The sequence below is a fragment of the Pezoporus wallicus genome, unplaced genomic scaffold, assembly GCF_028554395.1.
Source record: "Pezoporus wallicus isolate ANWC-B61680 ecotype Strahan unplaced genomic scaffold, APGP_CSIRO_Pwel_v1 contig_4161, whole genome shotgun sequence".
NCBI classification, from domain to species: Eukaryota; Metazoa; Chordata; class Aves; order Psittaciformes; family Psittacidae; genus Pezoporus; species Pezoporus wallicus.
Window position 1 is genome coordinate 5,155 of NW_026639584.1, and position 286,102 is coordinate 291,256.

The 286,102-nt window shown below is 48.3% G+C and overlaps 3 protein-coding genes across 7 annotated transcripts; 2 read left to right on the plus strand and 1 right to left on the minus strand.

Annotated features, from left to right (window-relative positions):
- The first annotated feature begins 16,472 nt into the window (after window positions 1-16,472).
- SIL1 (SIL1 nucleotide exchange factor) lies at window positions 16,473-110,559 on the plus strand. 3 transcript variants are annotated; one of them, XM_057415125.1, is made up of 11 exons: window positions 16,473-16,737; window positions 37,122-37,233; window positions 40,968-41,103; window positions 52,770-52,952; window positions 64,873-64,993; window positions 66,646-66,742; window positions 69,983-70,174; window positions 75,238-75,359; window positions 106,388-106,484; window positions 108,455-108,619; window positions 110,126-110,559. In XM_057415125.1, exons 2-11 carry the CDS (start codon window positions 37,132-37,134, stop codon window positions 110,474-110,476), a joined length of 1,566 nt encoding a protein of 521 aa, XP_057271108.1. In that variant the 5' UTR covers window positions 16,473-16,737; window positions 37,122-37,131; the 3' UTR covers window positions 110,477-110,559. The 3 variants fall into 3 exon arrangements, with proteins under 3 accessions (XP_057271108.1, XP_057271110.1, XP_057271109.1); XM_057415127.1 differs by lacking the exon at window positions 37,122-37,233 and having other exon boundaries at window positions 16,478-16,737; XM_057415126.1 differs by lacking the exon at window positions 52,770-52,952 and having other exon boundaries at window positions 16,642-16,737.
- Window positions 110,560-114,312: 3,753 nt separating this feature from the next.
- Window positions 114,313-220,758, minus strand: CTNNA1 (catenin alpha 1). Its single transcript, XM_057415124.1, has 17 exons — window positions 220,630-220,758; window positions 218,513-218,708; window positions 211,441-211,607; window positions 210,534-210,653; window positions 208,313-208,579; window positions 205,082-205,285; window positions 166,645-166,725; window positions 165,705-165,857; window positions 148,745-148,837; window positions 136,735-136,891; window positions 131,420-131,620; window positions 129,718-129,869; window positions 126,802-126,912; window positions 124,656-124,837; window positions 123,792-123,897; window positions 118,165-118,299; window positions 114,313-115,436 (listed from the first exon to the last, which is right to left on the minus strand). The coding sequence occupies exons 1-17, from the start codon at window positions 220,732-220,734 to the stop codon at window positions 115,149-115,151; spliced, it is 2,718 nt and encodes a 905-aa protein (XP_057271107.1). The 5' UTR covers window positions 220,735-220,758; the 3' UTR covers window positions 114,313-115,148.
- Window positions 175,760-180,308, plus strand: LRRTM2 (leucine rich repeat transmembrane neuronal 2). 3 transcript variants are annotated; one of them, XM_057415128.1, is made up of 2 exons: window positions 175,760-176,521; window positions 176,857-180,308. In XM_057415128.1, exons 1-2 carry the CDS (start codon window positions 176,518-176,520, stop codon window positions 178,401-178,403), a joined length of 1,551 nt encoding a protein of 516 aa, XP_057271111.1. In that variant the 5' UTR covers window positions 175,760-176,517; the 3' UTR covers window positions 178,404-180,308. The 3 variants fall into 3 exon arrangements, with proteins under 3 accessions (XP_057271111.1, XP_057271112.1, XP_057271113.1); XM_057415129.1 differs by having other exon boundaries at window positions 175,765-176,521; window positions 177,285-180,308; XM_057415130.1 differs by having other exon boundaries at window positions 175,765-176,521; window positions 177,306-180,308.
- Window positions 220,759-286,102: the final 65,344 nt, after the last annotated feature.

A 286,102-nucleotide genomic window follows, 5' to 3' on the forward strand; every position in this document is an offset into this window, starting at 1 on the left:
GCGCCCAGTGCCGCGGCCGCACCCGGCCCTCATGGCGGCGCTGGGGAGAAAGGGCGGGCTGGGCCGCGCCGCTGAGGTGGTTCCGCAGGCCCCGCCCCGCCTGCCTCGGCCGCTCCCCTGGGGCAGGCCCGGATCGCGGGTCCCGGGCAGAGGCTCTCGGGGCAAGGCGGGGAAATCAAGTCAGTAACAGCAGTAGAGGGGTCTGTGTTGGAAGGGACCTTAAAGCTCACCCAGCTCCAACCCCTGCCACGGGCAGGGACACCTTCCACTAGAGCAGCTTGCTCCAAGCCCCTGTGTCCAACCTGGCCTTGAACACTGCCAGGGATGGGGCAGCCACAGCTTCTCTGGGCACCCTGTGCCAGCGCCTCAGCACCCTCCCAGGGAAGAGCTTCTGCCTAAGAGCTCATCTCAGTCTCCCCTCTGGCAGGTTAAAGCCATTCCCCTTGTCCTGTCCCTACAGGCCCTTGTCCAAAGCCCCTCTCCAGGTTTCCTGCAGCCCCTTCAGGCACTGGAGCTGCTCTGAGGTCTCCCCTTCAGGAGCCTTCTCTTCTCCAGGCTGACCCAGCCCAGCTCTCTCAGCCTGGCTCCAGAGCAGAGCTGCTCCAGCCCTCGCAGCATCTCCATGGCCTCCTCCGGCCTTGCTCCAACAGCTCCCCATCCCTTTTGTGTTGTTGACCCAGAACTGGTGAAATCTCACGAAGGAGGAGAGGCAGCCAAAGCAGCGTGGCTCTCCTTTCGTCTCCTCTGCTCCAGACTGACAAAATGCTGGTGTCAAGTATTGGCTTGTATCTCATCACACCGTGCTTGTAGGAACAAACACATTGTGCTACCACCTCCGCAATTAAAGTTATAAAAGTCCTTTATAACAGAGCCCTGCAAACGCCCCAAAGCTGCTTTGTGGTCGTGCTGGACATCCAGCCCCTGGAGTACCTAGGGCAGTAATGGCCACGGGACACAGGGCTGGCAGACACCACACGTTGGCTAAACTCCCCTTGGAGCACTTCACTGAATTCTCTTCCCTGTCTTGCAGCATTGCTCTTCCTCTTGCTCCAGGCACTGACTATGCTGCACAAACGCTGCTAAGCCAAGGTCCGATAGGATGGAAGGACCATGGTGCCGACCCTGCCACACTGAGGCTGGAGAAGAGCAGTGGTGTGGGGCCAGCAGCGATGCCCTGGACACAGGCAGTTTTGGAGCTGAGAACAGTGAAGAATAGTGGCAGGAGCTCCAGACATTGCTTACACCGTGGCGTGTCCCATCCCAGGCTTGTAGCACACAGGTCTTTGAAGCACTGCAACTCCATGCTAGTGCAAGCTTTCCAGTGGATGCTCTGTGCCAGCAGGCAGGGGCTCATGTCCTGCTTTACCCCACCTGGAGCAAAATCTCTTGGATGCAATTCCTCCTTTATTCTGTAACCCAGCAATGGGCGACATGGTTTAGTGTGAGGTGTCCCTGCCCATGGCAGGGGGTTGGAACTGAATGATCTTAAGGTCCTTTCCAACCCAAACCATTTTATGATTCTACGATTTGCTCAAAAGGGGTTAAACAGGCTGCTGGAGCCTGTCGATTGCTCTGAACACAAATGTGCTGGGACATGGGGAGTTCAAGGAAGGCTGACTCTAGAGCAGTGGAGCTCTTCTGAATGCTGGCAGTGTTTTGTTTTGTGGTAACTTCTCTCTCTAATCCATCTTGAAACAAAGTGTCTCAGTCCCTTCAGTCCCCAGCACAGCACTTGCAGGAGAAAAGTATTCAGCTTCCACCAGGCTGAGATGAGCAACAGGCTGAGCAGGGATCTCAGCATCAAGGAACAACGTGATGTTTCCTGACGTCAGCCTGGGATGCAGGGAGGACCAACACAGATGAAACCACCATGAAGCCAGGACTCACAGTGCTGTGGACACCTCTGGGGTGTTGTTCCAGGTCTGGAAGCAGGCAGGAGGAGGGGCTGCCCAGGTGGGTGCTGTTTCCAGTCAGTGTGGCTGTGCTCAGCTCTGCAGAGCAGTGGTTCTGGCTGCGATGCTGCAGTGTGGACGCCAGGCATGGCACTGCTGGGCTCAGCCTGCTTCAGAAGCCTCTTCTCATACTCCTGGAGAGACAAAGCTGGTATGGAGAGCACACTCACCCAGAAGCTGTGAGAGAAAAGGGCTTTATTTTGAACCCACAGCAGAGCCCTTGTGTTTCACCTGATGTGACACATTCACCCAGAGTTCACAAATAATGTAGAAGAATTTGCTTGAGCCCCTGCTACCACGCGAGATAAACTGATGCTCCCAGCCTGGTTTCGAGAGTGGAAAGCTGTGCAGGAACATAGGGAAATCCATGCTGTGAAGTGAGAGGCTGGTCCTGGCATCGAGAGTTGCTGAATTCTGGTATTTGGCATTCAGAAAGCTCTTGAAGTAGCTCCCTGGTCCTGCTGAAAACATCTTATTACAAGAGGCATATTAATTTGGGGCCCACGCTGTGCTAATGAGTGGTACAGCTGCCAAACTGGAGCTGTGGCTTAGGCAGCCTGCTTCAGGTCTGGAGCTCATCATCCATCCCTGTCTGTGGGCATGTGCGCTCAGCCACAGGCAGTGAGACCTCCACTAGCAAAATCATGAAGTGCTCCCTGCATTTGCTATTCCCTGTCCCTTGACCATACAGCTTTTCACCATCCCTGGATCTTCCAGAGATGCCCCATCCCTGGCAGTGTTCAAAGCCAGGCTGCACGGAGCTTGGAGTAAGCTGCTCTAGTGGAAGGTGTCCCTGCCTGTGGCTGGCAGGGGTTGGAACTGGAAGAACTTTAGGGTCCCTTCAACCCAAACCAGGCTGGGATTCTATGATTCTGAAGCACCTAACTCCACCGCTCAGCACCAGGCTCTCCCCTCATGCAGCCGTGGCTGTCATGAGCAGAACGAGCCCAGCACTTCCCAGGACAAGGCATCCCTCATGCCATGGTCTGCACCAGCATACCCACATCCAGGAAGAACAGCTTGGACTGAAAAATAGACCAAGAAGCATTTGAAAAAGACGGAGATGGAGTGGATGATTGCCTAAGGAAAGAGATGGCTCCAGCAGTGCTTCACTTGGAGACAAGCCCAAGCTTTGAGAGCCCAGACTACAGGAGGAGCACCAAAAGGCCTTGAAATGTCTCACTGGAGCACAAAGCCCTGGTGAAAACCTTCATTTAACTGGATCCTAAGTGAGAGAGGTCAAAGCTACACTGCCGTGTCTGGCCACGGATACAGAGTACTGGGCAGTGTTCGAGGCGTCAGCTGGGGAAGGTGGAGCTGGGTCTGTAGCAGCAAGTTATTACTGTGCCCTTGGCACCCACGGAAAAACACAGGTCTGCTTCTTCAGCCTGGAAGAAGTGGCTTTTATAGCCATATAACTGACCTACAGAGAGAAATATTAACTGAATGAATTATTTCCACTCTCTCAAAGCAAGAACAGGGACTTTTCAATCACAGATTTTCTCTTAGCCCCTGACTTGTTAAACTGGGCTGCTCCTGGGCTACCAACCACCTGAACAAGAGCCACAGCACACTTAATGACTCCGCAGAGGGCACCCATGACTTCCCGGCTGTCATCACAAGATGGCATTGCAGACCTAAAAGCCAGTCCGGCTCTGCTCAGAGATCTTTTCCAGGCCCTGCGGTGCCCAGCCCCAGAAGAAGCTGTGAACTTAACCCTGACTGCTGAGCTCCTCTGCCGGGTCTCAGCCCCGGCACTTGCTTTTAATCACATCACTTTAATGTCAAGGCTGTGCTTTAAGCACACAGCGAGTGGACTGAAAAGCTGCTGCTGTTATTCCTGTAAGCCATGAGCCATCTAATTGCACTGATTTAGGCTAGTTATAATGTTGACAGTTAATGGCACGCAGGGTGCTTTCATCTTGACCTGCAACACCTCCAGCTCTTCCAGGGCCTCTCTGTCCCGAGGAGACTCTGCTAATCAGAGCAAGTGGTGAAGTAGTTTAAGACATGGCTAAATGGGCAAGCTCTGAGAGAAACGCACCCGACTCTTCCCATTGCAAAGCACTCTCAGATGTAGAACTGTCATTTGGTTGCATGAGAATGATTTGGGAAAGCAAGGATATGTCTCTCAGTAAGTTATAGCTTTAAAATAACAAAAAATACCCTTGCTATTCTTAAATGTTTCTTAAAAAAATAAAGCTTTCTTTAAGTGCACAAAGCCATGATGCAGAGTGCTGTCCCCACTGCCACTTCCGACCTCATGGGGATGCTGCCTGCCCACCCATTGTGTGACCCACAACAAACAGCCATGCTTGGTCCCATAGTGAGGCAGCTCCAGCCCCACATGTTGCTCTACCACCTCAGGAGAAGGCACCAAAAATGGACTGAGCTCACACAGGGTTGTGCTCCCCTTCAGCCCTGGTTACCGATATCAAAGCAGGCAGTGCTTCACCCAGCTCAGGCTACCACAGCTGTGCTCACTAAATGGGCAGTTCTTCTTTGTCAAGGACTATATGCAGTTTGGACCAGCCCCATTTGACCAACAGTGCTCATCAACCCTGACAAGCCCCAGCTGGCACCCATAGGATAGGAGCTTTATTTAAATTCAGCCCTGGAACTCTTTCTCTCCTGAGTGATGCTGTGAGAGTGCCTGGCTCTAGCTCTGCTACTGGGTGTATCCTTTGGTTCCTGAAAGGACCCTCAGGCACATGCTGTAGCTGTATTTCCAGCTCTCTTTTCTAGATGAGCTATGGACTTGTATTGCAGTTGTACCTCCAGCCTTGGTTCATCTCCTCTCAGTCCTGAGTGGGCTCTGGATCTAGGCTATTGCAAGCTGTACCTGGGACTGCTGACGGACCTGGTGCGCTCAGACCTCATAGGACTGTGCCTGCTGCTGAGGATGGTGTTTCTGCTGGGGTCATCTTGGCTGCCCTTCCCTTAGGGAGCAGCCAGCCCTTCCTGCTGGGCCCATCATCTTGTTGCAGGAGAGTAAGTACAAAACCTGGTAATCTCTATGCCACCTCTGCTTCTCTGTGGACCTGTCTGGGCTGCAGTGGAAGGGAGCTGTTCTGCTATGGTATTTGGTGAATATATCAGGAGATGAAGGAGTAGGGCTGGGTTAACATGTTCCTGTATGTGAGTGGGTGCTCCAGGCTTCATCCACCAGTTGCTCCCTGCAAGAAGCAGCCATGATCTAACTGCATGTTCTTCCCTGGCCAGAGGCCCTGCAGCCTGCCACCAGGGCTTAGTATTCGTCTGTCCTGATAGATCAGTGTCTGTGCTGTTCCTCGGGTGAGAGCTCTCCCTGGCACTGCTGCCCTGGGGATGGCAGTGGGGCAGGATCTGTTGCTGAGCTGCCTGTGGGGCTGTAGCTGGATCTGTCCCTCTCGACAGCACATGGAGATGCTGTCAGGCTGTTCCCTTCACTGCGGAGTTAGAGAGCAGCCTCCTTTGGCCCAGAGGAAAGAGCAATCAGAAAAGCTTATACAAACCAAAGCCAGTATGCCGAAGGGGTGGCTGTGCCGGCACGGAGTCCAGTGCTGCTCCATAAGTGGCTGAGCAGGGGCATGCCCTCCTTTCTTCCCTCCCTGCCTGCAGCCCTATTCCCCTCTTGGGCAGTATCTTGCTGCCAGAGCCTAGGTTGTCTTGTTGTCCAGCATATGCTCGGGCACATGAGCAGCCCATATGGTTCCCCTCTGTTCTTGGTTGAAACTGCTGCAGTGATTAATTTTTCCAGTTCATCCCTGGCAGGGCCCTGGGGCTCTGCTCCTTCCCCTTCCTGCACAGCTTCTCCCTGGCTGTGTCGCCTTCTCTGGTGTCCCCTTCCCCTGCTCTTACTGAACCTCTGGTTTTTAGCACTTCTCCCCCTTCCTCAGTGCTCCCATCCAGAAGATAGAGTGTAAGCTGCAATTGCTGTTACATGGTGCCTTTCATCCAATGGGAATGGCTTTAACCTGCCAGAGGGGAGACTGAGATGAGCTCTTAGGCAGAAGCTCTTCCCTGTGAGGGTGCTGAGGCACTGGCACAGGGTGCCCAGAGAAGCTGTGGCTGCCCCATCCCTGGCAGTGTTCAAGGCCAGGTTGGACACAGGGGCTTGGAGCAAGCTGCTCCAGTGGAAGGTGTCCCTGCCTGTGGCAGGGGTTGGAACTGGATGAGCCTTAAGGTCCCTTCAACCCAAACTGTTCTATGATCCTAAGCAAGTTTCCTTGGTGTGATGGATGTGATCTGCTAATCTTATGGAGGAGGATCCCCTGGGACACAAGCCACCTCTGGGATCTGTAGCAGATTCCATCAAGCTGCAGGGTCTGTCTCAGTTACAAATGTACAAGTGGTGAAGTAGCTGCCTTGCCCCCAAGTGTGGGCATCACATACACGATAATCAACCACAGTCGCTCTGTTGTACTTGTGGTGGGGAGGGTCTGGTCTTGTAAAGCCTGGCTTGAGTCCCAGGCTCAACTCTAGCCAGTGCTGGCACGGGGAGCGGGATGCTGTGAGCATGACCCACATACCCTGGGCTTGCTGGTGAACAGATATGAGTAGGCACACAAGGAAAAGCACCAGCCCAGGATGTTGGAGATAAGTTCACTAGAAACAGCTTATTCCATTAAAGGAAGGAAAAAACCTGTTCTTAATTAGGACAGAAACCCCAGATAAGCTTTTTTAAAAGAAAAAGCCTAAAAATATAATTTTTGCTTTGACTTGAAAACTAATTTTGCTCCTCAGACTGTCAGATAAAACACATTTGAAGTGATGCTGCATTTCACAACAAAAATATCCCTTTTCAGCTTGAAAAAGCTGAAATGGGTTTTCCAGATTTTCATCATTTACCTCCCTTTTTAAAAACTCTTGATTACATTTTTTTCCCCAACAGCTTTAATGGGAATTAACAATTCCATCTGATTCATGGCTGGGTGGGAAGCAACTGGACCCCACTGCCCCCTCTGCTCTGGGGCTTCCAGACAAGCCCCAGTTTAACCTTCCACACCATTTTAGCTTTGTCCAGGCACTGGAATTTATTTTCTTTCTTTTTTTCCCCCCATTCTTTCTCCTATGAGGGTCATTTTTTACCAGTGCAGTCTCACTACCAGTCGGGGAACTTCACAGTAAGTTGAGATCACATTGATTTCTTGAGGAAGAAGCCACATACTAATTTTTCCTATTTTATTCCTATGTGAAAAGCAGGAAATAGCTTGAGGAAGGCAGCTGGGTGTGCAGATTTGATGTTCACCTGCCAGACATGGACTGCTGCAGTGAGTCCAGAGGAGGTCATGGAGATGCTGCAAGGGCTGGAGCAGCTCTGCTCTGGAGCCAGGCTGAGAGAGCTGGGCTGGGTCAGCCTGGAGAAGAGAAGGCTCCTGAAGGGGAGACCTGAGAGCAGCTCCAGTGCCTAAAGGGGCTGCAGGAAACCTGCAGAGGGGCTTTGGACAAGGGCCTGTAGGGACAGGCCAAGGGGAATGGCTTTAACCTGCCAGAGGGGAGACTGAGATGAGCTCTTAGGCAGGAGCTCTTCCCTGTGAGGGTGCTGAGGCGCTGGCACAGGGTGCCCATCTCTGGCTTGTGTTTGCTCTCCAGGGTGACCTGGGGATGGCAGCACTCACTGCTTTTTGCCACCCAGTCTCCCCAAAAGCTTCACCCTGTGGTCTCCAGCAGGCCCTGCTGCTCCTGGGCAAGGCACATTTGGCCTTGTTGATGTTTTACAGGGCTGTTTCCCTGGATGCTGGTAGGTATTGTGAGGAGCAGCAGAGTGTGCTGTGGTTCGTGCGGAGCAATCTCCAGGTAATGAGGGTCATGGCAACTTGTGCCATAGCAGAAAGGAGCTGCAAAGGCTTTGCCGGACAACTTCAGAGCATCCAGTGCTGGGTGTTGGTGATGGCTGATGATTTAAAGCCCGTTTTTGCAGGGAATAACAGTTCATAACCATCCCCTTTAAGTGCGTGACACTGAGATTTATGGTCTCCTTGCTTCTACCTTATGGGAAGTGTTTTACTAATAGTCCCTATTCTTGCTCCCAAACCTGTGTGTGCTGTGGTGTGGGGATGCTTTAAATGCAGTGTAGAGGAGGTGACAGCACAGGATGTGGCTCCCAGGCAAGATAGCTGGAGCAGCAGGGTTGGGAGCTTCCAGGAGCTTTCCAAGAATCTGCAGTGTTGAGCCCTGTGACTGTATGCATGGTCCTGTTTGCTTGGACACCTGGAAAGGCTCCTGCTCAGGGCAGAGGTCCCTGGGGATGCTGCTGCCCTCGTGGTCCCAGCCTGGTCCCGTCTTGAGCTGGTGGCACTGTAAACTTGATGTTCCCTTCACACCGCTTACATACCTGCCAGGTCCCTCTGCTCTTGCTACAGGCTTTATTCTCATCTCCTCCTAAATCATTTGTCCATAGCTTAATAGGAAAGTGGATTTGAATTGATCACCATTGCTGCCTTATCTAATTTAATCCAAACCTGATATCAAACAGGAGTGAGGGAAGCCCAGTGGGAAGCCTGCCTATGGCAAGCCACTTGGCTGTGATGAACAGTGTAGTTAATAGCTGTAATGAAATGCTGGAGTCACACAGCACTGCCGGGCTCTCAGCGTAAGGCAGAGCCTGCCCTTGCCACAAAGCTGAACACCCGGGCTCCTCCAGGGCCAAGCTTCCTGTGGATGTGCTCCAGAGGGAGGGGACAGTCATCAGGGACTGGCACCCGCCGGGATCCCAGCCCTGTGCTGTGCCACTGCTGCACAGGCAGCAGCTCACCTGGACACACTGGTGCTCTGCCCCTGGCACAGCCTCCCCACAGGCAGGGATGGCCCCTTGGCTCCTTACATCCCATTTACCGTTCCTGAGCCTCCGAGGGATTGATGGCAAAAGCCCTTGGATGAGCTCTTTATGTTTTTCAGACACTGACTGAAAATGCATTTGGGCTGGTGGGCTGGTGGTCATGAGAGGCTGCAAGTGAGATTCAACATCCTGCCAATTGAGAGGCTGATGTTGATCTGGCAGAACTGCCTCTACAGAAGCCCCCATGTCCCAGCACACAGAATGGGTGAGATAAAGCATTTTTAAAAGCAAGCAGCCCTTGGCACCATCCCTGCAGTGAATGCAATTGTCTCACCTCCAGCTCCTGCCTGGGAAGCATCAATCCTTGAAATCAAGTAACTAGGGCCAGTTAAAAGGCAAGGAGAAGCTTTATTTGCTTTATTGTGACAATGAATCATACTGTGTTTCAAGCAATTTGGCTTGTGCTGAGCAAGGGCAAGTTTTGTATCATCCTGCCTGGGGGGGACCAAGCTCTCCCTGCTGCTGAGGTGCAGGACTGGCCTAGCTGAGCCTAGTTCACTGTTAACCTTGTGAAGCTCTTGGCTGAGAAGGCACCAGTGCTGTTTTGCAGGGAATAACCCCTTTCTCCTCCTCGACTTTCCAAATTTCCTCTTTTCAACAGCCCTGCACTATTAATAAAGGAAGACTGAGGTGCCTGTGGCAGGTATTTGGGATGCCAGTGGCTCTGAGCTTGCAGGCAGCCTGTGTGAGCTGGGCAGTGGTGCCTGTGGTCTCTGTCTGGCATAGGAGAACAGGCATGCCGGGGTGCAATGCTCTCCCCATAGAGATGATCCCTGAATCCTACCCCATGCAAGGCTGACAAGCCCTGAGCAATGTTCACCCTTAAAAGAAGGTATTTAAACACAAGGAACCAGCTGAATTCATCTGTTACTGCTGTTGGCTGCAGTGCTGTGGGGATCAGCGCCTCTGTACCCGTTAATGCTTGGGGCCACTTGTGATGCCCAGAAGTGGCTGCAAACGAAGACAAGCTGAAGTCTGATGGATTAATACTGCCTCCCACCAAAGCAGCCTGTGATCCACCAATTACCTATCTCTTAGCCCTTTTCTCCATCCTTTTACAATCTAAATAGCACATTTTATAGTCACTGCTAAGTGATGTGATCAACATCAATTACCTACTAAAAGAGAATCAAGTCTTGATTTAAAATTAAGTGCTGCATTTTTGCCATGTTCTTTATATGTAGCCAACAGAATAATTGCAGTGACATAAAAACTAATTGCACAACTCCACAATTAAGCCTCCCTCCTAGTGCTGTGATTGTCTTTAAGTACATTGATGAAAAATTACTCCCAGCCCCAAATTACTCTCTCACACCCATCTTTTCCAATACCTTTGGAAAAAATCCTCTGCTCCAACAGATCAAACAGAAGAACTCGATATGCAAAGGATAATACATGCAGAGCGTGTTTCTAGTCTCTTTGATGTGCGAGTAGTTTCAGACAGCAGGATTAGGAAGGGATTACCCGAGGATGCAGCTGTGCTTTTCCCAAAGCAAGACTTCTCAGACCACCTGGTGCTGCCGTGAGGCCGGAGCCCTGCTGCAACCAGAGGGAAAAGCAACCAGAGGGAAAAGCCTCTTCTCTGGGCTTCAGAGAGGCCAGCCCTGCCTGACTGCCAGCCTTGGGTTTGGTGCCTGGAGGGGTTTTATTGCTGCTCCCGCTGTGCCTGACAGAGCCGGCTCATGGTGGATTCAGAGAGGTGGCTGATCATCCAGTCAGTGCTGATCCACTTGGCCAGAAGAAGGGGAAGGGCAGGATCCAGCTCACCTGCCCCCTTGGGGAGACCACAGCAGAGGTGGATGGATGAGACCTATCCTGAGCTGATGTTCCAGGAGCTGAGAGGGAAGGAGAAGGAAGAGGCTGGAGTACAGCAGTGCTTTCATACATCCAAAGGTCAGGAGTTATGACTTGCCAGATATCAGGTAGCTGCCTGAAAAATCATAAGCCCCACTAAAAATAATAAACCTCAATAAATCTGTGGAGCACTCCTGATGGGCATCGTGGGCTTTGACTCCAGATTCCAATTTTGAGGTGTTTACATCCAACCTAGAAAGACTGAGAACATTTCATTTACTGGAAATGAAAGCTGAGATTTGCTGACAATCAATCTCCTGCTCCAGGATCTTGTTGGGTGCCAGCAGCAGCAGACCATGGCACATGGGTGAGCAGAGCCACGGGGACACTGGCCTACGGGACAGCTGCAGCTTTCCACTGCTCCATGTCATCCCATCAGCTGTCACTTACTGCTGCTGAGCAGCCTTTGCTAGATAATTAAGCCCTGCAGGTTTAATTTGGAGGCTGGCAGGGTGGTTTTGGATGCTGTCTGGTATGCAGTGGAGCCCATGGGCATCCTGGTGCACCAGCTGCTCCTCAGCCCAGCCCTGATGGGGGTAAGGGTTGTGTAGCTGTGGCTTTCCTACTTTTTCTGCAATGTCATCACTCAGTCATCGAATCACAGAATCTCAGATTGGTTTGGATTGAAGGGACCTTAAAGCTCATCCAAGTTCCAACCCCTGCCACGGGCAGGGACACCTTCCGCTGGAGCAGCTTGCTCCAAGCCCCTGTGTCCAACCTGGCCTTGAACACTGCCAGGGATGGGGCAGCCACAGCTTCTCTGGGCACCCTGTGCCAGCACCTCAGCACCCTCCCAGGGAAGAGCTTCTGCCTAAGAGCTCATCTCAGTCTCCCCTCTGGCAGGTTAAAGCCATTCCCCTTGGCCTGTCCCTACAGGCCCTTGTCCAAAGCCCCTCTCCAGGTTTCCCCTTTAGGCTCTGGAGCTGTCACCGGTGGGAAACGCTTTTCCATCCGACTGTAACCAGCTCGGTGCTGTGACGCGAGGAGGCAGAGGGCACCGCGGGCTCGCTCTGGCCTGCGCCCAGCGCAGTCCCTCTGCTTCCAGCCTCGGTGTGTCCGGGGGTCGCTGGGTGCCGGGGCTGCGCACTGACCCCTCGCTACCTGTGAGCGGTGCAGGCGGGCCGAGCCGGGGCAGGCTGCCCGGCAGGGCAGGGCAGGACCGGACCGGACCGGACCGGACCGGACCGGGCGGGGCGGGGCACGCCGCTGCCGTGCGCTGGGACCCGGCCCAGGCCCCTCCGGCCGCTGTGTGGGGGGGGCGTGTGTGGAAACAGCACGGCAGGGGGCGGGGCCGCGCAGCATCCACCAGTTCTGATTGGGTAGGGCGGGGCCGCGGCATCGGCATAGGCCAGCGCGGATGGGGCGGGGCTGGGTGGCACCTGCGCAGTGCGGAGCGGTGAGTGGGGGGGGGGGGGCCGGGAGCGGGCCGGGGCCGCGCCTCGCGTGGGCCGTGAAGGGGTTGTGCCGCCACCTCCCGTGCGGAGCGTGCCCGCCGGTGCCACTGCCTCGAGGGGAGCCGGCCGTGAGGCCTGGCCGGGGCCGGTGCTGCTCCCGTCTGCTGCATAGCGGCACGGCCCGGGCGCTGCTGCTGCTGGGGTGGTTCCCCCTTCGCCCTGACGCCGGGGCTCGGCCTGCGCCGGGCAGGGCTGGGCGGTGAAGGCAGGTGCCTGGCAGCGGTGTTCTAGGAGTGAGCGGCAGCCGGGGCCCTGTAGTGGGCACCCGCCGGCAGGGTGCGGAGCAGGGTGCTCTGCGGACAGGGGGCCCTTTGGCTGAGCGGGTTTAAACACGAGTTCGACCAAACGGGAGCGGTTTGGACCCCCTTGAGCACGGGCGGGTGACCCCAGGCCCCCTGTGTACCCGGGTGGCTGTGGTGTGAGCGTGTCCAGGTGCCGCTGGTGTGGTTTTGCACTGTTAAAAGCGGGTTTATCTGCAGGGTACGTGCTTGGTAGTACGAGGGTTGAGTTTTAAACTGCTTAGCTGTATTTGTACAAGCTTGCATATGGCTCTCTTGTCGGGGAGCTAATGAAGTTACATGTTAAACAAAGCCAGGGAGTGAAAACTGGGCAAATGGGATTTTGTATATAAACACTATTTGGAATATTGCCTTCAAGTGTTTGTGGTTGCCTAACGCTTGCGTTAGAAGTAATCTTTGACAAAGCATCAACACTACCCACCTCTCAAGATGGCCGAGGTTTACACTGACAGGTTCTGCAGACACAATTTCTGAGGGGCAAGTTAGTTATTTTTACAGTGTTTTGCTGCTAGACCTAACCCAGTACAAATAGGGTTTAGAGGCGGAAAGTATGACTTTACACTGATAGTGTTTCATTCGCTTGCCAGAGGAGTATAATCTGCACGGGCATTGCTATGGGTAGAGCTGTCTGGGTGAGGAGGCTGCTCCAGCACACAGCCCTGGTAGGAAACCTAAGTGCAGATAAGTGTCTCTGTGGCCTTAGAAGCCAGTGGCATACCCTGTCATTTACAGAACCTGGTACCGCAGTGTTTCTGCTCTGTGTGAGCCTCTTGAATTAATTTGTGCTCTGGCAGTAGCATTATTAACGGATGGACTTCCTTTGTTCCTCTGTTTTCCTCCCAACCCTGCTTTAAAATGACCAGCCTGGATGGTGTTGGTGTTTTTCAGCAGCCTCCAAGGCATTGCTGTGATGAAAGCATCCAAAATACTTTCCCAGACACTTCTCTGTGGAGGTGAGAGCAGTGTCTGCGTTCCGTGTGACCACATAGTTACTGCATCCGAAGGGTTACAAATATGATCCTTTAAAAGGAATAAGCTGGAAAGCGGCAGTTCCTGGTGAGCTGTCAGAGCAGCCCTTGAACCCACAGCTCCATCCCCACACCCCAAAGTGGCACAAGGCCAGTGCTTGTGCTAATGCTGCTGCCTTCTCCCTCTTTATAGTTGAGAATCTCTTTGTCCTGAGCAATAAACGACCTGAAAACCTCTCCAGCACCCCCAGCCTCTCTCCCTGCTTTTACTTGCCAAGGAGGTGGAAGAATACTTACATGTGGCTGTGGTCAGGCTGGGCAGGTGTGGCTCAAAGCACACCTCAGCTACGCAGGGAGTATTTGTAAGGCAGTGGATTATTGGGATAAATTTAGGGATAATAGTCAGCCTTTTTATGTGCTAATCCTCTCTGCTACTGACGCCCTCCCTGGCTTTTATAACCCACCTTGGCTCTCTTAACCACTCAGCTTTCCCCTCTGAGCAATGATGTTTAACTTGCACTCATGAAGTAGGTGAATCAGCTTTAATTAATGTTTGTCGAGCGCTTTGTTGGTAAGTTCCCTATAAAGCTGGTTACTATTTCTTATGAGCACACAGATATTCTTAGCATCTGCAGTGAAAAATGACACAGCACTGGGGATCTTCTGGGAAACAGCCCCCTGCAAAGAGACGGTGCGTGCTACCGAAGGCTTTGTCAGATCTCTTCTGGCTCTGGTTCACAAGGCAGCTTGTTTCTAAAGTGCTGACTCAAATGCCCCCAAAAGCTCTCGAGGCACTGGGAAATCTTCAGTGTCCCTGGAAGCCAAGCCCTGCTTTTGTAGAAGATCTGTAGTTCTTGCTCCTTTGCTGGGTTTCTTGCGGAGCCTTTGCTCAGGGTTTGGTGCTGCTCTGTGTGTGCCATCAGCTGTGCAGGCAGAGCACCTCTCCTTTGCTTCGAAACGCCTTGTTTCAATGATTTCAATTGCTTTCAGCAAGTGCTGCCTTAAGTTATCCTGTCTGGGGTAGGGAGGGCTTGCCTGCTTGGCTGGGTGATGACTCTTACGGGCTGCAGCCATCACACAGAGCTGTTTGGGTGTCAGAGGGAAAGGGTAGAGCTTTGTCCTTCCCTGTGAGCAGCCCAGGTCAGTATCCCTCCCCCTATTGCACAAGGGAAGGCATCTTTGCCACCACGTGTGGTGGCAAATCAAACTGGAGAACTTTGTTTGTGAAGGGTAATGAAGATATGAATTGGAGCGGTTATGGCTGTGCTCATTCTGCAGTGCTGTGTGGGTGCCCTTTGGGCAGGATGAGCAGCTCTATTGTATTTTGGGGAGAAAAGGCTGTTAATTTAGCTCAGAGTTGTCACTGCCGTAGTGGTGTAGGAGTGGCCAGCTGGAGGATGCTAAAATGAAATGCAGGGCTGGAAAAGCCTCCTAGTCCGTGCCCCTGTCTTGAGGGGAGATAATCGGCTTCAGACGGGGCAGCAGTGGGTATTAGTGCCGATTTAGATGGGGATAAGTTCCCTCTGGGACTTGATGAAATTCCAGCCTAAAAGGGACTGACACCTTGTCTAACTTGCCCTTACAGCAAATGGAGCTGGTTGCTTTGTCCCTTGCCTTCATAAAAGGGCAAGCCCAGTGGGTGGTTGTCCTTCTTGGATGCCAAGAGCTGGTAATGACCCTGAAAGGAGCAGGGATGGAGAAACCCCTCAGCAGCTGTGTGGAGCTGTGTGTTTTACACTGGGTGAGACCCAGGGCTGGGCATGGCCTTCCAGTGCAGAACTGGGAATTTTGTGTTCTTAAATCATAGAATCCCAGCCTGGTTTGGGTTGGAAGGGACCTTACAGCTCCTCCAGTTTTAGAGGGAAACTAGAGGAGGTTGCTCCAAGCCCCTGTGTCCAACCTGGCCTTGAACACTGCCAGGGATGGGGCAGCCACAGCTTCTCTGGGCACCCTGTGCCAGCGCCTCAGCACCCTCCCAGGGAAGAGCTTCTGCCTAAGAGCTCATCTCAGTCTCCCCTCTGGCAGGTTAAAGTCATTCCCCTTGGCCTGTCCCTACAGGCCCTTGTCCAAAGCCCCTCTCCAGGTTTCCTGTAGCCCCTTTAGGCACTGGAGCTGCTCTGAGGTCTCCCCTTCAGGAGCCTTCTCTTCTCCGGGCTGACCCAGCCCAGCTCTCTCAGCCTGGCTCCAGAGCAGAGCTGCTCCAGTCCCTGCAGCATCTCCATGGCCTCCTCTGCACTCGCTCCAGCAGCTCCACATCCCTCCTGTGCTGCTGCCCCAGAGCTGGATCAGGACTGCGGGGGGGGGGTTCTCTTTGGAGCTCTGGTGTCACAGTGCTGACCCACATTGCATTTTACTCCAGTCCCTGATTTTCCTCAGCATCACTTCTGTCTAGAGAGCTTCCCCCCTGTGCTGCATTAGTGTGCTTGATCCTTGGTTTTGCTGTTTCCAAGTGTGATTCTTTGCATTGTTTTCTTTGTTTTTATTGATTCGTGGGTGTTTTTGGACCTTTTCTTCAGTTTGTCAATTCTGATCATGACCTCTGGAGTGCTCCCAGCTCTTAACTGCTGGGCATCCTTTCAGCTTTTATAAAAGGACTTTATCTTTCATCACTCATGCCATTAATGAAAAGAATGAATAGAAGCAGACCTGGACTGAGCTCTCAGGGCCTGTACGTGTGGTTTTCTCCTGTTGTGGCAGGGAATCGTTGATCCCTTAAAGTGTGTGTGTGGAAATTGCTTTGTTGTGTGTTTTATTGCTTAATAATGAGCAGTGTACCTCATTAAGGTGAGCTTGTTCTTCTGATTTACTTCAAAGTGTTGGATGGATAGAGTGAAAAGTCTGCTTTAATGTCACTGTGCCAGTTGGAGGTGTGATGGGTAGATCTCTCTAGGTGGGGATTTGTGCCCCATTTCTGAAGACTTAGGAGATTTTTAAGAGCTTTTAAAGAGCCTCATGTAACTGGGACTTCTTGCTAGTTCTCACTAGGACTAGCATCAACTGAGAGCTCCCTGGGTGTCTGCTGTGGTAGCAGAGGGAATGCATGGGGACAATTTGTGCCCGTAACATCCTGCTCCCCATTGTTTCTCCACAGATCTGGCCTCAGTGAGAGATAGGCATGTTTGTGTGTGACTAGGGTAGTAAAAATACATGTTTCTCCTCAAGGAATTCCAGGTTCCTCATGTGGTTGCTCTGCTCTGGACAAAGTAAAAAGTTACTTGCTCTGGACAAGTTACTTACACTCATTTTTATCCCCAAATAGTGTGTTGCTGTGGGAGCAGTTACAGGAACCTCCTTCCACCAGGGCTCAGTGTGGATAAGGAAAAGGAGTTACCTTAGCTGAAGAAAACATCACTGTCCAACCAGGACCAGCTCTGACCACCCCTGAGCTCTGTAAGTACCAGGCTGCTGTGTCCAGCTTTTTGTGCTTTAAGAGCTCTGTCCTTTTCTGAAGTGCTTTTCCACCTCCTCTACCATCTTTGTGCATTGCTGTAACGGTGGGGTGAACTTTGGGCCCCACTGAATTCAAGGACAATGCAGGGTTCCCTTGTGGTTTTCATCTCTTCCACTTCTCAAGGTTGGTAACTTGAGGTACGTGGTGGCCACAGTTGTTCACTCCGACTGTTCTTTGTGGACATCAGCAATGGGATGGAGAAGCTGTGCCCTCTTTGTTCTTCTTTAGTGGTCCATTGCTGATGGTGGGTGCCCCGAGTCAATTTCAGTTCCAGGGGAGAAAGTTCAGCTTCCCTGAAGCATTCCTGTGGTTTCTGTTGGATCTGTACTTTTGGGGGGGTGGGTGGGGAGGGCTGTGTGCTGTAGTTAAATACAGGCAGAAAGGTTGTGTTCCATCCTGGGTTATGCCTGAATCTTGGTGGTGGATAAGTCCTGAATCCAGTTTGCAAAGCCTGTTGGGCTTTGTGGGGTGCAAAAAGCTGTATTTTATTCTAGAGGGGTGTGTGCTGATAATTCAATAGGATTTTCAGTCAGCAAGTTTGAGTCCTGGTTATTCTGCACAGTCAGACTTCTTGTCTGAGAATTCAAATGCCTGCTGTGGAGATAGGGAAAGGGAGGTGGAAGGATGACTTGGAAACCTGTAGGTCACTGGGCTGGGTGGGAGGAAGATGCCTGTGTTTCATCCAAAGGAGATACCAAGCCAGGTAAATGCCTTTAAGCATCTAAAAGAAAATGAGGATTTTTTTTTTTTTAACAGCTGCCTACTTTAAACCCAAATAGTTTCTTTAATGAGAGATTTTTTTAAGGTTTAACTGTTAATTTTAGAAGTTTTATTTCAAGCATGCTTCCACAAAATTAACTTTTTCCACGCAGAAAGCTTTAATGTCTTCCTTGTTGGTACTCATTTGCAAGGAATCTATGCACAGTTATTTCTTATGTACCAGTTAAGTCTATCAGCCAACAGATGTCAAGTGTAGCAAAAATGCTATAATAATATTATGGTCTAATAATAGTTATAATGATTCTAATTACCTGGCATGGCTTTCCAGAGAGGCAGGCTCAGGAATTAGTGCAAACGAGATATTTAACCTTGAACTGCAGAAGCGGGGCACTGTCAGAGGTGCCTGGGCTGCACCCCTGCTCCCTGGCAGACATCCCATTCCCTTTATTTCCTCCAGCAGACTGAGAGTAGCCATCTAGTCTGGTTTAAATGTTCAGGCCTCATTCTTGGTGTGTTCAGAGGTGATGAGCAGTGCGGTGGATGAGCACATTTCTTGAAAGACCTGTGAATGTGAATGACCTGGTCATTTTTAACCTCGTGGTGTGCTCCTTCTGCCTGATGATTGCAGCGAGCACAGATTGCTCTCACCTCAGGAAGGCTGCAGGAGGCTCAGCAATCTTCATCTTTTATGCAAGCTGGTGGTGCTGCTTTCAAGTGTCAGGGAGGCTTTGGCACTTCTGCGCTATCTGCTGATGGCAGAGGGGGTGTGAGGCTGTCCGGGTGAGCAGCCGGGAGGTGTTGATGCCAGTGGAGGCTTTGCTGTAGGAGGTGAGGAGGACATGTCAGGTAGGAGCCAGCACCTGGCTGGTGCAGGAGTGCTGTGCTTCCTTCAGCAGTTGTTCCCTTACAGCCTTATCAGAGCCTCCTTACTACATGAAGGAAGGATGCTCTGTGTGCCAGTCACTCCCAGTACCCCTCTATCACCATGTTTTTCCTTTAGGAAGAATCCTGGGCTGCATTTTCTGTATTCCATTGTTTTTTGCCTTGCTATTGTCTTTTAGCCTTGCTATGTGCTGTGTGGTGCTGGGGTCCCAGTGCTCATTACTGTTGTAGGTCTGGTAAGGTGATGTGTAATGGGTTACCTTTTGCTGCAGCTCTATGTTTTAAGGTTGTGATAGGAAGTTGGTGTCCCTGATTCACAAAGGAGAATCCTTTCTGCAGAGGAAGCCTCACATAGACTGGACGTTGACAGCTTGCAATGATTATATGCCAGGTGGAATGGTTTTCCTCTGAATTACAGATTCACCTGCTGATGGGAACTCAGCAGGACCTATGGGAACTTGGCTGTCAGTTACTGATCCCTGGCATGGGCAGCAGCTGTGAATCTTACTGTCTTCCTGTAGAATGGACCCAGAGGTGCCCTTGCAAGGTTTTCCTCTTCATTTCCAGCCTGCTTCTCCCAAGATCCCTGTGTGCCAGCATGCAGGGCACCCTTCTCCAGGGCTTAGGGTGATGAGAGCTCTGCTTTCTTCAGCCTTCTGGGGAGGTTTGCCTGCTTGCTGGACATGGACCTCCACTGGTGCATCACTGGAGATGGGGCCATCGGAGCTGCAGGGCACAGCCTTTTCCAGGCTCATAGGTGGTAACAGGCTACTCCAACTTCTCAGAGTGAATAATTTGTCAAAGAACACTTGGCATCACCCCAGCTGCAATTAAGGAAAAGGCAGATCTTGAATCTCTTCAAGCCTGAGCTGTAAGGCTCATGTAATATTCACTTGCTTTTTAATGTGCTGTTCAGCATCAGGCATTGCTGCTAGGATCAGTGCTGGCTCGCTGACCTGCTTGTGCTTTTACTTACCCTGACAAACCAAAGCTCCCTTTGCTTTTCTTCTCCCTGCAAAAGCACTGTATTTCTCATCCTGCCACAAGAGCACCTTTCTACATCCCTTTTCTTAGCTCATAGAGAGACCAGATTTTCACTGCTCTGAGTTGGCTGCAGGGTTGCCCAGAGAAGCTGTGGCTGCCCCATCCCTGGCAGTGTTCAAGGCCAAGTTGAACAGGGCTTGGAGCAAGCTGCTCCAGTGGAAGGTGTCCCTGCCCGTGGCAAGGGGATGGAACTGGGTGAGCTTTAAGGTCCCTTCCAACACAAACTGTTCTAGGATTCTGATTCACTTCCCTACATCTGGTACAGCTCCGGCTGGGTTTCCAAAGGGTGAACTGAGCTCCCCTGTGGGCAGAGGAGTGCTGGCACCTCCCCAGCTTGCCAGGCTGTGCCAGCCACCTCAGCCCCTGAATGAGGTGACATCCTGGGGGATGCTGCCTGTTCTCTGCTGCCACTGGTGCGTTCTTTCTTCGCCTGGTTTCTGGTACATGGAGAACTGCCTCAGTGAGGTCTAGAAGGGCCCTCTGGCACCTCTTTACCTCCACACTGCCTCCATGTCTCATTTCAGACTTCACCTGCAAATACCCTTTGCCTGTGCTGAGCACCGTGCCTCTGAGTTTCACTCTGCAAGAATATGATTTAATTTGGAAATGTTTTTGGATGGTATTTGAATAATACAATGTGAAGCTGTATTTCATTTACTGCAGTGATCCCCTAATGCAGGCTGATTGCAAAGGCAGGCTGTGTACTACTGTGGGCTTTAATTAAATTTTGTTTTTCATGTAAGCATCAATAGACAGACAATAACAAATGGTGGACAATATGCATACAGAACAAAGTCGCTCTCTTTTCTTTTCCAAGACTGTGGAAGTAAAAATGTATAGCCCTTAAAATGGACTTGGCCTGCTCACAGCTGCTGCTTTAGTGCAGTTATTCACTTGAGGTTTTTTTTTTTTCCCCTCCTTCTTACTCTTAATTAATTTTATTGATCTCTTCCTGCCCACAAAATAAACTGTTACACTATGAAAAACTTCCGTCAGGAGCCTCGGGTGATCTGAGTTCTGCTGCAAGCTCTGCACTTGGTTTTGAATGTTGCGTTGTTGCTTAATGTGTTATGGCTTGTAGAGATGAGACCTCCTCGGGGTTATAAAACTGAAGGGCTCATTCGTTCTGGAAGGGCTGGAGATTCTTGTTTCTTTGAGGGAAGAAGAGAGCTGCTCTCTGGGGAGACCCTCTGCAGCCTGATCCAGCTCGGGGCAGCAGCACAAGAGGGATGTGGAGCTGTTGGAGCGAGTCCAGAGGAGGCCATGGGGATGCTGCAGGGGCTGGAGCAGCTCTGCTCTGGAGCCAGGCTGAGAGAGCTGGGCTGGGTCAGCCAGGACAAGAGAAGGCTCCTGAAGGGGAGACCTCAGAGCAGCTCCAGTGCCTGAAGGGGCTGCAGGAAACCTGGAGAGGGGCTTTGGACAAGGGCCTGTAGGGACAGGACAGGGGGAATGGCTTTAACCTGCCAGAGGGGAGACTGAGATGAGCTCTTAGGCAGAAGCTCTTCCCTGTGAGGGTGCTGAGGCGCTGGCACAGGGTGCCCAGAGAAGCTGTGGCTGCCCCATCCCTGGCAGTGTTCAAGGCCAGGTTGGACACAGGGGCTTGGAGCAAGCTGCTCTAGGGGAAGGTGTCCCTGCCTGTGGCAGGGGTTGGCACTGCATGAGCTTTAAGTACCCTTCAACACAGACAAGTCTGGGATTCTATGAAATGCCCGTCTCTGGTGTCTGGAAGTGGCACGTTCCCACTCTGGCTTGGGGAGGTTGCTGGGAAGTAAAAATGGTGTTGCATCCTGCATTGTTCTGCCCAAATCTGGAATAAGCAAGTGGCTCTTGAGTGCATTTTGTTCATTTTCTTCGTGCAAATGGGGAGGAATCAAGTAGAAAGTAAATGCAGAGAAGCTTGGAAGGTATGCTCAATGTCAGCAGGAGGCTGTTGGAGTCATAATGGCACTCGCAAGTGTGGCACTTTTACAAGTTAAAGAAATCCATCAGTGACAATGGGAATGGGCTCCTTTGGTTGGGTTTGTGCAAGGCATTGCTTGAGGAGCAGAGTGAGGTTGCTGGCTGAATCATCCCTGAGTTCTAGCTGGTTTCTGGTGCTTAGTGTGGGCTTTGTTCTCCCTCAGCACTTGAGAAATTTCTCATTGTTTAAAACAGAGCCAGAATTTGCTGAGGAATTGGGTGCTGGTGCCCTGGACTCCTGCAGCATGACAGCCCTTTGGTTTCTCTCTGAAATCTCTCCAAGTCAGACAGCTGTAAAGTAAGAAAAGGTAATACCCCCCCATCCTCTGGTCAGAGGTGTGAGCTCAAGCCATGACCTGGGTTGCTGTCTAAAGCTTTACCTGCCTGCAGATGGACCCGGGGCCAGGCAGTGGTTTGGCTGTGGGTGAGCACTGGCCATGCCTGGTGTTGGCTCTGCTCACCACTGCCTGTCATGGTTTAAGCCCCTCCGGTAACTCAGCACCACTCGCTCACTCTGCCCCTTTACCTCCCCCTCCTCCTAACAGGATAGGGGGAGAACGGAAAGAACGTAAATCTCACGGGCTGAGGTAAGAGGGGTCCAATAACTAAAGCGTAATACAGCACTACCACTGCTGCTACTGATAAGGGAAATAACAAGGGGAGAGAATATAAAACTAAAAGGGGAAAAGGAAACAAATAATAATCACAAGTGATGCACAGTGCAACTGCTCTCTGCCTGCTGATTGATACCCAGCCCGACCCAAGCAGTGATCAGTCCCTTCTGGGTAACTCCCCCCAGTTTGTATGATGTGCTGTGGAATGGAATACCCCTTTGGCTAGTTTGGGTCAGGTGTCTGTCTCTGCTTCCTCCTGGCTTCCTTTGCCCCTCCTCACTGGCCAAGAATGAGACCGAAAAGTCCTTGATCAGAGTTAGTGCTACTTAGCAACAACTCAAAGCATAGGTGTGTTATCGGCATTGTTCTCAGACTGAAGCACTGCACCAGCTACTAAGAAGGAGAAAAATGACTGTTAGAGCTGAACCCAGGTCACTGCCCAAAAGCTGTTGGGTGGGAATTGGAACGCATAAAGCCTGGGCGAGGCAGCGGAAGCCTGGGCGAGGCAGTGGAAGCCTGGCTCTCGCCTGTCATCTCTGCAGCTGTAAGTGCCTGAAAAGCATCGCTGTAAATGACAGACTTGTGTCTGGTAACCTCCTCCTCCGTGAGCTCTCGGTTTAACACTTCCTGCATTCCGGTAACAGCCTGTGTTTTGCCGCTTGCTGGAAAGCGGCGCCACAAGAGTGGCACAGCTCTCCTGGTGCACGTACCGCCGTGCTGATGGGCGAGATGCTCATAGGAAGCAGCAATCCTGTCCAAATAAGGCTGGCCAGGTGGGGTCCTGTGCTTGATGCCACTGCTGTGGCTGGAGAGGAGTCCTGGTACAGATAAAATGGTGTCTAAACATAACTTACCATGAGGCATCAGATGCTCTTTAAATAAATTTGGGGGAATAAAATCCCCACACAGCTGAGGTTTGTGCTGGTGCTGCTGACACCAAGGGGAATGCCCTGTGCTTGCTGCCTTGTTCTTCCCTTGCTCATTGCTCCAGGCTGCCAGGTTTTCCCTTTTCTCACTTCTTTTTGTTGATAGGTACTGTCACTCAAGGCTCTCTTGCTGGGTTTGGGGCAGGCAGTTGCGTTTTGGTGACTTGAGGCAGCATCTCCTCCTTCTCTTGTCCTCCTTTTGGCTCTCTTGCCTTTCTTCTGCTTGCTCTCTCTTTGTCATAAGCTGGTCCAGGAACCTCGGGCCTCTTACAAAGAAGTTTTTCTGGGGCCATTATTCTATTTCTGTGGAAGGAGTGTTTTTTCTGGCTACAGTAGGGCTCAGGTGGCTGACCCCAGGTGAAGCCTGGTGGCATCTGCAACATCTGGAGCCAGTGGCATAGCCCTGGGGGGAGAGTCTGTGCTCTGTGCACGCCAGTAAGCACTTGAAGGAGGTCTTTGCAGGAGTGATTTGGGTTCCCCACAGCACTGCCTGGTGTGATTCGGTCTTGCAGATGTGCCCAGAGCAGGGCTAGGGGCTTGTCCCACTGCCCAGCAGGAGAGCAGAGGGAGAACGATGTGCTGGGGAGTCCAGGGCCTGTGCTTTAATGGTTCATGTAGGACCATGCCGCAAACAGGCGACCCACAAGGGTACTCGACACAAGTTCTGGAATGACACAAGCCCAGAGCCCGGAGAGCTCAGGAATGAGCAAAAATCCCTGGCTCTAGAACCATTTGAAAGGGAAAAAAAGTAATCTGTGATTTAGTTCTTGGGAATTCATTCAGTGAGCATGAGGCTGGCTGGGAGGGGAGGAGCGCTTGCTCAGGTGGATGATGATCCATCGCAGCAGGGTACCGCGCCAAGGCTCTTTGACAAACATTACCCTTCCTAATGTCTCTCTAGGATGAGTTGAGATGCCGTGCCACCAGATGAGGAATGGGAAGTTCCTGGACTATGCAGAGCTTCAGCCCAGAATGATAATTTAAGCACTGAATTCCTTTTGATAATAGATCCTGTTGATGGCTGCCTCCACGGGAGCACTGCAGAGGAACAGGTTGCGTTGTACTGCTGGGTTTTAAAGGCAAGAAGCGCGCTGGTTCCTCAGCACTCGGATCTGACACCGGCCAGCTAGGTTCCTTGGATTTCTCCTTTGGAGTTTGGCAGCCGTCTGCTTCAGGGAGTACAGTGGCCTCACAAGGGTTTATTTGATCTGACACATGACAAATTGTTTCTGCTGGCGGGTAGCTCAGGCACAGTCTGTTTAGCTGGCACCGCGGCTGTGCGGGCACTGGGGAAGTTGGGGAAGGCAGCCTGCCCTCCTCCTCCTCCTCCTCTTGGAAAGCATCAGTGGAGGGGGTGTTGCTTTAGCCTATCTCCTGTTCCAGCCTCTTTTCATCCGGTTGTTAAGTTGTGCTGTTTGCATAGATTGTCATTGTGCTCTGGAGCCAGGCTGAGAGAGCTGGGCTGGTTCAGCCTGGAGAAGAGAAGGCTCCTGAAGGGGAGACCTTAGAGCAGCTCCAGTGCCTAAAGGGGCTACAGGAAACCTGGAGAGGGGCTTTGGACAAGGGCCTGTAGGGCCAGGCCAAGGGGAATGGCTTTAACCTGCCAGAGGGGAGACTGAGATGAGCTCTTAGGCAGAAGCTCTTCCCTGTGAGGGTGCTGAGGCGCTGGCACAGGGTGCCCAGAGAAGCTGTGGCTGCCCCATCCCTGGCAGTGTTCAAGGCCAGGTTGGACACCACAGGGACTTGGAGCAAGCTGCTCTAGTGGAAGGTGTCCCTGCCCGTGGCAGGGGTTGGAGCTGGGTGAGCTTTAAGGTCCCTTCCAACCCAAACCAGGCTGGGATTTTGTGACTGTTGATGTTGGTTACGTGCTGGGTGTTCCTGCAGATGCTTGTTGTGTTTCTTCTTGTGCTTCAGTGTACAGAGTTGAAGGAAGCCTGCAGTTCTCCAATTGGGTCCAGTTGCTGTTGAAGACACTTGATTAAGTTGGTTTTTTAGGGCACCCTTTTAGTGCTGCAGTGAAGAGTGGAATATTAATTCCTCAGCAGAATAAAAAGTACATGTCCCCTGTGAGGTAATGTAAATACATTTTATCTGTTGTATTACCTGCTGTTTTGAGAATACGTTCCCTAAGCAATTTTAATCTAGTTTTCCAGAGTTGTCTCAGATGGGGAATCACTCCTCTTTGCAGCTTTGGGAATAATTACTTGTAGAATCATAGGATCCCAGACTTGTTTGTGTTGGAAGGGACCTTAAAGCTCATCCAGCTCCAACCCCTGCCACGGGCAGGGACACCTTCCACTAGAGCAGCTTGCTGCAAGCCCCTGTGTCCAACCTGGCCTTGAACACTGCCAGGGATGGGGCAGCCACAGCTTCTAGAGATGTGCTTGTGAGAGACCATCTCACAGCCATCTGCATGGACAGACCCGCTGATGTGTGCCCTCCCCATACAGTGCCCTCGACCCCCTGGGCTGGCTCAGTGCTCCTTCCCCTGTGATTCCAGAGGCAAGCCCTGCAGGCATTAGGTTTGTGGGTAGCTGGGGCGCACCTGGAGCACTGGGATGAGGCAGGAGGCTGAAGGTCAGGTCTGCTCATCCACCCGAGTGGTGCTTTGCCTCCTGAAGTGCTTTGCCTGCAGTGCCTGGCTGCTGTTACAAAACAGAAATCAGACAGGACAATAAGGGATGCAGTTTGTCAGCTGTGCCCCTTTTGTCCAGCAGCTAAAAGCCAGTTCAGAGATTTTTGGGGCAGTGCTGTTTGCTTTGGTCCTTTTTTTGCTCTTTATTTAAGTACAGACCAGAAGAGCCGGATACTGGAGGCCTCTGTACTTATAATTTGCTCCTGAATAGCAGAATAAATGTGCCATTTAATGCATAAATGACAGGGTCCTTGCCTTGGAAGTAGCATGCAGAATGACCCTAATGCTGCCAGCTCTTTTGTATGTCCCTGGCCTGTTCTGGGTGCACTGAGATTTCTCAGTCCCTGGATAGGGGTCAGTGCCAAAACTTGTCTCAATGTGTGACATCTGTGATCGCTGGATGTCACCACTTTCAAGGCTGTCACTGAAACAGCCTTGATTCACGTGGCAGCTTTATTTAGATGGCAGCTGATGTGGAAGCTCTGCAGAGCAGTTTGTCCACAGTGTGATAAAATCTGCTCGCAGGAGGGCACAACTGAAGTCTGTGATCTCTGCGGGAGGACACCCCTCCGTATGAATGAGACATTGGCACAGGGTGCCCAGAGAAGCTGTGGCTGCCCCATCCCTGGCAGTGTTCAAGGCCAGGTTGGACACAGGGGCTTGGAGCAAGCTGCTCTAGGGGAAGGTGTCCCTGCCCGTGGCAGGAGGTTGGAACTGGAGGAGCTTTAAGGTCCCTTCCAACCTGAACCATTCTAAGACTGATTCTGTTTCTGTGCCCTGGCAGTCCTGGGATGGATTTGTTATCTTCCCACCCTATGTGGCAAGATGAGACTGTGGCACCACCAGAATGTGGAGGAAGTTGCTCAGGATATTCTGCTGTCTCACAGCAGAGAGAAAGGTGCAGCAGATAAATCTTCTATCGGAGCTTGGAGTGTGAGTGACTGATGGCCTACTGTTAGCTTTTAGAGGAGGCAAAGGGACTTCAGGAGTTCTTGGCTTTGCAAATAGCTGTACAGCAAAGGCCAAGAAATGGAGAGTGAAAAATCACTGTATCCTTTGGCTGCTGCTTCCCAGTGCTCGGGTGCACTGTTCCTTGGTTGCAGAGGCAGCAGATGCAGTGGCAGTTGGGACTGCCAAGGAAAGGAGCCCTCATGGACTGGTGCTGCTCAGCTCCCGAGATACATCAGTCTGAAATCATAGAGTCCCAGACTGGTTTGCATTGGAAGGGACCTCAAAGCTCATCCAGTCCCAACCCCTGCCACAGGCAGGGACACCTTCCACTAGAGCAGCTTGCTCCAAGCCCCTTTGTCCAACCTGGCCTTGAACACTGCCAGGGATGGGGCAGCCACAGCTTCTCTGGGCACCCTGTGCCAGCGCCTCAGCACCCTCACAGGGAAAAATCGCTCTTTATAGGCTATTACCTAACAGAAAGATATTCCTTTCAAGTGTTTGTGTCTCCTGCTGTTGGCCCAAGCTGTGGATGACAAACTGTGGGCCTTTTCTTTGTGAACAGAAAGCTGCTGGGGTTACAGACATGGTTGTTCCTCCTTGGAAGAGTAAGTTGTGGAGGAGAACCACTCAAATCTGCTTGCATCTCTGTTGTCCTCCTTCTCCAGTCTAGGTTTTGATTGCTGGAGTGTGCTTTTGCTGTGGCTGAGGGGCAGTGGGATAGAGCTAAGGTTCTGTTCCTGAGTGAACCCCACTGTTCTGAAGAGCAGTGAGCACAGTCATGGAGCTCAGAAGGGACCTGCGGGCTGGGAGCAGTCCTATCCTGTAAGGTTTACTGCTTCTGTGGGTGTCTGTTTATGGCCTAGACTCATAGTTCAAAGGTTGCTGGAGCCATCCCTGGAGAGGAGCCAGGGATGTGGACCTGGCAGCTCTGGAGCGTGGTGGCTGAAGTATTTGCAGGAATGCTGTTTCATAACCTCTGGGATTCATGAGATGTACTGAGGCAGGTTCCCTGATTTGGTACCATGTTATAGGGATTTAAGGTTGAGGAGCTCTTTGAAGCACCAATACATCTTGTTCTGCCATGACAAGGTGGGAATAAGCGGCAGTGTGACTTCTCTTCCCCAAGGAAAACACTCTTTTGCACACATCACAAGCCATGGCTCTGCTGCTGTTTGAAGAGACCAGACAGATCTCTGAGCCAGGTGCTCTGTGGGACATCAAAGTCTGCCTGTCTGAAGCCAAGATGCTGAGGAACTCCAGCTCAGTGTCCTTCATGTCTAAACAGCAAAAGGAAGGAAGCCTTCTGAGCCAGGAGCTGTTTGGAGGATCAAAGCTACGCTTAACAGAGGCCAAGGAGGAGAAAGGCAGGATGAGAGCAGGAAGGGTGCAGCCCCTGTGGGATGATTTGAGCCACCTAATAACAGCAGTCAGGCCTCCAGAGCGGTCTGAAACCTTCTCCTCTGCTCTGGGATTCTGGCCCCAAGGAAGCAGGTGTTCAGGGAGCAGTGCCCGTGCTTGGCCAGAGGCGTTCTGCGGTGCCTGAGGGGCTGTTTAGTGACAGGGATGCTGCGCTGTCGCATTTCACACTGTTTCTTCCATACGTTGCTACAAGTAACATCTAAAATAGCTCAGAAAGGCAAAAAACCACTCCCCAAAGTAGAGGTGGCAGATGATGATGAACTGGGAAAGGGAAGGAATGGTGTTCTCTTTCAGCTTCCCTGACTGTGCGTTTGCTTCTGCATTTGCAGCCCTGGGAGCTTTTTGCTACTTTAAATGTCCTCAGGAAAAAACCTGCTGAATGAATGCTGCCTGCTGCTGGCTGCCTGTTCCCTTTGGTTTCAGATTGGGGAGGCTCTTATGCTCAAGAAGCAAGACTTGCTTTTTAATCTTGGTGGGAAATGCCTGGGTAGAGGAATGGGAATTAGGAGAATCGCTTCTAGATGATCACACTGGCAGTCTCTCAGATCTCTCTTCGTGCTTTTTACTGTCCCAGGGCTTATTTAATTCCATAAGAAAAGTATAATAGAATCCCAGACTGGTTTGAGTTGAAGGGACCTTAAAGCTCACCCAGTTCCAGCCCCCTGCCACGGGCAGGGACACCTTCCACTGGAGCAGCTTGCTCCAAGCCCCTGTGTCCAACCTGGCCTTGAACACTGCCAGGGATGGGGCAGCCACAGCTTCTCTGGGCACCCTGTGCCAGCACCTCAGCACCCTCCCAGGGAAGAGCTTCTGCCTAAGAGCTCATCTCAGTCTCCCCTCTGGCAGGTTAAAGCCATTCCCCATGTCCTGTCCCTGCAGGCCCTTGTCCAAAGCCCCTCTCCAGCTTTCTTGTAGTCTCTTTAGGCACTGGAAGACTGGTATATCCTCTTAAGTACTTTAAAAGTACTAATGCAGTGAAACAAGCAAGTGTGGATAATGCCTTTCATTCCAGCATGTGAAGATATAACTGCAGACCTTTGTGGAAGGAGGCTTGCTGTTCCCTTGGTTATAACTGTGGTGTCTATGCTGGGAGTTGAGCAACTGAGCCCCAGTGTGGGGAATGACTTGTCTGGATTCACACTTGAGATTCAGAGCAAACCACGAGGGGTACTGAGGGAGCCTGCTTGGCAGTGGGTTATGTTCATCCCTAGACAGCTCCTTATTCCCCTCTAGAGGAGGGTTTAAGATTTCTTTGCTGGGACGTCATTCCAGGTTGTGGTACCAGTGGCTGTTGTGGCAGCTCCTGAGTGGGTTTGTCCCATGTGGCAGGTCCCAGTGCCCCTCTGCCTTTTCAGCTGGGAGTTTGCCACATAACTGGAAGCATGGGGTGATCCCAGCTTACTTGCAGGGGAGGTCCTGAGTGGAGCATTCCACTGGGTGTCCTGTGCAACTAATCCCGTGCCATGCCACGTTAATCCTGGCCGCAGAGCTGGAGCCACACGTTTGCTGCCCACGTACCATGGGGCTCCCTGCTGTGACTTGTACCCGTGGGTTGTCACCTCGCGTCAGAGCTGTCACCACCGCCTGGTGCACTGTGGAGGGGTAAGGAAATGCATTTTCATCAGCTTCCCAGTTCACTGTTCCTGGCAGACGGATGGGGCTGCTGGAGCAGCCCTTGGCTTGTTGGGGCTGCAGCAGCAGGTGCCCTTGGCTCAAGAGGGATGGCAATCCAAATGGGAAGCCTCTGGGCTGAGCTGCAGGGACAGGCTGAGATACAGACCTAGGGGATGGATGCTCGTACTGTGGCGTGGGTGCTGCTGTGGGGGTTGTAGGGCTGGTACAGCAGTGTTGCAAGACTGAGCCTGCATTCTGCTTTGGGTTTTTTAACCTCTTAATTGAGCCCCTTTATAGGGAAGCTGGCACCCGACAGGGGAAGGAGGTTGTTACTTGATGTGAGAGCCATGAGTGCATAGCAGGAACTTGGACAATACAAAAAGCTGTTTCCAGAGAGGCTGGGAATGTGCCAATTAAATCTTTGGCTCTCTCTGAGCCTAGCAGCAGTGGGATGTGAGGGTGCTCTATGACCTGACTGGTGCAGTGCATGTTTTGTTTCCTGCTAGGTTCTCTATGCTTGGGAAAGCAGAGGGGGTAAAATAACGCCATGCTGGGTGCTGGCAGACTCCCAGGTTAGTCACAGCCAAAGCATCACCTTGTAAATAGAGGCTAATGGAAATGCTGGATACATGTGTGGGGAAAACTGTCCCTTGGTTGTATGTGCTGTGCATGGGAAACTGCAGCAAGGAGCAGCGGACAGGTGGAGAGCAGCTGCAGGAGGAGAGAGGTGTTTCCAGCCGGGATTTGGGGTGATGGGAAGCATGAGGAAGAGGAAAGCCAGTTCACATGGCTGAGGTCAGGCAGCATGGCAGCCTTCAGGAAGATGCTTCCCTGAAGATCCCTGTACATCCCTTATTTCATCCTTTAGGACTAGGCAAGTCCTAAATTGGTGCAAATCAGCCTGGTATGCTGATTATGCTGATATGCTCTGGTATGGACCCAGAGGTGCTCGCTAGCCCCCGGGCTCTGCAGTGAGGGTGTCCTGTGTGTGCAGGTGGCTGTGGAGCAGCTGCCAGAAATACAGCTTGATGTGGTTTTATGATAAATAGAGTACTGTGATCTCTGAGCCATGCTGTGCTTTTGTGTGCGCCATCTGGAGCTCAGCAGAAGATCCCCATGTGGACAGGCTGGCTGCAGCTCCTGGAATCAGGGATCTTGCTGTGTCCTGGTGAAGAGTGGTCCCTTCTGCCATCACTGCTAATGAGTGGGGGAGACGGTGAAGGCAGCCTGGCTCTGACTTGAAACCATCCAAGTATAGAGCTGAGCTCTTGCTCTCTGGAGAGCAGTGTTTTCTGTAGATGCTGTTCCAGAAGAGATTAATTAAGTAAATTAATAGACTAAATGATGGTTTCTGTTAAGTTGTGTGAGGCTGTTTGTGTAGACAGTGAGGTCAGAGGTGCTGTGATCAGATGAGCTTTAAGGTCCCTTCCAACCCAAACTAGTCTGTGATTCTACAATCCTTGCTGTGTGGGTTCTCTGTAGGCAGCCAAGTACGGGAAGGTGTTCCCACAACTCTTCCCTTGTGTAGGAGTGTTTTTAACACACCAGAGCAGAGTCCTAGTAGGAGTAATGATGAGGAGCAAGCAAGAAGAATAAATGTTTTTTAAAAGCCATTTCCTAAGCGGTATCACCAGCCTGCTCTGTATTGCAGCTGCGCCCTCTCCATGTCGTAGTGTGAGGTGTTTGCAAACAAGTGGTGCTCCCTGGCCTGTCATTCACCCATGAGAGTGGGGCTTTGTGCCTGTATGGCACCCATGGGCAGGGGTTGGGGTCTCTTGGTGCAGTGGGTTCCTCTCTGGAGCTGGGGATGCCCACTGGAGGCACGGTGTGCTTTCCCCACGGCAGGACCCTGTGCTTCTGAGAGCATCCCGAGCGCAGCAGGAGCACATACACCATCAGACCTCAAAGGAAGCTGCACAGAGCCTGCGCCAGTCCAGAGCAGTGGGACTGTACCCAGAGAAGTGTGTTCCTGCTGGTTTGTCCTGGGAGAACTGAGGACAAACAAACTGGGGCTCCACTGGGGGCATTGCACAGATCCCTGGAGGAAGAAGCTCTTTGATATGTTTAGTTTTCCTGTTCAGGGCTCTTCTCCTGCTCTGCATAATGTCATAGAATCAGAGAGTGGTTTGGGTTGGAAGGGACCCTAAAGCTCATCCAGCTCCAACCCCCTGCCACGGGCAGGGACACCTTCCACTAGAGCAGCTTGCTCCAAGCCCCTGTGTCCAACCTGGCCTTGAACACTGCCAGGGATGGGGCAGCCACAGCTTCTCTGGGCAGTAACCATCCCCAGGGAAACATGTAGGGAAGGACAGGAGGCACTGGTGAGCGTGGTGAGGCACTGACATGGTTGCCCAGAGAATGTGAGAAGTTGTCTTATTATGTTTCCAGTTTCCAGAGGAAATCCAAGAAATCCTGTGTTTCATACCAGAAGCCACACTGAACTGTCAGTGCAATGACCACGTACTGCCAGGGCAGGGAGAGATGAAGCAGGTCTTCTGGATTGAGACCTGCTAAGCAGGCACATGGTCATTTGGGCCTGTGTCCACCAAACCATGGGTATTTCCAGGGTTTTCTTAGCTCTATTTGTAATCACCAGGAGCCTTTGTGTCTCTGTGCCTCTGGGAAGAAGGGAGATGACTGTATTTGCAGATTGATCCTGCTCCTCTGTTTGAAAGCAGTTGTGCAGACCTGCAGAAGGGCAGTGTCCTGTGTGCCTCCTGGTAATCTTCTGTTTGTCCACAGCTGATTCTTCTCTTACACACAGCGTGAAGTTCAGATTCAAACCTCCTCTTTGCCTGTCAGTGTAGCTGCAGTCGTGGGATGAGGAGAAGGGGGGACTGCTGGCCACGGGATGTTCCCCAGGTGTCTGACTGACACTGGTCTGTGTGCACTTCAGCAAGTCAGCAACAGTGGGTGCTCATTCCAGACCTGGGCACCCTGTTGCTCAGAGGAAGAAGATTTCAGGTCAGCTAAATTCCCTCCCCTTTCTCTGCCGGGCTGCACACCACTTAGCACATCATGCTGCTCTTGGCCATAGGTGCCAGTGTCATTGAGATGACATTGTGTTTGAACGGGGATGTTGTCTCGCCACTGATTGCAGGCTCTGTCCTGAGTGCCCCTCTTCAATCAGACATCCCAATTTCCACGTCTATCTTTAGAATAGTTTCCTTAACTGTTATTGCCCATCAAACTTTGGCTTCAGCTTGAGAGGCTGTGAGTGTTTGGAGGTCTCTGTGCCATGGGTTCAGCTGAAGGCTGCTTGGGTTGTGTTCCTTGATGCCTTTCAGCCTTTGATTGTTCTCCACTGTTGCCCTAAGCTCAGAGAGGGGAGCTCTGTGAATGATTTGTGCTTGTACAAACAGCAGCAAGGTGCTGTGGTGCTTCATCACCGCTGGCTGTCCTGATGAAGGGTGACTGCACAGATACTCAGCCTCAACTCATTTGCAGACAATTCCTATACTGCTCCCTTGATCCTTAGATGAGAGCAAGGATTAGCTTATTGTTACTGGTTCCAGTTGGCTGTAAAGCCAGAGCAGGTGGGCTCTCTGGGATAACTGTGTGCTCTCCTGGGACAGCAGATCAGAATCCAGATGAGGCTTCAGGTGGATCTATTGGAGTGGCACAGTACCCACAGCGTGGGTTTTGAGTGAGGACATGGAAGAGTGGCATGTTCCCAGTACCAAGAGGCATTAATGAAACATGTTCCTCGTATTGACTTGTTCTGAACTGTCACCTATGGCTACAGCAGCTGCCTTCACAGGGCTGTGCAGCATGTACTGATGTGCATCTAGTAAAATCAGTTCAGCCTGGAGAAGGGAAGGCTTTGAGGAGACCTTAGAACAGCTCTAGTGCCTAAAGGGGCTACAGGAAACCTGCAGAGGGGCTTTGGACAAGGGCCTGTAGGGACAGGACAAGGGGAACGGCTTTAGCCTGCCAGAGGGGAGACTGAGATGAGCTCTTAGGCAGAAGCTCTTCCCTGTGAGGGTGCTGAGGTGCTGGCACAGGGTGCCCAGAGAAGCTGTGGCTGCCCCATCCCTGGCAGTGTTCAAGGCCAGGTTGGACACAGGAGCGCAGGAGCAAGCTGCTCTAGTGGAAGGTGTCCCTGCCTGTGGCAGGGGTTGGAACTGGATGAACTTTAAGGTCCCTTCCAACCCAAACCAGTCTGGGATTCTGTGATTATTGAGGAAAAATCCCACTCTGCACAAAGGGAATTTGTGGATCTCCCATAGCAGTTCTGGTGCTGCAGCTCTATGTGAGTGCTGCTGGATCCCAAAAACATGACTTTAAATCAGAACAAATGCTCCCCATGCAGGTGTGGTCATGGTTACCCCCATTTCTGCTTTACAGACTGAAGGATCTCTTCTAAAAATCCCTTGCACTCACTAACAGTTGGGCTGCAAATCCTTTTGTGCCCTGTGCGTGCATCTGCCTCGTAGCGAGATGTCAGCCCGCGCAGGCTTCTCCCCAGGAGCTTCAAACCCCCGTGTTTCACATGTTGGCTTCTCCTGCCTACCTGGGACCTAAGCAAGCTGCTAATTGTTGTGCAGATGTCATCTTCCAGGCAGGCATGAGGTTGTAGGCTTTAAAAAAGCTGAACTGTCATTTGCTACCAGCCTTCTCAGTACACGTGAGCTCTATTTTTACGGGATTGTGCGTTTTCTTTCAGCCACTGCTTTGCTGAATTCCTTTTTCTTCTTTTTTCTTTTCATTTCCAGGCTTGCAGGTAAAGTTTTAGGGATACATCTATTTTTCATCATCCTACTTTTGCTACTTGTTTTATAACTGAAAAGAAACTAAACCCAAAAAACTCTCCTGTGTTTAAGTAGCAGTTTGCTCTTAGGTGAGTTGAGGGGGAGCTGTGCGTCGTGATCAGTCTGAGATTGGGCTCCTGACTGTGCCATTGGCCAGAAGGGCACGTAGATCTTGTGGGAGCTGATGGAGTTTGAGCCCCTGAATTCTGTTGTGGAATTTCCAGCTCAGGAGCTTGGGTGTTGGTTGTAGCCTGGTTGTGCTTGGCAGTGCCCCAGGAAAGATGGAGGCTTCAGCTGCAGGGTTTCTTTGCTGTCTTCTGGAAGTAGTCCAGAGGAGGCCATGGAGATGCTGTGAGGGCTGGAGCAGCTCTGCTCTGGAGCCAGGCTGAGAGAGCTGGGCTGGGGCAGCCTGGACAAGAGAAGGCTCCTGAAGGGGAGACCTCAGAGCAGCTCCAGTGCCTGAAGGGGCTGCAGGAAACCTGGAGAGGGGCTTTGGACAAGGGCCTGTAGGGACAGGCCAAGGGGAATGGCTTTAACCTGCCAGAGGGGAGACTGAGATGAGCTCTTGGGCAGAAGCTCTTCCCTGGGAGGGTGCTGAGGCGCTGGCACAGGGTGCCCAGAGAAACTGTGGCTGCCCCATCCCTGGCAGTGTTCAAGGGCAGGTTGGACACAGGGGCTTGGAGCAAGCTGCTCTAGAGGAAGGCATCTCTGCCCATGGCAGGGGTTGGAACTGGATGAGCTTTAAGGTCTCTTCCAATCCAAACCATTCTATGATTCTTTGATAGCGAGCGCCAGGTCAGAAATGCAGGGTGGCACTTTCATGCAGTGTGAATTAAGGAGGGGATCTCATTGCTGAGGATTCTGTAGGTGTCAGATGCTTCAAAAGCAATTATTGGGAATACCAAAAATCTCCTTGATCTGGATTGAGCTCAAAGACGGAGGCTGCTGTTCCGGAAGACCCTGGGTTGGGAGGTTTTGGAAGATGCAGAGGTGCATCAGATGTGTTGCTATTTGTGCTCCCTGTTCTGCTTTGCTTTTGGGTAAAGCAAAACCAAGCAGAAAGACAAAGAAGTGACAGAGTGGGGAGACAGATAGCAATAAAAGGATGGAGGGAGAGGACTCCAGTCCCTGTGTGTCCTTGAAGTCTTTTGTGGGCAGAGGTCCTTTGGTGGCAGGAGCTGGTGTTTGGTGCACGCGTGAGCAAGCTTTCTGTGGAATAGAAGATGATTGCTTCAAGAAAGGAAAAAATCTGTGATATGATCCTGATGGACAACAAAGACAGAAAGAAGGATATTTAGGACTGCATGGGAGGAAATTCTTTAAAACCTGGTTAGGAGTAGGAGCAGACTTGATGGAGGGATGAGTAATGAAGGAGTGTTTGAACGGAACTAATCAGTCCCATCTTCTTTCAAAAGACCTCATTTAGTTTAATTTAGCAGCTTGTAAATTTAGAGCCAATCAAAGGAAATACTTGTCGAGGCTGTGTGCTGGCAGGCTGCTCCACTGCCTAGCCCAGCGTGAGGAGCAGCGAGCTGCAGGCTGGAGGTGGATTGAAAGCCCCGTGTTGTGAGGCAGTGGGGGCACGTGTGAGCGTGGTTACACACAGAGCTGTGCGAATACGAGCACCATGCCAGGAGCAAGACAAGAGCAGGACGCCGCTTTGTTTCCTCATCTCTTGTTCAGTAGGTGCTGTGTGGTCGGTTGAGGGGGCTGTGTGCCATGGGATTGCTTTGTGGTCCATGCAAGCGCAGCCGGAGGTGGCTCCCGAGCTCACAGTTTGGGTGAACCAGTGCTCTGAGCAGTAGAGGAAGGTAGGAACGATCCAGTAGACCTTGTTGACTGCTGCTTGAAATGTTGTTTTCCTAAGGAGAAACCTGCATGTGGGTTTATCACAGGCTCACAGAATGGTTTCTGTTGCAAGTGACCTTAAAGCTCATCCAGTTCCAACCCCTGCCACGGGCAGGGACACCTTCCACTAGAGCAGCTTGCTCCAAGCCCCTGTGTCCAGCCTGGCCTTGAACACTGCCAGGGATGGGGCAGCCACAGCTTCTCTGGGCACCCTGTGCCAGCGCCTCAGCACCCTCACAGGGAAGAGCTTGTGCCTAAGAGCTCATCTCAGTCTCCCCTCTGGCAGGTTAAAGCCATTCCCCTTGGCCTGTCCCTACAGGCCCTTGTCCAAAGCCCTCTCCAGGTTTCCTGCAGCCCCTTCAGGCACTGGAGCTGCTCTGAGGTCTCCCCTTCAGGAGCCTTCTCTTGTCCAGGCTGCCCCAGCCCAGCTCTCTCAGCCTGGCTCCAGAGCAGAGCTGCTCCAGCCCTCACAGCATCTCTGTGGCCTCCTCTGGACTCACTCAAGTTTAGATAAACCCCTGACCTCTAGGGCTGGTAGCTGTATTTAATTTGAATTAATGCAGCTACTTCTGGTCTCAAAATGAAGCACGGGCAGAAAAAGCCTTTGTGGGATTGCACTGATTTTTATTTTCCCCTGTAGTTGTTATCCAGGGTACTAACACAGTGATTTTAATCCACACTTGCAGGTCTCTTCATATTTTCCAGAGACAGACAGCCCCCTGTGGGGTCAGTGTCAGGTACTTTGTCATTACCTGTCATAAACAACATTAGCAGTGAAATCGTCAGTTCCTGCTGTCAGCTGCCCCAAGGAGCCCCATGTGCTAACACCTGGAGGTGTTCTGTTTCCTGCAGTGTCGCACCCCTGAACCTGTGCTGTGTTGTATGATGTGATGTATAATGTCACCTGTGAAAATATGGATTACAAACATGGTTGATTTTGTTTTTTCCTTTGCCTTTCAGGCTGGTGGCAATGTCTCGCGGGGCTGGTCTCTCCACTGCTGCCAGAGTCAACCTGCTGCTCTTGGTGGTCTCTGCAGTGTTCTCCTGGTCAAGCCTAAGTGACAGAGTGACTGTAAGTGTTGCTGAGAGCCCTGCTTGCTCTAAGGGCTGTCCAGCTACCAGAGTCTCTTGTGGGGTGATGGCCTTGCCTGATCCCTCTGTGGCCCTGAGCATGGTGTTGCAGTGGTTGGTGAACCCCTCTCCTTCACAGCAGATCTTCAATACCAACACTTCAGAAGGGCTTCTTTCTGCTTGCTTCACCCCAGGCGACTCAGAATATGCTCAATCCAGAGGGTTTGCAACAGGAGCAGTGCACCTCAGGCAGCTGCCTTGTTTGCTGGATGTCCCTTTTTGTCTTTGGAGTTATCACATGTTCCCCTGTGGCAGGAAGCAAAGCTAACAATGCAGTGTAGTGGCAAGAAGAAGGATGGAGGTGATCTCAATTAGGTTCCTAGCTGTGCCTCTGAGTCACTGCAAGTGAGTCAGGCTTAGAAGAGCATCCTCACAGGTCCTTGTGTCCCACGTGTGTGGATTTTGCTACTTGTGTTATTTTGAAGCTGCAGTTGAGGTGAGCAGATGCTGTCTGCCCCTTTGCATTGTGCAGGACTGCAGAACTGCCCTGTTTTGGAGTCTGCTGCTGAGCCCCAGGTGCCAGTCCCTCTAGATAGGAGATCTGGAAAGCTTCCTTGAGGAAGCGTGGGCAATACCGAGTTCTGGATTTCTAGTTTAATTAATGCTGTGGCTAAAAACAGGGGTTCCCCAGTGACAGTGGCTTAAGGGATCACGACCCTGTGTCCCTGGACACTTGCTCCTGCCTTAGAGCTGGAACTTTCTGGGCTGTTGGTTGTGTGATGCAGTGGTCTGGGGGCTGTGCTATGAACAAATACAAAGAACAGGTTACAGTACACATACTAGAATCACAGTATCTCAGACTGGTTTGGGTTGGAAGGGACCTTAAAGCTCATACAGTTCCAACCCCTGCCATGGGCAGGGACACCTTCCGCTAGAGCAGCTTGCTCCAAGCCCCTGTGTCCAACCTGGCCTTGAACACTGCCAGGGATGGGGCAGCCACGGCTTCTCTGGGCACCCTGTGCCAGTGCCTCAGCACCAGCCAGTGCCTTGGGCCCACCTGGGGTTGTGTAGTAGTGAGGTAATGTATCTTTATTTCAGGAAGGGATGGGAGGAGGCTGGAGATAGAGCCTGGATTGGCAGGCAGGCAGCCTGACACCAAGTGCAGATGGGATTAATGCAATTTTTTCCCTGTGAGAGTGGTGAGGCGCTGGCACTGGTTGGAATTGGATGAACTTTAAGGTCCCTTCCAACCCAAACCATTCTGTGATTCAGTGGGTGATAACTCCTCCTACCATGGCGCTCCATGGTGGTCCCAGCTCTCCTTTATTGCGAACAGGCTGCAGGTTGTCTCAAACACTCCCTGCTGAGGTTTTCAGCTTGTTGCCATTGATTTCAGACTGTTAAGCAAGGAGGCTTTTTGCCTTTAAAGAGATATTGGTTGTTCTTTAGAAAACATCTTTCTTCCTCCTATTTTAATTACAAAATCAAACCGAAAAGGCTTCTACCTCATTTCTCTGTAAGTGAAGAACTGCTTGTGTGGTGTTGCCTGTTTTTTCCAGAAATACAAGTGAAAATGGGGTGTTGCAGAGCAACTGTGGGCCAAGCAGTGACAGGAACGTTTAAATGCACCAAGTCACACCCTTTTATCCTTACTGAACATTTAGACCTTGACACTGGTCTTAGGCAGAGCTGGTAAACATCAGCTATCTCCATTACAGGTTTCAATAGATACCACACTCGGAGGCCTATTGGTAAATTTACAATAGCTTGTATAGTGAAGTCCCTCTTGGATAATAATATAGCAGTGTAAATAAGCTAAATAATAACTGCTCTGACTCATTTATTTTTAGTCCTGTTGAGTGTTGGCTCAGAAAACGTTAACATTGATTTTCATCTGCAGAACCTGCTTTTTTATGGCTATGATTGTTACTGAGCTTCCAGCATTTGTCAGGATTTTAACAGTTTCAAGCCTCTGATGCACTAAGTGAAGGCAGGAGTTCAGCTCTGTTTTCCCATGCGTTTCCTAAATTTCAATCCCTTTTGACAGCTAAAATAAAAACATTCCATAGGTTTGTCAACCGTCTTCATGCGTTCCCACTGTCGCTGCTAATCGCACGCGTTTTGCTCAGGCTGACATTTCTCTTCCTCAGAAACACTCTCCTAGGCTGGATAATGGATATTTATATGCAAAGCACTCGATTCTGCCAGCAAATGTGCATGCATTTTTTCTGCCTTCACTTCTTCCACTTGGGAAGAACACGGCCTAAAGTTCCCAGTTAACCTCTTCACTGACTTCTTTTTTTCCCCAGTGCAATCATTCTAAAGATTAATACCAAAACACTTCTCCAAGTGAGCTGTAACTCTTATGCTAATTGCCAACAATTAGGAATAATCTTTCCCTATAGGCTGGTGATGTGAAATTATTCAGTGATGGCATTCGTGGCGATACTGGAAGCTGATAATACTCCCTGCAACAGGAATGCAGCTGTCTGGACAATTAGCCTGGACCAGCTTATCTGTGAAAACCAGAATAGCAAAGACCTGCTCCCCAAGCAGTTAAGAGCTGGTGTGAGATGGCATGAGGTCATTACTTACTATTGCTATGCAGTCTCAGTAATTGTATCCGTTGTGGTTTTACATGACTCCCACCAGCTCCCTGGGGAGACATTCCAGTGAGCAGCGAGGTTTCCCTCTCAGCAAGGATTTCTATTCCCTGCTTTTCATGCTCATTTTTTGCCTTTGCCTAATGTTGTACCACTCATGGTAGCTGATCTGTGTCACACGTCTGCCATTCATAGAATCCCAGCCTGGTTTGGGTTGAAGGGACCTTAAAGCTCATCCAGTTCCAACCCCTGCCACGGGCAGGGACACCTTCCACTAGAGCGGCTTGCTCCAAGCCCCTGTGTCCAACCTGGCCTTGAACACTGCCAGGGATGGGGCAGCCACAGCTTCTCTGGGCACCCTGTGCCAGCGCCTCAGCACCCTCACAGGGAAGAGCTTCTGCCTAAGAGCTCATCTCAGTCTCCCCTCTGGCAGGTTAAAGCCATTCATTCCCCTTGGCCTGTCCCTACAGGCCCTTGTCCAAAGCCCCTCTCCAGGTTTCTTGTGCTGCTCTCACAGCGTAGGTGGTGATTGAATCACTGCCTCATTGTTTTAAGGCTTGGAGGACACAGGGAATGGGTGGAGGGAAGGATGCTCATGTTCTTATCATGTGGGCAACTCGGTGTGTTTTCCCCATGTCCTAATTTGGAAATAGCTGAACTATTTTAGCTGAAATCTTCTCCAAGCCTGAAATAAGTGCATTTAAGAAAAAAAAAAACAATGCTCGAGGCGTTCCACTCGTGTGGAAAATTTCAGCTGGAAAAGTTAAAAGTTTGACATATTTTTAGGCAAGGGAAAATGGGGTCTTACAACGTTACACAACCCTAAGAATAGCCAGGGCTCCTGACTCTGGCTGAAATATAGGTGAGGTTCTGTGAAACCTTCTTTGAAACCTGCTGCCTGTGCTGGCATCGGGACTCAGCCGCGTTGCTTTGTTCAGCACAACTGTCATGCTGGTTATGCATGTTTAACCTTTAATATACTTGAAATCTAAATTTAACCATGTGGAAAGAATTTTGGATGTGAAAAAAACCCTAAGAAATCTGCTGGCAAGGGAAAAAATTTTGTATTCTCAGCCGGCACTAAATTACCCAGATGCAATTGCTAATGAGCTGAATCTCTTCTATCCAAAAGGAGTTTGCCCTTACAAAAATAGAAGAGAGCGACATAAAAGATGACAGTGGGAAAGAGGCGGTAGCAGAAGATGATGCTGATCCAGAAGACCTGGAAGTGTTTTACCCCACACATCAGTGGCAAACCCTCCGTCCAGGTAACACGCTGAGCATCCCTCTAAACCCCCTCCTGCCAGCACCGACAGGGCCCTGCAGAAACTCCGATGCCTGTTTGTTCCCATGCTGATGATGTCTGTTGCTGCTGTTCTGACAAGGGGTATGGGCCCAGTGACCTGGGACAGGAGACCATCACTGAGCCACTGGCCACAGGAGTGGTGGCTGCAGTGCTTTCAGCTCCCTGGAGCACGTCGAGTGGGCTGCCAGTCACACTGGAGGGGGTGATGTGTCTCTGTCACTAGCTCGGAAGCCCTTTGTACCCTTGTCAAGGGACAGATTTTCTATCATTTCCTGGCACATGGTATCCCAGGGCTACTGTGCTCTGGTGTGGGCTGGGGAATGCTGCTCAGTGGCTATCTGATTAAGAACCGTCCATGTAACACCACACAGCTTTTTAACAATGGGTTTTCTGTTCGTTGGCTGTTTGAAATCCAGCTTTTATCCCTATCTGTACATCCCACCAAAAATATCTCTTCCCTTTTTTTGGGTTGGTGTCTTTTATTAGATGTGTATGGGATATGGATGGTGAGGGAACACCAACTGAGCAGGCTGGCTTCGCTGCAAAAACCCATGTGCTGGGAAGGGCTCTGGAGAGGCTAAGCCCATTTAAACACACCCAGCTGCCTGCGTGCACGCATATTTTGGCAATTAGGATGATCAGTAAGCTTGCCTGCCTCTGGGGTCTTGAACAAGGTATTTAATCCACTTGTGCTATGTGTCCTCATGTATATGCAGGTGTAATACCTTCCCACCTCTGAAGGGTGAACTAAGTAGTAATTAATTTTTCTAAAGAGCTCTGAATGTAAGAGCTTTATCCTGTGCTCAGTATTATCATGGAATGAATAAATATGGGATCATTTGTCTTGAAATTTCTGCCAGATATAGCAGAACCACTTTTCCAAATGTAAATCTTTGTATAACAAATGTCTAGCAAAAGCCCTAAATTTCACAAAGCTGCAGTATATACATATATTCCATTTTTGTACCATTATGTATGGAAGGCGTGTGGTGCCCCTGCTCAGTATTCAGACCGGCAGATCCCCACCACCCCTATGGAAGCAGAATGTGTATATACCTGCAGACATTAAAAACACCATTGCTAGTTTTCATAGGATCCCAGCCTGGTTTGTGTTGGAAGGGACCTTAAAGCTCACCCAGCTCCAACCCCTGCCACGGGCAGGGACACCTTCCACTAGAGCAGCTTGCTCCAAGCCCCTGTGTCCAACCTGGCCTTGAACACTGCCAGGGATGGGGCAGCCACAGCTTCTCTGGGCACCCTGTGCCAGCGCCTCAGCACCCTCCCAGGGAAGAGCTTCTGCCTAAGAGCTCATCTCAGTCTCCCCTCTGGCAGGTTAAAGCCATTCCCCCTGTCCTGTCCCTACAGGCCCTTGTCCCAAGCCCCTCTCCAGGTTTCCTGCAGCCCCTTTAGGCACTGGAGCTGCTCTGAGGTCTCCCCTTCAGGAGCCTTCTCTTGTCCAGGCTGACCCAGCCCAGCTCTCTCAGCCTGGCTCCAGAGCAGAGCTGCTCCAGCCCTCGCAGCATCTCCGTGGCCTCCTCTGGCCTCGCTCCAACAGCTCCACATCCCTCTTGTGCTGCTGCCCCAGAGCTGGATCAGGACTTAAGGGGGGTGGGGGTGGGGAGGTGGTGTCTCCCCAGAGCGCAGCAGAGAGGGCAAATCCCCTCCCTCAACTGCTGCTTGTGCTCTTGGTTCAGAGGCGCTTTTCCCTTGCTCGGGTGTCTTGTTCCGTGTGATTTTTGTAGCATTTCCATGTTGGGCATGTCCATGTACAGTGAAAGGCTTGTGGAAGTGGGGAGCTTGTCAGCATTCACATAGAAGAATTCTAGTGTCTCGTGTCGAAGGGTTAAACGCTGGCCTGCCTCATTGTGTAGCTGCTGCAGATCCTCCTTTCAGGTATGTGCGCAGATCTGGGGAGGCACATGTCAGGAAGAGGAGTCTTCCTTGGTCTCCGCCTCCTAGCCTGGGCTTTGGCCTTCTCTTGGTTTCTCTGAAGTGAAATCTTTTGTGTGGTTTGTGGATTTTAGCACGTGGTCCCTGAAGCAAGGCTGGGGAAGCTGCTGCCACCACGAGCCCATCCCTGCGGCCTCTGACCTCGAAGGTTTCCCTGTTGCCAGCACAAAGCGATGCTGGGGAGGGAGCTGACCTGCAGGACAAGGGGAGCACCCACCGAGGCTGTGCAAGGGACGTGTGTGTCGGTCCTTTAGCAGACACGCACGTTGGCAGTGTGGCTCATCCAGTGGCTCTGCCTTTTCTGATGGTTTCTGCTGTGATTTCAGTCACCTGCAGCCGAGCACAGTGCTCAGAAGCTTGTATTGTGCTTCCCACTTCTGCTGGATGCCCCACACTGTCTTCCTTTGTATCTGTGCCGCAAATGGGGCCGGTTTCTCCTGGGGAAGGAAATGTTGTGATTTCAAATGTGGATCTTCAGGTTTGAATTGTGGAAGGGAGCTCAGAGTTGTGTTTCTCCTGTTTCAACTTGTTCCTGTTCTTGGGATTTTTGTGCTTCTGTCCAGTCATGCAGTTGCTCATCTTTTATACATGGATTTCCACTTTTGCTCTGCTGTTTTTCTAGTTCCCTGTTGCTAATTGCATCAAACTGTGTTTCCGCTGAGACTGCAGCAGTGTCATCAACCTGTAACCTGTCAAATCCCTCCACCAAATTCAATTGTTCTTGTATATGTAACACTGCTTTGTGCGGTTGCTCCCTCGCTGCCTACAGTGTGAGCTGGATTTTGATCAAGTGCTCTCTTGCACTTCAAGCATGCTTCAAGCTGCTGGAGGTAGCTGGATGCAGACACAGAGAGACAGTTACCCTAAGAATTCTGTTGCCTGTAATCTGGAAGCAAGGAGCTCAGTTGTCTCTTCTTGCCAGCCAGGAAGCTGATGGGCTGTTGAAAGGTTGGGGAAACTTCACAGAGTCCTTTAACACTTTGTTAGGCATTGCTTTTTTCTCCCTTGGCACTAAATAATGCATCAGGGTTAGACAGAAAGGATACGTGCACCTTGGAAAATCTTCCAGCACCTCTGTTTTACTTATTTGGAACGCAGAAGGCATCTGCAGGGCTTTTCCTTCTGTTCATGGTGGGAGTCCATAGGAACTTTCAGCCTACAAGTGGGATTGCAATGTCCTTTGAATGGATGTTCACACCCATGGTCACATCACTTCTCATGGTCAGGTAACAGCTCTGCCACAGACACAGAATTCAAAGTTGTGCTTCCTCTGATGTCTTCTTCCTTTCTGACTGTGCTTTTGCCAGAGGATGGTCCCCTTTCCAGAGCTGGAAGCTCTGGAGAAGCATGGCAGAGGGGACTTGCTTTTGTTGCTGCCTGTGTTAAGCTCTGCTAAGTGTGTGGAGTCTGTCAGCGCACAGAACCACCCAATCACTCTGCAAGGTGATGCATTATGGTTATGGCAACCAAAGGCTGATCCTTAGTCTTTGGAATGGCAGAGAAGAATGGAAGGGTTGGATGGTGTTGACTGTCATAGAATCATATAATCATAGGATGGTTTGGGTTGGAAAGGACCTTATGGTCATCTAGTTATAACCCCCCTGCAATGGGCAGGGATGTCTCACACTAGACCATGTTGCCAAGGCTCTGTCCAACCTGGCCTTGAACACTGCCAGGGATGGAGCATTTACTTCTCTGGGCAACCTCTTCAGTGCCTCACCACTGTCACAGTTCAGAACTTCTTCCATCAATTCGAGTTTTCTTTGGGGTTCTGTTTATAAAAGCATTTCTTCCACAGTTCCAGGTAGCCTCAAATCTGCCTCTCAGCATCTCAGAGCAAATGAATGACTCATTGCCTGGGAATTGGCTACTTTTCTTATTTGGACACCCTGCTTCCCTCTGTTTTGTTTAGCCTTCCTGATGATGACTGAAAGTTGAATTGCTCTGGCCAAGTAGTCGTATCACTGACCAGCAAGTTTCCCATCTGGCATTAGGGTGGGAAGTGGTTCCTCTGGGAAGACATTGTGGTGAAGAGAAAGGATCTAAGAGGCAAGGGTTTAACTGGGAAAGAAAAAGGGAGTTAATCATCTCCTCCTCTGCAGGGCCCAGGACTCTGAGGAGCCCGGGCTGTGCAGTGCTGCTGCAGATGGGCTCTGTCCACCCCTGCAGCAGTACTTCCCTGCTCCCGCGTGCAGCAGAGACTCGCTGACAGTTTGAAGTTGGGAATTCGCGTGTCCAGTTTCCAAATCCAGATGGACCAAGCGAGACCCTCACCTGCCCCAGATACCAGAATATTGTCAGTCTGCTCTGCACGCTTTCCATGAGAGAGGAGCCCACTGTGGGGCATGGAAAGACTTCCTTTGCTCCAGAGCAAAACCTTGCGTTGGTGATTGAAATGATGCAGTGTTGGATCTCTGGTTTGGATCCCGTGTCTCCTGGCCTGTACCTTTTGCTGTGGTTAAACTCCTGGCTTGCAGAGCTCTGTGCTGATACCTGCAGTTACTCTATAGCATTTGTCCTGCTTGGAGTCATTTTCCTAAGTGCCTAATTATATTGCAGTTAAAAAATAAGAAGCCATGGCTGCCACTGTTGATCAAACTGCCAGAGCAGAGTTGATGTGAGCACGCTGTTGTTGCTGCTTCTGTAAAGATGAAACCATCTGAAGTTCAGCGGGGAGCTGATGATACATTGCTTAGCATTTAAATATCCACTGCTCTAGCTTCCACGGAACCTCAGGCGGCTTTCTCTGTCGGTAGCTATCTTTGCTGTTCATGCTTGTCTCAGGTCTTTCCTTGCCTCATTTCCTGCATAAACAAGGTTTTACACATGTGGAAACACAGTTCTGAAAGCAAGAGTTGGCGTTGAGGTCATTTCAGAAGCTGCTTTGAAGGACTTGCTGTGGGTTTGGAAAGAACAGGGGAAGGGATGGGGAGTGGCTCGCTTGTGGGTCTTTGTCTTTCAAGAGATTTCAGTAGCTGAAGGAGCCAGCACTGCGCTAAGCCCAGGAGAGGTTTGTGAAGCTGGGAGCAGAAGGTAATGGCAGGAGGGACCCCTTTGGCTCAGGAGTCCAGTGACAGGGTCTGTGGGTGATGTGATGGCTGGTGAGGATTTCCTACACCTTGACAGTGAGTATCTTGCTCCTGCTGTTCACTAGGGTGTCTTAGCTGCGCTGGCTCCTGTTAATTGCTTTGCTGAATTAATGAATCTGTCCAAACCTCTGGCTTCTCAGTGACCCAGACCTATCTCAAACAGTTGTGTGCAGGTCTCTGAAATATTTATGTCAGCACAGTCAAGAGGGGCCTGTGAAATACAGCATTAAGACACCAGGGTATGCTCGTTTCTGCAAAGCTTGACGTTTGTAATCCAGGAAATAGGAGCCTCATCAGATCAGCACAGATTTGCATGAAGAGGAAAGGCAAATGGGATTTGAAAACCCTCATTTATACCAGATGAAATGCTGCTTTTCCAGGTTCTTTATATAAAATAACTTGTTACTGATGTGCAAAGGGGAAAAAAAAAAATCTCAGCTGTGGAGTTATTGTAATCTTCTCTGGCCAGCAAGAGAGAGAGCTGCAGGGTGATTGCAGCAGGTAGGAAAGCCCAGGCAGTCTTGAGAGCAATTTCAAATGTTCAGTGCTTGGACCTGCAGTTATGGCCACTAGTAGCAAACCCTCTGTCTGTTTTCCATCTGACCTGTTGCATATGAGGCTTTTGGTACCTTAAGTGTATCTTGCGCCTGTCCTCCTTTTTATTACCACCTGCCCTCAAGCTCTCCTCTCTCAGATTCCCCATTCTCCTGGGCTTTCCTTGACTTCATGCTTCCACTGATATCTCAGTGTCGTCACAGGGTACACGGTCTCCTTGAGCTTGTGTTGAATTCCTTGGGCTTGTGTTGAATTCTCCCTTTTGCTGAAGGTCTTCTCTGATAGAAAAGCCAGGGCTGAAGCTTCATAGGCTGCTTTGGCTCTGGTGTGTGGCACTGGAGGGCAGACCTGTCAAACAGAGCAAATTCTCTCCAAGGCTTAGTCCTGTGTAAGAGGAATAACAGTTTCCCTGCTGCTGGTAAGAGGGCAGGATTGGGAATGCTTGAGAGACACTGGGACAGCATGCAGATGGCTGGTATCTCAACCCTCTGTGGGAGCAGGGAGTGTTTGAATGATGCCAGCTTTTGGATATGGAGATTTTGTCAGTATGAGCCCCTTGCCCTCTGGCTCAGTTGTGCAGATGAGGGCTGTGCTGTTACCTGTCTCCAGCCTTGCTCTGCATTATCCGCTTGGATTTTCTTCGCCAGCAGGTTCCCTGAGCTGGGAAGTTGGAGGGCAACCTCCAGGGATGCACACCCAGCCCATGTCATGCTGTCTCTTCAGTGTGCAGACAAGGGGAGCAGGCTGGGCTCCTGGCTGTGAGGCATGGGTTGATCTGGGAGCTGCTGCCAGCATCCCAATGAGATGCCAGTGCAGGTGATGCGGGCAGCATTATAGCCTTGGATCTGTGTAGTTGAAACACTTGGGAAGCATCATGAATGATAGTGGGCTGGGTCCATGGGCACAAAGCTGACTTTTTCCAGCAGAGGCTTTGTCATTCACACTAAGAAATCACAGAATCCCAGCCTGGTTTGTGTTGGAAGGGGCCTTAAAGCTCGTCCAGTTCCAACCCCTGCCATGGGCAGGGACACCTTCCGCTAGAGCAGGTTAATCTCAGTCTCCCCTCTGGCAGGTTAAAGCTCCAGCAGCCCCACATCCCTCTTGTGCTGTTGCCCCAGAGCTGGATCAGGACTGAAAGGGGACTCTCCCCAGAGCACAGCAGAGGGGCAGGATCCCCTCCCTCAACTGCTGCTCATGCTCTGGAGGTCCAGCCCAGCACATGGAAGCTGTAACAAGTAACAGAAATTTATGGACATGTACATTAAAATAAGTTAGACTTCCATTTCATAAAACCCACTCTGCTTATCTAATTTGACAAGTGCAGTAATGCAGTTTTGATTATATATTTTGTGGCATGTTGTAAATGCAGTATGTATAGGAAAATTATAATAATGTGAGACCTCAGAGCTGTATAGTTCCTGGTACTAAATCATTCCTGGCACCTGAGTGAAAATGTTTCCTTGTGTTTTCTGCCTGCTTCACCATGACCTGGGAGGTTTTGCAGCCGTTGTTTTCCAAGCACATCCATGGAGGGTATCGGGTTCAGTGTTTGTGAAATGACCCTTTTTCCCAAAATGGTCTGTTTTTCCCCAAAATGCAGATAAACCTTGTGCTGTCTTCTGTCATTTCACGAACTGCCAGTATCCTGGCTGCCAGTGAGAAAAAACTCTACATGTCCTATATGGATTGCCCAGGTTCAGGAGCAGCATGGGGCTGAGATGGGCTTTTTGTGTGTTGGGGTGAATACTGTTCCTTACTGGCTGTGGTGTTACTGGTTTCATTAAACAAGCTGGTTATAAAAGTCTGCTGCAGGGATACATGTACAGCCACATACTAAATGATGCTTCTGAGCAGCTGAGATGAAAGTTTGCAGCTTCACTAACGCATAGTCCTGGCCTTGGATTTTGGGCACAACCCAGACAAGTATGTAACAGTCACCAGACAAATGGTGACTCCTCTTATCTGTGTGCATGGCTGTGGACTCCGCAGTGTGTTACGGGTTAAGTGCAGTGGTTACGCACCAGGAGATGGAGGAGTTTGAGTCAAGTGGTGGTTTTTTTGGTGCAATAGGAGCAGGTTAAGCATCATTTTTCAAAATATATTTGAATTTTGCTTTAATGATGCTCTGCCTGGTGTTATTATAATGTAAATGTAGCATTAGCGAAGAGAATAAGTACATCAGCTGTGTAGCAGGAGACATAAGCAGTGGGAATCGTTCACATGGTTAAATTTACATTGTTTGGAAGGGAAAAAGTGCTTTGAAAGAAGAGAGACTGTTTCCCAGGGAAGACATCTCTCATTCCTCTCTTTTATCTTCTTTCTGCCAAGCCAGAGATGCTGTGAGAGCACGAGCTCCTGGGAGATGTTTAAATGTGTGCTGGGTGATGAGGAATATCTTGCCACGGCTTTTATGTGCAAGTGGAGCTGTATTTTCTGCAATAACGTTAATAACCTTTGTGTGACTGTTTAGAAGGATGAACCTCATTAAAGAAGAGGTATTTAATAACAGGCCTATTTTTATCTCTGTCTTTATCTAGCAGTCTGCACATTTATTTCAAGCCTGTAACAGTGCTTTGGAAGAAAAATTGTTTCCCTCCTGAAAACGTTTTGGGAGTGCATCCAGCCTAGGTTAACTTGAATTTCCTAGCTGAGTATGTTCCCTCCCGCTTCCAGAGCAAACAAGCCATTCCGTGAGCTTGGGTTGTTTTCTGGGTATTATGGGAAAGTGCTTTTCAGATATTGTGACTTGGGTTCCAGAGGCACTGAATTGGTTCTGAAGGTTTGACCCAATCAGAGCAACACCCTCGCACTTCAAATGCACGACCTTGTTCTGTGGGATGAGCATCCAAGCATTGCAATGCATGCTTGTTTAGCCATGGCTCGGACCTCCATCCCCATGAAACACCAGAGGTTGCTTCTGTGGCCAGGGAAGCGTTGAACTCCCACCAAGGCATCATTGGAGATGCTGGAGATCAGGTGAGCTGCACACTGTGAGCTCAAAGCTGCAGGGTATCATAGGATCCCAGACTGGTTTGGGTTGGAAGGGACTTTAAAGCTCATCCAGCTCCAACCCCTGCCACGGTCAGGGACACCTTCCACTAGAGCAGCTTGCTCCAAGCCCCTGTGTCCAACCTGGCCTTGAACACTGCCAGGGATGGGGCAGCCACAGCTTCTCTGGGCACCCTGTGCCAGCGCCTCAGCACCCTCACAGGGAAGAGCTTCTGCCTAAGAGCTCATCTTGGTCTAACCTTTCCTGTCTCTGTGTTACTGAAACAGCTTCCTTTAGCATGTCAAGAAAGCTTCTGAGTCAAAAAGTAACGTACATCTCTATTTCTCCCGCTCTGCTTTACCAGCATAAGCTTGGGAAAGAAATGTATTCTCCTTGGGTCTGTCTTGATGTCTTGTATAACTAATCCCCATTTATTGCAAGAACTCTTACAACAGTACATTCATGTTTAATTTTTTATGCTGTGTTTACATTTTGGAAGGAGTAAGTGTGCTGCTGGTGGTGGAAACTCTCATTAAGAACATTTCTGATTCAAAGGCTCTTTCTTCAGCCCAGAGATGCTTTTTCCTCTCTCCTGATTTTGTGCCTGCTCCTTAAGACTGCAGGAAGTTTTGCTGGGGTCATTCACTTGCAACAGGATGTTATGTGAATACTGAATTAATGTATGCAGTCTGCCACTTGGTATTGCTTCTCTTCTGCTGCTGGAGATCTCCCAGGGCTGCAAAGACCTTGAAAGCTGCAATGCCAACAACAGGAATGTGCCTGTGATCCTGCAAAGTAAAAGGGGAAACATGAGGCCGTGTGTGTCTCCCAACACTGCAGGGTGTGAATAAATAAATCTAAACAATTTACATTCTAACCCCAGATCAGGTTTTATTTTTAGGATTTGTCATTCAGCCCAAGTGAAACCTTTCCCTTTATGTCTGGTGGCGCTTCTAAAAGTGCCTTTAAGTTATCACTGAGACAGTGCTTTAAGATGCATTTGCATTTTGATATAATTTGCCCTGTCCAGCCTGGCCTTGAACACTGCCAGGGATGGGGCAGCCACAGCTTCTCTGGGCACCCTGTGCCAGCGCCTCAGCACCCTCACAGGGAAGAGCTTCTGCCTAAGAGCTCATCTCAGTCTCCCCTCTGGCAGGTTAAAGCCATTCCCCTTGGCCTGTCCCTACAGGCCCTTGTCCAAAGCCCCTCTGCAGGTTTCCTGCAGCCCCTTTAGGCACTGGAGCTGCTCTGAGGTCTCCCCTTCAGGAGCCTTCTCTTGTCCAGGCTGCCCCAGCCCAGCTCTCTCAGCCTGGCTCCAGAGCAGAGCTGCTCCAGCCCTCACAGCATCTCCATGGCCTCCTCTGGACTCACTCCAAGACCTCCACATCCCTCTTGTGCTGTTGCCCCAGAGCTGGATCAGGACTCTGGTTCTCCATGGTTTTGCATGAGGACCTCCTGATGCTTTGCACAGAGCTTGCCATGGTATGAGTCAAGTGCTTGTTGGCAGGGCTTCTCTGCTGTTCTCAGCATGCTTCTCCTGCAACGGCTGCTCCATGGCTGCAGCGCTTCCATTGGCAGAGCAGGAACTCAAATACCTTCCTGCTGCATGGCCGTGAGCCCTGTGGAGCCAGCACACCCAAGAGATGAGGAGGCAGTGTGTATTCACCAGGGCAGTGCTGGTGTAGTCAGTTAGCCCTGTTCACACCACCAAAGCCTTACATCGAGTGGAGATGTGTGTGTTTGGGGGGGTTAACCCCAAGTGTTAGCTTGTCAGGTAGGATTTGCAACACTGGCAGCTGGGGAGAAAAACTGTTATTAAGTGTAATGCGGCACCTTGGATACAGAAAACATGGGGAGACAATAAATATAGACTTCCATAATGTCATTTTATGGTGTCACTCTTCAGAATTTATTAAGGCTTAGCTGCAGTGCTGCCTGCAGCTTCTTCTGGTTGATCAGTAAATTCTGTTCGTTATCTCCAGCGCTTGATTTGACCTACTGTGTCATAAAAAAGAGGGAATATTGGAGGCACTGGGGCACCCCATTTACCTTCTTTGGCAGCTGGGATTTTTGGTGTAACTGCAGCTTTTCTCAGGGTTGCTGCTCACACCCCAGTCAGTGCTCGGTTGTGCAGATGGACCCAAAATGTGAAGTATTGCTTGATGAGAGCATTGAGAAATGCAGGCACTGGTGACCTGCCTTAATCAGCAGGAAGAGGAGAGCCATAGTGAGGAGGGATGCAGCTGTCTCCTCGGAGTGAGTTCCCATGTGGTTATCCCACCCTGGCACTGCTCCGGGGTGTGGACGCTCTTGAACAGGCTGAGGGTGACTGGACGTGGGTGGCAAAGGTGACAAGTACTTAACTGCAGAAAGGTGGTTGCTAAAGCCACGGGCTCACAGAAGAGTTTGCTGTCGCCTTACTGCTGGTGTTGCCACTCATTTGCTGTCAGGAGCTTGCTGCTTGGTGCTGAGAACTGCACTGGTGTTTTTGAAGAGCTCCTCAGTCTACAGATGAAATTGTGCCTGTTTGTCCCATTTTCTTGTCAAGCACAGATCACAGCAGCAGTGGGTTTGTGTACCTTTACCCCTGGCCTCACTATTTAGCTCTCCAGGATGGAAGAGAATGAGTTCAGGCCCAACCTTCTGATAATTTGTTGTGTTCCTTGTGCTTAAGGGCAGAATTTAAGTTGCCAAAAGCAGATGTTTGCTTGCTCCTTTTTTAGCTCACAAAGTACTTTCTGCATGCTTGATTGATGGATGTCCCTGTTACATTAATAGTTGGGCTTCGCAGAAAGCTGTTATTACCAGGAGAATCTGGTGTGGGTTTCAGTTTTTCTTCTTGCATTGAAAATCCATTATTAATGTCTTTTTGAGGAAAAAAAGAAAAAGAGGCTTCAATTCAGACATTTTACTTTGCTTTCTCAGGCTCCTTCGTAGCTGTCTTCTCTGAGGCAGTTTTAAAATCAATATTACAAGTGTCCTTTATGTTTTACTGTGCGGTTGAGGGTTGCCGCATCTTGCTATCGATTTCTGATTGTGTTGCAGGACATTTGGGTGCGTGCAGATTGCCACGTGATGGATTACTGTCATCCCAGTCGTCACTGAGTTGGGAAGCACAAATGGGAAAGAGCAGCAACAGAAGTGTTCTGTGTAGGGAGGGTTTGCACATGCCTCAAGCTCTTGTGCAGCAGCATGATGAGCAGTCCTGCTCCACGGCTTCCCAGGCAGGTATGGACATGTTTGTTGCTTGACCTGCCCATGGGCAGGCTGCTGCCAAGCCTTTTGTGCACGGCCCTCAAGCCAGCTCCATCTCTGCCAGATGCTTTGGTTGCAACAATATGTAGGTGATTTGGATATACAGTGAATTGCTGCCAATTGGATTTGGTTTATCTTCTCAGAATGCATCTTGTAGAGATGTAAAACTTGCTGTGCTTCGTGGAGGCCAGTTTTGGTGTTTAAGGAATCATAGAGTCATAGAATGATTTGGGTGTGAAGGGGCCTTAAAGCTCATCCAGTTCCATAATTATGGCCACCTTCTACTAGACCAAGTTGCTCAAAGCCTCATCCAGCCTGGCCTTGAATTAGTTGTAGTTTATCCGTTCATGCTGGGAAATCATAGAATCCCAGGTTCGAAGGGACCTCAAGGATTATATGGTCCAACCTTTCTTAACAAAGCATGACATAGACTAGATGTTTACCCTCTCCAGCAGTGGGGAGTCACCACTTCTCTGGAGAGATTATTCCAATGGCTGATTGTTTTAATCATGAAGTTTTTCCTCATGTCCAGTCAGAATCTCCCCATCACCCCTTGTCTTTTCCATGGGACTTCTTGTACAAAAAGTCTCCATCTTCTTTGTAGCCACCCTTTAAATACTGGAGCTCTAAATCCTGTGGACCAGAGCAAAAAGAAGGCAGAGGCACTGGTGCCGTGTCTCTGGAGGAGCAGCACAGGGTGTGGGTGTTCTGAACATGCCTGCTGGAGGCACAGGCAGCCCAAGATCTCCCTGGGCCCCCAGTGCTGCTGTCTGCTGGAGCTGGTGGTTGGGAGGGGTGACATGTACAACCGTGGGCAGGCTCCGACCTTGCTGCTGGGACCTAGTTAGCAATTCTGTTGATGTTCTGGAAAGGAAAATGTAATTCAGGCCACCTTCTCCTCCAAGCTGACCCTGAGAATCTGGGAGGAGAACAGCTACTGAATAATTAGGGGCCTTTTTTTTTTCCCTTTGTGCTGGAGTTACTGCTCAGTGTTGAACTGTGCTGTAAAGTGTCATTCGTTTCCTTGAACGCATCGGTCCAAGTGTACTTTGTGTTAATACAGTGCCATAAATTGCAGGCTTATTAATCACAGCATGCCGCAGCGCATCGCTGTCTCGCCGTATTCCGTGGGTGCTGTGGCTGGTGCGACCCCTGTGGCCCTGGCCAAAGGGTGAACGTGGTGGCTGGAGCACTGCCCTGTACTCCTGTGCTTCTTTTAGCTTGTGCTTTATGTTGGCACAGCTCTCACCCTGTAAGCTCCAGCAGCATTTGCTAGCACTGCCACTACTGCGGGGAGCAGCCGCACTGCTGTGGAGGAGAGCAACCAAGATGCACCCGGGAAGAAGTGGCTTTGTCACAGCGGAGTTTTGACACACCTCATCCCTGCTCCTGCCGTTCCGTTTTGGGTCCGTAGGGGTCCTGGCTTTGCAGTAAATCCCTTGAGCCTGAGCTCCTGCGCAGGGCTGCGCTGCAGGATGTGCCGTGTGATGATGCTGTGTCTCCGTCTCCGTGGCAGAGCTTTCAGCCTTCCTGGCAATGTAAATTCTCCTGGCTGCATTCTAAAATTACACTGAGTTATTGATTTATCTTTGAGAGGATTTCCTTCCCGAGGGACATTTCTGGCTGGTTTAATGATTTAGTTCCTCTGCAAGTGCAGGATCCGGAGCAGAGCAGAGCCACCCTCCTGCCCTGAGCCTGCAGCCCAGGGTTGTGCTCCCGCCTCTTCCTCTTCAAGCCCATTTCTATTCCAAAGCTGGCATGAGGTTATGCTGCTGTTCCTGCAGGGACAACTGCGAATAAAAGGGCATTTTCAGCTTTCACTGTGGGTCTTGGACTAGCCTTTATGCCGTGGCACCAGCGTTGTTATCTTAGACTTGTTGCAAACAGCTCTGAGACTGGCACATGGGAAGCATGAAGCTGTGCCAGCATTAATGCACCCAGGCTCCTGAGAGCATCTGAATTCCCTGAAGTGGGATGTGATGGGAGCTGGATCATGCAAACATCTCTTTTCCTAAAGTTGCAGGGTACAGCCTCTCTTTGCTTTCTGCTGACTCGCCCTTGGAGCATCTCTGAAAATCAGGCCAGGCAAGTTCACGTGCAATCTCGTGCTCGTACTCCTGAGGAGGCAAAGCTAATTCTCTACTTTAACTCCCACTTTTCTCCCCGAAGCCCTGAAATGGCAGTCCACAGGTTGTGGGTCATCTGGTGAACCTTTAGGAGTTGGGTTGGATGTTTTACCTACCATCTGTGGAAGGGAAGTGGCATGCTCTGTGTCCCTGGGTGCCTGTCTCCAGCCATGGCCCATCTAAAGCATCTCCCTGTGGGTTCCCGTATCTAACCCCCCAGTGGATCTGGATCCCATCTCAGCTGCAGCATACACGGCGATGAAATGTGAGGCTGCTCACATGGTTATAAGCCAGCATCCCCTGGTTGGGCCCAGGGAGAATGACAATTTATTTGCCTGTGAATCAAGTGTGCCACAAATTCTTTCCTAGTGATCTACCTGTGTGATAAAACAAGGCCTTAGTGTCTGTCTGTAGTATTGCAGTGGTGACAAGTTTTTTTGACAATAAGGCTATCACTGATGACTGCAATAGCTATAGAAACCTAGCTTTAAATTGAAGCTTCAGGAAGCACTATACCAGTGTTCTCTCCAAGACTGCTTCTTATTTCAGTTTTTATTATTCAAATTCATTCTCACTATAGCTTGGCAGTGTAGCTGGCAGATGGGCTTCTCCAATATGTTCTGCTAGTCTCATAGAATCCCAGGCTGGTTTGTGTTGGAAAGGACCTTAAAGCTCATCAAGTTCCAACACCCTGCCATGGGCAGGGACATCTTCCACTAGAGCAGCTTGCTCCAGGCTTCGTCCAACCTGGCCGCTTCTTAAGGTCTCTCCTTAAGGAGCCTTCTCCAGGCTGACCCAGCCCAGCTCTCTCAGCCTGGCTCCAGTGCAGAGCTGCTCCAGCCCTCACAGCATCTACATGGCCTCTGGATGGGTTTGCCTATGTTGTATATGTCTTACCTTTTCAATATCAGCCTTGACTGAGTTATAAACACAGAAGCTGAAGACAGAAACAGAGATTCCTGAGACCTGGTCATAAAGACCCATTCTTGAGCTCCCCAGCCTTCCCCTTGGAAATAGATTCTCTTTTCCCCTGTTTTTCTTCCTATTGCACAATTTTAGGTTTCTGCTGCTTTTTTCCAACCATGGCCAGTTTAGACCTCCTGCTTCTCACACTGGTGTTGGTCCTGATGGATTAGCCCTCCCCATAGAGCGGTTGTGTCCTTCTCATGCCTCCGTGTTGTTGGTGGTTCTCTGTGCCCTAACATTCATCTGTGGTGGCCATCTCAACAGTCAATAGGGAGAGGAAGAGATGCTCTTTGAGAGTGACAGATGTGGAAGACTGCTGCAGTTAATGATGTTCTGGAGGTGTTAATCTCTGTCATAGTAAAGAAGCTGATGGTTCTCTGCTCAAAAAGGTATTAGATGCCTAAAATTCCTCAGGATAAATATCATTGTCAGTTCCTTTTGTCAGGTTCTCAATTCTCCTGGGGTCATCTCCCTCATCCTTCTCTGCATTCTGCATTGATCTTCTCTGAACCTAGATAAGCCTTCAGTATCCTAGCTGGGTTTTCTGGTGTAACAAATTCACCTGTGGGATGACAGCTATTGAATAGGTTGCAGTGACATTATGAAGTAGTGTAGGCTTGGCGATAAATAACTTGGTGAGTAAGAGAGGGATTAAAACTGGCTTTTGTAAATAATCTTTCTGTTGGATGTTGACTTGGTGACATGGTGAGACCCAGGGCACTGGAGCCTGGCATGGTGTTTGACAGCTGAGATAATCAGAGTGTGGCTGGACACCTTTGATTGCCTGCCTGGACCTTTGTGGGATTAAACTCTCTAAAGTGCTACAGTTCACAGAATCGAGCCCAGCATCAGAAAATAGATAAGTGCTTCCTATTGAAGCACTGAGCACATGCCTCAAGCTGCACCGAGGGGGTGTGGTAGTGCAGAAGAAGTGCCTGGCTCAAAGCTGGAGATAAGGGTTTGCTTATGAAGTGAAAACATGTGGTTTTGCCAATGTTATGAAAGGGCAACCCTTCCTTCTCTTTGCCTGCTATTATTTCTCTCCTGGTGTATTTTCTACTGATGCAGTGCAAGTGGGAGAGAAGCCTTTGCAGAGAGGGAGGTGGAAGGGCACAAGCACTTGTTGCTAGGGGCCCTTTGCCATACAAAGCTTTCCTATATTGGCAGCAGCAGGAGAGCTATCAACAGATGCTACAGCAGTGGCTCCCGTCAGAGAGGCACCATATGTCCTCTCCCGAGCCCTCCTTCCCTAAGAGTCCTCCTCCCCAGGCACCTCTCTCGCATCCGCCTTCGCTTCCATCGCTTGCTGCCTCGGAGCATCCCAGGAAGCCGCAGCGCCTCGCAGGAGGTACATGCTCTGCCCTGTGTGTGAGAGCCAGCTCTCTTGTCCTCATCTTGCCACAGGAAGGTCGAGGTTTGGTGGGATTTCAGGCAGGCAGCGAGCTCAGGCTGGGCTATGTGCAGAACACTCTTGGCCACCGGTGATGGCAGGAACGAGTTAAACAGACACATTGCGGCTGGTGTCTTGCCTGTCACTGCGGGTTCACCTTCTTTTCCCTCCTCTTCTGCTCCCCCACTGCTGGAGGCGAAGCCCAGCACAGGCAGTGGGTGGGTTTGGCAGGAGGTGGTAGGAGCCAGAGCATGGAGCTCACAGGGTGCTGCCGGTTTGAATAACCGGGCTCATGGTCCCCGGTGCTGGCGGATCAATGGAGGGAACATAAATACCAGTGCCATGGGAGAGCTGGGTGGGTTGAAACTGGCAGTGGTGAGTGGTTGTCCAGCTGAGTGTCCGCGTTTAACTGATGCTTTCACATGTCTAACCAAGCATTACTCATTGGAAAGCCCCTTCCTTGCGTTGCTTTGTTCTCCGCTAGCTGCGGAAGGAGGGATTTGATTCTGGCATCACTTCTAAAACATTTTAATTGTATCTGCCAAAGGAAACAAATTGCAGAGAAGACCTCTCAGCATTAGGACAAAAGAGTGCCTCTAAATCCCTTTTCAGATAAACAAATGTTTGGGCTGTAGGCCTGATGGATGGTGTTTAAAGGCATGGTTATTACTGCAGCAAGCAAGTGGTTGGCATTGAAAATCATAGGATGCAAGAAGGAAAAGTTCTCCCAAGGTTTGCTGTGGGCATGTTTTCTCCCTGTAATCCTGATTGTGAGGAGCACTTGCAACCCCTAGTCTACAGTGATCTCCATGGATTAGCCATGGAAAACCAGTAGCCCAGCAAGCACCAATAAGTCACTTTTCTCTTGCTAAATAAGAAACCAGAATTGGAACAGCCCTTTCTATGCACCCTGTTCACATAGGGTTCAAGCCCAGCAGAAAGCAGCAGTGCTGCTTTGGGACATGAGGAGCATGGGCAGGAGCAGAGACTGTGGCACTTTGTGTTGGGATGTGTCAGTGGGGTGATGTCGGGGTTTCCCAGGGATGGCTTTGCTCCAGCAGCAGTGCTGGGCATTGAACTGGGAACAGCTTCACCTTGGTGAGCTTGGAAGTGTTTTAGATGGCTTCTGTCCACTGCAGTGTGGATAAAGTTGGTGTTGGAGAAGATGACGTATTTAAACATCACTGTTTTGACAGACCAAATTGCAGGGTATTTATTAGTATAGCTGGGAATATTATATGAAGATTTGTCAAACTAACCAGGTAAAGCATCTTATGTGGAACATCCTTGATTTTGTTGAGGTTTTTCTAACTGTTGGTTCAGTCTGTCCACAACTGATCCCATTCAGGCATTTCTGGAAGACACTGGTGTGAGCTGCTGCTGAGAACTCAGTGGCTGTGCCCTGGGGATCAGGCTCTTCCTGCTGCTCGGTATTTGTCACATGCTCTGGGAGGCAGAAGAAAACAGCAGGTTGAGTTGTTTGCTTGTGCTGTAAGGACAGAACTCTCTCGTGGCTTCCTCCCTAACTGGAGGAAGGGGAGGACGTCTCTTTATCCTTGTCCATCCTGTGCACAGCAGGATCTTTTAGCAGGGTACAATGATAGGATGCAATGATCATGATAAAACCAGCCTGACACCATCAGGACTTCTCATTTGCAGGCAGAGGCAGGTGGCCCTGGGAGAAGTGGGATGGCATTGCCCATGGTGGGTCATGGCAGGGGTTCCTCCAGCATCTCATCCCCTATGGATGCTGCAAGTATGTACTTAATGAACAGTTTATGAACATGGCAAACACACAGTGATTATGAGAGAGTTTTCTCTATAATTACAGAAGTAACTAGAGCCCCTGCTATCACTGATGGTTTGGACCTGAGAAATCAGAGGCAGTGACCAGGATGGGGTGTGCTGTGCCTGACAGGCAGCTGTGGGTTTCCCAGCAGAAGTACAGAACTAGTGGCATTAAGAGATACACACAAGGAGGCTTTGTAAAGCATTTCATCAGCGTTGTAGGAGTTTCTACTTGAATCATGGATGTGGGTGCCACAGCTTTCTTGTCGCTGGCACAGTGAGTAAGGTGCCCTGGGAAACACCGGGGGAAGCTTCCAGGCCTAATGCTGTTAAACGTCTCTGGAAGAGGTCATATATAGCATATTGATGACCTTGTCCAGTGGTACTTAATTGGGAAGAGCAGTGAGTGTCAGGAGGCAAACTAATACAAAAGGCAGTAGATGGATGGAAAAGGGGCAGGAAATAGCAAAATGCGATTCAGGCTCTGGGCTTTCTTTTCCCATCCGTAATCCACCTCTTCTTGACCCGTGCTTCTGCACAGCCTCCCTTCCTTTTGTGTGTAAAAATGTTCTGTTTTGAAATAACAAGCAAGCCAAGGAGTGGCATGACTCACCTGGAGAGAAAACGCCAAACCCTGCCACCAGGCATTCCTGTTTCCTTGCTCACAGTGCTACCTGGGATACCAGAGCCAGAGTTGAGCCCATCTCACTGGGACTTGTTCCTCGGTTTTCCTAAGCCCAGCATTCAGCGTGAGAAGTGGCAGCATTTTCCTGCAGCCAGGGCACTGTGCTTGTGTGAATCCTGTCCTCTCCCCAGGCAGGAGCAGGCAGTGAGAGTGAGCACCAGAGTGATTGTGTCCTATACATGCCAACACAGGATGGGCCAGTCTTTCCCAGGTACCCACCTCCTGGTGCTGGTGGTGCCAGCGATCACATAATCCCAGACTGGTTCAGGTTGGAAGGGACCTTAAAGCTCATCCAGCCCCAACCCCTGCCACGGGCAGGGACACCTTCCTCTAGAGCAGCTTGCTCCAAGCCCCTGTGTCCAACCTGGCCTTGAACACTGCCAGGGATGGGGCAGCCACAGCTTCTCTGGGCACCCTGTGCCAGTGCCTCAGTACCCTCTACTCATGCAGCAGAGCTCTGCTGCTTCCTGCAATTTGTCTCCTTTGTGGGTTTTTTTAATCACTGCTTTATTAAAGGAGCAGGGTCAGTGCTATCAGATCACTTTGTGAGGATGCTCTGTCAGTCTTGTGCAGCCTTATTGTTTTTAATATTGCTTTGCTGCCAACATCCATGGATTGATTTGCAGATTCTTCTGTTGTCTGTATCAGGAAGTCCCTTTCCCCTCACTCCCCTGTGCTGAGAGAAAGAGTAAAGAAAGGTAGATGTTATCTGATGCTTCTCAGATACCCAAGTGATTTCTGAGAGCTGCAGAGCCAGTTACTGACTTGTAACTGTGGCTTGTTTTCACACTGTGGATAGATTTATGTGGTTGGGGTATTTTGCAATGGCAAACAAAGGTGCTCACTCAGGGAGAAGCCAGGGTTCTGCCTTGGTGAGCAGAATTGGCCTTTTTCTGCTCGCAGAAGCCTTCCCTGGGGACATTTCTGTGCTGTAAAGTGGTGCAGGGAGGTGTTTCTGGAGGGGGAGAGTCTTGTGCCCTTCATGGGCTTCTGTAGCTGGGCACGTCGATGGGTCCCAGCTCAGGGTCCATGGGGTGGGTAGCGGATGGAGCAGCTGTGTATGATGTGAAACCTACCTGGTTATTTTTAATGCCTGCCTGTTGCTGTGTCGTGAGTTGAGGCTCAGTCTTGCCTGCATGCAGAACTGTAAAACCCCTTGTGGCCTGCACTAAATGGGATAATGTACTGGAAAAGAGCCAGGCAGGATGAGACTGTTCTCATTTGGGGAGGAAACACAGTTGGTCACTTGGCTGCTTTTGAAAGAGAGAAATGGGGTTACTTGGATATTATTATGTGGTGTATATTCAGCACAGCAGCTTTTAGTTATCATGCATATAACGTGCCTGATTCTTGCCTTAGCTGGGAGCATGGTGGAAGCATGTTCTGTTTTCCATTTGTTTATTTATTTATCACCTTGCTTTCCCTCTCTATGAGGCTTGATATAGGTATAGAGCTTCGGCAGTGTACACACAGCAGAATAACAGATAACTGTGATTTGGTTACGAGGCAATAATTTAAGTCGACAGGTTTAGCTGATAACATAAAACACAAGAGGGGAATAGCATCGGTTTATAAATGTCAGCAGAACCCCTGTGAGTGAGTTGCTGCCTTGAAGCCAGCTCCGGAGCTGTTACTCCATCTAATGTATTATAAGAAGAAATAAACAGATGTCTGAAAAAGTCTGGCTGACCAAGATTAAAGGAGCAGGGCTATAAATTACATTCTTCCTCAGTGTCATGTTAAGGAACTCTCAGGACAGAGCAAGCACGTCCAAGGAAGATGAAGGCAGGACCTCCGATAGATGAGGTTTAGGCTGCAGATGCCTGGACACGTGGGCAGCAGCCAGGTGTGGGGCTGGCTTCTCCAGAGAGCAGGGAAAGTCGGAGTGGTTGTGTGGGAGAGCAGAGCCTCTCCTGCTGCTTCCACAGCTGATAAAAGGATTAAATTGAGAATGGGAATAACACCCTCCTAGCAGCGTGTTGCCACAGGATCAGTGTCTCTTGCGTGTGAAATAAAAGCTGTCACTTTGACATTTATTCCCAATAAATCCCATGTCATTTGTGCAGTGACAAGGGTTTTCTTACCCTCTGGAAGGACTTTACTTTTTGGCTGCAAGGTGAAAAGCTGAGTGAAATGATTCAGGGGCAGGTGGGTGGCACGTCCCCATTGGGGACACTAGGTGGTCTGCTTAAACCCCATGGCTTTCTCTCAGCTCCATTAAGCCGAGTTGATGCAGTAACACGTATTCAAATCCTTTTACTTGTGGTTTAAACAATTCTCAAGTATGAGAAAAGGGTACCACTGGTTATGGAGGAAGGAGTTCGCTGGCTTCCTCCTCTGCCAGTGCTAGCCTGTTCTGCAGGGGGTTGCAGCTATTTCTACTCAGTAGGTAGTTAATTTGGAGGTGAGAAATTAATTAGAATGGAAACTCTTCTTTCCCTTTATAAGGAGCAGGGGAGTAGGCCAGGATGAGATCTAGGGTGTGGAGGTCTCTGGGAAGTGAAGGCTGTTCAGTAACAGGCACATGCAGTGCATTCTGTTTGCATAGACATCTTTTGTTTTTCTAAGGTGTCAAGGAGAAAAAAGGTCAGAAAATTGCTTAAATATAAACTTGTTTTGATAGGGTTTTAATTAGTTTTGTTTCCCAAATGCAACTTAATATGAACAATAAGTAAAACATTAATTTCTCTAGGAAAAAAGCTATTAAGCGTATGAGTCTGTATTAACAGCACATGAAGCTGTGTAATTGCTTACATACGTTTTGCTCCGGTGCGTGCTCCCAGTTGTTGAGTAGTATCAAATTAAAGGTATCAAAGAGAATCAACTATTTTTAAGGAAAGTGTCTGGAAGCTACATAGTGAAACATGATTAAAATTCAGGTTTTCCAGGTTGCTCATTTAAATCAGCATTTTTAATCACATTGTTCAAGTCAACCCACCCTCAAACACACTATGAATACAGCTCTAAATACCCCAGCCTAAATGAGACTGGAGACCTCATCCTATCTCAAACATCTGGAATGTTTTGTAGTGACTACACCGATCTTTTTGCTGGAAACAGAGCTGTCTCTCTTGGTTTATTTAATAAAGCAGTGTGTTTGTCCTGCTGTGGCGTGAACCTGTGCTGCTGTGCACAGGGGCAAGAAGAAATCCCTGCAGCAACCAAAGCCGCTTAAATACATCAAGGCTGGGATTTCTGCTCTGGGGGTTGGATGATCTTGGTCGAATCTCATTTAGGGAAGTGTAAAGAAGCAAAGTTTGTGTCTTCTCTGATGGCAGTCTCCTTAATTCGGTTGCTCTGGGTTTGTGTGCACTGGGGTTTGTGTTTTACTTACTGCTGGCTGAAAATAGAAGCCGTGATGTTGATGAGCCAGGGGGTCCCTTGGGCCCTCTGGGGGCTGCTCCCTTACTTCCCCTTTGGTGTTTCTTTAAAGCAAAACCCATCAGCCCCCTTCCTCTCCCCTGGCAACCGAGTGCACTAATGTGGCCAGATGCACTGGGAGCACGACAGCCAGAATATACTGTACTCTGCTAATGGGCACAGTCATGTCTTGCTTGTCTGACAGTTTAGGAGTTGCTTCAGTGAGTGCTGTGTGTGTAACCTGGGCTGTCCCAGAGGTGTGACCTGGCAAGAAAAAGCCCTGGCTGTGAGAGGGAAAGATCCAGCTCAGCCCTCGCTTTCTCCCCTGAGTGGTGTTTGTGCCTGTGAATCCCATAATCTCAGCCTGGTTTGGGTTGGAAGGGACCTTAAAGCTCACCCAGCTCCAACCCCTGCCACAGGCAGGGACACCTTCCACTAGAGCAGCTTGCTCCAAGCCCCTGTGTCCAACCTGGCCTTGAACACTGCCAGGGATGGGGCAGCCACAGCTTCTCTGGGCACCCTGTGCCAGCGCCTCAGCACCCTCACAGGGAAGAGCTTGTGCCTAAGAGCTCATCTCAGTCTCCCCTCTGGCAGGTTAAAGCCATTCCCCTTGGCCTGTCCCTACAGGCCCTTGTCCAAAGCCCCTCTCCAGGTTTCCTGTAGCCCCTTTAGGCACTGGAGCTGCTCTAAGGTCTCCCCTTCAGGAGCCTTCTCTTCTCCAGGCTGCCCCAGCCCAGCTCTCTCAGCCTGGCTCCAGAGCAGAGCTGCTCCAGCCCCTGCAGCATCTCCATGGCCTCCTCTGCACTCCCTCCAACAGCTCCATGTCCCTCTTGTGCTGTTGCCCCAGAGCTGAATCAGGACTGCAGGGGGGGGGGGGTCTGCCGAGAGTGCAGCAGAGGGGGAGAATCAAGTAGTAGCATCAATTAGCAGCAACCAAATATGGCCTCCTCTGTATCCCAGCACAACCGCTGGCTATTGCTATATGTTTGTCATGATTTGTGACCAAGGAATACCATTGTTTTCTGCAGGCAAACCCAAAGCTTAATGTATTCTGTGTATTTCTGTTGGCAGATATTAGTGATCATATATTCCTTTTAATACAATATTTCCAAACCAACACAGCCTCGCTTCTGTATGCTTGATATTCCGTGTACCTGTCTGTACTCTGCCGGGTGCTTTGATTTCCCTTTGGCAGCTGTACTTTACGCTGTCTACCCTAATCAGCAAATAATTCCCCTTTCTTTAGATTCCAGATCCGCTCCTGATGTGGAGCTTTAGTGCTTTTATCAGGAATTGGCCTGGGAAGGAGGAGGGAGCTCATGTTCTGCTGGGCTTGGTCCTGTAGCACAAGCTGGGCTGGTTGCATAGGGCTGTGTTCTGTAAGGTTAAAGCAACATTTGTGTCTAAGGGGTGTTGATGGGGGGAAGAGTAGTTAGTGGAGGATCTCCTTCTCCTGTTCACCATGTGGGACAAGGCTTTTATCTCTCTCTTGGGTAGGAACATGTGCCTTCACCTCATGTTACCTAACAAAGCTGGAATAGCTCACATGCTCTAAAATAACCCTGCCTTTTCTTATAGGTCAAGCTGTTCCTGCAGGGTCACACGTACGACTGAACATGCAGACAGGAGACAGAGAAGTCAAGCTCCCAGACAGTGAAAATGGGAAAAGTGATACAAGAAAAGAGAGAAGAAGAAAAAGGTACAGTGATGCAAAGCATCGGGGTGGGTGGGCTGTGGGATTCATGTCTTTCATTGGAGGCCAGGTTCCCTGATGCACTAAGTTGCTGTCTCTTCCCAAGACTTAATAGCTGGTTTAGGAGTTCATCAGTGCTGAAAACACAGCCTTGTCCTTTGTGATCCCTTCGGGGTGGCGGTAGAAGTGCCCTGAGTGCATGTTCAGAGACAACCTTCATGGTTTCTGATGCCACGGCACCGAAACTAAATTTGCAACGTGGCTTCTTTGTATGACTTTCAGTCCTTTGAAATATCTGAGCTTAAACTTTCTGAGCTTGAACTGTCAGAGCACTTGTGAGGGGCTTTGTTTGCCTTGACCTGAGCCAGTACCATGGTGTTAGCTCGGTGCAGTCAGTGGGCTCCAGTGTTCATTTACACATCAGTGCCTGCTGGTGTTCTCCTTGGATCTCACACAACCTCCCTGTACCCACATCTTTAGATTTGTTGTCAAAGTCTCACTGGTGCTGACATTCCCTTTGACACCCTCCTACCAAAGACAGATTTATGGGGCAACAGTTTCCTCAAGTGTGGGGGATTTACCTCTGCTTCCCTTGCTCCCCCAGTTCTTCCTTTTCAGAGCATGGAGAAGCTCTTTAGCTTCATGATGCTTCAACAGTTGGCTTTCCTTTTCTCTGTTTGTGGCTCAGATAAACACTCTCTGAACCAACGAGAGAAGCATAAAGAGCAGCACAAGTCTTAGCACTTCTGTGTGACTTCTGCTCGGATTTACGCTTGCTTTAACTTTGTATATGGTGATCATTAGAACTTCTACTGTAAATCTCTTTGTTAAAGCTTAAAAGTCCTTAGCGGTGATTTAGTGGCAGTGGTGATTCTTTGTTTTTCCTCTGAAACATTTCCTGCTCTTCTGTATTGCAACATTAAATTCAGAGGCATAAATTAATACTAGAATCCCAGCCTGGTTTGGGTTGGAAGGGACCTTAAAGCTCATCCAGCTCCAACCCCTGCACGGGCAGGGACACCTTCCACTAGAGCAGCTTGCTCCAGGCCCTGTGTCCAACCTGGCCTTGAACACTGCCAGGGATGGGGCAGCCACAGCTTCTCTGGGCACCCTGTGCCAGCACCTCAGCACCCTCACAGGGAAGAGCTTCTGCCTAAGAGCTCATCTCAGTCTCCCCTCTGGCAGGTTAAAGCCATTCCCCTTGGCCTGTCCCTACAGGCCCTTGTCCAAAGCCCCTCTCCAGGTTTCCTGTACCCCCTTTAGGCACTGGAGCTGCTCTAAGGTCTCCCCTTCAGGAGCCTTCTCTTGTCCAGGCTGACCCAGCCCAGCTCTCTCAGCCTGTCTTCACAGGAGGCTGTCTTCATAGTCACTTATTTTTATTGTATTAGGTCCTGAGATTTCAGGTCAGTGTGCAGATTATGGAGACTTTTTTGACTTTCGGGGTGAGGTGTCTACAAATCACACACAAAATATAGCACTGAGACTCATCTCTTCTTGAGTGTGGAGGGTTTTTTTTTTTGTTTTAAACGAGATGCTTGGAAATTCAACACTCTTAGTTCCTTTTCTCCTGACACTTTCCACTGCTAGTACATCACAATGAAAATATTACAGATGCAAGTGTTCACTCATACCGTGTTTTGTTTTGTTCCCTCTGCAAGGCTGGGCAAGGTAGATGTTGACTCAACTTCATTCACATCTCAGGAGCTCAAAAAGGCACTGGCTAAAATGAAGGAAAGTGAGAAGGCAGAACGAAAGGTAAGGAGAGATTGCACAAGGATATGAACACCCTGTATTACATGTCTCTAGAAATAGGACTACTAAAGTAATTGCTTGGGAAAGTACTGTGCAGACACATCTTTCTGTGATTATGGACCCAAAACGCCTTTGCTAGCCTGCTGGTGATATATTTGCCTGGGAAACTCACCCCTTTTTGTCCTAATCCTGGATTTTGAGAATGGAAAATTTTTGTCCTGTTCCATTTTATTAACTTTAAACTTCAAGGCCTTGTGCTGCAAGCTGCTAACAAGTACTTCAATGTACTCTTACAGTTGAGGGTGTTTCTCAGTAATAATCATCCCATGGGCTGTTGGGGGGAGAGGGGCTGCAGTGGTGGAATGGGCTGGGATCAGCAGTTTACTGACAAGAGGGATGTGGAGCTGTTGGAGGGAGTCCAGAGACAGGCTGAGAGAGCTGGGCTCTAGGATTCTTGCTGTACCAATGCTCAATTGAAGCTATGGGGTCTTTCCTGTGAACCAAAGCAGGTATGGTCAGGAAGCTCTCCAGTGCAATGCTGCTTCCCTCAGTTTTCTGATAGCAACATGATTAGACCTGAATGAATAATGAAAAACCAAATCCCTTGCACACACTTGTGTGAAGCCAGGGGCTGATTTCCTTTGTGTTGTTTGGATGTATGTTTGTCCTTTGATTTGATTTATTTATTCAACTGCCACTTGGTTCACAGGAACATCTGCAGTCCCCCAGTGTGGACTGGACTGCAGCATGGAGGTCTTTGTGAAGAAAGTTACTTTGCTGCTCACTGTCATCCTTGATTTAGGTCTCAGTCTCATACCCTGGGTAGTAAAACTCAAATGACCATGGTGAAGCGTAGGCTGACATTAACTTATATAAGCTCCAAGTTTCCTATTTAGTTACACATAGTCCACAACCCAAAGTAAATTAGAATAAAAGTGCTGCTTCCAGCCCTCACCAGGCTTGGAGCTGGTCCCTAGCCACTGGCATGACACTCGGGGGATGAGACTCATCAGGATGGCAGCCTTTCTCCCCTCTTCCCTCAGCAGTATTTCCTTAGGCCCTAGGTCCTCCTGCTGCCTTGGTGCTGGCTCAGTCAAAGGAGAACTGTGTATGAGTCAAGGCTTGGAGTTATAAGAAGTCTTTTACCCCCTTGTCTGGCACCAGGGCATATACAAGTTTACTTATGCAGCAGCCAGCATCAGTAATAGCAGGACTTCTTGAAATGAGTGTCATTTAAAGGCAAAAATTAGTGATCCTCTTTTATGTGAAAATAAGCCATTTTTTAACAAGCCCTGTTAGAGGACAGCTGTTGTCCCAGCAATGGGGCTCAAACCAGCTACACCTAATGCACCTAAAGTACTCCATTTAAAATCACTCCTGCAGGGAGCAAATTCATCCTCAAAGTAACTGTGTCAGAGTAAATTGAGTTACACCAGGCGTGCTCCCATCACCACTCTTGCAAAAGCAGTTCTGTGTGGCTGTGGTGGGGATGGTGGTCTGTGCAACTCCATGGTACCTACAATAATTAGGCCAGCAGTCATTAGTGCTGATTATAGGGCTGCAGTTAGGTGACCATGCTGTCATTTCCATCAGCCAGGGTTTTTCTCTGCAGTGGCTCCAGCCTTGGCTGCTGTTCACACCCAGGGCAGTGTTTGCAAGGTTTGCATGTGCAAACCCTTGAGTTGGGGTCACTCCTGTGTAAAAACGTATTCTCATGTTTGTGACACAATCCCTTTCAAAGGGGGCTTTCTTGCTTTCTCCTGCTCTTGGGGAAGCCCATCTTCAGTGTGAGCTCAGTGCTTTCTCTGCCCCCTGCAGCAGCAGGCACTGCCCCTGCCTGTCCCAGTGCCACCAGTGCTGGTGCTGGAGAATCAGAATCATGGAATCATTTAGGTTGGAACAGGCCTTTAAGATCAAGTCCAACCATTCCCCAGCACTGCTAAGGCCACCGCTAACCCATGGCACTGAGGGCCTCCTCTACACGGTGTGTGAACACTTGCAGGGACGGTGACTGCAGCCCTGCCCTGGGCAGCCTGTTCCAATGCCTGAGCACCCTCTGGGGCAGGAATTGTTCCTCAGCTCCATCTAAACCTGCCCTGGTGCAGCTTGAGGCCGTTTCCTCTTGTCCCATCCCTTGTTCCTTGGGAGCAGAGACCAGCCCCTCCTGGCTCCATCCTCCTGTCAGGCAGTTGTAGGGAACGATCAGGTCCCCCCTGAGCCTTCTCTTAGACTAAACCCCCTCCATTCCCTCAGCTGTCCATCTTCTCAGTTCCTGCCAGCTCTGGGGCTCTCTTAGATCTCTGACAGTCTTTTCCTTCTCACCATGTGCCTTTCCAGAGCTCTCTGTTCATCGCAGTCCTTGGGGTGCTGTCTGTGTGAGGGAGATGAGCCATGCTGCAGGACAAGCTATCTGCTGGCCAAGCCCTGTGGCATGGCAGTTCAGCTGTCCCCATCTTATAGCTGGTCCTCCCGTTTCTCTTTCTGACAGATTCTGTCCCTGATGGTGAGTGCATACGATTCCCTTAGGGATGAAGCCATCCTGAGTTGTGTTAAGCATTGCCCAGAGAAGCTGTGTCTGCCCCATCCCTGGCAGCGTTCAAGGCCAGGCTGGACACAGGGGCTTGGAGCAAGCTGCTCTAGTGGAAGGTGTCCCTGCCCATGGCAGGGGGTTGGAAGTAGATAAGCTTTAAGGTCCCTTCCAACCCAAACCAGGCTGGGATTCTATGAAGCAATTGGGATGATGAATGCATCTTTGTATGTGTCCAAGGAGATCTTGATGTTACTGGTGTGGAGTCACAGGGCAGTTCAGGCTGCAAGGGACCTCAGGAGGTCTCCAGCCCCATCTGCAGCTCCAGGCAGGGTTGGGAGATCAGGGAAGTTGCTGAGGGTTTGCAGTCAGGTCTTGAGAACACTGACTTGCAGGCAAATGGAGAACAGCAGTGATGCCTGCCTCTGGCCTTGACGTTGTTTTGGAAGGCCCAAAACTGGTGTACAAAGCTCTCAGTACAGGCCTGGAAAGTGCTTGCTGGTACCAAAGTGGGTATTTTACAGATAACTAGGCTCCTTGGCTTCTCAGAAGGACCCTCCAACACTGCCCTGCATCTCTGATGCTCAGCAGTAAATCCTGTTTGAATGGACAGCCAGGTTCCCTTAATAAATAGGGGGCTGGGGTTTCTTCCTACATGTTTCTTGTCTCTCTTTGTCAGCTCCCTTCAGATCTGGTTTCCTCCTTTTGCTTTCAAGGCCCATGAGGAAGAGGTGAGGAAGAAGTTCCGGCCCATCGAGCAGCTGAAGGAGGAGTTTGAAAAGCTGAACATGAAGATGGAGACAGATTATGAAATTATGGTGAAATTAATCAGCAAATTCAACAGCTCTGCCTCCACGCTGGATGAAAAAGTGGCGGCGCTTTATGATCTTGAATATTATGTTCACCAGGTAACAAAAACGCATTAGGAACTACCATGTAAAATCCAGGGGATACGGTGTCATAAATGTGGTTTTATTTTTCTTATCAGTATCAGGTAATACAAATTGCTTAATTATCATAATCCTGGGACAATAACAGGCAGCAGAGGGCTACTGCAGGCTTATTTTATACCTGAGTTGAAATAAATCACTGCTCGTGCTGGTAGCGAGCAGTTTCCTAAGGGTGAGTGTTGCTTGATTTGTTGGCTGATTTTCTTGCCCTCTCTTTTCCTTCTTTTATATGTTTAATGTTACAAAATGGGGGTTTATCTGGAATAAGTAGAGTGGTGGCTGCTAAGAAAAGAATTATTTTCTCACTCCTTCTGCAGAAGGAGTCTGTGGCTGCAGGTAAGCGCCCATCCATCAGCTCACAGAGAATGTCTTTGTACCAGGGGAGATGACAACCACCCAAAAAGCTGTGTTTTGTCTTGGTGTGAGTAGGAAGTGGCATATAGAGCCTCTCTCACAGCTGGGCTGGTGGTGCCAGTCACTGAAGGCTCAGGTGAATGGCGAGTTGCTGAGCATCAGCCGAGCTGTGCTAATGGACTCTTGAGTGTATTTCCTGAACCCCCACTTCCTCAGGTTTATGCCCTCTCCCTCTGATCTCTCTTGCTCTGCTTTCAGCTTGCACATCTCTACCTCCTGTTGGCTGCAGCTGCATGCACAGTGCTCTCCTCCTTTTTGCTCGGGTGGGTGTCTGAGCATGGAGGCTCTGTTCTGCCTTGTGGGAAAGGACTCCTTGGGAAAGGCTTCTCCCTCCCCAGTGACTGGGAGAGTCTGGAGCAGACCGTGAGAGTTTCCAGCATCACTTTCAGTGACTTTATCATTGCAGAGTGTGAATGGAGCAACTCTTTGGAGATGCCAGTGCAAGACCTTTCACTTCTTAAAACACAGTTGTGGTATTTTGGGGGAAGGTAGCTGAAGGAATGTGCTGCTGAGAGAGGGAGTCCATGCACCAGCTAATAGAACTGTTTTTTTCCAGAGCTCTTTGTCTTGAGTTTCCACACTGAATCTGTCATACACATGCAGAGGCTTCCTTGCTGTTTGTTCTTGATGCTTTTGTTTCACTGATGGCATCTGTCTGACTCAGAGAATAAGTGTGAACAATGGGCACCCAAAGAGCTTCGTATTTATACTCAGGGCTAATTCTGTCTGGTTAAGGATGCCAGAGCATCAGGCCAGCATGCTAAAAAGCAACCCCCAAACTCCATGGAATGCTTTGGATTCCACTGTGCCAGTCTGGACTATTCCAGCATAAAATCCTGCCTGCTTGCAGCGTGGGATGGGACAAACAACGTCAGAAAGGCAAGAGGAGCAGGGACTGGAGCATCAAAGGGAACCACATCCAGCATCAGAGGGGTCAGAAAGGGGGAATGGCAGGGAGGCTGGCAGGAGCACAGAGGACCCCTTTGTGCATCGATCACAACGTTGCTCTGTGCCTGCACTGTTGGGGCAGATGGCTGGGCAGCACCTTCTCATCAGGCAGGAAGCTGATAAGAAATATGACTTGTCTCTAAGCCAGCATGGCTTTTCCTCCTCTTTCTTCTTCCAGCCAGTTGAATGCATCCAGAGCATTATCTCTGCTTGGTACTGACTTTAGCAGCACTGGCTTAATGTAATTACTGAAGAGCAGCCAAATACCCTTGTGCCGCATAACCCTGGAAGGGCTGGACTTGTCAGAGTCCTCTGCAGTGAGCATATCCCTGCTGCTGAAGGATGGGATCCTCGCAGGTGAGGGTGGCCCTGTGGGACCAGTGACAGCTCTGCTGCTCCCTCGTCCCCCACCTCCATCTGAATGGTAATGTGCCACTGCTATTGGTGATCGCTCAGCTCTCAGCTGCCCTTCTGCTGTCTCCAGGGCACAAGATGCCCTGTCAAGTGGAAAATGCCATGCCCTGTAGGGATTGCAGGCAAAGGGTGCTCTCTGCTCTGTGGTGTGGTGATGAGCATCCTGGAGCACTGGGACATGGAGCAGCGTGGGCTTGCCGCGAGGGAGCAGAGGGGAAGCTGTGGCTGATGAAGAGATGATCTCTCCTGCTCATGAGGAGGCAGCCCAAGGGCTCTGTGTTTGCTCAGCTTTTGGTTGCCAGCTCTGGTTTGCTTCTTATCTGTCAGGATTCAAGTCAGTGTGGTTGGGAGCCCACCTTGGAGAAGGAGCAGGAAGGTTTGGATTGCGAGGTTATCCATAACACATAAAAAACAAATGCAAATGTGAAGAGGCCAGAGCATAACTCATTTATAAACAGAATTCACGGTGCTTGCACAGCAGTGTACAGAGCCAAGACCCATTCTTAGGCGTTGCAGGTTCTTTCTCTCAATTATTTACTCTCCTTATCTTCCCCTCTCCCCTCCTCTGACATGCTACACCATTTCTCACTGCTAATTTCCTCTCCATCGCATACAGTTGACATGCTGCTTTCCTTGCTCTCATTTCCTAACATCTTCTCTCCTGCCTTCCCTCCCAGTTTTCTTTCTCTTCTGATTCAAAGCCGCTCCCTGCATAACTGCTGTCATATTCCTTCTTCTCCCACCCTTCTCCTCACCCATTTTGCCTGTGTACTTTACTCAAGAGCTCTTTTGATCTTTGGCTTTCTTCTGTGCTGATTTCAGTGGACTGAAGCGAGGCAGGAGCTGCTGCCTCACAGCATCCCCTGCCTCCTGGAGAGGTTAATAACTTCAGCTCTTTGAGTTTGGGGTTTTCTTGGGTTTGGAGTGGTGAGGGAGGGAGGGAGCTCTCACAGCAGACTCCAGTTAAAAAAAATGAATACATCTTCAAGATAAACTTTACAGCACAATTTCTATTCTGTGGCTGAAGCGCCTCGGTGACGCTGGGGCTGACCTGAAGGACTCTGCTGCTATGAGGTTATAGCAAGGGTTGGTTTTACCAATGCTGATGCTGGATGCAAACTTCTGCTTGTCAGTGCATTCGCTCTTGAGCAGAAGTCAATGTCCAATTCCAGCATTAAAACTGCCTTGGAGCTTTTACAGAGGCTGAGTAATAAAAGGACCCATTGGCAGCTGAAATTGGGTTGCTGCATAGATTTCTTTGTAGATGAAGATGGGCCTGCAGAAAAGCAAGAGGTCTGCAGGTCCATATTATAGGGACAATTAAAAGAATAGGATCTGAAAGGATACAAAAGCTGCTGCGAATCCTGAATCAGCCCCAGCAGACCTGTGGAGATCGGCTTTCTGTCGCCAGCTCTGCAGAGGGACAGCAAGTGGCGGGTATTGTCCTGTTGGGGAGAAGAGATGAGCTGCAGCTCCCCAGGTTCTGCCTTGGTAAAGACATACCCATAGGACATAAAACTAAATAGCTTCCTCATTCTCTTAGGTGCCTAAAATATCTGACTTATGGCCAATTTTGGTGAAGGTACACAGTTGAGATAAATATAACACTAAGCATGAAGTCACTGTTGACTGAGAATGTTCAGGCTGGAGCATGGTGCCTGAGCCTGACATAGCTGCACACGCTGTGGTGTTTGTGCTGTCCCACCACAGCAGGGAAGGTCAGTGTGCCCAGCTGATAACTTGTTTTTATGTTCTATTTCTGTCTGCTAACATAAAATCACAGAATCCCAGACTGGTTTGGGTTGGAAGGGACCTTAAAGCTCATCCAGTTCCAACCCCTGCCATGGGCAGGGACACAGCCCCTGTGTCCAACCTGGCCTTGAACACTGCCAGAGATGGGGCAGCCACAGCTTCTCTGGGCACCCTGTGCCAGCGCCTCAGCACCCTCCCAGGGAAGAGCTTCTGCCTAAGAGCTCATCTCAGTCTCCCCTCTGGCAGGTTAAAGCCATTCCCCTTGGCCTGTCCCTCCAGGCCCTTGTCCAAAGCCCCTCTCCAGGTTTCTTGGAGCCCCTTTAGGCACTGGAGCTGCTCTGAGGTCTCCCCTTCAGGAGCCTTCTCTTCTCCAGGCTGACCCAGCCCAGCTCTCTCAGCCTGGCTCCAGAGCAGAGCTGCTCCAGCCCTTGCAGCATCTCCTTGCCATCTCTAGACCATCTGCTGTTGTCTCACCATCTTCCAGGGAGTAGAAATGTTGAAATCCTAAAGCCAGTTTTTTTGCACACACAATTCTGAGTGTTCATGAGATTCCTTTTTAAACTGAAAAAAAAGAAAAAAATCCTTGAAAACCCAAATGCATCGATTTGACTTTGGACTGAATTCTGTACTTGAAGCATTTTGTGCTGTTTCTCTGGATCTTGTTTGCAAGCCCTTTGGAACTCTTCTTAATCTCCTCTCCAAGAACAGATGGCCACTGTGATTTGTGCCTCATTAGCCCCACGTCTGGTTCAAGTCAGAGACTGAGGAATCCCCACCAGCATTTAAACTTGTCCCTGCTGGCACTGAGTCCAGTATTGTCTGCTTTAGAAAACTCATTGCTCAGCTGTCCCAGGGGGAACACCCTGACTGGCCCCTTTAAGCAGGCACTGGCTTTTCCTTGAAACGTCCACATGAAGTTGTTGATGGTCCTCATGAGCAAAGCCCGGAGCCACCCATACTCTTTGCTGCCAGCAGAGGTGATGCTGCCTGTGTGCTGTGGCTGCTGGCAGGCTCTTAAACAGCCCCAGCTCCTGGTGCTGCAATTAGAGCATCAATTAATTAATTGCATTTGCAAAACAAGCAATTCCCTGGGTTCCCAGCAAAGGCCTGCTCAGGGGAGAGCAAGCACAGAACTGGTGGGGTTTCTAACATGATATTATTGACCACAGTTTTGACATCACCTGAATACTGCAGTGTGTGTCAAGCATGGTTTTGATAGCTAATCAAAGCACGTGAGTGTTCAGTGTGTGGTAACAGCCACCTGTCAGTAGACTGTGCTTCTGCAACCATGACACCCCTGCTCACAGGCACTGCTGGATGAAATTCAAGCCACAGTTGTTCCCTCTTTGTACTTGCTTTTGCAAACTGAGCCCTGGTTAGCCCAGGAGGGAAGAGCTGCTGTGCTTCCTGGAGCAAGGCGCTCTCCAGGGGTTGCTGTGTGGAGTCTGGCTGGGGGTTTTCTGCTCATGGGGGGCCTGCTCTCTCCCCATCAGGTGGACAATGCTAAGGACTTCCTCTCCATGGGCGGACTCCAGCTGGTGATCCATGGGCTGAACAGCACCGAGGCCACCCTGAAGGAGCACGCTGCCTTCGTCCTGGGAGCCGCGCTGTCCAGGTGAGCTCTGGTACCCCTCACAACACCCACGGGCCCTGTGCATCTCCCAGCTCATGAGTCATTCCTAACAGCAGGAGCTGATGGCTTCTCTCACCCTGCAACCACCACATTGTCTTCTCAGCTGCCTAACCCTTTTCTTGCAGCACCACTTACCCTGATCTCCTCCTCAGTGAGTCCTCATCCTGCTTGTTAGACTTAGCCAGAAGCAATTGGGTGTGGAAGTTGTGGTTGTTTCTTGATTTCCCTGGGCTTCTTGCTTTTATGGAGTTTGAGAGGAATAACCCTGCCTCCCCTTCTCTCCCCTTGGCGGCCTGCTCTGGGGGAGGATCTGGAGGATGGTGCTGTTATGAGCACCCCAGGGAGCACCTTTCTCCTCCTTTTCCTTTCTCCTGAGCTGCTTTTGGGTAGCAAGATGCTGATTTCAGAAATAGAGCAACTCCTGTGGTCTTTGGAGGGGGGCTTTATCCCCGGGGACACAGACCTTGGATCCCAAAGGGGTGTCCATTAGACATGGTGGGGTCGGCAGATCTGAAGGACATTTGTGGTTCACTGGAAGGTGGCTGTTGCCCAAAGCAGCCCAGTTTGCCTCATGCTAGGGCACAGCATGCAGTGCTGCAAGTGGAACTGTGTGAGCAAGATGGGTTTTATTGGTGACCTTCCTGTTTTATGGGTTTGGGGGCTTTGGCGGGGGGGGGGGGGGGGGGGGGGTGTTGCGCACAGCACAGACAAGCGCAGAGGCTTTAGAAATGTATTGGATGGACCCAAACTTCAGGGTCAGAAGTGCAGAGGTGATGATTGAAAGTCAGGACTGTTATTATCTGCCTATTTCTAGGCCTAAAAATAGTCACCTCTCCGCCATTATACATCATTTATCACTTAGTTTAACATAGAGTTTACAAATCTACATTTCTTTTGCAATCTTGTATACAATGCAGTTGCTCCTCAGCACATATGAAGGAATATGGCCTTATGGACAGCAGCAGGTACCCAGATTTATACCAGGAAAGGATCCAACTTATAGTCTGAAACAGAGCTTGCCTTATTGATCACAGTAAGATACAGTCTTTCACATCAGAACACAAACCTGCTCTTCATATTCTGGCATATCTTAATGTTTGAAATAATGTCATTGTTTCCTAAAGTTCTTTCAATAGCATCTAGGTTCTTAATTCTATGTTCCGTTAAAGAGAAGAGCACGCAGAGGGTCTGGAAACGTTTGCAGGTAACTTGCAAAATGACAAGGGCTATGAAGTTGCTTCTTTCCTGAATTAACTGATGTGGCATGGTCAAGACTGAAGGAACTCATGGGCTCATGATAGGAGCGTGTAGCAGTGCCCATGAAACTACTGCTTTTGCATAGCATCCCTCACTTAATTGCAAGTGTGCTTCTTTGGACAGAAACAATCTCTTTTCTATACAGTATTAAAATACTGCTTTGAAAACTTTTAGACTGTTTGTCTTAAAGGACATTCTGCCAGGTGGTAATTTGGGGTGGTTTGGATGATGTGTTGTCTGAGAGCTCAGCTCCAAAATGTGAGGAGTATTATGTCTGGGTTTTGGGTTTGCTTTTTGCTTGCTGTGTTTGAGCTTTCTCATTAGATACATCCATGCCAACTTGTCTGGTTTGTGCTATCTGCTTAATTTGTTTGTTTGTACATTTCTCTGCTTACTCTGTGCTCCTTTTAAACTGCCTGGGGCATTCCAGGTACTTCACACTAAGCATCTTCTCATGCCCTGTGCTTTTCTGAGGGGTTGTTGCTTATTTCCTTCACTCCTGGTTGCTCCTTGGGGCCTCAGTTAGGTTGTGGGACTCACCAGTAAATGCCTAGAGATGCCACAGTTCACTGGGCGATAGGGGCATGATCTGATCCATACTTACGTACTTGAGGCTGATGTCAGGTCCTGCATTGGATGCTGAGCCAGGTGATGATCTGCTGCTCACCAAATGGGTCTGTGGCCACCTCCCAGGTCACTTCAGCCAGGTTGGCTCAGGCTGGTGGTTTCAAGCCAGGCAAAGCTTCCCAGAGGAAATCAAGACATGATCATAGCAGCTCCTCAATGCAGTCTGGGAGGTCATTAACTCTTGGCATAGCTGGATCTGGCAGAGGGAGTTCGGCATTGTCTGTAGGCAGCAGAAAGCCACCAGACCCTGGGATGTGCTTGGGGCACATCCAGAACTTTCCAACTCTTAAAAATATCCAGGTCTTCTCCAGATTTGCGTTGTCCTTAACTGATCAGGCAGTGAAGCAGGTAAGGGATGGAGCAGGCAGCTGCATCACTCAGGGTCTTGCCTGCATGCTGTCGGGCTGGGATGTGGCCCAGAGGTCTGGCAGTGCTGAAGGCTGGTTTGGGATAAATGGGTTTTCAAGTGGATCAGCATCTTGAGCCAACAGGCTGGGTGCCTGGCCAAAACATTGGATCAGCAAAGGTAATAGGAGAAACAGAAAGAGAAGGCACAGCAGGGGCAGCTGAAGATTTCTCCCTCCTCATATCACTCCTATTTATTTGGTTTAAATTGGACTTGAAAAGCAGCCTTAGCACAGCCTAGTTTGGTCCTCAGGGTCCTAGGGTCTAGCGACCAGAGTGCTGCCTGCACTGATACTGTCCTCCTGACATCCATCTGCCTGTCTGTGAGCCTCTGCTACATAAGAGGGTGACCTGGTAGGGAAGAAATCAAGGTTTCAGCTCTTGTTTCTCTTATGTGTCCTTCACTTTAGGTGTTTGGGGTATAATCACTGAGTCTGTGACCAAATCAAACATTGTTCCATCTGGTAGAGTGTTGTGAGCAGTGCCCTTATTGCAGCTCCACAAACCTCATCCACAGCCTTACTGGTTTTAAACCTTTAACAAAATGTTTTCCATTCAGCAGTTTATGAAAGTAAACTTCATTTGAACAATCCTCAAGTGCTCTGATTGCAAATAAAAGTTAAATGCACTAACAAAAATAATTGCTAGGCATGTGGGATTGTACATTTAGGTATCCATAATTCACTAACAGTATGTGCCAATACACAACATTATCTGGATTTTCAGTGATTGCATTAGCATAAAAGCATGTTAGCATTTATCTGGTGGTACTAACATTTAAATATATATAAGTATAAAATATTAAGATAGAGCATTTTGGAGGCAAGTGAAACTACTGTCTGTAAAATGTTCCTGCATATTTTTGAAGGTACACTCCAGTATCTTTGGATGACAGTCAGCATTCGCACCATTGGGTCCAAACATTGCAAAAATGTCAATGTTTTATGCAAAGAGGAGCTATATTAAGCTAAAAAAGATTGCTGATGAGAGAAGTGTCTTCTGATGTCCTCTAAGCTATTTACAGGCAGCATCTTTCTTTGTTCATAGCCCAGCCAGGCCTCTGCGCAATTTCTCTCTCCATGTTTCACAAGACAGGAAATGTTAGCCAGAAAGGATTATGCTTGCGATTAAAACCTCAGTTCGGAAAAACTTTACCTCCAGGAAATGTTTTTCCACACCAATAATTTGAGCATTTCAATATTTTGTATTAAAAGGATTTTTGTAATCAGTTTAGGAGGGGAAGAATTTATGTCGAATGCGTTCTTGAAGCTTTGTCCCAAATGCTCCCTGTATGCTTAGGGGTGAATTAGAGGTGAGGATGGAGAGAAGCTGAGCCCCGGGATCTTCAGGGCAAAGTGAAGCAGTTTGTATTCCATGAGGAGAGGACAGGCAATGCACAAGGTGAGATTTCAGCATGGCTACAGTGGGGAACCAGGAGGAAAGTCATTTGTGTTGCTGCATAGAGGGACTTGTGGTGGCCAGTGGATTTGTGGTGGATCTGTTGCTTGCCCAGTCCTTTAAAAACCCCTGTGCTGTTCAGACTGGGTAGCTGGGAACAGGATTTCAAACTGATGGTCCCAGCTTGTATTTGTGTCTGTCCTAGCAAGACATAGGGCTGTCCTCAGCACAGCCTCTTCCACTGAGCCCAGTGCTACCAGGACCTCGCTGGTCCCTCTTTTGGCCCTAAGTGATGAAACAAATGTTATAGGACTCGGGAGCAAACTCACCACAGGTAACAGCCCAAGCATCATGTTGCAGCAGCACTCAAGAGTTTGCTAGAGATGGCTTGGCTCAGGGTATTGCTTGTTTTAACCATTTCCCACAAGATTAACCCCCTGAAACTATGACAGTGCATGAGAGCCCCTGCAGTCCTGATCCAGCTCTGGGGCAACAAGAGGGATGTGGAGCTGTTGGAGGAGGCCACAGAGATGCTGCAAGGGCTGGAGCAGCTCTGCTCTGGAGCCAGGCTGAGAGAGCTGGGCTGGGGCAGCCTGGACAAGAGAAGGCTCCTGAAGGGGAGACCTTAGAGCAGCTCCAGTGCCTAAAGGGGCTGCAGGGAAGCTGGAGAGGGGCTTTGGACAGGGGCCTGTAGGGACAGCCCAAGGGGAACGGCTTTAACCTGCCAGAGGGGAGACTGAGATGAGCTCTTAGGCAGAAGCTCTTCCCTGTGAGGGTGCTGAGGCGCTGGCACAGGGTGCCCAGAGAAGCTGTGGCTGCCCCATCCCTGGCAGTGTTCAAGGCCAGGTTGGACACAGGGGCTTGGAGCAAGCTGCTCTAGAGGGAGGTGTCCCTGCCCATGGCAGGGCTTGGAGCTGGATGAGCTTTAAGGTCCCTTCCAACTCAAACCACTCTGGCATTCTATGAACATACTGATCGCTGTTACTCATGTTACCCAGCTCTGAGGGTTGTTCAGAGCTTGCACCATTTTAGTAAAGCAAAGAGAGGCTTAAAACATGTACCTGCTTTTCAGAAGAGTCCCGAGCTGTGGCTCTGCTGCCTCCCTGCCCAGTGCTGGGCTGGGCTGCCCGGGTAGTGCTCAGCATCATCATGTCCATTCTGCCTCCTCCCTTCTGTTCTTTGAGAGGAGGGATGGGCAGTGCTGTCTCCCTGCCCCTGCTCTACCCATCAGTATTTCAGTGGTGGCGCATTGGTACACACCTTGTGTGTTTTGTCAGAGAAGCAGCAGCTTCTTCAGGGTGTCTTTGTCAAGAGAAAAACTTCCCCCAGACGTAATGATTCTGGGTTAAGTCCAGCTGCACAGTGGAACTGTTGACGCTCGCTGCTGTTCAATAACGTTAAGGCCCAAGCAATAAACCCAGGAAAAGTAAAATTAAAGACCTTGCCTCGATGCTGTCTTGTAAAGACATAAGAATTTCTGGGCAGAGAAATAAATCTAGTTTGCTTAACAAGCACTGTCCCTACCCATTTATTTCAAATCCATCTTCATGTTCATCCCTTCCTCCTCCAGCTTCTCCTTTTACATCCGCCAGGCTTTGCCCATTCCTTTCCCCTTTCCCCCTGGTTTTTGCAGTGGTTTGCCAGCGCTGCGTTTGCCACCTCCCCACTGCAGTCATTCCGGCTCGACTCCCTGCCCGCTTGGAATTTGTTGCTTTGTAGATTGTCTCTTCTATTTTTATTTGAACTCCTGACTTGTGCGGAGTTATCAGCCTCACTGCACTTAATTCCCAATTAATTTGATTGGGTCACCTCATTTTTTTTCCCCTGTAATGATAATGAACTCAACCTATTTAGCCTTTCCCCATTATGAATAACCTTAACAAAAACTGCAGTGCGGTAGAAAACTGTGCTTCATCCTTGTGGTTAATTACACAGAAGAAGAAATCCCTAAACATTTTTCAGCATCTGAAATCTAACACGAAAGTGTAATTAACTATGAAATAGTGAACTGGTGTCCTTGTGCTCTCGAGAGGACGGAGAGAGCAGACCCCGCGGGAGCAGTCTAGGATCCATGGGTTGCTCCTGGTTTTGTTCCCAGACATGCTTTGGTGGGTTAAATGCTGGTCTGGAAGGTGGCAGGGTTGAGTGCTTGTGCCAAGCCAGGGACGTTTTCCCCGGGTGCCCGCAACTGCTAGGGAGCTGTCGTGCTGGGGTGGGCGTATTAGCTTCATCCTGTGGGACTGGTTTTAGGCTGAGGAGTGTCAGTTCTGTAAAACATGGGAGTTCTGGAGTGAGTTACCCCGTTAGCATCTCACAGTACCTAAAGGGGCTGACAAGAAACCTGGAGAGGGGCTTTGGACAAGGGCCTGCAGGGCCAGGCCAAGGGGAATGGCTTTAACCTGCCAGAGGGGAGACTGAGATGAGCTCTTAGGCAGAAGCTCTTCCCTGTGAGGGTGCTGAGGCGCTGGCACAGGGTGCCCAGAGAAGCTGTGGCTGCCCCATCCCTGGCAGTGTTCAAGGCCAGGTTGGACACGGGCTTGGAGCAAGCTGCTCTAGAGGAAGGCATCTCTGCCCATGGCAGGGGTTGGAGCTGGATGAGCTTTAAGGTCCCTTCCAATCCAAACCAGGCTGGGATTCAAGTGGACTGGGTCGGGCTGGTGGCGCAAGAGAGGACAATGAGGTCAAGTAGTGAGGATGCACATTCCTGAAATTGGAGTGTTTGGCCTGACATCTTCAGCAGTGAGCAGATCTGCATGGTTCCCCCAGGTGCCGAGGACTGTTGCATCTTCTTGGTTATCACGGGGCTGATCCTCAGCTGTGCAGGTAGTGCTTCCTTCACACAGGCATGAATGCTCCCAGAGCAGTCCCCTGATGCTCACTGTTGTCATACCTGTGTAAGGTGAACACACAGCTCCATGGAAGAGCTGGTGCTGCCCTGGGTCATGAGTGATAGGAAGCTGCTCCAGCCATGCTTAGCAGTATGCTCTCTTTAGCAAGGAGGTTGGTGACACCACCTGCAGAAAAAAACTCAGCCAGGTGATGCATTATATAAAACACATTGTTTCTGTCTCTTCTCAGTTAGTAAAAGCTCTCTGCTGAGGTGTTTGAGTTATTGTGGTGGTTTCATTGGAAATGTGCATTCAGACTGGCTATCCAGTCACTTCTTGCAAAAAAACCCATCCCAAACTTGCTGTTTCTCAGTGTCGACCTGGTTTCATTGCTGGACACAACACGTATTCCTCTGTCTCTTCAGTCACTATTTATTCATCCTTATCACTCTCCACAGCTACCTCAAAGGAGGTTGTTGCAAGGTCAGTCTCCATCTCTTCTCCCAAGTAACAAGTGATAGGACAAGAGGAAATGGCCTCAAGCTGTGCCAGGGGAGGTTTAGACTGGATATTAGGACAAATGTCTTCATCAGAAGAGTTGTCAAGCACTGGAACAGGCTGCCCATGGAAGTGATGGAGTCACCATCCCCAGAGGTATTTACAAGATGAGTAGATGGGGTCCTTAGTGACGTGGTTTAGTGGCGGGCTTGGCAGTGTGGGTTAATGATTGGACTCAATGATCTTAAAGGTCTTTTCCAACCTAAATAATTCTGTGATTCTATGCTCTGTTTATCCTTTCGACTACAGCCTGTGCACTCAGCTAATGGCTTCACAACCTTCAAAGATTTTTCCTACCTAACCACCTACATTATTTTCCTGACCTGCTGTGACTCTCCCATGTCGTGTGTTCTCTGCATTTCCTCCAAGTAATAGGTGCAAAATGCTCCACAAAGAAGAGGCATCTGCGTCTCCTCTTTAATCAGGCGTACAGGGAGCTGGAGCAGCCCATTGTTAATGTGTTTCAGAAGGGAGGTTGAAAAAGTGCCTTGAATAGAACAAAGAAGCAAAGAATGGGAGGAAGATGAACAATGAGAGCAGGAAATGCGGGATCTAGCCTCAATTATGTACCTGCTCCCAGCAGGGTTTGGGGTGGACAGAACTGACCCAGCAATTACATCACAGCTCTTGTCTGAGCTTGGATAGGAGGATCCAGATCCCATCTCCTCCTTTGTGGGTCCTGCTGTGTGCACCCTCCTACCCCTTCCCTGATTGTGGCTTTTGTTGGATTTAATTGCTGGCAAGGCTGTGTGCAGCCAGCATGCAAAGAGAGATCCAGGTTTGTGGTCTGAATGGCAGTGGCTAAATCAGGCTTTCAGAGAGTGGTCCTGGGGGACTGCCCTCAGCTCCCATCGGCTGTCTGCTGGATTTAGCCTTATTTACTCACCAGCCCTCTGTTGCTCCCTAATTCTTCTCCTTGTGCAGAGGAGACAGGCAGAACGCTGGACCCAGAGCTTGCGTAGGAGGCAAAATAGCAAGAGCCAGCAGCTGCAGGCTTTTGTGGCATCTAAGGTTGTCCCTTGCCTCTCCTGACTAGGGGGATCAAGTCCCAGCCAGGAACCTTGTTGCCAGGTTGGCATCTGCCAGCTTAATTGTTCTCCTGACACAGTGTTTTGATAAGTTTTTCCTCTGTCCATGTACTTCAACATTCATTGAAACAGTTGGTTTCATCCATGAAGACAGTTCCTCAGGTCTTCCACCAGATCGCTGCCAGCCTCAGCCTCTTCAAGGCTCTCCAGGTGTTTGAACAGGATGATGATGTTCTGCAGAGGTAGAAAACAACCACTGGTTGAAAATGAATCTTGCTGAACTCATCGTCACTGTTGACTACTCCTCTTCCCTCAGGTGCTGAAATTCTTTGTCTTCTTGTGAGCTGGATTTTGCTCTCTCTTTATTTTGGATGATCCTTTTTCTGCTTAAGAGGAGATGTCTGTCAGGGGCCTCGAAGCTGCCTGGCATATCTTGGAAGGGAATGGCTCACTGGCTGAGAAGCTGTGCAGACCTCTGAGCCCAGCCAGTCAGGGCAGCTGTCTGTGGCCATGAGACATCTCCAGGGAGCTGGACCAGTGGGACAGCTTGGAATCATCACTCAGGTTGGAGAAACACTATTGCAGCTGTTTCCACCAAGTCTTATCCCCTTGAAGCCACTGCATGAGCCCTGAATAGATTTGAAAACTAATTTGCTGCTCAGAGCATCAATAGATACACGTCACTTGTCCTTTCTGCTGCATTTAATGAGTTTCCAAGGTACTGCAGCCAGTTCCAGAAGGCAACCATCAAAGGATTGTGTCTTTGCTTTTGTCAGAAGTGTCTAGCTGCCCCTCCAGCACACTTCAGTTCTCGCAGATTCTCTCTGGTTCTGTGTCTCATGAATTTCAGTACGTGGTATAATGTCTTGCAACCATCCTTTCCAGACTGTCTCTTCTCTTTTTAACTAAATGCCCTGAAAATAGGGGATGGGAGGGAGAAAGGGCTCTTCTTGCAGTCAGGTGGTGTTAGCTGGAGCCCAGGTGATACGTGCATATATGTCCTGTTACGTTCCTTCTCTCCACATTCATGACTCTCTCAGTTAGTCTCTCTTGTTGCCCAGCTGTACCTCATCCCCTCTGTTAATCATCCTGAAGCTGGCCAGTGCTTTGAGCATCCCTGCCTGTGTCATTCCCACTGTCACCCTGGTGGGACCATATCCTTGTATGGGTGAGGAGTGAGTGAATGTGTTGGTGCTGGACTGACAGCCTGGAGACAATGGGCACAGCCCAGTGGTGGGTGCTTCGAGGGAGAGGTTGTTAATCCTTACTCCGTCTGCTGAGATCAATAATTAGGGCCTTGCTTTGTATAAATCACCAGATCAACATAGGAATTGCCTTATTAAAGCAGACAGGCAGGCCTGGCTGGGCAGAAAGCCCCCATGGCTGGCTTTTGCAGAGGTAGGATCAGAAACCCCAGGGTGGTAATGGGATGGTGATGTGCAGATGAGGTTTTCCTAAGCCTTAAGAAGCTAAAACCTGCCATACATGATGAACCACAAGGGTTCTTGGGTGTTTTATCTATGTCTGTCAGTGCAACAGAGGGGGTTGGAAAGGGTTTCTGGATTCCGGTCCATACCTGGTGCAGCAGGGTGTCTGCTGCCAGAATCCCTTTGCACGGCGGCTGCACAGTGAGTTTCTGATCTCCCTGTGTGTGTTCCTCACCTTCATTTGGAAGCAGATTGTGTTACATTTCCACACATACTCCGTCATAAAACCCCGTAAATATGATTTTAGTGTGTTTGCATGTCTTGGAATGAGCAGGTCACCTCAGTTGTTTCCCAGATTAATACCCCTCTGCTTGTACTTAATAAGATCTTTTTCCAAGCTGAGGAATGGTAACAGCTCTGGAATTCTCTTTGTAAAAACTGCATTTTCTTCTCACATGCTTCCTATGGAAATCTGTCTTAATTTCAGTTCAGCTCATGTGTGAACACATACAGTGAAGCATTATTAGTCCCTCAAAGAATAAAGACAGATGGAGCCCAAAATGGAATTGGTTTTGTGATTAATTGAAACCTTCAAGAGTGGAATGGAGTCAGGGCTTGGTCCTACTGCATCAGCATCTGGAGATCAGTTCAGCCAGCATGAATCTCCACGAGCGCAGTGAGGAGCTCACTGGGACAATGTCACTTGAGTCAGCCCTGGATTGTCTCCTTCGGGGTGGGACCTCTTGGTGGGGGAGGACACAGGGAGCAGTGTGTGATTTGGGGTGACAGAGGTTGAGGGGTGTGTCAGGGTCCTTGGGGTGTGATGATGTGCTTCAGTAACAAGCTGCTATTTCTGGCCTCGAGCTTCCCACAGCTGTGCACGATGGCTCTTGTGTGACTGCAGGATGGAGAGCAGAGCTGGGAGGAGGGGAAGGTTTTGAGGCATGCTCCAAAACACTTGGGGATGGAGATGTGAAGGTGTGGAAGTGGTGTGAGGGAGCTGCAAGTTCAGGCCTCTCTTCCATGAGCAACCTGAGCAGTTTCCAAGGGGCTGTGGGTTCGCATCCTGCCTGTGAGATGTGGAGAGTGGACCAGCCCCTCAAAGGGGAGTAGTGGAGAATCACCAGGAGATGCTGCCTGTATTGGCTTCAGCATTAGTGGATGTTTCTGGAGTCTATAGCTATGGACCCTTACCATATTTCTACCATGCCTGCTGGAAAGGAGAAAGAAAAGATGATGCAGAAAGGAAATCTCTCTGTCGTGTTTTGGGAGCAAGTCCTCCCCATGCAAACTGGCTCAAAAAGCTCAGCCCACAACCTCACTTGCATGGTTGGCAAGTTCTGAGCAGCTATGGACTTGGGGAGAATCACAGAATCCCAGGCTGGTTTGTGTTGAAAGGGACCTTAAAGTTCATCCAGCTCCAACCCCTGCCATGGGCAGGGACACCTTCCACCGGAGCAGCTTGCTCCAAGCCCCTGTGTCCAACCTGGCCTTGAAGGTATTTTTAAGGTATGCAAAGGTATTAAGGTATGCAGAGTGGAAGAGGGGCCTATGACTGTGAGTGTGCTTGGCAGGTCTGTGCTTCCCTGCTCCTTTGCCATGCCCTGAGAGAAGGGGTAGGTTGGACCAGTCTTCCTGGGGCAAAAGGGATGGGGAGCAGCATCTATCAGTGCACATCAGCTTGAAGAAGGTGCAAAGGGACACAGCTAGTCCAGTCTTTTCCCAGGCACCAGCACCCTTCCCGCAGTGCAGTAGCAGCACTTTGAAGTTCAGAATGTGACTTGGACCTCACTAATTGTCCTAATGAATGGGAGAGCTGCTGCAAAGGAGCTGATTCTGCAGATCAATGGGGAGCTGAGCAAACACATGAAGCATTACGCCCAGCACCTCACAAAACATCCATTGTTCACTTATTCTGACAAGTGCAATTTGATTTTTATTATCCTTGCTACGTCCTAGCGTGGCAGCAGATTTGCCAAGGTGTATTTTGTCAAGGCAGGAAGGGTCCATAGCATGAGCTTTCTGCAGGACCTGGCCAGGAAATCACAGAGAAATACTGTAAGGCTGCTGTGGATTTTCTTCCCTTTCCCTGGGGACTCCAGGGGTTGCAGATCAGCGGATTGTGGATTAGTGGATTAGGAATTAGAAATGCATTTTTCATTCTTATGTTACACACTAATGAACTGACAAATTTAATTTCTCTAAATCCAGCTCCTTCAGCTAGAATACGTGAAGTCTTCTCTCTCTTTGGGTAGCAGGGAAGGGCTGGGTCACGGTCTCTCTGGGTGTCACATCATCCAAATGCAATTCTTTGTCTTTAGCATGTGGCTGTTACAAAGGTACAGCCTATTTGCAAGGAAGAGCTCATCACTTGGGGGTGGTTGCAGAGCAGTGTGGTAGCTGCTGGCCAGTGCAAGGAGGTGAGCTCGCCCCGGGAGCAGGTCTGCCATCACGGTGGTGGCTCCAGTTTTGGTGCCCGAGTGCCCTGGTTGGGACTCGGGTGTCTCTACCAGTTCTTCCTGCTGAGACACCCTTCTATAGCCCTGTGCTGCTGCCCTGTGGGGTGTCTCTGTAGCACAGTGTGTTTGCTCAGCTCCAGGTGTCTGATGTGCGTGGCTTACATCTAATATGTATTTCTTGCCCTTGGGTTCATTCTTGTTAATGAAGCTGAGGTCTTCCTCCCTTGTTTGGATCTGTCTGTGGGAGGGTCCCAGTGCTTTTATTCATCCCCGTCTGCTGTAATGGGCTGGGATTTCTTCAGCCTGAAGGGGAGGCTCAGGGAAGACCTTATTAACTGTGTTCCAGTACCTGAAGGGTGCCTACAAGAAAGCTGGAGAGGGGCTTTGGACAAGGGCCTGTAGGGACAGGCCAAGGGGAATGGCTTTAACCTGCCAGAGGGGAGACAGAGATGAGCTCTTAGGCAGAAGCTCTTCCCTGTGAGGGTGCTGAGGCGCTGGCACAGGGTGCCCAGAGAAGCTGTGGCTGCCCCATCCCTGGCAGTGTTCAAGGCCAGGTTGGACACAGGGGCTTGGAGCAAGCTGCTCTAGTGGAAGGTGTCCCTGCCCATGGCAGGGGTTGGAACTGGATGAGCTTTAAGGTCCCTTCCAATCCAAACCAGTCCGGGGTCCTATGATTCTATTTGGGAAACACCAGTGCCAGTGGGTGCGCAGACTGCCGTGGGCTCCACGTGCCTCTCCTTCAGCTGCACTGTTCTTCAGGTCCTGTGGTACACACCTCCCTGCCCAAAACCTGTGCCAGGGATAACAGAGCAGAAAAAGGCATTTGTATCGTTAAAAGCCTAACGGACCGCGCTGTGGGACCCTATCTGCAGGGGGAAAGCAGCTCCATCATTACCCAGTCATTCTTCGGAGCTTTAAATGAGAGCTAAACAAAGCGGCTTTCCAGAGCAGGCTTTATTAATTCACTTTGTGATGCTGAAAGTGGGTCTGACACGCGGCCACCTCTCGTTGCGAACCGCCGGCAGAGCCGTGGGCTGGCGCCAGCGCCTGCCGGGGCCGCCAGGGTGCTGGGACATCAGTTCCTCCCCTTGGCTGATGAAGGGATTTTGGGCTGTGCCCATAATATCTTGATTAACAATTAACATGATAGAACTGGAAAATACATCTCACTTCTCCCCCTGAACCCCACAGGTGAGGGTGTGTGTTTCCTGGTTGATTGCTGTGCCTTGTTACAGCCTATTTACGGTTGATTGAAAAGTAGAGGCTTTGTGTGAAGAGAGACCTTTAATCTCCTGGCAGAGCCAAGTGTGTTTCCCTTCAGGAAGCGTTCCTTCTCTCCTGCTTATCTCTAACCCCCACTTTAAACTTGAACCTGGCAGAGACCACAAAGGAGACAGGATCAAAGCGAAAATAATTGGGATCACTGGCTTCTGTGGGCAGTCTGAACCGTTATTCCTACTTACCAGCTAGTTATTCCTAAATAACTCTTGCGAGAGACAGTTCAGCAGTTGCAGCATCTTCTTGATGAAAAGCTCTCAAATGTAATAACCATGGCAACAGTTGCTGAGGGCCGGCGCAGTGAGGGACGGAGATGTGCTCTAAAGGACAACGGGTCTGCCTTTACTGACAAATGACACAGCAGAGTACCAAGGAGGTGATGTACAGTGGGCTCTGTGTGCTGCCTCGTGTCCTGGTGGGCTCCCAGCCTGCAGGGTTGCAGACTGCCCCAGTGCACCCAGTGATGCTTCATTAAAGGTGGGCATCTTCCTCTCTAGATGAAAGGGGAGCTCGTGACCTGAAAGCCGAGGGGGAATCATGGGGCCACTCAACTGGGAGGGAAGGACCAGGGAGGGAACCACCAGAGGCACCACCTCTGCTCTCAAGGTCGCAGATGATTTCCCTGGGTTTGGCTGCTCTGGGAAAGAGTGTGTCTTTCTGCTGTTGATCTTCATCCAGCCTGGTTGGTGCCAACAGCAGGTACTGATAATAAATACTTGACACGTCTCATTTCAGAGCTGCTTCTTTGTAAGACATCTTTGAAGACAATGTTTGAAGCTCTGTAGGAGAGGGGACAGAAGCCACGTGGTGTTACAGGTAGAGGAGCTGGTAAGAAATGGGGCATCTGACTTGAAAAGCTGGCCCATGGTGCACGACCAGGGAGAGTGCAGGAACCAACTGAGCCAGTGGTGCCCACTCTGAGCTGGAGAGGGTTTGCTTTGAGGGTCCTTCATCCCTGGATCGTGCTCTCGCCTTGCCCAGGGGTCTTTGGAGTCCTCCCAGTTAGAAAAACCCTCTCCAAATGCTCTGCTCTTAATCTTGGCTGGGAAGCACCTCAGTTTATGGAATCAAGGGTCCTCAGCTTTGTGGGGATCATGTTGTTTTTATTAGGCAATATTCTCTCTCTGTTGTCTTATTTAATCAGTCTTTTTACAAGCCTGAAAAGTAAAAGGAGGAAACTCTTTAATGTTCACCCGAAGAAACAAAGAGCTTGCTGAAAGGCAGCCTTTTTACAGCTTTCCGAGAAGGAGGCAGTAAATACTCCACCTCTGCTTAATAATAATAATAGGCAGGCTAAGTATCTCTAAAAATACAAAATAACGTGGGCTTATTTGGAGTAGTCAACATCCTTATCAGCCTGCTGCCATCGCTGCAAACAAGTTTCGCTGGAGATTCTGGGCATGATTTTCAATGGCTCGGAGCAGCTGTAGCTTCTTTGACTTCAGTGAAAAGTCTGAGTGCTTGGCACGGCAGCAAACCAAGCCTCTTCCTTTCTGCTTCAAATTGGGTCTTGATTCTAAGTGAGATGAATTTTCTCCTCCTGATAATTCTGTGCATCTGAAGTGATTACAGCTCCGCGTGAGTGCTCTTTTAGGAGATTTGAATGCAGCGTTTTCTTCCGTCTTAAAAAGGTTCCTTCAAGCTTTATGATTCTGGGGTGGGGGGGAATAAATCCTGGTGGAAATCATCACATCTTCCTATGCAGATTAGAGATTAAAACTTTTATTTTTATAAAACACAGACGGGGGCTAAAGCAGAAAACTGCTGTTGAGGCGAGAGGGTTTTGGCTGGTGCCAACGTGCTGCTGAATTCTTATCTGGCGATGGAGAGGCAGAACCAGTGAGTGGTATTATTTGGAGTTCTTAGAGAGTGAGCTTTAATGTTTGCTTAACTCCACTAAAAATAGACGCCACCCTCTTTTCCTAATAGGCAGCATTTGTCACACTTGATTCATTTCCTCTCCCAAACTGAGTTCCTTCATGAATATTCATCTCTACTCCCCAGGAATCTGCCTGTCCTCAGAAGTTGTACTCACTGAGACCTGCCCGTAACAATGCAAGTCAACCCTTCAAAGCCCACCGAGTACCTGGCTCCGTCCCGCACAGTGTTGTGATATCAACAGCTCTCATTGATTTCTACCTTCTGTGAGCTGTGATTGCTCGTTATCCCTCTCGATGAGACCCTTAATGAGTCTCCCATTCCTGTTGTCATAGCAGCACTGAATTGCCCAGTATGGAGAAGTCTCTGTCGCTGTTAATTTTGAGATGGGAGGATCAGTTTGGCAGTTTTTCTAGTGGGGATTAGGCCAAAAGGTCCCTGCTGAACTGTGATGAATGCAGCTTCCTTCAGAGGGTACTAAAACTTGGTAGTTATAGAAAACATCTGAAGAGGGAAGCTCTGCATGGTGAAGAGAGGGAGAGCAGTCCTTACAGACCTCTTCCCATTCATGCTCAGCCACCACTTAAGGCAGGAGAAATACAACCAGGAATGCTGAAGTATGATATGAAGCAGTTTATTTGTGGTTAAGGAAGTCTGTCAATACCTCAGACCTTCTAACTTCAGAGGTCCAAAGCATGTCAAAGGTCCCTGCTACTGTTACGATCCTGTTGCTGCTGGACTGGAAGAAATCTGCTCCTGTCTGGTGAGCGCTGAGGAAGCAGAGGGCTCAGGTAATGGTTGGACTTGATGATCTTAAAGGTATTTTCCAACCTAGTTGATTCTATGATTCTGTGAAGTTCAGGTTAGATGTAAGGAAGAAGTTCTTTACTGTAAGAGTGGTGAGGCACTGGAATGGGTTGCCCAAAGAAGTTGTGAATGCTCCATTCCTGGCAGTGTTCAAGGCCAGGTTGGACAGAGCCTTGGGTGACATGGTTTAGTGTGAGGTGTCCCTGCCCATGGCAGGGGGGTTGGAACTGGAGGATCTTAAGGTCCTTTCCAACCCTAACCATTCTATGATTCCATGATTCTACAATGTGATGCTGGAGGAATGTGAGGCCAGCAGAGGTGCTGGGCTATGTGCTTTGAAGCAACAGGTGTGTGAGGAGGTGTGCATAGAAGGCATTGGTAAGATCTTGTGATAGGTGTTTCACTCAGCAGGGACGAAGGAGAAGACTTGATGCATTGCTTTTCAGGGCACTGGTATGGGTGATGTGCCAGCTGGCTGGGTGAAGGGGTTCTGGTAGTCACCCACACCTTAGCAGTGCCTTCCTTGAGGTTTGCTCCCTCACAGTCAATCCATCCTCACTGCCCACTGGGTTAGCACCTTTCAGCCTTCTTAATTGTTAAAGCAATTCAAGGACTAAAATTGATTGTGTCTAAGCAACATATGGCCTGCTGGGCTTCTGAGGACCACCCAGTGGGCAGACTTCTGTTGCCAATAGGCTCTTTGCCATCAAGGAAGACCACGCTGACATTCAGGAATGTGCTAGAAGAGTTTTATAGGGGTTGCTGTGGTGCTGTGGGTGAGGAATGCGTGTAGCAGAAAGGTCTTATCACACCTTTCATCCTGCAAGTCGTAGAGCGGCTGCATTGCCCTATTGCAGGGAGATGTAGCCACATTGGTTGAAGAGGGTAAAGAGAGGCAGTGTGCTGAGCACAGCTCAACCCATAGGAGTGATTTATCAGTGAGGATGCCACCATTAACTGGTAGGACCCATCCAGACACCAGGTCAGCATCTCTGTTCTCACACAGAGCAACACCGCATGGTCGTTAGGGCCAGTGGTCGTATGTCATCTCCAGGCATCGCAGCTCATCAGCAGGCTGGCTGCTGCCTCAGCACAGAGCCAGGGAGAGGGGCTGGCTGTAAACAATTCCCTGTGTTTGCTGCATGCCCAGAGACCTACTCTCTGGATACCCAGAGTTGTCCTCCGTGTCTGCCACTGGGTTTATTCCGAAACTGAAATGTAGCCAGAATAATCTGCGACCTAAGCGTAGGCATGAGTGGTGGTTTTGTAGAACGGAAAAGCAAAAATACAATCCTTTCCCCCCTCAATCTCTTCCCCAAAATGAAAAACTTCACTGGCCAAGCCCTGCAAATGAGGTTTTGGGGATTTTTTTGTGTGTGCAGTGAGGAGCCAGATTTCCAAAGGCTGGCTTTCAATTTTACAGGCGTTTATTATAGGCATGAATAATTGCTGGCACTGTGCTACCACTGCTGTTGTTTGCTCTTACGGTTAGGCCAATTACATATGTAAGCCCCAGATTTACAAGCAAAAGCAGAACTAAAGTAGCTTTGTAGCCTACATTTCAAGAACAAGTAATGTGTAATGTGTCAGCTGTAGGTCCCCAGATTTGGGCCATAAAACACTGAAGTCTATTGCCATAAATATGTGGATCCAGATTGTCCAAGGCATTATGTGACATGTGCTGTCGCAGCGCAGCGTGAAGGACATAAACATGGATGAGAGTTTGAGGACCAGAAACTTGCCCAGGTTCATCCCGTGGCAAGATTTGTGCTGTATGTAGGGAGTTCAGAGGATGCACACAAATGAGAGAATTTGAACTAAACATAATGGTTCTGCAAGATGAACTTAAACAAAGCCTGGCCAAGTCCTGTTTCCCAACAGGAGAATAGGTTTGTCTCTGACTCTTACTGCTCAGTGAGCCCTCCTGGGGGAGAAGCAGGCAAATCCATTGCAGTATTTCCAGTGGATCAGTTGAGAGCAAACTGAGGTTTTTTTTCTTGCTTTCCCATCCCTGGCAGTGTTCAAGGCCAGGTTGGACACAGGGACTTGGAGCAAGCTGCTCTAGTGGAAGGTGTCCCTGCTGTGGCAGGGGTTGGAACTGGATGAGCTTTAAGGTCCCTTTCAACCCAAACCATTCTATGGTTCTTTTGCACAATAGGCAGAAGAGGAGTGGGAAGGAGATAGGTCAGTGTGATGACTGATTCTCCATGGAGTGATGGTTTCCAGACAGCTGCTTGGACAATACCTGTTGACCTGGACTCTGCATTGCCCAGCCTGAGGAATGTCTCGTCTCACTGTGCTGGTACCACTCAATACCATCAGCTGTGGGGTAAGGTGAAGAGCCAGCCCAAACCGCAGGGGAGGATGAAGAGCTGTACTCATCCTCTCAGACTGGTGGCAGGCTGGTGTCCTTGCTGCTGGGGGGAGTGGGAAGGGAAGGATGTGAGTAAGGACAGAAGAAGGTAGGATGTTTGTGGATGCTGATCTCATCATCACAAATCAGTAGTGGATATTGTCTGCAGGGGGTGATAGCAGCTCTGCTAGGGAAGGAGGCCGGTGTTTCACACTCAAGGGGGTGGCCAGGGGAGGATGATGCACTCGTGTCATTAGTCATTAGCATGGAGCAGGTGGCTTCTCATCTTGTAGGGTTTGTGTAGCTGGAGGTCGTGGCAACCTCCATTGTGTAAACCACCTGAAATCAGTCTCACTGCTGTCTGCTGAGCTGATGGACGTTGGCAAAGAGGTTCTACATCAGCTCAGCCAGGGTGCTCCCACGTGGGTTCACAAATGTCTGTCTGGGCAGGAAGCATTGGTTTAGGACCCTCTGTTCCTGAAGTGGTTTCCTTACGCACCTACAGTTCCTGAAGGCAGACCATCACCCCCAGGTCTGGCAGACCTCAGCCCACCTGGCAGCACGCACCATGTCCTCCACTGACCCACTGGGCACGGCTTCCCTCTCTCCTCAGTACAAGGCAGATGGGAACACAGGCCCCTGTTTGTTTACAAGGCTGTGACCGACTGGGTTTTCCATCCCAGCACTTCCTGACAAGTCTTCTCTCCTCCTGCGCCTTCACAGCACATGTGTGAACTGCTGGTTGTGCCACCTTCCCGTCCTCTCTTAGCAGAGTCTAGCAGTGGGAAGTGATCATCACAACTAACATTTGCGGAGCGTATGTCTTTCCACAGTTCTAGAGCCTTCAATAGATTGAACCCTGCTTCCTCCTTCACCCTTTGATTCCAAGCTGTTTCTGGATCCGGGCATCTCATCTCCCACAGCCAGTCTCAGCTCTCAGAGCTCTCTTCTGCCCTGGTGATTAAGCCTTCATCTGCTGCCTTGCAGAACCTACCTCTGATGCCTTTACCACTGCTCTCCATTACACAGACAGTGTTTATCTCAAGATCCTTCCGGCTATTCCTAACCATTTCACTTACAGGCTAAGTCCATCTGTTGGCTCCCTCATCCATCGTAGCAGATGAGGGCTTTTCTCTTTGCCTTTAGGGTCATTAAAACTTAATTAGCATGTCTCTGTCAAGGTATCCATTCCCCCCATCCATCAGTGATGTAGGACACTGCTGAAATTTCCTTCTTCCTGCATAATTATTTTATACCCCTGCATCTTTTATGCAAAATGTTCCCGTCTGAAAATGCTCCATCTCCTTCCTCCAGCCCTTTCCAAACATGCAGTTTAGCTGTGGTACCTGCTGCAGCTTTGTTTCTTGTAGATGAAGTGAATTCATTGCATGATTACCATGTTTTATTAGCTAGCTTGCTTGTTGAAACTCCCTGACAGCTTGATTCAGGCATTTGTAGGTGTTTCTTCACCCTCTCTCTGGTGATCCACGTCACCTGGCTTCAGTCTGCCTACATGAGTGTCCACCAGAGCTGTCTATCCAGGCTCCATCTCCAACCAGGGGAGAGAATTCATGGAGCTGTTGGAGTGAGTCCAGAGGAGGCCACAGAGATGCTGTGAGGGCTGGAGCAGCTCTGCTCTGGAGCCAGGCTGAGAGAGCTGGGCTGGGTCAGCCTGGAGAAGAGAAGGCTCCTGAAGGGGAGACCTCAGAGCAGCTCCAGTGCCTGAAGGGGCTGCAGGAAACCTGGAGAGGGGCTTTGGACAAGGGCCTGTAGGGACAGGCCAAGGGGAATGGCTTTAACCTGCCAGAGGGGAGACTGAGATGAGCTCTTAGGCAGAAGCTCTTCCCTGTGAGGGTGCTGAGGCGCTGGCACAGGGTGCCCAGAGAAGCTGTGGCTGCCCCATCCCTGGCAGTGTTCAAGGCCAGGTTGGACACAAGGCTTGGAGCAAGCTGCTCTAGTGGAAGGTGTCCCTGCCCGTGGCAGGGGTTGGAGCTGGATGAGCTTTAAGGTCCCTTCCAACCCAAACCAGGCTGGGATTCTTTGACTCCTCTAAAAGACAAATTGTACCATCATGAGACAGGGGTCAGACACCCCGTTTCCCACAAGGCAGATCATCATTTCTGCTCACTGCTGGTGACCGTGAATTCCTCAAACACTTGACAGAATAGAACAGCCCCTTTAGAGTGAATCTAAAGCCGTGGATCATAGACTTATCTTTGTGGATTAGCCTGAGCATGTCCCGTGGAAATACAGGAGCAGTGACTGTGTGTAGGGATGTGCAGACCACAGGTTGGAACACGTTTCTGAGGGAGCCCAGGCAGCCCACCTCAGCTACATGTCTTAATTTTCAGCGTCTGGTGTTAAGTGAGATGAATCTGACACTTAGAACGGTTTGGGGAAACGTTTCCTTCTTATTTCACATTTAGGAAATAGAAAGGTATGTAGTGAATGTTTGAAAAACAACAACAGTAATAACAGTAATTATGGGGGGTGCAATTTTCCTTCATCTTTTAAGTGAGGTTGCTAGAACAGCTACTGCTGTGCTGATATTTGGCAGGGACAGCAAGCAAGTACCCACTTGTTTCTGCAAAATGCGGTTGGATTTTTAATGACCATCAGCAACACAACCTTGATTTTTAAATGTCATCCTAAATGTAGCAGTTCCAGCCTCCTCTGCCTGGCATGTGGGTGTTGGAGGAGGCATGAATCAGAAAGCAAAGAGAATCGCTGGGGCTTTGTGTGAGTCCTGAGTTTTCCTTGAGGGCTTTCCACCTGGGAAGTGGTTTGGATTGGCTGTGGCCCTGTGGCAGCACTCCTGCTGTCACTCTCCCCTCTGTTGATGCATGGCTTTGATGCAGAATGAGTTCATTGGGTTTCTGCCGGAGCTGGTGTTCCACAGGTCATGCTTTCTGTTTATCAAAACCCGATAAAGAGACCAAAAAGGTGTCCCAGCTTTTGCAGATGCAGCTTTTCCATTCTCTCTCTGCCTGGAAGCCTTCCCCAGGCTTCACTTTTGGAGCTGAAATCTGTGCTTGGCATTTGCAAGATGGTGATTTGCTTTTGTAAGTGGAGCAAAGTCTCGTTCTTTGAATCATGACTCAGTGAAACAAACCTTCCTTTCTCAAGTAAAACGATTCTAATAGCGCTGTGAAAGCCAGTGGGACTGGGAGCAGCCGGAGTTTAAAACATGACATTGCAGTGGGCGTGATTCTCCCTGTGATCCAGCATCTTCCCTTGCCCGTGGAGAAGTGGGGTGGATTGAGATGTGGCGTGGTGGTTTAGGAGCAATGCCTTCTGTCGTGGCACCCAAGGGTGCCCCAGGGCATATCCCTAAGGAAAAGGGGTGGGAGATGATAGATTTGCTTGATGTAAGGCACTGCCTCTCTCAGTTACCGGAGGAACACAAGGAGCTGTGGAGCAGATGGCAGGGTTAAAATAGGACAGTGCAGCATGGAGATGCTGCTGGAAGGGAGAGAAGTGAAGTGCCTGTTCTCACACCTCGCTTTGTGTCTCGTGGAAGAGCTGGAGAGTGCCGGCACTCCGCTGGCAGTCCTGGCAGGGACACGCCAGGCACAGGCTTTCTCTTTGTTAGATTATTAGCATTTGTCTTAAAGAAGAATCAGCTGAAGTGAGCAAGGAAACAAATCAAGCGAGTAACACTGGAAAGGCTTAGCCTCAGGCCTCCTTCCAGTGTCTCTCAAGATTATTAGTGGGATGGATTATACAGGTGCTGGCTGCTGCTGGAGAGCACCAGCCCAACTGTTAGGAGCCCGGTGGTTAACACTGAGGCTTTGCCTTTGCAGTGCTTTCAGACAGCTTTTTGCAGTGGTTTTGTGTTACCCGAGGTGTGTGAATAGATTTGTGGGAATGCTTGAGTAACTTCTGCGTGCCTGGAGTTCTGCTCACTGCCGTATGAGAGACCTCATGGGGATGCTTCTGTCCAGAGCTGCCCTGCCCCGAGCTGCTGTTGCAGAAGGCTCTTGTTCAGGGGACCTGCAGCAGCACAGCAAAGAGCATCCTAGGCCGGTTTTGGAGCTGAGATTCTGGGGGCATGCAGGGAAAAGGAGGAGCAGGAGGGCACAAGCCCAGCACTCTCAGTTTCCCCATCTATGTATAAATCAGGGGGTGCTTTGAAGTCCCTGTGATGAAAAACATGGGATGAGCTCAAGGACGTGGTATTAATCCTACAATATTGTTCTTGTTCCTTGCTGTGGTGTGGGTTTTCTTAAGAGAAATCAACACAATTTTGGTGGGCTGTGGCTAACATGGCATGGAAATAAATGAGTTCTGCTTGGACTCATAGAGAATTCCTCGCTTTTTAGTAAAGCAGCCTCTGATGAAGCAGATCCTTAGGCATCAAAAAGCATTTGAGCTCTGGTAAAATAACAGGCTTTCAGAAATGCCTAGGGAGTGTTTTGTAAGCGTGACACACATAGCTATAGGGTTGATTTGTGCCTCAAAATACAACATCGGTTGGGGTGATTGAGCACTGGGGGATGTGTCGTTCCTTGTACCATGGAGCCCTTGCTTGTACGTGCCTGGAAGGCTCATTCATTCAACAGGTTTTGCTGGAAGAGAGCTCACAGAGGTTCCTTGGTTGTTGCAGAAGGCTCATGGCTCACCCGGTCCAGCCCTTAAATCACAGTGCGGTCACAGACCCTCCAGAGGGGGCTGCATGGGCCCGTCCTTCACCATCAGGAGAACAGAGAAGATGGGGTAGTCTTGGTAGGGCTGCCTTGTACCCTTTCCTCTGCAGGCTTCTCCCTCCCACTAGAGCAGCTTGCTCCAAGCCCCTGTGTCCAACCTGGCCTTGAACACTGCCAGGGATGGGGCAGCCACAGCTTCTCTGGGCACCCTGTGCCAGCGCCTCAGCACCCTCACAGGGAAGAGCTTCTGCCTAAGAGCTCATCTCAGTCTCCCCTCTGGCAGGTTAAAGCCATTCCCCTTGGCCTGTCCCTGCAGGCCCTTGTCCAAAGCCAGTTTCCTTTTTTAATCACAACTTGTTTGTGGATCTTTGGTTAAGCTTTAAGCTGAGCTGACATCTGAGGCTCTTGGAAGCTGAGCTGCTCCACTTGCCCTGGTCTTGGAGGGAGCTTCAGGTGCACAAGCCCCTCCAAAGCAGACCAGTGAGGCACTTGGCTGTCAGCAGTGAGTTTGTGTAGCTGGGGGTTATGTGCTGGTACCAAAATAGAGCTGGCAAAGCCAAGGGGTCAGGAGAAGAGAGAGACTCTAGGGTGTCCTCGGGAGCCTCACAATGTGCTGGGGAGGTGGGATTCCCGCCTGTGCTCGCTTTGTTCCTGTGTGCAATCTCCAGCCTGTTTTCCTGTACCTTTATTTTTCTCTACAGCTATAAATACAGCCTGTCCTTTGTTGTTTGTGTGTGTTCAGCAGAACAATCTGGCGCGGTTGATTTCATTACAGCACCTAAGATTTTATTGTGCAGAGCTGCTTTTCACTCTTCTACTCTTCTCTGTGGTGAGGTGAGGAGGAGGGGCTTCACTGCTACTCAACTCAGTCCCTCTGTTCACATTGCTCCTCTCTGTGCAGTTGTGCTTTGGGCAGCTCCTGGCTTTGGTTGACTCAAGGAATGCCCCAGCTCTGCTGCCTGCTCTGGTGATGCTGGGACAGTGGGTGCCAGCTGTGGGGACATCCTGCACCCCTGTGAGGTGTCTTGCTGCGGCAGATTGGCTTTTCTGTGCTTTTATTTCATTACTTACTTTTACAGCCCTTTGTATAAATCTAATTATCCATCTGTTATGCTACATTACAGCACTGCAGCTTGTCTGATGTGGCTTTTTGCCCTGCTCCAAAATACTAGCTGTCTTAGCCTTGCCCTGTCTGCGCTTAGGTGAGCCAGCTTACCTCCTCGCAGTGCTCCCAATGGCTCTTTACCTTGGCCACACCACGAGAAGCAGCTCTGCTCTGCGCTTCCACCTCAACATCCTTGTGACTGCAGAGGACCAGAAACTCACACTAAGTAATTCCCACTTACATCACCTATCTGAGAGCAGTTTTCCCTGGTTAAAGCCAATGTCACAGTGTCCCCAGGCAGTTTGGGGCTTGTTTGTAACAGGATGTTATAGCCTGCTGGCTTTCAGCAGGGATGTTGGAGGGCTCTTGAGAAGCTCAGCTATCTCTTGCTGGTGCCTGGGACATAGATACATGCTTGATAGCAAGCCAAGGTCCCTCCAGCTTTTGCCAGGCAGTCTTCCATGCTATTTCTACCTCCCTGGGTGACTCATGCTCCTTGGTTTAAGTGTCACATTAGCCCATCAAAATCACAGTCACGTGCTCACCTCCAACTTATTCTCTGCAGTTCTGTTCTCCTCTTAGCAACAAATACTCAATAACCTAATTGCTCATTAAAAACCATACTTGCATCTATGTAATCCATTATGTCACGTTGAGACGTGTTGCTCTCACAGGGACGCTGCTGCTCCCCCGCTACTGCAATGAGCGCCTGGCTTGGTAGAAAGTGAGAAGGCAGCATGGCATTGAAGTGGAGATTTTCATCTTCTCAGGGGTTATTTTATGTCTCTCCTATATTCTGTGCTTTTGAACATCTAACATTGCTTTTATGCTTCACATCTTTCATGCGAAATTGTTGTATTGTGTTGCCTGTTGAAACCTAGTTTTCCTTTTGTCAGGTTTTCCCCCCCCTCACCCCTGCTTTCTTCTTGGCTGTATTTTGATTGGAACGACTGCTTAGGGCTCCATTTTCCTGGGTGGTTTTTAATCTCCTTAAGTCATAGCTCTGAAGGCCTTTGTCTGTAATAAACTCAGCTCTGAGCTGATGCTCGGAGAAGAGTCTTTCTAGGCCAGTTCTGTTGCATGCAGACCTCAGTGAGGGCTTTGGGTGTCTGTGCTTCATCCCTCCTCCTTCCAGCTCCAAACAGTCGCATGTAGCCTTGTTGGGGTTGGGGTTATTTTATTGTTACCTCGTACATCTCATACTGTGTGTGCAGATGTCCTTTTCTATAGCATGGGACTCTGCAGTAATGGACAGCCTGTGTTAAACATGTATTTTTATTTTATGCACCAACCCCTCACGTGAGCATCAGTTGCTGGTATCCCATGGCAGAGCCGGGTGGTTGTTTCAGAGGTTGAGAGGGCTGCAGAATCGTTTCTGTTGTATTCATAGAATCCTAGGATGCTCTAGGTAGGAAGGGACCTTAAAGCTCCTCCAGCTCCAACCCCTGCCACGGGCAGGGACACCTTCCACTAGAGCAGCTTGCTCCAAGCCCCTGTGTCCAACCTGGCCTTGAACACTGCCAGGGATGGGGCAGCCACAGCTTCTCTGGGCACCCTGTGCCAGCGCCTCAGCACCCTCACAGGGAAGAGCTTCTGCCTAAGAGCTCATCTCAGTCTCCCCTCTGGCAGGTTAAAGCCATTCCCCTTGGCCTGGCCCTGCAGGCCCTCGGCCAAAGCCCCCTCCAGGTTTCTTGTCCCAGTTATCCTTCTCTTAAGAACAAAGTTTCGAAGGAGATGTAGCCAACCGGTGCGTACCTGGGAAGTCTTGGATTTGGAGGTGGCAGGGCTCACAGCAGCTGATAACACTGCTGTTTCTGATGGGGATAGTTCATGCCATAGCCAGTACTTCGAATGCCACAGGTAAAGCATATTCTCCCCATGTGTCACTTTTCACTGGGACTATTTTAATGCTGTTCATTTCTTTCTTAAACCTGCAATTTACAGTTCAGTTGTGCAAGGATTAACAAGCTGCTGATCATCCTGCCTCTATTTTCTGCCCTTATTCAGAGTCTCAGATTTACAGCTGTAGTCTGGCCTGAAATTACTGAATTCCAGTCCAACCTTTAAGCATTGACACCATAATGATCAGTTTTATCTCTCTATCTATTATTTGTCAGGAGATTTTAACACGAATATACTTACAAGAGCTGTCAGAAATCCTCCAAATAGAGAGGCCTCTGCAAAAACCATTGGCCTTCTCATGGTGCTTTTGCTTGCATTGCTTTGGTTTTCCAGGACTTACAGAAATGACCTTTTTCATTGCCTTTCAAATTCCTACCCAGGTGTGATGAGGCACAAGAAGCCAGGCAAGGCCTGGAGCTGTAAAGCCACATTTCAGCCCCAAGCAAGAGCCTCGGTGCACTCTCATTATCTTCATTAACAGTTTTTAGTGTGAAAACCGGGGAGGGTGAGGTGAGCCACGCTGCCTGCTTCTGATCCTCAGGTTATAGCTCAGCCTAAAGAGACTGTACTAAATTTTTTAGGCTGTTTCACAGAGTTGCAGACTTTGATCCCTGGCTTTGATTTCCCAGGTGGCATCGCAGAGCACAGGTTCTGGCGAGAGAAGAGCCCTGGCTAGCCCCGTGATTATCTTCCCTTTGCACCATCACCCAGGCTTTCATCAAAGCCCCAGCTCCCCAGCCTGTGCCCTGGGGGGGCGGATGCAGACAGTGGCGGTGAGAGCGGGTGTGTGGCCCCCACCACAGCTCCAGCCGGGGCAGGGGAAGTGCTGTGCTCAGCACCCTGCTCCTGCCCGGCAGAGCATCCCCTCCAGTGCACTCCCCCTCTCACCCCTCTCTTGGTCTTTGCCTGGCCTCAGCAGGATGCTCGGAGCGAGGTGACCCTGGTTTCTCTCTAGGGTCTGTTTGGTCTGTTGGCTACAACAAGCAGGCCAAATGAGAAATGCTCCCTGTGTCATCGCGGGTCCCGGGGTCCCTCTGCACCACTTGGCTTTCCTTTGCTCAGATGTACTTTAAATCTCAATCTAATTTTGCTGCCGTATCGCAAGTTCCCACCTAACTCAAGAGCTTCTCTTGCCTCAGGGCTGTGATGCTGCTTTTCAGTCTTCCCACGTCCCTCGCATGTGCGGCCTGGGAACACTCGAAAAGTCTCTCCTAAATTTGTCTGTGTGTACTCGGGGTCATCCTAGGAGCAATAGGGTGTCTGTCTCATAATGGATAGCACTGATAAAATCCCTTGCTCAGCAAAACAGGAGCTGCTTTCATGGAGGCAGTTTGCCAGTGAAGATGGCAGAGAACCCCATGCTGGGTTTCAGCAGCAAGAGCCACATCCCCTGAGCTGCTCCTGCTCCTTAACATGCCCAAAACAGTGTCCAGGGAGAAACAGCAGCGGTCCCACGAGCAGGTCCCTGACATCAAGCTGCAGGGGAATGGCAGCACGTTGGGGATTGCAAGCTGCAGCCCATGGGGAGGCTGTTTGGAGGGCTCTGATCCATTGTGCTGGCGGGTCCTGTGGCTGCTCATCCTCGTCTTCAGGTCTTGCTGCTTCCACAAAGAGCTTTAATGGAAGAGAAAAGGGAGAAGGGTGCAAACGGCTTGTGGAAGGTGCTGGGTCCATCCCTGCCTTCACCACCCACCGAGGCAGGACCTGCCACGGGGCACAGGGGCACTCTGACAGTGCTGATCGCTGCGCCTCAGCCTGTGGGTTTGTGGCTTCTCCCCTCTCCATGCGCTGTTGAGGCTTGTGGTGTTCTGGCAAACCAGCCTTGACTGTAATAATGTCTGGCCCCTCGTGGGAAGTTGTAACTCCAACGCAGTGAAATAGAAACTGGCAGAAAATGGAGCGTTTCCTTCTGCCGCTGCAGCAGGCAGGCTCCGAGGGGGGGGTGCTGCTGGCTTTCCCTCTTTCCCTCCCCTGCTTTTTGTGTTTTCCCCTCCCCACTGAAGGGCATGGTCACCCTCCTCCAGCCACGCAGAGGGAAACGTGCTGGGCTGATGGAGCACTTCCATAGAACCACAGAACCCCAGCCTGGTTTGGGTTGGAAGGGACCTTAAAGCTCATCCAGTCCCAACCCCTGCCACGGGCAGGGACACCTTCCACTAGAGCAGCTTGCTCCAAGCCCCTGTGTCCAACCTGGCCTTGAACACTGCCAGGGATGGGGCAGCCACAGCTTCTCTGGGCACCCTGTGCCAGCGCCTCAGCACCCTCACAGGGAAGAGCTTCTGCCTAAGAGCTCATCTCAGTCTCCCCTCTGGCAGGTTAAAGCCATTCCTCTTGGCCTGTCCCTACAGGTCCTTGTAAATGACACCTTAAATTTGTACTCGGCAAAGTCACAATTCCAGGAGCTTTGGAAGGAGGCAGCAATGGGAAACATGAACGTTGTTTGTCTTGGGGTCAAAATGGTGCAGCTTCAGTGTTGCAGGGTGCCTGTGGTGATGTGGGTGGCAGCCCCATCACTGCTAGATGAGCTTGTCTGCAGGGGTCCCTGGGAGAAGCCGGGAGCATCAACCTGAATTAGCATTGGAAAGCACAGAGTAGAACTGGATGAGCTTTAAGGTCCCTTCCAACCCAAACCAGGCTGGGATTCTGTGATTCTATGGAAGTGCTCCATCAGCCCAGCACGTTTCCCTCTGTGTGGCTGGAGGAGGGTGACCATAGTCTTCAGGAGCAGAATGATGGATGGATGTGATGGACATGGGCATAGGATGGGACAAGGGCTTCAGCCATGTAGGGAGGGCCACATCTGGAGGGGATGTGATGTGACCCCACAGTCAGAGTGGGTCCTCCCAGGGCAAACTGGGGCTATTGAGGGCAGTGGGGTCCCTCTTGGGAAGCTGCTTTACCTCAAGCACAGTGCTTGTGTTCAGTCCCCATAGGCTTGTGGCTGTTCCTCACCCGGGTTTGAAGCGGGTTAATCTCAACTCTCAAATCTCTGCCATCACTGCAGCATCATGGGGTCTCATTGGAGGCGGATTTCATCCCTATCCCAGTCTCAGAGCTTCATCGTGGGGAATGTTGTTGCTGGTGCCACCATTCCCTTATCCATCAGGGCTCACAACAAGGTGAATTTCCCATGCAAGTGCTCCCCAGTCTGTCTCATTGTATTTGGTTCTCTCCAGGCTGCTTTGCCCTGGGCCTGACAGTGCAATTTGTACAGATCTGGGCTGAATTTTCCAAACATTCAGATGAGTTGGTTTTGTTAGTGGGAAGCCTGGGCTATTGATAGTAGGCGTTAACCACTGAGAAGTGAGCAGTGCTCCTGCCATCCGGGAGGGCTTCCTGACCCCCAGAGGTGCTCCTTGGCAAAAACTCCATGGTTCAGAGATTTTAGTTAGCTCTCATCCTGCAGGTGAGCAGCCAGGCATGGAGGGGCAGTTCCATTCGTCGCTTGCGTCCCTTGCTAGGAGAGGTTTTGTTATTTATTGTAGACAGATGTGGCAAAGGCGCTTGGATATCCCAACCTTCTGTGCTCCTTGAATGGCACCAGGAGGTCTCCAGTGAGAGGAGATCCTCTTCCAGTGCAGGCATACTCAGAAAGGCGCACGCTTGCTCTGGTCTCCCTTGCCCAGAGTGACTGCCGTGAGTGATTCTGCTGCTGTTGGTGTGGTGAGGTTGGGGAATGCCCGCGTCCTGGAGCGTGCATCAGGTCCCAGCTGGACCCAGGCACCAGAGGCTGGTTTGCTCCCAGGGCCGCTGCAGCCCGTGGGACCGTGCAGTGAGAATCTCCTCTGCAGGAGGATCCTGAAGCTCCTTCCTGGCCTGTCCGGGCAGGTCACGGATGCGCCTGTGCTCGGCAGGGGCCTGCGCTGCTGCAGCAGGTGAGCGAGGAAGGAGGAATGGAAAGTGGCTCCCAACAACCCCCTTCCCCTGCCTCGAGGTCAGCCTGGTGACTGCGGTCAGAACCCTGCATCCCGGGGGTACCGGTGACTCCTGGCGCTGCGGGATGCAAAGCCCGGGCGCAGCAAGGGGGGTTCCTGGCACCTTGGCTCACCCAGATGAGCTTAGTGCTTAGGTGGAGCCATGGGTTTAACGGGGAGCTGCTTCCTGCCCAAATCCGTTTGTCTTCTGGGCTCTATTACAACCCTGCCTCTGTCTCTCTTGTCTCTTGGCTGGTGCTGGGCTCTGGCTGCTCCAGCAGCTTCCTGGTGGCGGTCAGAGCTGCGGGTGTTCTGCTGTAGCAGGGACGCGTGGCCTTTGGCTGGCTGCAGTGCCATTGCTGCTTCAAAGAAGAGCAAAAGCTCGATCAAGTGCTGGAGCTCTTCCTCAGAGCACAAGAGGCTGTGATCGGGGATGAAGGCTGTGAGAGCCCTGCCAAAGAGGGAGCCTGTAGCACATAACCCCTGCCTGCCGCCTTCAAAGAGGTGCTAGCGGTGAAGCATCTGTGCAGCCGGTACCCAGGGCCATGGTGAGCAAGGCTTGGCCTTGTCTGAACCGGGGGCAGCTGCAGACAGGATGGGGTCCTCTGCTTGCAGTCCTTGGGGAGGAGTGCTTGCTGTGAGAGGTGTGTGTGGTGAGGCCAGGCGCGCTTTGAGATGGAGGCACCAGGACAAGCAGAGCCGGTGCTGCAGCCAAGGGGTGCTTAAATAAAGGAGCATGTTGGCAGCGAGGAGCACGAGAGGGGAACCAAGAACTGAAATGGAAAAGGCTGTTAAGGAATAGATGTGATGGGAAGCGAGAGGATCAATAGCTGCGAGGGAAGCATAGGGGAGGGCTCCCTGCCAGGGGAAGATGGGTAGGACACATGGTGGGGTGGCACTGGTGGCTCCGTGTGCCCTTCCCCAGGCCCCTGCCATCCTTTCAGGCTGCATCGGTCATGTGCTGTGTGTGAGGTGGTCTGCAGGGCTTCACACCTTCACAGCCGCAGGCTGCCAGCAGTGGGAGAACGGGGATGCTGTGGGATCAGGCTGGATTGGGCCTCGTTTGTGCCCGCTCTGGGTGCATCCCACCCTGCTGTGCCTGCTCTGCTGGTGACCTGCCTTCCGCTTCCTTCCCGGCAGCAACCCCAAAGTCCAGATAGAAGCGATTGAAGGGGGGGCACTGCAGAAGCTCCTGGTGATTCTGGCTACGGAGCAACCCCTGGCTGTCAGGAAGAAGGTGAGTGAGTGGGGAGGCACCTCGGGGAAAGCTGCTCTTGTGCTGTAAGCGCTCCCTGGGGCACCAGTGGCACCGGCAGCCTGCGGGTCCCTGCTCTGCTCCCCACGCTGGGTGGGCTTTGCTCCCAGGGCTGCAGGGCTCAGCCAGCCCCGCAGAGGACAGGGCTCGGTGCTGCGGCTCCTCTGTGGGGCGAGGGCAGCCGGCAGGGGCTGACGGGCACGGAGCTGCCGGTTGGAGGGAGGCGATCACTGGAGCCAGTGCTGGGTCCTGCCCTCGGTGGCTCTGGAGCGAGCGGAGCAGCGCTGAGAGCCCCCAGCCAAATGTGCAGCCCTGTCCATCGGGCCGGGGCTCCTCGCCGGGCTCCCTGGAGCATGAGATCTCATTACCCTCGCTGCAGCGCATGGTGCCACCTCGGCTTACGGGCCGTGCCGCTGTCTGCTGCTCCCCACATCCCACCCCCACCACATAACAGTGACCTCCTGCAAGAGGGGTCCCATGGGGCGAGGGAGCCAGCAGCTCGCTCAGGTCAGTTCACCTGCTGCGTGCCGACAGTGACGTGCTGCTGGTGTTCTAGCACCACCGGGCTCCCCTTTAGTCCGTGGTAAGAGTCCTCCAGCGAGCGAAAGGCACAGGAGAGGCTGGGGAACCCCTTTGGTTTCGGCCATGGGTGTGAGGAGGTCCCAGCTTGAGAAGTGCCCCATGGGATGCCCCATCCTCAGAACACCTCCCAGGAGTGGCCATGGCTCAACCCAGAGCTCGTTTGGGGTGGGAAGGGGTGGCTGGGTGTGCAGAGACCCTCACCAGCATCGCTTGAACCCCTGCGTGCTGGGTGTGGGACAGCTCTTCCCAGTGAGCCTGAACTGGTCCCACAGGCAGCCGCTGGAGAAAAGGGATAGGGATGCCCTCAGTGTTGTCCACGTTCACGTGCGGCGTTATGAGAGCCTCCGAGGGTCAAACCCCCTTTTCCAGCAGGACAGAGGCTCTTAATTTCCAGCTCCCATGCTGTGCCTCTCAGCTCTCTCCAGACCAGGATCCCAAGCACAGGTTGCTGCCCCAGCCCCTCCCCATGCCTCCCTCCCCGGTGCACAGCTGAGGCCAGAGGTGCGTTTCTTCCCTCCGCTGCCCTTTGGCCTGTGCTTAAAGCAGGAGTGAGAAGCGTCCTCGGCAGCAACTCTGAAGATGGAAAATAGGCGCAAAGGGGACTGGGGGAGCTGTCGGCTCGGATCTGTCCCTGCGCAGCGGGGATGTTCCCTCCGTGCTCCTCGGTGCGGAGGAGCCGGCTCCGCTCCCGCCCCGCCGCGCTCAGCTGCAGCCCTGCCCCGGGCGCTCAGCCCATCCCCTCTGCAAGCCGGGGCCGTCACAACCACACCGGTGCAAGGTTCGGCTGCCCCTGGTGCTCACCCCGCGCTGCTCAGGCCCAGGAGGGACGTGCGGGTGATGCTGCAGCAGCACAGAGCTGGCTGGGGGCCGTGTCCTGGGACACATCCTGGTGGTGGCCTCTGGCCACAGGGGTGCAGGGGGAGGATGGTCCCCAAGCGCCCAAATCATCTCGAGGGGGTCAGGCTCTGCTGAGCGGTGCTGGACCCCCCCTTGCCCTGCGTATCCCATAGCCAGGCTCTGTACTGAGGGCTGGGGGGAGTGAACTGCACGGAGAAGCAATGGTGTTGGGTGCTGGCAGCAGGCCCCTCTGGTTGGTCCTTCTAGCAGCCATGGTGACAGTCCAGGTTGGAGTTTGGGTGGAAGTCACCCAGGTTTGGGCAGCCTTGCAGCACCAGGAAGGGCTGGGATCAGGATAAAGGGGACTCTTGGAGATAGCCCTCAGCAAGGAGCAGTTTCAATGCACCTGCTGGGGAGCTCCACACAAGTGGGCTGGAGCGCGTTCCTCCTGTCCCCATGGCGTGCAGTAAAGAGAGGCTGTGCCAGATGCGGCAGCCATGGGCACGGTGCTGATGGACCTCTCTCCCCACCAGGCGCTCTTCGCGCTCTCCTCCATGCTGAGGCACTTCCCCTACGCCCAGCAGCAGTTCCTCAAGCTCGGCGGCCTCCAGGTCCTCAGGAGCCTCTTCAGGCAGAAGGGGATGGAGCCCCTCCACGTCCGCGTGGTGACGCTGCTCTACGACCTCATCATGGAGAAGGTGAGGAGCTGGGAGGGAGGGGATGGGACCGAACAGGCACCCTCACCCCCTCACTCAGCATAGGGGCCGTCGTGCATCCTCATGGGATAGGGGTGAGGAGGAACCCATCGACCACCGGTGCTCTTGGGATGGGTTCCCTCCAGCTGCAGGACACGAGTGCCTGGGAGAGCTCAGAGTGAGCTTAAACCACGTGCCAGGGACCAGGCACCAGCCACTGCTGCTGTGCCCCTGCCGCTGGAGGGGCCCCGTCCCTGGAGCCCAGCCCGAGCCAAAGGGGTTTATTTCCAGATACCTTGGATTACTGCTGTAAATGTCAGTTTGAATCCTGCCTGTCCTCGCCATCGCTGCTCGTTCAGTGTGTGTGTGCGCCGGTTCTCCAGAGGATGGAGATTAAATCCACTTTCTGTTTATAGCCAATTTGTCCTGCAGGTTATTACTGCTGCAGTGCTGGGGTCTCGGGCACCGCAGAGCTTTGGCTGTTTTAAACCAGTTGTTTTCCAGGAGCCTTTGTAAAGGTGCAAATTCTTTTAGCAGGTCTGAAATCTGCGCAGGTGCTGGCTCTAACGTGCAGCACTCACAGAACCCCAGACTGGTTGGGGTTGGAAGGGACCTCAAAGCTCATCCAGTTCCAACCCCAGCCACAGGCAGGGACCCCTTCCACTGGAGCAGCTTGCTCCAAGCCCCTGTGTCCAACCTGGCCTTGAACACTGCCAGGGATGGGGCAGCCACAGCTTCTCTGGGCACCCTGTGCCAGCGCCTCAGCACCCTCACAGGGAAGAGCTTCTGCCTAAGAGCTCATCTCAGTCTCCCCTCTGTTGGTTTGCAGTGCGAGGTGAGCAGCCCGTGCCGCTGCAGCACCACCGTGGTCATCATTGCAGAGGCCACCGGCCGAGCAGGGAGGATCCATTGAGGAATTCCATGTTACCCACAGCTGCTGCACCACTTGGGCCCCGCTGGTGTTAGGGAGGTGGTGGGAGGTTTCCTGGCCACCCCCTCTGGCCCCGGTGTTCCTTGGGGCAGGTCCCTGCCTGCCCTGGCCCCTGCGGGCACCGTCTGGGCTCAGCAGCATCCCTGAGGCATTCCGGTGTTTGGGGTTTCTGGACAGGCTGGGAGAGGAAGCTCCGGCTGTGGCTGGAGGAGCCAAGCTCTCCCCCCGGTCACAGGAGCAGCACAAAGCCCCGCAGTTGTGTTTGCTCCGTGCTGCAGGAGCAGCTCCAGCAACAGCCCCAGAGACTTCACAAGTCTTGTGCTGAGCTTCTTCCCCTCGAGACCCTTCCAGCCCCACGCGAGACTGAATCCGTTGGGCGCCAAGAGTTTCCCAGGGTGGGCAGACAGCTCCTGTGGATAATTCCATGTCAAACACAACCTCGGCTTGGTTTCCTGTTCCAAGTCACCCTGCAAGGCGGCGTTCCCGGGTGTGCACCCTGCTCCCCCGCCACGTGCTGCCTCCCGGGAGCAGTCACTCTGTGACGAGGACATTAATCCGTGTCCCATCACTCCCCACAGATGCTGCTGGAGGACTCGCAGCACGGGGACCACCTGGAGGAGAAGCTCCAGCAGTACCGGCAGGTGAAGCTGGTGCCGGCGGTGGTGGAGCAGGACTGGTGCGTGGTGGTTTCCAACCTGCTGGCCGTGCCGGAGCACGACAGCCGCGAGAAGGTGCTCAAGATGGTGGGGGTGCTGATGGCCTTCTGCAGGGAGCGCTACCGCGGGGACCCGGCGCTCAGCACCACCCTCAGCCTCCTGCGCAGCGAGTACGAGGAGCTGGCGGCGGAGGAGCAGAGGGAAGGGGACAAGGACGGGTACTTCGGGGAGCTGCTGGGCTCTGTGAACACCATCATCCAGGAGCTGAGCTGAAAGCAGCCCTGGGATCCCTCCGCTCCAGGTACTTCAGGGCAACAGCGGGAGTCTGGATGGCACCAGTGTACGCGCACCTCTGAATAAACGCTGGACTCGCTGAGCTCCCAGCACCGCGAGCGCGCCAGCAGCCTCCTTAATACAGCCCACACGTGTGGGGCACGTGTCCCTTCCGTGGGGAAATACAGGGAGCTGCCTTGGAGGGCATGAGGTGAAGCCTCAGCTTCCATTGCCCCGACCTTCCGAGGGTTCTCAGTCTGTCCGCAGGGTTATTTGGGGTGGGAAGGACAGGGGGATGCGGGGCTGCCCGTGCTGCACAGAGGGAGGTGTTTGTTCCTGCAGCTCTGCTCTGCCTTTGTTCTGCCCCACGGTGCCTGAGCTTGGTTTGCCTCTGGATGAAGCATCTCAGCACCCACACGGCACCGTTTGCCTTTGGATTGCGTTGTGCTGGTACAGGGGGACAAGCAGTGGCTGGAGGGGCTCTCTGCAGCCTCTGAGCCAGCCTTGGCTTGGAGCAGGACGATCCCTGCTTCACTATTTCAGCCCTTCTTGAGGCTGAAGTGTTTCTGGCAACCATTTACAGCACGTCCCTTGTCACTGTAAAGCAGTGGGGCTGACTGCACATTATTGAGGAGTTTGCTTTTTGTCCTTCTCTTTCAGGTTTCGGTTCAGGCTGTTTTGCTGGCATTAAAAATGACTTCTCTTTCTTCTGAATGCGCTCCTCAGCCCGTCCTGCCGGGGCTTTGCTGGGCAGGTTAAAACCAACCCAATGGCAGTGGCCAGGGCAGGAGCTTTCCTGCAGGAAGCCTGAATCCCAGAGCAGGGCTGGGGGAAGAGCTGGGGGTACCGGCACAGGGATGTCCCTGGTCCTGCCTGGCCCCATCCCTGCTGCACTGCTGGGCTTAAGGAGCTGGGGCAGGTCCAGCTCCTCCTGACAGCCTGAGTGAGGAGGGAGCCAGCAGCAGCTGGGGCAGCCCCCTCCCTTCAACCCCCAAAGCCAGAGCCCTGCTTTCTAATCTTAAATGCCTTAGAGCTGTGAAGAGCAGCCGCAGCAGCAGCGCAGCTGAGGAAGTGCACAGCGTTAAAGGAAGCAAAGTAAATGTAAAGTAAGGACCTCCTGGCCTGGCTTTGAGCCCTTTGGCAGTGGAAGGCAGTTGTGATGCAAAGGCTTTTTGAGGCCTTGGGCAGCCTGGTCCTCTGATGCTGCTCAGTGACCTTCGCATCGAGCTGTGGTCAACCCCACATCCTCCCTGCCCAAAGGGCTCTCCTCTGGGAGGGGGGATGTGCAGGAGCCCCCCCTCCTGTTTGGGGCACCCTGCAGTGGGGCTGGGATTTGCTCCCCCACCTGCCCTTGGGGTCATTCCGGGGAGGCAGCTGCACGGGGGTGCTGCTGTATCAGCTTTGCACCTTTGGGTGCCTTGCCCTTCTCTGCACCCATCGTGTCCCACCCAGCCAAAAGAGCCCCTGGCCCATGGCTGCCCTGCCTGGGGCTGGGCTCTGAGCCGGCAGCAGCAGAGCTGGGGTGGGCAAAGGGAGAGCTCTGCACGTTAAAGGCATTTGCTGAACAGCGTTAAACCTCGGCCCGGGAGCCTTCACGCGCAGTTAAAGCAGCACGGATTCAACGTGGCTGAAGTGAATTAAGAGCACTTGAAATCTGGAGTAAGACGATCTCCCGGGGGGTTAACGTGGTTTCACTAATGAATGCACTTCAGAAGACAATGTGGGCTCATCTTCCTGTGCAGGCAGGGCCCTGGGGCGGGCAGGGGGCTGCTGAGTTGGGCATAGCCTCACCGGGTGCTGCCATCCCACAGCAGCACAAAGAACCCCGAATGCTTCCTGTACAGAGATGTTTTGGGATGTCTCAGTGCCCTCCTCTTCACTGGAGAGTGATGCTGAGCTGATGGGGGCGCTTCAGCTCATGGCTCACCATCAGAGGTGGTGCTGGGACCCTTTCCCACCTCACACTCACACAGCTTTTCCAACAGGACGCAGTTGCACTCCCTCCCTCCAAGGTGTTGCAGCTGCACAAGCCCTTCCCCTGTGCTTCATTACATCGAGCAGTAATCACTGTAATTCTTTCCATTTGTCTAATAAAGCTGAAGCTTCGCTGGAGTCCGGACCCCCCTCACTGTGCAGCTCAGCATCACTGTGCAGGGCAGCATCACTGTGCAGCTCAGCATCACTGTGCAGGGCAGCATCACCGTGCAGCTCAGCATCACTGTGCAGGGCAGCATCACCATGCAGCTCAGCATCACTGTGCAGCTCAGCATCACTGTGCAGGGCAGCATCACTGTGCAGGGCAGCATCACCGTGCAGCTCAGCATCACTGTGCAGCTCAGCATCACTGTGCAGGGCAGCATCACTGCACAACTCAGCATCGCTGTGCAGGGCAGCATCACCCCCTGATGTGCTGGTGCCACACGGGAGGATGAAATTACCTGACACTCTCTTCAGCTGGGCCTGTAGTGATAGGACAAGGGGGGGATTGATGGGTTTAAACTTAGAACAGGGGAGGTTTGGGTGGGTATAAGGAAGAAGCTCTTCCCTGTGAGGGTGCTGAGGCGCTGGCACAGGGTGCCCAGAGAAGCTGTGGCTGCCCCATCCCTGGCAGTGTTCAAGGCCAGGTTGGACACAGGGGCTTGGAGCAAGCTGCTCTAGTGGAAGGTGTCCCTGCCCGTGGCAGGGGTTGGAACTGGATGAACTTTAAGGTCCCTTCCAACCCAAACCAGGCTGGGGTTCTACAATTTGACCTCTCCAGACACACACACTCCTGTGAGGAGCAGCTCTTGGGTGGCACTGTGCTGGGTCTGTGGTCCCTGATCCCCTTGAGCTTCCCCTCAGCTGTGCTTCCAAAGCAGCTCCCATCAGGTAGAACCCTGTTTCCCTCTGTTGTTCACCTGATGCTCAAAGTTTGCAGCATAAAATGAACTGACATTTATTTAAAAGCTAAATACACATCAATCTGTCTGTACATCCTAATGGACGGGGTGGGGTTTAGAGCGCATTAGTGGATTGGATTTTGGGGGGAGTAACGAATGTATTTTGGAGGGAGCCACTGCGCAGCCTGGGGATGTGACCTTCAAGACAATTATATTAATACCAGGAGAGAAAAACCTCGTATTAGTGTAAAAGCAGTTAAATAATTACAGCTAAAACAAGCTCTACAGCTTAGCTGCTCCATTAACCCTTCAACATCCATGGCAGCAGCAGGTTTGTACCCTCCGAGCATGTTAAAGGTGTATGAAAACCATAATTCAGTTAGTTATTCTGGCCTCAAGAGGCTAAAACGTTTGAAAACACAATAAATTTGGCAAAAATCCCCCAAGAGCCATTTAGCTGAATTCTGCTCCGTGTTTTGGTAACATGACAGCAATAACCTTGATACGGTAAATTATAAGCTGATCAAGGTAAATAAAATTATAACGTAACATTGCCAAGGCTCGGCTCTGAAATTCAGATGCAGTTTAAAACATTAACTACAGAGCAGGCTGCTTTCCATTTTAATGGCTGCTTTATGGAAACAGCAAACGCGACTTTGACCTGTGCAAGCACCTCTCCTCACACACCGGACTTCATGGGCACGTGTAAAACACACTGGAATCCATAAGGTCTAAATCAGACAGCACAATTATACCTTGCAGCTACAGTTATCGCAAATAACGTATAGTCTAAATTGCAGCCTGAGCAAACAGCTTTCCTGGGTGCCTCTGGAAGCCCAAGGCGGGATGCAGAGCAATTATGAGGAATGAGCACGAAGCTGATTTGCATCTGAATGGTGGGGGGGTGGTGATGGGGGAGCCGAGCCCGTTCCCTTCGCAGCACCACAATACACCAGCTGGGCAAAGCAACTTTATTAGTGTCCCACAGCAAAATACATGAGGAAGCTGTAAGCAGGCAGTCGGTTTCCCCCCCGCTGTCACACAGGAGTAAGCAGCCGCCTCCACATCAGCCGTTCCCATGGGTTTGCTCCGGGTGCTGCCCCAAAAAGGCTGCTGGCAACGGAACCCACGAGGGCTCCGTATCCGTGTGGGAACAGCCCAGGGGCCGGGAAAAGCGGCATCGCGCAGCGGATGTGCCACCGGGAACATGGGGAACGCGACCCTCTCCCTCCACAGGCACAGGGAATGGCGGTATTCCAGGTGTTCCCTGCCTGGGCACGCGTCTCCCGCTGCGTTTCCATACTCCTCTGAGCACACAGAGCTTGTTCCCTCTCTCCACCCCAGCAGCAGGAATACGCTAATCCACACAATACGTTCATTAATTTCTCTTTGCCTGAAAAGATCTAATTCCCCTCACTGGATCACAGCCTCCGAGTAGCATGAGTCAACTGTCAGTGTTAACCGTTAGTGTTACTGTCAAACCCTCTTTGGTTATAGGATGGTTTATTTAAAGCAGGATTATACAAAACGATTTTCAGCTAGAAATACCCCCCTGAAATCTAAAAGCCATCTAAAGGAACACGCTCCCGCAGGCTGAAGCTACGCTGACCGATAGGAATTAGAAATCTGAGTCGTTCCCCCACAGGATCTAAAGAGAGTTATCAAAATTATATTAAGGAAATACATTTTGAGGAAGGGTAAACTTCTGACAAATCCTTGGCGTATGAAAAGCAGAGTTCTGGAAGGAGCAGTAGTGGGCTACAGAAAGAAAGAACCGAGACACAGACCTCGCTTTAAATACTCTCCATGGCCTTGAATTCACTGAGGGCCTGCACCGGGTTCACGTGTTTCTTCTGGGATGCTCTCTTGATTTTAGTTTGGGTTTCGTCCTGTTTCTCCCTCTTGACCAGGGGTTTCTTCTCCGGAGCCTTCATCTTCCAGGAGACGGCGGGAAGGTTGAGTGAAGCCATTCCCTGGGACTTCTGGTACTTGGTGGATGCCACATAGGAAGCCTTCACGGTTTGCACCACCGCATTCATCAGGTTCTTGGCTGCTTGGATAAGGGACATGGCACTGTCCACCTGCCAAACAGTGACACACACGTGTTACACGGCATGCAAACCACAGGAATACAGCAGTCCAGAAAACACCACGGTCCTGAGGGATAAAAACACTCAAACACTCATTTTTCTGGGTTTTCTTTTGAAATCTGAGGTTCCAGCTTTAAGGAGATGTTTTTGTTTAGGCACTAAGTGGTGAAAACCTGACTTGTGCCACCAGAAATAAAGGGCAGTGTTTCCCCACGATCCATGCCTTTTCCATACTAACACTGACAAGATTTGGATTCTCCTGTTTGCTTTTGTGACTAAGCTTTAACAGTAGCTTATTCTCTAATGAAATTAATAAAGCTGCAGTAATACCTTAATCAGTGATAATAAATACTTAAATCTCCCTTAAATACTCAGCTGCATTGGAAAGGAAGGATCACAACTGCATCTTCAGGGCCTGGAGTCCTTTCCAAGCTGGTTCCTGACTCAGAAAGAGCAATAAAATGAGAAACCCCCATTGCCAAAGCTTTACCACACGGCAGAGCTGAAGAGCCAACACTGGGGCATGGTGAAAGAAAAAGGGGAGGCCCAGTGAGGTGACCCCGCTCCCATGGAGTGCCCTGCTCCAGATGGGACATCTTATGTGTGAATTCCCAATGGTCTGGGGCACGTTTTCAGTCTTGGGTTCAGCACCTCTGCTCAACTGCCTCCACACACTGCAATTCCTGTGCTGTAGCCATCTAAGGAAGGTGCTGGAGGAAGCCCCGAAGGCATTGCTTGTGGAGCAAGCTGAGCAGGGGGTGGCTGCTTTTCTTACAGTGCTGGGACCTTCCTCTCCATCACACTGTGGGGCTGAGGACCACAATGGCAGATCAGATCTGTGCCCTCCAACACACCAGAATCAGCTGCTTTCCTCTCCCCCATCAATACACTCAAAACACTTGCATTGCATTTGACTTATTTCCATGAATCTCCACAGCAGGAAGGATCACATTAAATGCAGTGAAAGCAGGGAGCTACTTCCCTAAACGACTTGTCAGATTGCTTAGGGGGCAAACTCTTGCTGGCTTGTAAAGCTCTGTTTTCATGTTTCTGTGGTAGCTGGATGGGGCAGGATGTTAACAGTGAGATTTTCTGTTAGACAGGCGAAGTCCCTGGGCTGCCAGAGGTCTTCACCTGATCATCTGACAGGAGTGGAACACTACTGCTGGCAGTATTTAGCCCCAGTGGACCGGATCGTAGGGAAGAGGCAGAACCAGGAGATGACACTACAGATGCCAGCCTGTTCATACAACTAATTCATGGCAGAAGGGTATGCAAATTTTGAAGACACTGAGTAACTGCAGTAAAACCCTGGAGTATGTATTACTGCATAATGTCACATCTACTGCTTTGACAACCTGATGCCTCCAGCCTTCCAGCGAACAGGACATCAGCACGCACCAGAGGCGCACAGCAACACAATCTGCAATTCTAGCTTGTTTGCAGGGAAGAAGATGTGCTGTAAGTTTAAGCACCTGAAATACCCAAATGGCAGAAGGTATAAAGTTTCTTCCATTTGCTTTCCAGGATTCAAACAGCAGTAATGGCCTGTCAGCTGTTTCCGTCCCTTCTTCGAATCTCCCACCTCAATCGTGACATGGATGGGCAAAAGCACCAGTGGCCAAACACACCCATCCAGGGCAAGGAAGAATGTGCCACAAGAAAGGAAGAATTTAGCTCCACCTCCCTCCCCCCAGATATCCATCACACAGATTCCTCTTAGGAGGAAGCACTTCATGAACTACAGTTCAAAAATTCTTTGCTAAGTAATGGCTAGAATGAGGAAGCAGCCTGGCCCGGCGCAGCTTTTGCTGTCACCAACCAGAGCAGCCACTAAAACTCCCTGCACTCCTCAGGGCACAGCTGTTTTGAAATACTAACATCTCAGGAGCATTGCAGGACCCCAGCACGTCCCATGGCTGTGCAGAGATGTGGGGTAGGTTTAGCTGTGCTGATTTAACCTCAGTAAGAGTGAAAAACAGGCTGGAAAAACAGCAGATTACACAAAAGTCAAGTGAATCTGTCTACAAACGCTGCTGAGTAATGAGAAGTGAAGTCTGTATTTCCCCCCCTTTCAAACAGTGTTTCCTCCAAGAACAACAAGGCGGCACAGGCAAATACTGCTGCATACATTAAAACTTTGACTGAATGCTCCAGAATCTCTTGTGTGTATTCTATAATGTTTAGCATAAAAGCTTGGCTTGGAATAACTGTTAACCCTGGAAATAAAACTGCACGAACCAGACATTCTACAAAAAAGCCTCCAGCCCAAACTTGCTGTTTCTCAGTGTCAACCTGGTTTCATTGCTGGATGCAACACGTATTCCTCTGTCTCTTCAGCCATATTTATTTATCCTTACCACTCCCCACAGCTACCTGAAATGAGGTTGTAAGGAGGTGGGGGCTGGTCTCTTCTCCCAAGTAACAAGTGATAGGACAAGAGGAAATGGCCACAAGTTGCACCAGAGGAGCACCAGGGGAGGTTTAGACTGGGTATTAGGAGAAATGTCTTCCCTGGAAGGACTGTGAAGCACTGGCACAGGCTGCCCAGGGAAGTGGTGCAGTCAGGATCCCTGGAGGTGTTTGAAGGATGTGCAGACATGGCACTGAGCAGCACGGTTCAGTGGTGGCCTTGGCAGTTAACAGATGGATCCAATGCTCTTAAAGGTCTTTTCCAACCTAAATGATTCTGTGCTGTTGTGCCACAGTTCATACATACCCCAGACACAACCAGCTCCCCTCCCAGGTTCTGAACTTCAGCCTTCACTTTGCTGCAGATGTTCAGCTGGTGGCAGTACAGGGCGATGCGCTGCAGGTAGGCCAGGAGGTCCTGCTTGCACGCAGAATCAGGGCACTGGGGAGGAAAACAAGGTGAGGTTTTACTTTACAATCACGAAAACTGGAACAGAAATCATTTAGGCAGAAACCAGACAATTCCATTCTGTAACAGCCAACGTGCTCCAGAGAGCATTCCCCTTTCTGCTGAGCCTTGGTTTTCAACAGACAACTGAGCAATAGATGGGCATCACTAAATACATATAAAAAACCAGGAGCAATAAACACAGGCTATCAGAACAGAATCTCTGGGGCTCCTTGCAGCTGCACAGCTGCCCCTGAGCTCGCTGCGAGGAGGAAGAGGAACAAGAGGAGGAGGAGGGCTAGCTGACCTCTCCAGAGCAGGTCTGGTAACTATGAGAGGCCCCAGGACACAGCAGCAGTGATTTTGACATCAAGATCTCAAGCTGCAACCAGCAGGCACTACCAAACCCAGCCTCCCTTCTCCATCCTCAGTATTCTAAGCTAAGAAATTATCAACTCGACAGTTACTCAATCACACTGGCAGAGGAGGCATTTTCCTCATTTCGGCTCCCGATTTCTCAGCAGTGTGGAAACGAAATTCCTCATCAGGCATGAAATAAAAGTTTGAAGGTGCTTGCTGAGGCACTCATCTGCAAGATGAAAGCGACTGTTTCAGCTCTGCAATTGAAATGCTGCTCAGAGAGCTGCTTCTCAGGCAGAAGGGAAGGGCCATCCCTTGCTCGCAGAGCCGAGCACGAGGTGATTAATAAGCCAAGCTCAAAGTGGATTTCAAAACAAGAGGAGCCCTGCTGAGGGGCACAAACAATCCAAACCAGGAGCTGCAAGCATAAGACAAAAAGGCCACGGGAAGCCTTTTAGTGCCAGTGCCAGTCCTGTGGTGTCATTAAAAAGGCAGTGAACACGGTGGCCAGAATCACTCCTCCAAGGAATAACGGGGCTGTCTCAGACTTACTGGCACACTATGGCTGTATGAAGATTAGTGAATAAAGCTGCTGGCATGCCCTGAACCACAAACCCTTTGCCCACCAGACTTTCGTGCTGCTGATGAATAAACCCAAAGGCACGTGTGCCATGGTCCTGGGGTGCAGCTCCAGTGCCTAAAAGGGCTACAAGAAACCTGGAGAGCGGCTTTGGACAAGGGCCTGCAGGGACAGGCCAAGGGGAATGGCTTTAACCTGCCAGAGGGGAGACTGAGATGAGCTCTTAGGCAGAAGCTCTTCCCTGTGAGGGTGCTGAGGCGCTGGCACAGGGTGCCCAGAGAAGCTGTGGCTGCCCCATCCCTGGCAGTGTTCAAGGCCAGGTCGGACACAGGGGCTTGGAGCAAGCTGCTCTAGTGGAAGGTGTCTCTGCCCGTGGCAGGGGGTTGGTAATGGATGAGCCCTTCCAACCCCAACCAGTTTGGGATTCTATGATACTGTGGTCATGTTCTGGTGCTTGCAGGTGAGGACACCCTGCTGACAGCATCCACATGGAGCATTTGCTACCCACAGCAACTCATTTGCCAAAAGAGACATTTAACTCTGAAAGGATGGTGAGTGTAGCTAGTAAATATGTTTGTTCTATCCAGGGCCAGACCAAGTGGGTTTTCTAAGCCAATGTACTTGAGCACAGCAGAGGTGAAAGATCTGTACTATATGTTGCATACAGAGATGCCCTGTATGGCAGGCTGCTGAGCTGTGATCCAAGGCAGCACACACACATACACAGCGTGAGGACATACACTACAATGGGACTCTTGGCAAACTGGGACAAGCACGTCAGGCTGTGCAGCACAGGCTGGATGGCTTTCTGGGCATCTGACCCAGTGTGACCATAAACTGACTGGGATCACCTTTTTAGTTCTAAGGAATGTAATGAAACACCAAAAGTATCTGCAACTCTTATGCAGGCACAGTGCTCCCATCAGTGAAGTGAAAGCCACAAACAACAGCGCAGCAAAAGCTTGCAGGTTCATTTTTTAAGCTAATCAATATTAGTCAGCAGTACAAGATGTTTTCGAGAAAGTCCACAAATAGCATTGGCCAAAGAGCTAATGAAAAGCTGAAATTACCATTTGGGAAAAAGCTCTCCATCTCCCAGAAAGCTCATCTAACAAAGGCAACGGGCGGCACACTGAATGGAACGTTGACAAATGCACAATACGGCACGTCAGAAAGACCCTGAACAATGCAAGGAGCTTTACAGGCTCCAAGTTTATGGAAACTAGGTAAGGGAAGACACTCGCAAGGAAAGAGGCTGCTGCATGTTTCCTGGTGGCTGAAGAAGACAGCAAAACATTAGCAGGGGAAGGATGGGATAGGAAATATTATTCAGCTGTACAGATCAATTTGACGTGAGCTGGAAAACCACATCCTATCCTGGTTGTGCTATTTCGACAAGCAGAATAGAGAATTCAGTCCAAAGACAGATGATGCTTAAACAGAGATGTAACACAAGATAAAAAAGAACATCAACAAAAGGCACTGCGGGTGCCTGTATAAGCCCTGTCCTTTCCTATGCAGGAATACTCAGATAAAACCTAAAAAACCCTAAAGGCAACAGTTTCAACACTGATTAAGAAAGATTACATTATTGTATTAACCTGCAGCAGCCACAGACACAAACCCCTGTCTGCAGAGCTAGCTGGGGAGGATTCCCACAACACTCTCACAGCAGATAGCTGCACTGCAGACAGGAACAAATGTGCACTGGGGACATCCCCACCTCCCCAACCCACCAAAATGAGATGCTGACTCTGCTGAGAGGGGAGACTGAGATGAGCTCTTAGGCAGAAGCTCTTCCCTGTGAGGGTGCTGAGGCGCTGGCACAGGGTGCCCAGAGAAGCTGTGGCTGCCCCATCCCTGGAAGTGTTCAAGGCCAGGTTGGACACAGGGGCTTGGAGCAACCTGCTCTAGTGGAAGGTGTCCCTGCCTGTGGCAGGGGTTGGGACTGGGTGAGCTTTAAGGTCCCTTCCAATCCAAACCAGTCTGGGATTCTGTAAGTCTGTGGTGGCTGTTGGAAAAGCAAAGCTAGTTGCTTCACATCAAATCCAGGATCCATCTCAGACAGAGCAAACACACACACATTCGCTTCCTACTGCCCCAGCTGAGCCTTCAGAGAAGGAGAATCACCTCTTTCTCCCTTTTTCTAAAGAAAAGGAGCAGGGAAAGCCAGAGGAGCTCTCCCATGGTACGTGCTGATTAAGACAAGCACACAACCGCCATCCCCACGTCTGGTAGGTGTAAGAAGCAACTACAGACACTTTCCTTCCTCCCGCTGTATCTCCTGTTTAGGGTATAAACAGTAATTCATACTGAAATACCCTGGCCAGCCCCACGTCACAGCTGGGCTCACTACTCTGGTTAGAGAGGCTGAAAGCAGGCACATAGGGGAAGCAGAGATGGTGGCAGGGAGCACACCCTTGGACCAGCCTCCACAGCGCATGGACCAGTTGACAGCAAGAGGCTGCTGCAGCGTCTTCCTGCGGAGTGGGGCAATCCCTGTGCTTGCCCCCAGCTCCTTTCAACGTCATGATCAGGTACAGATGCAGTCTCAACCTCCCAGCACTATCAGAAAGAAAAAGCAACAGTTTCTTCTTTTGCTTTGTAAGTATTTCAACATCGAAAAAGAAATATTAGGGAGGCTCATCATCTTGCTGCAGATCATCGGCGTGTGTGTTGTACTCAGAAGTGCTTCCTGTTCCCCCACTCCAAACAAGCAGAGTGCTGCTTTGAGTGAAAGATGGAATACCTTTGGGAAAACCTGCCGGCTGATGGCTAGACACTTCTCACCAGATGTGAAATACCTTGGATAATAGCTTTTATAGCTTCAAAGGAAATGTGCTGTAAAAGTGCCTGACGGCAGGAGTTAGGAGTTCCTGACACACTAACACGAGGGGTCATGATTCACCCAGTGTCGCATGGCAAACAGGACATAAAACCCCATCCATTTGTTAAAAGCCCCTATTAGGCACAGGAAGGCATTAGTGCTCTGCTGAAGTGGTTGCATTGTATGTCCCTTGCAACTGTCAGACAGTTCTACATTAACAAGTTTCTAAAGAGTATGTAAGCACATCTAATGAAATATGCAAGCTCCAAGTATTAGTAAAGTATGGAGAAGGGAAAAAAAGCTATATTCCTGTCAGAATGACTAACTGTACAGTCCTGCTTGTATTTATCTTCCAATGTGTGCTTAACCTTTTACATTTTTAAGGACCTTACTTCTGCTAAAAGGAGCCATTTCGTTTTCTTCTGTATTTTGCAATGGCTTGGTGCAGAAAACCCAACACCAGCTCTGCATAAAACATGTGACTTTAAAAGAAAAAACGAAGAGGCATTGTAAACCTTCAGCCCAAGCTCCCCTGAGCTCTATAACACAAACTGCTCCTTGCTTCATTTACCTACAGCAGCAGCACACCTGATTCTTCCAGAAATATAGTTGTCAAAATGCTCTAGAGCAAGGAGACCCATTTTAAAAAACACATTTCAACATTCACTCCCCACTGAACCTTCCTCACTCCATCATGAATAAATAAGGGCGAAGACAACATCCTCTGGATGCAGCATTTAAAGAGATCTGCATTACAAGATTTACTTCCAAAGTGACACAGTTTCATTTCAAACCTTGCCTTATGACTCTACATTCAGAGAAGGTCTGAAAAGCAGGTGATGGCTGTACAAAACAAAGTTTAGGCCATGATCTCAGACTTAACCTACCTGCATTTCAGGGTCCCTCTTGAAGGCAGAGTATTATTACTAATGCTGATGTTTCTCTGCAATTTGGGTGTGGACAGAGACCAAAGGTACTTTTGCCTGGCCCAACCCAGTTTCTGAAGTGGCTCAGGACAGGCAGATGAACTGCATAAAACCCCTGAGCTGGCCATACTCATTCAATCCTATAAGAATCCTTTTCAAACCCTTTTGTACATATAGCACAACACACACACACCGGCTTGGGACAGCATAGCAAATACTGGGTCACTACATGCCTTGCTCGAAGTCTTCATCAAATTCTGACTGGACAACGAAAAAAGAAACCTGGAGTTTTGACAATCTCCCCATTCAGCCTATGGGGCACTTGAAAATTGGTAATGTTAAAAAGCTGCCTCAAAAATAACATGAAAGGTTGTGCAACAGGCCACGTGCAGTAATTATGGTATTGCCTGCATGGTCTCATCACTGCTTTAGAAAGTCTTGGGTGTGTTCCAAGCAAGACAGAAGCAACATGAATTCAGTTACAGAACTGGCCTAGATACTATGTGACATGAAGCAGTGCTGGCAAATTGCTACCTTAAAATGGTAGGCGCTTGATTTAAGCCAAGGAGCTGCTAGTGTTACTGCTGGGCGTATTTAGCTGCTTGCACGGCTTAGGGTGGCAGGAGAGCAGCAGGAAAGAAAAGGCTAGAATTTTCCAGCAGAAAATCTGGAAAATCAGTTTAAAAGCCCCAACCCCTCAAAGCTAAACATTCTGTTCATCGTGTCTGCAGTACTTAAAGACCTCCTATTGCTCATTTGTGCTGGAGGCTTATGAACATGGTTTGTGACTTACATGGTCAGCAATAGTCCGGCCCAGCTTGTCCATCCTTGACCCAGCCTCGGCAATCTTCTTGGCTGCACTAATCACATCTGACGTATTTTTCAGTGGACCTTTACCTCTGCAAAACAGAACAGAGTCTACCTTCTAGCACCAGAAAACTGGAAGAGTGAACTATTCCCTTTTCTGTTCCATAGAGTACTGGAAGTGATTCCTCACCCAAACTGCATGAATAAGGTTGCACAGAACTAGGCAGGTGTAATCATTACAGCACCTTCATTTTTAAGGCAATTTCTGCCTTCCAGCACCTGCCCATATTTAGAATAAACCCAGGAATAAAAACATCTTAAATTTTACTGTTTTAAGCACCCTAATGATGATAAGAGATAACATTTTAGAAGACAGATTTGCAATTTTCATGGAATGCAACATCAAGTTTAAAAAATAGTGTTGTATAAAATCTAGTAAATGAATTTCAAAAGGCATCAAAAACCCTCTCTTTCTTTTGCAAATAACTGTACCAGGAACCATTTCTGCAGTACAGCAATATTGAGAGCCCATAGAATTTAATGTTGTAAAGAACTGAGCAAATATATGTATATATATTCCTTGGGACAAGAATCACCCTTAAGAAAGAAAGAAAGACAGACAGGCAATAACTGCTGTGCATCCATAGATCAATTTAAACAGTTATTACCACCCAGTCACTGCATAGTAATGCATCTCCTGAGTTAATACAGGCTTATAATAGAGTAACATTTAAAGGAAATTACAGGAAGTCAGACTCTTAAGACTGCTAGCAAAAATATTTCATTGACAGACCAGCATTCCAGGCAGTTCTGAGAGAAGGTGTTGTGCACATGAATGAAAAACACTCACCTGGTGAAGTCTGTCATTTCCATCATAATCATACACATTTGTTTCGCCAGAACAATTATGTCGTTACCACTGTCATCCCATTTGGATACTTCAGCATCCAATTTACTCTTTTCTTCCTGGAAGCTTGCGACTTGCTCAGCAATCTTTGCTTTTTGCTCTTGAGGGAGCTGAGCCATGATCGCCTGAAAGAGAGAGTTTTCTCACATTGCCATTGGAGAAGGCTTTTTGGAACATTTCACTAATAACCAATTTAAGTCATGTGGATGGGGGATAAAACTTTAATAGCAATCCTCTACCTAGAGGCTTCACAGAACTGTTTCCTTCCATTTTGAATCAAAGTTCATGCTTTTGCTTAAGAAAGAGTGCCCAGAGAGACAAGCTGACACCTGAAACATGGGCACTTGCAGGATAAAACTGTAACACTCAAACGAGTCTGCCACATGTTATCATCCCTCAAAGAAAATCTGCATGAAGAGGGGGACTTGCCTTTTCTATAAAATTGAAGAGTTTTAAAAGGAAGTTTCACTTGGGTATCTTGCACTCTTGCAATGCACAGAAGAAATATTAGGTGTCTCTTCCCTGCAAGAAGCTAGATGTGCTGTTTTGAAACACGCATACTGAGGAAAGAGTAAGTGAAAATGAAGAGTATGTGCTTACTCCTGAATAAAATCTATCAGACTAGGTTTACAGCCTGCATGAGACTCAATGCCTTTGCCTTCATAAATACAGGGAGCATTCATGCCTCCAGGAGCAGGTGAAAAGGAGTCTTCAGTACAAAAAAGCCTCTGGCAGCAGCTGTGCTATAAGGTAAATTAGAAATGTCTGCATTTAAATAAAAGAGGGGAGAGGGATACAGGAATAGAGAGCGCTTGTACAAGGCAGGAGAGCATAAAAAATACTCAGTTAGTATAATTCCAAAGCCGAGGTGACAAAAGGCCGATAAGTGAGGTCTAGTCCTTGCCTGGTTTCAAGCTAGAAGAGCCTTCACAGAAAACCTTCCATGGCACTTTCCCCAAGAGTGTAAATTGTTATTGACAAAGAAGGGGACATGTCAAATAGAAACAGAAGGGAAGGCCTGGTTTTCCTTCAATGTACTGATCTTATGTTTTCAGCTATTAATGATCATATATTGCCTATCAGTGCTTTCATTTTTAACAGTCATAGGAAATGCAGTTAATTTCAATGATTTCATTTTCAAGCTGCTCTCAACGGCAACTTGATCAATGCTCAGTGACCAGCACGTGTGTGAGAAGCCAGTTTGTAAAAATTTCTGGTCCATAAACTTAGGATTTGACTATTTGAAAATAACAATAGTGCAATGGAATGATTTGCCTATCTCTCTGCAGAAATTCACCTAATCGAATGGCAGTGCCTACAACATCTGTGATGTCCAAGTAGAAAGTACTTCACAGAAATACAGAATCCCAGAGTGATTTGGGTTGGAAGGAACTTAAAGCTCACCCAGCTCCAACCCCTGCCACGGGCAGGGACACCTTCCACTAGAGCAGCTTGCTCCAAGCCCCTGTGTCCAACCTGCCCTTGAACACTGCCAGGGATGGGGCAGCCACAGCTTCTCTGGGCACCCTGTGCCAGCGCCTCAGCACCCTCACAGGGAAGAGCTTCTGCCTAAGAGCTCATCTCAGTCTCCCCTAGGGCAGGTTAAAGCCATTCCCCTTGGCCTGTCCCTACAGGCCCTTGTCCCAAGCCCCTCTCCAGGTTTCCTGCAGCCCCTTTAGGCACTGGAGCTGCTCTAAGGTCTCCCCTTCAGGAGCCTTCTCCTGTCCAGGCTGGACCCGCCCAGCTCTCTCAGCCTGGCTCCAGAGCAGAGCTGCTCCAGCCCTCGCAGCATCTCCATGGCCTCCTCTGGACTCGCTGAAGCAGCTCATCAGTATTAAAAGGATTTTGATCTTTTAGAACATCCAAAATACAAAATAACACAGATATTTCTTACATCTCTCAGACCAACACATGCTTCATTTCACTAAACCTCCTCTTTAGAAGAAAACTGGAAACAAAGAATTCCAGTTTTCTGATCCAGTATTTTCACCTCCACACCCCCCCCCCCCCATTATTTAACCTGGATTTCTGGATTTTCAAAGCCATGAAGGAAAGTCACTGTTTTAGAATGCTCTGATTTCTTCCTTACCCTTGCACTTTGTCCAGCAATAAGCTGATCATCTTCAGTCTGAATACTTGTTCTGCTTCGGACATCAAAGTCCTCAGTCTCAAAGTCGGAATCATCCAGCTCTTCGGGAGTCTGAGGAAAGAGTCAAACAAGAGAATTCATGGCTCTAAAAATCAATGAGAATATTGTTTTTCAAGCAGAGAGAATGGAAATCAGTGAAGGTAAAAATCAGTCCATGTTTTCAACAAAAAAGGTAAATAAAGGGAATGTACCCAGGGTACACTCACACTGTGAGTATGTATGTTCAAGTATATAGCTTGAGTGCTCACGTTAAACACATCAGGATCCCCCAAATTTCATACCAGGTCCTGAGCACCTGAGATCTGTCAGGTCCTGAATGCACTCAGGGTTTGAAGCACAGGAAAAAAGTTCTTGCAAAATGACAGTATTTCTGCAACTTGGTTAAACATAAAAGCTTCACTGGAGATGCTGAAACTAAAATTACACACAGCTCTAAGGGCTGGTTCAAACCCACCGCCATCGTCTTTAGGACAATTATGAATCAAAGCACAGACTAAATTAACAGCAGTTAAATGTATCGAAATTTATTCTTATCCCCCAGGAAAAGATGAAAATTTTTAGCTAGTAAGGGCCAGCTTTTATGCTGTGGGCTAAACACATCTGACCTAGTTCCTGCTTGCCTGGGATTTATTTTTGCCACTGCCACTCTACAGCTGGCGAACTTTATATGAAGCTTACCAAGTTTAAACAGCATATTCGTCAAAATACTACATCTTTGCTTGGAGTGGCACTTCATGACAGTTTTACAGAGCTGCGTCAACAAAGACCTCCGCTGATAAATGCAATACATTGTGATTAACAGATAAGATGCAAATAAAAGTCCCTGCTCTTCAGATTTCTTTCCTATCATTTGAATTTTACAAACTTGTTTTGCAACCCAGACATCTTGTGATAGAGTTAAAATAGAGATAGGTACACAAAAGAGTTGGCAAAAAGCAAAGGAGAGCATGCTGATAATCAGGACCCAGGGTATTTCAGCCACCATCTCCTCTCCATGCCTTGTAGAACAGAGTACGCCCGCAAAATCATCATAAGGACATATATTTAAGAAATAACAAACATATACATAAAAGAAGACAGTTTTGCTGCATCTTCAGAAACTGTTTATGATTCCCAAGCCCCCTTCTCTGCCCATCCACCCTAAATCCCCCAAAACCTGGGGTATACAAAGTGTAATTCTGCCTTTCAAGCTGTCAAGGGCAAAAACTCCTCTGGGGAAGATGAGGGATTGCAGGGGAGCAGGGAGGAAAAAGCAACAACCTACAGATACAGATTTTAGTTCTGAGAATACACTGCATAAATACAAAAATTACGTGTCTGAGTGACTTTTCCTCCTGGTGCCTGTAAAGAACAAGTGCCACTGGACAAAGATACAAGTGCGTCACCTTGCTTGCTCCAGGTTTGCTCAGCAGCATCCCCCTGTGAGCGTGGTTCCTCCTGTGGGCCAGTTTGAGACAAAGCCCTGGAGAAGCGGTGGCCTGGAGGGCTCTCTTATCCTAAATCCATCCTACACCTTACAGCCTTTGGAGAGCAAAGCCTAGCAATTGAACTTCTTTATAGGTCACTGCTGTGTCACCGGCGAGCTGCCGTTAGCTACTGGCAGCGGCACTAAAGCCGCGGCACCCTGACATCAGAGACGCAGCCGTGCGAGGCGCAATGTCAGCACTCCTGGCATCACCACTTCAGCTAATTACTCACAATGTGGAGCTGGCAGGCCTGCTGTCATGTCCTGCATGAGGAGGACTTCAGCAGGGGGTGAATCAAATTAGTTTGTCTGCATAGCAGGAAAGCCTTGATATCTTCATCTAATGCTGGTTGTCTATAAATCCCGAGCTTAACTTTGACAGAAATTATATGGGGAATTTTCAGCTTTTCTTCTGATTTCTCTTCTGATTCTTTGCTTTAAGCGGAAAACATGGAAGATACTATTGCAGTGGTTACTATAACCATGTATATTCTGGAGCTGCGCTGTCCTTAATTTACTTATCACCAAAATGTATCTGCCATGGTTACCAATCTGAAAGATGAGGATGGCGTCTCTGCAACGCATTTGTTTGAGTCAGAGGAGGAGCAAGATAAAAAGGAGTAAGGCCCCTACGTTTGCTTTTGCTGTGTCTGCCTCCTGAGCATTTTTACCAAGTTTCATTCAAGAAATGTGTCACAGGTCAGCCTCAATCAGAACTTTCTTTTCTGCAACCCTTCAACCAACTGCAGGAGCCCTTCTGCATCTTCCCTGCACGCCTCCTACCAGTCTAAGGCTGCCTGACCTACCAGAAATTAGGACTTCCAAGTCACAGTCACTGCACCTGAAACACGCCAGCACAGGAGAGACAAAGCCTCTATGAACTGCTCCCTGTTTACTGAGGTTAGCCCATTAACGAATTACACGCTCTAGGAACCAGAGGCTGAACTCATCCAAACCCCTTTATGACTAACTAGCATTAATTCTCAAAATTTACTTAATAAAGAGCCATCGGGTTTTATTTCTCAGCTCTCAAATGATCAAAAAGCATCTATAGTTATGAATCTACTTGCTGTTGTTAAATCAAAGGTCACTGATTTCAGCACATTAACAAGCAAGGCATTAACATGATTATTACAAAGGATGCGTGAAGGGTATTTAGCATCACAACTCTGGCTATCATTGATGCTCAGATCTGTTTAATGAATTTGAATCAAAATGTACTTCTGAAGCACTCCGCAGAGTGATTAGCAGTTTTTAAGACTCTGAATGTTAATACGAGCTAAACGCAAATTTCACGCTGTCTGCTCTCAACAGAACTGATGCCTGTCAGCTCAATAAAGGCATGGAAATGAGTGGAGAAACAGAAAGCTGTTCCAGTAAGTTCTGCTCACCCGGATCATCAGAACAGCTTTCCTGATGTCTCGTATCCCGTCATACACCAGCCGCGAGGCATCGATGAATTCGTTCTCATCCATGGGCTGAGCAGGGTCTGAACTCAGGGCTTCCACAGCAGCTTCTACTTGCTCAGTAAACCGCGGCATAACTGAAGCAAGAACACCAAAGAGCAGTCAGTGCCCACCCCAGTGCCACCTTCTACTACACACTCCTGTAAAAGTCATGTGTGTTTCTTCTTGTTAATTATCATTGCAAGCTCTGAAACAGTTCTATCTGCATTCAAAACATCTGTCATAGGAAGACATCAACACTGCAACTCAAGTCTTGGTCCACTGTCTACTCTGCTGCTGTTTGGTCTTTTCCCCTTAGACAGTGAAAAGTTTACCCCCACCTTCTAGTGGACAACAAGAAAACACCTGGAGAAGCAGTTAGAAACTATGGGATAAAATATTAAGCATTTGTTTAATGTTCCCTGCAGACGTACATGATTTTTATTTGGGAAAAAACAGCATTACCATCACAAAGCTCAAGTTTAACAAGGGACTGGAAGAGGGCAGGTTGCCCTGCTGTACTGCAGTGACTCACTGCACCCTGGGAAGAACATCACAGAACCATTTACAGTCTGTTTGCTTCTTTAGTGTCACCCTTGATTCTTCATCAAAGTAATTAAAGCAAAGCCAACAACTAATAGTTGGCGCAGGGCTTACTGAAGTAACCAGAATCATTCCTTCCCTTGTGTAGATGTTACCAGCTAGCTCACAGGAAACACCCTCATTTATTGCTTGGGTGTGGTGGACTACAAGCTACAATGCTGCTTTAACAGTCCTGAAGATGTTTCACAAAATTTACCCTAAACTATGACCCAAAATTTATTCTACTGGGCCAGTGCAGTAGATGGAGAGGGCTGGAGCTCTGCTCTGGAGCCAGGCTGAGAGAGCTGGGCTGGTCCAGCCTGGACAAGAGAAGGCTCCTGAAGGGGAAACCTCAGAGCAGCTCCAGTGCCTAAAGGGGCTGCAGGAAACCTGGAGAGGGGGTTGGGACAAGGGCCTGGAGGTACAGGCCAAGGGGAATGGCTTTAACCTGCCAGAGGGGAGACTGGGAAGAGCTCTTGGGCAGAAGCTCTCCCCTGTGAGGGTGCTGAGGCGCTGGCACAGGGTGCCCAGAGAAGCTGTGGCTGCCCCATCCCTGGCAGTGTTCAAGGCCAGGTTGGACACAGGGGCTTGGAGCAAGCTGCTCTAGTGGAAGGTGTCCCTGCCCGTGGCAGGGGTTGGAACTGGATGAGCTTTGAGGTCCCTTCCAACACAAAGCAGGCTGGGATTCTATGATTACATGAATGTGGCATAAATCTCTCTGTATCCTGAACACTTGCAGAGCTTGGTACAATACTGCAAGATGACCAGCGCACCTTTGAAGCCCTAACTCACTGTTAAGGATTCATTTATTGGTGTTTTTTAGCTTTCTACAGCTCAAGAACAGCAAGCATACTCAGGGAGACCTTGTGCACTGCTGAATTTTAAGCCAGTCAACACAGCAAAATTACATTTCTCATTTTGCAAGAGCTCTGCAAATAACTCACTACTTTTCATTACAGTGTATCAATGGAGTCTTTAACAGATTTCACAGGTACATTAGTATCTGGTTACCCAGGCACTTGCAAGCAATATGAATTTAGGGATCTTGGAAGTAATTGACTCTTACCTGTGTTGGACAGTAACTTCGTGGCTTCCAACACCTTCTCAGTGTAGACTCCAGGCTCATAGTTATCCATTTCCGAAGTGACAACATGAATGACTCTAGCAGCACGTCCTCGAATTGCTCCAGCTGTGCGGTCTAAACCATCAACATCTTTTTCTTGGAGAGCAATGACACATTTGTTTACATCTTCTAAAATATGATTCTCTGGTGGTAAAAGAAGGAGCATTTAGATGGTAATATCTTCTTTTCTGCTGCAGTCATCAGCATGGCAATTTCTCAGATTGTGACCTGCTCTATAAACCTCCAACGAGATGCTGCAAAGCATTAATTTTTAAGCTTGCTACAACCAGCAAACAGCTGCCCTTCCAAACTAGGTGTCAAAAAGCCATCAGTGGCATCCACACTTCTTGCCTCTGTTTATCCTTGATTTTACCAACAGAAAAGCTGAGTTCAGCTGAATTCTCCCCTAATGTGTTTCTTCCCATTTCCTCCCCTGGACTGCCAAAGCCCTTACTCCAAATACTTCCAAACCACTCCCCCATCATTCCACATGCACTGGGTGATGAGGCACCCTCCTCTTGCCACACCTCAGCCACCCAGTGCTCTAATAGACTGGGGCACTTGTTGCACGTTTCTAGCTTCCTACATAGTGTTTCCCCACAACCACACACATACCATCAGAGAATATTAAGCTGTTAGTCCTCCCCTCAAATGTAAGACATAACACATGCGGTGATTTACACAGAAAGCGCTCCAGTGACAGAGTACTCTTTGCCTCTTGAGAAAACATAAAATAAAGACAAGACCTCTCTTTGTCATTTACTTTCTGAACACACGTTTTCTTTTTGACACAGAGATATTTCCCTCTATCATGCCCAAGAAGCTTGCAACGAGTAAAACCCCCCAAGAGATTTCTGAAAACGCCTGAAGAAGTTGGGATCTTCTTTTGGGGAAACGCATCCAAAAGGCCTTCTAAACTCTGTTAGAGACCTCTTTAGCACATCAGTACCAAGGCTTTGATATTGCCATCCAACAGCAGCATTTGGGCTTCTTGGTAAGAAACCAATTTGGAAGCATTTCTGCTCTGTCACTTAAAATAGTTTCCAGCGTTACTAACCATTGACTTAATCACACTGCACTGCCAATCCGTGCCACTGAAGTGGCTTTTATTCCCTACACAGGTAGTAAAAGAGCCATTTTGCAAGAGTTTGTAGAGCCGAGGAGCACATAGAGTTGAGTGATGGAGGATTTGTATAAACTGGTTGAAAGGATTGCTGCTGCTGGAAGTGTTATGCTTCATTTGCATAAAATTAACAGAGCCAGGTGCAGTATTGCAAGACTTTGGTAAGCAACCTGGGCACAAAATACACTTGTGTCATACCTCAGAAGCAACTCAGCCTGAACAAGTTCAGCCGAGGGCAGAATGTGGCCCAGAGAGAGAGAAGCGCAGGCTCATTAGTGATGTGACAAGTCAGTGAACAGGCAGCCAAGGTACAAGAGCTGCAGCAAGGAGCACACGGGGTTTGGGTATTTAAAGCAAGAGACAGACATCCCTGCAAGGTGCAAGAGTAAAAAGAAATCGGCATCAGGCCAAGACACAGACTGTTTATTGCTGAAATTCCTTAATGAATAAATTAAGCTGCCAACCATTTAAAAGCCTCTTTGGATTATAGGAACTTTAATAAAAGGCATGGACAAAATGAAGATGAATATTTAAATGCTTGCTGATCATTTCAATCCCTTCTGCAGATGTGAAGTGGCTAGAAAGACACTTCAAAGGCAAGGTAATCTCCCACGGGGCAGGGACCATCAGGTGCATCCACTGTGGTTATACTCTCCAGCTGGATGATAACAAATCAGATCTGACACTGTTCTGTGTGCTTGTATATACACACACTGCTACCTGTCCTACAGGCATGTGAACCCCAAGTGTGGGGCACAAAATGCCATCTGCTGAGGTCGGGACAGCAGAAGAGCCCAGGAGATGCTGACACACGGGTTCACCTCCAGCACTTCTGGGGATGTGGTAACGTGCATCAAAGCCAACAGCCTTCCCATGGTTGGGCAGGAGGAGAGTCTCACAGCAATGGAATGGAACAGAGAACGTGCCCATGACGTGGGGGTTGGAACTGGATGAGCTTTAAGGTCCCTCCCAACTCAAACCATTCTGTGATTCTGTGATAACACAGGCAACAGCAAAGAGATGTTGTTCTATAAATAAAAAAGGCAAAAAGTGGTGTCCCCCACCGCCTAACACTTTCACCTCCACCCACCTCCCCATTAAAGGGATTAAGAAATCCTCTTCCATACATCGCAAGAAGTCTGCAAGGGATCTGGGGGCTACAGGAGAGCAAAACCTAAGTAGTCAAGAGATCAAGCACCACAGATGCGTAAATAAAGCTGCTTTTCTGCTGTGTCCCTTACGAAAGGTCTTGGAACAATTTCCATGCTGAAGCTGTTCTCCCCTCTCTTGACAGAGGCACTGGAGGAACCCGGTCAAACAGCAGTGTCAGTAGACATGGTTATGGAGCAAATACTTGAGTGCTCATACACTTGCAAATAAAGTATTCATCTTGTAATAAAGGAGGACAATCATCAGGTCCAGCAATATTCATCTGGAGGCTCTTAAGATGAAACAGCTTTACTGTGAAGGACATCTCTTGCATAAACCTCTGTCAGTGGCAGCAAATGGAATGGATTTTTTAGGGGGTTTCAAAGGAGATCCAGGTAATTTCAGAACATTGAATTTGACAATTACACAGTGCTATCAGCAACTGCTCTAAAGAACAGAGAAAGTGGGCACGCAACCACAGCCCGAGTGCTTAGGGAAGGCACTGATGAGAGGGATAAGAATTACAGAAGGCACAGAAGAGCTTTGAAATGAGGAATAATGGAACGGGCAAAGCCTCTGCAGTCAAGAAAGAGATGACTAAGTGTAGACAGAAGTCTGTACACTTACAAACAGCACGAAGAAAGCCAGTGGGGAAAAAACCTTTTTCACCATCATCTATTACAAGCAGGGGCATCAAATGAAGCAAACAGGCGACACTGCAAAAATGAGGAGGCTCTTCACAGTTCAGCTGTGAACTCTGCACAGGATGATGGAGATGCCAGCGGTTTATAACGGTCAGAAGAATAACTAACACAGGCTTAAATGAGAAAAGTCTGTCAGGGACTGTTCAGCAGATAACACCTCTGTTGCTGGAGCTCCCCGAGCTGCAAATCACTCATGGTTGGGAGCTTGTAGGAAAGATCTTTAGGCTACAGGACTGCTCCATTCATTTCCTATGCCCTGACAATTAGCCACCACAAGACTGTTGTCCTAACTCAACAGGGCCTTAGTGCCATGCCCTCCATAAAATGTGGTATCCTCCAAGCTTATCTGCAGCACTGTGCATTTAATATCCATCTTCTGTGACATTCTGCTATTATCTAAACCCAGCCTCTCTTACACCAAGCTTTTACCTGTGGATAATTGAAACAATTCTGAAGCATAAGCTGCACAATGAAGCATAACTTCACGATGGACAGCACAAGATATTGTGGGAATGTGGTGAGAGCTTTTTAAACACAGACACAGACTCACAAGAGCTCTTTTAAATTCTGCTTACATCCCAGTTTGTAACTGATACAGACTGACATAAGCATCCTAATAACCTCAAACAGAAGCTGGTATAAATCACACCCATCACGATTTGATCCAGAGAGATGTTTAGACTTTTAGCAGATGAATTGGAGTTGTGGCATTCATATGGAAAACATTTATCAAAGTTCAAACAAACAATATTTAAACCAGTATTTATGGCTTTTAATACTTTCCTAACATCTCTTCAACAACACAGCATGTACAAATAACTGCAGGATGCACTTGAGCATCTGCAGGAGTCTCAAACCACAGCACTGCCATGATGCCATGGCAGTGGCAAGCACACTCTCAAGCTGAGCTCACCTCTGAGTCAGCCTGCCACTGCCCCAGAAAAGCAGCATTCCCTGCTTACTGCCAAGCCCTTGACACAATTCAGAGCAACCCAACAGTGGGACACCTCAGAAACACAGTACCCATCTCCTCAAATGACCTAGAAAGGATGCAGACCACTTGATTCCAGTGGCCTGACCCGCAGACTAACAGCTTTTTCTCTCTGAAATATTTTGCACGTTTGTGGGCAAACTCCAAGTGGAGCCGCGAACCTCAGCACACAATTCCCTCTAAATATATTTCCCCAGAAATAGGCTCCTCACAGCTGTGCAATTTCAACTACTGCTGCAGCAACGAGCATGCAGACAGATACAAACAGCCAGGACATTCAACTGCCTAAGAAGTTTATGCTGACTTATTGCAAAGAACGATTGTATTCAGAACCCAGGGAGCCACAATACAGTATATATGATAACACAGGTATCCTGCTGTGGAAACACTACTTGGGTGGGTTTTTTCTTTTAAATAACAATAAAAAAATATGTTTTTTTAATTCAGGACCTTAATTTTTCATCTCCATTTTCTAGCTGTGTGGACCTGCTACTTCTGACTCAACACATCTTCCTGTGAAATTTCACTTTACGTCTGGAGTTTTTAGGTCATTTGAGATGCTCGAGCCTGTTCACACCAGAAAAATTAGACCCTCAGTGGGCAGCGGTAATGTGTGACTGGTATTGCAGACAGAATTCCTGTGGTTGGATCACTGTGTCCTCTGACTAAAGCAGAATTAGAGGATGTGGAAAGAAAAATGTCCCCATTGTTTCTAGGTCACTGCAGCTAATAGTGGGTGATGCTGATAAAACAGATCATCTTGGCAAGCTCTTTGCCAAATGGAATTATTAATCTATTATAATGATCTAATCTTCTTTTAAAACTTTACTAAAGCTGACATGGTTAAAAATACTGACAGAACATTTCTGTAAGAACAGTTTTATCTTAATTAACTTGTCTGACCATGGTTTGAGATTCGGTTTTGTTTATGTAAGAAGAGTTTAAGGTGAATGAGGGATCACCATTTTCACTAGTGCACAGCTTGAACACAAATGTGCTCTGTTTGCCCCACTGTTACTGGTGAGGTCTGTCTGCAGTAGCTAGGTGGTAATTCGTCGCTAGTTCAGCTAAGCAAGTCAAAAGCTTGAGACATAAAGTGTTGTCTCTTCATGCCACAATCTCCTCCTCTGTTTTCACACGTTGCTTGAGGGAAGATGACACCTACCAGGTGAAGGGTCCCAACACCTTCCAAAAACCTGAGAAGACTCCAGAGCACATGTAGCAACCACCCATTTCCAGGAACAAGCTCAGTTACGAGCAGGATCATTTCCAAAATCGAGCCTCTGGTTACCTGACACAGCCAAGAAGTCATCAATGGAAGTGATGTCATCGACAGCATCTGTCAGCACACGGACTTGCTTCTCCCACTGCTCTTTGAAGAGATCCATGTTCTCCTGAGCCAGCTTGCTTTGGGGTTTAGCAGCCAGAGCCAGTGCAGCATTAATGACCTGCATATTTAAAATATATCCTTAACAAAACAATTCGTTTCCATATGTTTATCCAATGAACTCAGCAGCAAACAAAACAAGTTTAATAGGTTTTCAGGAACTTGATGTTTGAACACAAAAGTGGTTTATTCTGTTGTTCTCATATCCAACTCATACTGCTTCACATTTATTATGGTGAGTTACTAGGAGCAAAAAACACTTGGCAAGTATTCACAAGAGCTAGCTTCACCTTTCTTCAACAGCTCATGTTAAAAAGGTGTTGCCTTCTCAGTACAGGTTGGGAGGCTAAGTATTTTAGACAGGATGACATTTAGTACACTGGAGGCTGCAATTCCTAAGCTACTTGCCAGAACCTGAGAAAAGAAGGTCAAAAAAGGATTAATCTCACAAAGCCTGAATTAGAAACAATATGCAAATACAAAATTAAACATAAATTTTGTATTTATCTTCTTTTCCTTAAATCTTTACTCTGTACCTTGCTAATAATTGTTATCACAGAACCAAAGAATGGTTTGTGTTGTAAGGGACCTCAGAGCTCATCCAGTTCCAACCCCTGCCATGGGCAGGGACACCTTCCACTGGAGCAGCTTGCTCCAAGCCCCTGTGTCCAACCTGGCCTTGAATACTGCCAGGGATGGGGCAGCCACAGCTTCTCTGGGCACCCTGTGCCAGCGCCTCAGCACCCTCACAGGGAAGAGCTTCTGCCTAAGAGCTCGTCTCAGTCTCCCCTCTGGCAGGTTAAAGCCATTCCCCTTGGCCTGTCCCTACAGGCCCTTGTCCAAAGCCCCTCTCCAGGTTTCCTGCAGCCCCTTTAGGCACTGGAGCTGCTCTAAGGTCTCCCCTTAAGAAGCCACCTCTTCTCCAGGCTGAACAAGCCCAACACTAGAGTATGTTGAGATTTCTATTATGTGGCAGAGCCAGATTAGCCAGGGAACGAGAGGGTACTATTTGATGCTCCTCCTGAACAACCCCTACTAATTTTCTCCAAACCCTGACACTGTAATTTACACCAAATCCTTGTTTTTCTGATTAGAACAAACACTACACATACTGCAGGGTAACAGCTTATGCTGTGCCAACTAATCAGTCTGTTAAGTGACCAAGAAAGCCCCTTTGAGTGTGGCAAGAAAGCACATCTCAAAAGCCTGCTCCTGTTCTTGCTGTATTGTGCTCCAGCAGAATGACCTGGAAACATGCCAGATGTGAGAATCCACCCACAATCAGACCAATACACCAATCCTAACCTTGTTTTCAAGCACCTGAGAGTTAGAGCTAATTAACTTACAAGTTCAAGGTATAATTTTTCTTCTTTACTTTAGGGCTGTATTAATTTCACAAAGTTGCCAGACTAAACACGCAAGCACCAGATGTTCCTCATTTGCCAAAATCCACTTTCTCTACCTGCTCCATTTAAAAGTGTCACGAAGCAGTGAAAAAAATATCTAACCCACTAAACATGGAAATGATGGTGATGTCAAACATATCACGATGGCACTGAATAGATCAGGCAGAAGAGGCTGATTCTCTCAAGGGATGCTAGAAATTAGCAGTGACTGAGGAAAATCCCCAGAAAAGCTCTACTGCTCTCCATGCTTCCATCCTGCCTCTGGAGATGGAGGCTGCAAGTCTGGGTCACTAATCAAAATAAGCTCGGTGCATTTGGTAACACTGACAAATGTGAGAAACAATTTGGTATAAGGGGCAATCTGTTCAGGAAACCTGTGGGATGAAACATGCCTTTGAAGTCCCCATTCTTCACGAAGAACATGGGGTCCTCTGCAGCTTCCCCTTCCTCAGAGCAGCCACTTAAGTCCTACCTTCTTGTGTAGGCAGCTGCACTGATTGGGATTGTCCCTTCAGAAACAGACCTCCTGCCAGCCACGGTCCACGCTGCCCCGCTCCCCTCACTCCCGCTGCCTGTTAAGATCATGGTTTTCCCCCCCCCCCCCCCCCCCCCCCCCAAAGCTCTGCAACACCCAAGAGATGATGTTTAAACATTTAAAATCAAACAGAAATAGAGGCTTTAGAAAGGGAAACATGTCCTCTGCTCAAGACCCCTGATCCTTCTATGTAATCACTGCCATTTCCTGCCCCAGTCTGACTGATGTAGTGAGTTAACTCTACATATACAAAGATTCATATAAAGATGAATCCAAATAGCAAGTGTCCTGGAAACAAAAAGGGTAAACTTGTCAACACCCCAGAAATCTGCTCTCAGCCTTCTTCCTGCTAGTAACTAGTGAGACAGAGAAGATGGTGATACCAAGAGTCAGGACTTTGTCTCCTGCTCTCTTCTAGCTGCCTGGGCTAATATCAGATATGAAAACATCCCTTCAGCACTGAGACAGGTCAGCATTAATGCCAGAGAAACATATGGCCTGTGTACCTGTGTGATGTATGTCTGGACAGCAGCATCTGTCTGAACAATTAATCTCTGTCAGCAGCACATATCCAATCCCAGATGCCCACGTTAAGCAACTCTTCACACATAATGGAAGAGCTGTCATAGATAGAGGGCTCAGCAAGTGCTCAAACAGGGCATCATCACCAAATGCAAATGCAGGAGGCACAAGCTGCACCATCGTCCTCCCACCAGGCAGCTTAGCCAAGTAAAAAAAGGGAATTTTTTATATGTTACAACAGCAAAAACGCATAGCCAAGGCAAATGTATTCTTAAGAAATGGCCAAGCAAAGCAAGAGCGTAAGATCTCCCTTACTACAGACATGTCTGGCATTTGGAAAGCAGCCAGCAGCAGATAAGGACAACCTGGTGGGGAAATCAAAGGCTATCAGGTGTCACTGCAGAGCAAAAGACAAACCTACAGCTCAAGAAACCTGTACAGGTATGTGTGTGCTTAGGAGGAAATCCAAGACAGCAGGTTCAGCTCCACAGCCCTTTACTGTAGCACATACTCTATCTCCATGTGCAAAGGGATCACAATATTCAGGTTTAGCAGGGATGCTAAAGCCCTTCACTCCATGTACAGCTCAGTATTTACATGGGTAAGTGATCCCAGACACGTCTCACATGTCTCCTTGAAGGAATGTCCCAGGGATTACTGACCATACCCTCCAAATTATCTATTTGAGTAAATACACTCTTACACGATGCCCTGTACTCACTAGAGAGTGACCAGTGCATTTTCTGGCACATGCTTAGATAGACAAGGGAAAAGGACAGGGATGCTGGATCTCTGCTGGGCTCTGGGGAGAGCCCCCCTGCAGTCCTGATCCAGCTCTGGGGCAACAGCACAAGAGGGAAGTGGAGCTGTTGGAGAGAGTCCAGAGGAGGCCACGGAGATGCTGCGAGGGCTGGAGCAGCTCTGCTCTGGAGCCAGACTGAGAGAGCTGGGCTGGGTCAGCCTGGAGAAGAGAAGGCTCCTGAAGGGGAGACCTCAGAGCAGCTCCAGTGCCTAAAGGGGATTAAAATGACCCCCCAGTTTGGGTAGGGGGAAGGTACTTATTAAAGTACACTACTGCTTTTCCAAGAAACATGAAGTGTTAAGCAATTAATATGAGTAATTTACAGGAAGGATATATATATATGTATGTCAAATAATAGGAAGAACAAGTCCAGACTACCTGCAATGTAGCCAATTCCATGTAAAACATTTGGTACTTTCAAGAAAATATTCTGCATTTCAGAGCTTCTCAGGATGCTGCCAAAGCACTGTGATCACAATGACTCACTGAAGTTGTATGAAGAAAAGAATCAAACAGGGACATTTTGAGACTATCCAGAAGGAAATGAAGCATGGCAAGAAAGCACACTATTTTTATCGGTGCTTTGTTTCATGGAGCAATTGCAGTGTTCAACTCAGACAGCCCAGTGCTCAACAAGGTGGTTCCAGAAAGTTACTTGGAGTAGCTCACCTCCACCTCGGAGCTTCCTGCACCAGCAGCCAGGACTTGGCAATACATACCCTGAGATGGGGGAGGCTCAGAGTTCAAAAGACCTGCAGTGGATGTCTCAAACCCTCTTCTCATGTCTTTCATGGGAAGAAACTGCTTGGTGGCAGTTTCGTTTTAATGACTGTTATTATTTAATTCTTTTCCAATTTCTCTGTTGAAACTAAAGATGACAGACTGAATTTATGTATTTATACCTTTGAAGAACAATGAAAAGTGACTTCAAAAGCTCTCTTAAAAAATACACTACTCCAGGACAGAAAACACTGTAACCTCAGCTATACTTGACGGTAAATTCAAGCCACGGGGTCACCTAGAATTCATGGTTTTAGGCTTAATTTAGGATGGTTTCCAGGTTCACCTTCATAGCACCCCATGTAAAAACTGATAGAGGCTAGGAGAAAGGTCTTACACTTGGTGGTGGCTCTACAAACAACACTTTTGAACACTTGGCTGGCATGGCTGAAGGAAGAACATTACTTGGGGGAAGAAAACTACCACCTATTTATGTTGCACTGCAATCCCTAGCTCTTGTGCCTTCAGACAGTCTCAGTGCACACAGTGTCTGTAAGCCACACAACTCTCCATTTCAATGGCTACGAGCTTCCTGGGTTTTGACTCAGACTTTCAGATGGGGATCCAATCACACTGCAGGATCAAGTTTGCCTCGAGAAGAAGATCTAAGAGCAAAGGCAGAAGCAGTGATCTCTCTTTGTGAGCAACCTCAGCACGAGGATAAGGGAAAGAATGCTCTTCAACCTGCCAAAACTAGTACTGCACCCCCAGAGCGTGAGCAGCAGTCGAGGGAGGGGATTCTGCCCCTCTGTTGTGCTCTGGGGAGAGCCCCCTGCAGTCCTGATCCAGCTCTGGGGCAGCAGCACAAGAGGGACGTGGAGCAAGAGGAGGCCATGGAGATGCTGCGAGGGCTGGAGCAGCTCTGCTCTGGAGCCAGGCTGAGAGAGCTGGGCTGGGTCAGCCTGGACAAGAGAAGGCTCCTGAAGGGGAGACCTCAGAGCAGCTCCAGTGCCCAAAGGGGCTACAAAAAACCTTGAGAGGGGCTCTGGATAAGGGCCTAGTGATAAGATGGGGTTTGGAACTAGATGATCTTTAATGTTCCTTCCACCTCAAAGCATTCTAGGTTTTACGACCATGCAACGCCCCTCATTCTCTCCTGCGGTACAGATGGCTAGTTGTAAGGTAGAAGCAAAAGCATGATTCTCTAATCACAGCTTTCTAAATGGTCAACAAATGACTTCATGACCTCATCCCCAAAGCTGCCACAGCAGCTGAGCTCGGCCAGGACCATCCCCTTGCCCAGGCTAGACTGTAATACCCCTGTGTTTCTGTATGGAAGAAAGCATAGCTTGCCTACTGGTAGTTTGTAAGAAGCTGCTTGTGATTTAATTTTACATATGCCAGATGTCAAAGTTACCTCCAGCATTCACCCTACTCATGTCCCCTTTCCTGCTCATAATTGCATTTTTGCTCTGAGTGGAAAAAAGTTTCACAAGCAGAACATTTAAGTCATTTCCAGTTACATCCAACCCCAGGTCTGCATCCCCATCTCTACTTGGTGCTAACCCTCTATGTAGCTCAATACAGCAGAAAGCACTCTGCGCACTCTGATGAGCTGAATGCCTGGAAGCAAAGCATACAGAAGACTGTTTTACATTTTCCCTGGCTATAATGGCAGCAACAAGCAAGTGTATGGAGGCTGATGTACCAAAAGAAGAATGCAGAATTTGCTTTGATTTCCCATACTTTGTTCCAATGTATAAACAGTACTTTGAGCACTTTCCTGCAAAACTAAATACAGGTATCTCTGCAGAGATATTTATTCTTCTTGTTACAGTGCTACAATGACCCACAGATACACATTCCATTGAAATAAAATGACTTTTTCCAGTTTAGTATATATTAGTGTGAATGTATTTATTGTTTGCTTATTGTGACTAGATAATTATGAACTCCCCATCTACACAAAAAGCATTTTTGCTTGTAGCTGAAGACTGACACTGTAGTCCCAGGCAGTATAGAAGCTGCAAGAATTTTGATGCCACTTGTTTTGGTGTCTGTGCTGCTTCACTTTGCATTTCACCGACTTCAAGTGCTGAAGCTCTAGGGGTTTCAAGGACTCTATGTCTTTCCTAGAAGCTGTTCTGCTACTGCACTCCACAGATCACACTGTGCCTGTGATGAAAACATTGGGTCCTTATGGACTAACACACCTCCTTCTACAGAATTGAGTCCCTTTCTCCTATCTTTGCTTCTTTTTATGCACCAGTAAGTTCTCCAGTTTCTAATACAGTTTCTTGGATGGCCACTCCTGTGCTGGCTCTTCACAGCAAGCCTGCATGATGGGCTTGTTCAGCCTAGAGAAGGCTCCTTAAGGCGAGACCTTGTAACAGTCTTCCAATACCTAAAGGGGACTGAGAAGAAACCTGGAGAGGGGCTTTGGACAAAGGCTTGTAGAGACAGGCCAAGGGGAATGGCTTTAACCTGCCAGAGGGGAGACTGAGATGAGCTCTTAGGCAGAAGCTCTTCCCTGGGAGGGTGCTGAGGCGCTGGCACAGGGTGCCCAGAGAAGCTGTGGCTGCCCCATCCCTGGCAGTGTTCAAGGCCAGGTTGGACACAGGGGCTTGGAGCAAGCTGCTCTAGTGGAAGGTGTCCCTGCCCGTGGCAGGGGGTTGGGACTGGATGAGCTTTAAGGTCCCTTCCAACAGAAACCATTCTAGGATTTTATGATATAAAACTACAATCCAAGTGTTAAGTTTTTAATGTAAGTATTTCTACCCAATGCCAATAAAATGCTTCAAGCACCTGTAATTAAACAGTCTGGAGATAGATCTGCTAGTTAGTACATTCAAAAAATCTGACAGTCGTTCAAAGAGAAGAAAAAAGGGGAAAACTGTTCGGTGTGAAGTCTTCACTGCAAGAGAAAGGAAATTATCTCCTTCTCCAGAAGCCACCTGGGAACTGGCAGTAACTGGGGACTCACGGAGGAGAGCAAGCCTGACAGTCACGTTTGGGTCTGGTTGACTTTAGGAGGTTGACTGGAGAGGTTTCGTTTCTCTAACATGCTGCAGCTTCTAAACAAAAAGTTTTGTGCTATATGGAACCTCTACAAGGGATTCCTTCTGCTGTGGTATTCTGTCTGTCTGTGTCAGTAGGTGTGATCAGCATATGTAACCATCTGCCTCATCAGAAATCTATAAGCAGCAAATTGCTTTTCAAGCATTTCAAAATTGGAATGCAAGGATGTGGAACAGCAATTATTAATATAAGATGTTAATATGAGAAGAGCCAATTTATTTTTATATTTAAAAAAATGTAATTTAATCCAAGAATTATCTGGAGCCTGTTTAATGGGCAACACTCACATGACTGCACAGGGGCCGTTGAGCTATGCCAAACATGCTGTCTGGGCTAAGGTTGATATAGAGGGAGCAGGGAAGGGACAGGCAGAGATGCTGCCCGGTGCCCTCACTATGTTTCTAAGGAGGATGAGCTATTTGGGTGGAGAAGAAAGGCAACCAGCACTGGCTCAGGGTCACCCTGCCTCATGGATGGGAGAACAGGTCCTGTGTGTCCACACCAGGAAGGTGCAGGTCTACTGCTCCTGAAGGCCACTTCCCAGAAGATGCTCATTCTTGAGGGCAACAGGCTCCAGCTTTTGCTGGCAGAAGCAAACACCCAACCTGCTGGAAATTCTAATCCAGCAGTATTTTCTAGAACTCTCGGCCTGCCTGCAGTGTGGTTAAAAGTCTTCATGGAGGCTTTAAGGAACAAGCAAGTCAACGTATCGCTGGTTAAAGCAGCTTCAAGTGACAGCAGACTGTCACATCAAAAGGCTGGAGCAATACTCTTTCCTTTCAAGAGCTGTACTGGGGCATTTTCACTGTTGCTTTCTAAACACCTACAGCTTGTATGATCAGACGCACTCCTATGGTTAAGCTCTCAGACATCTTCAATGCAAAATGCTGTTACAAAACAGCTTTTGCAGGCTCCCAAAGCAAGTATTTCTTGGAAGCAGAACTCGCAGTTATGAGAGAGGATCCAGGTTTTCAAGTGGAGATAAACAAAATCTTTTGCTAATTTACCATTGGCAAGCTCTGTGTTTAGCAAGGAGGCAAAGAAAACTTCCCCCAGAGCTCTGCTAGGCAAATGGAAGCACAGGCAACTGTTCCAAGCATTTCACAGCAGTACTTTTCCACTTCCATTATGAAAGACATCTAAGCATTTTTTGTTTTAAACATTTAACTGGAGTGATGGAGGGCTTTTGTCCTTCATCTTAACCCATCACAGACTGGCCTGTTTCCCCACCACCTAACAAGGCATGAAGCTGCAGGGCTGCAGGTAACTCCTATGAGATGCTGGACGAAGTTGGTTCACTCTGATACAGACTTTCAGCAATGCATGTCCTCAAAGAATTCATAGAATCACAGAATGGTCTGAGTTGGAAAGGACCTTAAGATCATCCAGTTCCAAACCCCTGCCATGGGCAGGGACACCTCACACTACTCCAATTCAAGCAGGGTTGTAAGTTCACAAAGAAAAGCACCAGTGACCCCCCTAATGCCACCTTATTCCTCCCCTGTAAACCCAGACTAACATAAATCACCCAGCTGGCTACTACAGAGCAGGCACAGCTCCTCCTAACACTTCTTTCTGCATGATCAAAAAGGAGCTTGAAATATTATATTAAGTCTTAATTTCTGTGTTAAGTGTCTGGGAACTCACAAACAGGAAGGATGATGCTGCTCCTGAGGAAGAGCTGATTTACAGTAACGACCACACTACACAAATGTAACTCCTTGCTTTTGTACAGACTTCCCAGACAAAAAGTTTTCCACATCTTTTTCCTTGAAGAACTAGATTTTAAACCTGAGAGTGTGTGAAGATGATACTGGCAATGACTGGTTTCTTGTTCAAACCAAGTCTTCCCCAACCCATTTGAAGTGCTGCCTGTTCCTTACTCCCACTGCTGGCTCAAAAAGGCAAGTTACAACCAGGGACTGAGTAACTGCCTTGAAATACAGCTTTTATAATTAACTCAACAGCTTCATTTCTGCAGAAATCATTCTTTAGCCAGGAGTTTCCCACTCCCAGACTGGCCTCTACTCAGCTAAGCTATTTAAGAGGGACTCAAGTGCATTAAATTTCAGTTTCATCCTTTCAACCACAGCAATACCTTGAATTAGATTTCATACATCTTATTTCTGTGTGGTATTGATACAGTCACTTGAGTTTCAGAGACTATTGTAATTACTGATTGACTTCACTCATTCTGAATCTAGCATCTTCCTGAAAAAAAAAACATCTAAGCCAAAAAACCCCCAAAGCATATAATGTTGGGTTTAATCTGTGTTTCATGCCTAATTCACATGGTTATTCAGCACAGACACCAGAAGGATTCAAGAAGCAGCTGTGAATCTCATCAGGAATAAACTGCAAAATAGACAGATAATTGTCTGAAAAGGAAAACAAAATTCCACTATGTTTCCTATCTGGAAGCATTCAGAGATTATACAGAGTAACCCAAGTTTGGGAACAGTCAGTATCGCGGTTGAGGATGACAGCATGCTGAGTCGCTTATCCTGTATTGTTAGGAAGAAACCCAGATGCCATTTGTAAAACAGTTCAGACAAGTGCCCCTAATTATCTCTCAGGATTCACAACATATTTAAATACTCTCGGGGCATTAAAGAATCAACCAGAGAACATGTAATGTAATATAAAAGCCCTCTTTCAAGGGCTATGAACATCTATAGTGTCATTTACTAATCTCTTGGTGATGACCCTGAAATCAAGGCAAGACTGTGCAGTGCATCTGAACTGCAGCTTGGAAGTTCAGATCTGTGACCTTTGTAAAGCCACAACCCATCAGTTACAGCCCTTGTCCATTTATAGATAATCAAAGCTTCCAATGTGTGTTAACTACATTATCCATAATCCCTGAAGTCAGAGGTTAACAACTGCACTTCATGAGATGTGACTAGAGCTTGGTGACTACTGAATGGAGTTTGTTCATTATTTCACGTTGACTATCATGCTGTTTATTTTTTAAAGGAGTGGGTTTAAATAAATAGGTAGCTGTTGGAAAAGCAAAGCAAGAAGAGTAGGAAATACACACAACTTCGGCAATAGGGAGGGAAAACCACCCCCACAGACTTGGACAACTACCAGAAGCATTTAGATTCAAAGAAAACCTAACTTCCTTAGGATGTTTATTTTCAAAAGCATCAGCATTTGTTTGGAATAACATGCAGCAGACACCCGTATTCTTGAAGATAACCACAAGAAATCATTATATCCAGCCTAGTTAGTTATGTTAGGAAAAAGCAAGCCCTTACACGAGACAAGATGCATTTTTAAAAGCTTTTTCTTCCACATGCTTTGCTCCAACTGTAAAAATTGACCTTTGGTTTTAACAAGCCAAAGACACCACTTGCCCCAGGGGCGGGAGGCAAAGACCTGCACAGCCAGCAAAAGCATGGGCAGGAGTGGGAACCACAGAAGTCCACCCCAGGACAACAAAAGGCGTCCTAGATAGTATTGAATGTTTTATGTTTGGGTGCCTATCTTCACCTATTGAACAGGTGAACAGTGCTGCTGAACAGCGCCGACTTACAAGTAAAAGAAAAGGTAAAACAGACCTGCTCTTCACACTGTCTTCACCTATTCCCACGGAACTCCCTTCCTGCTGAGGCAGATACCAGTGAACACCCCTCTCTTCCTTTTGACTAGTTTTCCCAATATATATGGGAAAACCTGAACAAATTCCAAATAATCCTGAGACAATTCACCTTTTTTTTACCTAAAATGCCATTCAACCAGTTTTTCCGAGTATGTACTTTCCATTAGCTCCTTGTTACCAACACCAGCTTATTTCTTTGGCTTAGATCTGAATTTCCTGTTGCTTTAAAAAATGCAAATTACAAGAATTGAAAGTGCACTGTAGTCTTCAGGGGTTCAGCCAAGTATCTAGTTGTTGACATTTAAAACATCAGGGCTGTCAAAATGCAAGAGGTTAGTCTAATGCTTATATAATCTCAATTTCCTTGTTTCCATTAAAAAGTTACTAATTAAAAGGTAGTCTCAGCCAGGTTTGAGCTCTTCACACATAGCCATCTTCTTACTCTACTGAGAAAATTTTTTTGTGGCATATTTATATTCTACTCAGGCAAAAAATAATATATCTATAATTCATCTTACAGCCTGCACAGGAGCAGTGGTAACATCTTCCTGCAGGATGAATGTGCACAGTAAACCACTGAAGCTTTACTGGTTTACTGTCTTGCAGGCTGGTAGAATACTCCAGCCAAATGAAATCGGAGTTCTTGTGTAAAAAAGACCCCACTCATATCACTAATTACTGTTACATATTTTAAAGTTTCCAAGTCTTGATGACTACTCCTGCATCTCACTCGCTACACAGCAGCTCCAGGTGCCTAAAGGAGACTGACAAGAAACCTGGAGAGGGGCTTTGGACAAGGGCCTGTAGGAACAGGCCAAGGGGAATGGCTTTAACCTGCCAGAGGGGAGACTGAGATGAGCTCTTAGGCAGAAGCTCTTCTCTGTGAAGGTGCTGAGGCACTGGCACAAGGTGCCCAGAGAAGCTGTGGCTGCCCCATCCCTGGCAGTGTTCAAGGCCAGGTTGGACACAGGGGCTTGGAGCAAGCTGCTCTAGTGGAAAGTGTCCCTGCCCATGGCAGGGGGGGTGGAACTACATCATAGAATGGTATCACAGATCATCATATCGTATCATCATAGATGAGCTCTAAGGTTTCTTCCAACCCAAACCACTCTAGGATTCTACATATTAAGGTAAAAATCAAGTTCTGCAGCGAGTCCACAGAGCCACAAACAGGGCAAAACATGTACTAAGCAGGGCCACTGCCCAACTTATCGGGGTATGTCTTAAGTTCTTATGCTCTTCATTACCTGGGGACACAGGGCTTCAAGCTGGCTGGCTGACATGCGAACCAATTTCACACCTTCTTCATTGTTCGAGATGGAACAGGCCAAGTTGGCAACCTGTGTTAGAGATGGGAGAAAACAAAACACAACTGTTAGAATTGGGGTTCATTTCCCTCAGTAGGAACCTTTTTACTTGTCCCCAATGGCGATCAGTAACCCATCATGAAATACAAAGCATCCACATTCATTCAGTTCTAACCAATTTGGAAAGTGCTAATGACATCTGTTCCTTCTCCAGCCATGAAATCATAACACATCCAATCATAAAATCACAGTCATTCAAACAGGACAAAGAGATCCTTGTTACCATTGGTTCTGGGAAGTTCTCTCCAATAAAATGTACAAGAGCATCACTGCAGCACCTCAAGTGATAGTTACACAGCCCATTCCCACTCGAGTGAGACAGCAGCAGCCACACAATTAAAAAACCCAATCCAGCTCCCATGCATCTGAGGATTAAATATTCTGATGTCTGTAGGCACAGGGATGCTCCCTTTTCCTTGGAATGTTTCTAAATCCTACTGTGTGTCATCCCAAAAGCACTCGGAGGCTCACCAAGCAACTGGCCTATGCAAGCATGGTGGTGTTGCAAAACTCTGGCTGTTTTGCTGGTGCTGCACAGAGCAAACCTCTGCAGCAGGATACGGGTATTTGAAAGCTTGAGGTACTTCTTATCTAGCAGAGACTGCTGTTATCAGGCAAGGGTTCCTCTAGAATGCTGTGATTAATCAAATAAAACCATTTCCTGGTACAGGCGATCGTGAAGATCCATCAACAAGTCTTCAGAATACAAATAGCATCTTGTGGTGCTAAAAACTTTACTCCAAAACCTTGACCCGCTGCACAGCAGCATCCTTAACTAGGTCATCTTGAACGAACAGAGATGGCCTTCCATAAACACCTGCCTTAAGAGCACAGAGGAAGGGGACAGCACAGAATTTTTTGGTAATTGAAGATACTCCTCCTATCAGAGCTACTCTCAGGGGAAGGAAGTCTGAAGTAAGTTACATTTCCTAGTTGACAGGTGAATGACAAGCATGTTATTCTGAGCCATTTGAACACAGAAAGCTGTAAAAATAGCACAAAGTGAACTGAGATGAACAGTGAGTACTGTCCTTTCAGAGAGAGCAACCTGCAACCCCCCTCAGTAAATGTGCTGTAGAAGCATCATCACAAGCCAGCAGGCTCTCAGTTAACACCAGTGAACCAGATTTCTCCATATATACTTTTCTCTATAAGCTGGGGAAATTCCATTCTCCCTTTAATTAAACTACCCTCTGCATTCATATCCAAGTCATTCTGAAGTAGTATCTGCAGCTACATCACATGCTTTTCCCCCTCCCCAAGCCATTCCCTTGTAATGATGTTCCCACACAGAATACATTACTGTCCCACAAATCATCAACCACATGCCAATATACTTGAACAGCAGTTTTCATCAATTCCATTATCAGTCTGGGGACCAAAAAGCAAACTCCCATTGCAGAGCACACAGCCCCTTTCTCGCCCTGGTTCCAAATCCAGTTACAAAGGATGAAACCAGTGCACTGTCAAGAAGAGAGGTATGTCTTCAGCACTGAACAACCAAGTAAACAGATGCAACAGCATATATTTGGATGCAAGCAAACTGAAGTTGAAAGAAAGACTATGAGCATCAACAACACAGAAAGCTCTTCCAGCTTTCAGGAATATCAGAGTCCTACTCCTCAACTTTCCTTTCCACCAGGCTTTGTGGACAAGACCTACATACTAAGAGGTGGAGTTGCAGCAAGCCCTGAGCATAGAGCTGGGCTGTGCAGCTCACACCCCCTTATAGCCAAGGCTCTCTTCTCCCTGCTGTCACCACGTCTGCTGCCGGCTCCAGCTCAGTTCCTCTCTGCAGCATACCATCAAACAGCTGTGCTCTCTAGAGAGCCCCAGCAGAAAGGGATCTTACTCTGCACAAAGAGTTTTTTCCCCTGCAGATTTGCCGTGTCTTAAATCCCTAGTTCACAGCGAGCTATAGTATATTATACTTTTGTTTAAAGGCTCAAAAAATCAAAAGACAGTAAGATGCCATGATTTAAAAGTCAAATAAAGACTTTGCCGTTGTTTTAAGCACAGGTCATATTTTTGGGAAACACCCATTTGCCAATATTTTTTATGGTCCATATTTCCACATCGTTTCTACCCCCGCAGCAGCAGTTACAATCTCTAGGAGCAAGGAGAACACAAAGCTCTATTGAGTAAGGGCTGAATAAAAGCGACATTGAAGCACCACAAAATCAGCCTCTCCGAGATCTGGAGATGTTGCACTCTCTCTCAAGCCAAGTGTGATGAATCAAGCACAGAGAAACGCCGCTCTGTCTGAATACAGAGAGGCAAAGAAGTTTACAATGGAGTGTCCCCACCGCCGCACAATGAAATTTCGCTTTTTTGCACAGTCATTTCTGAGCCGTCATTTTTCTTCTCAATACCCCGCTAATGGCAATTCTCCTTTAGAAACTGCCCGACTGGGGCTGCCAACCTTCATGAAAGAAGTGTGTGTGCTTCCCTGACTGAGGGTCTTTGGCAGTTTAAGACAACCCAACTGTTGGCTGCTACATCCCATCCTACTGCTGCGTCTCCAAAGCTCAACACTTCATTTCAGCATGCTCGTCCAAAAGAAAGCTATTCGCTTTGGGGGATTAGTTGCCCTGCCAGATTAGCACACAAACTTCCCGGCAAACTGTGTGCTGAACATCAGAGCAAAGCAGGGCTCTGGGAGCAGCAGAGATGACTTCAGAGTGCTGCAGACACGGCTGTAAATTCACTGCAACGCAACGTTTACTGCGCCCGTGGGAAGGCTCTGCCGAACTACTGGAAAACACTCACAAACCTCTTCAGATGGGAAATGTAAGAAGGGCTATGTCAACTAATTAATCAAGTTGTAAATGGCATTACAATGAGGTATTTCAAATTGCCATTAATTATCAGGTGCCCTACAGCATGGATTCTAAAACTGCATGCACCACCTAAGGTGGATGGTTGTATGAGTAAGAAATTCATTATTAAATGCACCTGAAAGAACCCATCATCATTAACTTCTGGGTGATAGCTGACAAACAGCTTCAAGCTCCCTGTCTGTAGAGAGGATAGGGTACTCCTAGCCACTAATTTGACAGGTACACATAATACATAAGGTTTTGAAGCTGAGGTGAAGATCAGCTACAGCCACATTTGTTATAAAGCACACAGAGCACATGGAAATCACACATTTCTAAACCCTCCAAATAAAATAGAGCACCTCAAGCGAACAAAAATTCCCCTTAAATCAAATGTAAATGAAGTAGTTTCCCCAGGTCTCCAACAACTGACATAGTAAGTGGTCAGACTTGATTGAGAAAGAACACCACTTGTGCTTGAGAGTAGAACAGCAATTGAATTCCTGCTGCATTTGTTCATTCTTACCATTCAAGCCCCTTTACATAAGCACTACTAGCACAGGCATCAAAGGAGACAAAAAAAAGTCACGAATAACGTAATCAGCCATAACAAGCAATCTCTTGAAAAGGTTGAAAACACACTGGGAATGAAGACAGACCAGAGGAACCAGACTGACAATGCTCACAGACCTCTTGCAGCAATTTAGAAGCATTTTTTGCTGCAGTACCAAGGCTCTCTTAGTTCTTGGGAGCTTACAGCCATGTCCCAGAAATGGCTTCACGCATCCCAGATGACAGGATGAAGCCAAAGCAGCTGCCAATGTTCAGATGAATGAGCTTAAATTCACCCCCAGTGGCAAATGCACCAAGTGTCAGTGAGAAGTGCACAAGCACACCCTGTTCTACAAACTGACCTAAAGAAAAACTCCAAAGCTGGACAAATTCACCTGGAAAGTGGGTTTTTGAACCTCAAATCTGGTTGATATTAACTAAGACATCAGAGTAATCGAAGATGACATGATGTCAGTGGCTCTGGTACCAGCATGACCCACATGGAGCACTCCTGTGGGGTGCATGGAGGGGTTTTCCCAAACTAGGGATCCTCAAGGGAAGCCAAGAAACCCAGCTGGAGCCTGCAGCCCACACAACAGCCACTGGCAGGGTCAGAAGCAACTGTGGCCAAGTGCCCTCATGTATAAAAGAAGCCCTTGGGAAGCACCATGAGCAAACACTGGCACGGCAGTTCACCCAGAAGGGTGAGAGGTACCCTCGTGTAACAAGTGGAACTGAACAATCACAAGAGAGATGGTTCACCCAGCTCGGAGGTGGCACCGAGGTTAAGTCAGCCTATGCTCAATGTCAAAACCGCTTCCATAAAGAAAAAGAGAAGGGTCAGTGTCACAGGAAAACCTCTTCTGAGGGGAGCAGAAGGCCTGGCATGCAGATCAGACCCACTTCTTCAGCAAGCCTGATTAAAGATGTGAATAGAAACCTTCCCACCCTGGTACAGCCCTCAGATTATTATCCAGCACTGCTTTTTCAGGTAGGCAGTGATGACATTGCAACAAGAAGTCTGAGGGCACAAGAGCAAGACATCCTCCTGCAGCATGAATGTGCACAGTAAACCACTGAAGCTTTACTGCTTTATTGTCTTGCAGGCTGCTAGTATACCCCAGCCAAATGAAATCAAGAGTTCTTGTGTAAAAAAGACCCCATTCGTATCACTAATTCCTCTGTTATGTATTTTAAAGTCTCTAAGTCTCGAGGACTACTCCTGCATCTCATTTGCTACACAGCAACTCCAGGTGCCTAAAGCTGGCTGACCAGAAACGTGGAGAGGTTCAGATAGGCTATAAGGAAAAACGTCTCCACCAAAAGGGTTGCCAAGCATTGGAACAGGCCTCCCAGGGAAGTGATAGAGTCGCAGGGTCACCATTCCTGAACGGATTTAAAAGGTGAGCAGATGTGGTGCTTAAGGACATGGTTTAGTGGTGGCCTTGGAGGTGCTGGGTTCATGGCTGGACTCAATCTTAAAGCTCTTTTACAACCTAAATGACTCTTAACGTAATGCCTCCTCCAAAGGTATAGAAAATGGGTTCCTTCTAGAGGTAGGCACCATACATATCTCAGTGCAAAGGTCAGTCAGGAATATATTATTAGCAGGAAGCTGTAATTCCGATATAATAAAATAGTGCACCATCTGTCACAGAGCAATTCCATCTCAAATTCTCGTTATTTTGATCCTTCAGAAATTACTGATTTTAAATCAGGAAAAAACTTGACATTTCTAAAGCAGTTTTTTTCCTCCTTCAGTGACAATTTGTTAGCCCATGTTTGTGGCTGGCAGCTCTTGTAGACAACTGCCTTCTCTGACAATAAGCAGTTTTCACCTTTTTCACCTGAAATGCATTTTTTCTTTCTTTTTCAACTCGAAATTCATTCAGATAACACCTACGGAGCCACGTCCTCCAGCAACTGAAAGCCTGCAGTAGCCTAACACCACGGGTTGGGGGTCATCATTAAGCTTCTGGAATGACACTGTTGCAAACAACTGAGAAAAGCTGCTACAGCTTTGTACTTTAGTTAAAGTGTCTCTTTGCACTGACACCCCAGCTTAGGTAAAGGGGTTACTTTACATGGAACAGTTTGTTGGAGGATTGACAAATTGCTTTTTCAATAAGAGGAAAAAATGGAAGAATTAAAAAAGGGAACTGCAATTTCTAACACATTAAAGCTTTTTCAAGGATTTCAAAGGCTGACACTGGAAGTCTGCATTAAAGTCTTTGCTTCGTGCACCTGGATTCACTTCAGAGAAGCAACACCAAGTTTCTCCTTGTTCACAGGTTGTGTTTTTAGGACAGCTTCTTCAGGAAGTCAAGTTCACAAATGCCTCCCAAGTGGCTCCTGGATGCAATCACCCAACACGGAATGGTGCAACCCAGAGAAGGCTCTGTAATGTATTTATTGTTGCATCATTTAAAGCTGCCAGAGCTGCCATTGTTATAAATAAGGATTATATATCACATGTAGGAGACAAGCATACACTAATTGAGTTCTAAGAGCCTGACTACTCTCATTTCAAACTGCACCTGTGAAAACAGCATTGGAGGAAGAGTTTTCAGACTCTCTTATGATAGAAAAACTTCTTGGTTTAACATTAACCGATATCCTCTCAGAACTGATGCTCACAAACCCCTATGCAAAAAGAACAAAACCTTACCCCCATTTATACACAGCTACTCTGGGAATTTCAAACACAGCTTTTCAAAGGTGTTCCTGGCAGTTTGATTTCTGATTAAACTTCAAAACGTTTTTGCTTTTCATTTTATGATTTCTCTGGGAATGCAAATTCCCACTTTGAAGCAGCTTAAAATCACCCATTTAAAAAAAATAAATAAATAAGCAAAACGGACAGGCAGCCATTCAACATGTTCCTCTTGAGGAGCTGCTAAAGAAAAGTGGATCTGATACTCTCACAGAATTCAAATACAGCACATCTGCTTTCTTCCTTCCCTATATTAAGACAAGAGCCCAGATTCGCTTGATGATGGCCAAAGCCCATTAAATTAACTCATCTGCAGAAACAACTGCTCTGGCAAAACTAAGCAGCAACTGAGGGCTCTCCGAAGAGATGTGTCAATTATGCAATTTCCATCCATCTTTAAAACAAGGCTTTTATTATTCAATAAGCCCATACATTTATTAATTCACCTGTACACTACACTAAGTATTCAAGACAAATGTGAGCATTTTAACATGCAATCCTAAAAGGCAGCGCATGAGGCAAAAGTCTGCATTATGGCAATAACCTCCTATAAAGACATTAGTTTTGCAGAGGCAAAGCTAATTATGAATTACACAAAACAGATTTGATGCTTTAATGCATGGAGGGGTGGCAGGAGGACTGTGGTTCAAGTCCATAGGGACTCTGAAGCAAGTTACTGCGAGTCGTGCTGTCAACTACTCTGTGATTTTAGGTGGCCTAAGTAGTTGCAAGTGGTTGCAGCTCCACAGAAGGTACCTTGCAAGAGTTAACAGAATCCCGACGTATTAGCTTAAAATAGTAAGAGTCTTTAATAAAACAAGCCCCACACAGAAAAACTCCAAAGTACTGAGGGGAATGATGGACTAAAATTGAGATAACTGCCATTTCCTGAGCTCTGCAGCCTCACACACAAGATGAGAGCAATTTTAATATCAAGTCTGGTTATAAACACATGGAAGGGAAATTTCAGCTGCATGGACCAAAACTAGCCAGCAAAATGTTTTTAAGTCAAAAGTTTTAGACAATGTAAAATGGGGGCTTCAGGGCTTTATATCTGAACAGGCTGGCAACTGATTGCAAGAGGACAGGATCAGAGACAGGATATTTTCTGCTCCCTCTAAGATTGCGGCAATTGCTCAGTATTTTGATGGGTAACCGCCTTTATTTTGGGATCAAAGCTCAAGACTTGCACCTTTCAAGTTGTATGTGTGTGTCTGAAATTCTAGTAAGGGGATACAGCTTTGCGTTTGGCTCTCAACCCAAATAAGCTGTCTCCAGTTACGTAGTGCTAGTCTACATAGAGCTGTCCAACACTGGCAAGCTCCTTCCATACCTGGAGTAAATGTCTTTCTCCAACAGAATGCACACCCCTACGTGTTGTCGGGGTTTCATAAAGGAGGTTTGTAGACTGTTTTCACACAGCTGGGCAAAGCCAGAGGTTGTGCATTGTGACAAATCAAACTGGCCTCCATTTACTTAGCAATAAGTGCAAAATGAAAAGAACTTCTCTCTGTTGCCAACAGGAGAGTTTTTCAATCAAAGAGGGGGAAGAGGTGTTTGAAAGGAACTAATACATCTATAGCATAAAACACACCTACGGTAGTAAAAGTGCTAGCAGCACAGGAATACCTTTATTTCCAGACTGGCAGATTATCCTTTCTATAGGCCTGACAGACAGCAGAGCTGGTAAAGGAATTCCAGTGTGCTACGTGGGCACCGTGCCCCTCATAGATGCAGCTGTAGCAGCAGATGTAACTATTGGCACAGGAACTATTCCTTCCTCAGACAAACAAGCGAAAGCCATAAAATGTTGTTATAAGCACAGAACACATTAGTTACACAAGTTGATCTGAGCTACCATGACAGAAATCACACTGCTGGTATGTAACGTAGATCTGAACTTAAAAGCTAAAGCTTTGAAAGTGAATCCTCATCTTAGATGCTTCTTAGCAACAAAAACATTTTTCTTTCAAACAAAGTGTTCCTAGCAGTGATATCTGGGCAGTGCCTGAAGAACTACCTTATGCAAAACAGCATTTATGTTTATCAAAGTGGAAATGAAGACACGCTGAGAGAGCTGGGCTGGTTCAGCCTGGAGAAGAGAAGGCTCCTGAAGGGGAGACCTTAGGGCAGCTTCAGTGCCTAAAGGGGCTACAAGAAACCTAGAGAGGGGCTTGGGACAAGGGCCTGGAGGGACAGGCCAAGGGGAATGGCTTTAACCTGCCAGAGGGGAGACTGAGATGAGCTCTTAGGCAGAAGCTCTTCCCTGTGAGGGTGCTGAGGCGCTGGCACAGGGTGCCCAGAGAAGCTATGGCTGCCCCATCCCTGGCAGTGTTCAAGGCCAGGTTGGACACAGGGGCTTGGAGCAAGCTGCTCTAGTGGAAGGTGTCCCTGCCTGTGGCAGGGGTTGGGACTGGGTGAGCTTTAAGGTCCCTTCCAACCCAAACCAGGCTGGGATTCTGTGAAATCGTAATTCTTTCCCATCTGATTTTGCTTATCACTCAGAGCATACTGCATTATGATCTTAATAAAGGATTCCAACTTAGTGCCTATTATTAGCTGTTTAAACCAGGTTTTGGTGATTCAGACAACTGTTCATGGCAAGTTTAACAGTAATTATAAGTACATTATGCTCTTGAAGAAGGCAGCAAAATATTAAAGGAATGAGCTCTACACAGACTTCAGGCAACTCCTCAATGACACTACATGACTAATATTCCAATATTACTAATGACTAAGATGATGAAAATCCAGACATATATTGAGGCTTTTAGTTATGTATCAAGAACTAAAGCATTTATGCCGCATCTATAAAAGCTGTACCCAAAAAAGCCACTTAAAAATGCTGTCTGAATTCAGACTCAAATACGTGGACAATAAAATGGGCCAGGACTCTATTGCTTTCTACCTCCCTCTGAACAGATCATGTCAACAAAACCTATACTCAACTGTGCTTATACTTCATAGAATCCCAGCCTGGTTTGGGTTGGAAAGGACCTTAAAACTCTTCCAGCTCCAACCCCTGCCATGGGCAGGGACACCTTCCACCTTGGAGCAGGTTGCTCCAAGCCCCATCCAACCTGGCCTTGAACACTGCCAGGGGTGGGGCAGCCACAGCTTCTCTATCCTCTTTTACAGACTTCCCCTTCCCCAGGTGTTTCTATCTGTTTCCAAAGGAAAAATGAACACAGTAAATTCAGGGCTGTGGATTGGGGGGGGGGGGGGTTAAGAGGACATTAATGTAGCTTTCCAACCCTAACCTCATTCACCTCCAGCTTCTACACCCTTCACATCTCCCTTGGCTCAAGTGTTTAAAGACCAAGCCCCACACTCTCAAAAACCACCCAATATAATGACTGTTCCTATAGAAGAGGTATGGCAGAAATGCCTCTCCTCCACACAGCAGCTGCTAACAGGGATGATTTTCAGACAGAATGTCTCCAAACACCTCAGCTGCTGTCCAGCTATGTGAGCGCTGGAACTCAGCCTCAATCATTTAATCTCTCTGATTCTCAGTTTCACTGTCAGATTACTGATTACTTTGCTTCTCGCATGTCTACTTACAATGATAACTGGACAGGCCTCAATAAATAACCTTACAAGAACAAAAGTTATCCTATTAAAAGGTTCCCTTTACATTTAGAATGGTTTTGGCTGGAAGAGAATTTAAGAGATTACCTAGTTCCTTATGTACAATGTATTACTTTTGGACATCCAGTTTTGCTGGAAATGGGAAGAACTTTTTTCTGCTGAGGCTTTCCAACTTTACTGATTATGAATGTAATGGGAGCATGTTATACAAGAGGAATTTAATTTACTTATGAATTAGTTGACTAATTAAATGAACTTACAAGTAAAGCATATTGGTACTTGAAGACTGTCAGACTTCAGAGGTCACATTAGAGCTATACTGGCCATTTACTGAGGGTGTTTGTTTTAAATTGCTGTCAAGGTTATCTATAGACAAATTACAGAAAACGTGCTTTTGGAAAAAGATGCTTTGCTGTCCAGCTTAAAATGGGAAATAAGTCTGGAGCTGGACTAACCCTGCTTCTCCAGACCACAGCACAAGCACATTTCCCCTGTAATACACAATTACCTTAAACAGAAAAGCAAATTTCTACTCTTGGGGGTGTTGGTTGATGAGAAGGTTCCTATGACCTGGCTTCAGTGTGCACTTGAGCCCAGACTCCCCCCCCCCCCCCCCCCGCCATGTGCTGGGCTGCACCCCCAGAGCGTAAGCAGCAGTCGAGGGAGGGGATCCTGCCCCTCTGCTGCACTCTGGAGAGACCCCCCCTGCAGTCCTGATCCAGCTCTGGGGCAACAGCACAAGAGGGATGTGGAGCTGTTGGAGTGAGTCCAGAGGAGGCCATGGAGATGCTGCGAGGGCTGGAGCAGCTCTGCTCTGGAGCCAGGCTGAGAGAGCTGGGCTGGGTCAGCCTGGACAAGAGAAGGCTCCTGAAGGGGAGACCTCAGAGCAGCTCCAGTGCCCAAAGGGGCTACAAAAAACCTTGAGAGGGGCTTTGGACAAGGGCCTGCAGGGACAGGCCAAGGGGAATGGCTTTAACCTGCCAGAGGGGAGACTGAGATGAGCTCTTAGGCAGAAGCTCTTCCCTGGGAGGGTGCTGAGGCGCTGGCACAGGGTGCCCAGAGAAGCTGTGGCTGCCCCATCCCTGGCAGTGTTCAAGGCCAGGTTGGACACAGGGGTTTGGAGCAAGCTGCTCTAGTGGAAGGTGTCCCTGCCTGTGGCAGGGGCTGGAACTGGATGAGCTTTAAGGTCCCTTCCAACCCAAACCATTCCAGGATTTTATGCAGTAAAAGACAAACTTGAGTTTGCAGATTTTCTCCCCTGTACATCAGCTTACTGAACAGGAAAACCAGGTGCTCAGACACTACTCTGCCAACTGATAACGACCCTCACCTGGAAAATGATGAGTTTTGAGAGATAAATAAACCCAAAGTTGTGAAGAACATTCCAAGTCAATATTTGATTTGGGTGTCAAGACCTATGCGTGCCTGCACTTCTTCCCCCAAGAGACATCATCCCTGCCTTTTAGCACTGATACACGCCTTTGCTGGCAAACATGAAGAAAGAATACTTACAGAATGAGCCAAGCCAGTCCACTCCCACCTCTGAAGATGCTGATTACATAAACTCATATAAAAGTTTATAAAACCTTCAGAAATCAGGTGGCCAACAGACATACAGGATAATCTTGTGAGACCAGATTTATTGCTGGATCTGCTGGACATTTCCCTTCTATGCTTCATTTTTAATACATGTCTCAGAAGCACAAACTCTAAGTGCATCCCTTTATCGCAAAGGTAACTAGCTATGCTCCAGCTAAGCTCTCTCATGAAGGGAGTACAGGCAAGCCCCAGTTTTTCAAACCCCTCTCTGTGCCTCGTGCCCAAAAGTTGGCTTTTATTTTAAATCCAAGCTCTGCTTTACCCAATTCAGATTTTTTAAAAGCCTCTCACATACAAAAACCTGCTAAGGCTCTCTGAAGAATATACAGGCTGCAAGTATGGGCAAGTCAGGAGAAATCGCAGTACAAGCATTGTGAGCGTGTTAAGGCTTTGGGCTTTTGGAGAGTGGTATTTTTAGACTGAGGTCTGAAGAATTACTCTAGGACATCAGGCTAGACAGGCAGGGCAACAGAAGGGGAAAATGTCAGTGCGAGAGGCTACAGATAGCTTATGGAGCTGCAAGTGCCCAAATGTGATTCTTTCCGAGCAAATAAATTTGCAGTCTGCATCTGTTCATGGGTTTTCACTGAAAATGAGAAAATCATCCCTCCATATGCAAGATTCAGCCCAGTGCATAAAAAAAGGCACAGAGCAGTCTTTTCACAGAAATTAAAGCAACTGGGAAAAAAAATAAACGGATGCTTATGAAGCATCACCGAGAGGTTTCACCTCCCTGGTCTGAGCAAAGTTTCTATGAGAAAGAGACTTAAAAATGGCATTGGAGAGAAACACTGGAGCCAGGGCTGCTGCGTTCCACAGTCAGATCAGATTCTTTACTGGTTTTAAGGAATTATAAGCTCTCCTTTTCCAAAAGATTCCTCAGCAAGCAAACAGCTGCTTGCTGATTTTAACCTGGACTCTGTCCTTACCCGCCTCTGAGCTACCTCATTTCTCCAGGTCTGAAAAACTTTTCCATTAAAACTACCCAGTATAAACCTGTGACAAACTGGCAACCTAATTTTTACTTTTCTAAAGCATTCAATAACAGAGGAAAAGCTGCTTCTTAACATTGATGGCTTTTGCACTTCCTTGTTCAGAGAACAGCTAGGAGTGTCACGCAGGACTGGTACAAAGGGAACTGGTGCACAAGCACACATCAAAGACTGGGACGAACAAAAAGCCCATGTGGGGCCAAGTGACATCAATAGAAATGAGCATCAAGCTGCAGGAGAGCCTGGTTCCTTCTAGGGAGGAACATTAATGGAAGAAGGCCACTGTGAAGCTGTCTTTGCTCAGGAGCAATGTTACAGGTTGGAAAGCTATGGTAAAAACCATGGGAATGCAAGGCAGTACTTTAAATCCGTAATTTAGGAAGGCTTTCAGAGTTCAGAAGTGAACTGAACTTTTTCTTACACTGGTTCCTGAAATGCTGCCTCATCTGTTATTCTTGTGTGCTGCATTTGAATTGGCTTCTCAATATCCTAAAATAAGATTCATAGAACCATAGAATCCCAGACTGGTTTGGGTTGGAAGGGCCCTTAAAACTCACTCAGTTACAACCTCCTGCCCCAGGCAGGGACACCTTCCACTAACTAGACTGTTACTACAGAGCAATTTTGAAAGCTACCTTTTAAACACATTACTGAACCGAGTCAAGTCTCACTTTACTATTTTCCCATTACCCAGTTTTCAAAAGGCAGGAGAAGGGGGTTAATATTTTACTATTGTCAGGACAAGTAAGATGGAAGCCCTTTGGGACATGGCTTTGGTATGGCTTCTCCAGAAGATCCAGACCCAGGATGCAAGTCAGATTTCTGTGGTTATCGCACTTTCGGCCAAATTTAGCTGCCTGGACTTCAGGAAGCACAAAGCAGACAGTGCTCTGCTGCCAAGATGGGAATGTTTCGCAGTAAAATTACCTAAATCATGTGCTTGCATCACTTTATAGCCACCTGGAGGGCCTGTAAACACCTCTGCACTGCAGGAGCAAGAACCCCCTGTGCTAACCGAGGGCAGAACCAGCACTGCCACTCATCCTGCCCAGCCAAAAAACCTGCAACAGCTCAGTATGAAAAATAAACTAGATCTATGTCTCACAGCCCATTCTAGTGGCTGGTTGGCCCAGGGAAGCAGCACTGGCTCCTCCAGGTCACAGGCCAAAGGGGTATTAAATCCAAGGTGTTAAACCTCTCATTATTTCAGATGAGGATGGTCCAAGTTACCCAGCACACAGCAAGTCTCTTGGTGTGCATTTCTTCCCATCACTTTGCATTAAAGGACACGTCCTCTTCTACATCTAAATCAGAGGAGCCTGTCAATCACAGCCTGATACACAACACAGCTCCATTCTGCACCATAGCTGTTTTGTCACATTTGATGTCTTGTCACACAGCAGCATTTCTGAGGGTAGTTACGATAAACTCCCTAGCACCCTTATCTTCCACTGAAACAGGCAGAAGCAATCACTTCTCATCTCACCAAATGGAACATCTTCTGTTCTGCTCTTACACAATCTTTTATTGTTTCTGCAGATACCTGCAGTCAAGATTTCTGCCCAAGAGCAGAATCATATGGGAACTTGCAAACATCCTTCTCCATTCTGGCAGAGACACACCAAGACATTGTAAATGCAACCCAGCCCAACCTGTCTTCCTTCACAGTAAATCTGACATCGCATACAACTCCACAGTGGCTCTCTATCCCCTCGAGACAAGGGCTCTGCAGGAGTACTATTCCCCTTCTGTCAAAGCTAAGCATATATATTAATCCATCTACATTCATGGAAGAGGTTTATAACCCATCTAGATCATGCTATTCTATAGCTATAGTTACATTTTAGACAGCAAAAGCAATAAGCAAGCCTTCAGGAAGTTGTTGCAGCAGCATATCATTTTAGCGGAACCTTTTGATGCCAGTCAGAAATACAGCTGAATGCAGACTTTGAGGGGAACAGTCCCTCTTGAAAGACAAGACTGCTTGGCTGAATAGAGGTTCTGTAAAACTCATTTGCAGTGTGGCATTTTGCACACAAGGTAAGGTCAGTCAAAGCCACTCATACACCGGTGAGGACAGCCACCCGCTGCTTGTCAGCCAGCACACATGTTGCAAAGCAGCAGGGAGGAACGGCTCCCCTCACAAGGGAGGGAGAGCAGCTCACAGACAACAGTGCAATTACTCTTGTGGAATTATGCTGATAAACTCCATGTGGACACCACGCATCCAGTGAAGAGGTGGCAGAAGTACAGCAGAACAGGCACCGCTACTGCTATCCCAGACAATTTCTCCTGTAAAAGCCCTAAAAATAATTTTCTAGATAAATTAGCCTTGCAAGAGGAAGAAGGGAGGCCTACACAAAACCTGGAGAGGGGCTTTGGACAAGGGCCTGTAGGAACAGGACAAGGGGAATGGCTTTAACCTGCCAGAGGGGAGACTGAGATGAGCTCTTAGGCACAAGCTCTTCCCTGGGAGGGTGCTGAGGCGCTGGCACAGGGTGCCCAGAGAAGCTGTGGCTGCCCCATCCCTGGCAGTGTTCAAGGCCAAGTTGGACACAGGGGCTTGGAGCAAGCTGCTCTAGTGGAAGGTGTCCCTGCCCGTGGCAGGGGTTGGAGCTGGGTGAGCTTTAAGGTCCCTTCCAACACAAACCAGGCTGGGATTCTGTGATTATGTGATTTACACAAAACTCGCTTCCGAGTGCTCCCACCGCTGCATGTGGATACTGTATCCTGCTGCCAGGGGCACAGTAGCACTGTCTGATGCCTGCTGTTTGGTCCATCAACATTAGTTACTTAAATCTAGAATAAAATAACTTTGAAACTACATGAAGATGGCATTCACACTGAAATTCAGCAGGGCAAAAGGGAAGAACAAAGAATTACAGCTTTTCATTGCTTAGATAGCGACTCTTGAGGAGCTGGACTCGATGCACCCCAGACTGTGGGGCAGTTGCTCACCACACAGAGCCCCTACAGCTTTAAAAGAAGTAGGAAAATATAAAACCACAGAATGGTTTGGGTTGGAAGTGACCTTCAAAGCTCATCCGGTCCCAATTCCCCTGCAGTGAGCAGGGACACCTTTCAACTAGATCCGGTTGCCCAGAACCACATCCAGCCTGGCCTGGAATGTCTCCAGGCATGGTGCATCCACCACCTCTCTGGGCAACCTGTGCCAGTGTTCTGCCACCATCGTAAAAAATTTCTTCCTCACATCCAGCCTCAATCTCCCCTCTTTTACTTTAAAACCAAAATCCCTCATCCTATCACACCAGGCCCTGATGAAAAGTCTCTCCCCATCTTTTCTTACAGGCCCCTTTTAAGCACTAAAAGGCAGCAATAACGTCCCCCTGGAGCTTTCTCTTCTCCAGGCTGAACAACCCCAACTCTCTCAGCCTTTCCTCACTCGAGAGGTGTTCCAGCCCTTGCAGCTTTTCTGTGGCCCTGCTCTGGACTCTCTCCAACAGGTCCATGTCTTTCCTGTACAGAGGACTCCAGAGCTGGATGCAGTACTACCGAGCAAGATTCAGAAGCTACTCTTACTGACATTCAGTAAGTTTTATTCTAGGATAACTGAAATCTTTCAAGTTGTGATGAGCCCAGAGACACACGGACTCAATTACCAGACTCAGTGATACTAAGAGAGCAAAGCTACATCAACCAGGACCTTCCTGCTTCCAGGCAGCAGCAGAGGTGAAGCTCCCAAGCTGGCTGATGCCTCAAAGCACACTGAAGCGCTCAGGAGGAGGTTTTGAAGTTTATTCCTAGTGGCATGTTTCTTCAACAATACCTGCAGATGTTTGTTCCTTGCCATTTGGCATCAACAGGCACAAAGCTCTCATTCGAAAACAATGGCAAGAGGACAAAGTAAGCAGGATGTATCCATGAGTGTGAACTTAACAGTCCTCTTTCTAAATGCAATACCTGTTGGAAAACCACCTTTAATAGTAGTAATAAAAGTACTGATGACCTTCAAAGCATTTCAGTTAAGGCAGATTGGTCCCATTTAAGCTGGTCTTCCCACTGCTTAGCTTTAGTCTGCGGTAACAGCAGCCTGAGAGCCCTCTGGGTCTGGTTAGAAAAAGGTGGCAGGGATCAGTTTTGTTGTTGTTATTGCAAGTTTTGTGTTTGTTGTTTGCTCTTTCCACACACACAAACAGGTTTTCCTTCTAAAAGTCTTCGCAAAAAAGGCCTGTTTACATTCAGTGGTATTTTACTGAAGCGACAAAAGCCCCAGGCTTCAAGCGAGGGGTCAAACTGCACAGCAGGACAGTCATTCAATCGTCTCCCTTTCTCCACACCACCATCTCCAGTTAACAAATTAAGGTAACAGCATAATATACATTGTACCAAGCCTACAACAATGTGGGTTATGCAATATTAGCTGCTGCTTTTTTGTAAGCTTAAATTTTAATTATTTAAACATTAAATTGCCTTTAAATTCATTAAAATAAATTTTAAAAGGCAAATTTATTACAGAATTTGCTATTTGCTTCACCAGAATTGACAAACGAGCTTTGCTTAGTCTTGCCTTAATTTAACTACTGATAATTCCATTTTCGGATGTTCCATCTTACCTCAATCAATTTGTTGGCATGCTCACGGAAAACCTGGGCGTATTCTTTCACTTCTTTTTCGTTCCCATTCTTGGCAGCTTCAATCAATACTAAAAGTGGAACGTTTGTTTCCAGAAAAGAGTCTGATACATGGTCCATAACAGCTTTGCGGAGCTAAAATAAATGTAAAGGAGTGAGTTATTTTTCCTTTGTACTGTATTAATATGTAAAGCTCAAAAGTACTTTTGTCGTTGATCCTTTTCTCCTTTGTGTGACCAAAGCTTTCCCTGCCCTAAGTCTTGTCTATACACTTTTTGCTTCAATTTAAATTAAATCTCCTTAAAAAACTGGATTAGTTATGTAAGTGCAAGTCAACGGTTTGGCCACAAATATTGATTTCGCAGCTCATATTGGCTTTGTCTGAGTAAATTCGCTGCTTTCCCTCAGCTGATTAAACAACATGCTGCTTTAAATTTGCTATTTTTCTACTAGAATAAAAACAGTTTATAGCAAACTTGATCCATACTCGCATTTACTTGTAAAGGGGAATCTTGCTTTCAAAAAACAAATGAACAATAGATGGATGTTATATAAATACAGTCCTCAAAGAAAATAGGCTCTTTGAGATGAATGCCATCAGAATTATAAACCGTATATACTTGATCATGTTCAAAATCCATAAAATGAGAGTTGGTTTGGATGGCTTTTTCAAATCTCTCCTGCCACAAGGATGATTAAGAATCCAACATCTTTATTACACGTTAACAGGGGATTACATTTCCACCCTGTGCTACCCAGTGAATCAGGCACTGGAAACTTCTAGCTTTTAATTCACTAAATACAAGCAGGCAAGTCCACTGCCCACTAGGAACAGACCAACAGAGAACACACTTCCATGAGGGCAAACAAGCAGAAACACACTACTTTGTCTCAAGAAGCATCAATTTCATGTATTAATCACCTGTCTACGCAAGTCTCGGGTCTTTTTGGTCATTTTATCAATCGCAGAGTTTAATGCATCGCTTCTTTCTTTGCGTCCAGCCTGAAAAACAAGAGACAGAGGTTAACAATGTCTCAAAATAAAACCAGTATCATTCAAGTACCTGTCAGCTTCTTCAAGTGACTGTGCACACTAGAAGTATCATCTCTCATTCCCAGTACCTCTCTCCCTTCTTGCCTGGATTGGGTGGTTCAGTAACATCTGACATCCTGAGATTCTACCTTTAACACTCTTCCCTTTTCCTTCAGAAGAAAAGGGTGGTTTCATAAATCACAGAATCCCAGACTGGTTTGGGTTGGAAGGGACCTTAAAGCTCATCCAGTCCCAACCCCTGCCACAGGCAGGGACACCTTCCACTAGAGCAGCTTGCTCCAAGCCCCTGTGTCCAACCTGGCCTTGAACACTGCCAGGGATGGGGCAGCCACAGCTTCTCTGGGCACCCTGTGCCAGCACCTCAGCACCCTCCCAGGGAAGAGCTTCTGCCTAAGAGCTCATCTCAGTCTCCCCTCTGGCAGGTTAAAGCCATTCATTCCCCTTGGCCTGTCCCTACAAGCCCTTGTGCAAATACGTTCTCCAGATGTCTTTTTGTTTCTAATAGCTGAAGACCATACTCAACTTCCATGTTTCAGATCTCTCTTTCCAGCCTGCTCTGCCAGCATCCCCTTAGCTGGCACCGCATCCAGCCTGGAGGAGCCCTGCTTCAACCCTCATCTTGAACAACCTCAGCTGCTGAGATCCCCACGGTCAGTGGGTTGCACACAAACCTCTTGCATGCTGCCTCCAACCTGCAGGCACAAGCACCATACGTGCACAGGGCTGCACAACTGATGCAACAGTGCTCTCTCACACCTCCACACCCTGCTGTCACAGGAGGCTGCTCTTGAGCAGGCAGTCAAAAGCCAAAAATCAATTATCTTAAAGGTAAAATCCTTACAAAACATTTGTCAGGTATGATATCCAACATCTCCAGCCAGTACCCAGGCCCGCCCGCTGAGGGCTGGAGTTTGCCAAAGTTCAATACAGCAAGTTTCACACTGTTAAAGAGAAGGCAAGGGGCCATGAAGCAGTAGCAGCTTCTCTCTTTTTAAGCAGACACCAGCATTGAAAATACCCTGATTTGTATCAAACCGGGCATGTTAGATAAAACAATGGTGGTGGTCTGGTTTTGAGGGGAGTCTTCTGTATGATACAGCTGATATTACAGTTCTGAGACACATTTTATGCAACCACAATCCAATTTCTGAAGTTCTAAGCCGCAATCAATATAATTATCCTGTTGAGAAGAAAAACCATTTAGCAGCACTAAAGCAAGGGTATGCCAGTTATCAATTCTCCCAGAGACAGCCTGGTGTGAAATACCTGGATGAGCAGCCTTGAATCTAAACCATGGAATCCACTCTACAGCAGGAATAAAAATTAAACAGAACCGGGGGAAAATCAGGATTTTGTAATGTCATTTTAGTTTAAAGAATTATTGAAGATTTGTCACCTTCCCTGATCAAGTAATTTGATTCTCATCACAAAAGGTAACTGAAAAGTGACTGAAATAAAGACCAGGAGCTTGTTATGCCAATGCCACAGCCTTCAGCAGAGCTGGCACTGGCCTGTTCTTCATTTCACATTCAAAAATCAAAGCTGAAATCTCTAAATAAAGTGCAGGTTAATGCTGCTTATTCACTGAACGGTTTGCTGTGCCCATGCTTGGTGGATATGAAGACAAAACACAGTTAGGCTGGAAGCCCTGCTCAGCCTGCACTGAACGTGACCACCGTGTCCCACACCGCAGCTCCGGGTGCCGCCTGCACCCCGAGGTGGGACCAGGCTCCTCCCCCAAAACCCTGCCAGCAGGAGCTGGACCACCTAAAAGCCTGCTCCAAGACACAAATCTGCAATCACAGCTGCTTGCCTCAGTAATGCTTTCACACCGGTTTACCCATTTCAATGTGACCATTCCACCGAACCCACGGCACCCCGTTGGACACGTTTGTTTCTTTTTCCAGGAATATCTTTGGATCCAAGAGATATACTCATCCATTATGCAGAAAGCTGAACACTCAGCTGTTCCAAGAAGTGCCATTTTACTTCTCCCTGGGTGCCCCATGTTACCACTTCAACATGAGGCAGGAGCATGCTTGTGAAGCGCATCCACCCATCACTTCTGCTTTGCCATCCCTAGCTTCACCGTCCAGAACAGCCCCAGTACACAAGGACCAGATACTTTTGGATGAAAGAACCACCAAGAGATGGCTTCCACTAATGGACACTGAGTACATGAAACCAGAACACAGCCAGTCCTATGTGAAAAGCACATAATGCACCCATTACAACCTAAGCAGCACCAATTTTGTTCTGTTGATCTGCTCCTATTAAGCCACACCACATATCAGCACAGAAAGAGCTGCATAATCTAAACCCATTAGATTTTAGCAAGGCAGCTTCAGTTTATTTCCACCTTGTTGGCATTCAGAGATTTTAGTACAGCAGCTCGTCAAATGTAGTAACAGAATTTCCTTCTGAAGGTTGCAACATAAAAGGCCCTGCTAAGTCAGCTGTGGTGATTTAACAATTTAGCACAAATAACCCTGCTCCTTTGTTAGGGAGTGGGATTCAACAGCACAAACATGATGGATGCCCACACCACTGTCATACAGAGACCCTGTTGTCATTAACATCTTAAATCATCACAGGCAATTTGAAACTGGCCCAGAGACAAGGACATGAAGTTGTTCATCTGAAGTTTCTTGACCTCTTCTGCATCAAATGAAATAGAAAACACAAAACTGTAGGACCAAATACACCCTCTCAGGTACAAGTGGAGGCAGCCAGTGGACAGTGGATGCTGGAGCACATGAATACCTGCACAGCCTGTGGCTGCACGAACCCTCCGGGGAACAAGATCATTCTTGACCACAACAGTCACTTTGTCCACACACACCATGAGTTTCACCCAGCGGTTCCACCCTGCAGCTCAACGAGTCCTGTTTGAGCTGGTGCCTCTCTCTCCCGCAATAAATCATGTTTTAAAGGCTCCAAGTGACAGCTTACCACCTCTGGGTAATTTGTTCCAGTAGCCAATTTCCCTTACCGTTAAAAACAGGTCTTTGTCACTGGTCTAAACTTCTGCTAAGAAGTAGTACCCAGACTGGTTTGTGCTGGAAAGGACCTTAAAGCTCATCCAGTTCCAACCCCTGCCACGGGCAGAGACACCTTCCACTAGAGCAGCTTGCTCTGAGCCCCTGTGTCCAACCTGCCCTTGAACACTGCCAGGGATGGGGCAGGCACAGCTTCTCTGGGCACCCTGTGCCAGCGCCTCAGCACCCTCGCAGGGAAGAACTTGTGCCTAAGAGTTCATCTCAGTCTCCCCCCTGGCAGGATAAAGCCATTCCCTGTCCTGTTCCTGTAGGCCGTTACCCAAAGCCCCTCTCCAGGTTTCCTGTAGCCCCTTTAGGCACTGGAGCTCCTCTAAGGTCTCCCCTTAAGGAGCCTTCTCCAGCCTGAACCAGCCCAGCTCTCTCAGCCTGTCAGAGAACCCAACTAACAACTTGGCAACACAACACATCCCAGCTACCAGCTTCTCTTATCCACAGGATTGGGAAGACTCACAATAGCAGAGCCTGAACATTCAGATTACTAACAGGATTTTTAGATATTCAGCATCAAACTGTGAGGGAACCACAAGCTCTGCAGTGAGAAAGCAGCTAACAGATTCCACAGATTTAACAGGGTCATGTTGAACATGTCAGTCATTTTGCAGTATGATGCCACAGCTCTGTCCAGTATCATAAAGTTAGCTACAGTGCAAATTTACTTTAAGTGAAATTAAATCAAATCTTTATCAAGAAGGCCTGAATTGGTGTTAAGAATTGCTTGTTTCCCCCACCCCTCTGCAATCTCTGCTCTTCCACCACCATTGCTCCCTGCTTGGAAAGCAACACAAGCAGTCACTGCCGCATCCCCTGCCGCTCCAGCTCACGCCGCTATCCCCACTGGGGTTCGTTATAATGTCTTAAAGCAAAGAAAGGGGATTTGTATAGAGGGAGGCAGTGGAATCACTATCCCTGTCACAAAGCATTCCCTCTGTAGGCCTCCCATCAGAATTCAAACAAACAAAAAACAGAACCAAGTTTTTCCTACAGCTACTGATCTAACACCAGCTGATTTATTAAGGTAGCAGAGCATGGTGCTGGCAGTGCATGAATGTTGCCAGGATCAGCAGCACATGTACTACAATGAGTTATTCACAAAGCCATGTTTTTAGAGGTAAGTAACAAACCCTGTCATTGTTAATCTCCATGGTTCACCACCAGTTTAGGTTAAGCTAAAAATGGAGAGAGAAATAGTGCTTCCTTCCCGGCACCACCCCTGCAGAGCCCTGCATCCCTGCTCTCCAAATCAGCACCCAGATGTGAGCCAGATGTGCCACCGCTGTGTGACTGAGCACTACTCTGCCCTGCCTGCTACCCAACATGCCACTACCTACATGAGATGGTTTGAAGGGAGGTTTCTGCTTCAGGTCATCTGCGAATTCCTTGTCTCCGGAGCTGTCTGTACAACAGGCTGCATCGTGGCCAATGATGGTGATTTAATAGGTGACAAGGAGCGTTTGGCACCCGCTCCTCTGGGCAGGCACTGCAGAGGCAGTTGCCCAGCCGTGCTTTGTGGGGCAGCAGGAGATTCAGTGCTCTAAGTCTGTCATTTTTTGCCTTGCCACCTGGCCTAACTGCATGCCTATGAAGGATAACCATCCATACCTCTCCTTTTTCATGATATTAGAGCGGCAAATGAATTTCAGATATTATAGTGCTGATTCAAGACCAGGAAGGGTAAGCAGCCAAGTATGACATGTGAATTTCCGTGCTGTTTTCATATCCGAGATCTGCTGGCTGAGGAAGCAGAACTATGCACTCATTTGTAGGAGGAAGGAGTCTCCTGCAGCAAAGCCATAGCTCAGCTGAGCACGGGGACTACCATCACCTAGAATGTGAACAAAGCAGCTTGGGCTGCTGGCCATGCTGCTCCTATCCCAGCATCCCTCCCCAGTGCCAGGCTGCAGCCACGGTGGCCCTGCAGCACCCATGGAGAGGGGAAGGCTGGCTCCTGCACTCACCCTGCTACAAAGAGGGATTAAAATGTGCAACCAGAGCCAGGGACAGAGCTGTCAGATAGGGAGGTGACAGTCACCATGCTATGCAGCAGGACACATGTGTCCTTACTCCCATGAAGATAGCAACACCCAGCCCATGGTGCCCTGTCCCATCCTGTCACTGCCTTCACCCAAAGGACCTCTGCAGCTGCCCTGAAGAGCTGGACATGCCTGTGGATGATGGATCACCTTTTCTCTCCTATGTCCACTTCCTGGGGCTCACTGCTAACCCAGCTCCATGGTAGCACATCCAAGTGACAGCGCATGCACAGCAGTGCTACAGCCACACCTCTGTGCTTGTCACCTTCACCTCAGCCTTACCAACAACACAAAGGCTGTTAGCAAAGAAGGAGCAAATACTCCTGTGATCCCCGACATGGTAACATCCAGCAGAAATGAAGGCAATCATTCCTTCAGGCAGAAGGGTGAGCTGTCTGTCCACATGGGGCACACACGTGCTGCAATCCCAGTGCCCAGCCTTGCCTGCAGCTCCAGGGCTGGCCATCCTCTGAGCCCACAGCACAGGAACATCACACAGCCCCCATCTACATCAAGGAAAATTAGCTTATTTGTTGTTCTTAATACACTAGGAAGGCTTCCACAAGATGTCAGCCTAACTAAATGACAGCGCTAGCCTCAGGGTGCAATTCTGCTTTTCCAGTGTGTGGGTTTAGCAGGAAAACCAGTTCTGCTGCTGCTGGGAAAGCAGGGCAAGGGAGAAGCCCCCCAAAGGGTTATCTGGTCCTAGCATGCTTATTCCTGAGGCAGACATGCCATGTTCCCAATCCATGTTGCACATAAGGATTCAGAAAGCCAGCCTGGATAGGGCTTGGAGCAAGCTGCTCCAGTGGAAGGTGTCCCTGCCCGTGGCAGGGGGTTGGAACTGGATGAGCCTTAAGGTCCCCTCCAACCCAAACCATTCGGGGATTCTACGATTCACTCTACAATTCAGGGCAGTACTTAGAAGCACCCATTCTGGCACAAGTCCCCGGATAGCACATACACGTGGTCTTCCTCCACTTGCAAGTGAGTTTTCAGTCTCAGGAGAAACACAACTGCATGACATTTGTGGACAACTGGGGGTTAATCCCAGCTGGTAACATCCTGACACCCAGGCAGCTCCTGAGGAACAATATGAACACTACTGCAGAGTTCCAGACTTCAGAGAATCAGACCACACTTTCAGTACTATCAGTTGTTTCACAACAAGTGCACATATAAACATGTTTCCCTAAGAAAAGCACCCATAAAGTTCACATTAACAGTTTCCCAAACAGGAAACTTGCTGGCAAGGTGCTAAATAGCCCTTGCTTGGTTACAGGCCAAAGAATGGAGCGCTTTAGAAAGGCAGCAACTTACCCTGTTTGAATATTAACTCTAAACTCTGTGCCAAATTACACAATCTTGATGTGGGAGGATTCTACCAACAGATACCGACGCAAAAAAGCAAACCCTTCCCAAAAGATAACAAAATTCAGCCTCCTGGTAACAGTAAAAAGAGGGAGCATAGGAGAGCAGCAACACTGGACTTTCTGGCTATTGTCATTTTAAGTCCACCCTTTGGCACCTTGTCTTTAAATATTATTGTATTTAAGTGTTATAATTCAAATCAACACTTCAAATGAGGATCTGCACTGGAGGAGCTGCCACCAGAAGCACAACCACAGGTACTCTGGTGTGGTATCTCCATCCGACAGCTGGCAGCTAACAGCCCAGGTGGGATTCCAGCTCCTCTACTTTTCGTACCATGAACATGAACCATGAATAAACTCTCTAAATTGGTTTGTTCTTTGCAATGTTCATGTAAATTCTTTGCATGGATTTCTTTCATTCTAGAGCAAATGTGGGAATATTAAGTATGGCAGAGCAATTCAAGAACCTTATCTAGTATTTCCTATTTTACTTTATCATTAAAGACAGTTACTTTCCTGATGAGCTGGGGTCAGGTTTTGTGGTTTGCTTTGCTTTCTGGGTGGATTTGAGGTCTCCTTTCTTGTGTGATTTTTAAAGAGTTCACCTTCTCCATCCCTTTATTTCAACTCTGCATTTCCCTTCAGCTCCTTCTAGACAGGACAAAAGAAGCACCACAGGTTGTATTACATGGGAGAATGTTGTGGTTTAAACCCAGCCAGACAACTCATTCAATCACTTCACCCCTTCTTGCCCTCCCCCTGCACCTGGAGGGACGGAGAGGAGAATCAAAAGAATACAACTCCCATGGGTTGAGATAAGAGCAGTTTAGTAACTAAGGTATAACACAGATCACTACTGCTACCACCAATGATAATAATGATAAAGGAAATAACAAGGGAAGAGAATACAACACCTCACCACCAGCCGACTGATAACCCACCCCCCCAGCCCGACCAAGCACTGACCGATACCTCCTCCAACCCCACAGTCCCCAGCCCTTCTGGCTAACTCCCAGTTACATCCTGGGCATGACGTGCTGTGGTATGGAATACCTCTTTGGTCAGTCTGGGTCAGGTGTCCTGTCTCTGCTTCCTCTCTTCTTCCCCTCCTCCCTGGCAGAGCATGAGGCTCACAAAGTCCTTGGCCAGACCAAAACATCACTGTTATCAGCTCTGTTCCCAGGCTGAAAGCCAAAACACAGCACTGCACCAGCTACCAAGGAGAAAAATGCTGAACCCAGGACAGAAAACAGCAAGTCTTAATATAAATAACTACCTCTATGGAGCCAAAGCTTCTTAACAAAAGATAACAATGACTTAAATTTATCTTTCATTTTGTGAAATTCATCACCTTTCTCCATCAGCACACGAAGCTTGTTATCGTCAGCTCATCCCATATTCTGAGGTCACAAGCCCCTGTGTCCAACCTGGCCTTGAACACTGCCAGGGATGGGGCAGCCACAGCTTCTCTGGGCACCCTGTGCCAGCGCCTCAGCACCCTCCCAGGGAAGAGCTTCTGCCTAAGAGCTCATCTCAGTCTCCCCTCTGGCAGGTTAAAGCCATTCCCCTTGGCCTGTCCCTACAGGCCCTTGTCCAAAGCCCCTCTCCAAGTTTCCTGCAGCCCCTTCAGGCACTGGAGCTGCTCTGAGGTCTCCCCTTAAGGAGCCTTCTCTCGTCCAGGCTGACCCAGCCCAGCTCTCTCAGCCTGGCTCCAGAGCAGAGCTGCTCCAGCCCTCACAGCATCTCCATGGCCTCCTCTGGACTCTCTCCAACAGCCCCACGTCCCTCTTGTGCTGTTGCCCCAGAGCTGGATCGGGGGGGGCCTCCCCAGAACAGGACAATGAACTTCTAAAACAAGCAGCCGCACCGGCACATTCACCTCCTCGTGGTGCCTGCACGCTCTGGCCAGAGCCCGGCTCTGCTGCACCAGCACAGGCAGCTCTGCAGGTCACTGCCTCTGCAAATGCAGATTCCTGCAACTAACCCACCCAGCTGTCAGTGACCTGCCCTACAGCGGGATGCTAGCAGAGGTGATGTCTCCCATTCCACAGGGAGCACAGAATACCAGAATGGAAGTGGTGACCAGGAGGGAGCCCTCCAACCACCCTGAGCCCCGACTGTGAACACCAACCTCACCCTTCCGTCTCCTGCACTCCAGTCCCCAGGAAAAAAGCAAGTACAAAAGCCACCGTTTGCAGGGGAAAAAATAGATTTTCTCGTTTCATAACTGCCTGCTGTCAAGCTGGATTCCAATTAAATTTTTCCTGTACCCGAACGCAAGCTCTGCTTTTTCCAGAACTTTCTCATCTCTTGAACTGCCCACCTCTGCCCCTGGCTCTGGGCTGTGTGCTGCACTTGGACGCACCACACTCACCTAAACCCCTGTCCTCTCTCCCTTTACCACTCCTGCAGGGACCACAGTCACACACAGTTGTTTAAGCTGCCAAACCCCTCTCACCTCTGTGAAAAGCTGGTGCTGACCAGCCTCCTCTATTCACACTGTGTTTATTTTGCATCTCAAAGTTCCTTTTATGCTGTGATACTTAAGAGAAACCGGCAGCAGTGAGCACCGAGGAGCTTCCAACTGCAGCTCTGCGCGGCTCCTAACGCCAACTGGCTCCAGCCAGCACGGATGTGGGGGGGAGCTGGGTGCTGCAAGTCCTCCCTATTCCTTCAGTCGTGGGGACGAAGGACTCCTGCTGTTGGTTTTTCTCCCCCTCTCCTCTTACTGGTGGTCTTTAACACGATCACAGTATGCACCACAATGCATTAAAACAGCAAAGCTTCTGGAAAACCCAAACAAAAGGAACGTCACCAGGTGACGTCAGCCTATATACAGCCCTGTGTGGTCGCAGCGCATAAGCAAATCCATTCTTGTGCCGCTTCCCTGAAAAGCCTTTCAGTAAATGCACTCATGCTACTACAGGAGCTTCTCTCAGCAATAAGCCACCCATCTGCCATCAACAAGTTAGGACTAAAGGAAGCCACAGCCGCGGAAAGAGAAAACGTGAGCTTCACTTAAACAGCTGAGCAGCCACAGAGGACGGAAACTTGTATTAAGCCTCAAATTAAAGATCGCAGACCTGTCAGAGGAGATCAAGCCAGTGATTTCAAAAGGAATATTCCAAGAGAGCCTCGTGGATTTGATTTTGCACTAATATCAAAGGACACCGAACCTGGTAAATTATTCAAAGGCTTTCTTACATTAGAGCCTTTTACAGACTCACCACGTTGAGTCTAAAACTACGACTGAATGCAACCTCCAATGTACTCAAAAGAATGGGTAAGTTCTGCGTTTCTCTATACCTTGGGTAGTGAATGACTGGCTGGGCTGGAGAGGAGCCGGTAGATGCTAAAGGCAATTTTTCTGCACTGAACCTTATGAAAAAAAAAAAAAAGATATGTTTTCCGATTTTGACACTGTAATAGAGCTAAAGACTGCTCCTCAGTGTAATATCCAAGTGTTCTGTTTTTCATAGTAAGTTGTTTCTTGCATTTAGAATTAGCTTGTTGGAAATGCATGGCAATGTTATCTGCAGTGAAATCTTCCACCGTGATGTTCCAAGTGTACTGATCAGGCTATCCTATCTTGTTGTTTTCCTAAATTATATTCTGCAGGCTTACATTTCAAGTGGCCATTAGGGGCTCGTATGCTGGCAGCACTATATGCAATGAGTATGGTTTTAAAAATGCTGCCTGCCTTGGGCATGGCTTGTCCACCAAAATGTCGCTGTGAGAAGCTGCTCTTTTACTGTGACTCTCAGGGGTATCACTCAGTGCCAAACACCACTGAAAAGGGCTCGCTAGGTTTGTCACTGAGGCACAATTATATTTCTGAACTTGAAAGGGATCAATTTGCAAGCTTCAGTCAACTTACTTGGCTTCACTTAGATCATAATCAAATTGCAACAGTCAGAGAAGATTCTTTTCAAGGACTGTATAAACTTAAGGAATTAGTCTTAAGTTCCAACAAAATCTTTCATTTGCCAAACACAACTTTTAGCCAGCTGCTTAACCTGCAGAATTTGGACCTCTCTTTTAATCAGTTATCCTCTCTGCACCCCGAGCTCTTCTACGGCCTTCGCAAGCTACAGACCTTGCACTTGCGATCCAACTCCCTGCGGACCATCCCGGTCCGCCTGTTCTGGGACTGTCGTAGCCTGGAGTTCCTGGATTTGAGCACAAACCGCTTGCGAAGTTTGGCTCGCAATGGATTTGCAGGATTAATCAAGCTGAGGGAGCTTCACCTCGAGCACAACCAGCTGACAAAGATTAATTTTGCTCACTTCCTCCGGCTGAGCAGCCTGCACACGCTCTTCTTGCAGTGGAACAAAATCAGCAACTTGACATGTGGGATGGAGTGGACCTGGGGCACCTTAGAAAAGCTCGATTTGACTGGAAACGAAATCAAAGCCATCGACCTCTCCGTCTTTGAAACTATGCCTAACCTGAAAACCCTCCTCATGGATAACAACAAGCTCACCACCCTGGATTCCAAGATCCTGACTTCCCTGACGTCCCTCACCACTGTGGGCCTCTCCGGCAATCTGTGGGAATGCAGCCCCAAGATCTGCGCTTTGGCCACCTGGCTGAGTGGATTCCAAGGTCGGTGGGAGCACTCCATCCTCTGCCACAGCCCCGACCACACCCAGGGAGAGGATATTCTGGATGCAGTCTATGGTTTTCAGCTTTGCTGGAATTTATCAACTGTTGTTACGACCGTGGCTACGACGTACGCAGCTCCGACTACCGAGTACCCCAAAAGAATAAGCTCTTCTCATTTCCATATGGGAGACAAAGAGATCCCAACTACAGCAGGCATGGTCGTTACCACCGAAGAACATTTCCCTGAGCCAAACAATGCCATCTTCACTCAGAGGGTAATTACAGGAACAATGGCTTTATTGTTTTCTTTCTTTTTTATCATTTTTATAGTGTTCATCTCCAGGAAGTGCTGCCCTCCCACATTAAGAAGAATCAGGCAGTGCTCAATGATTCAAAACCACAGGCAGCTCCGCTCCCAAACGCGGCTGCATATGGCAAATATGTCAGACCAAGGACCCTATAACGAATACGAACCCACCCACGAAGGACCCTTCATCATCATTAACGGCTACGGACAGTGCAAGTGTCAGCAGCTGCCGTACAAAGAATGTGAAGTATAATACCCATATGCCATCCCAAATGAAACCAGATAAGTAACCTATTTTAAAATTGTAGGGGACCTACATCAGAGTCTAATTTTTACAGATGTTGACATAAAGCCTAATTTTCCAAGCTCCTTAATGGAAACATTGTTTATGGAGTGGTGCAGTATTTTTAAGTTGGTTTGTTTCTTTTTAAATGATAAACCCATACTATTTTCAGTGTTAAGGACGCAATGGATTACATTAAACTTGCACTCCTAATGTTGAAAAGTCTCAAAAGATGCTCACCTCCAACTCTGTAAGATGTTTCATGTTTATGTAATTCTATGACTGTGTGTAAACATTTAGACCTGAGTCTCCATATTCGACTTTTGCTACTGAAAGCAGTGGGAGGGGAAGGATGCTGGAGAGGGCACAGAGCTCTGCGGGGGGACATACGCTCCGTTTGTTCCACTGCAGCTGGAGGATCCCAACCGCTCCAGCTGGCTCCGGTCACTTTAAAGGCAGCCCTGGAGGAGGATTTTCCTCCTCTGATAATCTCACTCCAGTTAAAAATACAAACAAAAAGAAGGGTGGGGAAACAAGAAAGGAGCAGCAAAGGGTCCAGGTGGGAAATTCGGTGCACTGGGGACCTGGAGATTTATTTTAAATGCAGTTTTCCTACCTGCACATTTGGTTTGGCTTAACTGAGCCTTGCTAAAGCTCAGAGGAGCTACAGAAAGGAGCAGTTCACACGGTCACAAATGAGCAGGATGATCACAAATTAGGAGGATGGTCACAAATGAGCAGGAAGGACTCTCCAGGCACTTAAAAAGTGGCAGCGTAGCTTGTTTAGGAAGGCTCAGTACAACAGGATCGATTTGAAATATTAAGTGCATTTAATTCTTATCGGCTCTCTGGTTTGCCTCGCTGCTGCTTTTCATGAATTCAGGCTAATTACATACGCCTATGAACAAACAGCATTTCATGTGTAAATACCCTTAATGCAAGTTTTTTCTTAATTAAAAGTAAATATCAAGCGGGAGGGTGAGGAGAAGAGGGAAGGGAGGAAGAAGCCTCTCTTTGTCCCCCCGCTCCCTCCCCCAGCTGAGGCTTCCTCTCGCCTGAAAGCTATTTTCATGCACTAACTCCACTGGTTTCTCTGGAGACAGAATTAGCCCCTGTAATATAAGCTCTCACTTGTCCTCCCTCTTCCTAAATTCAAGGTAACTACCAGTTTAAACCCCCCAATCCCTTACCTTCTGGTAAATTAGGATAATATAATTAGGTTAGAGAATAGTTCACTGAAAAATGTTTCATTTCTTACTTGATGTGGGACAGAATTTAAACTAGTATATGTTTAAAGAAATCATATAGAAATATATATACACACACACGCACCTCATTCTTCAGGAGCAATTTGATTTCTTGAGGCAGAAGTACCATACTGCTATTTATACTCTATTCTGAAATTCTATGTAAATAGTTGCAGATCTATGCAGTGGTGCTGGTACTCGGGTGCCACAGGGGGAGACAGGGGGGAGCTGCAAAGGATTCCAGTATTTTTAAGTCAACTGCTCCAATCTTGGAAACATTCGAACCAAAGCTAAAAGGACCAGAGGGATGGAAGGGTTTTATATATATATATACACGTATGTATAACTCAAAAGAACCAATGTGTTGTGTCCAATGCTGCAGTGTCAAACAATTCCCAGCACACATGGATGAAGAAATTCCTCACAGTGTTGCCATACCTTGACCAAATCAGTAATTGCAGTATGCTAATTGTGTTGTACTCAACTACTCTGCAAACTTTCTGAATGGAAAAGAAAGCACTGCATAAAAATCTGTTTGCTATTTCACTCTGCTTTTCTATATCTGTATTACCACTTAGTGAGGTATTTAGGGTGCAATTATACAACAGTTTGATGTTTTATTGTGGAATGAAGTCGTCCAAGGCAATTCTAGCAAGATAAGTGACTTCTGTTCAGATTTTACATAAAGCTTTTTCCAGTGACTGGGTTTGAAGATATTAATTTGCATCATTTTGCTTTCACATCCAGTGCCCTTATTATAAAGCAAATTTTGTTTACTTCCTGTGACTCTGTACTTTAATGGAAAAGATTCAGTGAAGCCTAATGGTTTTCCATAGAGATATTTGAACCCTTGTAACTATTTATACTCCAATGAGCTAATTTACACACTGTAGGAAATCAATTACTGCTTTAAACTGAATACAATAAATGCCGTGGGGCAGGGGGACAGAGAGCAAATATTCTGTATGATTAAATTCTACGCAGGCCAAAAGGCCAGACCCAAGCTGATAAATACAAAAAGGTACTGGTGTCCAAGGGTATCAAGGAAGACTTGCCACATTCCTTACCACACCAGCTCCTCCCTTATGGCCAGGGTTTTGTTCTGCTCTGGACAGGCAAGCAGGCATCACTGTGCACCTCCCTTACCTCCAACATGATAGCCTGCAGTGGGAAGCAAATACTTTGGGGCTGATTCTAATGTACAGCTGTAGGGTACCCACAAAGACCGAGTTATAACTGAGCTCATTAATTACACTGGCAGAAAGTAATCTGGCTACATGCTCATCAACCATCAGATGTCAATGCTGAACTCTGATGTCCTCAGCTGCTTTTGCAAGAAGGAATTCCACCTCTCTCCTTCACACCCAGCAGAAACCCTGCTGGAAGACAGTTCAGGAGGTACCATTCAGTCTTCCACATGGAAACGAGAAGTGGCTGCTTGACTGAAGCGCCAAAGGTTCCTCCCAACGAGGTGCTTTCCCAACACTCTGTGCAGAGGCTCACTCCATCTTTGTTAGCACATAATTATGCCCAAGAAGAGAAAAGTCAGATGTTCCAGCAATGCTGGATTTAATCCTCTTTTCCATCCCAGTCCCTCATACCAATTTCCCAAGCATTACAACAAAGACACCCAGGCACCCAACTCCCCTTCCCCACCACTGTTCCCAGTCCCACTGGTCCCACAGCGCTGCCCTGCCTCACAGGCACCAAAGCAGGGTCCAGCAGACACAGCCTCACACGGCACTGCACAGTTTTACCTCTGCACTACACAGGAATATGCAGCCAATCTCCCAAATGCCGTGCTTTATGTCTGCCATTTCCAAAACCATTTGTTGCCAGGTTCCAGGCATAAGCAGAGCAATTCTGCAAACATTACATTTAGGGTAACAGGTATCATAAAACTCATAGAATGTCAAACACTAGCAGTGAAGTCAGCTTGAATTCCCTTAGGAGAGACAGGGAACGGCAGGCAGAGCTTTACACAAGGACACAACCAGAGGCTGCTCTCTCTTTATTATTTCTTTTCTTTTTTTTTTTTAAAGTTACTGTCTTTCAGGCTCAATTGCTTGTGACTCTTCCAGGAAAGGAGGGAACTGTAATAATGGTGTTACTCAACAGTCTTTGATTTATTTTATGGCACAAGAACCATGACGATTTGGTTTAAATTAATAGTGTTTCAGCTTGAGCACTGGCTGATGATGAGAGGTTGTTCATTTGCTCTCCCCAAATATCATCTCTGTGGCTCAGCCTCAGTTTCTACAGGTATTCCACAGGTGCTCCACCCCCTTCAAGCACAGCCTCACCCAAGAGCTCAGGGCCTTTTAGAAATGAGAACTTCTCTACTGCTCTTGAGATCCACATCCCACCCAAAGGTCTCCCCCAGCCTCACTTATCTCCAGCCAGCTTCTGCTCCTCCCCACCCCTGCATCAGGGAAATGAATGCCAGCAGTACCAGATCAGTTTGAGTCATCACGCTGGAACAGGTCTGAATTAATGCTTCCAGCTCCCCTCTTGGTAGTTGCTTTGCATTAGATCATGTTTAAATGCACACAACTAAGGATTACTCGATGAAGAGTGAAATGGGTTAGCGGTTAGTCTCCAGCTGAAGTGCACCTTTGCACAAGGCTCCCATCAGATGGAAACGTAATTAATACTGCTGCATCAATGTTTGGTTTTGCTTCCTTTCCCTCCAAGCAGAAGTTATCTCATTTTTCAGCAATAAGCAAATCCAAGCAGCTGAGCTTTATGTCCCATTACCCCCCTTACAAGCCACTGGCCTACTGCTAACACGTCAAATCAGAAATATCCAGCAGCTTTAAACCAGAAACCTGCACTAGACCCTTTATTTAATGTGTCTAAGTTAATTCCTGTACTGCTTTAATGAAAATAAAGTGGATTTAATTTTGTGATCTGCGTAGCTATCAAAATCCATCTGTTCAGACTTATGAAATCTACCCAGAAGCTGAGTTTCATCTTTCTGGTGAAGCTTTCCATGAAAATTAAAAGTTCAGTGAGAGATACAGGATTTTTCACACACACACACCCCCCACACCCACACCCCCCCAAGGAAACAAGAAGGGAAACAACAAAAAATCAAAGGCAGCTGCACAGCAGCTCCTCCATCCCCATGCCTTTCTTCACTACAAGAAGTCCCATTTGCTAAAACAGATGCCAGGCTTTGCTTCTTAAGCCACCATGCTAGCAGGATGCTTTAAGATCATTTCAGAGTCAGCTGGAAACTCAGCATTTCACATCCTGCATAAAAACCCTTCAAGAGGTATCTAGGCAAAGGTAACAGGAAGCTTTGATGGATAAAATCAAGCCTCAGACTGCACAAAACTTGCACTAAGGGCAAACACGGTGCAGTTGAGCACCTCTGGTGTGAGCACTGTTGAGCTACAACTGCTCCCCTTCAACCACTCCTTTGTATAAAACCCCAAACAAAACCAACCCCATTTTTCTTTTTCCTGATGAAAACATTAGCAAGTGAACTATTCTACTAGCTTAGCAACCAGAGATTAAAGAGAGTCCTCGATGCATTGTACTTAAATTATGTTTAAAGAGGCAACTTTTGGTGGGAGGGGGTGTAAGTAATGGAGGAAAACCAAGTGCAGTGTACAGAAAAGTTTTGTTATTAAAATTGTGTATACTGTAAAACTGAATTTGCCTCTTTCTTCCTCCCTTGTCAAACAGATGTCAAAAGCTCATTGTTTCACAATACGTAAAGACCCATCTACATCCAAAGGAGACAAGTCAGGTCTGGGCCAGTCGATTTGCCACAACCATATCAAACACAGCACCTTCTGGTTTACTACAATAAATCACAGAATCACAGACTGGTTTGGGTTGGAAAAGACCTTAAGGCTCATCTAGTTCTAACTGCCCTGCCACAGGCACAGATACCTGCCACTAGAGCAGGTTGCTAAGCCCCGTCCAAGCTGGCTCTTGATGAGGCTCTTGAAATGAGCTGGGCTGCAGGGGTTCTTACCAAGTAACGCGTTTTCTTGACTAGCAAATACTGTTTACAATAAGATGAAAAAGTGAAAACCAAACCCAGACTCTTACCCCTTAATACTGAATCCCTGTGAATACCTGCATCAGGGGCAGCAGCATGCTCTCCAGCACGCTGGTGTAAGCCCCAGCCTGACCTGGCAGTGGCTGGGTCTGCCAAGACCTGTCTCTTGCCATGGGTGCTCCCTCAGTCTCCTGGCAGATCACCGTGATCACCTGCTGATCATGGTGCCAGCCAGGAGCGTGGGATCTCCAGAAGGCCCACTTCACCAAGAGTTTAGCAAGGACAAACAATCCATATCATTTAGAGATGTCAAACCAGCAAGACATCACTTTAGCTCTGAATCACAGCCAGGCAGAAAGTGTCAGAAACACATTCCCTATGCGAGTGTTCTTTATGTGGGTACCACAATGAACGCAACGTTCAAAATCACAGTGCTTCAAGAACATGAGAAAGATTTCTCTTTTAGAGAAGTGACAAGTTCACGGACACAACCCAAAAGCCTTGATACACCAGCTGAGCAAAAGAACAGGTTTCAGGATGTTCCAGGACAATTACATCCACTGAATTGCCAGTTAAAATCATTTTAGTAACTAAGCCTCAGTTGCATTTACTTTTCTGCAAAAGGTTTGGCTGGAACAAGTTCTCAAGGGTTTTCAGTGTCCGTGGGCTACCTGCCCCTCAAATCCTGCTAGTATTTCAAAGTAGCACACGAGAAATCTATCCTCTGAAACTCTCAAAGAGACTAATTTTAAGATTAAAAGCATCTCTCAAATGCAACGTTTTCATAAGCAAAGGCAAGATAAACAAGAGAAAAGACAGCAAAACCTTGAAATGCAATTAGTAACAAGGAAATGTCATCATCACTTGCAGCTTACTTTGAAATGTAGGCTGCATTAAGACAACTGCAAAAAAACTAAGACTCGAGAACCTGACCAGAGAGGACCACACAAATGAACTGCAACCTGCAGCACATCTGGGGAAGCACTGGCTCCCTCCTTGCGTGAGTGTACAGGCCAAGGGACAGAATTCAGCACAAGTATTCACCCACCATAAACCCCGATGTTAATATTCACTGTCCTCTGTTCATATGGAAAACAGTGATATGGAATAGTTCCCTTATCAACAATTCCATTACTATGACGGTTCCAGGAAAACAATTGTACTGTGATGAGTTAAAGCTCTGTCACATTTGACATCAGGAACCACATGCTCTGGGGGTTATTTTGAAAGTTCTTCCCTGTGAGGGTGCTGAGGCGCTGGCACAGGGTGCCCAGAGAAGCTGTGGCTGCCCCATCCCTGGCAGTGTTCAAGGCCAGGTTAGACACAGGGGCTTGGAGCAAGCTGCTCTAGTGGAAGGTGTCCCTGCCTGTGGCAGGGGTTGGAGCTGGATGAACTTTAAGGTCCCTTCCAACACAAACCAGGCTGGGATTCTATGATTTTAAATGCTGTTCAAGTAACTTACCCCCTGGTTCCTCCCAGCAGGCTCCATTACTTTTATGTTGAATCCTGAAGAAGACCAGACATGAATAAAGTCCTGTTTGAATTTTCCACCAGTCCTTACCCCTAAAGAGTGTGCAGTGCACCCACTGTTTGATATAGGTGCATTATGCTCTCTACCAGTTCAAAAAGCAGCCTTTTTTCAGGAAATGTCTGAAGTAATCAGAAAGGTTCATCCATTAAGAAGGTTGTTAAATAATGAATGGGTCATAATTCCTTACAGTCAAAAGCAATTAATTTTCTGTATTATAATCAGGAGAATAAATCTGAGAAATCCATTCTAATGGCTCTGAATCCGAAGGTAGTGTTGCAGTTGAATTTTTAATCTTAAAGTACAGGAGCAATGAGGACTTCTGCTGTTTAAACATACAATCTCCCACCAAACAGAACAGCTTTACTGCATATTTAATAGGTAGAACGGGTTTTGTGAGCCCGCATGAGATTAAAGGCAGCACTAGACACAGGAAACACATTTCAAGTAGAAAGGTTCTTTCAAGACAGCTCTCAACTCTATAGCTACCAAAATTCTTGAAATATCCTTTATGAAGTGTACAAACGATTGCAGAAAAGCTTATAGCAAAAAGTAGTTTTACTTACAGGTTTGCAAAGGGGAGTGTAAATGCAGAATCCAGCTCAACCCTACAGCGAGGATCCTTACAAGGATGCATTTCCTCTCTTCCCTTTAACTCCTAAATAATCCATCACATACCCAGAACCTCTGCCTCAAAAGCCATGTGCTGCTAGCTGGGACTATCAATGGCTGCTCTCAAATACATGGCTTCAACCCTGATATCACCTGAAATAAGCACTTAGTAAAGCTAATGATGACACAAGCTGTTAACAGTGAGAACATAGGGAGGGGACAGGAACACGGATCACAAGTGGGTTTCCATCTCAAAAGGCACCACGTAACAGTTAACAGCCTTTCCAAGCCTAACTATTCTATGATTCTATATATGCATTCTCCTGCACTGCAGATGCTTTCAGAGCTTTGTCAACAACCTCCACATTAAACAAGTCAGATTTAGCTACCCAAGCCAGCTGAGCCAACCCAGAGGGAACATCCTTATCCAACACAAGGAACATCCCTCAGAATGCTCCCATCGCAGGATGCAAGCCAAGAACAACAGAGTTGGGAAAACCACCCACCAGGCCATTCTGCAAGCCCCCAGGTCTAATCCCATACCTCTTGTTTAAAGAGCAGGAGATCCTAAAGCATCATCTATGTTGTCCTCAGGATAAGACAACATGCTTCAGTAAGTATGTAGAAGTCCTTATTGAGCCCTGAAGCACACCATCCCCAAACGCACAGCAACATCTGTTGTACCAAGGCCAACAGAGACTTCAGATTAACTCCATGCTTGAAATCCTGGTTGAATAATTTAAAGGTTAAGGAATTCCTCCTCAATCTTTCCAGACAGTCCTGAAGATGGGAATAGCTGTGTCACTGTTTCCAGGCAGGACTGGGCCTTGCTCAGCCTCAGATGAGCAGCAGACAACTGCAAGGGAGAGCCCCAGCAGAGGCAGCCAAGTTTGGTAACTCCTAATGACAGCTGGAAGCTCTGTAGGTATCAAGTGCATATCTTTATGGTTCAGGCCTTCAAGAATTTAGCAGCTACAGAGCAGACAGGCAGGCAAAGCCATCTCTAGTTTATATTCTTCTCTATGGAAGACTGGTCTAGCTCTGGGACATCTATTAGCACCAGAGCAGCTGTGGAACTTGGAAAGAAGAGAGCTTTGACTCCACAACAGATGCTTTTTGCCGGCAATTAGCATCCAGTCCTAAGACACCAGAAGCTTCAAAAAAGGTTAAGGTTAAACATTTGGTAAGACTGAACTACAACCTTATCAAAAAGAAAAAGAACACAGTAAGCTTGGCAGGTACTACATCTCTAACATGACAAAACAAGAGTAACAGATACCTTTGACAAGTTACTATAGTCTAGAGTGACAGTTAACTTTTAAGAGATGTCTGTACATCCTTCACTGAAATTACAGAGTCACACGCTCCGTGTCCCATGGGTAATGAGCTTTTGCCAGGAATTACTCTGCCTGTGCGTGGACAGCAAGTCTCTAGACCAGCTAAAATACATCAGTTCTCTGGATGAGGGACATCTGCTACCCATAGCTAAAATAACTGAACAGCCACACAGTCCACAGCATAACGTAATGTTACAATGAAATCCGGACTGAGGCGTTTCAGCTATTTACAGGCCACGCGTGCAACTTCAATATACCTTCAGCACTGGGAACTGCTGAAAAAGATGCAATGCCTCTTCCACTCCAAGTTTGGGATTTACCAGTGGTGTAGGTATTGCTGACAAACCTAAAACTTAGAGAAAACCACCACTCTGTTCCAAACCTGAGAAGTGTTTAGGGAATGAATTCAAAGCTCTTGTTCCCACACTGCAGAGATGCACCTTTACCAGCAGGGATCGCGACAGCATCCATCACCTGACACACAGGGAGCTCTTGTGCAAAAAGCACTTGCACAGAAGCAAGCAGTAATATTACAGGCAGAACTGGCAGATGCAAGTGCCCAGCACCCTCCTCTAACGAGCTCAAGACCACTCCAGGACCTTCCCATGACTAACAGCTGCCTGACAGCACCCTGTAAAACATGGCAGGCAAAGAACTGACAAAGTGGAGAACGACTCCAGTGCACCACACAGATAAATTTCAGGGTTATTACCCCGTCATATCTAGAACTGTCCATGGACAACAATTAACTTGACAAAGCATGCCAATGAGAGTGTCCAGAGACACATGAAAAGGTTTTATATGACATTCAAATGAGCTGATGCTACTAGACTGCAGACTGCTTTCTTCTTCTTAGTGGGCACTCCATCATTTGAATATGCCACAGTAAAGCTGCATCATCAAGACAGGAACTTTCTGACACCTACTTTTACTGTCCATTTATTCAAAAACAGTAATCTTCATCAGGCAAATTAGAGAGTTATCATCAGCTTTAAAAAACAGCTTCAACTATTTATGCAAACACAGCTACACTGCAGCACGTTGGGTTCACTGCAACTCCTCTAACTGCAACCTGCCATGCAACAGTCAGGATCAAAAGTTAGTTTGTACTCCCTGACCCTCAGATACTCACTGGGAACCATGAAAATACAAGTAAATCACCTCAGAAAGATGGGGTTACATTAACAACAACACAACACAACCACCCCATTCCTCTAGAACACGAATTATCACAGAACCCCAGACTGGTTTGTGTTGGAAGGGACCTTAAAAGGTCATCCAGTTTCAACCCCCTGCCATGGGCAGGGACACCTTCCACTAGAGCAGCTTGCTCCAAGCCCTGTCCAACCTGGCCTTGAACACTGCTAGGGATGGTGTGCACACATACGTAATGAATAAATATATATATTAATATGTGACAGAGTAAATCCACCTGAAACAATGTGAAATATTCAACCAGTAACTCTGGGTACTAACTGAAAGTAGTATTTGAAACATTAAAAGTGAACTGAAGAAAATCCACCCACTAATGGGGAACTTGACCTCTGGAAGGCAGAAAAACTTCTAAGAATTCAGATTCAAGAAGGGTTTGGGCCTCTGCAGATGGGATTCTCTGCACAGAGGCAGTCTCAGAGATACAGATACTATCTTAGTACCAGACTTCTCTATCATTTAATGTTACCTAATGTTATCTATAACAGAAGTACATCAACTCTGCCAGTATCATCTCCCCCTAATCCAGGTAGGTTAAAATTATGTGCCTGCTACTTTAGAATTGCCTTGCTCTGAGGTCTTTCCTCCATTACCATTATCTGTCTCACACTTCAGGTACTTCCTGGTGTCTAAACCACCAGCTATTGCTCAGTTGCCATAAACCCATTTAAATGGGTAAAATATACTAGAAATACTACCTTTTTATGATTAGTATGTACTGTTTTCTACATTTGCTTATGCAAGCACAAAGTTTTAAAGCGCTGACAGGATTAGGACTCAATGACAAGTCCACATACCTGAAGCAGATTGCTCAGACACAAGGTGAAAGCTGTGATAAAGAACACGAACAGATTCTGGTGATCTGAGCCAGGGAAAAAAACCCACACCCATTCTAAGCAGAAAAGAGAAGTTCTGACACAGCCCAGTTTCTATTTTGACAAGTGGTTTGGTTCTTTTCTTTTTAATGTTCTGATCAGGAAAGGCCTATTTTACCAGTACGTTATCAAAAGAATTCCACTGCCTTTGAAATAGATATTTCAAATTAGTAACATATTTTCAGTCTCTTCTTTAATATGTATATTAAAAAACCCTCCAAAAGCTTTAACTTCCTCAGATGAGAGCTGTAATTTGCAGCTTCACTCTGGCAGAGTCTGTTCCCTAACAAAAAAGGAAAATCAGGAGAACACACACAAGTTAGTCTTCTTCCAAATTTCATAACATCTTTTAACTTTACTGGCAGCTGACCAAAATCTTCAGGACTGCTCCAAGCTAAAATCCATTCTGAATTCCTGCTGCTTGCTCCATAATTCCCACTCAAGAGCAATGCTGGGAGCACTGGAAAATGCTTGGTCTGGTTAGCAGGTGCTGGGGTTGGTTTGTCAGCAGTTCATGTCTTAAGGCCAATCAAACCTCAACCATATGAAGTGATGAATTTCATCCCTAGCCACACCAGAACCCAGTTACTAACCTGTATACCCATGCATCCATTCCCACATCCCTTGTGGAGGGGTAACTCCCAATTTCATTCAAGTATCTCCCCAGGGAACAGTAAGCCCTCTTTTAAAAAAGAGTAAAATTAAATTTTTAAAGTCACTATCTAGTGCTACAAGGTATTTTTTTCATTCAAGAAATCAGTGGTATTGGAAGAGCACAAAGCATTTTTGTCCTGTTATTTTCACCTGTGGTGGGAAGGAGGAAGGACAGGATGAAAGATGTCTGTCTGGTCTGGAAAATAACAGATTCTCACACATTTTGTACTACTTTTGTACCACTAGCAAATAACAGAGCTACCAGTGTTCTCTTAAGGCTCATTCTTGTATCTAAAGAAGCTAACAGCATAGGTTTTAGAATATAAAGCATACAGGTTCTACACCTCTGCAACACATTTCCACCACTGAAGCAAAAATATCTGTTCATACAGATAACTAATGGTAGGAAACCATCAGGGTGCCAAGAAAATCATCCTGCAACAATACACCTTTGCCTTCAGAGCTCAAAAGAAAACCAAAATTGTCAAACATAGGCTAAAACTGAGCTTTCACTGAACTGACTTTTCCTAGTTTCCATTAAATCATGATGCTGGAGCAAAGTTAGGACTCTATAATCCAGACCTGGTCCCAGCATTAACAAAGCAAGCATACATGAAACCATTTGTAAGATGCAAGAGGTCTATGTTTCTTGTTATCTTGAACATGTTTTCATGTTGAGCTCTGAGAGCCAGGTCAAAGGGCTCTAACTTGCACTTGGTTAAGTCTGCCAGCCTTCAGGCAGCACTTTTCCTCCTGAGAGACTCCCATGAGATGGCAGTTCATGCCTAATCAACAGATAGCAGGCAGAGTCTTTAGGCTCTATTTTTCACAAGGAGGTGAATGTGCTGGTGTGGTTGCTTGTTCTAGAAGTTCATTGTCCTTGTCTATGCTCTGCTCTGGGGAGGCCCCCCCTGCAGTCCTGATCCAGCTCTGGGGCAGCAGCACAAGAGGGATGCAGAGCTGCTGGAGAGAGTCCGGAGGCCATGGAGATGCAGCGAGGGCTGGAGCAGCTCTGCTCTGGAGCCAGGCTGAGAGAGCTGGGCTGGGTCAGCCTGGAGAAGGCTCCTGAAGGGGAGACCTCAGAGCAGCTCCAGTGCCTAAAGGGGCTACAGGAAACCTGGAGAGGGGCTTTGGACAAGGGCCTGTAGGGACAGGCCAAGGGGAATGGCTTTAACCTGCCAGAGGGGAGACTGAGATGAGCTCTTAGGCAGAAGCTCTTCCCTGGGAGGGTGCTGAGGCGCTGACACAGGGTGCCCAGAGCTGTGGCTGCCCCATCCCTGGCAGTGTTCAAGGCCAGGCTGGACACAGGGGCTCAGAGCAAGCTGCTCTAGTGGGAGGTGTCCCTGCCTGTGGCAGGGGTTGGAACTGGATGAGCTTTAAGGTCCCTTCCAACACAAACCAATCTGGAATTCCATGAGACAGCACCATGCTGCAACAAAGAGCCTCCACAGTCTCACCTTGTGGGTCTATGCAGATCCTAGAGATGTATCTGAATTGCTGATAAAAGCTCGTGTTTAAACCTACAGCATTTCTTCAGGCAGCATGCAGGTGAAAGTGGTGCTGGGCCACCCACCATCACTATGCAACCAGGTGAGGCCTGACCCAGGCTGCTCGTGAATGACACCCAAGGAGCTCAAGAAGAGCAGCACAATATTTTGTCAATACTTACAGCGGTTTCCTCACAAGGGATTTTGATGAATGGTGACTAGTTAAGCCTGGCTACAGGTCAATTCATCTCACTTGGGTAGATGGGAACAGCAGGATGGATGGGGAAATGTCTCAGAATACCAAATCAGAGGGACAAAATGCTTCTGCAGGAGTCACCAGGGAGCTGCTGAGGACATTGAGTGATCTGCTAAAGTGGATTCTTTATTCTGATGTTTATTAGTAACCTTATGGAAAGAATATCTCAAGTTTTTCCTTTGCAAATTCCATGAACTCACAGATGTATGCAGGAATGTGAGAAGCAGGCTTATATTTACACCTGCAGTCATTCTAAGAGCCTTGAAATATTTTAGGTTTTATTATATTTTACATGCATGTGAAAGGCTTTAGAAATAGAACAACTAAAATTGGAACAACACAGACCCCTGCAAAACTCAAATTAAAAAGAGTGAGCCAAGACAGCATATGCCCTTTCCAAGAGGAAGAGAATGCATTATAAATCTGGGAATAAAGCCACCTAACTCCTGGCAAGACAGCTCAGAGGAACAGATAATAAAACAATCCTACCGATACAAGTCATAAGACATTCAAAGCTAGAATTAATGTATCTTTTACTCATTATTAGACATATAAATAGCTTTAGTTTGTGACAGATTTAAAGTATTTCCTGTACGAAGGGATTCAGCTGTCTTAACCAGCAAAACAGTAACACAAAAACTAGGTACAAGCTGCCTTGACAGGAAGCAAAAGGCATTAAAAACTGGAAACAGCCTCAAGAGCTGAATGTCAAGGGCTCAGCTACTGAACACCTCTAGCCTTACCAGCACCAAAAAGCCTAAGTATCTCATCTCCATCCCACACACACATCTCAGTAACTTCACTTGCCTCCAAGGAGGACAAAATTGCTTGAAACAAGAACATCCTTGCAAGGTTGACACCACTGGCTGCAGTTAGAGAAAGGAAGCAACCTTACTCACATCACCTCCATTTACCTAAAGTACCTCACTGACGAACTGTGCAGGATTAAAAAGGCACAAGAAACGTGGCATGCACAACATCATCCTTTTACAGAGACATTATCAAGCCTTTATTTACTAAGTTAACTCATCTCCAGCCACCCTTGCAGATAATGAGGATGCTTTAAAGTATTTGGAATTCCAGCACCAGCCTGACACATACAAAGTGGCTGCCCTTCTTCAAAAGCAAAGGGATGCCAAAGGAAATAAACCATTTAGGAGCAGTCAGCGCATCTGAGGTGGAGCAGGATAGCAGCATCACCTATGGTAAGAGTTAGAAAAGGAAAGTAAATAAAAGCAGAGAACTATAGGATGCAAAGGTATTTCACATTTTTATTGTATTGGCATCAACTTGTAAAGAAATCATTAGAGAGATGACTTGAACTAGCCTTAGATGATAAAGCAGCAGCTATTCAAAACAAACAATTAATGTAGAGAACTGTACAATCTGGCACAGAAAACAAGGAAATGGAATGTACCTAAGCTGACAGCGATCTGAAAAACCTAGCTGGTTAAATTCAGTTTTATGCCAAGAAATAAGCTTTCACTGAATATACACTTGACTGCAGTCTAGTTCCAAAACCACCCTTCCCTTTACACAGGCAGTACTCCAGAAGTGGTAATATAACCAAAGTCATAGAGCAACTTCACAAAATGCATAAAACGATCAGTGTACTGGAACTGACACCAGGAGCACTCCCAGGGACACAAGTTCCCTGTGTACTTGATACAGCCCTGCTCTTTCAAAACCGTTTCCTAAACACCAGCTGAGAGTACCCAGGATTTTAGTGTCGGGTGCGTGTGTGAGGAGTGGGGATGTTTCCCCAGCACTACAAAGTGATCGAGGATAAAGATTTAGAGGCAGTTTGGAGATTTCAGCACCTGCCACCAACAGCCACTCTTACATTCTCTGTGAGTAAGCCCTCTGCTTAATCACTACCCTTTTTTTGGTGCTTAATCACTACCTTTTTCCTCTACACGCGTATTCCTCATAGATCTCCTCGTTCATTTTGGTCACAGTCCCCCACAGTGGAGTCCCACAGCATCTCCATAGACAGCAGCAGTCACGTACGACCACAGAAGTGGGGATGAGCAGACCACAATGCCCCAGCAAGCCTAGGCACCACTCTCACCTGCAGCTACAGGAGAGACAAGCCTGCTTCAAACCAACTCTCACAATGCAAGAACATAGATTTTTAAGTTAACGAAGCCTTCCTCAATTCAAAGATCCCTCAGGAAGAAACACAACCATGTTGTAGGCCATTAGCTCCAAGGGGTCAACTGCCCAGGGACAAGGCAGAAGGGCTTTCAACTTTTTTCTTCTTTAAACACTTCAGTTATTTCTGCATTAACTTCTTATTTCTTTGGCTTTAGTCAGCCCAGTGACCTCCAGAATTGGGATTCTTTTGACTTCTGGAAACATGCCCAAAAACTCATTCTGCCTCTAAGGAAATTCACAATTTGGCATTTAAGGGGAACTGTATCAAATGATATAGCTGCAGTCCTATTTTGTACTTGACATCAGAGCTTTCATGTCACCTTCTCCCCCTCAAATGACTCAATAATTAAGACAGTCCTCAAAGGAGAGGTTCAAAGGCATGACATGGAAGGGTAGGCAAAGACCCACCTTACACAAGCTTTTTCCTCACAGTCCATGAAGCTGACTGGTGAGGAGGAAAAGATGCACATATGAACCCTTTGGAAAAAGGGAAGACAGATTAAGAGGACACATTAGGCAGAAGCTCTTCCCTGTGAGGGTGCCGAGGTGCTGACACAGGGTGCCCAGAGAAGCTGTGGCTGCCCCATCCCTGGCAGTGTTCAAGGCCAGGTTGGACCCTGGGGCTTGGAGCGAGCTGCTCTAGTGGAAGGTGTCCCAGCCTGTGGCAGGGGGTTAGAACTGGATGAGCTTTGAGGTCCCTTCAACATAACCCATTCCATGATTCTATAAAAGGCAAGCTAGAAGGAAAATCTGGTGCAGGCACAAGAAGCAGAAGGGGCTCAGTGGCCCCACCACAGGCACGCACCCACTGCCTCAACACCTCAGCCCAGCAGAGCTGCTACATCCATCAGCCTGCAAGACTAACACGACTGTGTCAGCAAGAACTGTACCTCATCTCTCACCAGTTACTCTGCTGTACACTCCCACGTCGCCCATGTTTCTTTTGCTCCACACAAATACCTTTAGTTTTCAAAGCCTTTTTGGTTTTTTTTCCCCAAAGAGCTCCCAGGCTTCATTTCCCAAATTCTTTCTGCAGGTTTCATAAAGTAACTGATAATGTCAATTCAAGTTATCATATTCACTAAGCCACAGATGACAGCACCCCAGGCGTACAGAAGAGATTCTAAGCTAAGAAGCAATTTTTTTCTGGCCACATATGGCAGCACCCAACAAATGGCAAAACTCTTTCCTCTTGACAGTCAGAGGTTAACATACAGGCAGGATGAGTCAATAATCCATGAGTGGCTGCACATCACGCAACATTTGCGTTCAATCTGAAACACAGGGACGTTAAAGAAAACTACACTCCATTTATGAAGGGCACAATTATTTGTGAAAGCGAGCCCAGAACCAGGAGACTTTTCTATTGACCACTGCCAATTGTGCAAATGCCCTGGTTTTCCCCTTCTGGCCTGATGCCCAAGCAAAACCTTTTATAGTTGGCACTGAAGAAAATGCATCTTTTAGCACACCTCTGTGAAGAAGCTGTTGGCCTGAAAGCCTATAGGTTTGTTGCTGTTATTGTAAAGAAACCACTCAGAGTGCCAACATCAGCAAGAGGATACTGTCTCCTAACTCTTGAAGTCAGTGTTTGCAAACAGCTTTGAGCAGAAGATTTTAACCCTGACAATATACAAGTTGTCTCTGCTCTTTTGCCTCTAACTCCTGTCCCTCCCTCTGAAGGGACATGTCTCTGTGCAGACCAGAAAGAAGCCAACATTTTCTCCTCTATTTCAACAGCTTTCCAAGATACAGCTTGACCCTCATCCTTTCCTCAGACACAAGGAGGATTAAGTCACTCTTCTGCCTCTATTTACATTCAAGAGGGCTGCCACTACTTGGATAAGCCACAAATGTTAATTATTCTGTATTGATTCAGTTGACTTTCTGGGACAAAGTAGGTCTAAAGCTCCAGGACATATTATGAGCATTACAGAACATCAGCTTTCTTATACAGGATAAAACAGGTTAAGCACAGAGCACAGTCCAAATATCAAACAAATATCTAGACTAGAAATGCTGGGTGCCTATCAAGACCTCTACTGCTTGCATCAGGATCTATAAAAAAGGTAAAGAGATGTTGGAAAGCAATATAACAGAGCACAACCGGTTTTGCCTATCACCGGAGGACTGAAGAGGATGCAAGTGGTACCAGACAGTAAGAGGGACACGTGCGAACATGGACAGCGACTGTCCTCATTCTCTCATTTCATTATCTACTGAATCCCATCTTGCAGAAAGATAGGAACTTAATCCAGAGTTTGTATTAGGACAAGGTTTAATAAAAACGGGGAAGTCCAGGACTTGGAAGTATTTTGTTATAATGCAAAAACTGCAGCATTCCAACTTTGTAATAATTCCATCTTCCCTTTCCTCCAACAAGAGGAAATCAAAAGCCCAGTTGTGTGTGTAATACTTCTGCACACTGAGAGCATGATCCTGCTGGAGGCTAAAAGACTGTTTATGCACAGATCAGTAGTCACTGTGCAAACTTGCGTGCTCTGTTCCCTCTATACTCCTCAATTTTGGCTTTAAGAGAGTACTCAAGTACCACCAAATGGTGCTTCATTAGGGGTGACTATAGATTTCATCTTATGCAGGCAGATAAGAGTTCAAATACTTTCCTACAAAACAACAGAATTCAAATTAAGTGACAAAACAGAGTTGTAAAGCAGGATCCATGCGTAGCATTAGCACATATTTATGTAAAATGGTTTACAGCTCAAAAGTAAAATGCTGCTAAATGCCAACTGCTGTACCACAAACAAGTGCGCACACATATCGGATCTTCCTTCCACCAATCTCAGTGATGAAGTTAAGAAGAGTCTGGATTTGTAATATTAGAAGATATTTAAGATGTGCTAACACTGGAGACAGACATATGTCTACAAGAAAGGACAAACAGGTATTTCATCAATACAAGCCTAAAGTGGTGGGGGAGGAAAGGAGGGACTGAGCAGGACGGAAGACTTCACTGCCACACAACGTATCTGCAAGACTCAATTCTCAAGTTTAGAGACAGCATTAGACTTCAATTCTGCTGCACACCCGAATGGAGTAAGCACTGTAAGTGAGGTCAGTAACTTCCCTTCCTTTACATATATTAAGAGTCTATAACAGAAATGCTGAAAATCATGGAAAGACTGCAAGGTTGAGTGCTGCTGTACAAGACAGTTTAGACTAAGCCCCAGCTACTGTCAAATCTATTCAATAGAATAGATTACTAGCAATTTTGCACCAAACAAGCAGCAAAGGCTGAAGGTAGTGGGTGGAGAAGAGCAGTGATTTAAGATTTCAATAGACTGACAAGCTTGCGCTGGAACTTCAGGTGTGAGTGTTGGGCTTTGCTGGGTTTCTTTAAGTAGGCATTAAGGCCATGACACACAACTGGAGGCTCCATCTGCTGCCCTCTCTCCCCTCTGAGGCTGAGCACACTCACGGCAGCAGTTGTTGGGGATCTCTAAACCAGCAACTCCAGATACGCATGAGCTCAGAGGAACTGCTGGGATGATCAGGAGCGATGAAGAGCTTTAATCTCCAAAGCTTACAAGGCAGATAAAGCCTTGCTTGAGCTGGCTTCTGTTTATTTCCATAGGTCCTTGCATTACTACCTAAAAAATAAAAGTTCTCAGCATGTCTTCTGAAAACATACCCCCTGCTAAGTCCGAAAGCTGTTGGGTAAGAAATGTGGAAGCTCTTTTCTTGTGGCTCAAAAATGCCCAGCTGATGCAGTGTGAAATTCCCATCATCTTCAGGAGGCTTCACTCCATGCAAGATAAATTATTTATTCTGTCAGCCTGTAAGCATTAAACTTTAAAACCGTATCACTTCAGAAATATTTTGTTTTTCAAAAGCAGCATCTTTGTCAAACTGATAATGTCTATGGAAATTAGTGCCCAGCATAGCTGTCTTCACTGAACAGCAAAGTCCAGGACAGGAAAATCTAGCCGGGCTTTCAAACCACGTCTGTCACATCAGCATTCAAGCATCTTAAACTGACAAAAACAAAATTAAAAAAGAAAGTGTAGATTATCTCAAGGAGGAATTTTTACCAGCATCTTTATCATAAATAGGGATCAGTCTGCCATTAATTCCCACATATTTCCACAGAAACGGTTGCTTTCATTACAAGGACTATGCAAGAGCCCTTTCAAATAAATAGGTACTTGTTGTAAATAAGTTCTAGAGTCATGTGAAGGTTCACATGCGTTCCTACCCAAGATGGGATCATTGATGAGAATACAAAGCTGTGGATCAACGTTATTAGTAGACACGTTCACAAGGAAGACATCTCCATTCTGTAAAAGACAAGTGTGTCAGGAGTAGAAATACCCTTCACTGGTAGTTCTGAAAACAGAATTGTTTCTCCCAAAAGATACTGAATAGATAAGTTAGGCACTTTCCTAGACACTCATTTTCAGGCATCACAGATGCTCAAAGAAGCTTATGGAAGAAAAACAATAAAGTGCAAAATTAATATAGAGGAAACAGTACTTCTCTGAAGCAGTACATTTGCATAAACATGCTGAACACAGAAACAGAGGGCAAAATCAAGCATATAGCAAGTTATGAGACCACAAAGTTTATACCAGAAGTATTGAGACCTACTTCAGCTATCCCAAGAGTGAAACCGCACTGCCCAGCACATAAAAGTTCCTACTAGGCAGTGTAGTGCAGCAGCCTGGTGTTCAACCACCTCATCTTCAACTGTGCTGTACTACTGCAATTTGCATTAAAGTCTAACATTACAAGAAATACAACTATCACCCCTAAATAGACCCAGCCCTGGTACTCAACCACTCAAGGCCAAACAGCAAATAGAAACTGGAAAAAAGAAAGGAAATCAGTTGAAGTAATGTGTGCCTGGAACGCCTGCTCTGAAACCAGCCCCCAGTGGGTTTTCTCCATTTGCTGCCAAGCACCTCTAATGCAATCCAGACAGTCAAGGACACAGTCAGAATGTTAATATGAAAGCATTAAAATTCCCATTGAAATAGGACCTGTCAAGCTACTTTATGTAACATGATTTATCGTTTCCAAATGTAGTAACAAGGGATTTTATTGTACAAGAGCATGTGGTACACAATGGGGCTCCGCATCCGCATTCCCCACAAGCCAAACTAGAATTTGTGACCAAGTTTATGCTAGTACATATCTGAGTTACTGGTGTGTGCATGAAAGGGCAGCTGTATGCATTAGATATTGATGGAGGACAGAAGAGACTTAAAATGAGAACTCTCTGCTCATCTCTGTGCATGGACACCTCTAATCACTGCTGTGAGTAGCTCTGGAACAGTGCTTATGGAGAAAAGCCCAACTGTCCCCATCCCTCAGGGCACCTGCATCAAGTAATAAAAAATGGGCTGTCAAAAGCTTAAGAAGTTTTTATTTCCAGTCTTGCATGCCAGTGGGATGAATGTTGTCTTCTGTAAGTTCAAAGCAGTCAGAGAAGAGCGGAAACTTCTGGTTAAGTTCCCAGTGGATGGCCTGCCCTTCCTAACCTGCAAACCCCAACTCCAGAACCCTGACCTCAAAACCCACTGTCTCCTACATTTGCCATACTTAACAAAGCAGCTAAAAATCATGCCGAGCTGCCCAAGTTCTGTGCTAATAACACCCATGGAGAGCTACAGCACAGAGCGCATACGTTGTCATGACTTAAAGTTTGTGGATTTTTGTGTGTGCAAACCCATTTTTTTTTTTACCTCTCCATTCTACAGCTTCCCATAAATGCAGAAACATTTCAGGTCTATCAGGCCACTGTTGTTTTCCCATGCATTCGCTTGAAGTAGCTTAACTGCAGTGAAAACTACATGTATAAATTTGAGGCAGAGTTGACTAGTTCAGGACAGACAAGCAGAGATATTGACAGAAATCATACCTCCTTTCTATGCTGGAAGAGGTACTGCACCAGCTGCCAGTGCAAAGACAACATCTGAGTAAACTGGTAGCAATGCCAAAGAAGTACTATGCTTCAGACTTTATCTGGAGCAAACTGCAACTGGTCAATGTCTACCCACAGAAAACTATGGAGTTGGACACCACAGACTGTTTCTGCTGTATTGTGTTACAGTGCTGCACTCAGGATCCTAGCTCTCTTACTAACTCCTTTGTCACTGTGGTACTAATCTGGGACATTATTCAAGCAGATGCTTTGTTCTGCCCTCTTCCCCTGCCTAAGTCTGGTATCAATGTCCAACTAAACTCAAATATGCTTTGATTTTTTTCTTTTGAATTTAGTTAGTCAAACACACACCAAGAATGCTTGGTGGAAACAGATCTGGACCTTGCCATCCATTAGTTACATTACAGCTACGACTGATGTGGTGAATTTACTGCATTCCAGATCCAAGACCTTGGACTACTCTGCTTCTACAGCACTAGTCAGAATCAATTATGATTTTTTTTAGGCCTTCCTACTCTTGCTCTGCCATTCAGCACTAGCAGGAAGAATCAAGCTTATTCCAAGTAATGAAAATCAAATGCATACAGACATTTCTGTTTGCTATTTCAATCCAGGAGGGATCTGCAATGCAAGTTTAAAAAGGAAAACTGTTTTCTGTTGGAACCATGAGAAGTGAGCAAAAGCCATAATGAAAACCAGCTCTCCCGGGGTGAAGGGGAAGATGAGGGGAAGAAGCTAAAGAATCAGATGCTACAATTAACAGATGAACAGCTGGCATTTTTAGGAATGTGGTTTATAAGCCAAGAGGCTGGGTAATAAAATGGCAGATGAAGTTCAGTGGACATAGTAGTAAGTGGTGCACAAGAGAAGGACCATCTCATGTAAGTTTCATGGATACAGACTCCTGCCACTCAGAAGCTAAATCCTGATGACAGCCGTTTCAAGATACCACCTCAGTGCTCAGCAGCTATCAGAGAGCAAACCAAGTGTTAGGCATCCTTAACACAGGACTCAAGAACAAAACCAGAAGGTACCAAGACACTGTGTGAATCCTGAACGGCAGGTGCAGATTTGGTACCCAGATTTCCCAGGGAATCTGAAGATCCAGACAAGGGGCAGGAGGAGATCACAGAATGTACCCACACCAGCATTTTGTCTTGGATCAGAAGCACACTGTTCAAACCCACGTCCCAGTCACTGCCACCACATGCAGTGTGATTCTGTCCTGGGTTCAGCAGTAGCAGTCATTTTTCTCCTTCTTGGTAGCTGGTGCAGTGTAGTGTTTTGACTTTCGGCATGGGAACAGAGCTGATAACAGTGATGCTTTGGTTTGGCCAAGGACTTTGTGAGCCTCATGCTCTGCCAGGGAGGAGGGGAAGCCAGGAGGAAGCAGAGACAGGACACCTGACCCAAGCTAGCCAAAGAGGTATTCCATACCACAGCACGTCATGGCCAGGATGTAACTGGGAGTTAGCCAGAAGGGCTGGGGACTGTGGGGTTGGAGGAGGTATCAGTCAGTGCTTGGTCAGGCTGGGGGGAGCGAGTTATCAGTCAGCTGGTGGTGAGGTGTTGTATTCTCTTCCCTTATTTCCTTTATCATTATTATCATTGGTGGTAGCAGTAGTGATTTGTGTTATACCTTAGTTACTAAACTGTTCTTATCTCAACCTGTGGGAGTTGCATTCTTTTCGATTCTCCTCTCTATCCCTCTGGGAGTAGGGGGAGGGCAAAAAAGGCGGGGGGGGGATAGTGAGTGAACAAGCTGTCTGACTGGGTTTAAACCACGACAGATTCCTATTTCAGAACCTTCTTGGACCACATAAGCTGGATTCTTACTGTATTCTAAACAAGGAGACAGCCGCTACCATAGCAGACACTAACTAGCACCCAGTCCTCAAGACTAGGCTGAAGTCAATGATGCAAACTTCCATGAAACACAGATAAGCACAGGCATTGAGTCCTAACTCACTGCACAAATCCCATCCTCACCTGCCATGCTGTTTGATAATGAGGGAACAACCAAAGCTGAGGAGGCAATGAGTATCTTGTTTACAGCAAGCACCTAATAAAACTAGGATACTTCATTTCTGGAGAAGAAAGATTCTCCATGGTTTGGCTCTGAAGCAATGTCAGTGGTATACAAAAGAGCAGGTGTAACCGCTCAGGGTCTCTTCCTAGGTGAAGTGGAGGAAACATCTAAAATCATAGAATGGTTTGGCCCAACAAGAGCCATTAGGTGCAGTCAGCAATGCTAGCTCTGGAAGTACCTGAGGCACAGACTGCTAGAGCTTGGGTTATACTCTGGGTAAGTAAAACTACAGACTTCCCTTGTTACTGTCCTACTGTAGGATCCACTACTGACTACTATCAAGACACAACATTGGCACTGACGTACAAAATTTAGCCTGACCAAGCTGGACTACTCTTGACAATGGCAAGACAGATGTGCTAAGTGGAAGAGGAAATAAAATGCACCCCAGCCTAAAAAAGGGGGAAACAAGTGCCATAACAAACTACTGAGCAAGCAAAGCTTGTCCTTTTAGGGGCATAATTACAGGCTTCATCCCTGAGAGTCCTGGTTTCGGCTGGGATAGAGTTAATTTTCTCCCTAGTAGCAGTGTTGTGGCTTGGGTTTAGTCTGGGAACAATGCTGATAACACACCAATGGTTTAGCTGTTGCTCAGCAGCACTTATCCTGATCAAGGCCTTTTCAATCTCACGCTTTGCCAGTGAGGAGGGGCACGGGAAGCCAGGAGGAAGCACAGCCAGGAAACCTGACCCAAACTAGCCAAAGAGGTATTCCATACCACAGCACATCATGCCCAGTATAGAAACTGGGGGGAGTTGGCCAGGAGGAGCCGATTGCTGCTCATTCTTAATGACATCACACCAATAAGGGCCAAGAGATCCTACAATTCACTTGATTACTGAAAACTGTTATTCAGATAGGAACTGCTGCTACACATGGTAACCTGCAGACTCACAGGCCCTCGGGGACAAGCCCAAAGAGCCAGTTGAACTATGGCTCCAAACCACTCAACTTTGAGTACAAACTATCCAGGAAACAGCCTCTTTATTGCCAGAGATCTGAAAGAAAACCCAAAAGCCAGAGGAAGTCACTAAAACAGAAGGCATTTAAAACTAAAAGGGAATCTGCCTCAAGACATTCCTGTGCTTCAACCAGCGTATTCCTCACTCAGTCTTCTCTCTGAATTTTTACACTTGGCCAATAAATACCTCTCATTCTAGCACTTGGAGAGGATTTATGATGCACTGCAAGTGCTGTGCAATTAAAAGATTTAATGCCTGATTCATTTCCTTCTTCAAAGGGAGACTGGAGAAAAGCAGAGCAGGAGATGGCTGGGTACCGTATAGCTGTGGGTATATCATACATATACATGATGTGACATTTCCTCTATCACTACTGTAAACCAGCACATCCCCACTCTTCCTGTAGTTGTATCAAACCTATTTCACTGTGTAGATTCCCAACTATTAGTCATTCTTCAGCTTAATCGTTGAGGGGGTTACAGTATGGATTTTTACACACCATCCCACATTTCCACCATAATTTATCAATTGCTTTTTCCACTCCATTTCACTGAATTTCTAATCTCATTTCCCCAACTACACTGTCTACAATCATAACATAGCAGTGACTTTAAAAAATTCAGCATGCTCCACTAATTTCACAATGTGTTAAAAGAGATAACAGAGGGAACACATTCTTTCCATCTCAGTGCGATTACTTCCACTTGCCTATCAGAGGCAACGGTACACAGTTGAGGAGGAGGATAGGAATTTCTGCAGTAAGAAGTCAACACTTTGCAGTTTTACACAGGTATCGACCAACCTGCAATGAGAGAAATGCCACCAACTCCTACGTGCAAGACCGAGCATTTACCTCTTCCACATTTTTAATTAGCATGTGGTGGATGTTTTGCTCTGAATCATGCAGACAGGGCTTCATCCAATCCAGCAGCACATTTGTTTGAGGGATTATTACAGATGCATCATATACTAATAAAACACCCTGCTCTGAAAGGAATTTTAAACGGCACAACGTCACGCTTCCCAGCTGCAGTCTTAAGTTCTATATAATGTCAATGCTGAGCACAAGCTACTTTCACAAGCAATTAAGACAGACTACATGAAGTACCTAACTCAGCCCGCAGGCTATATAAGACTTGGCTTTCAGCTTTGTTCAATTACTTTGCCCTTGTCTTTGGTAAACAGAAACCCTTGTTTTACTTCCTCTCTACCACACACGGCATCTGTTCTCCAAATTGTACCACCCCAGTCCGCACACAGCAGCCCTCAGATCTGTTTTACTCTACGCTGAAGTAGTTTTCATCAAAAGATTTGAAGATAAACTGCACAACACAGCAACGTTCTTCAATAAATTCTACTGTCTAAACCAGGTATCTCTGAGGTAAGTTTCACCTCACGCATGCTCAAAAGCATAAAGAAGACTTCGCCTCATGCCATTAACATTTCTTCAGCCAATTTTACTTGCTACAGTGCTGCAAGTCACGTAGTTCACTGAAGTTGTTGGTATTTCTGCAACTTAATTTCTGAAGTCAACTTAAATACTGTTATAGTATAGACATAGTCTGAATCTTACGATACCCCAACCTCATCTCTCACACAGCAAGAGCTGTTCAGATTAAAACCCACCAGGACGCAAACAAGGCATTGGAGAGAGGAATGTCCAGTATTATATCACGATGCCCTCAAATGCAGAAGCTCATCTGTGTGACATAACACTTACTCCAACCATAGAAACATTCTCAGGTTTCAAACACTGTGTGCACGTAAAATGCCTGAACGCTGGAAAATAACTGCTCAGTCCAATATTTGTACCAAACTGTTCTCAGGAATTCTTGCTAAATATTTAACATCATACATCACCTCTACTGAAACTGAGTTGCAACAGTAATTAACTTGATTCTGAGAATCTATGCCTTTAGCTAAAAAGATGAGGAGGCAATTCAACTTTCCAAGCTCCAGCAGAAATGAAGTGCCACTTTCACATGCCAAGTCACCTTATGTAAACTGAGATGGAAAAACAGACAATTCTACTGAATTTCTATACAAACCAATATTAACAGTCATAAAATAAAAACGGTGCCAAAGGGCTAACACTTCATACTGCTAATAGTTGCTTGGAAGACTAGGGATCCATTTGAAGATAAAGATCATTGATGATTTAAGTATGTCTGAACCTAGATCTTGACAAACCTTTCAGGACTACTGCTCAAATTCTGTTTGGGAACAGAACAAACAAGCTTTGAGCCACACAGCTTTGATTCCATGTTTTAGAGAAGTGCACAACCTATACAAACAGACCAGGAGATACTCACGTTCCCCATGTATTCTGAAAGCAGATCCTGCAAGGCCTGTCGCACTGCATTACACTCCGCAACTATACGTTCCCGTCGGTCATCACGTGTGCAGGATGAATCAGCCATCAGGGCTGCTCCGCTAATGATGCTCTCCAGGCGCTCTTCCAGGGAAGGCCTAAAACGTTCTTCGCTGAAGGTCGATGGATCCACAATAATTTGTTTCTAGGAAAATCAAGAAATATAGGAACTGGTAACCAGACCAAGCAGGAAGTTACTGGTAAGACATCCAAACAACATTTACAGCCCAGCAGGCTTTAAAGACAAAAACCACACAATTTTGGCACTGAGGATGATTTTCATGAGTAGTTTTGTAGAATGACTAAAAGGTTCCCCAGCAGATTACATTGCTAGTCATTTCTTGTGCTGCTTTGACAGCCGAACAAAACTTGGCCACGGGAAGCCTCGTTACATGAATGGCAAAATCAAATGTGCCAGCACAAATAAGGTTCAAAGTACAGAGCTCTTCTTAACTACATGTCACTGCAGACATGCCTTCACTAGTTACATTGTCAGATATAACTATCCGATCACAAACATAAACCCAAGGAAAATAAACATCCAAAATTAGCCCTATATACAGTGCTCTGCTGTCATAGTTGATCAAGATTTTAACCTTTTCAGGTAAATACAACAGTGTTCTCAAACATTTTCAAAGTGAAACATCAACACAAATGTTTCAAACAGCACAGAAAACAATTTCATCATGGCAGGAAACTATCACAGGTTTATCTTGACGGTATTAGTAAGCACGGCTCATACTGAGAGACTTAAGGCTGGAACAGCAGTACTGACATAATCTGCTTTTCAAGGTGCACATACCACCACGCATGGAAGCTCACCAGGAAGCAGCAGTGTGGTATTTATCACCTTGTGAGGACTTGCACAAGATTCATTTCAACAGGTTTGCAACCTAAGGAAAAATTACTTGGCCATTTCAAGCTTGTTTTTTTTTTTTTTTGTGCTACAAGGCTGGGAAGGGGAGGATGTTGCTAATTCTTTATGAAAGAAGCCCCAAAGGTTTTTCCATAGAATCCTAGACTGGTTTGGGTTGCCTCCCTTTAGGCACTGGAGCTGCTCTCAGGTCTCCCCTTCAGGAGCCTTCTCTTGTCCAGGCTGACCCAGCCCAGCTCTCTCAGCCTGGCTCCAGAGCAGAGCTGCTCCAGCCCTCGCAGCATCTCCGTGGCCTCCTCCGGACTCGCTCCAAGAGCTCCACATCCCTCTTGTGCTGTTGCCCCAGAGCTGGATGCAGGACTGCAGGGGGGAGTCTCCCCAAAGCACACTAAGGGGAAGAATCACTATTTTTACATGGGATTTTCACAACCAGTTTGTATGCCAGCAAACTTCAACAGCAACATCACAACTACTACTTCTCTCACCAGCCAGCCCATTTCGTCTCCCTACAGCGTAGCCATGTAGCCTTTGCAGAAGAATTAGAACATAGCATGTGTTGTCCAACACAGTTCCCACTCTTCCTGAAACTTTTAGCTATGTAGATCATACAGCAATAGTACGCTACAACTCCAGAACTGTGCTATAAAAGACAGAGATGACAATTATCTCCTAGTAGCCATTTAATATTTTACCATCACAGTACAAACACTGGAGTTTTTGGAGACATGTGCGCGCAAAGCCTCTTATTACCAGAGTGCAACAATACTCAGAAGTTAGCAGGGAATTAAGCACAGGAATAGTGTCTGCCAAGAACCTGAACACATTTGTTTTGTCAATCTCATATTTCACAGAGTGATATATGGCCATATAGAAGAAAGCGCATTAAACAGTTTGAGGCAGATGAGATAATCCATGAACCTTGCAATAGTCTTCCAGTGCCTAAAGGGGCTGGCAAAAAAGCTGGAGAGGGGCTTTGGACAAGGGCCTGTAGGGACAGGCCAAGGGGAATGGCTTTAACCTGCCAGAGGGGAGACTGAGATGAGCTCTTAGGCAGAAGCTCTTCCCTGGGAGGGTGCTGAGGCGCTGGCACAGGGTGCCCAGAGAAGCTGTGGCTGCCCAACCTCTGGCAGTGTTCAAGGCCAGGTTGGACACAGGGGCTTGGAGCAAGCTGCTCTAGTGGAAGGTGTCCCTGCCCGTGGCAGGCGTTGGAGCTGGATGAGCTTTAAGATCCTTTCACACCCAGACCATTCTATGTTTCTATGATTCAATTCTATGTAATGAAGTCAGTCCTTAAAATTGTTGCTCTTACAGGACCTGCTTTCCCCTCTCACAGGCACTGCTCAGGTGCTAACCTGAGGCATGCTCTTTAAAGCTCATATAGCTGAACATACAACTGCTGGAATTCAAGAAAAGCAGAATTAAAACTGAAATTATCATCACAAAGATCAAGACAACCCTGACATCCCCATGTTACCCAAGGGATCACATAGAAGGCTTCACACTGGGCACAGGGAGAACTCAAATAGTACTTTGTCCTAGTAAAAGAAATATGGCAGAGGAAATAACAGAGGGCAGGAACAGGAGTGGTACAAGCGAAAAGGTGAGCCATATCTGGCAAAAGCCAAAAGTATTAAACATCTTTTGAGTGATGGCTTTGCAATATCAAATAAAGTTTTAGAGGCAAGTTACTGCCAAGGTGTTTGAAATTCAGAGGCTGAATCAGTGGCAGACACAGAACACTGGCTTCAAAAGGAAAGCGTTCTCAGTAAAAATGCATGGCTATCCTCAGTAACTCACGGAATGCAAGATAAAGAACATGACAGATCAGTACAACACATCACTGAAATGACTCCATTCCCAACCATATTAAACTTCCCACTTCATGTTCTTCTCAATAGGTAGCTTGGGAAGTTTCAAATACATTATTCACCTTTAATAAATCATTTCTGTCACGCAGAAGAATACATTACATAAATATATTATGAAATAATCAATTTCAAATAAACTAAGGGCTTACATCTAATGCAGCAGTAGGCTAACTGCTGCTTCAGAGTTAGTTTAACTTGACAGCCTTCAATCACTAAGAACCACATATATAACTTTCTATATTCCATCAATCCTAGTTTGGAAAAAGGCTTTTTAAAAAATAAGAGCCTACTTTACTGAGACTTGCTGTAGTTCAGTAGAAAACGATTTCTCAGGCAATAGAAATAAAAGGAAGCTGTTGCTAGTAAATCAGGTGAATGGAGAGATGGAGTTACTTTTTTTTTTTTACATCATAAAGGGTTTAAAACTTACATCAAAATTGTTGAGAGCATAAGCCAGCTCTCCACCTCCACCCTGCTGCTGGGCAGCATCATCTGATGCAGTGGCTTGGGCTGCATTGGAGATGCCTGTGACCGCCTGCTGAAGCTGTTTGTAGATCAAGTCCCTGTTAGCTTTGTAAGCAGCTACATCTGGGTGCTGCAGACAGGCCTGGGACGCTGTGTAAAGAATGGGAACGTTCTTCTGCAGGATTCCTCTGGCTGCTGCCATCTGATCACGGTGACCCACATCTTTCAATTCCTATCAGGAAAATTAAAGGGAAAAAAAAAAAAGTATGAGAACATTCACATTTAACATCCACACACTGTCTCCCCACATCCTCAAAAGACAGGCAGGTTCTTTGCTTAGTACCCTCAAATCTAACTACCTTCTGACTGGGTATCCCTATTCTTAAGGGCTCAACTAATTTCAAAAACCAACAGTTTCATAAAGACAAAACCCAAAGTGGGCCCTTCCCAACTCCACAATTCAAAATCTGAGGTTGGGTTTTTGCTCCTTTACACCTCTGAGGACCAGCATTTTGAAAGCTGGTAACACCTGTAAAGCAGGATACAAGTTCAAGCCCATGTTTTCTCCCCACTTCTTCCAGTTTGCATGACATCTAAAGAATCACAAAGAAACCTAAATCCTCAAAACAGAGCAACTTAAGTTTTTAGGTAATTTAAGAACCAAACAAATTTTTAACTATCAAATGAACAAGAGGCTTCTCCTGCAGTCTTGACTTGCACATAAGCAGCAAGACAATCTTTAATTTAAACTCAAAGACTCACAAACAGAATGTTTTCTTTAATCACACCTAGAAGATGGAGTTTACTCTCCTCAAGAGACCTGGGTACTTCATTTTAGAAGAACAAGTATATCATCTCATTCAACTTCTTGTTCATCTCCAATGAGATGAAATTAATCCAGTGACTGTAATTACCTCTAATTTAAGATCAGTGAGCAAGTCCAGACCAAACACTCACTGCTGCAATCCTCTAAAGCACCATTACCTCCACTTCGGAACAGAAGCACTATGATTAGATAAAGCTTCCGAGTCCAGCATGAGCAGTAAGTTTATAAAGGGAAGAATGAACAGGGGTTTTAGCAGCATCATAATTTTACCTCTTAAATCTAACGAAGAGGTGATGAAAAAGAGGACTGTCTTACTGAGAAAAGGAAAAATAATCTGACAGCTCTTCAGAATGAATGGGTAACATGTGACCTCTACAAGATACACACCAGGCAGGGAGGGCACTGCAAGCAGGCTTACAGATTTAATACAACCACTTCCCACAGTGTGGAACGATCCATCACAGAGCAATTTAAGAACATTTATTGCATTGCCATCCCAATCCTACTCGCATTTTCCACAATCAGATTTCAGATACGTAACCAACTGGCCATCCATTTCAGACTGTACCCAGTTTATTTGCAGATGAATCTGTGCAAAAATCCCCCAAGCAGTGTCAGAGGTGCATAAGCAGTTTTGGTTTGCACATATCGGCAGAGCAAACAAACAAACGTTCTACAAGAATTATGCTGTTTGTGATAAATGGACTGCCCACATCTCTGCTTGCTTTTGAGAACTTACCTACACAAGAATGAGTCACAACAGTGCTGTTGAACAAAACAAATTTTACATGCCATTTAAGGTTAAGCACAAGTTATCCAAACACAGAACACACAACACATGATTTTAAAATCCCTTCTCAAATGGGTGTTTCAGTGCAAGACTAACCAGCACCAGCACTCACCCTCCTCTTGGAAAGACATGTAATTCTGTGCTCAGCCATCACTTTTGCTCCCTGTTTAAATGGACATGTTCAGTCCATCTGTGCAAACCACAAAGACAGCATGGTCCAGTAGTGACTGCACAAGGCACTGAGCCACACCTCTGTTCTTTCCTTACCCACCCCTGCACTGCTTCAAAATGGGAAGTGTAAGTCTTGGGAAGCAGCATCTTATTAAGGCACTACAGCATTAGCATAAACAAATGCTACTAGAACAAATTCCATCAGAAGCAGTACACTACAGCTGAACAGACCTTCTGCTTACCAGGCAAGCTGAAACTCCTTAAACACAGCAAAGTACAACACAAAATACTCAGCAAGTATCAGCAGCAATGGGTACTGTCCAAGAGCAGCAAGGCTGCCTTACGTTCTGATTCTGAAAAAGAAATAACATCCAGAAGAAAGAGCTGCCATCACTATACCTGTTGTCTTTTGGCTGCCATTATGTTAAGCCTGTCCACCTCTGGTTTGAGGGCTTTGTACTGGATACCCAAATCCTGCTCTGTGCCAGCATTTCTTAGTTTCAAGATACCTTCTTCCACCTAAAAGAAAATATATTCATATATTTTTCCAAGTAATACAGTCCGAAGGTCAGGAATTAGTTCAGAATGTACTTCATAGCAGACAGAAAGCCATCTTCCCCTGCCCCTTTTAATTTTCAGAGAGGGAGATACTTCAAAGCCTGATAGCACTGAAGGCTTAGCTTCTACTTCAGAGCCACCACCTACTTGGTTACCAGAAGCAGCCAAGTACATGCATTTGAGAGAATATGAAGGAGCCCAGGGCCCTCACAGAGCTGTGGCAGTGGCCATCGAAGGGCATGAGGAACATGCCCTTCAAAGCACTGCCACCCAAGCAGGCCCAGTATCAGATCTCATTTCATTGCAAATTCTGAACAAACCACCCACCCAGCCTCTTGCTTGTGGGAAGATTTCCTCAAATATTTCAGATTCGTTTCATTTAGTCTACTGAAGCTACTCATCCCTACTAGCTCCAAGGGAGTACTGGTTATAAGAAAGCCGAATTGTTGCTCTAAGATGGAAAGTGCTGCTTATCCCCTGCAGTTGCAGACCATAGTGCTAAAAGTTCAGAATAAAGTACAACACAATGTCAAAAGCTACTGACAATGAGAGTAAAAACAAGTGACAAACATCCACTGCACACGTTTGGCTCAGAGGAAAAACCCTAAAAACCTCCCTGCTCCAGAAGTGACCCATTGACAGTGCACACACCGGGGTCAGCACGCATCATGAAACAAAGCCACTTGACAGAGCACGCCTGGCATACCCAGCGTGGCAAAGTGGATCACAGCAGAAGAACTACACTTACTACTTTCAGTTGAACAAGCAGCTTGTAGACATCTGCCATGTCAGCCAGAATCAGCAGGCGGGTGACGGCGGAGAGGAGGGCGCGCGCCGCCCGCACCATGTTCCCGCGTTTGACAGAGGAGCAGGGGTCATCAGCAAACTCCCCCGAAGCGCTCTTCATCAGGTCACCTGTGCAAGGGGAGGAGAAGGTCTCCCTTCAGAAACACTGTGTGATGTGAGGGGCTGGAATGCTTGCCCAGGAATCCTTACAAGTCTTGAAACAAAAAGCAGTTACTTAAATACAGCCAGCAGTTAAGATCGCATGTAGCTACCTCTAAGTATGGCTACTACACGGTATCAGAAAGAGGGGCTTGTGCAAGGAGGAAGGGTTGGGAAATAACATTTTGGTCCTTATTTCAGACTGTAAAGGTGTTTTAACGTGCCAGAATCCTCTGGAGCGGCAAATCCAGCCATGCCTTTGCTATTACATGTAGGACTGCAGCTCTTTCACAAACTACAATGCTCTCAAAGCTTACACAAAAGCTCCAAGTTGTGTGCATGTAGGAGTTAAGCAGAAAGCAGCAGAAAGTACTGTAACCACCCAAGGAAACGCCGCAGCTCATGGGACTGTAAACAACTCGGAGCAATGACCTGGCTGGATGCGCCCTGGGTTTGCATTCAAAGCAAGGCACCGCTGAGTAAAACGCTTCAGCGTTTCATAGCCCGTGGCTCTGCATCTGGTGCAGGAAGAAAGAATTTGGGTTTCAGATGGTAACAATGCAATTGGTTAATGATAAAAAGCAAAGGCCATTTTACACAACTACAGAAATTCCTCCAGAAGGCATTCGGAAAGCATAAAAGTAATGTCTGCATATAGTCAGGAGTAAATTTTGGCTTTCTCCCCCTCCTTTCTAGGGCAGCACTTTGCTTCCAATACCACGGTTCCTACACAGCAGCAAGTTTTGGAATCCACATTATTATTCTTGGATCTCTCTGCATTTCAGAAACATTTGGTAAACAGCTAGGATTTAGTTTAGAAAATGCTAGGTACCCAAGGCCAAAGATTTGTGGGCAGCTGGAAATGACCTGAAAGCAGGTGAACTGTGCTAGAATCTACTGCTGTGTCAGGGGCTTCCCAAGCCTGTATGAAAAAGCATCCATATGGCCAACCACCACAACAGAAATAGCATGTCTCAGAGAAGACAAGAACCCTAAGTAGTCCTTCACAAGTGAAAGCTGACAGTGCCACCCATAGAGCCCACTAAACAAAATGGGGTTTGATTTGCAGCAAAATCTCAAGATGAGCAGTGGCATCATCCTGCTCACAGCCTGCAGCCAGTACAGCACATCCCCAGTATGGGAAGTGCTTCAATTTTAATGACTTTTTATTTTGAATCTACTATTTTAACTACTCAACAATACCTGCAACTGGAGAGCCTGGGGTTAACCATGCACATACTTACCATCAACAATTAATCTCTTGCCCTGCAAGAGTTTCTAGCAGCCCAAAGGCTCTCCACCTTCGCAGCTAAATACAGCCCAAACACAGCTGCCAGCCTGCCCAAGCAACTACACCATGATACTCAATTTTGTTCACATGCTCCCTCCTATGTAACACCCTTCCATCATCTTAAATAATACGAAGGGTGGCATATAACATTTTCAGATAAAAAATATGCTACTTCAGTACTGTGACAGATGAAAAGAGCTTCTGTCCAACCACATTCCAGCTATGACTATCAATCCAAAGCTATCCCTTACCCAACTTGGAGGAACACAACTCTATTTTAACAAGTGTTGAGAGCCTCAGATTTCCAGATGGGTGAAAGACGACACGTCTCCAATGCTGAAAAACTGCAACCAGCCATGAGATTCTAAACCCCCTACACAGCTGACATGACCCTTTCTTTATTCGTTCTGGAAGAGGATAATAATAGTGAAACTTATGTCACGGCCACAGTATGAAATCTATTAACAATGTCAGGATTTAAGAATATGTGCCAGAACCAAAATTCACTATAAATATTTTCTCCCTGATTTACTCCTATGTCAAATTCCCCACATTTCCAACTCCCAAAAGAGAAGAATGTTATTTTCATTTATTTCCTATTTAAAACAACTTAGGGAGGTGGCCACCCGCTTCCTCCAAATCTCAGAAATTGCCAACAAGGTTAAACCCCAAAATTATCCCCTACCCATCTCTGAAATTGCAACCCTACAAGCCAGTCCTGAAATAAAATGCTATTCCTTTTTATTTTAAGGACAGCCTTGCAAAGATTGAGTGAGTTTCAAACAGCTTGTCAGGGTGTCAAAAAGATAACCAGCTTCCCAGAATTAAAGGAAGATTATATTTAAAGTTGTTGCATATATATTTTTTCCTGCAAATTAAAAGAAAGCTTGTTTCAGGCTGCTTTTACAACAAAAAAAGCAACATGGGGCAGTTATTTTAGCTAGAATCAAAGGGAACTCTGCCCTAAGTGTAAGCGCATACTTACTGCATTAAGTGCACACATTAGCAGTTCAAACTGGATCAACCACCATCTTCTCATTGTTAAATGTGAACCAGAGGTAAAATGCAAGTTTGAAAGCAGGATTTCAAGAGTTAAAAGAAAACAGACTGCAGAAAAGTCAGACTATGAGACCCTGATTATACAGCCGGTACAAATTCTTATATGAGGAATCTGTTTTTCCAATATAACCTTGGATTTCCACTAGATATTATAAGGGAAAGATGATAAAACAGAGTTGAGAAAAGAAGAGGCAATGATAGCCACTCTATGATCTTGTCAATAAAGCACTAAGAATTCAATTAAATCTCATGGAACAAAGCCCATTTCAGAAATAGTAAGATTTTAGTCCATGAAAAGAAAATTACCATTTTCTAGTCTCATTCCCACCATGCCCACAGGGTCTGACAGCACTTTCAGGCAGCACTATTAATCCTCCTCAGCAGCACAGTACACACTGACCATGTCAGAGAGGGCTTGCTTTGTACCAACCCTAACAGGGGTAGGGTTGTAGCAGGGAAGACAGGCAGGGCAAGGCCTAGGACACCCACAGGCACCGATGCTTTTCTTCCCAAGCCAGAACTTTGTGTCCTCACACAGAACAAATCATACAATCACAGAATGGTTTGGGTTGGAAGGGGCCTTAAAGCTCATCCAGTTCCAACCTTTTGCACAGACAAGGACACCTTCCACCAGACCAGGTTGCTCCAAGCCCCATGCAACCTGGCCTTGAATGCTGCCACAGATGGGGCAGCCACAGCTTCTCCAGGCACCCTGTGTCAGTGGCATCACTTTGATGTGATCCATCACTTGTACCCTTCAGCACCTACCAGTTCAAAGCCCATCTCCAGGCTGCTTTGCTGGTAGCATTAGAAATACAATTCCATCATCAGGACGCAGTTCTACCTGCTACTCCCCACCAAACAAAGGCAAGCATGAAATTAAGAGTTTCAAGACCCTACTATTCTGGACACTGAAGTGCTATCTTACCACTAATACCACCTTCAATGTCCATCACGTGTCACAATAAGCTGCTGTTGCTTTCTACAATAAAGGGCAAGCCCAGCAACTCCTTTTGCTGTATCAACATTGGAGATGATACTTATGGCAAAAAAAGGGTTGTGAATTTCTTATTCTTGTCTTCAATTAAATCCATATACTTCCTACAACACTCCTACAGTTTGCCAAGAGCTTTCTCAGAGCTCCCTTAGCTTATGGCTTTTCAAAGATCTCAAGCCTTTGACTAGAGAATTATTTCTGATACAAGTGGTACACTCCTAAGACATTTTTCTTGCAGGAAAACAACTCAGAACTCTTTGCTCCCTTCCATGAAATCAAGCTTGATGGTTACAACAGAATTCAGTCTTTAAGGTCAAGTTACTCTGCAATTGGCCTCCCCCTGTTCCTTGGAACTCTTTAAGCCATGCATCTTGTGTGAAGGACAGTTGAAAGCACATTTTATGGTTTCAGAATTTGCCTCACTGCTCAATTCTGGAGAAAGCTTCCTTCAAACACAGGGTGCAAAGACACCACACTGCATCAGGAGGTTCACTCCCCCACATCTGCAACTGTGAAACATGATCAAAGTCCACAGGATTCACAAGAGCATTCAGACATTCTCTTATTGCAAACCCTAAGCACAGGCTTAAGCTTTTTAATTTTAAGCTGTAATTTTTGGTCTTTCATGTAAAATTACCATAGGCAGAAACACAATAGTAAGAGCATTGCTAATAGCCTGGATCCTTGCACTAGCACGCAGATAAAACTACAGGCACCGGTACTGCAGGAAAACAGGAACAGCCTGGTCAGCCTGACCTGAAACAAATCTCCCTCTTGACCCCAGAGTTTGCAAACTGTCTTGGTGCCAATCACCTGGGTAAGAAACTGGTTCAGTCCCAAAATGCCTTCCAACAGCACCAGAAGAGCCAACCATTTCAATGTACAGTGAACTTCATGCTTCATAACAAAGTAAAACCCTACAAAGAACTTTCAACAGGGAAAGTAAGACTGGGCAAGACCAATATTGCCCCTTTTACCGCCTAACAAAATTCCAATGGCAGAAATTAATGCAACAAACACCATTAGGATGCTGAAATCCAAAACATTCCCACCAGACTTCTTCCCAGTGCTATGTCTCCTCTATAACCACAGCAGGATCTAATCTGAAAAACATTTTGGTTTTTGTCTCTACTATTCTGTTCAAAACTGTAAGGAGTTTCACTACTTTAAAAGAAGTCAGAAGTCCAAATCTTTAAAGGGCCAGGAACCTTACTACAGGATATTTTATGAACTTGTTTAATATTTAAAGCAAGTTGTAATTTATTCTTCCACTGTAAAAAAATCAAGACAACTTTGAAGATCCACTTACACTGATTTAGTATGTAGCAGTGCTATTATTCATTCTAAATAACTCTTTTCCCTTCTTTGTTTTTACCCCCAACAAATGGGAGTTTAGGAACAAGTGTACTCACTGAAGTCGTGCACCCTCTCCATCATCCTCCTGCTAGGCTAAAAAAAAACCACTTTAATTTCCTCTGATGGGACAAGTTATCTATTGTCCTAATCATCTTCATAACCCCTGCCTGCATTCATTCATCTTTTTTTATTATGGTAACTAAACTGCTCCCTGGTCTAAATAGAGGCATTATTAATTCTATTCTCCTGTCTTCTGCTGAAGATAAATGGTGCTGTACATCTACAATCCCACTGCTGCTGTCAGACACACAGATGCTGCCAGTTCACCATCACCCTGCTGATGACCATGACACCCAGGTTCTTTCCTCTGCTTTTGCCTCCATGGCAAAAGGAGGATAATGACACCAAAACCCACAAGTTTTGCTAAGCACGTACACAGGCTTTGCACTACACTTCCCTCATGCCTGCCATTCATGGATTCAAGTGGTCTACCACAATCCTGGAAGCTCTTCTGAAGTGCACAGACTATATACAAACACATACCTTGAGATTCTGTAGCTCTTTGCTTTTATTAGCATAGGAGAGCTGCAATCCTCCTCTGGGCATTGGAGGTAGTCAGAATTCCCTCTGTTGTATCTCATTTTTCATCATTTGCTTCTAATTTCCTCAAAGGTTGGCTTGCTTTTCAATTTCCTCACGTAAGAGCTGCTATGCTAAACCTGACCAGACACTAGCGCCATGACAGGGCACAGCCCTGGTAGTACTGCCCCAGCAGCCCACACCCCACAACCAATTGTGGCACCAGTTTTGTTCAGGCAACCCTTCAAGTATAATCCTCATGCACCCAGCTTCAGAAAGCAGGTCTGGCTATCCTCTCTATGCACGAGATCTCATGCAAACTGCAAACAGTACAAAGGGAGGAAAAAGTAAAATGACATTAAGGTGGAAGGTTATTCCACTCCAGCACCACTCAGTTATGAACTCCATCCCCCTGTCACAAGCTCAACAGAGCAGGGAGGTTTGAGACTACATGTAGACTGATGGCAAAGAAGGGGTCAAAAAGCAAGTGAAAGGGTCATCTTGGAGGTTTTTGTATAAGTCTCCCCTTTCTACCAGCTTCTCACTGTAAATGCAACTACAAACTCAGCTAACAGAACTTCTCAATCCTGAGGGCTGAGTACAGCTCCCTCACTTACTACTATTACAAGAGTCATTTGAAGGAGCTCATCTGAGCTCTGACTCAATTCTGAGCAGCCAGCAAACACCAGGAATTAAAGGCTTTAAGACAAAGCTTTCGTTTCTTTGGTGTTGGTGGCTGTTGTTCAATTAAGCCAACTCAATTAGCCCCTTATACTGCGGCCCTCTTATGCTGATCTTTCCTTGGTCTGTCAACCAGGCTCATCCAGAACTTAGAACCATTTTCAAGTAATACTTCATCCCTCTGCAGCTTCAGCTATGAACAAGTAATTAATGCTAATGAGCTTTCCTTTTCTTGCAGCAGCAGCCGTCACCATTAATACCAGTTGACTGAGTTTCACTGAAGCATAGAAAAAGCTCATGCCTGGAAGAATGATAGATGATTTATGAGCAACAATATTTACTAGTGTGTATTTTAAAGTAAGCCGGCTCCATCGGCTTTTCTTGCAGGTCTTCTCCAAGAAAGTAAAAAAGAAAATTATAAAAATCAACACTAGATGATGTGGGGGAGGAAGCTGGAATATTTAGTCAAGGTCCTTGCGTTCTGTTTGTTGCTGTTTGCATTTTGCATATTGGAGACACCAGGCTCTGTCAAGTCAACACTCAGCTCTTCCTCCTACAATGCTGTTTGTATGCATGCAAATATTGAAGAAGCTATTGATATATTTGAGATGTAGTTCCAGAACATTTGCAGAAATGGGGGGGGGGGAGGAAGTTTACTTTTTAGCCTAAACTGAGTTTTAAACGCTCTTCAAAGAATCAGCCTTTCTGCTTCTTTTCTCAATCTCTACCTGGGACACCCAATTTTCCAGTTCATATTACTCCTCAAGGAAGACAGCAAGACAAGCCAAGAATCTACATAAGCAGAGAGGTACAGAGTCATCAGAACAGCAAAAGGGAAACAAGAAATCAGAGTAAGTTCTACTTGCTCTGAAAATCCACAGCTTTACAAGGTACCAGACACATAACTCTTACCTTGCTTACGAACATCTTCCACAGCCGCTACTAGCTCCTCTTTAAGGAACTGGCTCTCTTTTGCAATTTTATCTCCTTTCTCCAGGAAATTCTCTGTTGCTTGTTCAACCGAAGCAGCCAGAACATGGGCCTTTTTAGAACGCCCTCGCTTTTTATTAGAGGGGCCCTTGTTGCTGGTGTTAACAAGTGTTGTTACCTAAAGACACAGATGGAAGGGGAAAAACAAAATCAAAAAGAACAAATTGGAAGTTCATCAATTTGACAGCAAGGCCACATGTATTTTTACCTGCAGTACTGCCAGCTCCAAAGGTTAAACCCAAACAAGCATTTCCGCATTACCATGCTCCTTTACTCCTCAGATGAGCACTATAAATTCAGCTAAACTGCCTACAGATTTTTCTTTACAGCAGCAGACCCAAAAACTCGATTTGAAGGATTGAGAGCTATTTGTATTTTTGACCAACAGCAATCTCACCAACAGGCCAGAGCTATTTGGCACCACATAAAGAGAGAATAAGCTGGGATAATTAGTTTGGGATAGCTATCCAGGTGAAAAAAAAAAGACCCCAAACAAGGTTGAAGCCATTATCTACAGAAATCTAGCACCACAGTATCCTTCCAGTTCAAAACAACAGCCAATGGACAAAATGCAGAGTGAAGGACTTCCTAGAGCTCATTACTTCCCTAAAACAACCAAAATGGAACTCTCCCAGTCCTCCTGCAAATATTATTTCCAAGTTCTATGTCTGAACATAGACTGAAACACTGCTAGGAGCTGATCTCCAGTGGCCAGATGACCACCAGGTACTCCCTTAGCTCTCTTAGGGATAAGGATCCATCCTCTTCAGGCTGATGTCACAAAATCCATGCGCACTTTTCCACTTGCATCCCCCCCCCCCCCCCTTTTGTGTTGAATCTAGGAAAAATGCATTCAAAGGTACTTCAGAGGGACATTAAATTACAACACTAATAATATAGCCCACGGACTGCTGACATAAAGGTCCTCAGAGCTGAATCCATCTTCTCAGGAGGGTGATTCAGAGAGGGAAAGCCATCAGCTGGGAATATCACTGTCAGTTAACGTGGAGCATTTGTACTGGGTAGTCTCAGCTCACCATGTAATACAGATAAAGAACAAGTTACACCAAAGCAATTTACTCTGTCTTCTCTTTTGCCAGTCACATCATTCTCAAAATTTGGGACTGCCTGTTGTGCTACTTGAGGAATAAGTCCCAGACACTGAATATGGACAAAGAGGTCCTATAAACACGTTTGCTTAGTTAACTTTGTGAAACTGGGACAATTTCTCTTAAGGAAAGACTTCACCAATACTCAGGCTAGAAAGCTATGTAGTAGATCACCCGACAGCACATCTCAGTATCTAGAGGGAGCAAAGGGCAGGTATAGACAGCAGCCTGGTGATTAAAGAGATGTTAACACTGGAAGCAGAAGTCGATGGCTGCAGTCTGTGCTCAGCAGGAGTTGTGTCCAGTTCATTGTCAGTTTAAAACTTTCATATTTCAGGAAAACAATGCTAAAAAAGATGAGTTAACCATCTCCAGTGCACCTTCTCTTTGAGGCCTCCAAGAAAATCCCTTCCAAGAACCTTCACAGCTTACATTTACAAGACTTACTCTAGCTTCCCCTCATTCCTCAGTGCATGTCACTCAACATTATACACCATGCAGAAATAAGCTTTTATTCACAAAACCAGCATAACATGTAGGCAGAAATTTAAAGAAAGCATATCTTTTACAAGATATACTGAAACTGTAACAAAGGCTTATAAGGTCTCCCCTGAGCCTTCCCTTCTCCAGGCTGAACAAGCCTAGCTTTTTAAAGACTCAACAAATAAACAGCGCAGCACACCACCCAAAACACAGATTAGTCACTAACATGCATTTCTGCACTCCGAATCAAAATATCATGTCTTATTGGGTGGTGAAGCAGCACAGTCTTTCTACACTTGCCCAGTAAACCCATCACAATAAAACTGTACAAAAATTACTTGTATGCTTTTCTCCACCTTTAGATTTGTAGTGGGTTTACTTCAAGAATTTACATTTTGAGCGTTACTTAACAAAAATAATACAGGTTTTGCCCCTTTTTTTTCCTACCTGAGTAACAAGAGGCTCAAGTAGTCTTTCAACTGCCAGTGTTCTTATCTCCAAGCTTTTGGGGTCCCATTTGAAGTTAACGTTGCCTGCAGTAACAGCAGTCATTTCTAGGAAAAGAAGACAGCTACATGAATACAACTTTATTATTATTAATACTGCTGCAAAGTATTTTAAAATGAGTTGAAGTGGAGGCTATTAAACACACAATACATCCATTTGATGTAAATTAAGGTTATACTGTCTCGGGAAATACCAGGTTTGGTTCAGCTGGCAATAGTTTAAAAAGCTGCCTGGTATGACAATATACAGACATAACCATGTCTTGTTTAGAAAATAAAAACAAGACCAAGTAAAAATTCACCAAAACCTATTGAGAAGCCACAATATTTTATCAGAGCAATGATGAGATGGGCAATGACAAGACAGTCTGCTCCTCAGTGGTCCCCAACCAACAGGAAAGGGCCTCACAGGTACCAGGGGCACATTACCCATGCAGCTGGAGGCTAAGGAAGCAATCCCTTCCAAATTCCTGCTGCCTCTCTCCAAGAGAGCTGTCTTGTGGCCTCAGTCCAGCTGCGATATGCAGCCCAAGGTCTTGGGGGAGCAGAAGGGAACACCTCAACTTCAACAGTACCATTAAGCTGCTACTGTTCTCAGCTCCACCATCAAGCACTGCCCCAAATGCTTTGTCAAGCCAGGAGCCAGGTTCTAACTTAATTCACTCCTCCTACATCCAATTCACCTTTGGAAGTACAAAGATAAAATCATGAATATAAGCCTTATAAAGCCAGAAAATCCAGTTGGTTCATATTTAGCAGCTCACGTATCTATTACACTTCCCCTTAACATTTACATAGGAGGAAAAAGCAAATTTGCATGAAGAGATCTGTTAAAAGCTGTCACTGAGCTGTTCCTGCCCGTTACAGTTTTATATCAACATCCCAATGGAACAGCAAATATGATTACAGGGAAAGTTGTGAAACTACTAAAATAGCTCAGCTTTTGAAAGCATTAAAAGAATTAAAAATTATGAACTACCATCACAACCACCATTAGCGTAACACTGTGATGCTGTACTGCACAAAGGAACAACCAGAACCATCATCTCAGTTTAAAAATGGATTTAAAGGACACAGGTGCATAAAACCAGTTCGTACCACTTCAGACTTAATAGATTCCAGATCTTCCTGCTTTTGGTTACCCTCAAAATTCAAGATTAGACTAAACCCACGTTGTAACTATTTATTTTTAAAAACCCCAGAAGAGAACTACATTTCCAACGTCTCCTTCCACCCCTTCTCCTAAGCACCTGCTGCTGAAGTTGTATTAAAGCTTTTATCAGCTATGTAAAGCCAGCATCTTTAAACCTTGCTCTGGTCAGGACATCGCCTGCACAGGATCCCCACAGAGAGATTGCTCTGACAGCACCAGATGTCCCTGAGCTGCCAGCAGAGCACAACGCCCCATTGTTTTTAAACTGGAGGCAAGGCACTAATTTTGGTCACAAGCAATGTGGAGGACACATACCAACAACCAACCGTTTCATACCAGCACGCCAACACTAACAGTTAAACATGCAGAAACATCACAGCCCTGGCTGCTTGTTTCCCATTGAAGAATAAAACCTCTCAGGCAGGCACTCAAGAAGCTCAGCCTGAAAGGACATGAAGAAGTCAGACCATCATCACAGAATCACATTCTAGTTTGGCTTGGAAGGGACCCTGAAGCTCCTCCAGTTCCAACATTCTGCCACAGGCAGGGACACCTTCCACTAGACCAGGCTGCTCCAAGCCCCATCACCTGGCTTCACTTCAAGGCACCTCCATGGCAGGCTGACCCCAAGCCATGCCATAATGCCACCACGGACATGAATCAATAGCTGAAGTACTCACTACACTGCTGAAATCAGACCTTTGCCCTGCAAAGCCTATGTGCTGTCAAACGCTGAAATACAACTTCACAAGGTGCAAAGTGGGGTTTTTTCACCTCACCTGCATTCAGCCTTCCACTTACACCCACACTGAGGAGAGAGAACTCAAAAAGCTGAAAGCTTGAAAAGAAAATAGGAATAGGCTGGGCCATGCTAGCATACACACAACATGTCTGACTGGTTTAAATCAAAAAGCTTGAAGGTGTCGATGAAGGGTCCCAGCTCCTGCAGCTGTGGAAACCCAACTGAGCTGAGTGCAGGAAGGTGGAGGACTGCCACCTCCACCTCCTCGCTCTCCCTCTGATGCTTCCCACTAAGTCCTGTGAAATCACTGATTATCCTTCTACCCCAATTACCCTCTTCCTCTTCTGCGGGTCCAGATCCACCCTAGCTTGTGCTGTGGCCCAGACACTGGCAGAGGGTGAGCTGTGAAGTGTCCTTCACCCGCAGCAGCATCCCACCTCAGCAAGGAATTACACTGGTTTATTCCCTCCTGATTAGCTAGGGGTGAACGCTTCCTATGTAAGAAGCCAAGAAAAAACACACTGAAAGATTTTATGGTTTCTGAAAAAACATGACCAGGGCTCTGAAAAGCCCATTAGGTTTCTAGGTAAAAGCTGTTTCTGTGTATTTAATTGTTATACCTCTTGCAGAAACAAAGTGCAGGACGAGGTAACCATGAGAAGATACATTAATTGTATTAGTAAGATAATGAAGGCAATTCATCTGAGAACACGTTAGTATGATAGCTCACAAATTGGCCAAAAGTAATGGTCTATAAAACCACTTAGTATGAACGTTATTGAAATTTATCTAAAAAGCATAACTTGATATCAAATACACTGTTTGGCAGCATGGGTATCATTTGTATACTGCTGTAAATACATTTATTCAATTAAATGCTTGTGAAGAACACACGAACAGGCCACAGCTTACAAATGTGTGTGAGAATGAATGGGGCTGGTGTAAGGGATAAAAGGACAACTGTCATGGACATGCTGAAGCAGAGCTGCACTCTCACCAAGAGAACCCTGTGGAGTTCGCCTTGTTGCTTAAAACAAACTCTTCCAATACCTAAAGAGGGCCTAAAATGACTGCAACTGTCTGGACGATAAGGCAAAGGGGAATGGCTTTAACTTGCCAGAAGGGAGATTGAGATGAGCTCTTAGGCACAAGTTCTTCCCTGTGAGGGTGCTGAGGGGCTGGCACAGGGTGCCCAGAGAAGCTGTGGCTGCCCCATCCCTGGCACTGTTCAACGCTAGGCTGCACAGGGCTTGGAGCAAGCTGCTCTAGTGGAAGGTGTCCCTGCCCATGGCAAGGGCTGGAACTGGATGAGCTTTAAGGTCTCTTCAAGGTCCCAAACCAGTCTGGGATTCTGTGATTTGTGGAAGGCAGGAGCAAGTTCTCTGGGGATAGCTGTTCTTGCAGAGCTGCTCACTGGCTGGAACAGGAACTGTGGAAGCAGCTGCTTTGAACTCTCCCTCCACCGTCGTGTCCTTGCAAGCACACCAAGTCCCTTTAAATATAACTGCACTAGTCTTGAATCATCTGCTACAATTATGAGCACCATCATAACCACTGTAATAACCTGAACAGTTTACAGGTAGTGTGCTTGGCTGGGAGCATGGTCTAAAGTTGGGTCTTCACATGTCCGAGCATTAGATGTGCTGGTAGAGTGCTCCTGCTCTCTGCACTTCATGCTCTGTTTTCAGAGCATCTGGTTCAACTCGACTGTGACATGCAGCTTTGCCCTGTGTTTCCACTTGATAGGCCTTGTGGCCATCTCCTCTTGCTAGCCCTGGTTCTGCTTTGCAGTTCCTGTGGTGGCATGGTGAACCAGATGGATCTCAGCCCACCCGCCAAAAATGGATCTCTCTTCCTCCAGCCAAATCAGTTCTTCCCCAGCTGGTTAATGGCTCAGCCATGGGGAAAGCTGTGCCAGTGCAGAGGGGGTGGGATGTGAAGACAGGAGTGAGTTCCTGGAGGGGTGTGGGAGGATGAATATTGGTTTTAAGCAGCTTTCCTGCTGCTTATGAAACTAGAGGCTGGGCTACCATAACTCTTTGTGCAGTGAGTGGTGCCTTTCTATATTTTCCAGCACTTGAGATTCAGCATCGCTTGCTCTCTTCCGCTGTGTGCTCTGTGCTACTTTGTCCATGAAATTCCTGCTTCCAGTATGTGCACTGCTGTGTGTCCTGTACATGGTAGCTCTGTGGGAGGGAGAACCCATTTCTAGGGCCATCCCAGGTGCCTGAAACTAGTGCTACAGCAGCCTGAGTCTGTGTCCAGAGGACATCCTCTGTCCTTTATTAGATGTTACAGTTACCACAGCCATTGTGGAAATTGTGCCTTGTGGAAGAGGCAACAATTAAAGACTGCTACAGTATTTTCTCACTCGGTTTACTACCTGTTACCATGTTTGAGTTCAATGAGGTGGGAGCTTGTGCAGTCAAAGAATCCCAGACAGGTTTGGGTGGAAGGGACCTTAAAGCTCAGCTGCCTGCCTGGATGTGAGGGTAAGATGCATACAGTGCTCCTGCCAAAAGCCACAACTAAAGATTGTAGTCTGCTCAAAAACTGGTAGCTCAAGGTTTTAAGAATAACTTCAGATACTTCCTTCCAGAATACTGGCAATATAAGTAATTTCTAGGCTTTGGCAAGCTCTGCAGCTTCTTTGCAGAAGTGTCCTAAAGGCACCCAAGGCTTTTTAGAAACCCCATGAAGGAACAGTATGCAGAGCTCACTGCTGGAACTAGACAGCAGTGCTCTCTCAGCATCATGGAGAGGCCAAGTGCTCATGGTCTTGTTCTTCCAGGCTGCATCCCATGTGCACCTGAAGATAGTGCTGGCAGGCTCTCAAGGCACTGCTGGGCTGGTATGTTCCAAGAGATCTGCAACCTCCCAGCCTCTGGGCCTGGGCAAATCTCTTTTAGGTTACACAGAGGAGATCTAAGTGCCCATCTTCTATGCTGCAACTTAAGTCTCACCACCCTGTGCTACCTGAAGAGTCTTCTACATGCTACCTATCAGTCTTCAAATTTTAGCCATCCTAACAGGCTGCTTTCCAAAGACTTTTACCTACACTCACTGTTCTCTTTTGGTTCTTAGGGAAGACAGTATTTCAGGTTATTAGAGAAGGTAGTATTCAGTGATCTCCTAACACAGCAGGGGCTAACTTGGGCCAAGCACAAGAGCACATATTCTGAATTTGATCATTATGCTATCCAAAAACCTAACAAAAGAAAACAGAACAAAAACATTTTATACCTGGGAAGACATTCTCCATTTTAACACCCTTTCTGCTACCCACCTAGTCATTCCCATTTTGTGCAGCCGATTCTGCCCAAGGCACAGCAATACGTACTCAATCACATTTTGCAGATTATTTCTTTCCCTCCTATTTAAGTACTCTAGAGTCATTTTGAATGATAATCCTGCCCTCTACCATGCCTGTAGACTGTCTTTGGATTTTCTATGCAATGTAATGAGAACAGCCCTTATTCCATCACCAAATCATGAGGATGAAGCACAATGGGATTCTAAACCCAGCTTCATCTTCCAGCCAGAAAGTGAACCATCTTCCTTGCTCCCAAAGGAATCTTTTTGGTTTTGTTTAGTTTATTACGTAACCCACCTGATAACCAGCAAGGATCCTTTACCCTTGCTGAAGGCAGAAGACAAGGCAGCAGATGAAGATCTGTGGGAACCAGGTTTCTGACTTCCACCATCTTCTGAACATTTGGGTTTCAAAAAGGTTAAGGCACACTTCCTATTAAACCCAGCTCACATGCAAACATTTCAGCATGGCTACTGACAGTTCAAAACTGCTTCACATATAACTAAAAGTATCTAGGAAAAAAAAGTTCCATTCTTTCCTCTTTCTCTTCACAGTCTCCAAAGGAATTTGCGTCATTTCACAAACAAAGCAATAGTCCTCTCCGCATATGAACACCTGCTAGTCAAGGGTGTTTGGTATATGTGATGCTTTTCAAGGAGGATTTTAGCTGGTTTCACATCAATTATACACAAATCAAACTAGATATAGTCACCCTCTTCTAACACAGCCTTCAACCTTAAATTTTATCTGCTCAGCCACCAAATCCTCTCCTCCACCATAAATGCCATGATGGTGCTACCTCCTTAGAAACCCTTACTATCACAGTTAGAAACATTAATACAAACTTAGATGTTGCATTGACTGTATCCTTCAATTATCAAAACATTTCTGCCACTTGAGTATGTTCAGCTTTGCTACACATTTTTTTAACAGAGCGTAGTAACCAGCAAAGTAAAAAGACAATATTTTGGTTCAGATAAGCGCATTTCTCACCATTACCATTCCAGACCCAGCTCTCATGATTCGTTTTCAGATTGTTTTCTCCCTGTTGCTCTTGTGGAGGAGGCCCATAGAGAGCCATCTAAAACTGCTCATCAGAAAGCCTCACACAGCCAGTAACAAATACTTCTCCACTTCTCCCTTTGCTTAGGGAATCTTTAGACCTTGCTACTGAGTTAGGAAATGCAACCTACCCTGAGGAACATCAGTAAAGTTTGTCACCATTTTCTCTTCCACATGGGTGTTTTCTCTAACTAAAGATAGTGTGCCTATAGCATCACCTTTTCCCCTCTGGAACCAGAGCCCATGAGAGCATGTACAAGATTAAGACGTGACACGCCTTCCAAAGCGGTGCATGCTATCTCCTAACAGCTTCCCAACTGCTATAGTACTGTGGATTCAAATAACTTCTTTTCATTCCAAAAATCAGGAATGCATTCTGTCACAACAGGTTGTCGTGACTCTGGCTTGGGGTGGCTATCATTAACAGGATGGAAGGCACACTCTGTACAAGCAGCTTCACTGTGGTGTCCCTGGGACCACAGCAGGGATTTCACAAGTACAAATAAACCGGGTTTTGGAGATGCCAGTGCTAACAGCAGCCCCTCTGCTTTCAGTTGTGTGTTAGGCTCTGATTATTTTCTTTTTGCCAGGATTGCTTTGTCTCAAAGGAGCCAGAAAGGAGGCATATGGCAAGCCAAATCACATGTGAATTGGGCAATTAGCGACTTACTCATGTCACAGTAAGGCATGAATGACATCCTAAAAGAATGCAAGAACCAAACTCATGCTTACCCTCATTGAACTGACCAGATGGATATCCCAGCATGTCCCAACAAGTGTCCAACTCATTTCTGCAGAGTTTTCAGTTTCCAAAACTCAAGCAGGATTCCAACAACAAAGAAAACTGAGAGGGTATCAAGGCACTGCCTTAGAAGACAAGCATGCTTCTTCTAAAAAAGAGAATCTCCTATGTAACTAAGATAAACTTTAACATTCTAGCTGCAAAACTTTGTATTTGGGAAAGGATGTGTCATGAGCTGCAAGATATTAATATTAATAATAAATGGTTCGTTCTGTTTTCACAGTAACATTCATACATTTTATGCTGAAGACCTGCAAGACGAACGGAGTGGAAGACAACTTATAAAAGACTATCTGTTCTGATTTTGGAACTGCTGTACTTTAACTGTTCTTTGTATGAGGCCTGTGACACTCTGGCCACACAGAAGGGCAACACACCTTCATTTTAAGCATATCTTTCATGATCTTATCCCTGTAGTGATGGTAACTTCAAACTCTCAAACCCCAGACCACTGACAGACATCTCACATTCAAGCTGATAGCTTAACAGTTAGTGTTTTCAAACAAACCAAGGGGACTCAGCCTGAGGAAGGGATATGAGACTGGTACATCTGCTGGACCACTCTGATCCAACAGAAGAATGTGGAGCTGTTGGAGGGAGTCCAGAGGAAGCCATGGAGATGCTGCGAGGACTGGAGCAGCTCTGCTCTGGAGCCAGGCTGAGAGAGCTGAGCTGGGTCAGCCTGGAGAAGGCTCCTTAAGGGGAGACCTTAGAGCAGCTCCAGTGCCTAAAGGGGCTACAGGAAACCTGGAGAGGGGCTTTCCAGGACAAGGGCCTGTAGGGACAGGACAAGGGGGAATGACTTTAACCTGCCAGAGGGGAGACTGAGATGAGCTCTTAGGCAGAAGCTCTTCCCTGGGAGAGTGCTCAGGCGCTGGCACAGGGTGCCCAGAGAAGCTGTGGCTGCCTCAACCCTGGCAGTTTGCAATGTCAGGTTGGACGGGACTTGGAGCACCCTGCTCTAGTGGAAGGTGTCCCTGCCTGTAGCAAGGGGCTGGAACTGGATGAGCTTTCAGGTCCCTTCCAACACAGATCACTCTCTAGTTCAACCACAGAGAGCCCTTCCTACCTCACAGCGTCTCTTCCCACCCTTGAGGCAGAAAACTGCAAAGCTTCTCTAAAATCATTAAGCAATACTGCTGCTCTCTGAACCACTGTACACATTTCAGACCCTAGGGATACACAGTCAGAGGAGATATAATAACCAGGCTGTGGCTACAGAGCACAGCTCTTCCAACCCCAAACCATGCTAGCACAGGTTCCAGCTACCAACCTGAAGTTAACAAGGAATGCAAGAAGAACCTTTTAACAAATTCCATTTTGCCACAAGTATTCCTCAAATAAGAAAAAGTTTGATAGAAATTAGCCTACTTTATCAGCTGGCACAAAAATTTGCCAGTGCTGCAAAATTAATTCTTGCTTGGCTTGCAAAAACCACTGATGGCTGGCAATAAAGGGAAAAGAAAACCTGGGTATTTTTGTTCTGATCATCTTCAGCACTCGAGCTGCAATAAAAAGTGCAGTTTAAGCTCGAGAGTCAGAAATAACCAGAATCTGACCTCACTCAAACCGCATCTTCATACCCAAATTGATACGTCGTTATGCAATACCCTTCAGTGCTTTTAGCTGACCACATCTTTAAGATTGTTAATGAAGGTTTGGATTTAGAACAGTCAAAAGTACACAAATACTGAAGCTGTTTGCGTTCACACATGTTTGAAGAGACTCCTCTAATTAGAGATTCAATGAGACAATTTCCTTAAACATGGAGGAAATGGAGAGTCATGTATTAACAGGGCATAACTACCATACCCGTTCTCACTTGCATGGCCAGCATAGTGGCAACTAAAGACTACAGAGCAAAAATTCAGTGTCGTAAGAGTGAAAGAAGTTTTTCATAGTTTTCTCCATTTGCAAAAGCTACTAGAAGAGCAGCACCCACTGAAGCAAAGCAGAACATGACTGTAAAGATTCTTCAAAGTAAAATGCTTTCTAAAGTTCTTCTGTGAAAAGTAATTTAGAATTCCTTTTTCAGCTCTTCACTTTGATGCAGGAACTTGGACTTGGACTCTGCCAGTCTTATCTCAAAATTACAAAACAATTATTTTTTAAAGAAATAGAAGTAACAAAACCCACAAGTGAGAAGGATGAGAACTTTGTTTGGAGCCTGTGGCAACCTTCAGCAACATCTCTTTAGCTATAAACAGTGAATTAGTTTCATGGGAAAAACTGCACCATTACTGCATGGCCCCAGACTATTCTCAGTTTGCAGCTCCACCAACACATCCTGCAGTTAAGAAGGAGGGATCATAAAAACAAACCCCAGGAAGAAAGACTGAACAGAAATGTAATGCACAAGCACTGTCTGGATAAATTAAGCATCTTTCTTTACAATGCCTGGCAGATAGGGCAAGGGGGAATGCTCTTAAACTGACAGAGTTGAGACTGAGATGAGCTCTTAAGCACAAGTTCTTCCCTGTGAGGGTGCTGAGGGGCTGGCACAGGGTGCCCAGAGAAGCTGCAGCTGCCCCATCCCTGGCAGTGTTCAAGGGCAGGTTGGACACAGGGGCTTGGAGCAAGCTGCTCTAGTGGAAGGTGTCCCTGCCTGTGGTAGGGGGTTGGAACTGGATGAGCTTCAAGGTTCCTTCCAACCCTAACCACTCTGTGATTCTATGAATATGCAGGGTAGGATGCTCTAACACCCCCCAATTCCTCTCCACACAAACTGTCAATAGGCTGCAGATACTGAGAACAGAGAGCACTGGCTGATGAAAACTTTGCAAATTCTCCAGAAGAGCATAGTAATTATGAAAACACACTGGTGCGATGATTTTTGGATGCTCACCAGGGTTACCTGCAAAGCCACAAGCACCTTCTGTCAAGTGCCAACTTGCTGAGGGTGTGCAGTGGTGCATGAGAATGGCAGCTAAGGGCGATCTGCCTGGACAGGAACCATTTCCAGTCACTGCCTTAGCATAGGAATGACCAATTAAAGCAACTTTTGTTTAAAACAGTCACTGACCCACCCACATTTCATAAAAGCAACAGGAAGGAACCAAAAGCTTTGAGAGGAAGGAGTCATTGCCTGGCTAGTCTTGCTGGGGAAAAAAAAAGAAAAAAAAAAAAAAAAAAAAAAAAAAAAAAAAAAAAAAAAAAAAAAAAAAAAAGAAAAAAAAAAAAAAAAAAAAAAAAAAAAAAAAAGAAAAAAAAAAAAAAAAAAAAAAAAAAAAAAAAAAAAAAAAAAAAAAAAAAAAAAAAAAAGAAAAAAAAAAAAAAAGAAAAAAAAAAAAGAAAAAAAAAAAGAAAAAAAAAAGAAAAAAAAGAGATTTTAAGCTAGTAGCACAGCCATTTACTGAGTAGAAACCAACCTCCCTCTGATTAAAGAGGTATTTTCTCTCTCCACCCCTTCTCCTCAGCCCCAGGAACAGGAAACAAGACAAAGCTACTGAACAAAAAACAGATGAGCTAAGAAATCCTGTTCAGTTGGCTCTGCACCAGCGCCCTGCCTCTGGTTCTGCTGAACGCTGCGTCTTACCCTGATAACCATTGACTTCTCCTTAGGCCCACAATAACACTCCGTTAAACATAATCAAATTGTTTTAGCCAATTCTGCAAACTAAGTGAAACAGACTCAAACACCTGATGCTGAAGTACTGATGCATAAAGACCAGAAAATAACTTTTTTTCCTTGTGGTTATAAGCTTTTAACTCTGCACAACTAATTTGCATTATTCTAGTTTGCTAGAAACAAACCTTCTTGCCTTTTTTGCTACTGTTTATTTCATCTTACGTTATTATTTCTTCTCCCTAACCTTAGCTAGAAAAAGGGAATAAAGCCACCCACACAATCATATTGAACCAGTACAAAATGAGAATACTGTCAGCAAGGATTCCACCAGCAGCAGAAGTGCCATGGAATAACAAGCATGGGCTATGCCCAGTCCCCTAAAAGCCCTCTCCACTTTCAGGATGCTTTGTTTAATGTCAGTTAGGAAATGGGTTTCCACCTGTAATTGAACACATCTTCTAAAAAGTGAAGTGGCAGGAACTACAAAGCTGTACTTTGTACAGAAATCTAAACCACTCCAGTTTTTCACAGAGCCAACCCAACCCCTTGCATTTTACTCTCTCACAACATACTCACAAGTATGTTGTGTCCTTCATTTTACCTATAGCTTGTACAAAGCCATTCAACTCTCAAGAAGGTGAAAATTAAGCCTATTAAATACAATGAGAGGACAGATGTGCTGCACCGAGCCCACCAGCACTGGGCACTGGCCACATCTGCACGTCAAGGAGTCAGCCCAGGCTCCAGCTCCTGCCTGGGAAGCTCTGACACTACAGAGCTCAGCAGAGCACCTGAGGGAAGCAGTGCTACTTGCCTGCCGTTTTCTCATCTGTTATTGCTTGTTTTATTGCTTGTCTGTTGCTTTTCCTTTTAGGGATGGCTTTATACACCACCACCACCCAAGGAAATGATACAGGGAAGGGAAGCCAAAGGACTGTGGGATCAATAAAAAGGAAGGTGCAAGGGTCAGTAGTTACGACAAGGAACAAGACACCACCCAAGAGCACCCACTGCTCCTCAAAGGAGTCAGAGGATACTGCTCAACAGTGTGACAAACAGTGGCAATGGAAACGGCCCCCAAGTTCCCGTCTTATTCCCTCCTTCTGTTGCCATTAACAGCAAGCTGGGCCAAGGCCAGGTGAAGGGCTTGTGGTTTAGAGCCTGGCCTAAAGGCTAGATGAATAGAAAGTTGATGGGACTGGTACAACCAAAACCTTGTGATGACAGTCATGGGGACAGGACACTAGGCTGGATGGACCTCTCAACTACAGTCATCAGATGGCACCAAGCCCCCCGAACGTGACTTCCAGTTTATTGTTCAACTACTCTGCCTTTAAATGAATAATTTAAGATGATTAGACTCTGAAACATCTGGACATCAGGTACTGATTGAAATTAACTTTATGGTAAATTATATGTGAAGTTTATATGAGACTTGTCCCTTGCATACATGTCCACAGTCTGTCACAAATTATGCAAGATGCCAAGCAACTCTTAAGCATCAAGCAGTGAGACTCACAAGGTCTTTAAGTCATGCTAAAGCAAATTAGTTTTACAAGTATACATTACAAGGACATGCTTGCAAGACATGGGTAAAGAAAAGGGAATTGTACATCTTGATTACAGGACATGGGGTAATGGACTTAAACTAAAACTGTAGAAGTTCAAGTTAGATGTTAGGAAGAAGTTCTTTACTGTGAAGGTGGTGAGGCACTGGAACAGGATGACCAAAGAAGTGGTAAATGCCCCATCCCTGGCAGTGTTCAAGGCCATGTCGGGCAGAGCCTTGAGGGACAAGGTCTAGTGGACGGTATCCCTGCCCATGACAGGGGGTTGGAACTGGATGAGCTGAAGGTCCCTTCCAACCCAAACCATTCTGTGATTAGTCATGTTAACATAGAGGAACACTCACTTGCACCTTCTTGCTCTTCAGCATGCCACCAGTTCTGTTCCCTGCTATTCAACAACTTCCAAATTTCTTATTCTAGTCAATTAAAAAAACCTATCTATGGCTTCAACTGAAGATCTCAAGAGCACTTTGCAAAGATGAATACCAGCCTGCTTGGTGTTACGCAGGTTAAGCACTGCTTTATAAGCATACAGCTCAGCCTTGTTTATGTGAAAAATTAAATTGACCTTTTTGGCTCTGCAAAGCCATGTTGTTACTGCAGCCCTTGTACAGACCATTCATTTCAGTGGATTGTCTGTGCTGAGCCTGTATCATCCAGAAAAAGACATGGAAAGAAGAACCTCCCCTTAGAGCCTTAGATCTGCCTAGCTAATGCTTCCAAAAGCACGCAGAATAATGCAGTGACTGAAGACTCGCTAAATGCCTGGAGGACTGAGAAAGAGTGGAAGAGGAGGGGGGAAAAAGCCCACACATGCCATCAAGGCCACATGTCCCCAAGTAGCGTTAATTTTTACTCTGAGCTGAAAAGCAGCAAATTTAGTCTTTACCTAAATGACCTCTTGATCTTATGCTGAAGAATAGCAACGACATAACTGCCTGCCCTATGCTCCCTCCCCATTTCCTTCAGTTAACTTCCAGGTAAAGAAAAATCAGATGTTTTTTCTCCTGATCCTTCACCAGCTATCCACAAGCTCACTAGTTTCAGTCTCTCAGAGTAACCATTTGAACAAGGTGCACTAGTATGTTTACAACCTCTTCTACCCTAACTTCCACTAACTCCTCATTTGCTCCCCAATATCAGCTCCCCACAGAAATTCTTCTTAACAATACACAGATCTGTTGATAACAGAGCACAGACAGCTTAGAAAACTGGGTGTTGTCAGGAAAAAATAAACATCACAAGCTGAAGTTGCATCTCATGTTATCAGCTGTAAAAACTGCTGATGGCTCCCCATCTTACTTGCTCTCAACCCCCTCACAGCCTTGGAAACACAACAGGAGTTTAACTCCCTCTTGAATTGTAACACACATCAGCGCTCCTCCTTGTCTCTGTCATTCCCCGTATTACAACAGATCTGTCAGGGAACTGACTGGCACCCAGCTTGGTTCCATGTTCTCAGCACTGCTCTACGCTCTACCTTGGTAACTGTTACTCCTTTAGTTATGCCTTCACATCTGCATATTTAATAATTCCTGTCTTCATAAAGCACAGGGAAAAAAAGGTTACTCCTCTGATTCACAAGAGCTATTTATAAACACGTGTCAAAGGACTAGCAGATGTTTTCCGTAGTACATCTGGGATTAACAGAAATAATGTAATCACGGTTGGAGTAAAGGTAGATGGCTCTTCCTCAAGGAGGAATTATGAATCATATTTAAGCATTAGATTTGCCAACAGAAGAGTCTATATTAACCCACTGCAGCCAAGAAACTTAACACCCATTCATCCTGACTGGAAAAGTCTCAGTCATTCAAGGAGAGTTCCCCTTCAGTGGCAGTGACCGCATTCCTCCTGCCACTCCTTCACCTCGATAAACCTACTTGCACCCAGTTCTGCTCTGCAGCACAGCAGGTCACTTGCAATGCTCAGCTTTTTAGCACAGCTCCTCCAGAAAGGGTGCTGGTATTCAATTTAGTGGGCAAGCCCTATTTTAAGTCTCATACACTGGATTAAAATAGTATGAGTTAAAAGCAGTAATTATCAAACATCTGCACTCTCTCTAAAGCTGCAAGGCTGTTTAACCAACGCACAAGCTATAAACTGACTGAATGGAGCTATTCCAGATTAGCTATAAAACTAAATCAGGGTGAATTCCCAGAGTAGTAAAGGATCCAAATCCTCAAGGTTATATACATTAAAGTTCTGCAGCACCAGTGGTTTTAGTGATTTCCAGTTGAGGCAGGACAGCAGAAAACAACAACAGGCATTCATCTCCATGCTGGATGCCTGTCTCAGCATGGCACAGTCCTAAGAAAATAATACTCAATCCTCTTTTATCGATCATGTTTCCTTTCACATCCAGCAAAGCCAAGAAATACCAAGTAAAACTGTATACAGCGAGTCCTCTAACAGAAGCATCAGGGCCACATTGGTCTTCTCTGCAGACCAGCCCTACTACCTATCCGTGATGAGCGGACAGGTTTTGCAGCTAAGTATTTTTGTGAGCTTCACTAATTCCCTACATAAGAAAGGTAATTTAGAAATCAAACAGTAACAGTGGATATAATCTCAAGGCAAGGCTGAAGTCCCACTAAAGTATATTTCTAGCTCATAAACATTTGCCTTCCTTTGTGAGATCAGTGTCTTGATCTTCCCAGCTGCAGAAGGAAGATACCCATGCTGCTGAAAAACACACAAATTACTTTTCTGTTACACCTTTCCGTTAACTTTACCAGACCTGCAAAGCAGCTGCAAATTAATGTTAGCACTACACATGCCTGCACAGAAATGCTGGTATTTCACAAAACTAAAATGTATTGAGAGGCAAATATGTACATTGGTATTTTAAGTCATCATTTGGGGCATAGGATTTCTAATCTGTGCCCGCTGTGTTCCCCCTGCCACCTTGTGTGAACTGTTAATCTCTGATGCAGAGGCCTATTATTAGAGCTGATTGAAAAAACAACAAAGACTGAAAGCATGTGGTTTGTTATGAAAAAAGTATGGGCAAAGCCTTTTTAAAACCAAAATGTAATAAGGCTTTGGCTGTTTCTCCTAAGTAAAGAAAAAAAAAAAAAACACAACAACAACATTTCCTTGATATTTTAAAACCTAAAAAATTAAAATAGTTAGTGACTCAACATAAAGTTCTGCCCCTTTTAAACAGAAACTTTCAATTCAGCAGGGAGAAACAAGTCCTACTAAACACTTAACATGCCCTTAGCACCCCAAGACACACCAAAGGGTACCTACAAGACCACACATACTGCAAAGCAAGCTGGGCTTCCACCTTCATTTAAACATAAACCTCCCAACAAACCAACCCAAGAGCTGGAAAGAAAAAAAAAAAAGAACACAAACACACAGCCTTTAGCTAGGCTTGGAAGTACTTGGAGCCTAGTGTAGTCAGTGGGACTGAGGACGAGTTAGCACTGTGCAGCTAAGGGAGCTTCTCCCATAGCCCCTGCTTCCCCACTCATTTGTTTCCTGTGTTTTTCCTGCACTGTAACTCCAGCACCAAGATTATCTCTCCACAACCCGCATCACAAAAAACAAAAGACAAAGAAAAAACAGAAACTGGGGGAGGGCAGCAAAGAGCTCCCAGACTAGTTTAATACAGATAAACCAGACATGCCTTGAGTCATAGCCCGCTGGAACGAGGACACAGAGGCTGGTAGCCCAGACTGGGCAAGGAAGCGATCGATCAGCCTTGCCAGAAGGCACTGGTCACCTTCTGAGCAGGGCAGGCAGGCAGTAAAGTGCCCCCTCGCTCACATCCAATTCCTCCCTAAGTGCGTGCACCACACGCTTCCCTGAAAACTTTCAGCCTGAAAGATTTCGGGTGTGCCGAACTAGCTGATATGCCCTGCTCAGGGACCCCGGGCAAAGGAGAAGGCGGGACAAGGGTTACACACAGCCCAGCGTTTTAGGTTGAGACGCTCTCCCCGCTTTTTAGCTGCAAAACGTAGCAAGAAACTTCTTGCCAGCGAAGGAGAAGCGTTCACCTAACTGCATACCAGCAGATTAGAGGTGGGTGTCGAAAAACGTGGCAGCGCCGAACTAAGGAAGGATCTGCTCCCGGCTAGGGGAGGCTGTGTGTCGAGGACGGGAACAAAAACACCCGCTCGGGCGAGAGGGAAGAGGCTCACGTCGGCTGGACCCCACCAGAAGCCCGGGGCCGCGAAGAGCGCACCGGGGCCAAGGCAGTTCCGCGCTCTGCCCGGCTCGCGGCCGCCCCGCCCGGGCCCGCAGCCGGAGTGCGGCGCCGGGGCGGCCCCAGCGCGGGGCGGAGCCTCGGCACGCAGCCCCGCCGCCACCGAAACTTCTCCGGGAGCAGGGCTCGCCCGGCGCTCCCCCCCCGGGAGAGCCGCTCTCAGCGGTACTAAACACAACCGGCTGCCCCCCAACCCTCAGCCGGCCTCCGGTCCCCACCACCCGCACCGCCCCGGCACTCCACGGCCTCCCAGGGCAGGCCCGGGCCCCGGCCCACGTCCCAGCGGCGGCGGCACGGCCCGTTCCGCTCCGCTCCTCCCCGCAGCGCCTAGCCGGGCCGCGCTCCACTTTGCTCCCCCTCCTCAGGGTCCCGCCGCTCCTCACACGGCAGCGGCGGCCGGCAGGGCCCGGCCCGCCTCACCGCGCAAAAGTTTCCAAGTGAGAGAAACAGCGGCGATGCCGCCCCCGGAGCCCCCCAACTTCACCGTGCTCAGGAAGGTGACCTCCGCCGCCGCTCGCTGGGGTCCGCCCGCGGCCGCTTTGTCCGTGTCCGCCGGTCCCGCCGCCGCGCCCGTCCCGCTGAGGAAATCGGCTCTTCCGGGCACCTCCCCGCCCCGCGCGGCACAGCCCGGCTGCTGTTCCCGGCGCCGCCCGCCGCGCCGCCCCCGCGCCCTTCCCGGCACCGCCCGCCGCAGGTGAGGCCCCGGCCCGGCGGGGGCGTGAACCCGCGGCACCGGAGCTCGGCACAGCCCCGGCTTTTCCATGGGATCATGGAGACCCAGACTGGTTTGGGGTGGAAGGGACCTTAAAGCTCATCCAGCTCCAACCCCTGCCACGGGCAGGGACACCTTCCACTAGAGCAGCTTGCTCCAAGCCCCTGTGTCCAACCTGGCCTTGAACACTGCCAGGGATGGGGCAGCCACAGCTTCTCTGGGCACCCTGTGCCAGCGCCTCAGCACCCTCACAGGGAAGAGCTTCTGCCTAAGAGCTCATCTCAGTCTCCCCTCTGGCAGGTTAAAGCCATTCCCCTTGGCCTGTCCCTACAGGCCCTTGTCCCAAGCCCCTCTCCAGGTTTCCTGCAGCCCCTTCAGGCACTGGAGCTGCTCTGAGGTCTCCCCTTCAGGAGCCTTCTCTTGTCCAGGCTGACCCAGCCCAGCTCTCTCAGCCTGGCTCCAGAGCAGAGCTGCTCCAGCCCTCGCAGCATCTCCATGGCCTCCTCTGCACTCCCTCCAACAGTTCCACATCCCTCTTGTGCTGTTGCCCCAGAGCTGGATCAGGACTGCAGGGGGGGTCTCTCCAGAGCCCAGCAGAGGGGCAGGATCCCCTCCCTGGACTGCTGCTCACTCTCTGGGGGTGCAGCCCAGCGCATGGGGGGGTTCTGGGCTCAAGCGCTCACTGAAGCCGGGTCATGGGGAGCTTCTCATTGACCAAGACCCCCGAGTCTTTCTCCTCAGGGCTGCTCTGAATCTCTCCTCCACCCAACCTGTGTTTGTGCTGGGGATTGCCCTGAGCCATGTGCAGGACCTTGCACTTGGCCCTGTTGAACTCCATGAGGTTCGCAGGGTTCCACCTCTGCAGCCTGTCCAGGTCCCTCTGGATCCCATCCAGTGTGTGACCACGCCACACAGCTCCGTACTGGCAAAGTTCATGAGGGTGCTCGATCCCACTGCCCACGTTACTGACAACGATGTTAAACAGTGCCAGTCCCAAAGGCAGAATCAACAAATTTTAGGTCAAAACTGGCTTTGTCTTCCTGAGGTAGCACAGGGCAAGAAAGGACTGTAGACAACAGGGGGGTGATGGGTGTTGGGATTTGAAGGGGATGGAGAAAAAACAATAGCTTAGTTCCTCTTGCTTTGTGAATTGGAAACCTACTTACCTTAACCTCCATGTGTTCAAGGCCAGGTTGGACACAGGGGCTTGGAGCAAGCTGCTCTAGTGGCAGGGGGTTGAAGCTGGGTGAGCTTTAAGATCCCTTCCAACCCACACCAGTCTGGGATTCTGTGATTCATGAAATCTGTTGCTTTTAGGAAAATTCTTGGCTTCCTGCAACTGTCTCTAACAACAAGAATACAGAGGAGAAGTAATCCCAGAGGCAAAGTAGGGCCAGCACAGCTCCTCTCAGAAGGGAAGGAGGTTTTAGGAACTCACCCTCAGTCCACAGAGGCACCTTTGCAGTGGGGAGAGTCCTCTTTAATGAGTAATTTGTTTCAAAGGTCTCTTCGTAAAGTCTCAGTGAGCCTCTTGTGAGAGAGTGACCATTTTTATTGAGCAACGATTACTGTGTCATTTTTCATAGCGCGTGTTGAGATGGTTTTTAATACAAATGTCTCTACAGAGCTTACACTTGTACTGGATTGTAAAAACAATTGAATAAAGTTAATACATTTCATGACTCATTTGCCAGTGCTTCCGAGATACCTGAATCTACTCGCTCCATCCTTTGATATTAAACAAAATAGAGACTGGGCAACCTACCAGGAAGGGAGGTTTATTCAAGGTATGTGATTTAGCTGAGGGAGATGGGCGGCCATGTGGGTTCCCGAGGGGGCTGTCCCCAGGTCAGGGTAACCCCATGGTTCAGGACTGTGACTTTCCTCCAGGTCCTGGTTCAGTGGCATCAGCAGGACCATTTTTGCCATGCTCCTACAAGCCTTTCCTGCAGGACAAGGCAGTGTCCTACAGCGATTTAGATTGCATTTTTCCTTCCTGCAGGTTTAATCCAAGAAAAGGGTCCAAATCAAGGAAATAAATGGCATACCGTTGTTTCACAATCCAGAAAGAAAATAGGGATCAAGAGTCCAACCTTGTCAGTGAGTGAAGTTAATCGAAAGAAAGTGAGATCTGTAATTATGATACTGACTGAGATACGCATTATTAAAACAATACAGGTTCTTCAGTGCCTCAACAAATAGGCTCTCCTCTGGAAACACAGACAAAACAGATTTTTTAAGCTCTTTGTATTTGCTGCTTGTACTAAATCATTAATATTTTGGTGTCAGTTGCACCAGGGATTCAAACTACTCATTTCTGATCTGTAGCGTACTCTTAGTAAAATTGAGTTTATACTTCAATAGCTTGCTTTCTTTCTTTCATTACTGCTTTTAATATCATGTCTTGGCCTCCTGCAGTGGCTTCCACGTTCCACAGTTCTGCACATCTCGCATCCTTTCAGGACAAAATGTCAGATGTAAAACAAATCATCCTTTTTGAAACTACAAACTCAAAGGTAGAAGGCCTGGAGTTGTGGAGAATCACATGTTCTGCACCACGCAGCTGCAAAGCAAAGGGAAAAGTAGATCAGCTGGCAGCTCTGCTGGCTTGTGGAGCGAGTTAAAAGACTCAGCAAACAAAAACTAATATTAGATAAAATAGAGCCAGCCTGGTTGAGATTGTACTTTGTCTCTTAATTAACAGCTCTCTTGGAGCATGGTGGCAGGCTCTATCAAGGAGACTAAAATGCAGGGTGTTGTTTAGACAGGCACCCAGGAACAATAGCCTTACACTTCCCATCCAGTACATGTCATTAAGATAGCATCAGGCTGTGCAAGCATCTTGAAATCTAATCCATTTTCTGAAATGAGAAGTTTTCTGCCTGACCCCGAGTCTTTACTTTAGCCGTGTTTGTGGGTTTGTAATCCTGCTTTCCCAGAGTTTTCAAATGCTCCTCTCGCCCCTTTTCACGCAGTGAAAACCAAATGTAAGCCAGGGGAGAGGCCAGTTGAGGAGAGGCTGCCACAGTGATACTGCATGTGGGTTGTTAAGTCATAAAGCAAACAACTGCCTTCAGTCTTACCTCTATTCGGGCAATCTGAAGTGTAGCACGTCAGAGCAGAACGTGGTTGGTGATGACACAGTCTGGCAGCGTGTCCCCATTAGTCAGATCTGTGCACAAGGGTGATCCCTGACGAGTGCCACCTGAAGACACCCGGGTGGGTGTAGTCACAGGAGGAAAGCTGCCTTTTTGCTGCGAAATCCTGAGGTAGCTTTGAGTGCCAAGTGAGGAAGGGCCTTGTTTATGTAGCTCCTGGTGTAACTACGTGACTGCTGGTCCCAGCATACAGGGTCTAAACTGTATGTTTCCACTGGAACTGGGTTTTCTATTTCTGTGACAACACTGCTGAAATGAAGTAGCTGCTTCCTGCGTCCATTCATGCCCATTTCAAAATGGGTCTTCACTCTCCAAGCGTTTTAAGAGCAGTTTAGTTTTGTTATTTGTGAGAAGAAGGTGTGGGAAAAGAAGTGGTGGGGGCAACGACAGGACTGCTGGGCAGGAGATGGTAATGGGAGAATCCAGAGGGAAGGAAATAAAAAGAAAGAGGAAAAGTGGAAAAGATGTAGAGAGGTATAATGATGGTGGAAGGCATTGCAGGAGAGGCTGAATGGGCAGCAGTAAACCAATCGAAAGAGGAAAAACTAAAAATACAATAAAAGAATCCCAGGATCCAAATACCAGAGGGATGAGCTGTCTGGAAGCTGATGTCATGCTGTGCAGCAAGGACAGCCCCAGGGCAGCCGTGCTGTGCCACCAGCTGCACTGACTGCAGAGGAGAAGGAGGTTATGAGTGCTCCATCTCTGGCAGTGTCCAAGGCCAGGTTGGACACAGGGGCTTGGAGCAAGCTGCTCTAGTGGAAGGTGTCCCTGCCTGTGACAGGGGGTTGGAAGTGGATGAGCTTTAAGGTCCTTTCCAACACAAACCAGTCTGGGATTCTATGACCGGTGGCTCTGATGAAAAGGGACAAAATCAAGGATCTGGCACAAATATCATCTCATGCATGCTACTGCCTCAGGTCCTAGGGTCTCCCCAGCATTCCCATGCAGCTGGAGGGATCAGCCTTCCTCATCAGCGCTCAGGTACATAAGGAAGCAAGACTGTTTCCCAAGACCCAATTAGGAATCAACACCTGCACAGCTAGAAAGCAAGTCCCAATGTCCTGGTGCCATGCGTGCCTCAGGACTGCATTAGAAGGGTGGAAACTTTATAGGCAATGCTTTTGGTGGGACTGCAGCTATGGCAGCTAAGCCGTATGCCCCTCACAACAGAGCAACCTGCTTTGATTAAGTGAACCTCAGTCAGGAGGAGAACAGATTTACCAGTACACCTGCATCTAAACTGGGGCTCCCTCTGGCACTGCTGGCTGCCCCCATCAATGCTGTGATACCCCGGGGGTCAGCACAGGCTGTGCCAGCCAGAGCTGCAGGCAAAGGTACTCACTGCTGCAGGGCTGATGCCTGCTGCCCACCATCACTGCCTGTCCTCTCCAACAAAAAGTGCTAGAGACTTGCCTCAGGAAGCCACTGGATCTCATCCAAAACACTCTCTTTTCCTCCTCCACCAAGTGCTCCTGGGGCCTCTAGAAGCAGAAGCGTTCCATAACACCATGAGCACAGGGGCTGCTGGCGCAGAGCAGCATCCCCCCATGCACACACATGACAGCACAGACGTCCTGAAAAGAACAGGCAGAAACCACAGGGAGAAATGCTGCTATCCCAAAAGGCTGACCATGATCTGGGTTCCCTGGATGCTGCTTTGCCAACTAGGGAACCGCCTAGCCAGGATAGTTTGCATTCACCTCCGGTTCACAGAGCCTTTGTGTAATAAACTGTCATAGCCCCGGAGAAGGCAACATTCAGAGAAGTGCCCTGAAGCAATGCATAGCAGAAGCCTGAGAATCCTACTGCATGAGTCACTGACCTCCACACACTGCATCTATTTCAGCCTTTAATGAATAAGGTTTTACATCTCTATGGCGCTTTCCCTCCAGAAAGATCCTAAATGCTATGAAGACTAAAGACATAGAGCACCACGAAAACGTGGTGCCCAGAGAGGTGGGACTGTGTAGGGAAGGAAAGCTTAGCCAAGGGCACTGGGGGAAAAACTTCATTTTAAATGTGCCTCTGTTGCATCACTGAGTATTTCATATCCATGGAGGACTGGCAATAAGATCTCAGTTTCTAAGGGACGGCATGAATAAATAGGCATCGTAGATTTCTTTCTTTATCCAGGGAGGATGCAGTGCAACACCAGTAAAGGATGATTTTAATTTAGTATGTTAAAAGACCACAACTTAAGCTACAAATTTAAGCCATCCTCTCATCAAAGTTTCCCTCCCTCCTAATAAGTTATTTCCAAATGCTGGGTACAAAGCAGAAGCCAGTGAAGGAAACAAATCCCATGCTGATAGCACCTGATTCCACACTCAGAGCACCAAACTCCCTTTCACACTCCCTGGAAGCTCAGCAAGGTAAAAGGTGGCCCCAAGCACCAAGTGGAGCAATTGAGAAAGCAGCATAGAGACAATCCTCCTATCCCAAAGACGACATGGTCCCCAAGGGCAGCTAGGGCTTTGCTGAACCACCATGAATCTCTTCCTTTCTCTTTTAAAGGATTAAACCAGTCAAATCACTCTGCTGGGCTGACTTCCCTTAGCGGATGAGCAGGGCCTGGCTTGTGCTAAACCAAGGGCAACTAGAAGGGCTGTCAGCCGCAGCTGACATCCCTCTTGCTAAGCACTTGACCAAAATAGGCTAGGAACATGTGGCCACAAAGAGTTTTCAAAGAAATGTCAAAATTCTCTTTTTCTCTCTGCAATTCCAACCTATTTTTGTCTGCCACTTTCTGGAAGAGATCCACGGGCATTGCCACGGCTAGTCATAAACATTCATTGCTTCCCGAGGAGAAACTGTAGGCAAATTACAGGCTAGCACGCTCTTCATGTGCCTCTCCTGCCTGGGGCATGTCAGCACTGCTGCATTCCCTTCTGCCCCCAACACATTCCACCCTGCTGAGTCCTCTCCCTGACAGACATTAATGAGCTGCCTCTGTAATTAACACGTGCAGTGGGAGATGAGTCCTCAGTGCTGTCAATGGGATGCTGGAGAAATGCAGATCCTGTGCGTGCAGGGTGGGATCACTCCTGCCTTCCACCTCCACCCTAGTGTCTCTCTTTGCCACACTGCACTTGAGCTCCTCCTGCTACCTGAATCCAGAGCCAGGGCAAGGCCCGGCTGTACGTGAACATCAAGCCTGTGGTTGCACCATATCTGATATTCCTTTCCCTGTGTGTTCCTGCTGGCGCACATGTGCCATGCTCCACGTCACTCCTCTGGGCGCACAAAGAGGTGATGTCCTCACCTCCCAACGCTGCAGGTTGGAGCAGAGAAGCACCCTTAATCCTTCATGTTCCGGTATCCTGAGGAGCAAGTATTACTAGCAGATATTCATTATCCCTCTCTCAGGAAAACAAGTATACACGGAAGCAGGTTTTATACTGTTGGAGCAGGGAAACTGAGGCAAAGCAGTTTGGTGCTTGTATCTCTGCAACATCCGCCCCAAACTCATATATCCACCATTCCCAGCCCTGAGTCCAAGCCCAGGATCACACTGCCTGCACTGCATCAGAAGGCCCTGAGGCTGGAAATCCCAGAACCATGTGGCTGTTTAGGTATCAAAACTTCATTGAAAGGGAGGAATCTTCTTGTCAAGGTGAAAAGCATCGCTACCGAAATGTGATCAAAGAGAGAGTTATCAATTTAAGTGTACTCAGGAGTTTCTGTTCCAGACAGAATTACCAACAAGAAACCAATCGTATAAGGTAGCTGCTATTGACAGGGAAATAAAAGGAATACAGTTCTTACCAGACAGACGTAAGTTGCTCCAAATTGCTGTCAGTTTGAAATATCTTGCTGGTAATTTGTTTCCAAATTCTTTCTCCCCAAGTTTGATTTGTTGCTGTGCAGTGGATGATCTATTCTGCACAGCATCTCAAAGAGCATTCCCGTTGTCCTCTCACCCATTGTTTGTGAGCTATCACTTCTGGGAGTTGGCAGCATTTATTATAAAGAGGGACATCGTTGCTTGAAAAGCAGATTTTGTCCAAGGATGTGGTATCTGCTGCTGTTACAAATAGCAGCAAAGATGACTGGGAGGGAAGTCATCAGGGAAAAATCACATTTCCTCCCCATCTTTGAGCTTGTCTGCATGGGCAAGCGGCCACAGTGCACATCTGTGCCTTAGGCTGGGGGATGGACGGGGCAGCATTCTCTTACAAGGCTTGAATAAATCCTTTCACCAGGATCCTTTTTTAACAGGGAGAAAAATGAGCAGGGTTTCCCACCTCTTGTGCTATTGTAGCAAAAGATGGAGCACCGCACCCAGCCGTTCTTTTTCTGCTCATTTCTGCCCTTTCTGATGTGAAGGAGGAAAAGGTAATGCTAACTTACAAAGCATCCTGCTGGGTTCAATAACGTCTCCTACACAGTATGTCTGGGGGGTTCCCATGCCTCTGAACAAACACCCCCAGCTCTCCAGAAACCTGCTCATAGGGTATATTCTGCATGCTTGATACAAAGGTATGAACATGAAGCTGAAGTCTCACCTACCCATCTGGATCCATCCTGCCTGTATGCAGCTGCTGATGAGAGCAGTATCCCTGCCCTGGCTTTCACATTTGACAACTTACATGTATCTTCTCTTCTCCTTTTCCTACTTCACCCACTTTGTCCAATGGTTTAAGCAAATTCAGAGAAATTCTAATTTTGGGATCAGGAGCTACCTCAGTTAGTTCCGTGGCTTCAAAGCAGAACACAGGCTCAGCCCAGTCCCCAGGGCATGAGTTGCCAAAGGGCTGTCTGTGCAGCTTCCAGAAAATAAAGGGTCTCACCCTTCTTGTGTGTGTGGCTGTACTAGATGAAAAAGGAAGATAACACATATACCTGGTACTTGCTTATTTCTGGATCTTCCTGAGGAAATACTGGCAGCTTTAGCATATTTCTGCTCACCAGCTTTTGGTGGGACCCATAGGGAGCATTCCTGTGGAGAGAGCACTGCAGGCAGGTATTGGGCTCTTCACCCCAAGAACTCACACAGGTCCTGGTGCCATCCAGAGCATAGAGAGAGTAGGAGCTGGTGGAAGGATGACACTCTGTCCCGTCCTGCTAGTTGTTAGAAAATAGTAATTGCTGCAAGTGCTGGAGAACAGCAGCAAATACAGTGGTAAGTTTGTCGCACAGCTTAGCCTGACATCACATCGGGGAAAGCTACCCTTAAGCAATTGTAACATCACTGAGAAGGCTGAATTAGGAAAAAAAGTGAAGGAACACAAACCTCCCACTATTGTTATTTTCAGAAAGAAACAATAGGAAAAGCCAGTTGAAAGGCCTTGAGGCTCCGAGCTGTTATTCCTCCCAGGAAAGCAGACACGTAAGACACAGGAACACGCTGAACCATGGGGGAGCTCTCTGGTGCTGCTGCCAGGGCTGGGACACCACGGGGTCCCCAGGTACAGGACAGTGGGGCTGCTTGGGAGCCAGCAGTTTCTCCTCTTCGAAGGAGCAGGCTGAGGCTTTGCGAGGTGACTGAATGCAGGTGTCAGCTAGGCAGGAACAGCACGAATCAATCTCTCACTGCTTAAAAATATATCTGTATATCAGAGCCAAACCCTTCCCTCTAGAGTCCTGTGGCAGAAATGGAGGTTTAAAATGCTCAATTATTAATATCTGAAATGCTGGGGAAAGACCAACCTCATCTGTCCTGCTGGAGCAGAACGTGCTGGTCCCCATCACCCACTGCTTGCGCAATGCCCAAGAGTAATGAGGGACAGGGCGATGAGGAGCAAGGCCAGAAAACAAGGCGCAAGCACCCCAAAGCAGAGCTAGTTCACCCAGGGACGTGGTCAAACCCAAATTATCACAATCCTTCCATGCCTGGGTGTTAATTATCACCAACTAGGTGGGGTGGGTGGTTCCTTAAGTACAGGCTTCTGGCAGGTCAGGGAGAAAGGACAGGTTTTGTCAACCCACAAATGTTGTGTCAAAGGGATGCTTTGGAGATTTAACAGCTTTAGGAGGGAACCTGTGGGAGTTCCTCCAGAGAGTTGACTCCCTCCACTTGCTCTTTGTTTTTTCCTTTCCCTGTGTTTTGGGAGAGCTGTGGCTTGCCAAGTGGGCATCGTGGGGCTCTGCCTGGTGAAGGAAGAAACTTCCTTCATCTGTGGTGATGCATGTTAAAGAGCAACAAGAAGAGATGAAAGGGAACACAAACATGAGAGACCAAAGGACCTGAAGACAGCAAACATCCCATAACTGCTGGGCAGGGCCTGGAAGAATTTTGCTTTTCAACATCAATTAATAATTACAGCTGTGCCGAGTCTCTCCCTTACCAGGTTCCCCACTGTTTTAGCCTAGTGCTCATCAACAAGCAGTGGCCTGGGGACAATGGTGCGGAGGGATGGTTTGAAGCCAAATGAAATACCTTCACTTGCCTAATTTAGGCCAGAAGAAAAGAACCACCAACTCAGGTCCCCTTCTCCCTACTTAAGAACAGACTCCATCCTCCAAGCTGTCCTGGGGAATGTGGTCATCAAGAGCCTGAAATTCCTGCCTTTTGCTCAGCTGCTTTGTGTTGCATCGTTCTGAGCAGTGGTTAAAATCCTCAAGGATGATGATGAGGAAAGTGCCTGTAACCATGGTGACCCTCTGCAGCCGCATGCCTCCCCGCTGCAGTCCCAGGGCTGATGGATATGTGGCCCCCTCTTGCTCCATAGCAAGCAGAGACTGGTACTGCCACCTGCATTTTCCAGGGGAAGGAAAGGGTGCAATTTGAAGGAAACACCCCAATAACTTGGAGGTGGTCACCATCACCTGTGCCTCCAGCCAGGGATTAGGGACAACTGTGCCATAACAGGACCTGCCCAGCCAGATGCCAGCATAAAGCCCTTTTGATCCAGCTCTGAGACAGGCATTGCCTCATCCCTGGGTCGCATTGCCCTGCACAGGCTCCACAGCATCCATCCTTTTGCAACATGATGCTCAGGTACTTGGGAGCTTTTGGGCCGTGTCCTCCAGTGAAATCAGTAGCATTTGGCAGCTAAGGAGCTGGTGGCTGGGCTTTCTACTAGGATAAAACTGTTCAATTCCTTCCCACCTCAGCACTGCCTTCCTGCACAGCTCCATTAGTGAGGCCAGCGCATAGAATATTAGGGATTAATGAGACAGGTGATTAAACACACTTCTGCTTAAATTCAATCCCGAGAGGATGGATGTGGAGCTGCCCTGCTGTGAATTAAGCAATAAAGTGGGGAAAAGTAGAAAACATGGCAGGGAAGTGGTTCTGTTTCATTAGCACTCTCCTACCTAATGATCCCAGCACCTCTGCTCACTTAAGGTGCGATTGCAAAGTGATTTTGGTAAACCTGTGCAGACTTTGGTCTCTTGGCAACCCTCCAGTGCCCCAGCCCTGACAGAACTAGGGATGGGTGCTTGTGAAGGGCCAGCAATGCAATCAGGAGGGGAGAAAAGAGCAAAACACAACTTAACAAACTATTGTCACTTTGTTTTGTGTGCTAATACTATGTTTAAAAGGCTTATCTGTGCCACACATTGACTCCAGCACCTACTCTAAACCCTAAAGCTATATCAGCCTAATCAGCTACAAGGATGCATCCAAGCCACCAGCCACGGATGTGGCCCTGGGGGATAGTGCAACAGGTATGTCATGGTGCAGAGCAGCAGCACATTTTTAGGGCAGGCAGAGCCCCACAGTATTTTCTGAGTGTTTTCAGAAGCCATCCAAAATCCTGTGCAAGTGTAAAAGCTGGGAAGAGCAACAGTAAACCCCTTCAAAAAGTACTTCAAATCCACAGCTCTCAAATGGCCCAGCAGTGACAGCCAGGACATTATCCCCTCCTTACAGATGGGGAAATCAAGGAAATTATTTGCCTCATGTAAACCAGGAGAGCTGGGAATGCAGCAAGATCCCAGATTAGGGAAATCTCAGCCCTTGGCCCATAAAGAAGCCGTCAGATGTCAGCATCAAAGGCAATAAAATCGGAGCTGTGCTGCCCAGCTGGCCTGTGCTGTTGGGGGTGTCTTAATGCTGCCAGGTCCAAGATGCAGTCGAGACTGCCCAGCACTATGCCCTCTGCTAGCAGCTTCAGTTTCCTTCCAGGATACTGGGATAAAAGCTTCCCATGAGCACCACTAAAATCATTGAGAGCAGAGAACTCCAAACCATCTGTCTGCTTGTGGATCTCCACTGAAGGATAGCCGCAAGGGTGTGCACAGACTGAACTCCTTCCACTCAGGAGCAGCAGTGCGGTGCTCACTAAAGCACCTGGGCTTGTGCTCTTCAGATCCTTGTCTGGATGAAGCAGCCCCTCATGCCAATCACCCAAAGGCTGGTTCTTGCTTGCACAAGGCTCAAATTCCTGTTTTCTCCCCAGCTGCCTGGCACCAAGGCATTTTATCCACACCCTGGCTCCTGCTCCCAGCTATAACACAGGTATAGGGGACTACTCAGCAGCTCAGGAGTGGAGCAGCCTGCTTGTAAACTTAATATTACTTGAGGTATGCTCAGAGCTCACGCCCCAGGTTGCAGTTTGATGGAGTGAGCCAGTCCCAAGTGCTTCTGGTGGATATAAAAAGGATATGCAGTTAGATGTGCACTTAAGCAAGTATATTACCAAGTTAAATGACTTCAGTTTTACTAAGCTAATTAAAAATGGAACAAAGCAGTGATCAGATTAAGGTCATAATTAATAACTCTATAGGTTCAAATTATCCACTCACCCAATAAATACCACATGTAATCAGAGCAAGCGGCTGATAACTTGAGGGAATTCATGTCCTGCTCAGAGGTCTTTGGGAGGCAAGAGCTGCCTTTTGACCAGTGACCTCAACTCACCATTTTAAAAGAGACCCTTTTCCTAAGGCTTGAGTGTCTATGTGAGTTTATTGCCCCCTTAAAGGGGATCAAGTGAACTCAGGATGGGCAAAATCCCCTTAATCCCACCTCCCATGTAATCAGGACAAGAGTCCCCAGCTGCCAGCAGAGATCATGTCCCTCTTCTCTTTCCATGCAGCCATTTCTCACAGAATCACAGAATCCCAGGTTGGAAGGGATCTCAAGGATCATCTGGTCCAGCCTTTCTAGCAAAGCAGGACCTAGACTAGATGGCCCAGCACCCTGTCCAGCCCAATCTTAAATGTGTCCCCCAGAACACAGGAAACAGAAGTAGAAACAGGGTGTCCCACAGGCAGGGACACCTTCCACTAGAGCAGCTTGCTCCAAGCCCCTGTGTCCAACCTGGCCTTGAACACTGCCAGGGATGGGGCAGCCACAGCTTCTCTGGGCACCCTGTGCCAGCGCTTCGGCACCCTCACAGGGAAGAGCTTCTGCCTAAGAGCTCATCTCAATCTCCCCTCTGGCAGGTTAAAGCCAGTAGCCCTTAAAGCCATGGTCCCTTCAAAGGTGATGTGGTGAACATCAGTTGTGGATGAGCAGCACCTGGGGATACCCTCCCCCTGAGCATGCTCCAGAAGACATTATCTGTGCTTTACCTCACCATGGGCAGACCAGCAGCCCCAGGCTGGCACTGAGGAGGTCTCTGTGCTTCCCATGGGGATGCATTTCCCTGGAGCTGAACATGGCCACCCATCCTCTGCTGCACCTCAGCACATGGCCAGGCTCTGACAGTCAGCTGGGGATGCTCCGAGGGGCTGGCTGTGAGCGGTTGCATCCCACTGCATGGCTGGGGCCTGGAAAAACCTGGAGATTACAAACCCCATGCAAAAAGCCATTTATTTTGACAAATAAAAGCAGGAGGCAATGCACTAGAGGCAACAAAACTCTTCTGGGTGCACAAGAGTAGAAAAATACCCATTGCTTGTTCTGGCTTTGGCAACCAGGGAGAGAATAAGCTTAATTACTTTAGTAAATGACATGTACAGGTGATTTGCTTGTGGCACATGTGGGTTTTACCCTTCACTACTGATGGGAAGGTGCCCTTTCTGCCACTGAAGGTGTGTAATAGATGCGACATGAGAGAGGTCTGGTCTGCACTCGCTGCCAGCGGTGTTTGCTGCTTCTGCTGCACCAGCCAGGCTTTTGCTTACAGCCACTTCTCTGCATGTCAAAACCCACCCTACCAAGCACAGTGCTGGCCCGCACCGGCAGGACTCGTGGTCAGGCCTGGAGGAACCCCCTCGTTCAAAACTCAACCCCAGCTGGGCTTGAAAATCCCCCAGGAGCGGTCTGCAGAGCCCAGCCCTCCCCTGTCATTTGCATTCCTGAGATGGGGAAATCTCACCTTAAAACCATAAAGAACTGCAGGCTGCTTCATCTGCAAAGTTATTGCTCTTGCAAGAGTGTGGGGCACTGGTGTAACATAGGGTGCCCTTTGTGGTGGTCGTGTCCTCCCCTGCCATGACTGTCCCCCCTGCCAGGCGATGGGCTGGGAAATGCCAGTGTGCCAGCCAGTTTCCTAAAATTGAACCCAATTTTACATCCAATTTCCTAAAACCAAACAAAATCTCACCCATTGCCCCCACCAATACGCTAATAAAAAACTTTCAATGATTTCAATCCCTCAGCCATTTTACAAAGGCAGGAATGGAGCATCCAGACTTTTATTGCTATTTTATTGCTGTCAGCACCTGTGTAACCCCCTAACTTCGTACCCCCACCTACACTGGGGCCAGAGCAACCCAGCACAATCACAGCATCCTTCTGAAACCCCCGTTTCTTGCTGAATTGCACCCAGACACCCAGAGGCTTTCAGAGTGCCACAGGAGCCCTCCCTCAGCCACCCAAAAGCTGCCCTGCTCCATGAGAGCGACCTCCTGCCCCTCCACTTGCCACACCAAGAAATCCCTCTGGTTTTTAATAAAGTGGAAACATCCGACCCCACAAATGCATCCTGCTGTGGTTTGTCTCCAGTTCTTATTATGGCTGGAGCTTCTTGCAAAGAGCCCAGTGATGCATCTGTGCTGTATTTATACTCCAAAACTGAGGACCCTCTTCTTGCCTGTTCTCAAGTGGTTGAGCTCTGATGCCCCTCCACCAGTGGCCACCAACCCCCTTGGGTACCTGGCTGCAGGGGGCAAAGGTGTTTGCTCCATCTCCCCTAACTGCATCAGCTCTCCTCATTAGTTCTCTGAAATCCCCAATGATGCTGGGTCTCCATGCCAGGATTTGGGCTCTTTGTGTTCTAAATGAGCAGGATTTAGCCAAGGTAATGTTTTAAGAGGGTTCTTGGACTGATCTGTTAATGTGTATGGGGTGGGTTTGTCCTCTTGCTGTTCAGGGCCTGGAGCAGCTGTAAAAGAGGAGCCAAGAGCAGGAAGGTCTGCCAATTACATGATCCTACTGTTAATTATCTTAATTATGAAGGATATGCTGCCCGAGGCCTGCGCCGCAGCATTCAGGTCCCGCATCTCCAGGGCTGCAAACCGAGTCTCATCCAGACACTTTTGGGGCTCCCAGGAAACGAGGGATGAGACCCAAGCAGTGCAGGGAGCACCCCATCGCGCAAAGGGCTCTCCAAAGCAGGAGGGAAAGAGGTGGGAGATGGGGATGCTGGGGACACCTCTATGCTGGGGCTCCCCGGAGATGAGCACCCAGTGCCCCGCTGGGAGGGTCCCTGCAGCATCCCTCCTGGCTGCCGCAGCCCGGGGCAGCTCCGGCTGGTTTCCTGCCCTCCCCGGCCGTTTCAGAGCCTGGAGTCACTGTTTACGAAAAGCAAATGTTTTACCGTTTGCTAATCCGGCTTGTTTGCAAAAGCCCTGAAGGCTCATTTTAATTGCAAGTAAATGATTCCTAACGATATAAATCAGAGCTGGGGAGTGTTTGTGATATCTTGCACTGTAACCAGGAGTCAAGAAATGAATTAGTCTCAAATTGAAAAGGGAAAGGTTTCCATCTGAAATTGGGCAAATATGAGACTTCATCAAGGAAAGATAATCACTTTGCGGGATAATAATGAGGCTTCAGCTTATCAGTTTTGCCTGGAGAATCCTTAATACGCCTGTAGCGGATTTTTGCTGCTGTGAACGGTGTGAGACAACTCAATAAGAAAGCTAATGGAGAGAGAAGAGTATGGCAGCCCCCGGCCCCGGCTGTTCCCCAGCCCAGAGGCTCAAACCCACCCGGTTTGGGAGAAAAACGACAGGAAAATGAAAACAAATCATAGATCACAACGTGTCCGGCTGGAGGAAAGGCTCTGCTTTGGTGCGTCCCCACCTCTCTCTGTCCTCTGTGTTAATGCAGGGGGTGAAGGTGCTGATCCTCAAACAGGGGACCCAGCCTGCTTTCCACCGGCCCAGCTGGGATCAGCAGGAGTATTTCACTTGATGTCAGCTGGATTAGCCCTGGAGAGCATAAAAACCTGACTGAGGGTGTGCAAAAGCAAGGGGAGATGAAGCGGATGAGGCTTGGTGTGTTTAGGGCGCTGCTCCCCATCCCACCCCTCTCACCTTGTGGGTTTCCCAAGAGCAAGGGATGGATTCAGACTTGCAGACACTTGCACCCTTTTCCCTCCACTTGGAAGCAGAGAAGCCTCAGCCGGGCAGCGCGGGGCTGTTTGGGAAGCAGCTGGCACGGCCACAGCCATGGGTTGTCCCCAAGGGGACAGCGTCCCCAAAGCCATCCTGCGGGGAAATCAGGGGCTGCTAGGAACCAGAGCTGGCTCCTGCACCCGTACACCCCCTGCTTCAAACAGTGGCCTGTCTGCAACCTGGGAACTCATCCTGAATTGCCTTGCAGTGCTGCTGATTCCCAGTGAAATCAGATGAAAGCTTCAGGTTGAGTCGGGAACTTCTATTTAATTTTTTTTTCAGGAGAAAAGTGGAAAAGAAGAAAAGGAACCCGGGACGTTTCTTTCAGTTTAAACATGCAGGGAAACTTCCCAAACTCAGGCTGAAAACCACTCAGTATTTTCCTCCCCAGACTGCTCCCATTGTTTGCATTGATTTCCACTTCCTGACCCCTGAAGCCTTGCTCACCCACGCTGAGAATGGGCTGTGGGTGGAGGGGAAGCAGGAGGGATGTTTCCTATTTCCCCATAAATCCCCCATAGACACCCCCCCCCCCCAGCATCCCTGAGTGCCCGGATGGTGCAGGAACCATCCCAGCTGGGAGCTGGGTGCCCAGCTCTGGGGAGCCTTGGCACAGAGGTGCGCCCAGCACCCCCATCTCCCACCTCTTTCCCTCCTGCTTTGGGGAGCCCTTTGGGTAATGGGGTCCTGCCTGCACTGCCTGGGTCTCATCCCTCATTTTCTGGGAGCCCTGAAAAGCACCTGGACAAGTCTTCATGTGCAGCCCCAGGATCTGGGACCTGCTGGGACAGCCGGCAGTGTATATAGGGAAGCAAGAGGGAAGGGGTGATTCCGGCACTCACATGCCAGGCTCAGGGGGAGGCAGGGACCCTGTTTGCCCACTGCAGGGGGGTTCTGGGTGAGGGTCCTGGGGGGGGGGGATGACACCTGCCACAGCCAGACTGTGCCCAGGGAGTGCCAACGGGGCTTTGATGAAGCTTTCAGCAGCGCAGTGGCTGTGATGTATAATGGAGAGGGCTGTGGAGCCGAGCTGACGGTAACATGGGTTCATCCCTGGCAGACGAGGGGCCCAGTCTGAGCACGGTATCTGTGTTAATCCCCTCTGTCTGTGCAGTGCAGGATGAGCTGCCTGGCCAGGGAATGCTGCCGGGATTGGGGCTGCATCAGGGGTTCCCCATGTGCTGGGGAGGGTGTCAGCCCCAGCATGCATCCTCAGGATGGGTGAGGATTGTCCTCCAATGTCAGCTCCAATGTCACCAGCATACTGGGGGGGACCAGGATGAGCAAGGGCACAGGGCACCCATCCTACCACGGCCATGCATGAGGACACAAGCAGGCAGTGGGAGCGACCAGACACTGAGCACTGCTGCGACGAGGTTTTTCACAGCAGGGCTGCTGAACCTGATGGCCAAAGGGCTCATGCACCATGCTTGGTTTGCCCAAATGGCACTTAATAACTTGCATACAATTAAAAGTGGGCTGTAACTGCCCCGTCTGTAATATCTCAGGCTGTCGGAAGGACGACGCCGGGTTATGTTCCTGCACCGAGCCCAGGACACAAACATCCTTCCCATGGAGCATCTCCCCCAGGCCGGGCTGGGGTCCTGCCCCCCGGGCAGGGCAGTGGCTTGGGCAGGCGGCTGGGGAGCGGGTGCAGCTGCTGCTGAGCAGAGCTGTGGGTTCATCACCAGCCTCTTCAAACCCCGTGCTTAAAAATATCCCCGCTCGCCCGGGCTGGCTCAGCTGTACGGCTGGTCCTCATCTCCCTCTCGGGATATAAATAGCTGGTGCTGAATAGCAGCGCTGGCCCAGCACTTTTCACGCTGCTGCACAGGAGGGGATGGTGGCATGAGCCGCGCCGGGTGGCTGGGGACATTGGCTGAGCAGCCTGGCTGTATCCCACCAAGCTGGGCTGCGGCTCCCGGTGTCCCAATGGGAACTGCTTCCAGCCAAGAGCTCAAAGCAGAATGCAATCGGGGGAGCTGCTGGGAAATGAGACTGGTGCAGTTTGGGGGTGAGGGTCAAGGGTTGAGCTGTCCCCACTGGCTGGGGGCTGCAAACCCCTTCTGGCACCCCAGGCCCTGCCGCGGGGAGGTTTCTGACCAAGCGTGACTTCCCTTTCCCAAGGTTTCGCAGGATTTGGGGGGGAAATGAGTGATTTCGTGATGAATTTTGTGTCAAAATTAGAAATCTGCCATTTGCAGAAGGGGTGTCTGCTGCATTACGGTCCTTTGGTGGCAGAGGATGGAGATGCTCCCACACCACATGTCCTCAGGCAACCCCTGGTATCGGGGCAGGATGATTTGCCCAGGAGGAAATAAAATAGAAGCTAAAACAAAAGACAAATTATTTTTCCTTTCTTATCTCCTACCAAGAGCCTGGTATTTAATAATGAAGGAGAGTCAGATGCTCGAATATCCCCTTATTAAATGAAAGGTGTAAATGTCTTTGCTTAATCCACTGTGCAGCTATCCAGCTAAACACAGGACGAAAGATTTTAATACCTTCTTTAAAACAAGCAGATGTTCTCATTGTTCTCCAGTGCAGCTGCAGCTTCCTCTGTCCAGGAAACTCCACAACTGCTTTACCATGGTCCTCCCTCAGCCTAACCCCTGTGTCCTGCCAGGAATTCTTCATTAGTCTCCACATACCAAGAAGATGATCCTTCACCCAAAGGGAAGAGAAGAAAAGCCCATGTGTAGTGGCAGCACACTGCATCCTTGGAAGGAAATTAGTCACAGTGCCACCAAGAGATGCCTTGAAATAACCCTTGGTACTCAGTGGGCTAACGTAAGCAGGAGGAAAAATTCATGGCCAAAGGCAAGGTGAAACATTTCTTGGTTGTAAATGATATTTTTGGGTTGGTTTTGAAGTCTCTTTTGGGAAAGGGCTGGAAAAATCTGCTGCAAAGTCAGAAACTGCTCGTATCAGCATCACTGCCCATCTGAGCTGGGGCTTCACCACAGAGAGCCACCAGCAATGGCTCTGATGGCACAGGCAGGGGCTGAAATGGAGGGTGATGCTAAAGCTGGGGGTCCCTTTCACCTCATGTCCCTCCAAGCCGGTGTCAGTGGCTCTGGCAGTGTCACCATGCAGAGCAGATGGGACAGCCTCTGTAGGGACCGAGCTGATCTCTGCAGCACTTGGGGTCTGGAAGATTCACTCTTGCTCTGTCTCCTGTTTATTCACACCAGCACTGGAAATCTGCTCCAAGTCCTCCTTCATTTAATCCAGAGGAAAGGGCCATTTAATCACTTGTGCTTCCTCCACTTAAACTGCCTTCTCTTTCAGTGGCTCTGATAGAGGAAAAGGGATGCTCTGAGCTGGCCACCAGCTTTGATGGCTAAGGAGATGCCCTGCACGCTTGCAGGTGTCCCTGTCATGTTTGGCCGTGTTACCTACACCCTTTGAAAAGTACTTTTCCATTAAAAACTATCATCTCATAACCAGGAAAAGACACAAAGCTCAATTTTGGGTGTACCTGGAATCGGTGCCCACACTGGGAAAGGCTGTCCCAGGAGACAACACTGGGAAGGGCCATGAGCCCCTTTCATGGCCAGAGATGGCCTTTGCCTCTGTCACCAAGGCCAAAAAAGCTGCAGCTCAGTGTGATTTCCTGAGTCATCCCCAGCACATGAGTCACTGCTGCTCCTGCCTTTATCATCTCAAATGGGTCTGGCTTGCTCCGCTGCGGAAGGCAGAACAGGAGCCAGGGCGGGAGGGGATGCGGGCGCCAGGCTCTGCAGCCACCCCTCCGGAGAAGACCTCTCTCTTCCTAGTTCAGGCACCAAGCCAAAATCAGCCCTGCCGGGGTGACTTTCCTTTGAGTCTGTGGCTGCTCTCTGGAAACCTGAAATGGTGGCTGCGCCCACAGCGTAAGAAGATTATTTCGTCTCAATGCCGGGCACACAATCGGTGACTTGCTGTATCGTTGTAGCCAGTTAACCTGGGGCTTTATCAGCCTGAGCACTCACCTTTATCAGATCTCAGGCACGCTGAGCCGATGAGCATCTCTCATGCTTCCTGGGCTCCCTGGAAGGCCGCCGCCGCTTCTTTTAAAGGTGCTGAAACGATGCCAGGTTTGGTGAAACTGCTGCTTCTGGAAGTCCCTGCAGCTCTGAGAGGAGTCCCCAGCCCAGGGCACAGCAGTGGGAACAAGCGGTACCTGAAAGCCTCGTACCCACCGTCCTGCAGCGCCAGGGTCCATCCTGGGTCAAACCCGATCCTGGGTGTTGCTGGCTCCTTGCAGAGCTTCAGGGAGCGTTAAAGCAATTGCAGGGGCAACAAGACTGGAGAAAGCTGCTCCATGGTCCCCACGTGAACACACACACATGCATGTGCAAACGGGTGTACACATACATGCACACACACACACACTCCACGTGTTGGATTCAGAACTACAGTTCTTGCTTGTGATATGCCCCAAATGATACTCTTGGTGCTCTGAGCAATGAGAACATTGGCACAGGGTGCCCAGAGAAGCTGTGGCTGCCCCATCCTTGGCAGTGTTCAAACCAGGTTGGACACAGGGGCTTGGAGCAAGCTGTTCTAGTGGAAGGTGTCCCTGCCCGTGGCAGGGGTTGGAGCTGGATGAGCTTTGAGGTCCCTTCAACCCAAACCAATCTGTGATTCTATGGTGACATGCCATGGACGATGCTCCCCATCCCCCAGGTCCTCAGCAGGGTGAGGACGAGTGAGAAGTCACCAAGCAGGAGGAGCTGCACCACAGCTCAAATCTCCCCCAGCCATGGGGCATCTTGGTGAAACCATGGGCCCCACATCACCCCCACGAGGGCATTCCCATTCCAAGCCCAAGCAGCACGAGTCAGGAAAAAACAGAGTCCCTGGTTTTTGACGAAGCCCCAGTGCTGCTGGTGCTATGGGGTGAAAATGAGCCCTGTGTGCAGGTACAGCTACAGCACCTGAAGAGCCGGGGAGTGCTACATCCTCAGGCAGCTCCAATGGGGCGTGCGGAATGAGCGGTTGTTTTCTCCCTGCCTCAATCCCTTGCTTGCAAAATAGAGATGAAAATACCTCAGTGCCTGGCAAGGGAGCTGGGGAAATAGATGGGTTGTTTGAGAAGTGCTCAGAGCCTAACGATGAGTGCCACGTGGCAGCCTGGCTGAAAATCAATACCTTCAGCAGTGTGAAACCCTGGGTACCAAAGTGATGCTGCTGCCCTGCATCCTTCACAGCTAATCCTTGCTGCATGCAGGCAGAGAGATGTGTGTGAAGGGCTGGATCCCGCCACGCACCATCCTCATCTTGGCATCATTTGTCTTGCCTGTTTGTCTCTGCCACCTGAAGAAATCCTTTAGGAAGGGCAGCACACAGCTTTAAAGATCTCTTTGGGGGCATTGTCGCTGCCGAGCCCAGGATTGATTACACACAAGGGTATTCCCTCAGCTGCAGCATGGTAGGCAAGGGTTAACAGCCAAACCCCTGCTTGGGTTTGTTTTCTTGATTTAAAAGAAGCTTTTTCACAGGAAGCAGCCCGGTGTGTGGAGCAAAACTCATCACTCCAGGGATGTTCAGCACTGCTGAAGCCAATTTCAAAGAGTAAATAGGTATCTTTAACATATTTCTCTTTATGAGGCAGAAAGGTGACATGGCTGGATGGTGAAGAACTTAACCTGAGCTAATGGCCCAGCTGGAGGTCCTCCAACCAGCCTCTATAAGAAAATGGATAGTCTGGGGCTTTGCTTGGGCTTTAAATGCTTTTCATAGATCTGTGCCGTTTACCTGCCCTCTCAGTCCTTGCCACAGTGAAGGATGTGGGTTCATGGCTGGCCTGGCTCATGTTTGGGAGCGAGGAGAAGGCCAGAAGACACTGAAGGTCATGGGCACGCTGGCAGAGAGCTGGCTCCTCTGAGCCATGCGTGATGCACAGAGGCAGAGGAGCCACCAGCTTGCCCCAAAGGAAACAAGGACTTTCCTTGCTGGGCAGAGACCCACCAGCTTGTGGGGCCACCTCTGGCACTGACTGCTCAGAGTGGGGCTGCAGCGAGTTCCAGGGGTCCTTGCACTTGTAGCAGATCCAGAGTCCCTTGTGGACATTGGGCTTCTTCCCACCAACACTAGTGAACCCTGCAAGAGGTTTGTAGGCTCCTTTGTGGCTTCCCACCAGCTCTGTGCCCCCAGCAAGGGGAGGAAGTAGCACTGTGGACGAGCCAAAGGGGCAATGAGCCTTTTTGTTTGGCCCTGCAAGGTCTGGGTCAGGCTTGGGCTTATTAAGCACATTGGGAGGCTATTCACAAGGCAGAGGTGCTCCTGCTCTCCCCTCATCTGGAGAGGATCAGCAGCCCAGATGCCCCACCATGGTCTCCAGGCTGACTTTCCCTCTTCTCCCACAGAATCTCCCCGCTCCCTGAGAAACCCACAGCAATTCCTTTCTTAGACTCTTCAGTGGGAGCCACCAGCTCTCCATTAGCAGGAGAGCTTTGCATCTGATGATGCCTTGTGCCCAGGCACCAATGGGTGACATGGGGTAGTTGGCCAGCAATACTCTGAAGTCAGCTTTGATGGGCTTCGCAAGAGGCTGCTGGGGTTTGCTTGGAGAAATCATCTCACCAAGCACCATGGGGAGGGTGAATGTTTGGGGGCTGTGCTTATGGCTATCAACACAGGGCCAAGATCTGAAGGGGTTCTGAATTTAGACTGTACAAACAAGGGCCACGACCACGAGAGTCGGCCTCAGTGGTGACACCAAGCATCCCTGGATGGAGCTGGCTGCTCACAGTGGGAAGTCACCCATCCCACCCATGGAAAGAGCCCTGTGCAGGGACCAGAGCTGCTGGTGCTGTTTGGCCATCCTGCAAGGTGGCTTTTGGTGGCACAGTGATGAGCTTCAAGCTGTGGTGCTGATCAGAGCTCAGGAGATGAAGGTGCTGGCTTACGGAAAGTAGCTCTTCAGCTAAACTTCCCTGCAGGAGTGTGTCCAAAAGGCTTCAATAACCTTTGCAGCCCCATGGCAGGCTTGAAAATAAAATTCCAGCACTGGATTTAACAACGTGTCATCAGGCGGGTGATGAAATAGCGCTGTGCTGCTTTCAGCTCCCTGTCCCTCGCTCAGATGCGGCTTTCAATTAGCTCCAGCGCAGGTTCCGCTGCTCCCACTGAGCTGGGAATGAAAGAGCTGGGATGGAAGGTGGCAGCCCCACACCAGGCTGGCCTGAAGCCTAATGGAGAGCTCCCAGGATCCTCACGAGAGCCCAGACCCACAGCCCCTTGGTGTGAGGGGTGCACACTCCCTGCTCACTGGCTAATTGGGGTGACCATGGACATGTCAAGGGACCAGGATAGGGATAAGCATCTTTGCTGTGTGTCAGTGCCAATGCTTCCTGGCTTCCATCTTCTGTGGGGTCCGTGCTTGGGAAAAGGGCAAGGACAGAGTCTGACCGTAGCAGAGGAGGAGGAAGGGTGAAGAAGAAGAGCAAGGAGTGTGCTAGGATATGCTGTGCCTTCCATGCATGGAGCAATAGGGTGCACCAGGACCTTGGGCGCTGCTCGTGCGAGGAGGGCCAGCAGTGGTGTGCCAGGCCTGGGAGGGCACATTGCACCCACGCACCAGTGCCCAGCAGCTGCCATCCCGCTCCGGCGATGCATGCCAGCATGGATGCTCAGCATACAGATGGGCAAAAGGAACGCAGCGCTGGTGGCTCTGCCTGGCAAGGACACCACCAAGGGGAGCAGTTAGCAGAAGAGACCATGAACCTGAGACTTTGCCTCTCTCTGAAAGGATGCGCCAAGTGGAGATGAGCACCCAGTGCAAGGCTGTGCTGGGATCCAAGTCACAGGAATAGCTTCTTTGCCTCTTAGAAGCTCTCCCAAAGAAGACACACACCCAGCTCCTCATTAAAGGCTCAGTCAGGACTCTCTGACAGGTTCAAATGCATGGGCACAGCTCAGAACTGCAGCATCCCAACATATCCCCCCCTCCTCCCACTGGTAAAGAGTCACAGAGGACCCCAGACCCTTCCCCATGCTGGGTGGGAAAATATATATAGAGAGACAGATACACATAAATACCTGTAGATGCATACATAAAGTATTTTTTCCCCCGTCACAGCCTTATTCCAGTATTTAGAGGGCCCTGGTGACTGCAGGGCACAGCAAGCCTGCAGGGGAAGCATCCCCTGGGAAGGATGTGGCCCACAGGCAGCCAGAGCTGCAGGCAGGGATGTCTGCCCCGCCATGGCTTTGCTGTCCCTATCCACCTGCAGGCATCCTTACATCCCTGCCTGTTCCTGCCTCAACAGCGGCTCTCCCAAGGGATACATTTGAAGATCCCAGCAAGCAAATAGCCAGGATTTTGCTGCACCCACTGAAGGAAATCAGGGGAAATTTCCCAAATGAGGAAGATCTGGGCCTTATTTTTTCCCTCAAATCAAAAAAAGGGGCTTTTGGTGGGAACACAGAGAGGCAAAACTCTTGCAGCGTTCAAAGAACCCTCCCTTGCTCTGTGGCCACCATCCCATGGTGCTGCCAGGATGCTCTGAGGACCATTGTCCCACCACAGGCACAGTTCTGATGGGCACTGCTGAGGATGTGGCACTCACAGGGAGGAGCCTGATGAGCTCTATCTGAAGAGCTGGAGGTGAAGTGGCTCAGAAAAGCCCCTGGACACCAGTGTGTGCCTGCATGGAGCCAAGCAGCTCAGCAGCAGCAGCTGAAGGGCCGGATCCCAGAGCCAAGGGATGCGAAGGAGCCTGGGGGATGCTCCTGTGCTCCCATCCATGGCACACATGGGGACTTTAACCAGAAATTGCTTGTTAATGCATGCAGTGCGTTGTGATTATTGAGCTACAGCGTGACACACTCTGCTGACACATTCCGGGGCTTAGGAATAAATACAGGAGACAACTCTGGGGGTGTAAACGATGCAGCACAACAGGCTGCTCTGCCAGGGTGCTTTGTCTTGCTGGGCTGCAGTGGGCACAGGACTTGTGCCTTTTGTGTGTGAATTAAATATCAGCAGAAGTGGAATTCTTTCTGCCTGCTAATGTGGGGTCACTCTATTGCCTGTCTGCTCCTGCTAAACTCCAGTAAACCCCTTTGCTAGAGCTGCACCTCCCCTCTCCTTTCAGGAGCTTGCTGTACCCATCAGGAGCCCTGAGCATCCTCAGCATCACTTCTAAGGAGAACACATGAGTTTGCCAGCACATGAAGCTCCCTACCATGTCAGGGTGATGCTGCCACCATCCCCAACCCTCCCCAAACACCCCACAGGGTTCCCCTGTGCTTCCAAAGCCCATTGCCAGCTATGATGCTCAGTGCAGACAGGAATGCTTGCAATAACCCAGTTAACATGCAGAGTTCATAATTACAGCACCTCTGAACCATTCAGGGTCTTTACTCTAACAAAGGCCAGCTGAACTCCATAGCTGCGAGTGGGACAAGCCTGGCTGGATGAGCAGAAAACACTATTGTGGAGAGAGGGGCAGCAGGAAGACCCCAATGGTTTCACCTGTGCTGAGCCCAGAGCCCCGCTGCCTGCTGCAGAGCAAGGAGGACATGCCTTGTCCCAAAGCAGGGGAGGCTTCCCAGCACAAGCTGTGCCAACATGCACAAAGGTGGCAAAGAAACAGAGGGGATGAGGGTTTCACGCAGGCAGGGTATGTGCCTGGGTTGGATGCCTCTGCCTGCACCCCCGAACTGCCGGGCCAGGCAGTGATGCTCTCTCTGCAGCTCCCTGTTTCATTATCTCTGTGCTGTGGGTAAGAAGTGGGTTGGTTTGTCTGTCTTACCTTTCCTCCCAGATAGCATCACCTGCTGCAGCTCACGCTGGGGCTCTGCTTCTTAAAGCTGTGATTTGTGTCCCTCATGCTTGCCCTGCGATGATCACTACTGGTCCCTCTGATGGGCACAGGGCAGAGTATTTAATCCAGCCTCAAGCCTCCTGTGCTGCAGTGTCACGGGTCCTGCCTCTTCTCCCAGGGTCTTCAGAGAGGTTTAGCAGGAGAGGGAGGATGAGCAATGCACTAGAAAATAAGATGCTTGCAAAAGTGTCACTGGTACCACAGACAGGCAGGTGCAGTGTAAGGACTACATGATGCTTTCCCTGGTGTCTCTTTGCTCCTGGGCTCTGCAGGACCAGCACAGAGCAGGCCCAGGACACACTGCAGTTCATGGCTGGGCACTCACTCCCATCACAGACTGGCTTCAGTCAAGTTTTGGTCCCAAGGGCTCAAATTTTGCATGTTAGGAGCTACTTTCTCAGCCACCCAATGGGGCTTGCACATCCCACAGTGGGTTGCGCTCAGGACCCCATGTGGGCTGGCAGCAGGGATGCAGGCAAGGAAGGACTAGATGCCCCATCCCACCCTGCACAACCTCAGCCCTGAGTCTGATGGAAGAGAGTGTGTGTTTGAGACACAGGGACGAGCAAGGCTGCACACGAGAAGAGATAATGCACACACCCAGCTCCTTTCCCTGCACTCCCACTTGTCATCCCTGGGTCATGCACTAGTGATTTGCCCCCTGCGTTTGGGTAGGAGAGCCAGGAAGCCAAGCAAGCCAGCATTTCCCAATGGAGGATGGTCCCACCCAAGGGAGTTGACCTGGGGAAGCGCCCAGACCGGTGTCATGGGAAGAAGCTCGCAAGAGCACAGTGAAAACAAGGGCAGTGCAGTGCCCTTGGCCCCCACCAGCCAGGGCCACCTCCTCCAAACGGTGACAACCCCAAACCCAACCCCTCAGTGCACGTAGCGCTACTGCCACACACCGGAGCCGTGCTGGCCCCTGCAGAGCCGCTGCCTCAACAGGCAGAGCTGCAGATGCTCTGCTCCAGGACAGTCCAGAGCCAAGGCTATAACCGCAGTGTTCAAATGGAGATGCTGCCCCTCAACCACACAGTCCTGCCTTTGGCTTCATCCGACACATAGCAGTGAGTGATGGAAGCCCCCTGATCTGTAGTCATCAAAGCCAGTGCCACCCTTCAATGGGTGTTGGATCAAACTCTCAGCCCAGGCTTCGCCCAGCCACAACGCACAAGTGATGCTGCTTGGCTCCCTGCTGGGGACTGCCTTTGAGGGGTTGAAGACAAAACCAGTGTTTTGCCGGATGAAGGCAGGAAGAACAATTTTTGTCTTTTCTCAATAAATATAAATTCCACTTACTCCCGAGCTGACCTGGTAATTATAATTCTAAATTAAATGTAAATGTATTGGCTTCTGGTAAAGGTCATTCCACATAAAATGACTGTGTTTGCTTCTTCTCGAGATGCATGAATGCTAAACATGTATAATTCACAGAATCATTAGTAGATAAAGATGTTTCCCACCTCTGCTCCTTAGTCCTCACACAAACCCATTTTATACATCAGCAGGCAAAAGGAAAACGGTTCACTCTTGTTTAGTGGCTATAGACTGGTCTATCTGCTGCGGGAAAAAAAGGGAATGCTCAGCATTCCATGAGGATCAGGGAAATGAAATCCATGTCTTACAGGAGGCAGAATGACCGCAGGTTATCCTTCAGGGCTCTGCACAATTGTGTCTTCTGCTGTGCCAGATCATCACCCTGCCTTAAAGAGGATGGCTGCCTGCCCTCTGCTAACAGGTGGGCTTGCATGAAGGTCTATGAAAGCTCCAACAAACCCTCTCTCAGGGGAATTAAGGAATGCAGGATCTAAAAGACCGAGTAGAAGGCACAGATTATCTCTGGGGCTTCTTGGGGTGAGTTGGGTCCTGCCATGCCCACTCGGGGAGCACCTAAAACAAGGGGATCACCACGAGGTGCTGATGGATCAAAGCTTCCAAGGCAATGAGGACCATTCCGTTAAGGTGGGAGAGAAGTAAACCACGTTCAGAAATGATCCCTTGGCAATGGGAGGACAGAGCAGCTGCCTCACATCTCACTGGTATAAATCAACTGCAGATGCAGAAGGCCTGGTGGGGCCAGCTGATCCATCAACCTCTGCAGCACCAGGGTCCTGTTAGCAGCCTGAGGAGCCACCACTGGGCAACCAGCCCATGTGCATGGCTGCTGCTGGCCACAGAAAGCTGTGCAGGTCACAGAAGAGCTCTCCTCTGCCACAGCAGAGGAGCTTCCCATCCTTGGCACCACCTGTAGATGCTAAACAGTTCACAAAACCCTGCTTATCCCAGGGCTCTTTCACTCCTCCAGCTTCACACACAGGTTTCCCCTTCTAAAGCTAATGAAGGGTGAAGCCTGTCTCGCCCCACCACACACAGGGCTCCTTTAAAGCAGAGCTCTAGCCCCGGCAAGCAATGAGGAGGGTTCTGTCTCCCTCCCAAGCAGCTGAGCCAAGTCTGCTCTCAGGGCAGCAGTACCAGTGGCAATTCACCCCAGCCCAGTTTTCAGGTCCTCTCCTCCATCCCTGCTGGATGCTCACTCCCAAAACATACAGCACTAGGAAAGCACACAGAGGTCAGCTCAACGTACCCAAATGTAACCCCAAATAGCCACAATGATATCGCATAGATGGGTACAGAAGCTGCTGTTTGCCTTTCCTGCCCATCCGATGCTGTTAACAGTTCTGCCTTGTCAAGTTCAGTGGCCAGCCATAGCCATGCTCCACATCACTGAGCTACAGAGCCCTCTGGCAGCTCTGCTCGGGGTAGGAACAGCTTCACACACGGTGGGAAACACAAGCATGTCCCTGGCAGATGAACTGCTACCCATAAGCAGAGGCTTAGGGAGCACAGCTAAAGCTGTGTCTCAGCAGGCAGAGCTGGACATGCTTCCAGACTCCCACTTCTAACACCCAGCATATCCCAAGCCCAGGCTGGGCTACACCCAGCCCTGCTCCCCCTCCTGCCCCTTATCACAAGGCTCAGAGAAGTAGGGAGCGCAGCCCTACCAGCTGGGTCCAGGCTGCTGCCCCTACCTCAGGCACACCAGAGGATGCTGTAACAAGGAGCTATCACAGTAGCATCACCAACAGAAGCCCTTCCAGGTCCCAAAAAATCAGAGCCAATAGCCATCCTTCCCCCAGTAGGACAAGTAACCAAACACAACCCACCACCCAAGAACCATCCTAACACAGGCAGTTGTGCCAGGCCCTGCTTTTGTAACTGGTCCTGATTACCCTGATCAGCCCCACCTGGGATCTCTATCTCTATATAAGCTCCAGCTCTTCATTGCTTCATCTTTTAGTCTAAGCTATCTCCTAGAGAGTGGTAGGGGCTGGGACACCCTGCAGCAGTAGCCATAGTCATGTCCTCACCACTGTAGGCACAAGTTTGTCCATAGCCTGAACTACAGTGAAATAGCATCAGAAACAGCTGAAAGTAAGCCTGAAGCCATGCAGGAGGTGGAGCTGACAACAAAGCCACCCAGAGAGTGAAAATGCAAGCCTGTAGGAGACGAGGACAACAAAGGACAGGACTGGGCACAGGTAGGACATTAGTATGGGCTTAGCTAGGGTGTGTGTTTGGAATTCAGTGAGGCCACATACCTGTGGGCAGAGGGCTGCGGCCCCAGCTTGAGTACCTAAGCTGTGGTGGGGCATTGCATGTTGGTGGGTTTCATTGAGTTGTTGCTGCTCTTCCAGACATATCCACGTCTGCCCCAAGGTCTGTGTGCAATGGGGCACCTTCCTGTGAGTGTTGAGGAGAAGCCAGGCCTTGGTGGGGGCTCTTGGGGTGTCCACATCCTGCTGGGTGCTGCTCAGAGGTGGTGCACTGGGGAGGTGTGATGTGGTGAGCCTGACAGTGCGGGCTGCTGCATGGAGCCACAGAGCAGATGGTGCCATCCCTGCCCTGGCAGCATCTCCCAGAGTCAGGAGGGATGCTGGCAGGATGCAGGCACGGCTCCCATGGGCTGGGCTGCTCCATCCCTCACATCCTCAGCTGTTTGCGGAGGTCTGAAGGAGGGAAGCTGGCAGTCCCTTTCCTGGGAGGTGTTCATTCATGCACTGGCATGTTTATTTGCATAGAGATGTTTTAGGCTTTTGTGCTGTTGGCTGACTTATTGTGTGAGTTCTCAAAGCTGTGATATTGAATTATAAATTGAGACACTGTATCCATGAAAGACTGCTCGTTGACTATAGGCGGCATTATCGAATATGACAGTCACAATAAATGCATGCTTTAAAGCCAAACTAAATAGGCTCTGCAATCCAAGATGTGCAAATCAAGCAAGTAGAAAAAAAATAACCATAATAATTTTTTGCTGCAAACAAATACCAAACCTTGGGTGGTGATGGTTTTGTTTAGCTTTGTCGTGGCTCCTTGGCAGAACACAGGCGGCAGAGACTGAAATGACCTCCTTTTGCTGTCTTTGTTCATGACAACACATAAATTAAGGATTGTGTCCTTTCGAATCAAACTTACTGTTCTTGCATTAATTAGAGTGGAAAGCAGGGCTGTGGGCAGGAGGTGAGGGACCTGGGTGCCGGTGCAGCTCCTGTGCCCTGCTCTCTGCAGTGCGGGGCTGAGCACTGGGGTGGTCCTGGGTTGGTACCAGCCACCAGCTCAGGCCCCTCTTCTCATCCGACCTGGAGGCTTTACCTTCTGGTGAGCTTGTGGAGGCCCTGGAGGCTGGGCAGTGCCATTTAGCTGCTTGTTTAAATAACATTCTAGGGTTAACCGAAATGTTAACTCAAAAGCTCCCATAAACGGGTGTCACTGGGAGTGAGCGCCCAGGGAGACCCTTCCTCTCCATGGGAATTGTTTTGCCTCTAACTGCATCCGCTGTGCAGTGTGTTGTAATGCTTTCTGACTGGTGACAGCAAAGTAAGGTTTCCTTTAATTGGGTCTCAGATGGGGAGCGTGGTCTGCAGCCTGTGGTGCTGTGGCTCTTGTTCAGAGGTGCAGGATGATGGGCTGGGGGGTCCAGGCTCCTGGTAAGGGTGGCGGTGATAAAGAGAGAAAGCATAATTGTATGTTAAAATGAGTGTTGTGCGTGGCCACTGTTGCCTCAGGATGGGATGGCTGGGTCAGAGCAAGGTTGCTTAATGATGCCATATGATATGCTGAGGATGCTAAAGGCGTGGAGGAAGGTGGAGCGTGGCCTGGGAGCATGATGCTGCTACGGGGTGAGGCGGGCTGCTGAGTTTGGGACAACTTCTGACCTCTCAAAGTGCTGCAAATGAATTTGTTAGTCTCTGAAGTCCATTATGAAACCAAATGATGTATTTCCATAAACAAGAGGCTAAATATAGCACTTGGAGCTTTCCATTTGTGGGCCCTGCAGGCATGTTACAAACCCGTGTGTGCTAGAGCTGCAAGAGCAGGGCTGGGAGTGACACAGGGCCCTGGGGAGCCTGCTGCCTGCTCTAGCTGAGGTTTCCTCCTGAGCTGCTGCTCCAGCACCCCAACCAGCCCCTCTTCCTAAAGGCCTCTATTGGGGTACAGAGGTGACAGCACTGAGCTGGTCTCCATCCTTGGCAGAGACCAGCGGGAGCCTGGGCCAGGATGCAGGAGAAGCAGCACAGGAGATGAGCAGAGGCACCTTAAACACATCCCTGCTCCTCTGCACACCCCTCCAGCTCCACACAGCACCTACCCTCTGGCAGGAGCCTGCTCCCAGCTTGCCAGGGTGGGCAAGGGGCTTTGCTGGACTCCCTCCTTGGCAGAGCTGCTGCACGCAGCAGGGGTGATGCTCTGCTTGCACCATGGCGTGTCCTGGCCCTGCAGAGGTTTGTGCTGTAGCTGCTGGAACACTGCAGGGTGGCAGGAGGCTGGGAGGCACTTACAGGGCTCTCTGCTAAATCCCAGTGGCCTTGGCTCCCAGTTCCCAGCTAGCTGCTTGCCTCTGATGACTCCCAAACCTCCCGGCTCCCCCAGAGCACAAACTGGCAGAAGGATTTGAGGATCTCAGGGGCAGGTTGGGCCGTGCTGCCCCTGAGCCCTGTGTGCGCTCGGAAGCAGAATAAGACCCATTGCAGACCCCAAACCATCAAGTATCCCATAGCGATTCCCAATTGTGTCTGTAGCAAGGGCTCAGAGTACAGCATGGGTTTTGGGGATGCTGTGCCTGTCTCAGCCTGGCTTCAGGCTCTCCTGTGCTCTGTTGCAGAGGGAGAGCAGGACAGACCTTGGGATGCTGCACCCCGCAGCAGAGACCCCCAGCCATGGGGTGAGCAGGGCTGATGGCTCTGAGCCTGCATGGTGGGACCTCCTCTAGCACTTTGCAGCAGGGCCCTTTGTGTCACCATGCCTGTCCCATGGTGCTGCTCCTAGGCCAGGCATCGGGTGTCCCCAGAGGTGGTGGCTCTGCTCCGGTCCCAGCTCTGGCTCCTGCATCCTGGTGCTTGTGAGCAGGGCCTGGCAGGAGCACTGTGCCGCTTCCCTTGTCTGTTCCCGGGCTCCGTGAGTAATTCCCGATGAGCTGTTACTGCTAAAATTAAATGCTTCAGATTACAAACAAGGGGCCCACATTGGTACTCCTGCAGCATGTGATGTGTTAACTCCTGTGTGCCCGTGCCTCTCCTGCGGGCCTGGCCCTCCTTCCACTGGGACCAGTGCTGCTGTGGGCAGGGAGAGCAGGATGGGATGGACCCTCTTGATTCAGACCTCGACACAGCTGAGGATGAATGTGTTGCTCTGGACCGTGGCTGCTCTCCATAGGGATCTCACCTCTGAGATTAGCTTTGCAGGACCATCTGCAGGACCACAGTCCCTGGGCTGGCTGAGCACGCTGCTAGTGCTGCTGAAACACCTCTGGCACCATGGTTTGATTTCTGTCCTTCCCCTTTCTGCAGGGGATTGATTTTCCTGCCAACGTGCTCCCTCCCCACTGAAGTTCCCATTGCTGCAAAGTTCAGGCTCCTCTTTGTTCTAATTATCCCTGTCTCCACACAAAGTGAAAGAGGCAAATGCTCGTGTCTATTTGAAGGTGTAACCGCAATGATAATGCCGGGAAGGCTGCAGGAAGCTTCTGCTCAAATGAGCAGTTTTCCTTGCCCAGCATCAAAGGAGCAGATCGTTCTAGCTGGGAATACCAGGGGAAGGGCCATGTCTGTCTGGCCAAGCTGTCCTCAGCAGGGAGCAACATCATTGTCCCCTGGCCAAGGCAGGAGGTGCTTTTTATTGCCTGTGGAAGACATAGAACTTGGGGATGCCCGGGGGATGCTCTTTGTCCTCCCATGTTACAGGAGGAGAAGATTAGGGAAAGGAGCTCTTTCAGGCTCCTCCAGGGTTGTTGTTCTACTGGGTTGGTGCTCCAGTGATGAGACCTTTTGCTGCCCTGGCTTAGTTATTCCTGATTCTCCAGGGAAGTCCCCAGAGAATGTTTGGGTTTGCTTCCTCTTACCTGACTGCTGCCAATTGCTGTTTCCCATACCCGCATCAGCCAGCAGGAGCAGTGCAAGCTCAGCTGCCCCTAACTCCAGATGAGACACTGCTATAATGTCCTGGGAGCTGGCCGTGCCCAAGCAACAGGAGATGTGCACCTCTCCCTCCACCTGCATGAGCTTTGAGCTCTCATACCTTAAATCATACCAGCCCCATCTCCCCCAAAGTGAAACACCTGATGAGCAATCAGCCCTGCAGCTTGTGAGTGGGTCTGGTGGCAGGTGAGCTGTGGCACCCACACCCTGGGCACATCCTCACCCCCAGATGGATGGGATGTTGGTCTGGGGAAGGGAAAACCAAAGGGGATGTTGACACATCAGCTATTGAACCTGTGTGTAGTGAGCCAGGAATAGAGCCTGAAATGCCTGGGGTGACTCATGTACCTTTGTGGCTGGGAGATGGTGGTACTGTGTGTGCTGAGTGGGATGGGTTGGCTCAGTGCTGGGAGCTTGGAGCTGCTCTGCAGGTGTAGGAGATGTGGGGCTGGGAGACTCTAATTCAGAGACTGTCTTCATATGGGGTGCTTGGGGACGGAGGCTGGGAAACAGGAGTGCCAGATGCTGCAAACACCCTGAGCACCAGAGCAGCCTGTGTGCACCCAGAAGGCATCTCCGGGGACTCAGCTGGACCTGAAGCCTGTTGGTGTGACACCATCCCTGTTGTGTTTGCTGTTCCAGCCTGTGCTAGGCAAGCTTCACATGAAACAAGAACAAATTCATCCCTGTCTCAGGATTTTCTCTTCCTAAATGACCTAAGCAGAGGCTCATGTAATGTGGGAGGAAAAGCAGCCAAACTGGGAGCAAGTCACAGCTCAGCTTGACTTGAGCCAAGAGTGTATATGAAGTTACAGGGCCCACTGAGCCCAATGGAGTTTCCCAAGCGAGATGCTCTTTTGCTGCTCAGATTCAACTGTTGATAAAAAGGCTATTTTTTTTTTTCTTTCTTTTTTTTTTAAGGCTCTTTCTGACAAAATATTTGAAAATGTTTTAGAATAGTTTGTGTGGCAACATGGCAGAGCTTAGGCTGGAAGGAGCTGTGGGAGGTCATCTGTTCTGCCCCCCTGCCAAACACAAGCCCGACCTGAGCTGGCTCCGGCTTTCAGTGCATACACCTGATCTTTACATTTCTTGGTGCAAATCTGATTTCTGTTGTTTTGAAGTAGCCTTCAAAATCTCTGTCAAAACAGTTTCCCTGAAACTTGCATTGAAAGGAGCTGCAAAGGTTGGTGTGAAAAGAAGTATTTCAAAGTAAAATGTAGTGACCTCATCCGGGTTCCTTTTGGTGATTTGCATTTCTGTCTGACTTAGAGCAGGAAAACGTTCCAAGATCTTCAGGTCTGGAGGTGGGAATGAGCTGGGGCTGAGCCAGAGCAAGCGGCCGCGGATCTGCAGCAGGCACGGTAGCTGGGTGATGGTACTGAGCATCCCCAGTGCCTTCCCTGAGGAGCACTGCAGTGGGTCACCACCTGCAGTTCTGCACCTCCTGCAAGGTCCTGCTGGCTGGTAACCTCCACTTTGATTAAAAATAAAAGGAGATGAAACCTCCTCCCTGTGTAGGGTGAGAATGGGACTTGTGAAGGCGAAGACCAACACATGCATAAAGAGGATCTGTGGTTTATTACTCTCATTTGGGTTTTTTTTTTCCTGTTACTAATCTCATTATGCTTAGGAGTATAAATTTAGGTTGGCACAAATCTGTATTGCTAAAATATTTTACCTTAAGTTCTTTGAAGCTCTCTCCATCTGTGAGGATAATACTAAGTATTAATTAACTAGCTAATCCTATGCAGTGCTTGGAAAACATAACACATGACTTAGAAACAAGTCCAAAGTGCAATTCCAATGTGAAAAAGCAAACCTGTCTTTTTTTCCAGAGGAGAAGGCTTTGGGATTTCTTTTTTTCCCCGTTGGGAACAGCACTCGGCTTGCTCCAAATGTGTGCTTGAAGCTGCAAATCGGTTCTTGAATGAGTGAAGCAAGGTGAGACTGAAGGGTGTCAGGAGAATACAAGGGTGTTGTTGGGTGCTTCTGCCCAGGCGAGGACAGTGGGGTCTGTGTCCTTGCCGCAGCAGCGCATCTTGCAGGTGAAGGACTGGAGATCTGAGCTGTGAGCTCGTAGCTCATACATGTACCCTACACCAGCCCTGGTTTTTGCTCCTGGGTCCGCTCCCCTTACACGTGTGGCTGTTCCTGGCCCCCTGTCTCGGCACGCTGTGCTCACACAGTGAAGGCGTTCCGAGGGCTGTGTCCCTGCTTTGCATTAGGATTCAGGCGGTGTCTGAGGAGGCCCCGGAGTGAGTGCACATAAGTAATGAGCTGGGCTCGGTATTGACGGGCTGGCAGCATCCCCGCTGCTTGTCACCGCCACGGTGTCCTCTGCCACATCCTGAGCTCCACAGGCACATATATCAATAATGTGAGACAGGGGCATGTTAGAGAGAGAATGGCAAGTTTAGGGCAGCCCTGGAGCGGAGAAGAGAGAGGTTCGGGATGGAGGGCTCTGCCTGGGCAGAAGGGAGCCCCTGCTCAAGGTAGTGGGCAGCAGGAGGCCGGATTTCCATTGCTTTGCGTGCCAGGTGATTGCTTCTGGATGTGCTGATCACAGGCTGGGCATCTGAGAGCATTCAGAGTTACCTTGAGAAATCATGGGGGCTTGACCCCACATCACGTGGGGTTTGGAAAGCCTTGCCTCTAGTGCTCATAGAGTAGTTAGGGTTGGAAAGGACCTTAAGATCATCTAGTTCCAACCCCCCTGCCACGGGCAGGGACACCTTACGCTCATGTTCCCAGACTCTGCAGCACCGGCTCTGTTCACTCCCAGACAATGCCAAGTGAAATGATTATCTTCTGTTGCCACCTCAAAGTGCCAAGTTTGACACGAGCAGGTTCCTCACATTCACACTACATATTCACAGCTGCTAACCTGCTCCATCCTTACTCCCTCTGCGTTTCAAATTGCTGGGTAAGACGTGGGAACGTGCAGGGCCAGCACTGATGCACTCTATCCCCTTCACTCCATTTGACAGCACTACAAAAGGTATCTGTGGAGAGCCTTGTGTGAGTTGGAGCAGGGTAACCGAGCTCCTGGTCGCTGATGAAATCCATCCTGTGAACCAGTGGGCGCAGCCCAAGGCTGGAGTCTGCCATGGCGGAGGCTGCCAGGCTGAGGCCGGGTTGGGTTTGCAGCCCTGTCACCATGCTGCAGGGTGGTCATCATGGCCTGGAATCCCAATCTGCCTCTTGTTCCCACTTTGTGTCGTGTTTTCAGAAGCACTTGCACTGTGCCATCCATTAGGACAGGTTACAAGATTGCTTGGTTGGCCTCTGCAAGACTAAGTTGGGACACAGGGTTGGATGTGGCATAGGAAGCTTATCCATGAGGTGGGGGTGCCAGTGCCCTGCAGAGGGGATGGTGCTGGGGTGAGCATAAAACAGATCAGGCTGTTCCATATGAAACACCTTATGGAGTTTAACCATGCCAAGTGCAATGTCCTGCACCTGGGTCGGAGCAATCCCAGGCACAGCTACAGGTTGGGCAGAGAAGGGATTCAGAGCAGCCCTGTGGAGAAGGACTTGGGGGTGTTGGTTGATGAGAAAATGAACATGAGCCGGCTTCAGTGTGCGCTCGCAGCCCAGAAACCAACCGTATCCTGGGCTGCATCAAAAGGAGCGTGAGCAGCAGGTCAAAGGAGGTGATCCTGCCCCTCTGCTCTGCTCTTGTGAGACCTCACCTGGAGCATTGTGTGCAGTTCTGGTGTCCTCAGCATAAAAAGAACATGGAACTGTTGGAACAAGTCCAGAGGAGGCCACGAGGATGATCAGGGGACTGGAGCACCTCCTGTATGGAGACAGGCTGAGAAAGCTGGGGCTGTTCAGCCTGGAGAAGAGAAGGCTGCGTGGAGACCTCATAGCAGCCTTCCAGTATCTGAAGGGGTCCTATAGGGATGCTGGGGAGGGACTGTTCATTAGGGACTGTAGTGACAGGACAAGGGGTAACGGGTTAAAACTTAAACAGGGGAAGTTTAGATTGGATATAAGGAAGAAGTTCTTTACTGTGAGGGTGGTGAGGCACTGGAATGGGTTGCCCAGGGAGGCTGTGAATGCTCCATCCCTGGCGGTGTTCAAGGCCAGGTTGGACAGAGCCTTGGGTGACATGGTTTAGTGTGAGGTGTCCCTGCCCATGGCAGGGGGGTTGGAACTGGATGATCCCAAGGTCCTTTCCAACCCTAACTGTTCTATGATTCTATATCCATCCAAATACTCCATCCTGTCCTTTCTGGTAGCCAGGTTATCTTTCTCGTAGCAGCACAAGGATTCTCCCATTCTCTACATAAGTGAAGGACAACTGGGTTACCTGAGGAGCAGACTGTGGCTCAGGTCTGCTGGGACTGGTGCAGGAAGGGTAGGAGCTGATGGCTCAGATGCCCTTTGCTCCCCACAGGCAGAGGCCAGGGCTGTGTCCTCACGCACATCCAGCCTCCCCAGGAGGAGCTACAGGGTTTGCCTCTGGTGTGCACCGTGTCAGTACAGTGCAGCACAAAATCAGCATCTGCTTTTGTTGTGTTTAGTGGGGATGAAGGAAAGTCAATACATTTGTGTAGCGCTTTCTATTGGGGAAATAAACTCCAGAGCAGGGTGGTTAATAAGCATCATTGCTGGAGCCGGTGCCTGTCTGTGGCGTGACACCTGCACTGTGCCCACTTATGCAGTGGATGTCCCTGTGAAGCTGTTTGTGCCTCCAAAGTCAAATCCATAGCTGTGGATAACTAAGCACCATCCCCATCCCTTTGAAGGCACATGGATGTGGTGGGTATCCAGGTGTCACAGCTGATTCAGTGGACTCTTTTGGTTCTTCCAGCCTGTTGGGACTTTAGTCATAGAATCCCAGATTGGTTTGGGTTGGAAGGGCCATAAAAGCAGATCCAGTTCCAACCCCCTGCCATGGGCAGGGACATCCTCCACTTCCACCAGTGCTTGTGTCCCGGGATGCTCCCCACCCCTGGCATACCTGCACCCTGTGTGTGAGCTGCAGGAAGCTCCGCAGCACAGCAAAGCCCAGTGAGCTCCGTTGTCCAACTCGCAAAGCGTGGCAGCATGTGCCTGGATTGGGGCTGGAGCGCTGCTGGTGTTTGCTCTTCAGAGGTGATGTTGTTCTGCGGTTACAGCTGAGTCGTGAATGCTGACACTGTTCCTGCCTTCAAATCAAACTCCCACACTCTCCTACTCTCAATGCTTGATGTTTTTCTTCAGTTTTTGACCCTGTAGAAAGCCGAGGGCTCATTAGGATGTACAGGGTGATAAACCGAGGTTGGGGGCGGAGGTGTGATGTAAAGCATGAGGTCTGGTGGTCAGCACACCAGCACATGTGCATCGAGACCCAGACTGTGTTCCTCTTGTCAGCAGCCTCTGACCAGCTGGTTCATCTTCCTGCACCCCTGTGAAACCATCCACGAACCCATCAGGGAGGGGTGCTGTCATGTGCAGTGAGTGGGGAGCACCGAGATCCTGCAGCTGGAGTGCCAACAGCTGGGTGCCCAGTCACCCAGCACCAGCAAGCGCTGCTTCTCATTGCAGGAACCCATCCCTACAACAACCCATCTACCTCAAATATTCCTCTGTTGGTCCTGAATCAATGCTAGTATTTGGAAAAGGCTTGCATTACTCTTTGAAAAACCCAGATCAAAAGAAATATTTAAACTAAGTCCGGCCAGGCAGAGCAGTGAGTTGGGGAACGTGCTCCTTACCAGCATAAAATGGAGGGTTATAGTGCATGAAGTCGATTTTGGCCCTGAACATGAAGAGCAGAAAACTGGAGAGTGTGAAGAATTTAAAAGAGGACGTGAGGCCAGGTGCTGCCGGTGTGCCAGGAGTTATAAAGCAAAGGACTGTTTTATATACAGTGCTGTGTGAGACTTGCTGCCCAAACAAAATGATCCCGACTTTTCTGTGAGCCAGGACCTTGACTTGCCCCTTGTCCTGGGAGCAAGGCTGGGACACACTCCCCATCTAAACTACCCCGTGCTGGGACCAGCTCCTCTCCTCCCTCCTGTTCCTGTCCTTCGTGTTCAGACTTGGCAAGTGGCATTTGCTTGAAATGCCTCAGCACAACTCTAATAGCCCAGGGTAGTCCTGCACTACCTGCCGGCCCCACAGCCACTGCCTGCAAGCAGAGTCACTCATACCCGTCAACAGGCAAAGCCCATACTGGCAATGAATGTGCTAGAAAAGCTGCTGCTTTCGGTCTTCAGACTGGCTTTAAACAGTAAATAAGCCATGAAGAAGAGCTGGAACCCCTGAGAAGAGCAGTACCCCCCCTTGGTGACTCCTACTGAGAGGTTTGGGGCACTGCTTCTCAAGGTTGGAAATGCAGTCTTTGCCCAAGATGATCACCAGTAGAACCAGATCTCGGAAGCCCAAAGCTGGTGCTGTTTCTGGACCATACTTTTTACTGTCTGGACGGGATCTCTGCAGACACTGGAATTTAGTCCCATATTTTGGTGCTGGGAATTTTTTCCCTTTCATCTTGAATTACCGATCCAAGTAGTAATGTCTGTTCTTCCATCATCCAGCATGGCAGCATCTCTTGGAGATCCACGATTTAAATACTTGTCTCTCCTGCCACTGTGCTAACCTTCAAGCAGGCTGCAGTGGGATGACTTCTAGGGTAGTTCTCACTGGGAGCCCTCTGCACAGTCTTGTGCAGGTATGTCACAAGTGGTTTAGCTTTATGCTGCTCTGATATGACGTGCCACATCTGTCTTGCTCACAGTGTAAGTGTGACCCATGCTAGACAAGGTCGCTCTGGACCTGCAAGCCCTCCTGGCATAGTCACCTTACACAAGCTGGAGGTACTTTTGTGGCAGGGCTTATGCTAGTTCTCTCTGCTGGAAGCACTTTTTGGTGCTCTAAGTGCATAAGGATTTCTGCCAGTACCGTAGTGTCACATGGAAACCTGCATCTGCAGACATACCTGTTGTTACTGAACTAGCAAATGATCCTGACATGGACTTGGCCAAACCTCCCCAGTTTGAAGGATTGATGCAAAATTGAGTTCATACTTCTAAGGAAACTGATTTCACCTGCAGATTGGCTGTTGTAGGAGCGCATCTCATCCTGGCCTTGGAAATACTGTCTCCAAGTGTGGCTGGGCAGCCCATACAAGGCTTTGCTTCCCTGCAGCGATACCAGTGCCTCTCACGGACCTAGTGATGTTGTTCTGCCCATCAAATCTAAAGCGTGTAGTCCCCCAGCTCTGCTCTGACCAGCTTTATCTCACAGCTGAGCAATTCCAGTGCTGCAAACATAGCACTGAGCATCTCTGGGGGCTGGCTCCCCCTCCTGGGGCAGGCTGCTGCCCTCCATGTGGGTTTGCTGCCTCTGGGGCATCCCTGGGCTGAGACGTGCCATACTGGCTTGATAAATGGAGATGGAAAACCTGCCCCTTCAACAGGGTTCTTGGTTGTGGCAAAACACCAGGAGCAGCCCAAATCTGTTGTGGGCAGTGACTGTTCCTTGCACTGCAGTGGGGTGTGAATGTAGGAGCTGCTTTGGCTTGCACAGGCATGGATCTGGCTCCTGGCTACTACCCAGCTTCCTGGGGTGAAACCAGGCTGCAGCCTCTGCTGTCCACGATCCCCTGAAGAGCTGCTTCAGATCTGTTTATAGACACCTGTGAAATCCTCACCTGCTGCAGTCAAAGACTGAACTCCTGTTGACTTCAAAAGCAGGATGATTTCACACTGAGCCTGCATCTCCCATTCTCTCCTGCTCCTGGACCTTTAGATATCCTTCTCTTTTAACTCTAGATGATTTGTACAGTCTGGAGCTATATTTGGGTTGGAAGAGGCTGTGTTTGCCCCCTAACATTGTTTGATGAGCAATTTTAAGCTGGGTTTTGCATCACTTGTCAAACGGCTGTGTCACGCGTAGGTGCTGTCAGATGTGCTTTCCATAGGGAGCTGCTCTGAGAGCAGATGTGTCTGAAGGCATTTGTGCCCTCAGGGCTGGTGCTTTTTCCAGCGTCTTAGAGCTGTTCTAACTTGGAAAACCAGCCTATTTCTCTCTCTGGAGCAGCATGAAGCTCTGCCCTGGCTCTATGGACTGATGGAGGCTGGGGAATCTGTTTCAGTCCTGCTGAACTTGATCAGAATCTCCATCAGACTTGCCAGTTTTGACATGCCTAATTTCTACCAGAACTCTGTTCAGCTCTGAAGCTTTCTGGCTCCTGGTGATGCTTCTTGAGCCCAGGAAACAACTAAGAAATGCATTCTCCTTTCCCGCTTGTATCCCAAAGGCACCTGTGAGGAGCCAGGGATGCTCAGGTGCCTCTGAGGAAATACAGGTTGTTCCTCTGGAAGTATATTGAATTAACATAGTGTCACTGAAATCAGAAACTGAAACACCATCTCTAATTAGAAAGAAGTTTTTTCTCTGCCTCCTCAGATTTTCTCTCAGCTTCACAATATTCTGATGATTGCAGCCTTTCCCCCATCCCTCTAGCTTTAATTTGCCGCCCATCACAACATTGGTTAAGAGAATCAATCTTCAAGTTCATTACCTCAAGCTCTTTCCCAATATGTTCTCCTGTAGCTTGAATGGATTGTGGTGTTTTTCCTTCAGATCTTTATTTTTCTCTTGTGTGGCTGATTAAGACAAATTACTCCAGGGTAAGGAGCAAGCCTCATCAGCACTGGCTCCAGTGAGCACAAAGGAGCTCCAACAAAGACATGCCCCCTGAAGCATTGATCGCTGAAGATATCTGGTGGTGATCACAGAATCCCAGCCTGGTTTGTGTTGGAAGGGACCTCAAAGCTCACCCAGCTCCAACCCCTGCCACAGGCAGGGACCCCTTCCACTAGAGCAGCTTGCTCCAAGGCCCTGTGTCCAACCTGGCCTTGAACACTGCCAGGGATGGGGCAGCCACAGCTTCTCTGGGCACCCTGTGCCAGCGCCTCAGCACCCTCACAGGGAAGAGCTTCTGCCTAAGAGCTCATCTCAGTCTCCCCTCTGGCAGGTTAAAGCCATTCCCCTTGGCCTGTCCCTACAGGCCCTTGTCCAAAGCCCCTCTCCAGGTTTCCTGCAGCCCCTTCAGGCACTGGAGCTGCTCTGAGGTCTCCCCTTCAGGAGCCTTCTCTTCTCCAGGCTGACCCAGCCCACCTCTCTCAGCCTGGCTCCAGAGCAGAGCTGCCCCCGCCCTTGCAGCATGTTTGTGGCCCTCCTCCAACGCCTAGCATCCCTCCATGGGTGCTTGATGCATTGGGGTCCTGCTGCTGGTCAGCGTTGGAGGAGCCACCAGTCACCCTGCCACTGGGTTTGCACAGGAATTTGCATGTTTGTCCTCCCAAACCCACCATGGTGTGCTCATGAGCAAGTGCTGGAACTCCAGGCTCCAGCCTGAGGACATCCCTCCCTGCCCACCCTTTTGCACTCCGGGCTTCAGCAGGGACCTGGGCCAGGGCTGTCCCCTGCTTTGTCATCATCTCCACCTGCAGAAACCAGATAGATCCATGTCCCTGCGGTGTCAGCAAAGCCAACCACGAGGTGTTACCTGTCATGGGTCAGTTTGCTCTGTGAGGGTGCTTGGGCTCCCCCGCTGTGGTGCAAAGGCTGCAGCATGTGGGTCTGATGTGGCACTGGTGTGAGGTAAGAGATAGGCAATGTCAGGGAAGTGTGGTGGGGCTTTTCATTTCCTCTGCCCTTCAGCGTGCAGCAAGGGCAGCTCAGTGCAATATATAATTATGGCTGTGTGGCACACAGGGCTGGCTATGGAAAGAGTTTTCCCTCCTGCATGCTGGCTATAAATCACTGCTTGACACTGAGCGCTACCTGTAAGAGCTGAAGCTTTTCTTAGCACCTCGGTGTCCCTGGTGGGCAGTAACTGTGCACGAGGCTCTGTTTGTATTCAGGCAAACTCCTCAATAATTCTACATGTCATGTGTCGATGGGGTTTATTTATGAAGGCTCAAACTGTTTTGCCCCAAAATTTGACTCTATTTTTCTCACTCCTGGGACCCTCGTTGTTATTCACATCCTGCCTGAGAAGCGGCTGCGGGTCAAGATGCTGCTCCTGTATGGATGGTTTGTGTTTTCCTGATGGCAGAGTGGGTCTGAGGCTCAGTGTTGTAATCATGGCTTTCTATCACACCCCTTGGGTTTGTCCTGGCAGCTGGGGAGTATCTTGTGTCTTATGGATGTGGCAGCAGGCGAGGGATGAGTCTGGGTCAAGTTAAGCATCCAGTGAAAAACTGTCCATAACCACAAGCCATTTTCCTTTAGGATGTGTTGGATTTTCACTGGAGATTTAGAAAAAGGAGAAAGTTTTAAGGCCTGAAACACGAAGTCTCAAGTGAAGTATTTATTTTAACACCACCCCCTTATCCCTGTTCCCTTTTAGGCAAAGGGAGCTTTTATAACCTTGTTTGGTCACTGTCTTGTTTGGCAATAACTGTCTTTTTGGGGGTGGAAAGAGAAAAAAATTAGTCAATATGTGCTGGAGAAATTGCTGCTGTTCTTCTTCTTGGTGTCTCATCCTGTTTCCCTAAGGGCAAGGACCAGTACATGCAGAGCAGTGGAGGGAGCAGCAGCATCTGCCTGGTCTGCCCCATTCTTGCTGCTTGCAGAGATCCCATTTCCACTGCCCACGGGGTGGGAGCAGCACTGGGCTCTCCCTACAGAGCTCCATCCATCCAGGAAAGGTGCAAGGAGCATTTGGGAAGCAGGGCTCTGGAAGCCCTGGGGATGGGGGGTGGCTGCCCCCCCAGGACAGGTCTCTGCTCTCAGCACCCTCTCTCCATGTCGGGGGGAACAGCATTGCTCCTCCTTGGCTGCCAAAGCCACTTTGATTTGGTGCCTCTGCTGAAATGTCAGACTTTGGCCAAACTAATCATTTTCCTGCAGAGTGCAAAATCCCAGGGGATCAGCCACAAAGCCTGCAGTAAAGGACACATCCTCCTGGGCCTCTTATTTGTGTGCTGGCCCCGGTCTGTGCTGGCCCTGGCTCTCATTAGTGGGGATTTATCCCTGCAGCCGGCTCGGTGGGTTTCCTGCCCATGCTGCCTCTGCCCTTTGCGGTGGGGTGGGCAGTGGTGCCCAGGACCCCTCCCTCCCAGAGCAGACCCCCAGATTTACAGCTGATTCCCTATTCCCTACTTAACTGAATCCTGCAAAAGCAGGACAGCCAGCAACACTCATCCCGTAACTGCGTTCAGGTGTGATGCTGCGATGCTCACCACCTCCCCTGCAGCCGGGACCATCATTTGCCACTTTCCTGCTCTTTATCACACCTCAGAAGTGCTTCCCCAAAGCATTTCCAGCCGCAGGTTCCATCCTGCAGGCTCACGCATGGGATCAGTTTCCATACATACGCTGTGCCAGTGGGTACATGAGCGCAAGGTTACTGCTGGCTGCTCCAGGAGGCTGCCCGCTATTTGTTTGCTTTCCTTCCCTCCTCTTGTTGACTTTGCAGGAGCAATACGTGTGCGCAGGGGACCTGAATACAGATGTCCCTGCACGGCTGGGAGCTCCATCATGTATTGCCTCCTCTTTTTTGTCCTCCTTCAAACCCAGACCCTGCTGACATTGAATTAAGGGCTTTTATTATCACTTGTGCCGGGATTTTTCTTTTCCCCACTGCTCTCCGCAGCGCGGTGGCTGTGCAGCCGTGAACAAGCGAGCTGCCATCCCGACTGCCCTGCTATTAATAGCTGCTTTTCTCTTTCATATGTGAGGCCCAGCACTTTTATTGCAGGCGAGAAGCAGCTCTCTGGATGTACTTTAGGTGTTTCCAATTCTCCCAGCAATGTCTTCTCCTATTTCAAATTCCTGCTGCCTATTTTTATTTCCTTTTATCTCAAATCCTTTCTCTCCCCACCCAGAAATGATCCTGCCGGAGGATGGGTTTGTTGGTAATACTGCCTTTGCGTTATAGACTTTTCAAGGACTAATGAACTTTATTAGATTATAATGAACTTATTACTCAGTGCTGCTGACCTGCTTTTTAAAGAACTTGAATTATTATTTGGAACAGGCCTGTTGAGGGACTGTATTTTTTTGCAGAGCACTGTGGGTATATTAACTGTTCAGAGTGAGACTTTTTCTTGCTTGACTTTAATTATCTTAGATTCATGTGAAATAGAGCTGCTCTGCATTGGTGGGGAGCAGGGATGGGGGCTGCTCCATCCTCTGGGCAGGCTGGAGGAGCTGTGCTGTGATAAATTATTCGGGTCCTATGTCTTGCCTCCCTCCAGAGCATCATTTTCCATCCTGTCCCTGAGGCTCATCCCCTCTGGCTTCTGGGCTCCAGCTGCTCCACCTCCCGCTCTCAGCAGCCAAGGATGTCCCCAGCATGAATCCCCAGTGGGTCTTGTGCCCCATGGCTGGCTCTGGGGGTGTTTTGATGCTAAGTTCTTACATGTGTGGTGTCTGAGCTGGGGGCAGATGGGTGAGCATGGCTGTGGAGGATTGCTGCTCCTCGCCACCCCATGGGGCCCCAGCTGCAGGGTAGGCATGTGCTGAGCAGGAGCACTGGGACAGACTCAGGGATGCGGCTTGGTGCGTCCCAGCAATCCCACATCCATCAGCGTCCATAAACCAGTGCTGCTCACTCCTACAGGTGAGGGGCAGTGGGGGATGATTTTGGCCACCAGTGGGAGGAGTGGGGCCCAAAGCTGATTAAAGACAAATCCAGTCCTAGATACTTTCTTACCCTGGGAGGCAAACTGGGGACTGCTTTGTGTGAGTTACTCCAACCCAGGCTCTTCCAGACCCGTTGTTCCCAGTGACCAGCATGTTGGCCAAGCACTGCACGTGGGGTATGATCCTGGGTTAACAAGCTGGAGTGTGAGCTCCCATGGCTGTAGCTTTCCATCTTTCCATGTATCGTGCTTCTCTACGTGGATCACTTGTGCACCTTGCCCCCCCAGCCATGCTCTCACCAGCTTCTCTTGCTCGGTGGTTTTTGATTCCCAATCTTTACCTTCTGCTGTGTAAATCCTTGGTATTTTCCCTGTGTGCTGTGACTCCTCCTCAGCCCTGCTGCGTGGCTTCAGTTTGGGTTAGTGCTTTCTCCAACCCCTTTAATACTGAGGAATGTCTGTGCGCTCTGCAGCTCTCCCTCCTGCTCGGTGCTTTATGAGCAGTGGGGGGGGGGGTGTGTGTGTGTGGAGTGAATGGATGAGTCAGGCGTTGGCAGGGCACCAGTTCATTGCAAATCAATTTTCACCTGCCTGAAGCCTTTGCTGCTGGTTCGGAGGAGAAGAGGGAGTGTGCGGGGGAGAGAGGCTGAGGGAAGAGCCTCCCCTGCACCAGCCAGAGCCAGGCACCGGGGCTGGGCTGCAGGAGAACAGCCAGAGCTGGGGAGGCAGAGAGCACTGATGAGTCCTGGCAGGAATCCTCAGCCACTGAGCAGCGAGGGAAAAGCATGGGCAGAAAACAACGGGGGTGAGATCCTGCAGGAAACGTGCCCAAAACGCGCCCTCCCTGATGGGTAGAGGCTGAGATCACTCAGTGCTCCCCACGAGCCCGCTGCTGACCTGAGAAATGCCAGTGAGTGAGGGTATGGCCCCAGAGAGGTGGCTGTGAGACACACATCCCCCCGCCGTACAGCATCTCCATGGTGCTTCAGGAACCTTCTTACTGCTGTAGCTGCCTTATGGGTCTGGGGTCATCATCATCTATGAAACATTGCTGTCATGGTGTGGGATGTGGGACAGGGCAGCTCCAAGGGAGCCTTGCAGGGCAAGGTAGTAAGGAGCAGTCAGCCTGGCTTTGGGATTCAGCTATTGCCAATGCTTTGGGATGAGGACTAGCCCTTGGTATCTCTGTTTTCACCCCACGAGCATGGTACCCTGCTTTGCCCCTGGATGCTGGCTGCAGTCTTGGGCAATACAATGGACTCCTTATGTTTTGCATCATTCCCTGCCTGCCTTGTTGCAGGAGCAGTTCTCTTCCCAGAAGTGCTCCTGTGTTGTGCTGGGAATGGTTTTCCCCTAATGGGGCCCTGGGTGATGGAGAGCTGTGACCAGGGGGTGGATGTGGGACTGGCACATGGGCTCACAGCAGTGGGGGAGGATTTGCCAGCTCCTGGCAGACAGACGGTGTTGCAGAGCAGTGGCGATGGGAGATCCATGTGCTCTATGGGGAGACAGCCCTCATAAACCTGCCCTGCCCCAGAGCTCACCCAGAGCACTGACATCCCCATGGGCTTCAGTGGAGACCCAGGGCTTGACAAAAGCCAGATGTGTGCTCTGTGTGGGGGCTTGAGTCTCTTCACTGCCATGGGCCCATTGAGCTGAGGTGCCCTTGCTGACAAAATCTAAGGCAGATCATGGCACCCAGTACCTCTTCCCAAGGCCTTGGCTGGCCCAGGGCTAACCTTCCTTTCCAGCAAGCCTTGCTGGGCACCCTGCTGTGTCTGGGAGTCATAAATCACATGAATGAGCTTTTTGTCTCCCCCCCTTTAGCTGTTAAGGTGAGAACAAAACAAGCAAAAAGCCTCCTTGCAGCACCCCTCCATCCATCCCATCCTGCTGGTGGGCATCAGCTAAGGGTGGTCAGAAGGGTCTCACCCCGGCAGTTAGCACATGCACCACTGTTCTCTGTCTGGCAGGATGCTGCTTTGTGAGTCTTTGCAGGGATAAAACACTCAGGAAATGTGTAAGCAGAGATCCAGGTCTCTGGATCTCTGCTTACACTGGTCAAGGACAGCCCTGAGCTGGTCCCATGCTGCTGGGGTTTTGATCAGTTGAGACTCAATGCAATAAACAGCTTAGGCGATCCCTGACAGCAGAGCGAAGATAACAGTGACCTTCTCTTCTGTAATTATCTTTTCTCATAAAAGCCACATGCTGAATTTAATAAAGCAGAAGGAAAGTGATGGTTTCATATACGCTGCCGAATAGGAGCCTGATCTGTCCCTCCAGACCCAGGGAGACCTGGGAGCCCCCTCAGCACTCCGGGGGAGGTGATGCTGGTGCCTGGCTTCGGTTCGCATGGCAAGGTGATGAAGGCTGTCAACATGTTAGCACTCACCTGGATGTGGGGGAGATGCGAATTGGACAGGTGGTTCAAGCAGCAGGTGCCTGTTATGTGCATGATATAACCAGTTTTTGTTTCAATATAAGGTTTAATTTGGCTATCACTTAACTCCAGAACCTGGGATTTCACTTGGTATCTGAGAGCCCAAGATGCTTTAATGGCATTGTCAGCAGGTCTGCTCAAAGAGAGCAAGTAAATGGGGAAGAAACGCCTGGGATGCCTGTGTGCTAAGGCAGTGTTGGTGGATTCCATTCCCCTGGATGCAAACAGGGTGTCAGGGTCCAGCCGGTAACACCGCGCTCAGCACAGCCTGTTGCTGTCGCGGGTGCTGCCTGCAAAGCGACCCGCGTAGGCAGCGGAACGCGGGA

What these genes read in the sequence shown, in the direction of transcription:
- SIL1 (XM_057415125.1), top strand. Translation starts at nt 37,132, where the DNA reads ATGTCTCGCGGGGCTGGTCTCTCCACTGCTGCCAGAGTCAACCTGCTG. An exon ending in GTGGCAAACCCTCCGTCCAG is followed by an intron (nt 41,104 to 52,769) that starts GTAACACGCTGA and finishes ATTGTGTTGCAG; the next exon opens with GACATTTGGGTGCGTGCAGA. An exon ending in CCCTGGCTGTCAGGAAGAAG is followed by an intron (nt 106,485 to 108,454) that starts GTGAGTGAGTGG and finishes TCTCCCCACCAG; the next exon opens with GCGCTCTTCGCGCTCTCCTC.
- CTNNA1 (XM_057415124.1), bottom strand. Translation starts at nt 220,734, where the DNA reads ATGACTGCTGTTACTGCAGGCAACGTTAACTTCAAATGGGACCCCAAA. An exon ending in ATGCTCTCAACAATTTTGAT is followed by an intron (nt 205,286 to 208,312) that starts GTAAGTTTTAAA and finishes TGATTTTCCTAG; the next exon opens with AAACAAATTATTGTGGATCC. An exon ending in CCCGAGACTTGCGTAGACAG is followed by an intron (nt 165,858 to 166,644) that starts GTGATTAATACA and finishes CATTTATTTTAG; the next exon opens with CTCCGCAAAGCTGTTATGGA.